The 288,358-nt window shown below is 25.0% G+C and overlaps 8 protein-coding genes across 9 annotated transcripts in view; 3 read left to right on the forward strand and 5 right to left on the reverse strand.

Annotated features, from left to right (window-relative positions):
* Positions 1-18,387: 18,387 nt before the first annotated feature.
* Positions 18,388-220,369, reverse strand: LOC145836176 (small ribosomal subunit protein eS24-like). Of its 2 annotated transcripts, XM_082943990.1 has the most exons (4): positions 220,353-220,369; positions 23,648-23,701; positions 20,806-21,017; positions 18,388-18,574 (listed from the first exon to the last, which is right to left on the reverse strand). In XM_082943990.1, exons 2-4 carry the CDS (start codon positions 23,699-23,701, stop codon positions 18,448-18,450), a joined length of 393 nt encoding a protein of 130 aa, XP_082800116.1. In that variant the 5' UTR covers positions 220,353-220,369; the 3' UTR covers positions 18,388-18,447. The 2 variants fall into 2 exon arrangements, with proteins under 2 accessions (XP_082800116.1, XP_082800115.1); XM_082943989.1 differs by lacking the exon at positions 220,353-220,369 and having other exon boundaries at positions 23,648-23,747.
* LOC145835602 (uncharacterized) lies at positions 71,773-72,739 on the forward strand. Its single transcript, XM_082943271.1, has 2 exons — positions 71,773-71,790; positions 72,233-72,739. The coding sequence occupies exons 1-2, from the start codon at positions 71,773-71,775 to the stop codon at positions 72,737-72,739; spliced, it is 525 nt and encodes a 174-aa protein (XP_082799397.1).
* LOC145837160 (charged multivesicular body protein 5-like) lies at positions 76,581-81,626 on the reverse strand. Its single transcript, XM_082944928.1, has 5 exons — positions 81,431-81,626; positions 79,688-79,822; positions 79,231-79,353; positions 77,935-78,007; positions 76,581-77,302 (listed from the first exon to the last, which is right to left on the reverse strand). The coding sequence occupies exons 1-5, from the start codon at positions 81,608-81,610 to the stop codon at positions 77,157-77,159; spliced, it is 657 nt and encodes a 218-aa protein (XP_082801054.1). The 5' UTR covers positions 81,611-81,626; the 3' UTR covers positions 76,581-77,156.
* Positions 93,570-105,628, reverse strand: LOC145835604 (sodium/hydrogen exchanger 9B2-like). Its single transcript, XM_082943274.1, has 13 exons — positions 105,622-105,628; positions 103,718-103,903; positions 103,309-103,482; positions 100,100-100,245; positions 99,788-99,915; positions 99,341-99,477; positions 98,207-98,323; positions 97,250-97,389; positions 96,640-96,780; positions 95,896-95,992; positions 95,252-95,400; positions 94,866-94,955; positions 93,570-93,863 (listed from the first exon to the last, which is right to left on the reverse strand). Exons 1-13 carry the CDS (start codon positions 105,626-105,628, stop codon positions 93,570-93,572), a joined length of 1,806 nt encoding a protein of 601 aa, XP_082799400.1.
* On the reverse strand, positions 114,788-117,174 carry LOC145836133 (thrombin inhibitor rhodniin-like). Its single transcript, XM_082943944.1, has 5 exons — positions 117,071-117,174; positions 116,584-116,670; positions 115,864-115,965; positions 115,406-115,492; positions 114,788-114,983 (listed from the first exon to the last, which is right to left on the reverse strand). Exons 1-5 carry the CDS (start codon positions 117,145-117,147, stop codon positions 114,932-114,934), a joined length of 405 nt encoding a protein of 134 aa, XP_082800070.1. The 5' UTR covers positions 117,148-117,174; the 3' UTR covers positions 114,788-114,931.
* LOC145835605 (ovoinhibitor-like) lies at positions 124,064-127,765 on the reverse strand. The gene is made up of 8 exons (XM_082943275.1): positions 127,689-127,765; positions 126,741-126,842; positions 126,021-126,107; positions 125,848-125,949; positions 125,303-125,389; positions 124,963-125,064; positions 124,647-124,733; positions 124,064-124,124 (listed from the first exon to the last, which is right to left on the reverse strand). Exons 1-8 carry the CDS (start codon positions 127,763-127,765, stop codon positions 124,064-124,066), a joined length of 705 nt encoding a protein of 234 aa, XP_082799401.1.
* Positions 159,574-224,555, forward strand: LOC145835607 (uncharacterized). The gene is made up of 59 exons (XM_082943278.1): positions 159,574-159,745; positions 160,126-160,377; positions 160,830-161,004; positions 161,605-161,701; positions 163,590-163,716; positions 163,988-164,092; positions 164,321-164,617; positions 164,782-164,844; positions 165,089-165,259; positions 169,137-169,316; positions 170,839-171,048; positions 171,497-171,584; positions 171,803-171,903; positions 172,324-172,530; positions 172,813-173,027; positions 173,659-173,783; positions 173,976-174,257; positions 174,364-174,437; positions 175,092-175,367; positions 175,664-175,786; positions 175,924-176,247; positions 176,634-176,815; positions 187,078-187,239; positions 194,610-194,800; positions 195,143-195,286; positions 195,661-196,368; positions 196,712-196,801; positions 197,198-197,362; positions 197,855-197,994; positions 198,388-198,450; positions 198,657-198,766; positions 199,654-199,785; positions 200,590-200,641; positions 201,220-201,345; positions 206,312-206,430; positions 206,979-207,128; positions 208,119-208,242; positions 208,717-208,840; positions 209,039-209,140; positions 212,169-212,400; positions 213,327-213,437; positions 214,272-214,414; positions 214,978-215,127; positions 215,750-215,957; positions 216,170-216,328; positions 216,613-216,844; positions 217,561-217,693; positions 218,302-218,374; positions 218,741-218,803; positions 219,137-219,265; positions 220,723-220,818; positions 220,913-220,972; positions 221,228-221,359; positions 221,777-221,863; positions 222,170-222,268; positions 222,609-222,785; positions 223,140-223,256; positions 223,539-223,652; positions 224,123-224,555. Exons 1-59 carry the CDS (start codon positions 159,604-159,606, stop codon positions 224,318-224,320), a joined length of 9,231 nt encoding a protein of 3,076 aa, XP_082799404.1. The 5' UTR covers positions 159,574-159,603; the 3' UTR covers positions 224,321-224,555.
* A 56,111-nt stretch (positions 224,556-280,666) lies between these two features.
* Positions 280,667-288,358, forward strand: part of LOC145835517 (uncharacterized) — an 11,399-nt gene continuing 3,707 nt past the window's right edge. The window contains exons 1-4 of the mRNA XM_082943161.1: positions 280,667-281,579; positions 287,025-287,080; positions 287,267-287,362; positions 287,544-287,748. Coding sequence (XP_082799287.1) covers positions 280,712-281,579; positions 287,025-287,080; positions 287,267-287,362; positions 287,544-287,748 — 1,225 coding nt within the window. The 5' untranslated portion in view covers positions 280,667-280,711. The remainder of the gene's footprint in view (positions 281,580-287,024; positions 287,081-287,266; positions 287,363-287,543; positions 287,749-288,358) is intronic.

Here is a 288,358-nt window from a genome sequence, read left to right on the forward strand (position 1 = left end):
ATTTTAAAAATTCAGGATTTTTTTTCAGCTCGGCCTGTGGCAACCCTGAATAAACTAGTTTTGCCAAAAACAAAAGGATCTTTTAAAACAGATATTAAAGGATCACTAAAAGTAACAAAAATTTAAGCTTTACATTTTTACTAAAAAAGACAGTTAAAAATTTATCACTTAATGTCAATATTATAAAGTAAAAGTTTTAATGATCAAATATTTTCACCATTGAATTGGCAAAAAAATTATTCTAAATTCCAATTGGTAAGCATTATTATAGTTTATTGAACGACAAAATAATGGCGTTCAAAATATTTAGGAGTGCACGAAGAACCTTTCGGTTATCGAGTCGCACACCACAGATACCTTTTCAAGTACAATATTATCTTGTAGATGTTTATTTACAAAATTAACTTGAATAAAAGCGTTATAGATCATTAATAGGTTTAAACAAGTTTTCTAGAACAACCTGACCAAAGTCTCAAAAAGCATTAAAAACTTTGGCATTTAAAATTGTACAAGTTAAGTTCAGATTTGACAAAATTACAAAACTTTTACTAAAAATATGAAGTTCTGGCTTTTGATAATTCAGTTACCTAGACGGATCATTTAATATGTCTATGAAATTAAAAAATCTTATAAAGACAAAAAATCACTAACTTACTGAAGTCAGTTCTACGCTTTAAATAAAATTTGTTGCTTTAAAATCTATCAATTTCAATTTGCACTTATTTGAAAAGTTCCTTTAACTTAGATGTGCTTTATTTATTTTTACTTCTTTTTTAAAAACTAAAAAACGTGTTATACTTCCAGTAGTTAGAAAATACTTTGAATACTGCCGAAAGTTTACAGAGTAGAACTGAAAGTATTATATGTAAAATAAACTTAACTAAACTGTTTTGTTGTGTTTACTTAACGTTTTATAAACTTTTGTTAAGTAGTTTCTTTATATAAGAAGTGAATAACAACTTAATAATGTATGAAATATTAACACAACATTTTAATAAATGTTTTTAGAAATTTGAACTGATAACTCGTAAATAGTGGTCCAAATAAAAAATAAATTTTGTTTGTTTGATCAACTAAACTTGGTGATCAGCAGACCAACTAATAAATCTTTCACTAATTAAAAACAAATTGTTTATCTTATCTATAACAACAATTGTATAAAAATAACAATACAAAAGATTACTAAAACACTACACAGAACAACTGTTAGTGATAAAGATTTTTTTTACATTTCTTGCAAGCAAAAACATTTTTTTTTTTAAGTTACAAAATATTTATTTAAAGTATGACAAAGAGTTTAATAGAGTTAGATTTTATCAAGGTTTTGCTTCTTGATCTGTTCATCTTTTTTAATTTAGTGGTAATTTTTATAAATAATAAAACATTTATCCATATAAAAGTTTACAGAAAATGTTTTTCTTGTTAACCAGAAGTACTTAAACAAAGTTTTATTTTTTAATAATTACTGTAGCGACAAAAAAAATTAGTTATTTGTTTTTATAAACGAAACACTTTTTGTTTTATATTTTAAAATGTTATACAACACAAGCCTAAGTTTACAATACTAAAATTATTTTACCTTAGCTACAATTCATGCAGTAAAATCAGTATTAAATTTACAATCTAACTCACTTATAACCTTTTCAAAACTGATTATAGACTATTTTTTAAATTGAAACATAATTTTACTCAATTTCAAAAAAACAGATTCCATAGTATTACATATGTGTTAAAAATAAATATTTATAAATTAAATGACAAAAATCAATAAAGTAATATAGTTTTTTTAATAGAGCACAAGAGTGTATAAATACAAAATTTAAGTAAATTTTATTAGTTACTTAATAAAAATTGCTTCAAATAATAAAGCTAAAAGTAAGTTTGGTTTCTTATAAACTCTAAAAAACTATTTGTAAACTTTTCTGCAACAATTTTGCAGTCTATAGTTTATGTGAAGTTGTAAATGACATTTGAAACTTTACAGCTTTAAATCAGATCCAAACACTCATAAAAAAACTTAGCAATAATAAAACTAGCCAAATATTATAGAAGAAAAGTTTAATGTGTTGATTATAATTTTTCATAAAATTTTTGTTTTGATAAACACCAACTAAATTAAAGTGCTTCTTTTATACATGTTTCTAATATTATTGCTTAAACAACAAAATGGTATTTATATCTTTTTAGTAGACTATTTTAAAAGAACCTATAATACTTAACTGTAGCAAAAATAGTCTAAAATGTTAAAGTTTTTGTTGAATTTTAGTATTTTTGTTTCATGAAAATTTTGATTTTAATCATTGATTTTCTTACAATAAACCTCAATTTTTCGTTTTAAGCTTATATAAAAGTAGTTCTTTTCCTTAATTTTGTAGTTTTTTAAGTTTTTATTTTTTGATTTGTTTAATATTCCAGTTAACAAGCTGTATAATAAGATGTAAAACACTATTCATATCGAAATAGAAATACTAGAGGAACTTAATAAATTATACATACAAACTGTTAATAAAAATATTAATTAATTAAGTTAGTTTACAGTTATTTTGAGAAATTATTATCTTCAAGAATTTAATTCTTCTATGCTTACAAACTTACACAGAACGTTTAAATAATACTATTTGTATCCATTTTGTAATTTAGTATGCTTCTAGTTGTTAATCTGCAAAAATATTTTTAGGCTTTAGAGGACTGTAAAACTTGAAAAGCGAAATGTATTGTTTTGTTGTAATTCAAGTAATTACATACTCTTAAACGATTATTCCTAACCAAGGTTTATCCTATTCAAAGTCTTAAACAAAAATTTTATTCTCAAAGATTGTTACTTGTTATAATAAAAAGGACACAAGTATGAATACTTTTAAAAACGTTCTATAATTTTATTTTTTTTTAAGTACAAGTCAGTTTACTGGTGACAGTTTTATGCATTTATAAAACTAAAAGTGAAAATGAAACACAAAAAGAACTAAAACTTTCAAATTTGATAAAAAAAAACACATCTAGACAACCACCCAAATTAGTTTATTAGTTAAAAAATTTTTTATCATTAAAATTTTGAAAAGAAGACTTAAACTTTTTTAGTTTTCTTTTGTAACACACATTCTTGATAAAGGTATATAACGTTTGCTGAATGCATTAACAACCTTATAATTTTAAAAAAATGTTATACATTTAAACTTAAGACATTTCTAGTCAAGCCTTATTATCTACCTTTGCTTCACAAAACTTTCATGTTGTAGGTTAAAAAATTTAATAAGAGTACATATGTAAATGTTAAACTAGTTACACATGTATATAGATATATGAAATTTGAAACTATTTTGCTTTCTTATCATCCTATCTAATCTCCTACAATTTATTTACTACAATGTTCTCAATTACTGCTTTAAAAAACAGTATTTAAAAATTTGCTAAGTTAAAAAAAAATTGAAATTTATTATGCTTACTAGGCGAAATATAAATTCAAACTAAAGTATTATCCATCTTTAGCATTAGAGCTTTGGATTCAAATATCTTGAAAAACTTTTCGCTTGTCAAGTTTTTGCAATACTTTTAAAGTTTTCTTAAAACTTTCTTTTTTTTTTGTGTTTGTACATGTTTTTGTTGTCGTTTGGCCTTAATTTCTTGTGAATTTATTTTAAAACCAGAGAACTTACAAACAAAACTTTCATTTAATTAAGTTTGCACTAGTAAAGTTTTACTTTTTTTCACTTAATTTGTCAAAACTATACACAACTAAATATGTAAGAAAGTAGTTAATTTACAACAAAAACTCATTTTATAGAAAGTCTGTCTATTAGTGTAGGTCGTATTTTATGTAGCTTTGTTTTAAACCTTTGTAGATTTTGTTTTAAACAACTGTAAAATTATTAGTATATTTTATTCTTGTTAGTGTCTTTTAGAAGGTTTCTAGTATTGTTTATTTTAAACATTTCGCGTGAAAATTATACAGTGTAATGTATTTTTTTTAACAAAACCATCCAACAAAAAGATAGTAAAATAAAAGTAAAGTTTATAGAGTTTAAACATCTTTAATTTTACAGGGTTTATCTTTATTATTATCTTTTTTGCTGTGAAAACTAAATATATCCAATAAGTAAACACTATACAACATATAAGGCTAAAGGTTATTTAGTTTTTTATTCTTTACAATAATTTAAATTTGATACCTTAATTTAAATTGAATATAAAAATTTAGGGATATAATTAAACGTAATATATTAAACTAATATTTTATTGTTTTATATTTTTATACCTCTGAAAATTAATCAAAATTTTAAGCAAATCTTTTAAGTTAATTATGTAATATTATAATACTTCACTCAAATATGAATTTATAATGTTCAAAAAAAATTATGAACATAAAAGGTTTACATACTTATTTAGCTTGTCGATGTTTCTCACAAGCGACTATATATTAGTTTACAACTGTTTTATTTATATTTTTTAAAACTAAAAATAATCATTAAAACTTTGTTATATTTAATTTTTTTATTTAAATGAACAATTAAAAACAGTTAAAATACTAATTACTAAACAATTTAAAATTTGCATTAGTATTTAAAACACTTAAAAAGTTTACACAGTATATACCTTTAACTAAAATAATATACAAGACTTAAAGTATTCTATAATATCGTACATCATTAAAAACCAACTAAACAAATGTTAACACATATCCTATTTTTGGTACATTTTATTACAAAATCAAAAAATGAATGTAATCGAAGTCGTAACTAAACAAACATATATTTTCTTATAATTTAAAAGCAAACATAAGATTAAAACTACATAAATATTCAGAAACTTGGGTAATTTCAAATTTTTGAAAAAAATACTGTGTGCAAGGCAAAATTAAGACTTTTTAAAAATGAAACAAACAGCTATAAGTTTTTATCAGACTACCTAAGCAATCTATACAGTAAATAAAAATTACAAATTAGGGTTTATGATCAAAGTTTATAACTTTTTAAAGTAAACATTACTACAGGCTTTTAAAAACATATGATTATTATACATTTGTGGTTTACGATTAAGTTTATGGTCGTAAACTGAACAAAGTTTTTCATTTTAAATACAACTAGTTAAAAACTCTTTTGAAAGTAAACGAAGGATTGTAAAAAAACAAATTGAATTGTTGTAAAAATAAAAAACTTCAAGGTCAACTAAAACCGAAAAAAATTAAAATTTATTGTTTAAAAATGCGGTTGTTTAAAAATTATTGTTTAAAAGACTTATCGCACTGAAAGTATAATTAGGATAAAATGAAAGCTAAGTAGTCCATTTATTCTTTGTAAAATTTATTGTTTTTAAATGAAACTATAAATTTTAAGTATCTCATTTTATGTGTTTAGAAAAAACAATTTATAAAAAAATAAATTTTATAAACCAACATTAGTAATTTTTTATGATGCTGTAACCAAAAAATCGTGTATTGATTTAAGTGAAACATATTATAAAAACAAAATTTAATAAAAATATCAAACATATCAAAAACTATCAAATAATCTAGTTTAAACTAAAAATTCTAGAAACATATCATATTTACTTGTTTTTAATATAATCTTATTCAAGGTAACAGGCAATGAAAAAAATCAAGGCAGAAAACTAAAAACTTTTGTATAATTAATGCTTTGCAAAATTACATTCATAATCATTTTATAACATATTTTTATAAACTACTTACTCAGTTTTTAACACTAGATGTAAAAGTTTTAATCCTTGAAATTGAGATTCAATCAGGTCAAACTCTAATTTCGAAAACATTGCAGTAAAATAATTTGCTCTGGACAAGACTCTAAAAGGTATCATTGGTGTACAACTCGATCAGGTCCTAGGGCCAAATATTTTGAGCGTTTTTTGTCGTTCAAATAACTATTTGTATAACTAACTCTTAAACTCTGAGTATCAATTGTCTATCTGACATTTAATTGTAAAAAGAAGTTTTTAAAGACTTTATCTTGTCAGACCAAGATGTCCTGGTGGGATTTTTTCTTTCGTTGACTTGTGATGCGTTCGAACTACCACCGACTGTTTCATTTAAAAAATTTAAGCTCACATGTGATTGTTTTCCTTTTGGTATTTTATCTTCAACTTGTTGTGTTCTTACGACTTGTGGGCTATTAGAACTGACTCTATTTACTTTTTCCTTGTCTATGTTTATAGTTTGGGTGCATTTATCTTCTCCTTTCTTGTTTATTACTTTTTCCAAGTTGAAAATTTTTAGTTTTAGTTCTTTGTTGCTTCTTTTCAAAGAATTTGTAGTATTTGTTTGTTGACAAACCTTTAAATATAAACTTTCGTTCTGCTTTCTTAAATATTTGTTCTCTTTGCTAGAAGATTGTCGTTTTCTGTCTAAGCTGTTTATTTTGGAGTCTTTGGATTCTTTTAAGGATGAAATTTCTTCATTTGCTTTTTGCAGTTTTTCATTAGCTATAGTGAGATCACAGTACACCTCACAATATCTTTTTTCTAAGGACTTATTTCTTTCTGTAACTTCATAAATTTCTTTTGATTTGTTTTTTGACTCTTTTTTTGTTCTCTCTAGATGATCTGTAAGCTGTAATATTATTTTGTCATACTCTTCATTTTTTCTTTTGTTAGTTTTTTTTAAATCTTCTACTTCTTTTTTAATACTAGTAACAAACAATTCTGCCCTTTCCACTATATTTGAATATCCATCTTTAAAACTAACTTTTGATGTAGATTGTTGAGAATTTACAGGTTTTGCTGCTGAATTGAAGTCTTTTTCTGAATTTGCAGATTCAGTTTTTATGAACTCACTTTTTCCTATACAAAAAAGTTTAGTTTCAAACATAATCAAGATAAAAAGTACTTAATTTAATCTATTTTCTACAGCTAGCAGTTTTAAATTTAACTATAAAAAATCCAAGTTTGTAAAACAACTTTTTTATAAAACATACAAACTTGAATTATTTTAAAGAAGCTGATACTGAAATAAGTTAATTTCTTAGCTAATTACATACAGACTAACTTTTTTTTCTTGTACTAATAACAGAAAAGGTTTTAGTTGTGTAACTTAAAAACGTACTAGCACCTTTATTTTTGAAGTTAGCTTGGTCAATATGAGATTTTCCACCAACACATACAGAATCGCTTGTCATTTTACCAACTATTATGTTGTTGTGTATTATTGGTGGCATGTTTCTATAAGATAAAACTTTTTATATAAATTGAAAACTTTACTAGCAAGCAATTAGCATTTGTAGAAATAAAAACTGTATAACTTTACAAAACAAATTATTTTTGGTGTTTGTTTTATTAACAAAATAAAGAATAAAATACTCAATAAAAAATTATTTTAGTATAAACTTTTCAAAAGCAACTAAGTAACAACTTTTATTGAAGTTTAAGTTTAGAAAAAAGTTTTTTTTTTTTTCCTCGGAAATAGAGTATGTTCTGAAGATTTTTGAAGCTATAACATTTAAAAATTTTGGTATTAAATTTTGTTTTTGAGATATAAGTTTTATCAATTTATTTAGCAAAAAAATGACCAACATTTGGTTTTAGTGTTACTATAAAGTTGTTATATAGTTCAATTGCTAAAAAGCTAATTTCGAAGGTTTCAAACTTTAAAAACCTAAAATAGTTTAACAACTTTAAATCACGCCTAAAGTTTTTACTGTTTATAAAGTTAAATTTGAAAATAACTATACATATAAACATTTTGTTAATACTAATTATCTTTTTTTTCAATTAATTTAAATAGTTTTTGTATTTTTCAAAGCAACTTACTTATTTTTTTCTTTGTGCTTATTATTGTACATTCTTCTCAAGTTTTACTCAACATGGAAAACAAATTTAATCTTACAAAAAATCTGATAAATTTGGTTGTACTACATCTTGAAACATATTGTTTATAGTTTTACAAAACCAGCCTTAAGAAAAAGTTCGAAAGTTTTGTAAAATTATTAGGTTTAAACAATGAATCCTTATTAAACTTTAACAACATATTTTTTTTTGATATAAATAAACCTTAAACAAACGAGTTACAATAAAAAGATTATTTTACTTTTTAAATGCTAAAAATATAACTAATAATAAAAATTAAAACATACAAAATTTATTACAAACTCTGTCAGATAAGTATAACAAGTGTTTTTGAACTAAATATGCTACTAAACAAATTAAATGTTAAATGTTTGTTTAAATACTTGTTAATCGCTTAAACTTCGCCTTAGAAATTGTTTGTTTACTTTTCGTGTGCTGTATCACTTATTTGAACTTTTTATAGCCTTAAAAATTCTTAGTGTTTAGTTTTAAGGACTTGATAGTCTTTTAGTTTTTTTATTTTTTAACATTATTGACGCCTTTTAGTTACTTTTACGTAGTCATTTTCTTAACAGAAAAACGAAGCTAAAGTTTTAAAACTGAAAACATTTTTTATTCTTCTGTATTGTTTAATTGAACTTTTTTTTGTAGCGTTTAGGTTTATTAAACAGATTACACAGCCCTTTTGGGTGTAATCTTTTAATAATTCTACTTTAACAATGTATTTTATTACCTTGTTAAAGTCATTTTTATTAGTTTATTGTAAAAACTGTAAAAAGCATTTTTTAAAAATGTTGTAAAAAGCGTCTCTATTATAAATTAACTAAAGTAAATTATCTAAAGCACTAATATCAAACAATTAAATTGTAAAAACTTCGTTTTTTGTTATTTACGTTCATAACTTAATCAAAGCACTAGATATGTTAAGTCACTAAAAGAAAAATTATTTGTAAAACTTCTTAGATAGTAAAATTGAATTAATTAAATATTGTTAAAAAGATTTTCAATACTTTATAACAAAGTTTTTTAATATAAGTATATCTCAGCACTTGACGTTATTTTTTTTCTCAAGTTTAAAGTACTTATCTACCGGCTCTGGATCAAAAGTCTGGTAGGTCAAAACCAAAACTTTTTAGGAAACCCCCGAAATCAAAGCTACTTATCACTTCTTCAGGCAGAGATGCCATTTTGACAAAGTTTCTTTACCTTGTACTATGTTTGACTTAATTCATCAAAACTGAACGAGTATTAATCTACTGTAAAAACTTATAGTTAAAACTTCTGGTTTACAAAAATCAAGATCCAAAGCAAGTATGTTATAACGATGGACCTACTTCAAGTTGCTTTAAACATTTAACTTTATTTGTTTTACCTAAGTAACTACTTTCAAAGCTAGAAGTAATTTAAGCAAGTTGATCTATTAGAACAGGGGTCGGCAAACTGCGGCCCGCGCGCCAAATGCGGCCCTAAAAGCCAAAATATGCGGCCCGCGAGGTACAATTTAGCTAAAAACACTCTTTTTTATACATATAAAAAAGGTATTGCAATAAATACTTACAATTAGGCTGTTAATTTAATAGTTACTATTTAATAGTGCTATTTTACTGCTTATTTTGTAATATTTTTGTTTAGAATTGTAATTGTCTACTATTTACTATGCTTATATTTATATAATTGCGGCCTTCGAAAACTTTGTTATAAAAATTGCGGCCCGCGAGCAATTTTTTCTTGAAATTTGGCCCGCCAGTGCCGAGTGCCGACCACTGTATTAGAATATTAGATCATTTGAGTTTTTCAAAGTAGTTTTACTATCATGAAAAAAAGATTGTGTAAAGTTTTAACAGCTTTGGTTTGAAATGTTGGAAATGAAGAAAAACTACGAAAATGAGTATTAATTTTCTGTTAAAAACATTATTAGTACAGTTTATAAAAATAAAGTCATTATTTTCAGTAGATATAACTCGAAAACTACACTTTGACTATACTGTTTTATAAAAACAAATTTATTTACTGTTTTACGGAAACGTAAAAATAATATCTTGTAAAGATATGAGTATAGTGAAAATTTCATAGTAGAGTTTAAATCACAAGCTTAAAATTTTTTATCCCCATTTGATAAGCTAAACTTTTCGTTTAAGCAAAAAAAAGGTTAAATTTGGTTGAATTTCTTATAACATAATAAAATTTGCTGTGAGCCAAGTTTAAAAATTGAATTTAAAAAAATTGTTTTAATATAAAATAGAGCACAACTTTCGTAAACTAAGTTTTGTAAATTCTATGGTTTGTTAAACATTTAACATCAGTTCAAAATAGTACAGGCTGTAGAAATTATAAACTTAAGAAAGTTTCTTCTATAAAGACTCTGCGTTAAATAAAAACCATGTTTAGCTGTAAAGTTAAAGTCAAATGGCAACTTAAGATAAATATGTGAACGAAAATACATATTATGTTTCTGTTAAAGTATTTTAACCTAAACTAAATAATTATAATAATAAAACTTTGTATAATTTATAAAATGTTATAGTACACAACTATCCTGTTTTTGATATAAGTTATATAGCAAAATACATTAATATATATTTCGTTATAGTATATGGTAACAAACGAAATATTATTTCAATTTCAAGTAACTTATATATAAGCTTCCAAGATTATTTATATTGAAAAAAAACTTTAAACACTTTAAAACTTTACAAATCTTTACAAATTTAAAATGACCTTAAAATGTTTTGAACTTAGGCAATATAAAAACGTTAGAATGTTAGATTGTTTACTTTTTAGTTTTCTGATTTGAAAGTCGGTAAACTGTTAATATATTTTAAACAATTTAACTTACAGTTGGTAAAAATATTTTGGTGTTAATTATACATTTTGAAAGTAAAAACAAATTATAGCAGTTTAAACAATCTCTGAAAGCTTTAAAAGTTTTATTTCCAAAATAGTAATCTAATTAAAGTAAACAAGTTTTATAAGTTATAATAACATTAAACAAACTAATTTTATCATCTAATAACTATTGGCAGTAAAATATTGTAAGTGTTATGAAAAGAAATAAAGTGTTATTTTGTAAAAAAAAAAACTGTTCAGCAATATCGGATGGAAATAAATAAGTAAATACAAAATAAATCAATTATAAGAATAAGTAATGCATAATAAAATATGCTCTTAATTTCATGTAGTTTAGAAGTACAAATATAAAGCAATCTTACATACATCTTGAATATTTATTTAAATAGTGTTTGATACATTTCGTTTATCGTAAGTAATACAAAAACATAAGTTAGATATATAGTACATGTACAGAATTAAATTATTATGTTATATATTTTAAAAATTAGATTAGAACTCAAAACTTAAGTACTTAGCAACGTAGTCTAGTATTTTTAAATTTATGAATAAGAAAGTTTAATTTTATTGAAAAAACTAAAAACCACCGGTGAATTCTTATAAACTTATCTTTTATTGTTAAAAAGCTTGGGAGCAATTAAATGCTATATATATTTTCAAATATTTTGCTGTTATGTTTGTATAATAATCAAAGCTGTGATAACTTGTCTATTTAAACTATTTTTGGCAACTATGGAAAAGAAGCGTTTTTATAAATTGTACTGTACCTTTAATGTTTTTATAGTTTTAATCGTTTTGAAACTATTTAGTTTATAGTTAGTAAAATGTTTTAAATTTATTTTTTTTTTCAATTATTGACCGTTTTTTATTTAGTTTTGTTTTAAACAAAAATACTTTCACTTTTAAATACTTATTTTATATTAAATGGATTTTTTTTACTTTATCTTATTTTTAACAAACTAATAAAACAGCCATTATTTTATATAAAATACTTCTTTAGCTTAAAAAAATTATACTTACTGGGAAAGTTTACTATACAATCAAACATAGTTTGATAAAATACTTGCTAAACTTTTCCCTGCTAAGCAAAACTAACATTATGGCGCTAAATAATTTGGCGTTTGACGAAACTGGAATCACTGACGTTAGATTGAAAATGTGTAAATGTGTAATCATAAGTGATCATCATCTAGATGTAAAGCAACTAATTGTTAGAGCTAGTACATTATTTTACAGGTTTCTCTCTTATGTTCCTGCAGCTGACAATGGTGTGGGGATCTGCTGCACATAGAATGAGGTGAAATAATAATTTATATTGAATGTAAAGTTTATATTAAATCATTTATATATTTTGCAAAATATTGTATAAAAATATATGTTCAGTGTATATAAGTAGTATAGTTTTTAATGGTTACTATTATCATACATTTCTGTAGTATAGTAACATATAAATACTGTGGGCTAAAATTGACAACCTCACCATATGTTAGCCCATGAATAACTAGTGCAATTTTCAGTAATTAAATTAAGATATTCAATGATATTATGCATGCACAAATTTTACAGTAGTTATGATTGTTGATTGTCTGGAATCAATTTTACTCAAGTTTCATTCTATAACCAAAATAGAATTGTTGTTATTGGTTTATTATGGCCATAATGCCACACAGCTTTTACCAATTACTCATTATTATTATATTATTACTCCATAATTGAGTTAAGACTGGTTGACCATCCTATGGAATTGTACCTGAAAAAATCAGATATGTGTACATATTTATTCTTGGTATTGAAAATCTCAATCATGGCTGCAAATCCTTGATTGTTGAAATCTAAAGCCTTTTAGTCAGCTATTTATGAATATTGAAGAAATATGTCTAATTAATTCCAACTAAATTAATTAACAAAAATTTGCCAGGTTTCATCTAATTATATTTATAAATAATTTTTAAACCAACCAAAATGATCTGATAGCTTTTCAGCCTGTGACCTCTTGACATGAAATGTTTAATATTGTAACCATTTCCAATGTGTACTTGACTTAGTTGAGCATAGTAGTATCTTTATATACTCAATGCCATTTACTTAGCTTCTATTTAAATATCTATCTTAAAACTTTGATTCACATCTTCTAACCAACATCTTCTAAAATAACCTGAAAGTATAAAAAATCTGTTTTTCAGTCAAGCTTGCAGTTGAGGCAACATTAAAAACTTAAATTATCCATTATTATAAATATCAAGAATATAATAAAAATTGTGAAATTTTGCTAATTTTAGATAACTATTGAATTGTGTATAAAATACCTTGGTAATTGATGAAAGTTTTTTTTAATTTGAATCGATTTAAATACCACTCTTGAGTGATATTATACTTCAGTTGTATTATGCTTCTAGTAAATCGTTGAATTTGAGCTATGATAGTATGAATTGTAAATAAACCAGATTTACAGATTAATATTAAAATAATTTAGTTTGCTACAGCTGTAGAATTCTTTTTTTTCGGAATTTTTAATAGTATCTGAGAGTCAGTTGCCTTATGTTGAAAAATTATTGAAATTTTAAGGATATATAAGAATAATAAGTTTTAAGATGAATAAGTTTTTCTTTGAAATGTAAAAGTTGACTGAAAGTAAAAGACCAATTTAAAACTATCAGTGTTAATAAATGTTTCATTATAAACAAAATGTCCACAGTTAACTAACTATAGAATGCCTTTTTAGAAAATGGTTAACTTAAATTTGAATGTTAGTAGCTTAGCTAATAAAATAACCAGAGTAAGAATTAACTTTATTGAACTTTGATTAGAATTATTGATATATTTAACTTCTTCAATAAAGGTAATCCTAAATAAAATTTATTAACAATCAGCTAATAATTAACAAAATCTACATTCATAACAACTTCTTGACATTAACTAATTTTCAGGTTTTTAAATTACTAAAACTTTCATTCTCTGTAAGGCAGTGACTGTATAGCCCTTGTTTGAAAAATAAAACAAGGACTACAGCCACTACCCCATGGGGAGGTGAAACTTTCTACAACCACAACGAAGAAACCTTGATGACCATTGAGCACACCAGTCAACTGCTTTCCACTTGAAATGATTGATCCATAATGGCTAGAACAAAATTAAATTATCTAGCTATTTGCATCAATCATACCTGGTGGGAGGGCACAATCTACATGGCAACAGGAATGAAGGTGGCCTGGGCAACCAAGTTCGAATCCCACCAATAGCGAATGTCACATCACTTTGGTTAGTTAAAAATTGTATTATAGTATGGAAACCTTCTTAAATAAGATCTTAATATAGCTTATTTTTTAAATTAATGATATATTTTGAATTACTTTAATTAGAACTTTAAAATCTAAAACTGTAAATTGTAGTTAACTCTGGTTGAGTTTGAAGGCGTAAACAATTCAGGAAATGTAAATCATTAATTCTAATTCAACTAACATGTTTCTGCTAAACTCAGGAAAGTTCTGTTTGTGTGAAATTATTCAAAAGCAGTAAGATTAGCATGATTGTACTTAAAGGCTTTGAAATTAAATAAGCGAAGCTTTTATTTACAATCATCCAAATATTACTAGCACAATTTACTTAAATTTTATCTTGAGCAGGTAAAACTAGAAGAAATTTTGTGAGTTAAGCATTGAATTAGTATTTAAATATTTGTTTCAAGTAGGTAAAAGTTGGAGAAAATTAATTTGAAATTAAGTAGGTGTGTCAAGGGCTTGGCTCAATTATGTTAATTCATAAAATTAAGTTTATTTTTAATTCTTGTGAACTCTAAATAATGGAAAGTGGCCCATTAAGCAGCTCATTTGTACTTAAAAATCAGTTAAAACCCATATGAAAACTTGAAAAATTTAAAATTGTGCATATTACAGTTAGGCAGTGATGTCAAGTTACCCTGTTAAAGAAATAAGTTTTTAAAATTTAACAGGTATCTTCCACCACTGCCCCATTGTGTTTATGCATATTCAACAAAAAGAAGATAATTTGAATAATTTTGAAAGTATCTTGGAAAAATTAATTTTTTACTTGACTGGTCATGGGTTATTAATAAACTCAGTTATCAAAATCAGGAAATTCATATAAATTTTATAAAAAACTAAAGAAGCTTTTTTGAAAACCCAAACTTGTGTTTGGAGTTTAATGATTGATGTAAAATGGTTCTTGAATAAAAGAACCATTTCCATCAATCATGGAGCTACAAGCACACACCAACTTCAGTTTTCCCTGGCTACCAGCTTCATCACCATGACAACCGAACCCCGCTGTTAGGCAGTGATACGATCACCCGAAATTGTTATGAAAACCGAGTGACTCCTATCACTGCCAAATTGCGTGAGTTCACATGCTTATGTGACGTCATAATGTGTGAAAACGTTTTTAAGTGAGGTATATTGCATGTGTTAGTTTAGAGATAAGAAATTCAATGGCGCGTGACAATTTTTCACATAGCATATAATTTATTTCTATTTAAATGTTCTTTTCAACGTTTGACGAAATTTACTAAAAATAGCTTTTAAAAATGTTTTAGTTGTGTAACATAAAACTTCATTATTTTTATGATAAAATTTTGTAAGAAAGTTTATATTTTACTGTAAAGTGAGTTGGAAATTTGTATTATGTGCAATTTTTTAAAGATACTAAGTTACAAGCAAACTTATAAAAATTTGTACTTTGCTTTTGAAGTTAATCTTTTTATTGGAATCGAACAGATTTTTTCATAATCAATTGTCTTAAGTCTTACTCTGTTTATCTTGTTTCATTTTATGTGTGTTTTTAGTTTTTTTAGTTTTAAAAGCTTGAAGGGATAATTGAATTTTTAAATGCTAACAAACTTATTTAACAACTTCTAAAAAGTAACTCAATAAGATTAAATTTAAAAAATACCACAGTTACAATTAAATGTGTTGCAAAGTTTAAAATTACATTTTACCTGTTAAATTATATAAAATCAATAATCTTATCTCAGTATCAATTACAGTAAACAATCATGATGATAACACAAACAATACTAATTTGAAGAGAGAAAACTTCAGTTTTTACTTGACATGTTTGCCCTGAACAAATAACTTTTCTCTTTTGCCAATAAACAATTTTTTGCTGTGCATTCTGTTTCATTGTATTTGTAATTAAAAGTTTATTTGCTTAATTAAAAGTTGTATCTAAATGTATTTTCTTTACATTTGTTAGTTACAATAGTTATATTTTTAATAAATATTTAGACCTAAAGTTACAATGGTGAGTAAATATTAATGTAAATTAATTTAAATTTGTAAATTAAAAAGAACTTTTAATGAACCCTATGTGGTCATAAGTACACAAAGTTTTTTGAAAAAACTTCATAAAAACTCACGCATATTATTGACCTTTAAATTTCCATTAAAGTGTGAGTTTAAAAATATTTCAAGTTCAGCCAACTAGAAAATTTACAGCCACTAAAAAATCGTGTTTTGAATGAAAATATTGTTGATGAATTGTTATATAGTTAATTCATTCGCTGTTTACTTGGGCTTTTTAAGTACATGTATAATAAACATCTATGTTAATCTAAAAAGATTGTACTTTTTATTTTAAAATATCAGTTTTGTTTCATTTAGTTGCATTAATTTAAAAAGCAAAACTTTCCATTTTGTTGTTTCTGGACGAAATTTATACTTGATAAAAGTTAAAACAAAACTTAAGGTTATTGCAATACTGGGTTAGGCATTTATAGATAAATACTGTTATTTCTAGAAGTTTGTCAAAATAAGCTAAATTAAAACTGCACAAAATCAGTAAGTAGGGTTATTTGCAATTATTTGTTTGGTGTCACTTGTAGTAATAAACTACATATTCTATATATATTTAAATAAAGTAGAAATGTTTGGTGTCTTCGCCATTATTAAAACTATAACTAACTTATTTTAACAAATCATTTTAAAGTAATGTTTGCCTGATGGTGAAATGTCATTTATTGTTTGACAGAGCTTGAAGAACTTAATTTTATTTACTGACAAGAACTCAGTACGTATTTTTTTATCTATGGTTGTTCTACTAGTTATCTCATATTAAAGTAAGACTTTCGTAGAAAAAACTTAGCTAAATGATCTGAATTTCCTTCAACTCAACTGCTCAAACCACTTTTCAAAAGACATTAATTATACTTCTTTGGCCATAACACATGAAAAAAATTTTTTTGGAGGAGGATTTTTTATAAATTGTACTCTTACAGGCTTTAATTCTAATAGTTATTGATGATAAGTGGTATAAAACTTATACTATTTTAATTTCCTAGCTTTAGCATTTCTATCATCATAAAAAACAAAAGTTTCTGCCAGTTAGAATTTAGGTCGAAAAACAACATTCATTTATTACCTTTTAAGGATGCGAGCTTTGCACTTGTTAACTAAATGCCACATAATATTTACTTGATTAAATAGTATCCAAATTTTTGGGTGTATTTCAAGCTATATTTAAGGAAAGAAACTGTGTTGAATAGTATAAAAAAACATTGAAATGATACTGTTAGCTTTTAAAAGATTTTTAATGAAAAATTTTGACAAAACTTTTGTTTATATTATAGATTTTATGAGTCAAATCAAAATTTTACTTCTGAACATGTGAAAATCCTAGGGTTTTTAGAGATTTGTGTTAAGGTTCAAAGATTTTGTTTAAATTTCTTGAATTCCGGTTTTTTAGCCTTAATTGTCAAATTCCAGGTAAATTTGAAACCTTGATAACAAATAATAGTTCCTTTTAACCTTTTAGATATTAAGTTTTGTTCTTATGAAATAATTTCAGTAATATACATTGAAGTGCAGATTCCGTCTAATATTATTTATATAGTTACAAAGCACCTTCTATAAACATACACTACGATTTTTTACTGCTAGAACTAAATTAAAAGTCAACTACGTTTCTAGCAACTTTTAACTTTAGTAGACAATGGATTTAGTTTTTATAAATACTAATTGGCCATGTATTTACAGTGGAGGTTTTTATCCAGGCAAGTTCAATATTTAAGAACGAATCTGTACGAGGGAAAAATTCAAGACCTCACATGGAGTTTTATAATTCTTTTCTGCGACACTTAATTTCAGAAATATTATTCTAAGCGAAAGACACCTTACTAGTTTTATTTATATTCTCAACATTACATTAATTAATAGAACGAGCTAAATAGTTAAGAGGAAGTTTACTAATAGACACAATTTAACTTAAAACTTTTATCGATAAATTAAGCTCAGTCCGGTTTTATTGTCTCGCCTAGTAGGATTAATACAGGTTTAGTTTTAAACATAGTGGCGAAATATTTAGCTGTCCACAATTAAGGGAGACAAACCATTTGTAACATACTTTTAGTTCAAACTGTTGGCTCACGTTTTCTAAATACAAAGTAATGATAAATTCAGTCTCGACGGAAATGGAGTCAATTTAGCATTTCTAGTTCATTTAGAGAACCAGAATGTCCTGTAATTATTAGACTACAGTATTCAATAAACTAGGGATAATTCAAAATGGTAAATTTGTATAAAACATGACCGCTTAAAACCTAGCAAATATTGATAAAATACATAGATATAACTACGTTTATCATCAAAAATTAAAAGCATTATCTGCATAATATTTTTAAATTTTTTTAAATCTGTCAATCAACGATTATGTTCAAATTTTGGACCAAACTATCCTAGCTTAGGGTGTGCTTTTAAAACTAATCAAAACCCTAATTTATCAAAATAAAAAACAACATATATATACAATTGGTATAGTTTTAATTTTCTACGTGAAAAAAATCAAAAATAATCCATGATTGGCTTATTTCTTTCCGGCTCCGACCTTGGACTTGGCGGTTCCTCTGAACTTCTTCTGCCTGTTTTTCCTCTCCTTACGCTGCTTCCTCGACGGCTTCGTCTTGGCCTCGGCGTGTCCGTGACGCACTAGCCTGTTGGGTAAGAAATATGATAAATCAAAATACTTAAACTTTACCAAATTATAGACATAAAATTGTTGAAATCAAGAAAATTTTAGTCAAAATATCAAGAAAATTTTAATTAATTATTTATTATTAGAAATTTATTATTTCTGTCTGTAATTTCATTTATTTTAATTATTTTTTATGAACAATACATACATTTAAATTAAAAAACAAGGAGTTCTAAAAAAATGAACAATAAATAACTATCAAAAATAAAAATAAAATAAGAAACAGAAAATAGTATATGAAGTTACAAAAACTGATATGATAAACTATTTTATAAAATAATATCAAGATGTCAAGTGAACAGTTCTGAAATGAACATTGAGTATTCAATCCAGCGTAGTGTCATTTATTTGATTTTACACAGAACGCGAACCAAGTCAACATGATAAAAGATGACTTGGTTGTCTGTTTGTGTTAGAAGTTACCTTAAAATCTACCTAAATAACATTTACCACAATTTACCTACATCAGTATAAAAAGTTTTATTTTGTATTTAAGGTTTTCAAATTTACCATAGATAATTTTAAACTACAATGTTAAGATGACTACTTTGAAGCACATAACTTTTTAAAAATTGAACATGAGGTTAAAGAAAAATAGATAAGTATTTAAAATATTATGGGATATAAAAAGGACTTAATATTTCCATTAAATATACAACAATCTAGTGCTTCAACCAATTTATAAGAAACTATACACAATATTTATGAAGAGTTTGATAACAATCTTGAGCCATCTGTGTAAAATGCTTATTTAACATGGTAATTTAATTCAGAGGTATATAATACAAAATAATAAACAAGACGATACAATATAAAATAAAACCACAGTAATCAACTATTTACCTATAATTTGACTAGATCATAAAATTCAAATGATTGTCTTTAAAGTTTGTGAAATACTAAAGGAATCAGATATCTTGATAAATTATTAGTCAAGGATAGCCTTATTTTCTAACCACAATTCATAACGAAAGATAATAATAAAGTTTATACTAATATTAAATATATGAGCAAGTCTTAGATGCTTTATTTAAAGGTCTTTAACGAGTTGGCTTTCTTTATTTTAATAAGATTAAATTGAAACTTTTGACATGTTCACTTGGTCACCAAGGTCAGCAAAATTAAAGAGCTTTAAAGATTAATACACTCAGTTTTCACATATCAGAAAGTAATAATATATTTTCTCAAATAATCTCAATTTAGGTCAGCTTTAAATTAAAAAATTTAAATTAATGTTCAAAAATGTTGAGATGTAAACATCAAAAATATAAAATGCTTGATACCATTTTAACAAAGTAACATGTATAGCCACTTAATACTAGAGTGTTATGGTACTTAAGAAAACTTTATTATAAACTGCTAATTTAAAGTTTATTAATGTTCAAAATAATGAGTTATATCTCTCTAAGAGGTCAAAAAACTGAATGGTCAAGATATTGAAACCCCTTGGTATTTAGTTGTTAAAGGACAAATTTAATAAAAATAGTGTATAACTACAAAAGGCAATTAAATTGCATGAATAAATAACAGGGTTGCCATGGACTTTTGGCAAATTTTCTCCAGGTTTTCAAAAGTTCTTGTTTTTGGGTCTAATCTTAGTTTTAATTTAAGTTTAAGGTAAAAAAAAACTGTGTTTAGTAGTATAAAAACATTCTAAAAATACTGTAAGGATACTTATATGTTTTTTTTTTTTTGGATGACAAAACATTTTTATCTATATGGTAAATTTATCTATTAGATAAAAAAAATTCTACTGTAAAAATTGTTTAAAATTCCAGGCTTATCTCTAGTTTTTTGCCTAAATTGTCAAATTCCAGATTTGTTCAGGTTAAGTGGCAACCTTGAAATAAGGTCAAAAATGAAACATATGTAAGAATGTACTACAGTTAGGATTTTTTTAAAAACAGAATTTGTACAATTTAATCGGCTTATAATATACTAAATTTGTAACTATAAATAATTAAATAAATTTAATTTATGATAACAAATATGAACAAAACATATTTATATAGTTTGACTGAAAGATTTTTATCAACTCTAAGTAATAATTAATGGAATACTCAAGAAAATTTATTTGTTTTTGTGCTTAGAAAGATATAAAAATTAGTCAAGATTATTTGAATTAAAAAAGGTAATAGCAATATTAAAATTAGTAATATTAAATTTATGATAACAGTTAAATGCACATACCTGTAGTGTGGCTCGAACTTCTTGGCGTAGTCAAGGGAGTCGTAGATGAGGGCAAATCCGGTGGTCTTGCCGCCTCCAAACTGGGTCTTGAAACCATGGGCAATGCACACGTCAGAGGTGGTATTGTACATCTTGGCGAGTTGCTCACGGATGTCCTTCTTGCTGACGGTGGCCTTTCCTGGGTGGAGGACGTCAACGACCATTTGTTTCCTCTGTTGATAAAAATTGTTATTTAAAAATAGTGAATTTAAAGAAGATGACTTTAGAACTTATATTTTATACAATAACTAGTGTGAACAATGAACAAAGTGGTTATATACTTGATTATTAGTTAATTTGAAACTTAATAATTAAACTTTGCTTTGTATCACTTATTTTAATTAAAGTTAGAATAGCTAACATTACTGTTATTGATTTTGGGTTGACACCAACAATATTCAAATTTTAAAATATATCTACACTATTATTTTATTAGTTAGCTTATTTTTGTTTTATCAACCATGATTACACATGAAATTAAGTGTGCTTTTAAATTCTTAGTGATTTAATTGATGGAAGTGTTTAATTTTTATAGTTTATGGAGTTCTTGATACTATTCAATAAATTAATTTAAAAAAATTAATTAAATTTTCATAAAAAACAAATCACTTATAATAAATAAGATCAATTATTGGGTTAAAATAAAGATGTCAAATGAACAGTTCTGAAATGAACATTGAGTATTCAATCCAGCGTAGTGTCATTTATTTGATTTTACACAGAACGCGAACCAAGTAAACATAATGAAAGATGACTTGGTTGTCTGTTTGTGTGTGCATTAAATATAATAATGCAATTGTATGAATAAATATTAGCTGACATAAGGTATTGGTATATTCAACAATCTAATTAACTCAATTTATATAAGTTTATTCATTAGTAAGGCTCAATAACTTGGCTGTATTTGTCTTCAAAAAAAATGAGTAATTTATAAAATATAATTGTGACTTAAAAGTTGAAACCACTGGATAAATCTTTTAATCTTTTCCTAACCCACTTTTACTAAATTTTCAACTAATAGCTCTTAAACTTAGTAGTAATTAATAGATTTCAAAAAGTTCATTTAAAGAGGTAAGGGTTCACATGTTTCTACAAACTTTGTTATAATGTAAGTAATGTTGGAAGCTTCAAGGATGGTTTACAAGAAAAATAAATAAATTTATTTTAATATTTTTTTTTAATTAACTTAGTGTTGAATTAAGTTAATTTAAAAACAATGTATCTGAAACATAATAAGTATAAATATATCAACTAAAATGAATTTAAGCTTAATATTAATACAAAGGACAATGATATCAGTTAATCAAAATTATTTCTTTTCACCAAGCATAGGTCCTTAGGCATATACCAATGCACAGTAACCAAAGCAAACTTGAGTTTTATTATTTGTGTAAAAATAGTTCAAGAAGTTACTACTTATTAGAGCAAAAAAGCCTGAAGTTGATGCAATCAAGCAATACTCAACAAACTAAAAAAAAATTAAATATTGCAATTTCATAACTTTAATAATTGCTTATTGATAAAACTTATGCACCTAACAAATTAGAGACTTCAGTAAAGCAAAATTATTAACGATATGTGGTTAACAAAAAATAAAACTGGCCAACAATTTATTTTAAAAATGATATTAATTTAAACCATAATATGATTTTAAGGTAATCTGATAAGTTACAACATGACTTCTATTTGATTTAAAATATTTAACTTGGCTGTTTCATTTTTAGGTGAGGTGTTTAGCTCACTTCAAGCTATAAATGTTTTAAAATAATATCGAAATAATTTGAAACATTATGACCTTCTTGTAAAACTAATAGATCATTTAAAGAATAATAGACAAAAATATACATGTAAAATAATTGCAGTTTTACTACCTTTGTAACATTATGAGTTGAGCTATTGCAAGATTGAAACCCATGGCAAACATATACAAATAAAACTAAATTATTACTGTTTCTGAACTGAAATTTGTGCTTGTAATGATACAATTACTTAAACTAGATTTAAAGGCAGTGTCATTTTTATAATAATAAATCAAATATAAATATAATAAAGCATATACTAATACTTGATTCATGTTTTGTATACAGATATGTTTAATTTTTAATTAATCTTCTTATTCCAGGGTTACCACTCATTTTATCCAAATTTGTTCCAGGTTTATCAAAGTACACATTTCAATTAATATTTTTAATTTAAGTTATGTTCAAGGTAAGAAGCTGTATCAAATGGTATAAAAACATTGAAAGGATACTGTAAAGCTAATTCAAATATGTTCAAAAATTAAAAGGTTGATGGTAAAATTTATGATTTGTTTAATAAATTTTATGAGTCAAATTGAAACTTTACTACTGAACATGAGAAAATTGTTAAAATTTGAGGCTTTTCCAGGTTTCCAAGTAGAGTGGCAACTAAGTAGTTATATTAGGATTTATCTCAAATTTGTGATCAAATTAGGTAACTTTGAAAATAATAATTAGCTATAATTTAATAAAAATCATCTAATCAAACTAGAATCTTTACTCTATTGAGTAAATTTAAATTTCATCAATTTCAACAAAAGATATTTAGTTTTGCATAACAAGCTATTTTGATATTAATTAAGAAAATACTACCCATGCTTCAATTTTTAATAAAATAAATTATTCTCAAAATTCAATAAATGATAAAATTAAAATAGGAAACAAAATATTTTCTAGTTAAGCATTTGAAAAATTTGCAACAACAAATTTAAACTGGCTAAAAATGAATGAAAAATTCTGATGCTTTGGGGACTTAGTTTCTCAAATATAAATTATTCACCTACTTGAAGGAGTCTGTTGGTCATAAATTTCCTTGTCTTGACAGTAACTGCTGACATTTTTTCAGTGGATGTTCTACTATTTTCCAACTACAGAGAAGCTAACAATGAAATATTTACAAAGCTTTGCTCAGTAGAACAATTTGGCTTTTTTGCTATATTGGTCAATAGCCAAAGATTTTAGCTGAAGCAGGGATGAGTTACAAAAACAATGTTTAAGACAGTAAATTAATTTAAGTAAAATTGTTTTTTTAATTTGACCACTTTGCTATTTTATAAAATTTCATTAAAAAAGATATTTTAAATTTGTAAACCTAGTGTAATTTTTAAAGTTAAGTATATATAAAAAAACTATGCATGTGTTTAATTTCTTTAATATTAATATTGTAATTAATACTACTATATTCTTTATATAATTTGACTTTGATTGATAAATAAAACTTTTTAAGCATTTTTTTTATAAAATTATTTTTATTATTTAGCGACTTAAATTTTCACTTTAATTTAAACCTTATGGACGTTGATAGCTGGCGAAGTTGCCAGACTTTTGTGAGAAAATCGCCACACAGTTACTAGAGCATAGACATCGAAATTTCGAATTAGTTAAATATTTATTCAGTGTTCAGAACTAATTAATTCAGGAATTCTAGAAATTCTGATAACAGATATATTTTAATAAAAAGTAGACAAGCACTTTCACATAAAGTAATTGTGTTTACACTAACTTTTAAAAGTTAAAATTTTAGTTATCACAAATTTTTTTTTGAATCAGAGTAAAGTAAGTTAACTAGTCTAACAAGGAACATTTCTACAAATTTTCAAATGTGTTTTAAAATATAAACTTTTTAATTAAATTTTTTTAGTACTACATTTTATTTATTTTAAATGTTTATTTGTAGTAATATGCATTTTTTTAATTAGTGTTCTGTTTAAATACATACTCACACATCTTTTATAGTTTATTTATTAGTTACTGTTTATCATAAAAAATTAACTTCAGATAAGTTTATCTTCTTATTTTTTATTCAATCTCGTTTTACTATTTCTAACTACTTTCAAAAGTATTATTTTTGCTGTAAGACAATTTTGACTACAAAACACATTACAGTTAATTATTGTCCTGGACATGACTTTAAACTGTATCCTGGTGTATGACTCGATAACCGAAAGGTTTTTTCGTACACCAGGTCCTTGGACCAAATATTTGAACGTTTTTTTTCGTTCAATAAACAATCTTTATATACATGTGTGTACATTATTAAATAAATTTGAATAGTTAGAAAACCTTACAAAAATATCTTTTTTGATTAACATCTTCTTAAGCTTACATAAAGTGTACTATAATTTTAAAGATGCTTATACGTCAAAAGCAATTAATCTGTTTTTGACTTTTTGACAACAAGTTTTGATCATATCATTTCGATTATCAGACTATAGCTTTAGTAGATAAAGACCTTTTCGCTTATTCAAGACTTTAGCTCTGACGATTTTCGCCGATGTTACCAGTAAATTATATATTAAACGTATAAGAATTACAAACATTTGCTTTAATTTTAATGAAAAGCTTTTAGTGCGAATGGTTAAATATGTAAAATAAATTAAACTTTATACTTGCAAAATAACCTTATTATTGATTCGATGTGTTTGCAAATAAAAAAAAAGTAAAAATTACAAATTAAGTTATATACATATTTAAAATATTAAACTTACTACTACTTTTATTAGAGCATTACAACCTTTTAATCACTATAAAATAGTTAATCCTTTATCACTACAAATACTTTTTATTTTATAGAACTTCTTATAATTTTTATTTTTAAACTCTTAATTATAGTTTTGTGAGTATGTTAAACATTTTCAACTTTAAATTTTTGCTTGCTTACTTCGATTTTTTTTACAAATTTTATGTAAACTGACGGAATATACTACAAATATGCTTAAAAAATATTACTACTATGAAATACAAATTGTGCATAAGCAAGCATTTTATCAAATAGATATAAAAAATTTAAAATGAATAAAATCAACTTAAATCAATCAAATGCAACAATTATAACAACTTAACAAACTATGTTATATACAAAACTAGCTAGTTTTATTTCTATAATCGACTTTCTAAACTTAAATAAAAAAATAAAAACTCTTTTTCAATGATTAAAGTAAATAAAAACTGATTAAGATCTTAAGTTTTGCACAACATTTATAACAATTATACTTTTTTTGATTTTTATTTAAAAAAAATTATTAAAACGCTTGCGTAAATTAACCTACATTAATAAAAACAGTTTTGATTAATAAAAAGCTCTTTTAATACTTTTATTTATTCATAAATCAATGGTTTTTAAATTTTTTGTTGTTAAGACCTTTATTTATTTAATAGAAAAGTATAGCTTTTTTAGTTCGTTAGATTACAGTTTTTTTTATTAATGATTACAGTAACTTTCCTAAAGAAAATATATTTTAATTTTCACCGGTTCTTAAGCATAAAAAAATGAGAATAGTACTTTATAAATCTATGTAAACATGGAAACTACAATATTTAACAAGTTTTAATATTTCCTAATTTTAATTTGTATTATGAACTATGAAGACAAGTCTTACGAAATGTTTGAAACTTTTAGATTATATTCTGAACATTAAAACCATGATTCGATTATATTCGAATATATTTCGAGAAAGATTTGTTAAATTTTTGGTTAAAAACTTTGTAAATTGTCAAATACTGCTTTAAAGATACTGTAAATTAGCTTAACATACATTTTTTTCCTTTTTAAGCTACTAAAAATTATAGTTGTTACACGAATAATATTTAGTTCTTTATCTTATTTTTTCTATTTTATTAACTAGGAATTTTACATAATATTTTAATAATCTATTTTTGTAAATAATGTTTTCGTTTATATTTTACATCAATTCTGCTACACAGTTACAGAGGAGTCTATAGAAGTTGTTTTATGATTTTATTAAATTTCAAACATCTTTGAAGAAATTAATTACTGCTAACTTAGAAGTAGTTTAACTTTGGAATGTTTAAGTTTAGCACTATAAGTTTTAGAACAAATTATAAATTTTTAAAACTTTTTAGGGGTAGCTTAGTTACAGCATCTTTGTTTGAATGTAAACCTAGTTTAAAATCAGTTGTTAATTAAGTATTTAAAAAACCTAAAGGTTGTAAATTTTAGTTTTTTAACTAATTTTGTCAAATTGAATGATGTATAAATTTTTAAAACGCATTTTATTTACAACAGTTAATTAGACCCAACTTATAGCAACCATGGATTTGGATTGGGACATTTAGTTAATATGGTCATATGAAAAATTAATTAGACTACAATAAATAAAATTTTGATGTTCAGTTATTTAAAATGGATATTTACAATTAAAAGTGTTTCAGAACAAATTAAAAAAAACAATCTTGTTTTAAATGTATAAAAACTAATTGAACAACTATAAGTAATTAAAATAATGAACAATTATACTACATTTGAAACAATAAAGCTATAAATCAGTGAATGATTTTAAAAAATAACATATAAAAATATTTTAGTCTGTTTTATACTGTAGAAGTAAATTAAGTTACAAGTTATGCTAAACAAATTTAACATAATCATAGTTTTCAGTTGGTTTTTAACAAATATAAAAAAGTGTTTTAATTAAGCAAAACATATTTTTGTTCATTCCCTAGACTAGCTGAAAAAAACAGACTTTAAATCAAGATTATTTTACATAAACAAGCATGTTTACAAAAACTGTTTACGAGTAAAGTGGAAGAGTACAGCTGTCAACAGCTTTTGTTGTACAAATTAGTTAAAAAAACTTGTTCATTGATAAAAAGTAAAATTTATACGAAAGTCTTGAAAGTTTGATACTAAATGAGCCTAGAAACTTACTTTTGTGTTCACTACTAAGTAGTTTGGCAAAAACTCAAATAAAACAAACACGAATTTATTTCTACAAAGTTAAGTAACTTTAGGTTTATAAGAAAATTTTAATTAACCTTATCTTTTAATCTTTTTATATTGAATATTATTGTATTGGATGATAAAATTCGTTTAGAAATCTTTGGAGATTAGTAAGTATTACAATTCTTGGAAAACTAAATAGAAATATATTTTTTTTATTTAGATATTTATAACGTTTAATTAAAAAGTTATGTCTAAGTGATTAAAGAAATAACGAAACAAGTTAGAAATGTATTACCACTGAAAATTATTTTTATAAAATCATTAAACTAAGCATTAGTAAACACCTTCCTTAAATTTCAACTATATTACATCCAAGATTCATGTGATTTCAATGAATCAATAAATTGCATCTGAAACAATAAATTAAGCTCATTATGTTTTCATAAGCAATCAGTTTAATAAAATGTTCATAATATTTTATGAAATTTTGTGAAAAATTATAGTTTTATTATTCATTCAAATTATTTTAGTATTCATTTACAACTGTTACTAGCATTAAATTTTGGGACTATTTTCTATTTAACATATTAACTGCTGTTATACAGTCGATGTATTTTACATTGTAATTTGTTGTTTATCAGACAACAAAACCCGATTCTTTTAAACATAAAACTCGCAAAGAGTAAAAATGAAAAGCAAGTACTAAAGAGACATGTAGTTTTTATGTATTCATGAACATATAGATAAAAAACTTATGTATTATTTACAATAACTCAAAAAAAAAATATAAAAAGTACATAAAATTTTAAGTAAAAACACCCATGTAATCGTGTTTTAAACTTTTATAATTTAAACTTTTAGTCGGCCTTTTAGGTGGATGTCACTTGTGCACTTAACGTGTAACTAATGTAGGTGCGTACTTAACGCGGGTACGTACTTTGTGCAACAAGCGACCCTGCGTTCAAAAGAGCCGCCATGCAAAAGTGTCCCCTTGTGCAAAAATGACACCATGCATAAGTGAAACCGTGCAAAATTGACGTTCGTGCAAAAGTGACTTATTGTGTAATGTTTACATAAAGCTGAAAATCTAAATTTCTTAGCAAAAGTATTATCATAAACTACAATAGTTGCAGATTTTAAAATTACAAAGAAGTCCTAAGAAAAGTTCATTAGTAGTTTATCTCGTTGCGCTTATTTTTAATGCATACTAGTCTTAACTAGTTTTAGGTTTTAAATTCTTGAAAAGTATGTTGTATGTCACTAGTAAATTTCAAAATAAAGGACCAATATCGCCTACTTTGAGAAACAATTGGTTTCATACTGAAGTATGCCTGAATGATTTCTTGCCCAAAAATCCGTTTGAAAACCCTGTTTAGGGCTGTTTTAGCTTATTTGTTTAATTTAGTGGAACATTCCACATCTTATTTTTTAAGTCCGGTTGAGTGGTTAAAAATTCTGCCGAATCTGTCATAAAACTACCAAAGTAATACCTTAGCATAGTTTAAGAACTATCAACATTAATATATAAAAAAAAAGTAAGATTAAATTTTGTGATTGTGGCTAATTCTGCCGAATCTGTCTTAAAACTACCAAAGTAATACCTTAGCATAGCTTAAGAATTATCAACATTAAAATAATCACAACATGTAAGATTAAATTTTATGTTTTGGGCTACTATGGCAACTCTTCCACCAGTAAAGTATAAAATTTAAAATAAAAGCTTAATCATTTGATGCAGTTATATTTATCAAAATTTTCTTATATTTTGAAGCTATACTAACCTATATTACGCTAAAAACAATTTAAGGTTTGAAAAAACTTGAATTATCTTTTATTCTTGTTGTTTGTTTCAAATAAAAGGACTTCATAAACGTTAAAGTTTTTCTAAATTAAAGTTTTTACTTTTTGACAGTTTATAATAGAAATTAGCAAGTGAAAAAGTTAACAGTTTGTTTATAAAAACTCTTTTGTGATTAGAGTTTAAAATTTTAAAAGATGATTATTTTCACCTAAAGGTTTTTGTTTTAAGACCTATTCATATTAAACGAATAAACTTACCGTGTTTTAAATTGATAGCTATATATATATATATATATATATCTATATATATTATAAATGTTTTATATACCTTGTTATATTTTATTGTGTACCGTTTAAAAAAAAACTATATTGTTTTTTTTGTTAGAAAAACGCAAGTTGTACTTTTCCTGATGAAATATTAAGAAATAAAAATTAAACTTTATTTTAAAAGCAAGTAATCTTTTTACATTAAATAACATCAGTCTTAAGTGTTTAAATGTACTTAAAACCAATTCAAAAAAGTTATCGATAGTTTAAATAAATCTTTTAAACTACCTAAATTAAATAAACCTGTTTTACAAGATTACTTAGCGCTAAGCTTTAAGCTTTGTTATTGAGTTATAGCTTAAAGTTTTTAAATTGAATTACTTTATTAATAATATAATCCTTCTAAATGATTAAAAATAATTTAGGTAGTATATAAGATTGTAAAATGAAAACTTTACTCATAAGATCAATGTAGTAGACATACACTTGTTTCTAATATAGCAACATATATTAGCAAATAAAATGTTTCGTTAGTTGTTAATGAGCCCAGAATATGTTAAATAAATTTATAGAAACATATTTTGTGCTCATTACCGATTAGCTAAATAAAAACAACTTAAGTTTTTTAATTGTTTACATAAAAGGTAAGTTACAGAAAAAATATGTTTTACTAGGTTTCTTTTTAAGTGAAAGCGTTTAAAGTTTGGTTGTAAAAAGGGTTATAGTGTAGAACACTAACTATGTTTTATTTTAATTCAAAGGTTCTTGTTTTAGGACGTATTCATCTTAAAAATTAAACTTACCGTGTTATAACTTGATTAGTGTGTATATATATATTTTTTAGTTTACATATTTATTATATACCTTATTTTGTTACTGTTTGTCGCTTCAACAAAATAATATTGCTTGTTTTGTTAGAAAAACACAAGTTGTACTTTTCCTGACGAAATTTTCAAAAGTAAAGTTTAAACTTTAATATGATAGTAAGTAATCTTTTTAAATTAAATATAATTAATCTTAAGTGTTTAAATGTACATATAAAATTAAAAAAATTATAGACAATTTGAATAACTTTTTCAAACTACCTTAAATATAATAAAGCTGTCTTATAAGATTAATTAGTGCTAAGATTTAAGTTTACTTATTGACTTTTAGCTTAAAGTATTTAAAATTGAGTTACATCATTTGTATTATAATCCTTTTTCACTAATTTAAAATGATAAGGTAGTATATAAGAATGTAAAATGGAAACTTTACTCATAAGTTTAAGGTAGTAGATATAAGTTTACTACAAAAAATCAAAGTATTTTAGCAAAAGAAATGTCTATTTAGTTCTTAATGAGCCCCAAATATGTTTAAAAAATTAATTAAAACATATTTTGTGCTCATTACCGACTAGCTAAACAAAAACAACTTAAGTTTTTTACATGTTTAAGTAAAAGGTAAGTAACAGAAAAAATGCGTTTACGAAAGTTTTTACCTCGTTGCTTTATATATCTCTAAAGTATTTTTTACTATAAATTACTATTTATTATTACTATAAAAAACTATTTTTGCAAACTAAGAAAAATATTTTAAATAAAACTTTGAAAATGAAAAGTTTATTGTTAGAAAATTATTACGGTAAAAGATCTTATATAAAGCATAGAGAATTGAAAATTATGTTAATCTAATTTTTAATGAAGCCCCAAATATGATTAAATTAAAATAATATTTTTGTCTTCATTAGTAATGTATTTAACAAAATCATCAATTTGGAAAATTATTTTTACTTTCATAGTGTTAAGAAGCTTAAATAAGTAACTTAGTTATAATGAAATATAAGACAGAGCTTAAAATAACGACACTGATTTATAATGAAGCCTTGAATATGTTTCAAAAAGCAAAAAAATATTTTTGTCTTCATTGGTAATTAGTTTAACAAAATCATCTAAATGATAATAAATTAGACAAGTTTAAAAAAGTTTTAGACCTGTTTATCTAAACATAAATGAATCCAATAATATGATCAGGTTTGCCAAATATTTTTGGCAAATTTTCTCCAGATTTTCAAAAACTTCTCCAGGTTTTTAAAAGTAAACACTTTTGGATCTATTTTTAGCTTAAAGTTAAGTTTAAGATAAGAAATTGTGTTAAATAGTATAAAAACATTGAAAAGATACTGTAAAGCTACTTTAAATGTGTATTTTAATAAAAACCTTGATAATGACATTTTTTTTTTATCTATATGATTTTTTTTTTTAAATCAAAATTTTACTACTTAAAATGTAATAATTGTTTTAAGTTCTAGGTTTTTTAGGATTTTGTTCAAAATTCCTGGTTTTTCTAACTTTTTTTTTCCAAATTTCTGAAATTCTAGGTTTTTCCATGTTATTCCAGGTTTTTCCACGTTATGAAGTTTTTTGACAACCCTGTATTATTAACAACAATAAAATAAACTTTTTTGAAAAGAAAAGTAATAAATTCATTTTTATGCATTAAGATTTAAAGTTTTCTGTTGTTCTGATTTTTATTGTATTTGTACGTGTGCTTTTCATAAAAAAAAGATATTGTGCATTTAACTTTTAACACTAATCAGATAAATCATAACTATCAAAACTTATAAATACTAGAAAGAGAGTAAATTTCATTCAAATAACTGATTTCACATCACACAGGTATATGATTTAGTTAAAACTGCATTGATTAAAAAATACTCATTCTAAAAATTGACTAAACTAGTTGAAATGTGATATAAAACACATAAAAAAAAAAAATTTTAAGCATATTAAACTTAAATGTTGACAATTTTCGTGCAATATATTATTTTTAGTCATAAAAATAGACATATTATCAAATCTTTAAACGGCTTGTATTACGTTTTATACATTACTGTTTGCTAAAACTTTTTTATAGCGTTAGCAAAAGTTTTATGTGTTTTAATTTAGTCTACAAGCTTGGAATACCTTTAATTTCAATAAGCTTCATTTTAAAGTTTATAAGCTACCTTAAAATTTAAATTCAAAAAAAAAGAAATGTTAAACATGTAAAGCAAAATAATAATTGTAGTAAGGCTTTTGACAACATATATATTAAATTTATATGCTCAATAAAATTGATCATGACTTTAAAATTAAGTGCAGATATGTTTTCCTTTCCTAGTTCAAGCTATTGGCTGAGATACTAAAACAGTTGATAAGTAGACCATAAAAATTGAAATTAGTTTAAAGCTTTAACATATAATTTATGCTAAGCTCATATTTCAAAGTGAAATAACTTCTTGCAGGCCACAATTTTTAGCAAAAATTTTCGCGGGCCGTTTGTATAAAAAAAGTTATGGCAAAATGACAATTAAGGGATTTAAGAGCAAAATTGTAATGATATTATCATTATATGTTTGGTTTACAACAGAAACTATTTGGTAAACACGGGTAAAATATATTTAGGAGACTTCTGTTTGGCAAGCCGCTGTTTTTCGACTGAGTTTGCTGATATACAAAACTAGTTTGCAAAAAGGTCAACAGCCTTAAGTAATGTGTTGTAGTAACCGAAAAATATTTCTTTACATCAGGTCCTTAGACTAGATTTCTATGTCAATTTCTTTGTTGTGTTAAAACGACTATATACAAGACACTTTGACAAATTTTGATAGTCTTTTTGTAATTATTTCTTAAATTAAAGAAGTGCTTCAAAAGTTAATTTTAAACATTCTAAATGTTTATAATAAAGTATAAAGTATACTTTTACACAAAGTCACAATTTAGCGATCAAAGAATTTAGATAACATTTTTTTATTTGTTTGTAAACTCTTGTAGTTTTTATTATAAACTATAATGACGTCTGGTTAAGCTTTATTTAACTAATAAAAGAAGTACGGGAAAAGAAATTATTTTTTGAACTTTGTATTCTAAGTTAATGTTGATTTTATAAACCGATATTTCATTTATTCCCAAACTTGATTTTTTTTATTACAGTTTTTAAAGTTTTTGTCTAAAAAACCACTGATATGATATTTTAAGTAAGTCGCTTTTAAATTTTATACGAATTGCTTCACCGATGTTATTCAAAAAAACTTGTATTTTGTTTTAAACTCATCATTTTGGAATTTTTGGTGAGCTACCAAAACAAACTTTTTGCCTTAATTTTAGACAAAGACTACTAAGGAAAAGTATTTGTCTCAACTCAACTAAATAAATTTTCATTAAATAGCTAAGTTAGCTCAAATAAATTAGTTTAGACTTGATCAATGTTTAACCGTATTTTAAAAACTATTTTAAGTATGTCTAGTAGTTTAGAAAAGAAAAGTAATTAAATGTAACTGAAAGTCTGAAAAGATTACTTAGAAATTTTTAATCAGTAAATCTTTTGAAGTTAATTTGAAATAGTTTAGAGTACTTGAAAGCATTGTAAATCAGTTATGCAAAACAAGAAAGTTTATGTTAAACGTTTTAAATTTAATTAAAACTGTTTAAGTAATTTAAACTAGTTATCGTAATGCTAAAAAATGTAGAAAATCTTTTAATTACATAACTTCTAATAAGTTTATGTTACAAAGTTATTATATTTAACATTGGGAGTACTTATTAACTTAAAGTTTTATTTACTTTCAATTGATTTAAAATACATTTTAATCTTTTTTTAATAATTAAAAGTGATTAAGAGAGTATATAAGAATGTAAAACTGGAATTTTGATTCATAAGCTTATAGTAGTAGACATAGACTTGTTTCTAATATGGCAATATATATTAGCAAATAAAATGTTTTGTTAGTTGTTAATGAGCCCAGAATATGTTAAATAAATTTATAGAAACATATTTTGTGCTCATTACCGACTAGCTCAACAAAACCAACTATTACTACAAGTTTAAATATAAAAGTGTATATCAGAATAAAAAGCTTATATTCAGTTGTTATTTAAAAATCAAACTTTCTTCAAATTTAAACAGTATGTTTCGTTGATAAAAGTAGGTACAAATAAACAAAAAAAAGTTCTATTATTGACAAAAGCATTAATTTTAGAGAGTATATAGAGTAAAATCTTTTAAATATAACAAAAAGTATCAAAAATAATGCTACTCTGATTTTTAATGAAGCCTTTAATATGCTTACAAAAATAAAACATATTTTTGTCTTCATTACCAATTAGTTTAACAAAATCACCAATTTGAAAAGGTGTTTTGTTTTCATAAAGAAAAGGAAACTTAATTAAAATTATACTAAAAAGAAGTGCAATTCTAAGTTAGAAATAATGTTACATTGATTTTTAATGAAGCCCTAAATATGTTTAAATAAATATAAAACATATTTTTGTCTTCATTACCAATTAGTTTAAAAAAATCATCAATTTGAAAAGGTGTTTTGTTTTCATAAAGAAAAGGAACCTTAATTAAAATTATATTAAAAAGAAGTACAATTCTAAGTTAGAAATAATGTTACATTGATTTTTAATGAAGCCCTAAATATGTTTAAATAAATATAAAACATATTTTTGTCTTCATTACCAATTAGTTTAACAAAATCATCAATTTGAAAAGGTGTTTTGTTTTTATAAAGAAAAGGAATCTTAATTAAAATTATATTAAAAAGAAGTACAATTCTAAGTTAGAAATAAAGTTACATTGCTTTTTAATGAAGCCCTAAATATGTTTTAATAAATATAAAACATATTTTTGTCTTCATTACCAATTAGTTTAAAAAAATCATCAATTTGAAAAGGTTTTTGTTTTCATAAAGAAAAGGAACCATATTTAAAATTATATTAAAAAGAAGTACAATTCTAAGTTAAAAATAATGTTACATTGATTTTTAATGAAGCCCTAAATATGTTAAAATAAATATAAAACATATTTTTGTCTTTATTACCAATTAGTTTAACAAAATCATAAACTTGAAAAGGTGTTTTGTTTTCATAAAGAAAAGGAACCTTAATTAAAATTAAATTAAAAAGAAGTACAATTCTAAGTTAAAACACATTTTGAACTCAATACCAATTAGGTGGATAATAATCACCTATATATTCAATAAAAAAGATGCAAAAAAATGTTCTATTGATTAAAAAAAAAATTATGTTTCAAATTTCAGGTTTACCTGATTAATAAGGAATCTAATAAAATAAAAAATTCAGATTAAAATTTGTTTGTTTTATTATAAAATTCTGTTTAAGCTTCAATGATATAAACTTGAGTCAAATTTTTGTTGTATAAAAAAAATTATATTCAAAGAAATTTTTTGTAGTTCTCAAAAATTTATAGGGGGTATTCTCATACTTTGGAAACGGGGAGGTGTCAAAAATGCACAAAGAGTCACTTTTGCTCGAAGACACTTTTCCACCGTCTATGAAAATTTCCAAAGTATTATGGCTTGTTTATTAGGAAATCCTTTTTGATTAAATTAAAGTTGTTATAAGTATTTGAAAAGATTTTTCGTTTAGCTAACTAAACTAAATAAAAAAAGTCAAGTTATAAAATTACTTAGATTATAATTATTTGCTACTGTGATATAAAGTCATTCCGGACATTTTTAAGTTTTTGAACTGAAATTCAAGGTTTTTTAATTGAATTAAACTATATTTCAATCTTTTTAGACTAATTAAAAAAACTATTTCAAAAGCATAAACCATGTGATACCATTAGTAAATTTATTAAAACAAAATGCTATTCATGATTTTTATGTGTTTTTATAATTGTTTATTACTGGAAATAGTTAATCTTAATCTTTTTAAAAGTAAAGTGTGAAACTGTAAAGCGATTTATAAACAAAATTAACCATAAAAGTTTTTATTGGTAGATAATGTTTTTAGACTATTGTTGAAATAATTTATGGCTTTTAAAGATGAATGGTTTAGTTTTATGTAGCTAATAAATTGTTTTGGTGATGAACTTGGTATGCTAAGGTGAATGTTCTAAAATTGTTTTGTTTATTTAAAAAATTGCATCAACATTTTTGTTTTTGAAATTTGTAAAAGCTACGTAACTTTTTTTTTTCAATAGTAGTTTGTATATTTATTTGGTTTAGGACTACTAAAAATTTTTAGCACTTCTTGGTTGTAAATATATTGTTTATGAACGACAAATAAAAGCGTTTAAAGTATTTGGTTCTTGGACCTGGTGCACAAAAAAACTTACGGTTATCGAGTCGCACACCACGGATACTTTTTAACGTCTTGTCCAGGACGTTAATAAGATAAATGTTTGTTGCAAAAAAAAAATTTGCTGCCTAAACTTTTATTTGAAAATTACTGTAGAAAAACAGTAATTACAACCCAATAAATAAGTGAATCTTTTTCTATTTATAATCTGTTGCGTTTGAAAAATAAAAAAACAAATATTAACTGAGCTGCTAAAACTTTTTGGTTTTTAGTTTGTACTTTGGTTGGAGAACATTTTAAATTATTCTATAAGAAACTAATAAATACCAATCAATGTTGTTTTTGATTTTAAAAGTTTCAATGAAGTAACATTTTGTTTTATAAGTTAGGTGATCTAGTTGTAAAATTTATACTTAGAGTTAATAAAACAAAAGCTTAATAACAAAAATGTTATTTTTTGAAAACCTTTACAACTATTTAGTTCCAGTTAATAAAGTAGCAGTGGTTTAGATATTTGATGTTTGTTTTATAAATTTTTAAAAATAAAATGTAAATTTAAACATTAGACTTTGTTATTTGACTTATTATAATACCTCATTTGATATTTTTTAAATATTTTATTAAGAATTTTTCTATAAGCTATCTGTGTCTATATCTATTATACAACTTTAAATTTTACTTTAAAGTAATTGAATTAATCGGTTATTTTTACTAAAATAGTTATTGAAAAATCATATAAAGTAGTTTATATTTGATAAAGGTTTAACCGTAGTATGTTTAGAAACTAATATAAGTATATCAATTAGTTTCAAACAGAAAAGTAATTTAACCTTACCGAAAAATATGAAAAAATTGCCTAGAAATTTAGAATCAGTAAATATTTTGTAGTTAACTAAAAAAAATTTAATTATCTAAAAACATTATTAACCAGTTATGCAAAACAAGAAAGTTGATGTTAAACATTTTAAATTGAATTAAAACTGTTTAAGTATTTTAAACTAGTTATTGTAATGCTAAAAATGTAGAAAAACTTTTTAATTACATAACTTCTAATAATTTTATGTTACAAAGTTATTATATTAAACATTAGGAGTACTTATTAAGTTTAAGTTTTAATTACTTTCAATTGAGTTATAACATACTTGAATCTTTTTTGATAATTAAAAGTGGTTAAGAGAGTATATAAGAATGTAAAACTGGAATTTTAATTCATAAGCTTAAAGTAGTAGACATAGACTTGTGTCTAATATAGCAACATATTTTAGCAAATAAAATGTTTCGTTAGTTGTTAATGAGCCCAGAATATGTTTAATAAATTTATAGAAACATATTTTGTGCTCATTACCGACTAGCTAAACAAAACCAACTATTACTACAGGTTTAAATATAAAGTATATAACAGAATAAAAAGCTTATATTCAGTTGTTATTTAAAAATCAAACTTTCTTCAAACTTAAAAAGTATTTTTCGTTGGTAAAAGTTGGAACAAATAAACAAATAAAAGTTTTATTATTGATAAAAGCATTAATTTACAGATTATATAGAGTAAAATCTGTTAAATAAAACAAAGAGTACCAAAAATAATGTTACTCTGATTTTTAATGAAGCACTAAATATGTTTACAAAAATAAAACATATTTTTGTCTTCATTACCAATTAGTTTAACAAAATCATCAATTTGAAAAGGTTTTTTGTTTTCATAAAGGAAAAGAAGCTTTTATTTATAATTATATTAAAAAGAAGTACAATTCTAAGTTAAAAATAATGTTACTCTGATTTATAATGAAGCTTTAAATATGTTTACAAAAATAAAACATATTTTTGTCTTCATTACCAATTAGTTTAACAAAATCATCAATTTAGTAAAAAAATACTTTAATTTGTAATATAAAGTAAGCTTTAATTTGTAAAAAGTTTTAATCTTGTTTATCTAATTATTAATAAGTTCATTAATGTGTTCTGAAATGAATGGCTATGAAACACATTTTGAACTCATTACCAATTAGCTGAATAATAATCACCTATGTACTCAATAAAAAAGAGGCAAAAAAATATTTTATTGATTAAAAAAAAAGTTTTATGTTTCAAATTTCAGGTTTATCTGATTAATAAGGAATCTGATGAAAAAACATTTTCAGATTAATATTTGTTTGTTTCATTATAATCTTCTGTTTAAGCTTCAATGATATAAACTTTAGTCGAATTTTTGTTGTATAAAACAGCTGAAAATAGTTTTTGTAAAAATATTTTGTAATATTCAAAAATTTTTAGGGATTAATCTAAAACTTTAGAAACGGGGAGGTGTCAAAAATGCAGGAAGTTTCACTTTTGCACGAAAACACTTTTGCACAGGGTCACTTTTGCATAGAGTAACAGTTGCAAATTATAACAATTTTCTTCTGTGATATAAAGTCATTCTGGAAAGTTATAAGTTTTTTGAATTAAAGTTAAGAGTGTTTTTAATTGAATTACACTATATTGTAATCTTTTTAGACTAGTTTAAAGGAACTAACATAATATTTAAGAACTTAAAGCTACAAATAAAAATCTTAAAATTTTAAGTAGTAGATATTAATTTTAAGAAAAAACTACAACTATTTAGTTATTAATGAACCAAAAATATGTTTTAAAAATTTGTAGAAACACGTTTTATTTTCATTATAAATTAGGCAAAAAACAAGCTGCTTGCCACAGGTTTATATAGAAAATAGTAAATTTAATTTGATTTATATTTAAGTCAGAAAAATTTGTTTATAATAAAAATTTTTTTTTGTCTTTTTTAGAAATCAAATTAACAAAATCGTCAAGATTTCTTTTTGGTTTGCTCGATTAATAAATCCGTAAATTTCCGTTGAATAAAAATAAGCACAGTTTTTATTCATTACTGTGCAATTGTTCAAGATCATATAAATTTATTTCTTTAGTAATAAAACACTTTTATATCAAAAACTTTTAGTCTAGGTTTTTGAGTTTCTTTAGAAGCTCGTTTTAAAAAAAATCATCATAACATTAAGAAAAAAAATATAATTTAAAGCTTTTGCTTAGTTGCGTATCTCCAGTAAAGCGATTAATGTCCTTATTTTTATGTTTAAAATCAGTAACTGTATATGGTTTGAATTATATGGTCCGAGGGCCAGGTCTTTTCCGCCAAGAAGAAATTTCTAGTTTGTGACGTATTGTTTAACTTGAAAACAGTTAAACTTTTATAGCGCAAAATGTAATATAAAATTGAAAAGAATTTATTTTTTGTTAAACCAGAGTTTATAAAAGCTAGCGTAAAAAATAAAAAGGCAAAAATTTAAATTTTTAGCAACAATATGTAGTATAAACTGTCGTATCTAAAACTGGAATTTATTCAAATTAGTTCAGAACTGTAATGAGTAACATTTCAAGAAACTATAATAAAAAGTATCATTATATTAAAAACAGAGAATTGTTAAAAGTTAAATACTATAAATTTACAATAAACAAAATCAATTAATTATAATTCAGCTTAAATAAAAAAAAGTACGTAAAAAGTTTTTGTAAACAACTTCTTTTAACTTTGTACTTATTAGAATAAAGATGAACTGTAACAAAAAAAAACCAAATATCAACTAATATAAAAAAGTAACAACTAATGTAAAAAAGTTGATAGCAATTATAACCTGTTAACAAAAAACTTTAATTTTACTTGTGAAAGTTGATAATACTTCAAGCTTTAAAATAAGAAATAAGCAACAAGTAATCTCTTATTTTGTAGTACTAGCATTCACAATGGTAGGTAAAAGTGTATTTAAAACAAACATAATTGAATTAATTAACAGTACTGTACTACCTTGTAAATTAGTAGGAAGAAAAATATTAGTTGTTCTAAGCTAGCTGCTTTAGTACGGTGTAAAAGCTTAAATGAACGAAATTTTGGTTGAATTTTAAAGCGTAAAATAGCTTACTCAAATAAACAAAACGTTTTAAGTTATATATAAATAGTTTAAAAAGTTTACTGAGTAGCATTACTTCTTTTAACTTGAAAATATGAAAAGTGATTTTGTTTTATAGCAGTATATTTTTTTAATTGATCAAAGCTATTAAAGTATTCAACTCTTTTTTTAATTCTAGAAAAACTTTTAATTAGTTTATTCACTACTTTTGCTTCTAAACACCTTCTTGAAAATGTTTTTACCAGCTGACGATTTCTTTGGATTTTTCTTTTCTTGATTTTTCATCAAATTTACCTGAAATTTACACAACTTGCATTATAACATAATCATTTCTTATGATTTTATTATTTAAAACAGTAATTTTTTTTTACATACTTATAAAAGAGTAGTAATCAAATTTTATATTTCTACCTAAAATCGATAAAGTTTGTTTTATTTTACTATCTCTTTGAAATTATCAATGAAAACGTAAGCATTTTTTAGTAAAAATTATTACCAAACAAACTATCTTAGTAGTTCTTCGTTTGTTCAAAGATAAAATTTCCAAATTTTTGAGCGGTATTAGTTTTTAATTATAAATTAAAAGTTTAGATTATTTTCGGAAAACTTGTCACTTACATTCAAAATATTTTCATTTTTCGGATACACAAACACTTCATCCGAATTTTCTGTAATGCTTGCCTAAAATTTATACATGTTATATTTTATAATAAAATACATGCACTCATAATTAAGTGAACTGAAAATTAACAACGAAGTTTCATTTAAATAGTCAACCAAATGTTCATTTATGATATAAATGGCTATAAGAACAGCACAGTTAAAAAAAAAGTATTTTAGAAGATATAAAAAAAAATAATGAGAACACAATTAGTTCTTCACTAAAAGCAATTGTTACTATTTAAGTATACAATGCTCCTGGATTACTGCTGTTTGAATACTTACTTCTGAATTGTTTGGAATTTCTGTTGAATATCTGAAAACTTGTTTTTTACCAACACCCATTCTTTCTTGAAAGCTATCCTTTGTGTATTGCTTTTGACCTGTTACATAATTATTTAAGAATTTTCTTGGCATATTTTTAGTGAAGTTAACATAAGTTTTAATTTAACAAGCAAACAAAAAAATATAGAAATTAATATTAAACCCTTAAACTATTGAGGTTTATGCAACTACTGTTGGTACGTTCATTAAGTAAATAAAATGATGGAATGAAGGTAGTCTGCCTCTTTTGATTTTGAAAACTGGACAGTTTTTGAATATTTAGATAAGAATTGATAACGTTTATTAAATAAACGACTGATCTTTTCAATGTAAGTGTTTTGTAAAAGACTGAGACAGTGGTTTTTTTAATGGTTCTTAACCATTTTTAATTTTTGTTTAACTAAATAAACAACATTATTTTTGAAATTAACCGCATTTGAAAACTTCAGTGTTTTTGATAACTCGCTCGTAATTCTGATAAACTTCAATCTGATGTATCAACCAAGTTTTAAGGTTTTCCATGTCTACTGTGTTTGGATCAACGTATTTTGCAAGATCTAGAATGTATCTTGATCGATCGTTAGAACGACAGTTTGGTTTAACACCTGGAAGGTTACTTTTCGGCACAACACCTGGATTTTTTATTAATGCTTTTTATACATTTTTTTGATTATATTATTTGAAAAAAAATTAAAATAGTTTTTTAACAAAAATTGGTATTAAAGATTATTGAATATAAGTTTGGTACAGTGCTTCATTACTTTAAAACACTATTTTAAATTATGGTGTACTACATAACTTATTCAACTTTATTTGGATTTGATAACCTAAAAAAATTAAAGTTTTCTTTGTAGCAAAAATATTTCTGCGTTATACCTTAATACGTTTAATTAATGTTAATACAAGTTTGTATCGAAAAAAATAAATAAACTAAATAATAACTTGAATATGCGTTGATTCTGGTATCAACGAAAAGAGGTCGAATCCTTGAACTTTTAAAATGTTCTCTCCTTTTTAGAAAATCAGTAACATCGTTATTTTTATGTTGAAGTAGGTTCTTTGGTTTATACATTTCAGGTTTTTCGTGTAACAACGGTGGAACATCTGATCTTTCATGCATAACTTGTAAGCTTGAATTATTGCCTGAAATTATAATTATAAAGTATTACTAGAATCGTTGGTAAACAAGTTTCTACCATAATTAAACATATATTAAAGTCAAATTCTTAAACTTTGTCAGATGATATAAGTTATAAAACAAACAGAGAATAATTTTTTAACTCTAAATGTTTCAGTTGAAGTTATTTTATAATCACAAAGCATACATTATAAATTTGGTTTTAAATCAAACAGTACTGAACTTACAATTTAAGGATAAAATGTAAAAAAAATATGTTTTAATTTTTTTAAGCAAATTTGGTTTTTTCTAAAGCAGGGTCTACCAAAGTAAACGTTTTTGGCTATCAGAAACAAAAAGTAAATGGGTAATTGACTATTAAAAAGGACGACTTTTTTTTTTAAGTTTCTGCATAAAAATGAGTTTGAGTCCTGAACTAAAAAAACTTTTAATCAAAAAATAAATCTTAATTCAATGGAGCAGATTATGTTTTGTTTTTGTAATTCATGAACGCTCAAGGTACAACCCGGTTAAAAAAAAGCTGTAAGTTAATAAATCTCGTATAAAATGTTTTAGTAAAAATAGCAAAATTTACTAATCTTTTAAATATTTAATCGTTTGATATTTAACGACACAATATATAAACAATGACAAACTTTGCTCACTTTTAGGTTTGTATCTTTCTGGTTTAGGATGAATGTATGGATGTTGAATGTCTAATCGTGCTGAATCATCTGTTTTAATTAAGTAATTTTAAATTGACTATTTGTAGTATGTCTCATTAAGAGTTATAATGATTTACAATAGCGAACTTATAAATACGATCTGTTTAACTGAAGAGTAAAATACAAACCTATATTTTCATATTCGTGTTTTTTAGATAGATTCGAAGTATTCAGTTTATCATCAGTTGTTCTCAATTTCAATGAATTTTCATTCACACTAACTAGGCCACTTAAATCAACAAACTCGTAATTTTGATCTTCACTTTTTACTATTTTAACTTGAAGTACATCAGTAGATGAATTATCTTCACCACTATCTACTAGTGTACTACTAGTTGCATCATTAGTGTGGTTCATTATTTCATCTTGTGTATCCCTACGAACATTTTTATCTGTTTATGTTTATTATTTAAATAAAAATGATATAAATTTTCTTTTAAATATATTTAGTAAAAAAAGTACAGCTCTTTTAAGGACTACAAACTTTATTCATGTTTTATAAGTTAAATTAAAAATATTTAATTAATTTTGATATGGTTCTGTTTACGTTTTTATTAGTTTACTAGTATATCGTTTTACATAAAAAAACTTATAAATTACTATATTAAATTTAAAACTTCTTTAAAACTTATACTTTTTGTTAATTTTGTAAAGTTATGCTTTTTTTAAACTTTATTAACACAAGTATAAGAATAAAATCAACAAATTAGATGTTGAAAACTAGAATAAATTTTTACAACTACAATAATAAAAAAGTAAATCTCTGCTTTCAAATACGCTTTAGGGAAATCTCGATAGTTATCATTACAAACAATCTTTTTAACGAGCGTGAACTTAGCTTTTTTAGGATTTTTGTAAAAATGTCCAAACTTAAGACATAGTTATGTCCTTATCTTAATAGCTAATTAAAAACTTATTTTTTACTCTAAAGAACGATCCTTTGTCTTTAATTTAAAAAAATCCATTGAATTGGGGTTTGACTTTTTGAATGGGTCCCCTTTAAAAGTTTTGTTTTTTTTTCTAGTTTTTTATTCATACAACCTTTTCTTAAAAAATAATTATATTTTTTCAGATTTTTTTTTTAAACATACTTATTAAAATGAGTTTAATGATGCTATAAATTAAAAAAAAAAAAAAAATTTTTAAATTATTTTTTCATTTTTTTTTATACCATAAGCCTGAATAAACTTTTCAGAAAAATTCCAATTTTGCACGATTTTTTTTTTCAGATATACAACCTTTTATGCAAGAATAAAATATTTTTTTAGTAATTTTTATTTTTAACAGACTTGTATGGTTATGTTTTATGATGTCGTGATATTTTTTTTATCCCAGTTTATTATTGCTTTTAAAATATGTGACCCATACAAGTTTTACCTAAACTCAAACAACTTGAGCAAGAAATTTCTCAAAAAGCGTTACTAAGAATTTAGGTAAAACTTATATGGGTCATTTATTTTAAAAGCAATAATAAACTGGGAAAAAATATCACAAAATCATAAAACATAACTATACAAGTCTATTAAAAATAAAAATTACTAAAAAAATATTTTATTTTTGCATAAAAGGTTGTATATCTGAAAAACGAAAATCGTGCAAAATTGGAATTTTTCTGAAAAGTTTATTCAGGCTTATGGTATAAAAAAATAAAAAAAAAGAAATTTATAGCATCATTAAAATCATGTTTAAGTATGTTTAAAAAAAACATTTTGAAAAAAAAAAATTTTTAAGAAAAGGTTGTATAAATAAAAAACTTGAAAAAACACAAAATTTTTAAAGGGGCCCATTCAAAAAGTCAAACCTTAATTCAATGGATTTTTTAATTAAAGACAAAGGACCGTTCTTTAGAATAAAATAAAAAGTTTTAAATTAGCTATTAATATAAGGACATAATTAGGTCTTAAGTTTGGACATTTTTATAAAAGTCCTAAAAAACGATCTCAAGCTAAGTTCACGCTCGTATCTTATTAAATTGAGCCAAAAACATTGGTATGTAATGTTTTAGTTTTATTAACTTGTTTGGGTTTTTATTAGAGCATTTAAACATTTAAATAAAAATATTTTGACAAGTTTATGTAGAATTTGTATATTTTCCTATGTTCTTTTTAGTTAAATGAGACTTTTATATAATTCACTAAGTAGTTTAAAGTGAAATAATATAACAAAAATTTTTGTAAATAAAATAATCTGTAGACTTTGCATCTGTTACTTATAAGTTAAGTAGTTTAAGTTATGTCATGTTATAAGATCATATTTAGAGTGGTTTAACAAGTACTTGTAATATACAATCTTAAAATGACAAGATAAGTGGTATTCAAAATGATTATTTACTGAAAACACTCAAGTTTATATCAAGGATTGAAATTTCTTTAATAAATGACTGAAGTCGAATTTAAAGCCAAATACTCATTCTAAAAATCAAAACTAAAAATAGCAATAAGCAACACAAAACAAAACATAGATTAACTTCTACAAAAAGTGTTTTTAAAGTATGCTTTGTTCAAACTTATTTGATACGTCAATATTTATATTTTTGCTACTGGAAAAAAAAATTGTCTATAAAGTTTTATTTTTGTTTTGAATAAATTCGTTAAGCATTGAAACAGCTATAACCAATTTGAAGACTTTGTTGAAGTTGTTTTTTTGCAATCAGTATTAATTTCTGCAGTTTTAATCGAGAACTTTAAGATTTTCTAATTAAAAAAAATTTCAGCACATGTGTATACATAAACAAAAATTGATTTGAATCGTAGAATATTTTCATAACCATATAATATTTTTAAAAACAAACCTCTATGTTTAAGAACTCCATTAGTTTTATTCTCCTCTTTTACTCCAGCAAGTTTCTTTGGAGTCCAAATACCTGAGAGAATTGTTTGTTAGAAAAATGTACTTCAAAAAGTAACACATACATGTACATGAATATATAGATATATGGTTAAAATATTACATGGAAAACAGTAATAAGTATAAATAGTTCTAATATATGTTATAAAGTTGTAGTTTTAAATGTTTAATGGGAGTAGTTATTTCTATAGATTTTTTTTGCAGTACTACAAAACAATTGTATATACACACCAAGTAAAGAAAAATTAGTAACAAAAATGTTTATTGGTCTTCTCAGTTCAAGAAGATCGTAAAATTCACCAAATAAGAGTCAAAACTTTTTCTATTAGGTAAAATTTAATTTACAAAACAAGCAAACTTAAGAAAACTTATGAATGATTACAGTCAAATTGCCAAACAACAACAAACAAAGACTATTTAAAGCAAAAAGTGCAAAAAATCAGCAGTTCGTAGAAATCATGGTCAACATAAAAATATTATGTTAGATAAAAAAATTTTAACCATTCAAGGTAAAACAGTAAAACTGAGACCAAATCTGAACTTTAAGAGTTTTGGTATTTACGCAGCAGTATGCACAAACTGTGAAGGTAACTACGTAGGACAAACAAAAACAGTTTTAGTAATAGGTGGACAGCCAATAGAGCTAATTTGAGTAAATCAAAATCAAAATTTAACGCAGAAGATATATTAGATGAATGTGCATTATATAGACACTGTTATTTAAATCATAAAAACAATCTGAAGAATCAAAACAATAGGGTCGCATAAAAAATTGCATTTTTTGAACAATCAAGTCTTAAGAATCTAGACTATAGAGAACATTTTTGGGTGAACAAACTAAAATCAAGTAATAACTTAGCTAAAACACCATACAGTGGTTTGTAGAAGGGTAGATATTAAAACTACATTTCAGTAAGATGGTCTATTTTTAATATTTTATATATATAAACTTGTTATTGTATGTTTATATATATTTTTTTTAAATAAAATTTTTAAACTTTTAATACTAATTAAAATGTTTGTTTGTTAAGTATAGTGAAAAAAGTTGTTTGTATATATTAATATATATTTTTTGTACTTTTAATAAGTTTTTCAACTTCGTGTTTTGACTTTATTTTTTATTTTTCATAGCATTTTGCTACATTGATAATGTGAATAAATGATGAACACTTTGTGAGTAAATACTTCGGTTTATATTTCATTAGACAGTTTATTTCTGCGCTATATAGCTTTTCTGATTAAATAACTATTAAAAAACTACTTTTACATTAAAGTATTTTGTTATCTCTTTGTATTTAAAAAAAGGTATGTAAAGGTTTGTTTAACAAATGCTTTTAGTATTTTTATCAAAATTTTATTTTAGTTTTTTATAGAAACATAAAAGAAAGAAAATATGAGCTTTTTGCAAGCTTTTTTTGACGTTCTAGTAAACTTTTTAAAATTGTGGTATTTTTCAGCCGTTAAAAATCTATGTATAGGTTTTTAAGGAAAGGGTCAAAATTGCACGAAGAAAAAATGTATATCTATGTATCTATGTATATGTTTTAAAAATCTTTAGATTTAGTAGATTTATAAAAAGAAACAGAAAAATATTACAGCAGTTTGTTTTTTATACAACATGTTACTTTTATTCAGTTTTAGCCGACGTATTTTTGAAAAAATCTTATTGATCCATTTTATTATAGTTAAATTATTTTAGTAAAAAGGATTTTTTTTATTAAACTTATATATTTAATATCTACTTGATGTCTAAAAGCTATTACAAAACAAAGTTAATTAAAGTATGAGTTAAATTTTTCTTATTTATAATTTAAAACAAAAAAGTTATTTATAGAAAATAGATATAAGATTTATATTTTAGGGAGTACCATTCCCTATTTCCAGTTTAACGCGATTTGAGCCCCATTGTATCAAAAATTACAGTATCAAAAAATACAAAGTCATCGAAAATTTAAGAATTATAACTACAATTTCCAAAAGATATAATTTTTTAAAAATATATTGTAAAACATTTTTATTTTTATCTAACCATAGCCATGATAATTATAAGTTTCACAACTGCTTGGTTTTCCACCTTGGTCTACTTCTTTTTCTGAAATTTATTTTACCAACGTATTATATTTCATCTATACAAAGAATAACTACTTTAACTTGTATTTTTAAATTAACTAGTGTTTTAGTAATACTACGCAGTTTGAATTAAAAATAATAAATATTAGGATTCACTTTTTTTGTTACATTATCACTACTGCAGTAAAACCAAAATTTTTTAATTTTACAAACACACGCAATACGAATATGACGTAAATAAAAAGTTAGTTTAAGTTAGCATATTTATAACCTCTTAAACTTCTTAAACCTCCCGCTAAAGTACGCAAATTTTTAATACGCATTGGTTTTGAGTACGAACATTCTATGTCAAAAACCCTTTGTTTAAAATGTAACTTAGTTTTACTTCAAAAAAAAATTGTTATAATTTTTATTACAAAAACATTGTATTTTGAAGAAAAACTTATTGTAACAAATAAAAAAAAACACAAGAAATCAGAAAAGAAGTTATAAATTTGCAAATTTTAACTCCAGTACAATAATTAAAACATTAAAACTAACATATAACAACATATTTATTTAACGTATTATTTAACAGTTAACTGTGTAATTATTATATGCATACCTATTGTTAACAAATTCACGTAAAAAGCGTCTAAAAAAATATATTTAATTTTAAATATCCATCGGATATTGTTACCAATGCAATTAAATTTATTTAGAACTAGATTTTTTAAAAACAATTATTTTCTTGGCTTTTGTTTTGACTTGATCATAAATTTCTAATATAACTTTTATTTAATGTAGACAATACATAGTAATTACTATTTTTAGATAAATTAATTGTCATACTATTTAAAAAAATTATTATAAAATTACTTACCTTCGATCACTTGACGCTTTAGACGAAATTTAGGCATTTAATCTTAAAAGTATTTCTAAATGGTTACTTTATTTTAATTTATATATCAACTAAAGAGCTAGGTATTATAAATTTTACTAATAAAAAATAAAAAAAAAACTATTAAATCTGTTTAATAAAAAATATAAATAATGTAAATATTGTTTATAAGAATAATATGACGTACTTTAAGACTGATGCTTTTACAATTTAAGTTTTTTATTTAACTAAAAAGAAGTAAAACTTAAATTATATAAGACTATAAGTTTTTGTAAATCTAGAAAAATATTAACTTTGTTGTTTTTACCCTTTTATCTTGTTAGAATAATTAAAAGTTGTTTGATTCTTATGTTATATATTTATGTAAGAAATTGTTATTTTTTTTGTGATTTAATTTTAATAAGTTAATTACGGGCGTAATTGTAAGCTTAAGAAAAATAATATACTTAAAATAAAATTGATGTAATTCTAACGTTAATATACAACATATTTTACAAACTCTCTATTTAAATTAGTTAAATACCTGAACAAATACACAATAAAAATGTATACGAACCACAGTCTTAAAAATTTTAGCAACTAAAACTTTTAACCTTATACGACGCCGCATAATTTTCTTTATTTAAAAGTTTTGTTTTAGTTTAATAAGTAACTTTGTATAAAAACATATTAAACGGATTTAAATAAAAATTATAAAATAAACGTCTAAAATAAAAAAAATGTATATGTCTCGTATTCTTAATGACATATAACATATTTTTCACGTAAAAGGCCGTACTAGTATATATTCAACCTCTTATTTACGAACATTTTACTAAGAAAATTATAAAAATAAACCGATATTTCGCGATTACAGCAAATCCTATAACATTTTTTAGCATAAATATTTTAGTTCATTTTCATAACATAAAAAAAGATTATACTAAAACATCGTAAAAAAATAATCACAAAACATTTTCTTAGAATGCTTCAAAAACACTTTTAAAAAAGTACCAAAAATTAAAGTTTAATATACCGTATGTAATACTAAATTAGTTGAAACTAAGTTTTAAGTGTTTTAATTAAAAAAATTAATTAAAGAAAAAATTAAATAAGTGTTTAGATAAAAATATGAACTAAAAATGTAAGTACTGAATCTACTTCTTCAATTATCTTAATTCACTTTTTGTTTTTTTAAACTTATATCTGATAATTATATTCTTTTAAAGTTTTAAATTATAATATTAGATAAAGTGTACTGTAAGTTTAAAATAAAAAACTGTTTAAAAAAACACTGCTTAAATAGAATTGTACTTTTAGTATTTTACTTTATAACATATACTTTCAAAAGCTTTTGAGCTTTTAAACAGACTATCTAAATTAAATATATACCAAAAAATGTTTTTCAAAGAAGTTTATTAAGACAGCTGGTTTATACGGATTGATATAGAAAAATACTAAAACATTTTGCAGAAAGTTCAAAAGATTAAACGTTGAGATAGAATCTCGGAAAATATTTTGATCGATCAAACGATAAAAACTTGTCAAGTATTGCCACCCGCAAATATATTACAAATGATTTTTTTTTCAAACTAAATGATTATGATTATTGATTTTTGTTTAATTGGACCAAGGTTTCCAGAACTCATTTTTATAAGGCCCCCTTGGTAAAAATCTTAAAAGTAATCACCCCATTTACTAGATAACACATTTTTACTAATTATTTTTCTTCTTATACTTTCGTCGATAACAACAATCAGACAAAATGCTTCAACTAATTCGAGACTGACTGCAGTAGTACTGTAACTTTAAATGAAACTTATTTGTGTAAACGGGAAACAGTACTCTTACAGCATTGCAATAAAAACATTTAAACTTCTGCCCAAACCCGTTTTTCTTATGTTTTTTAATTTAATCCTTAACCCATATTACTCAAACTAAAACGAATATTTAAATGTTATTAGTTAAATAAAATGTAAATTATTTAAACTTAAAATAAACCGAAATAAAATTTTGTTTATTGAATTTGAGTTTACTACTTCAGCCACTATACTATAAAATAAAACTTATAGTTTGATAAATATAATCGTTTTATTAAATAAAAGTTTTTATGTTAGTAAGTCTAAGTATAAACTAAAAAAATAGCTAATATTAATTTTCTAGTAAAATTAAATTAAACTAACTTTTTTTTTTAAAAGTTTAAGTTATTAATTATTTTAAAGTATTTAGATAAAAAGAATTTTTAACATTTGTAATTTTAAATGTAGACTGTGAGTAAATTACGTTACAAATTTATTATAGCAACAATTACGTTTCTATTAATTTCTTTACAAAAATTTAAAGTTTTCAAGCATGCTAGACTTGAAACATTTTAGAACTTCAAGGAAGTCACAAAAATAAAATTTCACAATTAAACTTACAAGGATGTTTCTAAAAAAGTACAATAGTACATTTGCAAAAGTATTTCCTTATGCTTCAAGATGTAAGAAAAATATTTCATTTATGAGGTATTGTTGTGCATAAAACATTTAAAAGTTGATGTTGTTAAAAATATATTTTAACAATACAATTTATAACAGTAAGGCTAGATATAAATAAACTTAAAATTTTGATTAGAATTAAGATTGCTTAGTTTTTTTATAATAACAAAAACTAAATAGAAGTACAAACATATTTAATAAAGTGTTATCTAAACTAATAATTTTATAACGGCATAAGCTTTATCTATATGTACTAAACTTTTTAACTGTAGTAAACAAAGCTTAAACTTTAAAAGCTATAAAGGTTTATTAATCTCTTATAGAACAGAAACTGAAAAATAGAAACTAACTTCTATTTGCAATAAAAAAAATATAGCATATATTTTTTAAACAAAAAAAAATCCTAATAATCTGAAAAATTGAAATAGTACATCAGTCATGTTATTAGAATTAGATACCTAAAATTTAGCTAATTAATGTTTATATAATTTAAATAACATTTTTTTATATTAAAAATTTAAATACACAGTCCTAAATAATGCTTGGTCTAAATGTTTAAACATGTTTAAGAACTGTAAAATCTGACTCAACGCTATAATCAAGTACAATTATGAAAAATAAACAAATAAACACTTTATTTAAGAAGTCATAAATTTAAATTTCATGTTTTCTACATAAAATAATCATATTTAAATTTTTCAGTTTTAATTAAAACTAACCAATTTTTTATCTAATTTAAAAGTTGTCTTAAATGCATATAAACGATTGTGTATTAGAACCAAGCAAAAATAAAGACAATTATTCCTTTTTTCTTTTTTGTTTTTGTTGAAACTCTCTTAAACACTTAGCTGTTGAAAAGTATTTTTATGCTTAATTTGAACTGCTATGCTTGTTTGAATCTCGATATAAACTCAGTGAGAAAATTAAAAATGTTCTAAGAGGTTTCTCTTAGAAATGTTTTAAATTCCAACACACTTAAAGCAAAACTTGCTTAAAAAACATTCATTTAATTTGACACTAATAAAACTTATAATTTGAAAGAAAACATCAGTTTTAAAAATAATACCTGCGATTAATAATAGAAAATAATTCATTATTTTGACTAAAACTATTATAACAATTAGTAGAAATATTCAAAGTATAGTCTCGAGTTTACTTAGTATCATTTGAATTAAAACTAAACTAAGAATTTACAAATAAAAATTGCAAATAACATATCTAAATTAATTTCATACCAACAATCAGAAATATTTAGCTCTTAAGCATTGAACATATTTTAACTTTTAAACAAAAAAAAAAAAACAAACTAATGAAGCAATCAAAACTTTTTGTGATACAAAAAAATATACAAATACTTAACCCTGTCTGTACTAATATAAAGCAGCTGAATAAAAAAAAATATTGCTGACTTTTTGAAAAAATTGATAAATTTTGATGACAATGCTATAATTTAATTTGTTTAGATGTCTGCGTAATGCTATCGTGACACTTTAATAAAAACAAAACGTATATTTTTTAGAACTATTTAAGGAAAATTTCTTAAAGATTGAAAAAAATTATCAAAAGTAGTAAAAAACTTAAAAGAAACTTATTTGTGCTAGTTTATAGGCAAAAGTAAAAATTTAACTTTGAAACTGTCTTATGTAGAGGTTAAAAGTTCACAATTTCTCACTAAAACATTTTAATTAATCAAGTCAAATACTTGGCCACCATGTTAGTAAATAAATATTCAGTGGAAAACTAAAAAAAAGTATTATTTGCATATTGGCACATTTAAGTTGATAAATTAGCAATAACTCTGATTAATCTATGAAAATATTAGTTGTGTGCTGTGATCTAAAATAGTGTAAGATAATCTCATTTTTTATTATTGTACAGTATTTTTAGTTCAGTTCTTGTAACGATGTTGTCTTATTTTTAAAGTATCAGTTGCTATAACAAAAAGCAACAAACAATGTTTTATTATAAATAGATCAAGAAAATTATTAAAGTTATGTTTTAACTGTGTTTTTAAGCTTTAAGATATCAGTTATATTAACAAAATTACAACGTGGAAGTATATGGTTAGTAAAAAATATTAAGAAATTATAAGTTCGTACTAGTGTGAATTCTATAAAAAAAAAACTATCAAAAAAAAGGTGTTTTTTTGCGAATAAAGGTTATTAGATGAATAGAAATGATAGCTTCTATGAGGTGTTATAGGTCAAAATACAAAGTTAAAATATAAATATTAAACATTTTTCCGAACTCGGTTGTTCTATAATCTATACAGATAAATTCGTGAATCAATAACTACCTAAACTTTCTTTCCTCATAAAATAAATAAACTATGTTTAGTCTTTATTAAAAATAGTTTTCAAACTATCATTAATTTAATAATGCAACAAAGTTAAATTTAGTCAAAAAAATTATGTATAGATAAGCACTGTTTGTTATTAGTTTACAATTACTAAAAATATTTGAGTGTTTTAGAAACTTAACTTTATAAAAAAAAAATAACTATATAGTTCTAAAATAAACTACCGACGAAAAACTTTCTAAACTTGGAAAGGTATGTCTAAAAATATTTCACTTTTAAATGCACAACATTTGTTTATAACTCTGATTAATCTATGGAAATATCGTTGTGTTTTGTAAGTTAAAATAGTGTAAGATAATCTTATTTAAAATAATTTTCACTTCAGTACTTGTAACGATGTTGTCTTATTTTTTAAGTATCAGTTGCTATAAAAAACAACAAGTGATGTTTTATTAAAAATAGATCCAACATGTTATTATAAATTTAAATATGTTCATTAATATACGTAAATACATGACATAATTTTTAAATTATATTGTAATTATGTTTTAAAACTTTTTTGATATGAGTTATATTAACAGAACAATCATAAACATAATTTCAACTCGGAAATATATAAATAATAAAAAACATTAAGAAATTATAAGTTTGTACTTATGTGAATTCTATAAAACTAAACAAAAACTAACTTTAAAAAAAGTCTTTTTTTTTATGAACAAAGCTTCTTAGATAAATAGAAATAATAACTTCTAAAATGAGGTTTTAGTTCAAAATACAAAACTAAAATATAAGTATTAAATATTTTTCCAAACTCGATTGTTGTATAATCTAAACAGATAAATTTGTGAATCAATAAAACTGTACAATCTAAGTTCTAAATCAAATAACTACCTAAACATTTATTTCTACTAGAATAAATAAACTATGTTTAATCTTTATTAAAAAAAGTTTTCAAATTATCATCAGTTTAATAACGCAACAAAATTAAACTTAGTCAATGAAATTAGGTATAGATAAGCACTGTTTGTTATTAGTTCACAATCACAAAAAATATTTCTGTATTTTATAAACAAAACTTTATAAAAATAACTTGATTTCTTGAGTTCTAAAAAAAATAATGACGAAAAACTTTCTAAACTTGAAAAGATATGTCTAAAACTACTTAATTTTATTTGAACGATTTTTGTATTTTGAATTAGTTTTAATATAACGTAAAGATATTTTCAAAAAACCTTATTCTAAAATTTAGTATAAAAGTATACAGATTATACTTGGAAATTAATTTTTACACAAGAATTTTTTAGCAATCAGTAACATACTTGTCAAAATTATTTTTATTAAAACTAGATACTTTTATCAACTTTAAATTACTTTAAATAGTATCATTTTCAAAATGAAAAAGCTAACTTTAAAATTTATGCTCAAAACTTAAAAGATTATTACCACTTGAAAAATAAAAATAACATTAAAGGTTTTGTTTATGAAACCATAAAGTTTTTAAACAAACACTAAAAAATATGCATTCATTTACCTTTAATAAAGTAGAAAAATCAAGTTGTTATTTAAAGCTTTCATTGAAGTAATAAACTACTGACCAAATTAATAAACACTTTATTGTTTAAAATACATATAGTTTTTTTTATAGCACTCTCGCTAAAACACAGGTATAATTTATTGCGAAATGAGAAATTGGATTAGTTACGCGTGATTTAAACACAATAAGTTTGATTTTTTTATTTGGTGAGAAAAAAAGATTTAAGAATCAGCCCCTTTAGAATAATGGTTTGAAACCCATTACGAGAATGTGCACTTTGCAAATAAAAATTGCTAATTTGTGATATTATTTTTACAAAATCTGAACATCGTGTGATAACGAAAATTAGTTAATCTTACTAAATGTTTCGTTATTAAAACTGATCGATGTTTAGAGTAATTTATGTTACTTTACTAAAATTCTAAGAAAACTAAGAAAATAGTATTAAAACTCTAAAGTTTTATTTTTAATATTCTCCTATAGTAAAAATAAGTATACTCATTTAAAAGTCTTCCTCTAGAAACTAAAACTTATTTGGTCTTTTTGTTAAAATCTTTATGACCAGAGTTTTACTTAGCTACATTTTTTTTTATTTTTTAATACTTTTAATGTTTAGTATAAGAATTTTGTTGTTGTTGTTTTCAACTTCTTATATGTTTTAAAATAACTTTTTAAAATAAAGTAAGTGTTCTTTAAGTTTTAGACTTTTATGTAAAGTTTTAAAACTTTTGTATTTAAATTGGCCGTATTTAAAACAAATATTTTTATCTTTTAAAAACAACAAATTTACCTGAATAGCTTAATTTTTGACAAAGTAAAACTTATAAATTAATTACTTAATCAACAAAACATTTTTTGGTCTACTTTTCTTATTCAAATTCAGTTCAAAATGTAGCTTAAATATATACAACATTAATCTTACTAACCGTAAATGTAAGTTTTAGTCTTAGGATACTCTATAAAGACTATTTTGATCAGTTTTTATACATTATCTTCGGTTCTGAAAATAATTGTTAATATTATTTTATTTCAAACTATTATGTTTTGTACCTTAGACTTGGCAGACCACACAATTTGTATTTTAAATCATATCTCAAACTAACAAACACATTTTACAGATAACACGAAATATAAAAAACAAAATAAGCTTTAAACAGTCTGTTGTAATAAATCAGTATTAGTTGTTTAACATTTAATATATTAAAGTACTTTTTGGATTGGTATTATTGATAATACTTTTGATGCTTATCAATACTTCCTTTGCTTCGACCAAAAACTGTTTTTTATTTTGATTGATCAGAAGAGAGCTTAAAATAAATAGCCAATTCACAGCTTTTATTTTTTAACTGTTGTTAGTATGTTTAACTCCTAAAGTTTAAAACAGTGTAAAGATAAATTAAAAAAAATATTAAAGAGTAATTAACGTAATATCAATTAAAATTAATTAAACCATTGAAGTTTATATTAAATAGGGTTGATTTTTTTAGATTACTTTTTATTGATCAAAGGTATTTTACTATTACATGTATTATTATTGTTACATGTATCATGTACAGAAACAAACAATCTAACTAGAAACTTACTATGAAAACACTTTTTTTTCTACAAACTTTCAATTTATGGTTCACGGTCTGAGACAAGTAAAATGTAAACTGATATACTGTTGACATTATAAGATGTTGATGAATAACTGTACACAGTTTAGCTTGAGCTTTCTAACATAAAATGTTTAAACCCCAAACGCTCAATTTAGATTAAGCTCAATTAAAGCTTAAGTTATTTGAAACACTAATGACAATATAAGCTTACTATATGTATTAATAAGCAACACTGTGATTTAAGAGATTTTAATATGTTTTTTTTTTTTACAAAACATTGTTTTAATGATACCAAATCTTGAATGCAACTAGTATAATAAGGCTTTCAAATGTTGTTTTGTAATATAGATGTTGAAAACATTTTTAACAACTTTTATTTACTCTCTTTTGTTATTGAAGTTACATATGGAAAACTAAACCATAAAAAAAGCTAACAGTTTTCCAGAAGTACAATGTTAACTATAACAAGTCATATAGTTGTCTATTTTCAAACTGATAAAAACTTATCAATTTTTTAATATTTGAAATATTTACATCGTAAGTTGTAAACTTTAACATTTTATTCTAATTGAAGTGGGAGTTTTACGAATGTTAAACATACATAATTTTTTTTTTTAACTTTAACAATACTACTAGCAAATGCTTTATACATTTCATAAGTTGTATTTTTATTAATGATGTATAGTATTAAGTTAAAACTGAAACCTCATTTATCTTAGAATAAAAAAAGATGTCACATAGTTAATATGTACCAAATCATTACACTTCGTGTTTATTAAGCAAAAAATTATTGCGAAAATTAAAAATTATTTAGTCAAGTTCAACGTGTTTTATTTATTTCATCAACAGCTTTTCTGCAGTCTAACTTTTGTTAATAAAAATTCATTTATGTATGTTATTAAAACAAAATTTAATAACATATAAATTTTATAATTCATAAACTTACTTTATAAAACACTAAAATAAAATTTCTGACTACTGCATAGTTATTTATATTGCTCAGTCAACTTTTTCCAGTAAACTAATTTGTTTAACCAATGCGATTTTGACTTCATTTAGATCTATTTAATATGAAATATAATATTAAAATATAACATTTTTAATGAATTTAGGTCCTTTTAGTTTAACTAAATTGTATTTTATTTATCAATTTTTTAATATAAATTTATTGTTTAACTTTTATTGCGTTACGCCGTTTCCCTGCAGAGCAGTTCATCAGACGCTAAAAAAAGCTGAAAAAAAAGGTATACAGAGCGATGAATTAAAGAAAAAGAACACATAAGAGTAAAATAAAAATTAAATTTAAAATATGAGTAATAACTAATTTGTTGCTTACAAAAATTAAACTTCAAAGTTAAATTAGTATAAAATGAAATATAGGTTTTTATAACTAGCAACTTATATCTGAAAATCTTAATTAAATTTTAAAAGAATACATGTTTCGAGGCTAATCAAGGTGGTTATTTTCTTATATTGACACTAGAGACCAAAACAACAACACTCTCTAAATTTTGATCCGAAACAGTTTTCAACTTACTTTTATTTTAAACAGAATTAAATAGAGCCACTCAGGAGGATTCTATTGATGAAGAAATCGAAGCAGATATAAAGGGCTTTTTTGCTAAAAAAAACTTGAATGCAGAAACTGATAGGATGAAGTTTTAAACTGGTGGAACTTAAACAGGACAAAATACCAACATCTTGCCAGATTTGCAAGGAAATATGTTATGTGAATTCTGTAAGTTTATTTTCTGAAGCTTGAAGCTTGTACGAGCAAAAGCGCAATCGGTTGAATTAGTTTAATTTTACTTTTTTATAGAATGCTGTTGTATTTCAATAGCTTTTTTTATGTAACTATTGTTTTTCATTATACAATATCTAATTGTTTTACAGTTCTTTGAATATTTTATAGTTTAAAGTAGTTAAGTTTTAAAAATATTTTTCACTCAAACTTAAATTGATTTATTCATTTTAAATTGTTTCTAAAAGTAGCTTAAATTTTGAAATAGTGTTGTTATAACAGTCTTTTGTGGATCGTTTATATAAAAGATACAATACTGAAACTTTCTGTCTGATTTGTATAAAATAGACTATAGTATCACCTAGTATTAAAAACAAAATTAAATAATTAACTTTAAACCAAAGCCATTTATTAGGTTTTTGACTGTAACAACTTGAGTAATAAGTAGTAAGTAGTTATAAAGAAATAAGTATACCAACCAACTTGATTTTTAGTTGTTTACAAGTAGAAATGTTATTAGTCAGTTAAATTTGTTTAGTTTTAAAAATAAAATATTTTATAAGTTTGTCTACTGTGCTTATTATCGTTTTATGGTTGAAAAACGGCTTGAATTTGTAACTTATCAAATATTTGAAATATATTTAGTTCAATACATTTATTGGTTATAAAGTCAAATTCATTGTGAAACTTTGAATAGACAACTTATATTTTTAGTATAAATTACATAATAAAGCTGAATTAGTATATTTATTATTAAGTTATGCAAAAGTTTAAATTAATTCAAATTTGTTTGTTTAATGTTTACTTAGGTAATGTTTTAAAACTATAAATGTTATACTTTTGATACAACTTTAATTTTTTTTCTTAACTTTATAACTATTAAAAAAAATTCTGACATTTAATGAAAATTAAACTTCTAATTTTGCATTAAAAAATATGAGTACTTTAAGATAAATTAAAAAAATACAAATAAACTTATGTTATAAAAGTTAGTGTTCACAAATATACTTTGACTAGTTTAAAATCAATATTCAAAACTAGTGAACTCTATAAAACAATTTTACATAAATATACTAAATAAAAACGCTAAAGTAAAATATAATGATTTATCATGAATCAATTTAGTCTTATAACAGTTTTATCATTTCAAATTTTACTAAATTACTAAATATAATTATTAACCTTAAGTTGCTATAAATATAAAAATTTAAACTAAAAAAACATTTAAGTATAACAATAAAAGATAAAAGACTCATTTGCTAGATTTAACTTAGTTCTATTCAGATGGCTAGTTAATATATAATTTGTTTTTCACAAGCATATAAATTATTGTAGAGTTATACTTTTACTTTTAGTCATAAAGAATATTATTAGCAGTTTACGTAACCAAACCATCTTAGCTCTACTTCACATAGTTTTTAATGGTTTTTATTATTTTAATAACAAAAATAAACTATAATAAAGCATTTTAAACATTAAAATAAAACAATAATGTTTTACTACCATGACAAAAAGTGAATTTACCGTTTATAAACTGTTTCATTTTTATCTGTTTTAATTTTATTGACTAATGAAAAGTTTCAAAGTCATATATTTCAAAATCATCCGTTAAGTAAAAAAGTACTTTATTTATTCTCGTACAAAACTTTAATTAATTAATTTTCTTATGTTAATGATGAAAAGTAAACTCTAAAAATTAAGTAAAATCAATTTTAAAACTTAAACATGTATTTATTTGTTTATAATGATACAAAATTAATCATTAATTTTTTAAAGTATATTAAGATTATCTAATTGATTTATTAGAACTTATTAAAACATAAAAAATGAAATCAGTTTTTTAAAAGCTGCTTCACAAATAATAACACATTTATGATTTTTTTATATAAGACAGTATTATATTGATATAATTAAATACAAAAAGTTTTACACTATTTTTATTTTGTAAAATATATCGAAGTGTTTAATTCATAAAGTCTAATTTAAAATAGTTAATCTAGGAATTTCGATTTTAAATTAAGCTGAAATCAACTATTATACTAGTTAAAAAGTTATAAATTTAAAAAAATGGACAAGAAAAAAAAATTATTTCGTTTAATTTACTATTTAAACTATCAAGTTAATAACTCTTACAAAATTAGAAACACAAATTGAAAAACACTTGTTTAAATATTTGCTTAACTTAAGCAACTTTTATATGTTTTATAAATGTATGGTGTTTAGAATACAATACTAATGTTATCATACTAAGCTAAGTTCTAAATATAATAATATAATTTAGAAAACTAATACTATTTTAAACTTTACTTGCCAACAATAATTATCAGAAAATCAGTGTAAAATCAGGATTTATCTCCTTACAATTTACACTGCTGATAATTTTTTTTTTGATGTTTAGTTTTATACAGTATCAAATATTAATTACTTATAAAGATTTAAACGTAACTAATTAAAAACTATTTAGTATTCGCAAACCTAGAAAAAAAACATAGTGTAATTACATTTACAATGATTGCGAATGAATAATGATTTCTTCGATCAAAGAGCTACAATAATAATATCAATTATTATAATCATAACAGTTCAAACCATAAGTGCTGTTCGTTATTATATCACGTTACCAGTGGCTTAAAGTTAGTAGGTTAAAATATAGAAAGGTTTAAAAATTCTACTCTACAACTTTTTGAATTTTGCAATCATAACTAACTGTGTAGAATTTTAGCTTTAGTTGTTTTTTGTAGTACTATTTGTCATTTAGCCATATTTACTAACTGTACGTAAACATTACTGAAATAAAAATATATTTTTTTGGACATCTACTTTATCTTATATTTGTTTTTAATATCATAACTTAAGTTTATTGAGAAACAATATTGATAACTTTGTATAATTACTAAGTAAGCTTTGTATCTTGGTGTAAAAGTTGCAGAGGCAGTTTAAATGATAAACTACAATAAATAAAAACATTTGTTATGTGAGTAAAAGTTTATTGAACACCATTAAGAAATAGACACTGAAAAGTAATACTCTAAGGAGCTGGTGATTTGATTTTTAAAAGCATAAGCTTTATAAAAACCAAATAACTAAAATAGTTTTAAGTGAAAACTAATACCAACTTAATCAAGTTATTTCATTTAAAATATATTAGTTGTTAGTAAGTAAACTTTTTTAAAGTCGTTAGTTGCATAGAGTTCAAATATAGACAAAATAAGCTTTTTAAATTAAGTTAAGAGAATATTTACATAATTTGTTTACTTAATCAGTTTGCCCAATTCCACACATGAAAAATCAAATATACTTTTATCAAACTCATAAAAATATGGTTCTGACCAACTGTTAGTATCAGTATTGTAGAAAAGATACCAGTCATTAAAAGTTACAATAATATTGTTATCGTTCGAGTGAGTACAAAACAAACTACTTGTGTATGAAAAACTTGAAATATTTTCAATAAAAGTAAACTTTTGTGAAATTGAATCATATACTTCTGAAGTTTTTAAAAAATTACATTCAAGATCAATTCCACAAACGACAAACAATTTATTTCCTTTTGTAAAAACTCCAGCTTTAGATCTAGCAACTTGCATATCTGGTAAAGATGACCATCTGTTTAGGTAATGGTCATATGATTCAACAGTTTTAAAACTTTGAATACGTCCTTGTTTACCTCCTAAGACAACGCATTGACCTTGGAAAACTACGCAAGATGAGTAGCATCTCTCTTTATTCATCTTAGATATTTTCTGCCAAGTATCTTTTAATGGATCATAAACACAATTATTGTAGTAAGAGTATCCAAATAAGTAAATTTTGTTCATAAAAGTACAAACGCAAACACAATACGAATCTAATTTTGGAAGGGGAGCTATTGGAGCCCAAGTGTCAGATCTTCTACAGTAAACTTCACAGGAGTTCAAAATTCTGTAGTCATAATCTTGACCACCAAAGCAATATACTTTTGAACCGATTACAGTTAACTTGCAATTAACTCTTTCTACTAACATTTTACTAGTTTTGCTATAATTCGGTGCATTTGGTTTTCCAAACTCATATATCATACCAGTTTGTACTAAACTGTCGTCAGACAACTTTTCTCCAATAAACATTACTTTATTGGTTTCAAATTCACAACTGTAAAAGCGATTTCGAAACTGTAAACTTGCTGCTCTGTTTTTACATATGTTTTTACTTTTGATGGCGTTATCAACCATATTTCTACACTCAAGACAGTCTATGCAAAGCTTATTAATCTTTATGATGTCTGTTAATATTTCAGTGGTCAGCAAAGGTAGTCTTATTAACTTCATTAAATTTTTCATGTGTTTACTCCGTTCAACTTGATTGTAATTTATCCAATCAACTGCTGCGTTAAAAAGTTCCAACTCTGAACTTATTTGCAGTTCATCACAAGACAATATCTCAAAGAAGTCTTCATATTTTAGTTCGTAAAATGTTGAAGTATCTTCATTTAATATATACTGTTGCAATAAAAAATCACATAAAAACTTGTTCCAACTTTTTAACTTATACAATTTTGTTAGCTTGTAGTAGAAAAAGTAGTTTTTCATGTTTAACTTGTCATATATGTAGTGACTTAATACTTTCTTTGCCTTTTCACATTCTAAATGACTTGCAGCTTCCAAAAGTGAAAATAATTTTTCTTCTTTTATTTCCACTTTTCCTATAAAATAATTTTAAAATTCAGATCATTACAGCAGCATAACAATTATTTAAAAATCTAAGATAAAAATTGAAATAAAGAAGTATAACTTGTTTCTTAACTCACTGTCAATTGCTAATTTAAGTAAAGTTTTAAAACTAGCTTTAGATACATTAGTGAGAGTTACAACATTTTTATTTCTATTAAAATGTGTTAAATTACTCTTCTTTCTAAAGTAATCAAAGCTCTCAATAAACTTATCTAAGCTTAAACTAGTTTTGCAACTTTCTGATTCAAGTTTAACCATAAAAAAGCTCTCTTCTGGTTTTCGTGATACTGCTTTCCTTTCTTCTTTGGTACTGTTTTCTTCAATACATTTAGCATTGTTTTTATTGATGTTTCTAGACTTGCGCTCCATGGTATTGAACTTTGAATCAGCTCGTTTTCTTATAATCTAATATCTTATCTTAAAATATTTTAAATACCTATAAAATGTTAAGTAACTTTCGGATATGAAAAGAATATTTGCACAATTCCAAAAATTATTTTTGCAAAAAATCAATATGTTTAGATTAAAAAACAACTAAATCAGTAAGTTACTAGTTATCTAAACAATTTTTTTTATAATAAATATTTTGTATTACCAATCATTTTTAGATTTACAAAGTAATTCATTTCAAAGACAACAACATAAAAAAAATCCTTTAAACTAATACTTAATGAAAATTAAAATAATAAAACAAGAGTTTTAAACTTTTGTACTACTTTAAAAATTTAGAAAAAACTTAAGTTCCTATTGACTATTACACTAAATATTTATGTCATGTTCAAATATATTTCTATGGAAACAGTTTTTAGGTTTAAAAAGTAAAGTACAACCATACTAAAAACCATAATTAAATTTAAACTTGACTTAGAAAAAATAATACTTAAGGGTATTCTATTCTACTTATAAAAACTAGGCATGACTTTTTGTGGTTCAATTTTCTTACTAATGAACATATTACACTTTAAAAATAATGGACCTCATACCTTAGAAAATAATTTAAATGTGGTCAAAATTTTTACACGAGATTTAAATCTAACAGGAATATACTATAACAATGTAGAGTTAAATTAAGAACTAGCTACTTTTAACTTCAATCAATAAATCAATTATAAGTAATAAACGTTAATAAAAAAGAAGTTTAGAATAGACAATTTTATAACAAATAAGTTTAGTTCTAAAAGCTCCACCTTATGGTCTTAAGTAAAATATATCTCACACTGTGGCTGGTTTATATAGCTATCCTTAAAAATGTAAACTTTCTTTAGATTAACTTGCTTTCTGGTTGACTGATTTTATAATGTTTGATGTTAAATAAATGGCAATGAAACTGGTATTACATTACACTTCCTCTTATTGCCCTTTTCAAAGAGAATCTCACTCTACCATTCCTGCTTGAAGAGAATCTGGTTTCACCCTTCTTCTTTCTTTTTGCTACAAAAATGGTGAGGAAATTCAGTTACTATTGTCAAACAATGCACCTTCTTACAGTTCTCTAAAGTAAAAGCTTAAAAAAATAATAAAAAATTAAAAAGTTGTATTATTTTTAAAACTATTAAGGTAGGAAACATTTAACTACACAGTAAAAAAACAACAAAATGTTTTCAAAAAATGGTTCTAAAGCTGACATATTCAAAACAGTTGATAGTACTCAAAATTCTCTAAAAGCCTTTTCATAATACTTTATTAGCAATATTTTTTAATAACCAAGCAAAATAATAAAATCAACATTATAGTTGAAACAACATTTATATTTCAAATATATTACAAAATATTACTCAGTTGCTTTGTCTAAGCAAACCCATGTAATACAGGTTGCTAAAAGATTTAAGCATTTCACTGGTCTTTGCTGTCTGAGTTACTAATAAATATTATATTTTTGTTTAATACTATTAAGATTAAAAAGTCTTACACAATTATAACATAATTTACTCTGACTTACAACTGGTCACCATTTCTTGCGAACTATTTGTGCTTATACATTGTCAATACTCTTGTGAGTTTTTTAGACCTATTTTTTGTCAGTTCTATTCTAACTTTGTGGACTAAAAGTTTTTCAGTTCTAAATTGACTTTGTGGACTTAAAATGTGTAAGTTCTATTATGACTTTGTAAGCTAAAATTTTTTAAATTCTACATTGGCTTTGTGGACTTGAAATTTGATAATTCTTTTGTGACTTTGTGGACTTTCACTGGGACAATACACTTCGTTGTTTACATATTAATCCCGATATGGTGTTTTATCATTATCACCCTTTAATGCTTAATGATTTTTTCAACCTCTTATGTCTTTTGGGTTAAACCTCAAGTCCTTTAAAAGGGCAAATAATAAATTATATTATCACTTCTTCAAAGTTAATTGCAAGTTTTGTTGTAGAACTTTTTGGATTTGATGTTATATAAAATGCACTATAAATGAAAATTTCAGAAATATAAGAATGTCAGAAAAAAATGTGATAAATACTGCCTTAAAACTAAAAGGTTATATATACAAGTAAAACTTGTTTTGGTAAACTACTGTTTTGGTCTTGTTTAACTATTACTTAAAAGGCTGGTGATACTTTACTTTGAGAATGCAATGTAGGGTTATAATGTAATATACAACCACACCAAAAAAATCAAATTTAAATTTTAATTATATCTAAATGACACTTAAAGGTGTTCTATACTACTTATAAAACTAGGCATGACTTTTTGAGGCTATGTTGTACATCAAAAACAAATCAAACACTAAAAAACTAAAAAAACATCATGTTTTAGAAAATACTTTAAAAGTGGTCAAAACTTCTACAAAAGAACTAAATCTATAAGAAACATACTATAACAAGGTTTAATTAAATTTAGAATGAACTACTTTGAATTGAAATTAAAAAATCAATTATAAGAAATAAACGTTATTCATAAAAAACACCTTACGATAGACAATATGATAACAAATAACTTCAGTTTTGGAACTCATCGGGAAGGTCTTGACTAGAATATCACTGCAATCACACAGTGGCTGGTTTATATAACATTTCTTTAAATGTAAACTTTCTCAAGATCAACATGCTTTCTGGTCGACTAATTTTATGATGTTTGATGTTCAACTAAATGAAACAGGAGTGAAAGTGGTATTCTATTACAGAGTACTCCTGTTGATGTAAAGGAAATCCCCTAATATTTGCAGATTCAGGATACAAAAAAAAAACTTTATGTTATAATTAGTTTTCAATATGTTTGGGTAAGGTGGGTTAGGGTTAAGAGTATAAATATTATAAAAAAAAAAAAAATCAATTGATGATTCGTGCAAATATTAGGGGAAACACCTTTGCTTTAAACTCGGACCCTCTAGATCAGTTTTGCCCAAAGACAGTTTTGGAAACTTTTGAACAAATGACTATTTGACACGAGGATAAAAGAAAATGATAAATAAAAAAAACTGGATGGTAATAAAAAAACTACTAACCAAAGATAAGAGTTAAGGGTAACAGTGATAGTAAAAACAAAAAAGTTATAAAAATAAAATTTTGACTTATAATATCAAATCTTATTTTAGGGTAGCAGTCAAATTTGCAGGAGCGTAGAAAATTGCACGAGGGGACAAAATTTCACAAGAGCACAGAATTTATTTGTGGAATTGATCTCGAATATAACTTATTGAAAACTCCCGAAGTATATGATTCAATATCACAAAAGTTAACCTTTATTGAAATCACTTCTAATATCTTATGGTCAGATAATTTATTTTGTACTCACTCTAACGATAGCAACATTATTGTAACTTTTAATAAGCGGTACTGTTTCTACAATACAAACACCAACAGTTGGTCAAAACAAGTTTATCTTAAATTTGATAAAAAAATATACAATTATTATTCTTGTGTGGAGTTGATCAAACTAATTAAGTGAAAATTTTTAGCAAATGTTCTCTAAGAATTTTTTAAATTATCTACTTTTAATAGGTTTTTAAAGTAAATGTTAGTAACAAGTTTAAAATAAAAAGCTAACTAAATATTAATTATAAAACTTAAGATATTCGTTTTGATTAAGTTGGTATCGATTTTTTATAAATGTCTTCTTTATTCTATTATTTTAAACCTTATGCTTTTAAATTTCAATACACCAGCTCCTTATAGCAAGATTTTTGAGCGTCAATTTATTTACGGTGTTTTATAAACTTCTAGATACAAACTAAGTGTTTTAATTGATATAATTTAATATTTAATTGTCTGTGTATCTAAATTAAAAACTTGAGCTCCAAGTTATCAAGCTTACTTAAATATTTTTTATACTTAACAATATATTTTATATTTTTTTGACTGTTTAGGTTAGGACAACAAAATTATATTTCAAGATAACAACGTATGTGTCCTATGCATTATAATAAATAAAACATATATACAAAACGTTCAATGATTAAATGTAGCTTAAAACACAAACTTTCATCACATTCGATAGTATATATACATTTAAACTTCCATACTACTACAGTGTTCTTTTTTTTCTAGAAGTTTGTAGCCAACTACGAAAGTGGTAAAACATTATATAGTAAGTTATTTACTTACAATGAAAAACATCTACTGATGTCAATAAATAGCAGATTAACTCATTTTTAGCTTTTATTTAATCTCTAGAAAAAACAATGAATTGCTTATTAACTTAGTTTTCATCAATTTTTTTTTCAAAAAAGGTATTGAAACTTTCGTTTTTTAAAATTAGTTAAGCAGTATAATTAGCTAGACAAGCATAAAGTTAGAGAAAAATGACTGTATAACTTTAAGTATTATAGCTACTATTGGTTTATTAGATAAATAGCAAGTAAAAATGGAAACTTAATTAATATTATATGTCTACTAATTACTATGTAGTATGTTTTTAGTGCTAAATATTTTAAATTATACCATTGTAAGTTCGAAATGTCAATATAATAAGTTATAAGTTAAATTTATTTTTTATTCAGTGTGTTTGAAATTAGCTTGTTAAATCTAGTAAAATACTTTTTTGCGTATTAAATTTTCAATTTAAGTTTTTCTACGACAAAGATACATTTTGCTAACAGATAAATAATGCCTTTTAACACAAATAAAATCTATATGGAGTCTTAAAAAGCGCTGCCTTTAAAATGTAACAATTTTAAGCAACCTAATTATGAAAAACATTCTCTAGAAACTTTTATATGGTTAAATTGTTACACTACGATTTATTTAAATATAATAGAAATTATAAACAATGTTTTGAACAATCTTGTCTGAATTAATTATAAGACGGTAGTTCTCATAAATTTCCGGGAAGTAGTACTTTGCACTGCACTCAAGATTATTAAGTACAATTTTTTCAGCTAAAAACCAGGGTTGCCACAAAACCTGGAATTAAAGAAATTTTGAAAAAAAAACTTTGAATTTTACATGTTAAGTAGTAAAATTTTGATTAGACTAAAAATAATATATCATATAAATAAAAGTTTTGTCATCATCAAATTTTTTTATTCAAAAACAGAACTAAAGAAGTTTTACAGTATTTTTCCATTTTTTTTCTATTTAACACAGTTTCTCACCTTAAACTTAGTGTTTTACTAAAAATAGATCCAAAAACAAGTGCTTTTAAAAACCTGGAAGAAATTTTTAGAACCTGGAATTTTTTTTTCCAAAATTAGTGGCGACCCTGAAAATTTTAATCACAAAGGCTTATATACCAAAGATAATTAATTTTTCATTTATGTTTAAAACTAGATTTGAATGTAAAAATGCAGATACTACAAATAACTTATTCAAAAGACTTACTTTTGAAAAAGTTTTCTGTGCTCACCAAAATAAATTATATGTGTTCTTTCATAAAACCACTTGTTTAGAGTAGTGTTGGTAATAAAAAAAAACAATATCTAAAAATTAAGCATGTAAACTAAACTACGAGAGACGGTAAAATGGGCATAAACCTTTGACCCGGGACGAAATTTGAAAAAAAAAACATTAAGATTTTCACAACTAAGATTTCAAGTGAGCTTGTAACTTAATTGCGATTGATCAATAATCAGTATGCAATGCTCATTGAAATATTTAATCACTATAAGTCGTTCTAACTTTTTTAGTACAGTTTTCAAAATTACGGCCGCCCACAATTTTTGAGTTTCTGACCAGCGAAATAATTTTCAAGCTTCTGTCACTTGTAAAAGACTGCTTACTTCTATTGGTTTATTTTTCTAGTTTAAAAAAAACCTATAAATTATAGTCGAAAATATAAACGATATCTTAAACATAAGCCTACATCTAAATCATTGTTTTCATAAAAAAATAGAGGTTTTATTTATCTAAAATAAAGAGAAACAACTTAAATAGCTGTAGTTGTTGTTTGGTTAAATCTTAAAATAGTTGAATACCACTTTTGAAAAAATCCTTTTTATGACTAAAAGTTTGACAACAAATAGAAAAAGATTTTATATTTAGTTTGTATACAGAGTTTAACACAAAACGGGGTATAGACTTAAACTTTTCTACAAGTTTTTATTTTGATTGTATTGATGAAACATAAATACTTAAAAATAAGTTTAAAGCTTTTAGCTTCAAGCTAAACCTGTTAAGTCATGGAAAAGACGTTAAAAGGTATCCAAGTGGTGTGCGACTTGATAACCGAAAGGTATTTTTGTGCAACAGGTCCAAGGACCAAATATTTTGAACGCTTTTTTGTTGTTGTTCAATAAACTACATAAACTAATACTAACTATACTACAAAAAAATAACTTTTGTTAAAGAAAGGCTCAGCAGATTAGGTAAGTGTTGTTGAAAACAATTCTTCTGCAAATTTAATTTGAATTGCTATAAATATGCCCGATGTTAACATAAATTAGTTTTAAAGTACAATTTGTGATAGTTTAAAAATTCCAAGTTACACATATTACGCTTACCTTGCGATGGGCAACCTATTTTTAGTTGTTCGACGATATTTACCAGAAAAATCTTTTGCAGTCCAGACTTGCTAAACAAAATGTTTTGAAAAGTCGCGTAGTTTTAAAATATATGTTTAGTTGTTGAGCTTGCACTAAAAATCAATTTAAGAGCACATTTCAGAGACTTAAACATAAATAATTTATTTTAATTTTATCAAACCTAGTTACAAAAGAAAATCAATATTTCTTGTTAAGAATTCGCTCAAAAGTTAATTAAAACTTGTTATAATTTAGACAATTATTATTTCATAAAAATTGCGATGTTTTTGTTTTGTTTTAAACTATAATTTTAAGTTTAATTAGAGCATAAATTTTACAGTGTTATTAAATTCTAATTAAACAAGTTGTTTTTCTACAAAAGGATACTTGTAAATTAGACTATTTTTACAACAAGCTAAATAATTAGATTGCTGGATTAGTTGTTACATTGCTAGATTAGTTTAAAATAGTTACAACGTTATTTAAAAATAATTACAGAATATTTACAAAACTAAATACAAATAGTTTAAACTAAAATTTACGAGCTAGCTTTGAAAATTTAAAAACTAATTAGTTTGTTGATTCCTTTTTACTATATTATTTTATTTAGCATCTGAGTTAAGTGAGTTTGCCAACTTAAGCGTTTTAGTATGAGTTGTATAGTTAGTAAAAAGTCTAATTTAATTGTTTACTTACTTAGTTTACAAAAATTTGAAAAGTGTTTAAAAATATTTTCAGAAAAAAAATTTGATACACTTTTGGTAATGTAATATTAAGTAAATCAAAACTGTGCTTTTCTAGTTAATTTGAGTTCTAGATTTCTATGAGCATAATTAAAGTAAATAGATTTAAAAAATCTTATTGGTCATAAGATTAAAAAGTTAATCAAAACTGTGCTTTTCTAGTTAATTTGAGTTCTAGATTTCTATGAGCATAATTAAAGTAAATAGATTTAAAAAATCTTATTGGTCATAAGATTAAAAAGTTAATCAAAACTGTGCTTTTCTAGTTAATTTGAGTTCTAGATTTCTATGAGCATAATTAAAGTAAATAGATTTAAAAAATCTTATTGGTCATAAGATTAAAAAGTTGTTTTACATGATTATAAAAGCAACCATTGGAAACGTATATTTTCTTGGTTGTGCTTTTTGAGTACAATTAGTGTCCAGAAAAAAAGTAAGCTAAGGTTTGTGCTACAAAAAGTTTTGAGCTTAAAGAAAATCAAACGTACTTAATATACTGTTTGAGATAGCTTCAAAGTTACAAGTAAAACACTTTGGCAAGTCTTGTTTTTAGAAGAAACATATTTACAATGTCTGAACAAAATCAGGTATATAAAAAATTGCTTATTAAACGGTTGTTATATGTAAAACTAATGAAAAAAAAAAATCTAAAATATTTACAAAATAGACTAATGCATACAAAATTAGTCTGAATATTTTATTAACTTCATAAGTATTAAAAATTGTTTATGTACTTTAAATTATACTTGTTAACTTTTAAAGCTTAGTTATAAAAAAATATAAGTTTTCTTAAATAAACAGTTTTGAAAATGATAGCAACCTAAAGCTATCTAAAACTTTTTTCTTGATATTTAAAATTATTCTGTTTTAAATCTTTAATACAGACTTCAAATTATTTAGTGAGCTTAACTCATTAGTATTTAGGTTAATAATTTATAAATACTAAAGCTAATTCTTAGTTTTTTTAATGAGCTAAGTTTGGAAACAATTTTTCTTCGCTTGTACTTTAATTATTTTTCAATTTTAAAGAGAGACTCCCATCTAGAACAAGTAGAAAGATTGGCTTACCAATACATAGACAGGCAATTTAGATTGAAAAAAGAGATTCAGGAGCTCAAGGAGAGTTTCGAAGATTTGGAATCCCAGAGAAACGAACTCAGGAACGCTTCGGACTCAGACAATTCAAACCTGGAAAGTTTCAGAGCAATTGTCAGCCAATGCAAAAGAATAAACAACGAACTTCAAGTCAAAGTTGCAGAACACGAGCAACTCTACAACGATTTTATCAGCTCAATTAGCGAACTTGAAGTTAAAGAAGGTTTGGCAAGAGTCAGAATTGAAAAGTTTGAGCACTTTCAAGCTGATGATACCCATATTGGTGGAGAGTGTCCGATCTGTATGGAGAATATTGAGATTGGAAGGGAGCTAGTAAGACTGGATTGTGGTGGAAGACACACATCTTGTAAGGAGTGCATTTATAAATGGTTCGAATGCAGTGATTCGTGTCCGATCTGTAGAACTGTTTTTGTTGAATAACAATTTGTTTATTGTTGATAGAACAAAATAAAGTTATGCTGTTTCATCCAGACTTTTTTCTAGAGATTTATAGAACTGTATTTGCTAAATAAACGGTTTAATCATTGGTGTGTGTTGAAATGAAATAAAGCTATATTGTCTGACCTAACTTTCAATCTGCAAAATAACAGAAACTAAAAGCATAAAAGCTTATCTTTATAGCCTTACGTGTTTTAATTCAAAATAATTTCAACTAAAGTTTATTTTTAAATACTTGAGATTTTACAAACCTAATTATATAAAAGAATAATTAAAAACTTGCAAATGTTTTCTTTAGTAATGCAATGTAAGTATGTGAAAAGTTGACATTTTATACGTTTGTTTGTCTACAAACTGACATAAAGTAATTTATAACTTGAAAATCTAAAATTCCAGTTAATTGGAAAATAATGAATACTAGTTTGGTTAAATTAGTCGTCATCTGGTAGTAAAAGTAAAAAAAGTTAAAAGTGAAATAGTTAAAGGAATTGTACAGCAGACTTAAAACAAACTAATTACTAACTGCTAATGATAAAATTAAGTTTGGTTTGCTGTTGCTTAACGTATAAAGCATGAAATTAAAATTGCTTATAATATCTAATTAATCGTAAAATGTATTTACATAGTAAACTATTAGTTTGCAGTGTGGTAATTGACTATTAAACCATTTTAATTTTAATATTGTTCAAATGCTACATGTATACTCGTAATTGAAAGTAATAAATTTACCTTACATGAATGTTTAAAATCAATTAAATATGTTAACTAGACACTGTATAGATTTTTAATTGAAACCTTTCTATTAAGGGAAGGTAAGTATAGATTTTATTTATAAATAAAACTACACTACTGAGAGAAACATTTGTTTTGACAAAAAAAGAAAAAAAAAATTGAAGTGATACTATTATCCTTATTGTTAAGTCGAGACCTTTTTTTGTAATCTCAAAAGTAAAAAGTAAAAATAAAAAACTAGACTATTAAAGTGTAAAATATTACTAAAACAAGATTTACAAAAAAAACATTCATAAGCATAACAACTAAATAAGCTATTAAAACATTGATTTAAGTTTTACATAAGTAAAAACTTATTTCAGTCCAAAAATAAAACTTTGTTGTGTATGCACTATAAATTCCCTAATCGTAAATAATTTAAAGACATTTTGAAATTTTTAATTACAATAGCGAACTTAATCAATATACAATTATTGCTACAATCTGTTTGTCCTTGATGAGATATTAAATTATATTTGAGTGTAAAACTCAATTACCAATAGATTTCTTCGTACACCAGGTCCTTGTTCCAAACTTTTTGAGCGCTTTGTTTTTGTCGTTCCACAAACTGTATAGATACTTGTTTATACTTACGTTTTCCTAGCAAAGATCATCTAAGATTTTTTTTATTACGTGAATTTAAAATATTCCAATTTTTGATTGAGTTTAAAAGTTGATCTATAGGAATGCATAAGAGAACGACTACAGTTTAAAGAACAATGCTAATGAAATATTATATATATTTTTAAGTAAACATAATTTGTTTTACTAATACTATTGTTACCACTATATGTGGTTGTAATATTTATAACTTTTACCTGTATATAACTATAGCACCACTAAAATATGAAGCAACAGTTTTGTTTTTTCATTTACAATTTTGAATAGTTTTATTCCACTTTAGCAAGCTATACAAATATTTTAACATACTAGTGAAGCTAAACTGCATTAATTAAATAAAATTTTTCTTATACCTTAGATATCTTTATTTTTTTTCCAATATGTTAAGTATTTAATGTAATATTGGTTTTAAAAAATTGTAATGGGTTTTTAGTAGTTACACTTTTCACAATTGCTACTTTGAATTGAAATTAATTTTAGATGATGCAATTAAATTTTAGTGGGATGATACGTTTTATTTACGTAATATTTTTAAAATTTGATGGTTATAACTTTTAGCAAGTTTATATTGTTTTCAGAAACATTGTTTGTTCGTATGTACAGCTTGTTAAGTCAATCTGAGAGTTTGTTAGAGTTGTTTTTTTATGTCGGTATTAGAAATATATTAAAACTGCCTGTTGCTAAATTGACATTCTTAGACAGATAAAGATATTGTACATTTTAGAAATGTTTATTGAAAAAAACTCACGACTTCTTAATTCTATCTCAACAATGATATATAAACTTGGGATCTTAAACTTTACAAAAATGTTAAATATTCAACATAAAAAAAATCTATTATGAAAATATATAGTGTTTAAGATTACTTTATTGGTAAGAAATCAATAAAAAAAGAACACAACTGTTTTTTCTACTCTCTGCTAGTCTAGTATTATTTTGGACTGATTTTTTTTTCTTAATTCAATTCTATGTAAAGACGTTAAAATAAAACTTTTCATAAGAACAAGAAAAAAAGGACTTTTAGTCTTGTTTGAACGTTTAAATAGGGTGTTGGACAAAAAAAAAAAAGAGATTTGAAATATTTTATGGTCAATGTTCTTAGGTATCAGTTAACATATTTCTATTCTGACAATATTTTAACAAAAGAAATGCTGTTTAGCTGTAAACTCAAAACAAATTTATTTAAGTATATTTAGAGATAATACCTTTATAATAAAAATTTTTAAATAGTTCTTTATTTTTATTAAAATAGCTATACCACCATTTAAATTTACTTGAATATATACTTAATATGACAAGCTTAGTCTTTTTTTTTCTTAAAATAATAAACTTTAAAATATGTAAACTCCAGTAGGTATTCTTTACAAAACTTTTTATTATTTATATGAAAATTTACGAACCAACAAAAACAAACTGTAATTTTAGATTTACTTCTTTATATCTTGCAAATTTTATATCTTAAAAGTGTAAATTAAGATTTTAAAATATTATTTCATATTTAATTGTACTCAGAATTCTTGGTCAGTAATAAAACAGTTCTGAAAAAAAAAATTACCTCATTTAAATAGATGTTTTTAGTTAGTTTTGTAAAACTTATACTAAGAATTAAAGACAACCTTTATTGTTTATTTATACTAATAAATTAACTATAATGATCGTAGTTTTTGCGTAGAAAACCTTATAATTTGTGTATCTTGGAAATTCAAGGAACCACAGATTTAAATCAGGGTTTCCAAAACCTTTTTTTATAACGCCCCCTATAAAAAGCAATGGTCACCCTCCAATAAAACTTCTAAAATCTACTGAGCGCAAGCAGTTTTCCCGTAATATCTTTACATCTATCTTTAAATTCACTTAAGAATTTTTCTCATGAACTCCAGAATCCGCATGTATAAAGCTGTAAGTTTCAAAACTTCACTTAAACACACCATTATTTTGGTCTTTATTGTGAACTTGAGAACATCTAGTACGAGTTTCAAATTATAGCTTTGTGGCCCCTTCACTTATCACCCCCTTGCAGCATATGGTCGCCTAGCTTTCTCAAGTGGCCCCCAAAGACCCACTTTGGGAAATTCTGATTTAAACGATATCAGAACTAAATCATTATCCGATTTTTATATCTTAGTTGGCAAATTAAATGATATAAATTCGAAGCTTATAGCTTAAATTGATGTATAATAATTCAAGCAAAATTAATTAAACTATAAGCTTTGCAAAGTAAGAAAAAGCGATTTAAAAATATCTAAAAAGACCGTTCTTTTATAAATCACACTTTATAAGAAAAATTTCAAGGCTTATGAAATATAATATTGAAACTTAAATGGACAGTATTAAAAAACTGTTAGAAAGTAATGTCTGCCAAAATATGAAAACTAAACTTCATAAAAACTACATTTAAAATTTCAAACAAAGTATAAATACTTAATAACCTCCTTAATATTTTTTATTAAGAGTAATTTATAACTTTTAAAGCTACTTCTAGTGCAAAATTTGTTGGAAAATGTTTTTAAAATTATACACCTAATGTTAATTCATAGAAGGAACGAAACCTTGAAACTACTTTTAAGTTTTGAAGAATTAATAAAAAATCGTAAAGAAAGAAGAAACTTTGTTAAAAATATTAACTTTAAGATTAGTTTAGGAAAATCTAATCAGGAAATTGAGAACATACGAGAATATAAAATCTGATTTCAAAAAGCACAATAAAAACTTTTTTACACATAAATATTACCGATGCATTTTTCAACTGTTAAAGCTTTTAGAAAAGTTTTATAAGAAAAAAAAATCAGAAAACTTATTTTTAATATCTAGGCATGTGAAAGCATGTAAACTTTAATATAATAAAATTTTTTTATTTAAAAAGCATTGTTATCAAGCAATAAAGAATAAAAAACGTAAAATTTGTTTTAAGAAAAATGAAATAACTTTCAAATAAAGCCCCCTGTGTTGTAACTAATAAGGTAGGTGGAGTAGTCTCAATTTAGGAAAACCCCCTACATCAGAACTCCTAGTTGGGGAGTTGGGGAAGTCCGAACTCGTCCACTTGTACGTCGCCCTTGGTTTCCTGTGCCGGTTCACTGGTTCCGATCGGACCGGTAGGTGCCGCCACGGAGTCGTCAAGCATCATCGAGTCATCATCGAACATTTCATCACCTAATTATAAATTATTTTGTGTACTATTTATTTTCACTGTAAAAAAATAGACTTGTTCATTTTCACTTTTAAATTCCCTAAACTTGTCTATTTCACTCTAAAACACGGTTTCCCTAATGTTTTTCCATAAAGCCTTTTTAAAGAAATCAAAAAGTTGTGGTCCATTATATTTCTCAAAAAATTACCCATAAATCCGCCTACAAATGAAGAAAAACTCTGTTTAAATACTTTATTAACAATAAAAAATCTGAAATGATAATAAGTATAAACATAAATACACATGTATAATATGAACTACATAATACAATATGAACACATATATAATGTGAATACAGTAAAACGAGCTTCATAGCCCTTTGCGCTTCATCATTAACTCCAGAATGTTTAAGGTTCAAATTATGGCCACTTAGCCTGTTTACCACTGAAGCCCCCCTTTTACAGCTTACGGCCCTTTACATTTCTGAAATGATCCTCAAGGCACCGATATGGCCAACTTTGGAAAACCCTGCTCTGAAATAACCACAATCTGTATACAATTACTCTTTACCTTAAATAATTTTCACCCTAAAATAACCTAAACTTTACCAGTTCATCAAAAACCATCTATTCAAATAAAATTTCAAATTTCTCACCCAAAGCATCTAACTCAGCATCGAGATCGTCTTCATCGAATTCTGGCATTCCGTAAGATCTTCCCATTACCTCCTAAAATCAAATTTATATTAGTGATATATTTGTATTAATTATTATATATTTTATACTCTGTAAGTTTTTCCCATGACCTACTGTTTATTTACTATATTTAGTGTTATATTAGATTATTATTATACATTTGTTACACATATATATTATATTCTGTAAGTTTCCCATCATTTTTCTTTATAAATATACTTAGTGTTATATAAGATTATTATTAGAAACTTGTTATACATTATGTTATATTCCATAAGTTCTTCCAATCACATCCTATATAATTATTTATATTAGCGTTGTATTAGATAGTGTATTGATATCAAGTTACCTTTCATTATATATGTTATTTATATGTTGGACAGGGTTACCACTCGTTTTTTCAAAAATTTTTCCAGGTTTTTCAAATTTCTTCCAGGTTTTTAAAAGCACACATTTTTGGGTCTATTTTTAGTTAAAAGTTAAATTTAAGGTACGAAACTGTGCTAAATAGTATAAAAAGATTGAAAAGCTACTTAAAATTTTTTTTTTTAATAAAAAAATTTTTGGTAATGACATAAATTTTTTATCTTTATGATAAATTTTATTGAGTCAAACCGGAACTTTACTACTGAAGATGTTAAATTTCTTAAAAATTCCAGGTTTTTTTTCAAAATTTCTTAAATTCAAGGTTTTTCCAGGTGTTTTTTGCCAAAATTGTCAAATTCCAGGTTTTTCCAGGATTCCAGGTAAAGTGGCAACCCTGGTTAGAGTGTTGCAATTGTATTTGGTATATATTAAGTTTTAATAACCTGTATTTTATTTATAATCATTATATTATACTAGTATCGTACTAAACAGGGTCTTGTAACTATTTTAATAACAATAAATATATAAAATATTTTTTTTAGGTTATTATACAATATCATAGATGTATAATAAAGTATATTGGATATCTGTTATTGTATGAAGATCATCCAAACTTCCTGTATTTATTACAATAACACTAGTTTTATTATCATTAATTATAAATCATGTGAATTTTATCATGTGAATTTATTATTTAGAATTTATCTATTCTAACACGTCTCCCAGACATTTATTATATATTTTTTAATAATATTATTTGTTATATTTATATACTAACTTACTTTTAAATAGCTATTTCTAGCATATCTTCCGCATATTTATAATATTATTTTAATAATATTATTCATATATAACTTCTTAAATATTAGATTAATATGATTTTTTCTTACTTGTATTTCATCAGCTTCTTCTAGCATATCTTCCATATCATCTTGTAGATCTTCCACTTCATTTATGTTGATCTTCTTCATCTCTTTCTTCATTTGTTTCAATCCTCCTTTCATGGCTGTTACCTGTGAAAATACAACAAGTATTAAAAAACTTAAAAAAAAACTACTTTTTGTTGATGATACCTATTTAAAAGAAATAAAAAAACTTTATATAAAATATCAAGTTGTGGACATAAAATAGGTGTCTCTTATTCGCAGTTTTCCTAAATTCTACCTCTAACTAATCATATTTTAATAACTTTAAAACATTTATTCTTTAACTGTTTACTCTATTATTAAAGAGAAAATCAAGAACTATTTCATGACTAAAAACTGATTAAATCATTCAATAACATGTAATATTTCTTACTACATTATTCTGTTGAAGCTGACAAATACTAATATTAATAAAACTAACAGTAGCTTGAGTGTCTTTCATGGTTTGTAGCGAGTAGTTAGTTTGTTCCATGTTGAAGGATTGGTTCTGCATATTGTTTCTCTGCTGTTCGTATCTCTTCTTTTGTTTCAAAATACCCAATGCTCTCTGCTTCACCTGGTAGATAAAAAAAAATTGATTTAACAAACGAAAACCCAATAGTTGCAAGTCTAGTAGAAAAAGTTTTAAGATATTTTAATTGTAATGAAATTAGCTAAAAGTGGTATAAAATATAATGTACAAGATATACTTTGCAAGGCTTTTGATTAGATCCACATAAACTAAAAACTATCTTAGATAAACTTTTTTAATTACTAATTTAATAAACATTAGTTATTTATTTTTTCTGGAGTTAAAAAGTTTTTTTGAGCTGTTAATTTTGACAAAACTTTAGTGCTTCAAATGAAATTTAAATAATAACTAAATAGAGTAAAGTATTATATATATTATAAACTCTCTTAATATCCAAAAGAAGTGTGCAAATTTATTTTGAAGTTATTTATGAGGTATAGACCATACTTACTTTAAAAAGTTCTTTAGGGGCCAAGCTAAAAAAAAATCTTTGAGGGGCATGATATATTTGAATAACTTTAAAAAAACATGGTTTAAAGAACAAATGTGTAATGAAATAAAAATAAAATAAGCTGCACAGTTTACACAGGAGCAAAACAGAGCATATTTGTAAAATTATGTTATATAAAAGCTTAAACTTAGTTGCTTTTTAACTACATCTCCGGCTAAAATGTTTTACTTAAGGTCACTTTTTGCCTACCTATGATCTATTAAATGATTTGAAAGGAAAAAAACCATTTAAGTAAAACTATAAAATTAGAGAGAGAGAGATAAAAATAAATAGTTTGCAAAACTAATAACTGAAATTTTGTTAGAAGAAAAACTATCTGAAGAGTTATTAAAAATCTATAAACAAAAGTAAAGTATTTATTTCTTCCAAAAGTAAGAACGCTAAAGTATTACCAATTAATTTTGTATATCACTCTAAACATGGAAAAAGCTTAAAATAAATACTGTGGTCATAACTGTGAAAGCTGCAATAAGCCAAGGTTTAAATTGTAATAATTTTTAAAAGTTAGTTTGAGAACTTAGAGCTATAAGACATGTTTTTATTTTGAAACATTTTAACACTGTAAAATGTTTCAGTTACATAGTTTTTACCTGATTTTTAGTAGGACCATTGCGGACACAATATGAGTAGATACTTTTTATAATAAAAAACTTAATTAACAAACTACAGGGCTGCTGCTGGATTTTGGCAAATATTATCCAGGTTTGCAAAACTTCCTCCAGGTTTTTAAAATTACACGTTTTTGGGTCTATTTTTAGTTTAAACTTAAGGTAGAAAACTGTGTTAAATAGTATAACAACATTAAAAAGATACTGTAAATCTACGTTAAATGTATTTAAAAAAAAAAAAAATTGATGATGACAAATAAAAAATTTATCTATATGATAGATTTTTTGTGTCAAATCAAAATTTTACTACTTGACATGTGAAAATTGTTTAAAATTCAAGGTTTTTCTAGTTTTTTTTAAAACTTCTCAAATTTTAAGATTCCAGGTTTTATGGCAAACCTAAAACTAAAAAAATATATTACTATAAAAGTATATTTCTGGGTAATTACACTAGAACTAGTATTATTCTTTAGTTTAGAACAGTCTGTTGAAAATTACTTGCATTTCAAACCAATAAAACAAGCAATTTTTTACCTGGTTTTTAGCAGGACCATCACGCATGTTTTTCATTTTATTCTTCAGCTTCAAAAGATCGGCATCAAGCTTTGCAATCTTTTTCTCAACAGAGTCAGTCCTGTCATCGATTGAAGCGATGCAGTCTGTTAAGTTCGGTGGTGGAGCTTTTGGCTTACTGCGTCCAAATATGCGGTTCATATTGTTTTTTATATAAAAGTCTGTAGTAAATTGTTTGTTATTTAAAAACGTCTTTCAAATAGTGGAAAAGACTTAACATTTTTTGTTAGGTCAAAACTTTTAAAAATACTCCATAACTTTTAAACATATTTGAATACAGCCTTTGTACTTGTTATTCATTGTATAAAACTAAATGGTATTAAACTACTATAAACATATAATATGTCACAAAAAAATGTATGCCTTATCCCTTGTGTATTCTTATAACTATAACAAATCTGTAAAAAGTTAAAAAATATACAAATATGCACAACAGAAAAAAAAAGGCTTACTGTTGATTTCTTAAACAAAAATGATCCTTTGTGATCCTTTCGAAACTTATAAAATATGTACACTAGCTAGCATGATATATTTATTTCATGTTTCAGAACAGAAAAATTACTTTATAAAAAATGTGGAAGATTAACAATTTTAGTACCAAATCTCTAAACAGCTACTTATAGAGTGCAAGTACTTATGCAAATGTTAATTACAAAATCTGGATTACAATTAATAAAATAAGTATAAATCCTGAAAAAATATTATTTGTTAATAATGTTGTCAATCCATTTACACAAACGTTTCTCAAAAAAACAATGTTGGCGATTTTAGCTAATAGGGGGCATTGATCAGTAAGGCAGTTAAAAAGTAAATCTGTAACTAACTAGTAAAGGGGCAATATCTAATAAATGAGGTGATAATGAAAAAGAGCTTGAAAAACCCTGAACTACATTCAATGAACAGTTCAATGGACATTTGCAATTATAAATAGAAAGACCATTTGATTTTGATATAATGAAAAATGTTCTTATAAACTAAATAAATTTCTTTATCTAATCTCTTTAAAAAACTATTTATAGAAAACAAGTAAAAACATATTTACACTGCTGACATGTTTTATTTTGGCTAAAATTAGCTCCATTAACAGTATAAATAAATAAATAATATTTTCTACTTTTAGCTGTTTTTAGGAATTCAAAGCTATGAAAATAAAAACAAAGCATTTAAATAAACAACAAGCAACTCAGATGAGTTTTTTGAAAGAGTAGATATAAATAATATTAAAGAAATTTATATTGGTAGGTTAAAATCTAAAAAAAATATGTAACAAGCTATTGTACAACATACTATAAAAACTACAATAAAAGTATTCACAGTTTATTTTCACTATAAAAACTACTTACAAATTTACTATTAGTCCAGTTTGAAAAATCAAAGCTAAAAACATACTAAACTTTCAATTTTTTTTGAAATAAAACCTATTCTAAATAAAAACAAAACTTTTTATTTTATTTTACACTAATAAAAAATCAATGTTATACCAAAGTATTTAAAGTGTGCAAAACCAAATTATTGTAACTTACTTTATATATTGAAATTTAAACACTAATGCTTTCTTTAAGGTTTGTTTAGAATATTTAATTCTTATTAATTTACAGAATGTAGTTGTATTAATAAGAGTTAATAATTCAAAGTTAATTAAACTTAAGTACTTTAAATAGCTTTAACAGTAAATAAAGCCTAATTAAATAAGATAACATACTTATAAATTTCTTTAATCTCTGGTCAGAATAATAAATAATCAACTTAAGTAAAAATAAAGATCTACTTTAAAGCATTGTTTTGAGTATCTAAAATCAATTTTTGTAAAAAAAAAATCACAGGGGTGTCAAGTGTTTTTGGCAAATTTTTTCCAGGTTTTAAAATTTACACATTTTAGGGTCTATTTTTAGTTAAATAGAATCAAGTTTAAGATAAAAAACTGTGTTAAACAGTATAATGACATTGAAAATATACCTTACAGCTTCTTTAAATGTGTATTTTAATTAAAAAAAAATTGGTGATAACAAAAGAATTTATCTATATAGATAAATTCTTTTGTGTCAAAACTAAATTTTATGACTTAACATTTAAAAATTGTCTAAAATTCCAGGTTTTTTAATGATTTTTATTAGAAATTAAAGGTTTTTTTTAAAATTTCTCAAACTCCAGGTTTTTAGAGGTTTTTTTTAGCCCAAAATTGTCAAATTTCAGGTTCTTCACGAATTTTAGGTTATTGAAATACTTCTTTAAATATTTTTTATAATAAGCATAACTCTTAATAAAATACTAAAAATCATATTTTGTAATAGTGATTTATTGTATTAGTTTCACTATTTGTTAATAAAAACTGTTTAAAACTCTAGATTTTTTATCAAAAATATCAAATTAAAGGTTTTAATTTTTTTAAACTTCAAATCACAAGTTTCTGGATAAAATAGCCCCCTGAAAATTGAAACAAAAAGTAAAACAGCTTGAAATATAAGTTCTTTTTAATAAGTATTATTTTAAAAGTTCTTTAAATATTTTTACCAACTTTAACCTAATTCTTCTGCTTACTACTTTAATAAAATACATTTTTAGAAGTGAATCAACATCTAATTTTTACTTAATTAAACTGAACTATTTTATGGTTTATGTTTTGGTAAAAAGTAAGCTTGTTAATATACTTTGGAAACTCTACAACTACAAGCAATCAACAACAGGGTTGCCAATCTTTTAAGAAAAAACATAGTTTGAGTGACAAAAACTAGCTTGAGTTGGCATGAGGTTATGAAAAACTTTCATAATACTGTTAACAAAGATCAACTGTTAAAAAACACCAAAACAATAACAAAAAGATTTAAAAAGAAAAAAAAAAACTAGTATTGGATTAAGAAAAAATACAAAAACAAGTCTGAGTTTTGAAGAAATCTAAGTTTTTAGGTGTGGTTAAAATTCAAAATTAGATAAAAACGAGCAATTTAAATAATAATAAATAAAACAAGCTATAATTAGCAGAAGCATTTATTTGCCTTCTTTGGACTTCAAAAACAAGTGTGAGGTAGAAAAATGAATAAAAACTTAAAATACATTTTATAAAAATATAAATTTGAATACTAATAAATTTTATCAGAAGCCACTAAAGTAAAAATACACCAATTTGTTTAGCTCTTTAACATTGTAATTGGCATATTTTATTTTCATAGAAACTTAAATTGGTAATGGATAACCAGAACTCCTTTAAGTAATTCAATTTAAATTTTGGAATATTTTTATATGAAAATTTAGCTGTAAGTAATTTATTTTATTTAAGGTTGACAAAGATGTTTTATAAGTTTTTTCCAGGTTTTGTGAATTTCTTTCAGGGTTAAAAAAAAACAAGTTTAAAGTCCATGATAATTATAAAAAATTAAACTTAGGTAAAAATAACTGTCTTAAGTAGTATAACAACATAGAAAAGTTACTGTAAAGCTACTTCAAATGTGTTTTTTTATTTTATTAAATTAAATGAAATATTTTCTTTCATCTTTATGATACATTTTTTGTATTTAGCCAAAACATTTTTACTTTACATGTAAAAATAGTTTAAAAATCAAAATTTTTCCAGTTTTTTTTTTAATTTTTGTTCAAAATTTCAGGTGTTCCAGTTTGTTTTTAATTTCTAACAAAATCAAGGTTTCATTAAGTCTTTTTTTTTTGCCTAAATTGTCAACTTCCAGGATTCCAGCTTTTTTAGCAACTCTGATTTTGTGATATTCCAGGGTTGCCACTCTTCTTTAATTTGTTGTTAAGTTAATAAGTTGCCAAAGCCTCAGTGACCTAAAACTAGCCGAGTTTAAGGTCACTGATAGAAGAAAATCTGGTTTTTACCTAAATTTTTCTTTTTAAACTTAATATTCAGGATTGCCAATTGTTTTTGACAAATTTCTTTCAGGTTTTTAAAACTTTTTAAAAGTACATGTTTTTGGGTCAATTTTTAGTTTAAACTTAAGTTTAAGGTGAAAAACTGCTTTAAATAGTATAAAAACATTGAAAATATTTTGTAAATTACTTTAAATGTGTTTTTTTAATAAAAAATGTTTTGATGACTACAAAAAAAATTATCTATATGATAGACTTTTTGTGTCAAATCAAAATTTTGTTACTTGGCATGTAAAAATACTTTAAAATTCCAGGTTTTTTAATTATTTTTGTTCAAAATTCCAGGTTTTTCCAGGATTCAAGGTTTTTTGGCAACCCTGACTATTACTCAAGCTTAAATAACTAAAAACATAATAATAATATCTAGAAAAATAAAAGACATAAAACTTAGTCTGGGATTTAGAACATATATCCAAACTGGGTAGCTGTCAAATTTGCACAAGCGTACAAAATTGTAGGAGGGGACAAAATTGCACTAAGATACTTTTGCTCAAAGACACAAGGGGATAAAATTTCACAAAGGGTCACTTTGCACAAAGACATTGTTGCATGGGTTGATTTAATTTTTTAATAAATTTAAATTTATACATTTTTACTATCACAGTTACCCCTAACCCCTATCCTTGGTTGGTAACTTACTTTTTTTTTTCTTATAATTTTTTTCTTTTTACATTTATTTTTTTTTTGCTATCACTGTTACCCCTAACCCTTATCCCTGGTCGATAGTATTTATTTTATTTTCACTATCACTGTTACCCCTAACCCTTACCCTCAGTGAATAACTTTTATTTTCTTTTATTTTTTGTTTATTATAATTTTTAGCTTTTTTTGCTGTTTTTATTTATTTTTTTCTGTTTTTCTTTTACTCTTGTGCAAAAATGTAACTTGTGCAAAATTGACCCTTGGTGCAAAATTGTGTTTGTGCAATTTTGTTCTTTTGTGCCCTCATGCAATTTTGTTTTTGTGGAATTGTGTCTTTGTGAAATTTTGACCTGTTCCCATCCAAACTAGCCTGAGTGATCTTGAGAAAGTAGCAACCCTGTTTTTCTACAATTTTTTATATCTTTATATATTTTTTTAATACATAACTCCTCTAGTAGTTAAGATCTCTTTATATTATTTTTCCTCTAGTAGTTGAGAACTCTTTATTTGTTATCTATAAATCAACACATACACTAGTTTTTTAATTTGATATTTCAGCAAAATATACTTTTTCAAGTCATTTCAACTGTTTTATTGAGTTTTATATTTAGCAATAAAGTTGTGTCATGATAACAAAACTGTATTAAAGTTGAAATAGTATGCTTAGTTTATAATAAAAATATACAATTCATAATTAAGTAGTGTTAAAACTTCTTAAAATTTAATAGAAAAATAAATTAATACACTACTTAAGATGCATGTGTATAAGTTGAAGTTTTAAAACAATTCTCTAGAATATTAAAAATAACTTTGAAGATTAAAAAGTATTAACATTATTCTTTGATTTGTGTAGATCATAAAAAAAAAAAGAAAATAATAATGCATAAGTCAAGGAAAACAATTTGAAGTTGATCAAATTTTGTTTTTGTTGTCAGTTACAATGATACACATTAAATAAGTAGTGCATGAGTCTACTTTCTTTAGAATGTTTTGAATTTTTTTTATTAGGGTTGCCAATGATTTTTAGCATATTTTTTCCAAGTTTTCAAAGTTTCTTGCTGGTTTTTAAAAGTACTTGCTTTTGTTTCTATTTTTGTTTAAATATAAGTAAAAAAACTGTGCTAAATAGTGTTACAACATTGGAAAAATACTTTAAAGCTACTTTTTTTTTGTTTTCTAATAAAAAAATTTGGACAATGACAAAAATTATATACATATTTTATAATTTTAGTGTTAAATTGAAATTTCACTACAAAATATGTAAAAACTGTTTAAAGTTCCAGGTTTTCTGTGATTTATGTTCAAAATTCCAGATTTTTCCAGTTTTTGTTCCAAACTTTCTCAAATTCCAGGTTTTTCAGACTAATTTGTTAAGTTCCAAATTTTCCTGAATTTCAGGTTTTTTAGCAACCTTGTTTTATGTTTTCAAAAAACTTTTACTCTTTGGTGAATTTAGAAACTTGAGGTTTTTTTAGTTTCAAGCATCACCAAATAATTTGCCATTAAGGGTTAATTGTTTCAAAAAGCAATTAATAATTATATTTTATTTTAATGAAGTCAATACAATAAGAATTTAAAGTAGAATTATAAACTTGTAAGTTTTTCTTGTTTTAAATGAATGTAAGTCAAAAGTTACCTGATAATTAAATTTTCTAATAATAATTGAAAATAGCTTCATTTTAGAAATAAAACTTACACCAAGCACTAATATATACTTTATTTTCTTATCAAAGAAAAATTTGGGTTTTGTGAAATTACAAAACTTTAACAAATTTATAACTTTTTGGAATCCAACCTGATTCTATTTACTACAATGGGAAGTAAACAACTATTTTTGTTATGGTAAATTTTTGTTGCCTTTTTCAATATTCAGTATTCACAGCATAATCATAAGATCTATGAAAGTAAGGAGAAACTTGGTAAATAATATTTTTAGCTACATTAAACCTATGTACATTAAAATGATTTTATATAAAAAATATAAATTTTATCTAAACCTGATTATAACAAAACGACAGTTTTTTACAGCTGTTTCACATAGAGATAAATCAATCCCGGAAACGTGTCAGAATTGCACAAAGACAAAATTACACGAGGGGAAAAAATTGCACGAAAACTATTATGCACGGACTGCGGAGGGTCATTTTTGCATGAGAGTAAAAAAAACAGAAAAATAAAGATAAAAACAATTAAAGATAATTTATTTGAAAAAATAAGGAGAAACAAAAAGTTATTTTAGAGGGTAATTTTAGAGGGTAAGGGTTAGGTCATAGGTGTAACAGTGATAGTAAAAATAAAAATAAAACTAATATAAATTACTATTAAAGAAATACAAGAAAAATAAAAATAAATAAATAAAATATTGAAAATTAAAAAATTGAAAATAACGACAATAATATTAAAAATAAGATAAAAAGCAAATAATTATTTAAAAAAAAAAAAAAAATAATAATTAGTAAAAAAGTAAAAAGAAAAAAAATAAGTTACCAACCGAGGGTAAGGGTTAGTGTTATCAGTGATGGTAAAAATTAAAAAAAAACTAAAGTCTAAAGTTAATAAAAAGATAAAATTAAAAACTAAAACTATTAAAATAATTAAAAGAAAAAAAAATCAACTTGTGCAAAATATCTCTGTGCAAAAGTGTCCCTTCGTGCAAAAAGGTCTTTGTGCAATTTTGTTCCCTCGTGCAAAAATATGTTTGCACAATTTTGTTCCCTTATGCAATATTTTACCCCTCGTGCAAATTTGACATCTATTCCATATAATAATTAGATATTTTTAGTTTATTAGTCATTTTTCTTTCAAAAAATTTAGAATTTAAAATTTTCATAAATATTGTGAAGTAGTAATAATAAAGGTTTTTGTGCAGTAAGTTAAGTTGGAAAATACGCTGCTGTTATTAGTTTAAAAACTTCTGCATTAAAAAAAAAGATTTAGTATTGCTATAAAAAGTATTGTAAAATACGAGCAGAAAAAAAAGGTGAAATAGTAAATTTTTTAAACTGCTATATATCATTTTTATACAAACATATATTAATAAATCCATTCTTCTGTATGTATCTATTGCAATATGTAAGAAAATATTGCGATTTTTAAGTTTTAGTTTGGTTGAGTTGTTAACGAGTTGCCATAATCAAGACTACCAAAATACTCGGGCAAGACAAATTTGAGATAATCGTAAACTTTTACTAAGTATTCAGTGTTTAAAATTGTTTATTTCTTGAAAATTTGCTTTTAATAAATTGATCTAATGTTTTAAAATTTTTTGAACGTTAAAATACAAAATACAAAAAAGATAAAAAGATAACAAAAATATGAACTTTTTTTGACTTTTTATATTAAACATTTCGTTAGCATTTTTATTTGAACCTTATTTTTGAACCCTGTTCTGCTCAGTTATATATATAGATAACAAAAATTACATTCTACCATGGTTACCACGCTATTTACTCCATTAGACTTAGTTTTAAGACCGTTTGCCACAACATGTTTATGATCTTTTTATTATATAAAATTAGAAGGAAAAGAAATCGATTTAAAAAACAATTTATGTGGATTTGAATATTATACTATTTTGTTACAGTTATTAAAAGAATAAGTTTAGATTTACAATATAAATTTTGAAAAATTATAATTATAACTATGTACTCAACATATATAACTTTATAAGATTAGTTTTTACTTTTTGTCTACCTTGCAGAGAGAGTTGTGCTAAAGTGACGCCGTGCTAAAGTGTCACACCGTGCTAAAGTTTCACCCCGTGCTAAAGTGTCAAACCGTGCTAAATTGTCACACCGTACTAAATTGTCACACCGTGCTAAAGTGTCACACCGTGCTAAAGTGTCACTCCGTGCTAAAGTGTCACTCCGTGCTAAAATGTCACACCGTGCTAAAGTGTCACACTGTGCTAAATTGTCACTTTGTGCTAAAGTGTCATACCGTGCTAAAGTGTCACTCTGTGCTAAAGTGTCACTCCGTGCTAAAGTTTCACTCCGTGCTAAAGTGTCACTCCGTGCTAAAGTGTCACACCGTGCTGAAGTGTCACTCTGTGCTAAAGTGTCACCCGTGCTTTTATGACCCGTTCCCTGCAGAGAGGTTTACTTAGTTGGTTTTGGTCTTGTCTTGATATCTGTCGGAAAAAAATATTGTTTGTTTTGTTCACTGTTATATTTTATTGAATCACAATCAGTTTCCATAAAAATAACAAGTGTATTTAGCATTTAATTTTTATTTCTTTACTATCAAAAATACTAAACTGCATTTATAAACAACTAAGCTGAACTAAAAACTTTGAACTTTTATGAAAAGTATTATATTTGTAGAGACAAAAATAGCCAAAAACTATGGAAAATATGGTAAGCCAAGCGTAAAGCAGAAATTTCTGGAAACTTGATTTCAAAATAACGGTTGATACTAGTGGAATTTTTAAAAGATCCGAAAGCTAAATACAAAACGGCTTAAACAATTGTAATTTAAAATATTAACTTACATGTGTTTATTTAGTTTATTGTGAACAATCAAATTTTCTGCGCACAGAAACATTGTCAAAGAATGTTTTATCTAGAAAAACTAATAACCTACTTTTTGTTTTCTTTTACTATATGAGTTATAAAAAAAACTTTGTAACTTAAAAACTAATCAACATACTAAGTAGATCTGTAAATAAATATATTTTGGTTAACTTTTCCAAATATAAATTTAAGTGTTTGTTAACAAAAATCCTAGTGAAATAAGTTCACTGGAATATAAAATTAATTTTATATAACTTTAATTTTATATTTTGGTTATAATTATCTTTATAAAACATATGAAAATATATAGTTTAACATTTTAAAACTTTAATCACTAAACAAAAGTTTCGCTAAATGAGCTCATCAGTACTTATATTAGCATATAGTTTAATTAATATATATAAAATAAAGTTTGAAATTAACGAGAAAAAATCACAATTAAGTTGTACATATAAACACTAGTGTTTTACTAATTCTCAAAAACTTGTTTAGCAAACTAAGTTTTGCTCAGAACCTATAGTTTTAATATAATAATGAATGCAACTACTTTATATGTTAACAAACTTTCAAAATCAATTTGTTTTATTGTTATTTTAAGTTTCTTACATTTTAATCGTAGCTTTTACGATAGATGATTTTAAGAGCTTTATTATTATGTTTATTTTCTTCTTTGTGTCTAGTTTTATTTGCACTGCCCCAGCACAACAGACCGTATCTAATGTGATTCATTAAAAGTAAATTTTTAAAAACGTACAAAGATTTCACATTGATTTTGTTTTATAAAATACAATACACCAGTAGTTTTGACTGTTTAGTTTTTGTTGTTTATACATGTTTTGTCTAATTACATTTACTTTTATTATAACATCCAAATGTTTGTAGTTGTCTACATATTTTTATAGTTGACTTACAGATTTCTACAATAATTTTTATATTTTTATAAAATCTGTTTTTAATTGAATGGAAAAGAAGTATGAATCTAATTTTGTTAACATTCAACTTAAATAATTAGCCAGTCTGAAAGAATCTAAATTTGAAAAAGAGGTTTGAAATTTCTTGTAAATATAAGTTTAGTTTCAAGCTTGTTTATAATAATGTATCAACTGCAAAATTTAAAGCCTTAAAGCAAAATTCTGATCTAAAAATTTAGCAAATTTACTAATAATAGTTTTGCTTTATCCAACGAAAAAATTTAGCAAAATGTTGTTTATTCAACTAAACTTATGTTTATAATGTTATTATGTAAAAAAAAATGTTGAAAGTTGTTTATTTAATATTTAAATAATTTTTATGCTTAAAATGTCACTTTCAACAAACAATTTTGTTTTAAATCATGTTTCCTAAACTAATATTTTAATACAAACTAGTTATTTGTTTGTTTAAAAGTTTTAAAGCAATTTTAGACAGCCAACCCTTAATTAAACTTTTACTTATTTATAAACACGTTCCAAAATATTTAACTGACATATTTATTACTTGAAACAAATAAGTTGTTTACTTATATAACATTTTAAAGCTGTATTTGTTTCATTCTTTTTCAACACAAACGATGTTTTTGAAAAGCATAAAAATAAAAGTTTAATGTTTAAGAATTAAGTAATAAACTAAGGCTTAAAACGTTTAAAATTAATAAAATAAGAATTATAAGTTTTTAGAGTGGTCTAGTTTTAATTTTTGTTTTTTAATTGCTGTTTGTACCCTGGTATTTAATTGTTTATTGACAAAAATAAACGTTCAAAATGTTTAGTCCAAGGACCTGGTGTACGAAAAACTTTTAGTAGAGATAAATTTATAACTAACTTGTGAAACATTTGTAGAAAAATAATAATTTATACTTAATTTCAATTAAATGTTTTCATAAACTTTTTATTAGTTAAGTTATGTTCTTTAAACAGAAAAAATAGCTACATAATAAAATATTTTTTTAATAAATACAATAGTTTATGTTTGATTTAAATCAAGTGCAAAGTTTGTTTTAGAAGAGTAGTTTAATGTCATACGATTGATAGATATATCAGTAAAAAATTTCAAAAACTATTTGACAGGTGAAATTCAGCTTTAACCTATTAATTAACTAAAAGTAAATACACTTTTATGACAGATTTATATTCAACATAAGGTCAATGATGCTAAACGTCTGAAACTTTGTTTACTAAAATGTTTTTGTTTAACAAAGATATGGTTTATTGTAAATATAGACTTTAATTTGTAAACACAATTAACGTTTTATTATCTTCATATTGCAGTCATAACTGAAATGTCTCCATATTAGTATATGTTAAATTTTTGAAAATAATTGGTAACATGTTTATGATGTGATATAAACTTACACAAACAACTAGTAATTGTTTTAACTTTAATAAAGTAAGAAAAGTAAAGTTAAACGAAGAAAAATAAAAATATTTAAAAAGTCTTTTTAATTTCTAAGTTTTGTGACAAAGACAACAGTTTATTCATAAAGCTTTAGTTAAGTTTAATTTTAACAATTAACAATTTGAAGTAGAATAAAATCAAGTTAGATAAATCACTTTTAAAAAGCTACAATACTGTTAAGCAAATCTTAACAAAAATTATTGTAAAAAAAAAAGTCAAAAAAAAAATTAAAACTCAATTAATATTTTAAACGTATGAATTTGTAGTAATCCCTAAAAAAATTAAAAAAAAACCAACTTAGACTTAACTTTAAATGAAAATTTGCATAGTATAAAAATCATAAAAAAAGATCTTGATACTTAAAATAAAAAAAAATAAATATTTAAAACTTTATTTTCAATAAAAAATATTTAGTTTGTTTTTTTTCAAAAACAAAAACAAAACCTTCATAGTTATGAATAAAAAATTCATTTTATTTTTAATCTCAAGGTAAATACTCACTTGATTTTTTATTCTAATGTTAACTAATAATATAATTTCTTTAAATAAAGTTATCATAATTATTACCATCAATTTTTAAGTACTGTACAACAAGTCACAGTAAAATTGCCTAAACATTTCAAAATATTTCAAAAACGTGCTTTGTTCAATGTGTCTTAAGCACGAAAAAATTAAAAAAAAAAAGTCTTTAATCAAAAGCTCGTCTGGTTTTCGTAGAAAGCCTCCTTTTCATTAACCTCTCCTATCCTCTCCGAAACTTGTTCCACTCTGGGGGAATTTTTACATTCGGAATGTTCGCTGTTCGTGCTGATTGCCGAATCTCCCTCGCTCAGGGCGAAACATTTGTTGTCCTTCCCTGCTTCCACGTCTTCTTCCTCCTGCAGGTCGTCCCCGTCATATTGGAGCATCTTGGGGCCGAAGTAACTGATGGCAACGGCCCCGATGGGCGCGGTGAATATGGTTGCCAGGACGGCCAGGACCAATATCTGTGGAAAATATTATTTAACAATTTGTATTTGTACAACCTTTAAAATAATAGTTATTTTTAGGATATATAAAAAGTTTTTCGGTATTAGATTTTTTTTTATTCGAGCAATTAGTATAAAAAAATACAAAACTTCAGTATACAATATGCACTTACTTATTTTAAGCGAGTTAGACTTTCTTTTGGGTAAATCTAAAACAAAAGCTCAAATTTCTTTACTTGTAAAGAAGGGGTTATTTTTTAATTAAAAAGATTTTTTTTCTGTTTGCTTTTTACTATTGTTTATTGAACGAAAAAGAAAAAGCGCTCAAATATTTGGTCGAAGGACCTAGTGGACGAAAAATCCTTTCGGTTATCGAATCATACACCAGGATACAGTTTAATACACCTTTTGCTTCAAACGGCAGCAACAATCAAAGGGACATAGAATTTCTTTTATTTATCACAAATGAAATGCTTTTTTTTATGTTTTTTCTGTTTGTTTTTACATCAAAAGGTAGCAACAAGCTAACTAATAAATTGTTAATCAAATAGTTAATTAAACAGACACGCCTTTGGTATTTGTAAAGCAGTTAAACATTGTTTCTCCTTAGTACGTAATAATACGACCTTACGCTAATTAGTGCTATATTTAGGTATATTAGGTGAACTAATAAGTAACTTTTTTAATCGACTCGATTGTACTTAATCTAAAAACAAGCAAGTAATATCTCAAAAGGTTTTTGCTAATGGATGTTTCGTAAAGATTTTCTTAAAGCTTACTGAGATTTGCTATGATTTCTCTAACAGAATCATCATGGAGAAATCTTGAACTAAAACTCTAGTACAAAAAACGGGATAGTAAAACTCTAGTATAGCTTTATACATAGTTAAACCCAAACAGAGCTCTTTTAACAAAAGCGTTAGTAGAAGGTTCGAAAAGAAAGAAAATAAAGTCACGAGTATCCCAGTGATACGAATCGTGTGATCTTTTTCTATTTTTGAAAAATAAAAAGCATATTACCTGTTGTCCCCATTTGATATGGTTTGCGTGGTCTGGGGCGTAAGAATTTTCCTGCAGGGCCAAGTCTAATGCCGCTGAGCCCAGGGCGGCCTGTATGAATTATATACTGGTTCATTTTTCGAACAAAATAAAAACAGATAAATTTTATAACAGATCAACTAGTTTGTAGCAACTCTATTAAGTCTTACTGATGTCAACTGTTCTTAAAAATTGATTACCAGCTCAAAAAAAAAAAACTAAACTTCCTAACTATATAAAAGTGTTGATCACATATTGTACAAGCTTTGTTATTATGTATAAGTAGCTTATTTTTTTGATGTATTAAAGTTAGAGTTGTTATAAACCTACAAAGTAAATATTTTAACAGTCATGCCAACTTTATCTACCTGTACAGTTCCTTTAGGCACCCAGCAGATAGACACGTACGCTTTCTCAGTTTTGTTCAGCCCAACTCCGAATGACACAAATGCTGCAACTATCATTCTCACAATGAGGGCAGTAATGATGCAAATGAATCCGTATCCTACAGTTTCGCCTGAAAATATATGTTTTAATGAAACTATAGTAGTTGCATAATTCTCAAAATGAGGGCAGTAATGATGCAAATGAATTCGTATCCTACAGTTTCGTCTGGAATCTACTCAATTGATAATAAAAAGTGCTTTAAAAAGGACAGTAATGAGAGTTTAATAGAACAGCGAGTTTTAGGAGGTTTTGCGCTTTAGAATTTTATCAAGTTAATAAAAATACTTACTAAAAATAAGAAACAAAAATTAAGGTGACAGTTAAACTTTGCATTCTGTATTTACTCACCAGACAAATTTTTTATTTAAAATTATTCTTCAAAAAAATGTATAGTTTACAGGTTTTAAGAAACTACAAAATACACTGAAAACAACAATAGATTTAATTACATCAAATAAAACTGATTGGAAAACTTTTATAATAGCTAAAAACTAAAATAATTACCATCAAAAAGGTATTAAAATCCAAAAACAATTAATAATTTATATCAAAACAAATAAAATACCATCAAATGTGTTGACATCCACCATTGCTCCTGTTAGTCCGAACAAAATTGGCTGAAAAACTTTCCACATTTGTTCCCATCCGTGTGCTAATGGTTCCTGTGAAAATTGAAATTAGTAACATATATGTCGAGAATAGAAAAAATTACTTTTTATAAGGACCTTAATAATATTTTTAGTTACATGGTAATTAATTGACATTGAAAACATTGAATAAATGTTATTTTATTCAGATATTTTAATTTTATTAAACAAAAACTCCGAGTATTTTACTTACAAAATAGTAATTTCGCCTTAAACTAGCCCTTTCCTCTCAAAATATCAGGGGCAATAATAGATGATTTTGCACAATACTAGTTTTTATAAGAAATTTTTAATACCAACTCTTTCCTCTCCCCATATAATTGTGGTTATAAACGTCATTACCAACATTATCATAGTTAAATATAAAATAAATATTCAATTATAGTAGACAGCGCATTATAAAAACTTTCACATGTAAACTAATTTTCTTTTCTCCCTACATCAGGGCAGCGACAATCGACATTGCAGAATAACAAACAATTATTTATTTTTTTATCATATTAGTAATTATTGTATATTACAAGTTTTATTTCAATGCTAAGTCTTTCTTCTCCCCATATAAGGGCGGCTACAAACGACATCACCAGAGTATTAACCAATACTTTATTATTAATATTTATTTATCGTATTAGTAGTTATTATATTATATTTTTTATACTAACTCTCTCATCTCCCCATATAAGGGCTGCAACAAAAGACATCACCAGGGCACAAATGGCTCCGGCCCCCTCGATACCCCAATGTTCCGTGCCGAACACCCAAACTATTCCGTTCATCAGTAGTATTGCTCCACGGACGAATGTCTGTTAATAAATTATAAAAGTCTTAAATGATTTTAATTTTTGTTATGTTTTAAAACTTTCTGGTTCGTGCTAGCTACTTTTACGTGGTTGTAGCTTATTTTGTTTTTAAAAATAGATTTTTAATTGAAAAAACTATAAAAAAAAGTGACTATTTGTACTTGGTTTGAAAATTAAAATAAATTTTATTTTACTTTGAGCCTAGAAAAAAAGTAAAGCATAGATGGAATATATAGTGATTTTACTAGGTTGTTTTTAGGATTATATTTAATGCTGTTTGTTGTAAAAACTGTTTAAAAAACTTTACCTTTTAAAACTACAACAATAAAAATAACATTACATCATTTGAAATCTAAAAACATAATAAAAGACTACTCTCTGAACAACAAAAATAGAAAATAAAAACAAAGTTATTTAGATCTAAAAATGCATCAAAAATACAGTTTAAGTTTTGCATTTTAAACATACAAACCTTGTATTTCATGTTTCTGGTAGGGAAATACCCTAATATGACACCGCAAACGATACCGGCCAGGGCACCGATTACAACTTCCAACAACGCGAAAGCAACTTCGACACCCACATTGAAATCACTTGTTGTTTCGTTGCTTCCTATTAAAATTATAAAAAAAAAAATTTAAAATATTATATAATTAAAAAAAAGTTCTCTTATTTAAATCACTGTTTGATTCGTTGCTTTTTGTTATTAATAATATATTTTCTAAAACAAACAAAAAAGCTTTAGCTTAATTAAACTCATAAGTATTAAACTAATTGTAAACTTTGATATTATAAAATGCTGTTAAGAAGTTTGTTCAATGTCACTGTTAAAGTTACAAACAACAAATTGTATTAGAAAAACAAATGATTGAAAGTAAAAAACGAAATAATATACAAAAAAGTAAAACATTCTGTTAAAGAGTTAAAAGTAACTATATTAGTATTAAAATGTTTCATAAACTGTTTCATAACTATTATGCGGTATTTGCAGCAAAATTTTTGCTGACTAATCGAATTTCAGTAAAGTTTTGAAACATAAATTAAATTTTCTTATCAGTTATGCGATGTTTTATAAGTAAATAAATAAATATTGTTTTAAAACGAAACTAAAACTTCACACGCTATGTGTTTGTTTATTACTTATGGTGAGCTTCTTTTTAATTCCTAAACAAACTAGACTCAAAAAACTTACCACTTTAAAGGACGAGCATAAGTACATTTTAAAGTATTAGACTGAGTTTTAAAACATTTTTTAAAGATAATCAAACTTTTGTATCTTAATTGAATAACTTTTAAGCTTCTATTTTAAGTTTAAACTTTAACTTTAGAAAATTGACTAATCCTATGCAAAAAAAAAAACAATAGAATGTTTTTATTTATATAAAAACTTTGTGTAACATTTAAATTTATATTGTAAGAAATATCTAACCAGGCATAATTTCAGTGGTATTCTCCGCAAATTTTACAATAGGAGCTGAAAATTCTTCAATAACATCTTTTTCAATTCCCGTTGGTATGTTCAATCCAAGAAGTATGGTAAATCCAGCTGTTTTAGTTGCAATATTTAAGATTTAGTTATTATGTTTGGTATTTTGGAATAGTTTATGGTACATTAAATACTTCAAAAATTTATATTGATGAAAATTGCTACAATCTTAAAAATCATAAATTACTTCAACTTGTAGTAATACAGTTATTACAAAAAAACTTTCTGTTCAACTTATATATTGATATTTATAGAATAATAAAAGTTTAGTGTTATATATTTTAGAGTGTTGTTTTTAACCTAACTTCTTTTTTTTTACTTACTTTACCTTAAAGCTAAAAAAACTACTAGCAAATTTGTTATGTTTAATAATATTATATAATTGAGTATTATTGATTGTTTTCAAAATGTAGGTTGCCTGTCAATAAAAAACTGTTTGTTTTTAATATTATAAACATATACGTTTGTTTGCCTTTAGTATTTTAAGTAAAAAAGCACGTCTTAAATTTTACTAAATTATAAGTTATGTAAGAAAAATAAACATGTTTTCGATTCTAAATTAATTTTTTATCACAAGTTCAGCAAGTTTACTTCGAAACTAATTACTGATAAAAAAAAATTAACATTTAAATGTTTATTTTAGTAAATGTTTTAGATGAGTCTTAGGAATACTGTATTTTTGGTTATAAGTTATGAACAACTTTTAGCCTAGTTTTTATTTCCCGATACAATAAATTATAGCAAAAATGTCATAACCTATAAAGTATGATATCAAAAATTATAAAAGAGTGTTTATAAAATCAATAGCTTCTGACTTGATAAACAAACATCTTTATTATAACAATATACATCAGTAAACTGTTAACATAAAAAAGACAAAAAGTTAGTTTATAGTAATAAATAATTATAGCAAGTTAAATCATGACAATTTATATATTAAGTTTGCTTTTAAAAAAGCAGTTGTGCACAAAATTTTTATTGGAATTTTTTTTACATTTTTTATGATTTATGTAGACACCTTATGTTGCATCAAGCACACAGTTATGACGTAACACACAACTATGACGTAAAACTAACCGATAGCAAGTACGTCATCAATACCGCTTGCAGCCATCACCAGGGAAGGCACCCCCTTTTTGACCCCGTACTTTTTTTCCTGGACCTGAATCAGGGACGGAATGACGACCGCCGGAGATACTGCGGCTATCATGAATCTGGAATTTAATAAAAGTAGCAAGTTACAAAATATATATCTCGAAAAATAGAAAAATAAATATGTAGTTTTCTACTTACGTGGTCGTATTATCAATTTATGAGGCGTTTATGTTAAAAAAAAGCTTGACGTAAGTTTAAGAGTTAATTTGATTTTACCTAAATTGTAGTAAAATGTATAGTTTATTCATACTTTCATACAAGCAAAAATTAAGTAGAGCTAACAAAAAATTTGCAAAATATAACACTAAATTTGTTTAATTAGTTTGTTAATACTCTAGTGTTCTATTACACTAATAAAAATAAAATTACCCCATCATGAAACTCCAAGTATATGGAAACCCGAGCAAAAAATGAGCCAGTATTCCGTAAACAGTCGTTTCAAACAAGCACGGGGTGAATGCTAATCTCAGAACTGCATACTTCACTTTTCTCATTGCCTGATGATAAAAAAATTATTAAAATTTTTTAGTTATAAAAAAAAACAATATCTTTGATGCAATAAGTATTTTTTTAAACATTTAACAAACTGTATAAGTTATCAAGTGTTTGTTCATAAAAAAGTAAAATATACCATAGTAGGACTTCGTATTTAAACATTTTTATATTTTATATATTCCTAACCTCAGGGTCGATTTCGAGACCAGCTGCGGTCAGGACCACAGTCAGGGACAATTCTCTCAACTTTTTGCTGGACTCATCGTCAATATGGGTGGCAATGTTTACAGGGGCTGGAACGTTTCTTAGCAACAAGCCGATACCTAGTGACGCTGTTGGTAGGGAGTCTTGGGTTTAAAATATATTAAAAAATCATAACCAATGTTTGATCGTAAGCAGTTTCGTTAATATGTATATTTTTTAAATTTCACAGCACATTTATATAAAGTTGTAAATTTTGTGTTTTAAATCAAAATATTTTATTGGTCTTTTTTTAATGTATATATGTATATATGTATGTATATATATATATATATATATATATTGCACTTATTATTTCAGTAGCTTTTAGCAAAAGAACCGAAAAAATAGCAATCGTTTTTAAATAAAATTTAAACAAGTTTTAAAATGAATTTCTTTTACTTTGTAAATTTACAGTAAAAACATCACAATATTAGCAACCTACTTAAGTATAATTACGTATTCAGTAAATAATGTTTTATAGCTACATAAAATACATTAAACGTAATTCGCAAATAAGTATTTTCTCCTATTTTTGCATTAGCTCATTACAAAGCTAAAACCAGTAGCTTGAAAAAACTTTTAAAGAAAACAAAGCAACACTATAGAACAATTGGATATTGAAAGTTTACACAGTAAACTTGTGAAAAACAATGCTAAAGTTTTTGTTTACCAGCTAATTGTTTAATCATTAGACTGCAAAAACATATTTCGGTGCTAAAAGTAAACTCTTTCGCTTATGTAATCAACATTACATAAGGAAATTTGCAACGCAAACATTTATTATAAAGTAATGTTCTAAAAGTTTTTTAAAGTTTGTATTTATCGTAAGATAATAAGTATTGAAAAACATTAAGTTTAAAAGCTTTACTTTAAAAAAGAAATTTATAAATAGTAGAAAAGTCTTTACGTATTATATAATGTTATTTGATAGAAACACTACTCAAAAATTTTTTCAAGTATGTGTTCATAACATGTAAATACTGTTATGTACTTACTAAGTAAAGTATGTATTACATTTGAATTAATGCATTTTTCAAAAACTTTTTTTACAAAAATGTTATTAAAGATAAATAAATGTATAACAGGTTATCTTTAAATATTCGAAACAAGCTATTGTATCTTTAAACAATCATTAAAATAAAAACAGTTTCATTTAACTTAATCAATTAATGAAGTAAAAAACTTTACACAAGTAGACAATAAATCAAAGGTTATGAGTTTTTAGTTTTGGTAGTTTAACTATACTACTTAACAGTTCATTGTTTGTGTAAGAATTATTAATTAGGCGCGTTTAAATAAGCTAATTATAAGCAAAATGAGCAGTTATGACTACTTAAATATAAAGATAATTAAAGCAATAATAGCTTGAAAGTTTTATTACGGTCATCCATAACAATAAATAGTTATAGTGTTATGGGTTATTATGCTATAATGTTTTTTGATTTAATTAAAAATTTAAATTAAGAAAAAGATGTAATTGCTAGAGACTTAAAAAATGACTCAAAATAAAACTTAAGTTGTACCTAAAGTCAAAACAAATATAAGAAATAATATTGTTTTGTATTTAATACTTTTAATCTCTAAAACCTCACTGTTTAAAGTCTTTGCAGTAAAGTATATAAAAAACTTTTATAGCTTGTTATTTATCAAAACTAAAATATAGTATTCTTTTCTTTTATTTTATGTGAAAGATTAATGTTATTTTTTTTAAATATATTTATTTATGATAAACTTAGACATTTCTCCATATATAACTAATGACATAATAATATTAAAACTAAAAAGCTCATAACATGTTTACAAAAAGTATGTTTACACGAGAAAAAATTAAGTCAAACTTTTTGCTAATTTGTAAACACTTTCACAAAAACTGTTATAAAACTTCACTTATGCAAGTTTTGCAAAATTTAAGCTGTAATTTTCTCGAAAAACTTTTTAAATCCTCACGTTGATCCTTGTTATGCAATTGAGTTTTATGTAAGCTGGGCAAAAATGAAATTTTCTTGCCTAATTGTTCACAAAAAACTTTATGTGCAATCTTAATCAAACAACCATCAAAAGCAATTTACGGAAAATAGGCGTTTACCTGGGAGAAAAAAATCAGTTAACAACTTTTGTACTGCACAAGAAGAAAAGAAAACTGGTTCAATTAACTTTTGTTTTTTCAATGGGAAAACATCAAAAGGTGGCTACCGGTGCTCTTGATTGTTGAACTTGACTTGTCACACTGCAAACAGCCCTTGTAAAGTTGAACCCATGTAGTGTTGAACGCAAACATCTATCAGGTGACGATTTAAACAATGGAAAATTTCAGGTAAAATTTTGGCCTTTTCAACTTTTGCGCGCCAACTTTGTAGTCTTTTTGTTGTTACGAAAGCGTTTTTACTTAAGAAAATTTTGCGTTGCCTGGATGTTTGTTGTTATCAATATTGACTTTGGGTATTTAACTTTTTACTAAAAATAAACTTTTTTAAATGCAATCAAGAACTTCTTTTTACTTCTGATTTTCGCTTTGTTTCTTATGATTATAATATTATTTGCTTTTTGTTTTCTTTGAAGTCAAACTGTTTAACTAAGGCCTTCGTATAACTACAATATCGACATTTCACCAAACATTTAACAAAAAGTTAGGTCTCACGTCGATTTAAAAGTTTTTTTGTTTTGAATAATATTGACTTTTTATGAAACGTTTATTGTGCCATTGCTAGATTTGTTTTTGTCTTTGCGTAAAATGAAAATTCTGCTAGTTATATTAATACTTTGGTATGAATATTAAGTTGTTTTTACTATTTATCAATAATAATTAAAGATTCTTTGAACTAAAACTGTTTAAAATAAGCAAATGAATTTTCGAAAAAAAAAAAATCGACTTAGATTAATTTTGTTTTAAAAGATGTTAATAGAACAAATACTTTAGTTCATGCCAATTATTTCCGAGATGGTAACAAAAGTTTTAAAACTGAATTAAATAAATTAACCAATTTACGCGTATATGTATTTCTCTCACATTGATTATTTTGTATGCTTACTATATCAAAGCTGAGTACATTTTACAAACTTTAAATTTGTAAAAAAAGAATATTTAGTCAATTTTTAATTGATATTAATTAACCAAACATAACAAATTAATTTATATAAACATATGTATTAACCCAACAAAGGAGGAATCCCGGGAAACCCCTCAGGAGTTGGGATCTTCCCGACGAGGACTTCGCCCACGAAACACAGGAGAAGGGTCAGCACCAAACTGAACCCTGATTCGTTGGGAGTCATCTCTTCGGGGTAGTAAGCCCACAAAGCTCCGTACACAAGGGCAAACACGAATGCTGCAAAAATATTAATTTTATTTTCTAATACTTTTTCTTTAAAAATTAGATTTGTCTAAGTAAAAAAAGAACTGTATCAAATGTAACACTCAATTAAAAATACTATAAAAACACTAAAATATTTCCAGTAGACAAAAAATAAATTTATATATTTAAATACTGTATATTCAAGAACTTAAACTAAAAAGTTATTATTTATTATCATAAACATTGAAAAATCAACAAAACAACCAACTCCACGATATCCAGTTGGCAAGCGGAGGTTCGTTCAGGAACTTCAGGGGTTCCAAACACTTCTTCAATTTACCGAGGCATCCCGTGCCGCGCTCGACTGTCACCTGTGACGTCATAGACGATAATGACGTGGTAGATTCGAGATCCACTCCTGAGTCGTTCCTCTTGTACAGCGATGATCTTTTTTCTGTGAGAAAAATAAAGTCAATTAACGTAGCTTTTATCTTTGATAGAAAGGTCTTAATTTAGTATAAATATATATTTAGTCCTGTTAAAGTAATTTTGTGTTGATAAAAATTTATGACTTTTGTTTTAGTTGAATAGTTAAAACTTTTTTATTTTATTGTTTATTTTGTCATAGAAAAATTACTTAAAAAACTATAAATACTCAAATATAATTGTTTTAGTTATTTTCAATTAAAAATAAACGTTTTAGACTAATTGTAAGCATTAAAAAATGTTTATAACAAGTAAAACCTTCAAACAAAGGACAAAGCAAAAAAAAACAATGTTAAAATAAGAATTTGTTTTTGTTTATGTAAGGCATATTTTTTAAGTTTAAAAGGTAAGGAATTTTTAAGGCTTTGTTTCTAAAACAAATAGTTCTTTATGCATTAAACATGTAAATAAATAGAGAAAGTCGAAAAATTTATAGACATTTCTCAATATTCAAACTTTGACCAAATACTTTTTAATACAAAAAGTTTGCGACTTTGTTTGAACTTTTAAAAGTTATTTTCCTTTGAATATATTTTTTTCTTATTAGAAAAAGTTATTTTTAGAGTTTTTAATTCAAAGCGTTTAGATTTGTTTTTGAATACAAAAACTTAGTATTGAAAAGATTATAAAACAATTTTTGTTCGTTTTGTCAATCTGTGTGGCCAGTTATTTTATTTGAAGATACACTATTACCTTATAACCATATTTGTACACAAGAAGTATTAAGAAATCAAAATAAAGCTTGCTTATAAAAACGATTTAACGCCTGTTTCATAATGACTAACCGTTATTAAAATTGAACGAACAAAATTTAGTAGAAGTCTAACTCAAGTAGAAAAATAAACGTGTAATTGTATGTGTACTTGTATGTGTAACAACTATAAACAAAAAAAAGTAGAATATTAATTACAAAATATAAGTTTTTTCTTAACAAAAAAAAAAAAATTTACTTTTATTAAATTCATGCTAATTCAACTCTTAATATTTCATAGCATTGAGAACTTTTCTAATAAGATTATTTAATACATAGTCATAAAAATAAAAATGCTTAGAACTTTATAAATTCCTAGTTTTTTGTATATAACTTTCCTTGCGAAACTGTTTAAACCGTAAAAAAGTATTTTTTGTCGAATTACCAAACCGTAAAACTTGCAGTTTTAGTTACATTCTTGAATTTTAAATTAACTTATAAATAGAACTTAAAACTCATTAACAATAATTACAAACTTTGAAAAAAAAAAAGTATGTAAATAAAGTTAAGTTTTGAAATAAACGTTTTACAAGTTAATTTCAGCCATAAGAAAACTAAATAGCTAATTGATATAATTAGCAAAGCTTAACTTAGCTACACTAAATAAACTAAGTCTTATGATTTTATAATGCAATTCTAAATAATGATATTACACCTTATTTTAAAACTTATGATGTTGTACTAGTTTTTTATCAACAAATTCTTGAAAAAGTATTTTTGATATAAAACATAGGCTTTTTTCAATTAGTTTTTAAAGTAAACACAAAAATTGAATAAATTGTTTACACTACTGAATACAACTTGATAAATATTAAGTTCGATAAAAATTAACCTAACAATTTTGAAATATTATTAACTAAAAAAATTAAAAAAATTCCTTATTAAAAAAACATTAAAATTACAGAAAATACAAACAATTAAAAATATCAACAAACCTTCCATATTATTTCTGCTAAGTTGAGAACAATGAACAGCAAATGAAAAGTGGTTTGTTTTCCAGATCCGACTGCTTTTTATACAAAAAGTCGCTGGGCAAATATATGATTACGACACCTATCGTTAGAAAAGACGAATCTTTTGAAAGTTTTTGTTATTTTTAAATTGTACTAATTCAATCAAGCAAAAGTTAATTTGTTTTTTTTTTAGTTTATAACGACAAGCTTTAAATTACCAGTGCAAGTCTAAGATTTGTAGTATTAACAATAGTACTTAATGAAAATGTTCAAATAGGCATTATAACTTGCAAGCTTTTAATCAGAATATAGTTAAAAGAAAAGAAAAGTATACTATCACCTTAATAATCAGACTTTTTTAAAGTTGAAAATTACTTTGAGCAAAAAAATTAAAAATTTAATTTTACTGCTTCTTAAACGCAAAGTACCTTCAAAACAAAGGAGTTAGTTTTTTATACGCAAAATAGTAAAACTTAGACAAATAAAGTTTTTATAGATCGCCATGAAATTTATATTTTTACAAGCTTGTACTTCAACTCTTTGAAATTTTAAAGGATGCTTTCTTTATTTTAGGTACCTAGAAAATACTTTAAAAACTTTAAGAAAATATATAAACTACAAAAAATTATTAATATTAAAACTTCGGTACAATTTTTAAAAACTTAAAAAAAAAAGAGTCTATACAAGTTAAAAACTTGTTAAAATTTTTCGTCAGCGTTTAAAACTAATTATAGATATTTATATTAAATGAGACAGAATATTTCTCTTTTAATGTATATAAACAACATCTAATATAAAATAAGTAAATATTGGAAAATTATGAATAACAGCTCTTTATATGAAACTAGCTTAATAATATACATTTCCAAAAGTAATAATAATAGTTTTTATCTAAAAAAAATAATAATTGTACTGGAAACCTACTGTAAACTTTTTTATTTTAACTAACTGTTCAAAAAAGATTGCATAATTATTTTCTAAACGACATTGTAAATAAGTTTTTGAGAAAACTAGTTAACGCTTCAAATTGATTTTGGTAGAATTTTAACCATATATAACATGAATTGTTTATTTAGCACTTATTGCTACGTTTTAAAACAAACAAAAATTTTTAACGAACTTGATAGTTTCAAACTTATCTAACGTTCAATGGAAAATTTTAATACGCCCTTGAATATCAGAAAGTTTAATATTTTTCTCAATTTTGTACATAATAACGTTTCACAAAGTTCATCAAAATTTTCCATAACAAAAAGGATGTAAAATTAGTTTTGTTTGCAAGCTTAATCTTTGGCCAAACATTTTTTTGTTTTTATGGTGGTAAATAAACTTTGAAACAAATTAGTACAGACAAATTATCTTTCTACTAATGTCTACACAATGTTGTTTTATTGAGAGGAGTTTATTCAATTAAATTTTACTAATGATAGTCTTGTAAACTTTTGCATAAATGACCCTTTAAAACTATTTTACAACTAATAGGCAAAATAAAAGTTGTTCTTTTAATCATTTAATGCACAAAAACATAACTTTGAATATTACTATTTTCTATATTTTAGTTTCAGTTTAAATTTCTCTCTAAACTTAAAAAAAAGTCACTTTCTTGTAAAGATTTCAACTTTAATCTGTGTAAGAACTGATTATTAAAAATGTTTTGTTTTTGCTTAGAAAAATAAATATTAAAACATTTTGTATTAGTTGTGAAAAACAAAATACTACTATACATTCAACAAAATAAGACAAAAGCTTGAGCTAGTTTTTCGGTAAAACTTAAACAAGCTAAAATTGCTCATTGAAAAAAATACAAATTTAGAATTGTAGAACGAATATAAAAAAATTATGTTTAATTAAATTATAAAATTATGTTTATATAATCAAATGTGAAATCTTAATTAATAAAATATTGGACTTTAACAAGCAACTTAAATAGTGTTTTTATAACTACTTATGGTGCTATTTAGGCTAACTTTTCTATTAAAAATAACTAAAAACTAAAGTTTGCCATAATTTTAAAGCTTATATAATTGAAACTTAATGCAAGAAATTTATTTTTCACTAATTAATTATATTTTCGACTCTATCAAATACACACATCGACCAATAACGTTAAAACAAAATATATCTTTTTTGTACTATGTATACTAGTATCTATTGTCTAGTACTATTTTATACTTACACTTTGGTTAGTTCTATCTTTAAATTAATTATAAAACCGACATGAATGACTCTTTTAATTTATAATCTTGTTAATTTTTTATTTATTTATCTAAGGACAAATTTTATACTCTTTACAAGTGAAACAAGAAACTTGAAATAAGTCTAGTTGCTGGTTATTTATTTTTGTAGAGAAACAAAATAATACATAAAATTATTAATCACGTAAAATTTTAACTATTTTGATAAATTTACGTACTTTGTTTAAATACAAGTACTTACTACTGTATAATCAAAGTACATCCACTAATTTATACTAAATAAGTTTTAAATAATTTGTTTTTTTAAAGTTAAGCTTTATTCAAACACTTTTGTTTCTCTGGTTGCTATCTAAATATTACAACATACTGCTAAACGAAAACGATGGTAAATTTTTGTTTGTATATTTTAATTAAGATGAAATTTAAAACAACTAAAACCTAAATACAAAAAAAGATTCTGAAATTTTTTGATAAAAAGTTCTAAAGTTTAGAAAAATTTAACCTTTCTAAGTTTAAAGCTATCAAAATTTCAAACTTGAATGTTTTTAAAAATAAAAACTTAAACTAAAGCTAGGCTAGTTATCTACTAATTATCTATTAAAAAGATTATTATAAAAATCTACATATCAAAAACTGTTTAAGATCCTTATTATACTGGTGTAATTAAACTTGTTTAAAATAAACGTTCATTTAATAAACTAAACTGTTAAGTAAGCTGCTTAATATTCAAATAACAAAGAAAACTAGTTTTTCGAAGTTCTTATAAAATATTCAATATACAGCCTAGAGGTGTTATGACTAAAAAGTTTATAGGGACAATAGTCTAAACATTTTTCAGTCTAGAACTACAAAATAAATAAACATGTTATAAAAATTTACTTTTGACATTAATTTACGGAAAAATTTTAATTTCACTATATCTTGTATTACTTTTTTTAGTTTAGTTTGAACAAATTATATAAATGTTTAAATAAACGTAGAAACCATCGTTTTAAACATTTACATTGAGAAAAAGGTTTTAAATGTTTTGTGAATATCAATAAACTTAAATTATATTAAAATAGATAAGTTTTAAAATTATGTGCTACTAAAACTTATTTCTCTTATTAAATAATAAAGTTTTTAAAGCTAATAATGTGTTATGATTTTTTCTGAGACTTTTGTGCTTTTATATATTTTTTTTCGTGAGTTTCTCTTTAGAATATTGTAAAAAACTTTTATCTTCTTTGTTAAAACAAAAACATTTTTGAGGCGTAAACAAAAAGATTCTCAACGTTTAAAAACAGCAAAGTATTATTAAAATGTTCCAAATATGGTAATATTATGTAATAAACAGAAAGTTAGAGAGTTTATAACTATATTTAGAATGTTAAAATGTTCGTATTGAAAGCAAGAAACTGTTATAAAAGGCTAGCTCTTATTTTAAAAGAACTTTTTCTCTACAGAAATACTTCATTATTTAAACGTCGTTTAGTTGTCCACGAAATATGTACAGTTCTACAAACTCTAAAGTATGCAAAAGTATAAATAACTGCAACTTTTGGCACTTTTAGGTTTTCCGACGTAATTTAATTGTTAAGATCTTTGTTCCTTTAACGCCATATTAAGTTTTATATATTGATCATACTTTTATTAAGCTTTAACCTAGTAAATATATTTTGATAATTTTCAAAAAATTAAGCTAAAAAGCCTTATATATTAATATTTTATATGATCAAAAGGTCAAGTGGTACAAAAGTTTTTTGTACTAATGAGTTTTTTCAAGTCTTTAATATAAAATATATTTTTTAAATATAAAACTATTTGTGTTTTTTTATTTTTCAAAAATTAAGTTCTTACTATCGTTTAACCAATTCGAAGAAAAATAAATTTCAAACTGTTTTAGACTTAATTTTGTTTGCAAAATAAATCCTAACTCAAATAAGTTTTTTTTTCGTGGTTTGAGATTAATAATTACAAACACTGTACAAAGTTATATCGCTACAAAACGTATGCTAAAATGATTTGTTTGCATTTTTAATGCAATCACTTAGTCTTGAGGTGATAAAGTAAATTTTAGACAACGCAAAAAAAATGTTACTGGCAATACAAAAAATTTATAATAATGCAGAACTGGTATTAATAACAACAAGTAGTTTAACAAAATAAAAAATCGTAAGTTTATATTTTTGTCTTTTGGCGTTAAATAAATTGAAGTTTATTAATTAAAATAAAATTAACTTGGGTTTACTACATAAGTCTAAGTCGAAACGTTTTCGCTTTGGTCTGTTAAGTTGAAAGTATTTCAAAAAAAATTAAAATAGACATTTTGTAGCTTGAAAACGAAAAAAATACTTTTTTAGCTTGTATAGAAAGTAAAATAAAAAACCAACAACTTAAAACTTTAAAATATTAAGTAAAAAATGCTTTATTTTTTATACTGTATTTTTTAGAACCTTTAAATTATTAAATATAAAACTTACTGAAATTAGAGTAAAAAAGTTAAAATAAATCAATTTTTAGCTATAGCTCAGTTTTAGTTTTTTATTATTTTGTGATTACTTAATATGTATTTATAAATTTCTTAATTAGTAAAGGTTTTAAAAGAAATACAAACTTTTAAGGTGTTTGACTTTAGGAAAAGCCTCGAAACTTATTAACTAACTTTAGTAAGGGGACGATATCATTCCCTTTAGGTAATTTAAAAAAAAAAACTATGATAGTAAAAAGGAGGCGATGACTTTTTAATTCTAGTAAACCTTTTTTACCAATGTATTATATACACTTAAAATATTTGAAATAAGGCTTTTAAAACCAATTAATAGATTTTATCTGGTTTTAATAATAAAATTAGACTTTGTTCATACGAAAAAGAAACATTTATTCAATTCTTTAGTTGTATTTTAAAAACAAGTACATATATAATTATAATTAATAATAACTTCAAAAGCTTTTGGCGAAATATTTGTATAAACTAATGAATATATTGAGTTTTTGCATAATATTATGAGTTTGAGTTATTATTTTTTTAATATTAACGATAAATGTTTTCTATCAAAAAAAATATTTACTGACGTTATGTTAGTAAATTTTACTAAAAATTTTGTAATATTATATTCTTTTAGGTTAAACTTTATTTAAACAAATACACAATTAGTTTATCTACGTATATATATTTCTTATAATCTTTATTTTTTTCGTAAAATTAAGTTCATGTATCATATTAAAAAAAAATGGTTTCAAAAAAATTACATTTTCTTGTTAGGATTAAAAAAGTTTTTTTTTAAAACCGTGTAAAAATAGCTCGACTGCAACTAGAAACCTAAGATATTTATCTTTTTTAAACTTTTTAGTTGTTTTAGTACTTGCTAAGTGGAACACTTTAACTTTCAAACCTTATAACAACAAAAATTTTAAATTGTTAGTTGCCAAAAACTTCTTTGTAACATTGGTAAGTTGAAAAATATAAAAGTTTATACTTTTTCGAAATCATATTACGTAAGAACTGTTTTTAATTAAAGACTTAAACTTGTACAGTTAATCTATCTAATTAGTAATGTAAATTTAAATCTTAATATCAAGCAAAACTTTTTAGATAGCTTTTAATTATTTAATTAAAACGTCACTAAAACTGTAAATGCTTTATTTTAGCTCTAATTCATGCATAACAATTTTTCAATAAGTTTTACCATAAAAACTTGCAGGCCACAAGTTTTGGATGAAGGGCAGCAGTTTGCCGATCCCTGATTTTAACTGTTATAGTACTTACACCTAGTATTAAAAACTCACGCATGTTATACATAATTATATAACTGTTTTCTAATAATTTTGCTTTAAAAATAGTTTAAGTACTCAATAATTGATTTTTTATAGCTCTAGCAAACATTAAGCAATGGTTTTTGCAGTAAGTTTTTTAAAGTTTAAGAGCTTATTTTTAACTGATGTTTTATTGATTATCAGAAATGTACAAAATTAGTTTTAGCAACCATTTTAATTGTTTATTTCTACAAACAAATCAAACTTTCAAAGTTTTAATTACTTTTTTGCTCGGGCAAACCAATTTATTGGGTAAGTTTAAAAGGGTTGTGCTTATAATGTTTATTTAAATTTTATTGTATTTGTAATGGCTAAAGATTAAAAAATCAGGCCATAAAAGTTTTATTGTAGCATAAAATTTCAAAAAAGTTTGCGTAACTTTTATTTGAATACTGTAAAATAATGCTAAATATTAAGCACTTATTAATAGTTGAATGTTGTAATACCTCGCAACACTTACAAAAAATGGTGATATAAAGTTAATATCTCTTTGTAACTGTGGTTAAAGGTTTGTTTAACCGACCAACTTTATTAGTATAAACAATGTAAAAAGCTTAAAAAGCTGACTATGAGTGACTCTAAAATATACCAAAATCCTTTATATTTAATTAGGTCGGATTTTAATAAGTCGGTAATTTTTTTTTTAAATCTCGGTACAAAAGTACATACTATGAAATTTCTTCAAAGTGTATCAAATTGAATGTTAACTATATATTTGATATTTAGCAAAATTTTATGATAAATGAAACTTGTGAAAATCTATTGGTTTTAAAATTCGTAATAAAAGCCTAAACTGAATAATTAATACAAACTTATAGAATTTTGTCCAAAAACTTCAATTTACTTAGTATTTTAAATATAAATGTGTTTATTTTAACTTACAAAAATTTAAACTTCTGACATTAAACAAATTTGTTAAAACAAAGCCTACGCCCTTAATACAATCCTTTAAAGTCGTATGATCGAAATAAAATGCGGTTTTAAATGTTTACTTAAACAATTAAGCAAATAATAAAAATGAGATGTTTTACGATACACAACAAATCAATTACCCACTTTGGTAATAAAACTTGTATGACAGTTGTCATGTAAAATGTCAAAATTTAAAAATGTTTGTTTTACTTTTAAACATGAACTTTTGGCATTGATTTTGTATTAGCTGTATTTTTACCACTTGAAATATATCAAATATTTTATTTTGTAGGTCGTTTCTGTGTAATGGTGTATTTAGACCAGAGTTTCCCAACGTGGATTATTACAGAAACTTAGGGGGCAAATGGGGGGTATGAGTAGTAAAGGGTCCACAAGGTACTATGAGGTCACAGTTATGAGCTTACACTAAATGTTCTGGAGTCGATGATGAAGAACAAAAAAATAAGGTCTTAAAAATTTTCAATGGTAAATTCGAAAATTATATTAGATATAATGGGAATACTTAGGAATCCATAAGGTGTAAAAGGGGGATCTACGAGGCCAAAATTTGAAACTTTCACTAGATCTTATGGAGCTGATGGTGAAGATAAAAAATATATCTTACGCATTGTTAATTGTAGTTTTTTAGAAATATAGTTTGAAGAGGCCATAGGTTTTTTTTCTAAAGAACTTAGACCATAAAAGTTTGTATAATAATTTGTAATGTTTAATTCATGTTTTAAATTTATTATTTCCAAAGGACCGTATATTGTAAAATAAAATTTAGACAACATGCCATACATAGTATATGCATATTAGTATACTTCTGAAAACATAATTACCTAAATACCTATATAAACCTACGCATATACCCATTGCTCATCTATAAAGTAAGTTTATAGATGTAATGTAAAAATGTTAAGTAAGGCTAATAACTTTTCACAAAATTGAAAGGAAAAAGTTATTACGATACTGTTTAAAAAGTATGTATGCGTAAAAACAAAAACGTAAAAGTATCAAAAGTAACAGTATCAAAAATATTTTGAAATATTTGTTTTACATTCAATATATTTTTTCACTATTTGTGTCCATAGTCGTAAAAAATTTAAATAAACAAATATTTTTACAGACATAAAAATTTCAAATGTTACGTCAACTTTTTATACTCAAGGTTAGTTTTATGTTTTTTGCATAACTAAGTTACAAAAAATGAATAAAAAGTAATTTTTCAAAATTTGAAATTTCAAGATAAATACATATTTACAAATAAACTATACTGTATTGATAAGTTTTAACTACAGTTTATTAATTAGACTTCCACAATTTTAAAAGATTAGGCCTGAAATATTTCAAAATCTACAAATATTTTTTTTTAATCATTATTAGTCGAAAACTTTGCAACAATAGCTTAAGATTATAAAACAATATTTTGAGCTTTAGTAAAGCTAAGCTTTTTGAAATGTTTACACTAAATAAATTTTAAACAATGAATTTTATACGGTAAACTTTTATTTGGTTCAAAAAAAATCTAGAAAGGTTAAACTTTATCACCCGTTTTATGAAAAAACTAAAATGTAATCATTGTTTCTTAGATGTCGGATGATGTAAAAAACAGGCGTTTTGTTAGTTAGGTGGTAAAACGTTTTGTTTCTTAACAATTACAAAGGCTAGTATGTGATATTTGATTACAAGAACTGATAAAATAAAAGTAAAAGATTAAGGAAAGAGAAAAGTTTCTTTATGCATACGCCTAAAAACCTTTGTAGTATAAATAAACGTTTGCTTAACCACAAAAGTTTTAATGATAAAAGGATCTTAGCGTGTTTATTTTACTTTAAAACAGTTTTGAATAAATAGTAAATTCATTCAATTGAAATCTATTATTAAACTTTGAATCATATGCTACAACCAATTGTACTAATTTAATGCGTTAGTTACTGCAAATACTAAAAAACTTTTTGTACCTTTGAAAGTATGTTGCTACCATTAAAATTTATTTGTTTTAATACTCATCCAATGATTTTTTAAGAATTTAAAGTTTTATATACGTTAAAATATTTTGCATTTTATTATAAGTTTGAACTTATTTACTCTTGCAAAAACGTTATACTACTAATAACAATAATATTTTTTAAATTCTTACTTTTCACATTATTCTACTTTTGCATAACAATTATAATACAATTATAATAAAATATAAACTCAAATTAAAAATATTTTTTACTTTAAAAAAAAACAGCATCATATGTGTCTGCTAAATTTTATTAACACAAACAACAAAGAAAGCAAAACAAATATATTTACAAATATAAAAAACAAGATATAAAAAATCTTTATTCAATATGTACTATTAGCGTCCGTTATCCACATTTCAATTAAAAAGTCCAGGATTAATTTTTACAGGCACCTTGGTGGACAATTTTGAGGGTTTTATCATCGCTCCTATAAAAAAAAATTAAACTAACTAATTTAAAAATGAATAAAATGTTTTATGTTTTTAATTTTTACTTGAAAAAATGATACTTATTAACTAGGCTTATAACAAGTCTTTTACCGTTTACTTATTCCCATATACGGTTACTTTATTAAAACATAGTAGTTTTTGATTACTACACAAAAAAAGTGAGTTTCCAAAAAAAATAAAATATATTTTAAAGTATGTTGTTCTTTTGTAGGAATTAACTTGAACAGAGTACTTTAAAAACTTAAATACTTGTATAAGTTTAGGAAAAAAAGTCTATTTGATTTATTAATATCGTTAATATAAATTAATAATTACCTGCGTATACGTATTTAAAACTGCAATATTTTCCAAGCATCAATAAAATATATAAGTAAAATAAATAAATAATTATGTATTCTACCTGCACAGTTCGTCTTCAAATGTGCACTCATTTCCATAAGTAACTCCGTCACTACCACAAACTGGCCAGTAGATCATTGGGCATGGTCTGTTTATTTGTATGTAATTACTAAATTATACTTTTATATATTCTACTTAGTTTATCACTGCTACTAAATGGCCAGTAAGTCATTGGACATGGTCTAAATATTACATTTACAATGATTTAATTATATTTTATATTTTATAACTATCAGTTATTATTCACTTCCGCAAGTGGATCATTGGGCATGGTCTGTTTATTTATTGTACATATATTTTTATTTTGTAAAAATAAATACAATTAAACTTCATGTCAACTTCATTAATCAATCTAAACTACATGTTTAACTGTGTATTGGTCTGTGCAAAATTTCGTAGAAAACAATTCTAAGCTAGGTCTAAATTATCTAATTTTTGTACCAATGTTAATAAACTGACCTGTCACAGTTAATTTTACCTCCTCCCCTCTTGGACCTGGTCAGAACTTTTGGGGTGCAGGCCCCGGCGTGGTCAACCTTGTGAGCGATCTTGGCGGGAACTCTGTTGACAATGTTGAAATTATAAAAGTAAACTTTTTTTTATAAGAGTATAACAATTTGCAAAAACTCAATTTGGAGCAACCACAACCAACAAAACTGTAGATAAAACTTTGTAGTTCATTTTTTTTTTATGTTAAACTTTTTTTAATGGTTTTGATATAAGATAGGACTTATAAGAGTGAAAAAAGTCGCAAACCGTTCAATGAAAAACAATCCACTCAAATATAAATAGCTTGGTTTAAACGTTGGTTTTTTATTTAAAATATTTCGTGTTAATTGCGCGAAAGAGGCAAATAAAGTGGACACGCTATTAAAGTCAAATACAAAAAAAAAAAATGGAGGTAAGTCATTTTATCCTTAAGAAAACTTCTTACCAGCAAATTATATTGGTTTGTGTAAAAAGTAAGTTTTAAAATAAACGTTTCAATGTTTAAAGTTTACATTTCACAAGCTCCATGTATTGTAAAGACCGATCAAACTCGCAAGGCTAATTCTCAATACAAAATGTTTAAAAAAATAAGTTCAAGATTTTTGTACGATCAAAGATCTGTATAAAGCAAGAACTAATTTAGTTTATAAAAATTTTATATATATATATATATATATAGAATAAACCAACCCGCAAAGAGAGTTTTCAAAAGCGCACATATTGCTGTAAGTTTCACCGTTAGTTGCGCAAACCGGATCTAAAATCATTGGGCATGGCCTGAAAATGTTAATTGATTAAAAAAAAATTAGGTTGGATTATATCATTAATATTAAATGAAACTTCTAAAGTTTAAAAAAAAAGAAACTGGCTAATTTTTCAAATTTTTATCAATCTTCTTTTTTATTATTATGTCAATGATAGTTAGTTTTACTTTAAAGTTTTATTAGTTTTCTATAAATAGTTTAAGTATATTAAACTTCAAAAAGATTAAAAAGTCTATTAAACTTATTAAACTTCAAAAATTAAAAATGATAACTAAAATTGTTTTAGAACCATTAACATGCTTTTATTTTTATTGTTACGCATTTTTAACAAACGTAAAAAAGAATAATTTAAGTAAAATATTTAAACTTTTAAATGTTCAAATCTATTGTTTTTTTATAATTTTTTTAGTTACCTCCTACAGAAAATTCTTCCTCTCAAATCGGCTGCTGCAAATGCAAAAACGCACAAAAATGTTGTCAATAATTTCATTTTTAGTTTTTTTTATGCTGAAACAATTATGTTTAGATTACTAATTAAGTTATATAACTAGCTGTTTAATCAATTAGTAATAAAATTGTATAATTTATTTTTGTAGTGTTTGTTCTTCTTCTTACACAAATCGTAGCGTTTATTTAGCGTTTCATATTTAGAATCTTACTATTTATTCAGAAAGTTAGAAATAGTTATTATTCTAATACTTAAATAAAAAACCAAACTTCAAAAGTTATCCAAAAACTTTTACCAACTCACTAAGCTTTAACTGAATGCTAAGCTTAAAAATAAAAACACTTATATACCTTTAAAATTCAATAAGTTGTCAATCTATCATCAAAAAAAAACAACTTTTTCGTCAAACACAGGAAAAACGTCATACTAATACAACTTATATTGCAGATGCAAACTTTGCAAGATTTTCATTGATAAGAAGCTTGTTCAATGCCAAATAAAGGAAGTAAAGTTTCAGGTTGTAAACAAGTAGTAAAAATTGAAAAAGGTGAACGACATATTTTTCCATTCATTTCTTGAATGTGACGCATTTTGAATTGGGTATTGAAAAATTGTTGACATGATTTTTTAGGTTGATAAGATAATGTTTAAGTTTGTAATAAAATACTAGAAACCTACCGTTTTATATAATAAAATAAACCGATAAGTTTGCCAGTAAAAAAAGTTTATATGTATAAGTAAAAGTCTAGGACCAAATAAAGAAAATAAGCTTATAAAATACACATTAAATGCTTCTTTATTAAAATACTTTAAAACTTGCTAGCAAAATTTATCTATAATTTTATAAAAGTTACTATGGTAAACTTTGTTACGATTAAAATTACAAAACATATTATAGAATTAAAAGTAAAAAACATAGCTATTTTAAACTGAGTTGAATAGTTTAAAAGTTTTAACTGTTAGAAAAACTTCTGTAATATTTAAATAAAACAACTTTCAAAATTTGAAATTACTTAAAAAAAAAGTTTATCGAATCAACTAGTATAAACTTAAAATTAGCAAGTATCCTTAGTATTTTTAAGTGGTTCAATTCTTTTTAATTATCTAAGAAAAAACTTGTTACTATAAGTAAAAAAACTTAAAATTTATTCAATTCTAAGCCACTAGCAAAAAGTATAACAAAATACTTTACATTAATAACTTAAAAACAGCTAAAAAAAACAGTATGGATAAATACTTTATAACGTTATACCTATACTAAGTAACTTTTTTATTGTAACCAATTCAATGTTCTTCATAATGTCGTTTCACAGCCTACACGTAAATTTAACATGCTTAGAATTGAAACAAAAAATCTTTGCAAAACTTGAAAAACAACTCAACTCTATAAACTCTGATGCATTTATTTCGCCTTTAGGCTTTGCATTGAGTTGTTAACATTTTTCTTTAAAGTATTGACAACAAACATTTAGTGAAAGTTTGATATTGAAAGTTTTGTACGGGTTCAAGTATAAACTTGCTTTGTTTGTGAATTTTTAGTTTTCGTGTGACTATGTATAACTGATATTTATTTAATGATAACTTAGGTTTCTGTTGTTTCCCATAAACCGAGTACAAAGTTTTGATTTGAAAAATTGTTTTTATGACATGGATTATTAATTGTAGCTTAAAAAAGTTAAACTACCTTATATATCATGTACTCATTACATACATTTATTTAAAAAATTAAAAGTAGAGTTATTAGAAAAATGAAAGTGTTTAAATTTTAGTAATTATAAAAAACTTTTATCACTATTACAACACTTAAACATAAACAAAATTTAAACTTTTAAATCTGTGAGTTACTATTTTACTTGCTTACTGACGAAGGTTTTTAAAGTTCTTCAAGCAATATAAATTATGTTAGTGTAAGTTTCGTTGAGGTTTTGAAGTATATAGAAATTTTATATACTAAGTAAAGCTATGAAAAAACTTTTATGTTGTTTTTGTCAATACTTCAAGTTATTTTTCAACTTATGCGGTAAAAAAATATGGTTTATTATAGTTAGTTGTTTAATTGATACTTAGCGATTTTTAATATTTGTGGAGATTCAATTTTTAAAGAATTTTAAATACTATTGGCAATTAGACTAGAAATCTTCGTAAACTTAGACCGATCGAGTAGTTAATTATGGTTTTTTTTTTGTCATTTGTTTTGTTTTTGTACAGCCCTAATCTTGTTATAGCCATTGTCCTTGACAAGACGTTAAAAGGTATCCAAGTGGTGTGCGACTTGATAACCGAAAGGATTTTCTCGTGCACCAGATCCTTGGACCAAATATTTTGAGCGCTTTTTATTTTTCTTCAATATACTATGCTATTGTAAAGTATTTTTTTGCTTTTAGTTTTAATACATTTGTTTATTATGCTTTGTTTTATATTTATATCAAACAAGTTTAAACATTTAAATAATCAAATTCTATTTTTATTGTCGAAGTTGAGAAACTTTAAAACAGTTTAATGCAGTTAGCAAAATAAAATTGTTTTTATTTTGTAAGGTATAATAGCGTACTAAAAACAAAAAAAAAACTAGTTTTTGTTGATCAACTAAATTGTTTTATGTTTTACATAGCTTAGGCGGAACAGCTAACATTAAAAAAATACTTGATTTTACTTACAAAGGATAAAAAGTCCACTCTAAAATAGTTAGAAATATATTTTATTATAAACTTCTATATCAAGCTACACAAAGCAAGTTTTAAAAAAGCTAGATTAATTAAAGCGAACTATAAAAATTTTCAGAATTAAGTTACACCTTAAAACTTTAATTAGTATTTATAGTATCAACAACCCATTAAAATTGATAGATAAATATTAATTTCCATAAACAACTTACTTTTGTTATTAAATAAGTTATTCAATTGTAAAATGCCTAATTTGTAAATAAAATAAAACTTAAACATGGTTAACAGTGTTAAATTAATTATTTTATTATCCGGTTTCAGTGACAACAATATCCGACTCTTTCAAATTTAGTAAAACAGTATTATATATAACAAAATGAATTATATAAAGTTTATTAATTAAACGTAGTTGTTTTGTTTGGTAGCAAACTATTTCTTGCCTTTTCTGTAGAATAAGGCCGCGTCTTTTTTATATTTATAAAAAATACAAAGTTTTTGTTATATCTTAAAATAGAAAGAAAAAACAACAACTTTTGTTGATAATTTAAAAACTTTGTACGTTCTCAAGTATTTGTTTAAAACTTTATTTTTAATCGAGTCGAAACGAACTAGTTTTTCTAGTTTGTAAAATGAAATAAAACAAAATATCAAACCATTAAGTAAAGTTTACAACTTGTGAATTTAGTTTTAAACTTAAAAACTTTACGCTTTTAACGTAGAAAAACAAAAGAGGTTTAAAACGTTTATTTATATAAACAATATAACATTTAAACTTATTCTTAAATAAATTAGCTTAAAGTTGGTAAACTTGGTTTGTTTGGATTCTTTAATGACAGTTTCTTGGAAATCTGCTTAATTGTTCGACAACAGTGAAGCGTACATTGATAATGTAAAATAATGTTAAATCTATTTTTAAAACAGGGAAATTTATTTCTAATGTATTATAACTTATAAAATTTTGTAATGAACTAAGATTTCTTTGAGCTTTATGTTAGCTACATGCGTACATTAAAATAGTTAAATATTTAAAACAAAGTGTTAAAAAAGAAATAAGTTTAATAGTTTGAAGTATAACAGCAATGTTATCGGAGTTAAGTAAATTATTTTTTTAATTACCAAATATCTTTATTAGGGAACGTTCTTACTTCCAGGGAAGCTAATAATTTTAGTTGAGAATATTTTTTGTTTGTCGTCAAGTTATAGTTTTCTTATTAGTCTTTAAAACTATCGTAGAATGTTTTATAGAAATAGCTTAAACTGTGAAGCTTTATTTTCTGTGAATCTTTACGAAATGAAGTCTTATTTCCGAAAAATTTAAGCAGTTTGGTTATAAATTGAATCATTTCATTATAAATACAATATTTAGAATTAGTAATAATTAAGAAAAAAAGCAAAATCTCTTGAAAAATATATTTTATGTTTTACATAAAGTTTCTTATTTCTTAATAGTTTAAAGTAAGCATCTATAGAACAAGGATATTTTAGGACTTAAATCAATCTTTATTGATATTTAAAAGCTCTACAACAGTTGACATTTTTAAAATATTTTACGATTTAAACTTTTAGCTTTTGTGTTTAATCGTAATTTGTTTAATTAAAACAAATGAAAAGATAAAAACACGAAAAAAGTAATTTAAAGAAGATATAAATACAAAACAAACTCATACTAAGAATAAAACTGATGCAGCTTTTTTAAACATTGCACAATTTTCAGAATTTTATGTTGACAAAAGCAAAGAAAACTTTACAGTATTATTCATTTCACATTTAGAAACACACGATTACAAAAACTGTTTTGTTTTTTAAAAAATTATTAAAATACTAAAATAAAATAACTCTTTTAATGTTAATTAGGCAGTTAAGCTATATTCAAACACATATAGAAGTTACAGTCATTTGTATCAAACTTTTTTCGAAAAAAATGAAAACAAGGCACATCTTTCCGGTTGAAACTTAGCATAAAGAACGTCTCTCATTTGATAAAAAAGAGTTTCAATAGCCTTAAAATTAAACTTAATCAATTTTTTTTACTTTTTCAAATAAGATTTACTAAATATATTGAAAATCATACAAAATAGTGATATACTTAACTGAAACTTAAGCATAGCCCTTAAACATATCACTTAATAGTTTCAAACAATGTTTGTAGTCTTTTATACAATCCTACATAATGTAAAAACTGTTATACTGTAGTATATTTACGAAACACTAATTACTTTTAGTTTCATAATCATTGAAAAGGTTGCAGAATTTTACGAACAAAATAAGTTTATTTTTTAAGTTTTATTTATTCTTCAAGTTTTTATTTTTAGTTTGAAGAAACTTCTTGTTTTTTCCTTTCATACGATTTCTCATAACTTTCTTCATCGGAGGAGTAGTCATGGTAGCTCCTAGTTTTATTTATTTTCACATATTCATTAGAGTTTATATCAGGCTTCTTTAATATGTAACTGTAATTACGTTCACTGAATTTACACGAATTCTGTCCAGTTTCAATTGCCTTCTTTGTACATTTTATCACGAGTAACGGTGATAAAAGTAAAACTGTCCTTTTGAGGTATTCAGATGACATTAAGCTGTAGAGGAGCTTAAAAAGGACTGAAAGGAATAATACTGAAGCCCAGAAAATTACTGTGATTGTGATTACTATGATAAACGTTTCAGTTATCATCTGTATTTTCAATTAAATTTATTTATGTTTAATCCTACAATTAACTAAATTGTTATATTCTATTTCTAAAAAATCTTAACTTTCAAAACAATTTATTTTCATACTAAATAAAGTGAATTCTAAATAGATGATTTATTTTAAAAAGTGCTAGCTTATTAGTTTTGTTATTTATAAACTAAATAAGAAAGTATAAGTTTTTCATTAAAGTAACTAAAATGGAAATTGTACTAGCATATATTTTGAAATTATTATAAGTAGCAAATAGCTTTGAAGTAAAATTATTACTTTTTTATTTTTTTAAGTAGAAAAATTAAACAACCCGTACAAAGTTTTAAACAAAAAATATACACTAAGTTTTTCTATTTTTTTATTATTAGTTTAAAATAAAATTTCTTTCAAGAACCGGAAATTTGTAAAGCCTTTGATGTTTGCTACTTAAGTAATTATTAACTCAAAAGTATTAAATAGCTTCACCTACTATGTTAAAAAGAGCTTACCTTTTTTTCAGTTAAAAGTATAAAGAAGCTAAACATTTTATTGTTCATTTTATTATTCTTTTAAATATTTGTAAATTAATCAAGCTATTTAAATTAAAGCAACAAAAAAAAGAACTGCATAACTTTCAGAAAAAAATCAGAGCTACAATGCTAGATATAAATAGTTTTTTTTTATAAAATATTTTAAACAAAAAACAAAGCTTATCTAAATTTTTTAACGTACTACGAAGTTTTTATTTTAGAAAGTTTAAAGATTATTTTACTTTATTATACACTAATTAACTTGAATAAAGTAAGAAAAACTTAATTAGTAGTAAAGGTAAATTTTATTTGAAGCAACTTAACTTTTAAATATTACGTCATAGATGACTCTTACGTCATAATAGATGAGTCAGTACATGATAGTTGCATCACGTTTAATAAAAATTACTTTTTTTCATTACTATCACAGAAAAAGTTTTCATACTTTATGTGTATTAACGTATTGTGTCTAAATTAAGTGAAAAGTTTTCTGAAAAAATATTTTTCCAACATTCTGGAATCTATGTCTGTAAAAAACTAAAACTATTTGTTTTGAAATAATTAAATTGTTAAACGTTGATATATCAAACTAAAAGTAAGTTAACAAAATGAAGAAAAGTTTCTAAGCTAAAGTCTTTTATAAATAGAAAAACAAGACTTGCATTATGTTATTTTTGTTTAATAAATTTTTATGCATGCTTTGTTTATCACGTAATGTAAAATCACTTCCGTCTTTTCTTTGTAGTTAGCTTTCAAATTTAACTCAAATAATTTTTAAATTGCGTAATATTTAAATGATTATATTTATACTAAAAGTGTTTCAGAGATTTTTATCGTAATGCTTGAACATACTAGTTATAGATTTATATTACTGAAGTTTTTTTTAAAGTTCTTATGTTATTATATATAACACACAGGTTCAACTTTAACTTTATAAAACTTAAAAGCATTTTAAAACAGTTTTCTAACTTTGTAAAAATAATACTAGTATAAATAAAACACAATTTATGACAAATTATTTATTTAAGGGATTTAAAAAAACACAATACAGTTTGAAATTACTAAAATGGTATCTGATGATTAAATTTTTTGTGTTTTATGAAAATTTAATTGATTTCTTTGCATGGTCCTTTGTGTACCATCTTAAAAGCCTTCTTGCTAGATATTCTAAAAAAAAGTTAATTAGATCAAGTGAAACGAAAATAATCAACAAATTATTGTTTATGAATTTAAGTAAAGTTGTTAGATTGCAAATTGAAAGAATAACCTTAATACTACAACAAAAAAAGTTGGTATTAATATAATATAAGCACAGTTTTTTTAATTTTTGTACTGTGTACGACTGTCTCTAAAATTGATTTTCTAATTATTTTAAATGAGTTAAGTTAGGTTTTACAACAGTAAATATTGTTTACTTAAGACCTTTTTTTCATAATATACAAAAGTAACAGTGAAGCATAACAGTTATAACAAAATAAATTTTACCTGCATAGAGCATCATTAAAAGCAAGTTGCTTGTCATAAGTTTATAAAAAATTAATATATTATAGTTATAAAAGCTGTATATACGATTTTTATTAAATACCAATTTTGTTATTAGATATATACTATATACTTTATAAATATATACTGGTTAGAAAGCTATATATGCAACTTTTTAATCGAATATAATTTCAATTTTTTACTAACCCGCAGAGAGCATTGTCAAAAGCACATTGGTTGTCATAAGTGACTCCGTTGCTTCCACACACTGGATCGAATATCATTGGGCATGGTCTATAAAAAGTAAAAAAATTCAAACATTCACAAATGAGCATTTTAAAGTTACAAGAATAATAATCGTTAATCATGAGTGAAAAAAATAAAATAAACTTTTATCAAAATGAAAAAGAAACATAACTTTATGTTTTATTAATAAACTTTTAGTGACATTGTCAGCTTTATATTAGATGGAGCGCTATACTTTTATGTTTAATTTTATATTCATAAGTAAATTAGTACTTACTGTTCACACATAATTTTCTGACCACCTCTTTTATCCATAGTCTCAGCTTTTGGCTTACAAGCACCTTTGTGAGCTATTGTGAAGGCTTGTTTGGTTGGAACTCTATAAATGTTAATCGTTTAGACAGTTTGTGGTTAAGTTTATACCATAGAATAGCTAAATGTAGTTTTTACAAGAAAGCAGCACAAGTTGTTTCAAACACATGTACCTTACGTCGATTTAAGTTTAAACTTGCTGTATAAATATAGAGTTACTTGACGAAAATGATTGCTAAAGTTGCTGGTTTATGATCTCTTTATACTTGTTTATGAAACAAAAGTATTATTACAAATGAACTGACCCGCAAAGAGCGTTTTCAAAATGACACTCACTCGAGTAAGTCACCCCATTCGTACCACAAACTGGTTGGTGGATCATTGGACAGGGTCTGTAAAATAAAAAGATGTGTTAAAAATAACTAAAATATAAACCGAAGTTTGTTTGCAAAAACAAATTTTAAAATTAAAATTTATTTTAAGTTTTATTACTATTATTTTAACTAACTTTTTTATATAAAACTAAAAATTTATTTAAATAATGCACTTGTTAGTTAATTCTGACGACATCTTATCGCAATTTAAAAACTGATACGCTTTCATTAGCTTTTTGTGACAACAATAAATCCTAATATTATTTAAAGGCTTCACTTATATTAAATTTTTCTTAGTTACAACCATCTTAGTCCTATACTAAAAGGTTTTTAATCATAAAATCCTTATGATGTCACTTAAGGGTAGTTAACACAAATAATATTTTATGTTTGAATATTAAACTTGAGCAAGTTAAAATTGTATGTAAGTTAAAAGTACACTTTTGCTACTTAAAAAAATTACTACAATAACTTACTGTTCACACATAATTTTTTGTCCACCTCTTTTGTCCATGGTCTCAGCTTTTGGTTTGCAAGCTCCTTTGTGGGCTATTGTGAAAGCATCTTTTGTGGGATGTCTTAAAATATAACAATAAGTTGTAAGTCTTAATAGTTATATTGTTAATATAATAAAAACAAACATACTAACCCGCAGAGTGCGTTTTCGAAATGGCACTCGCTTGAGTATGTAACTCCGTTAGTTCCACATACCGGTAAGAAGATCATTGGGCAGGCTCTGATAGAATTTGAAAAACAAAAATTAGACGATTGTGTATAAATAATTAAAACTAACTCAAACTAAACTACTTTTCTATCATTTTCTGGTTTTACAAAGCTAGAACTATTGTTCAGTTTTACTTTAACACTTGTAAACTTTTGTCAAACATCAGTTATGCTACTTTTTACGTTTTGTATAACGTTTTAGACGTGTGTATAGTTTGTTTGAACAAGCTTACAATTATCAAGTTTAATAGATAGAAGTAAAAAAAGATTTGTCTAATTTATAGTTACGATTTATGATGACTTTGTTAGCATAAATTTCTGACACCGCTAAATTCTTACTTTATAAATAAAGTTTATAGAACTAATTTTTAGTAATAATTTTTGTATAAAAAGTTGTTAACAAAAAACGCATATTTTAGAAATTAGGTCAAACAGTTACTAATTCATAAAGCGTGAATGATAAACTTTTATAAAAACCTTAAAAACTTTTTTGCTTCCTATTTAACTTCTTTTATTTTTAACGTGTTTTTTAACTTGTACAAACGTTTATATAATTAACAACTTAATGTTTACATACAATTTCCTTATTCAAACATACAATAACTAACTGTCCACACATAATTTTTATAATATATATATAACTAACTGTTCGCACATAATTTTACCACTTCCTCTTTTGTCCATGGTTTCAGCTTTTGGCTTGCAGGCACCTTTGTGTTGAACTTTGAATGCGTCTTTTGTGGGATGTCTGTTACAAAAATAAAAAAAGTATAATAAATAAAATATTTTGTGTTGAACTTTGAATGCGTCTTTTGTGGGATGTCTACAAGTTAATTTTTAGATTATAATTTAAATAGACATTGGTTTTCAACTAATTTTTGTGCTTTTTGAGACACAATCATGTAATACTTTATTTTTTATTACGGAAATTTGTAAAAAAACTTTGACACTTTAGTGAACAAGTTTTTTTATTAAGTAGTTCTGATTAAAGCTTTGCTAATCTGGATTTTTTTTCTATATATCACATTTAAACGCTTATAGTATGCACTAGTTCAAATGTACTTAAAACATAAACTTTTGTAAATATTTTATATCCACATGGTGTAGCTCTTAGCCTGGTGCGTTTGAGTATTGTTTTTGCTTAGCTTTATTTACTTAATATTTCTCATAACTTGAAAGTTTTCAGATCGATTTTATTCAACTAAAAACAGCAGTTTTTATATATTACTTTTAAAGTTACAAAATTTTTGAATATTAATGTTTTGGTATACTCAATTCGTTGGTTTAAACTAAAATTTATATTTTTTGCATATTTTTGTAGGTTTTATTACCGTATGTATATACTTGTATGTTTGAATTATTTACGTCGCTATTTTTGATTGAATCAACTTTAAACTAAAACTTTGAAATAGTTTTACAATTATTTCTGTAAACACAAAATAAGGATATAACTAATTAGATGTAAACAAAATGAAATAAAACAAAACTGACCCAAAGCACATTGGTTTTAATAAGTTTAATATCAAAATAAATACTGGTTATAAGGCTAAATATACAAAATATTATAAACCATTAATTTATTTTTTTAACTGACCCGCACAGAGCATTATTAAAAGCACATTGGTTGTCATAAGTTTCTCCGTTAGAAGCACACACTGGTTTGTAGATCATTGGGCATGGTCTAAGATAAAATTTAATTAATTAAAAATTAAACATTATTAAACTTTTACTATTAGATGCACACAATTGTTTGTATATCATTGGGCATGGTCTGTTTAAATATAGTTTAAAAAATTATTATGAGCACTTTTATACATTTTTAATAGTAAATATAAAAGTAAAAATAAAATTTATTTTCTACTGTTTACTGAAATAATTTGTTTTTATTTCAAACAAAGTTAAGTTGTTAAAACATACTCGTTTAAAACATTTATCAGTTTTTTTTATATACAGGTTATAAATGTTTATTTTTTGCAAAACTTTTAATTTTTTTATAAAAAAAAATTAATTTTATTAATAAATTTTATTTTTAATAACTAAAAACTGAAGATAAACAAAAAATATTTACTGTTTACTTAAGCAAGTTTTCGTACTTTAATATAGTTTTATAAAATATTTTTAATATTTAAATAAAGTATAATACTAACTTTTCGCACATAATTTTACCGTTTCCTCTTTTGTCCATGGTTTCTGCTTTCTTCTTGCAAGGTCCTTTGTGTTGAATTGTGAAAGCGTCTTTGGAAGGATGTCTGTTACAATAGAAAAAAAGTGTAACAAATAAAGTATTTTGTGAGCGATTGTGAAAGCATCTTGTTTTGTTTGTTAGGTTTTTGTTTGAAAAAGATAAAAATAAATATCAGCAAGATTTAACAACTTATGTACAATTGTTAAATCCTATTTTAATTTATTTATTGAATAAATTAAAAATATAAAATTAAAATAGGTTTTGTGCAATAGTTGAAGCGTTTTTTGAAAGATGTCTCTTTTATAATATCTAATAAGGTTCACTACAAATAGAAAAATATAGAGAAGTCAATGAAGTTATATTTTGTTGGATTTTGTTTTAGACTTTAATTAAATATCCGCTAGGTTTCGCATGCACTAGAGTTTTGCAAACAATGCTGCTTTAATTTAACTTTAAATTTTTATTTTTAGAACTTACATTACACACTTAAAGTTTGTGAAGTTTTTATACTTTTTTTGAAATTTGTAAGGCAATATTTTTAATAATTATAGGTTAGGTAACAAGATCAATTTATAAATCTAATAGACTTAAAGTATACTGATCGCAGCTATTCACATACGTAATAAAATAAAGTAAACATTTTTACTTTTACACATTTCTAATACATATAACTCTAATTTTATTTCTTTTAGTACAATACTTATATATATATAAAATAATATAACATATATATATACAAATAATACAAACAAATATACCCGCAAAGAGCGTTTTCAAAATGGCATTCACTTGAATAGGTCACTCCGTTTGTACCACAAACTGGTAAGTAGATCATCGGGCAAGGCCTAGAATCAATGAAATTTGTTTAAATGTATGACTATTTATACACAACTTAAATAGTAAAACAAGTAACAACATCAGTTGAAAAACTAACTTTTTGTTGGTTGGTTTTAAATATTTTCATAGTTTTTATGCTAACTTGAAACTAGTTTAACTTACATAGTAGTAAGTCTTGTATTTCGAATGCTGTTTTGGTCTAACTAACTTTAAAATGAATTAAAACAAACTCAACTAAAACTACTAAAAATGCATTTTTAGCCGCTTTTTCACTGCTTCACAATATTTTTGTAAAGTAATGTTTAGTTTACAAATACGTTATTTACCTTTCGCACAATATTTTTCCCCTGTTGAGTTTGATGTCCATGGTGTCGGCTATTTCTTTGGCCAATTTGATGTCCAGGGTCTGAGCTTGTGGCTTGCACGGGCCACTGTGGACCACTTCGTGGGCTTTTGCTGATGGGACACTGAAAATGATACATACGTAAACTTTCACGGACATAAATTGTCAAATCCAAAGACTACGAGGTTTCTAAATTCTAATAAAAACCAGAAATTTTAAAATCTAATTTTTTCCTTGTTTGCTTTTTTTTTAAAGAAAATTTGTATTTAAGTTACGTATGCGCTGTTGTACAAACTTTAATAAACTATATCATATGTTAATTTTATATAAATTAAAGATTATAAGCTTTAAAAATTTTTTAACTTTTTTTTGCAACAAAACAAGTTGTTTTGAAAAGCAGCTTAAAGATTTTCAACAAAATCAAATATTTTTAAGTAGCTTTATACATACCCGCAGAGTGAATTCTCGTATGCACACCAATTGCTGTAAGTCTCACCGTTACTTGCGCACACTGGATCTAAATTCATCGGGCAGGGTCTAAAAGTAAATAAATAAATATTAATACTCTAATATTTTATCAAATTGTTTGCACAGACAGGGTCTGAATTCATCGGACACAGTCTAAAAGTAAACAAAAAACATATAAACATATTCTACTAAATTATCAAATTGTTTGCACAGACAGGGTCTGAATTCATCGGACACGGTCTAAAAGTAAACAAAAAACATATAAACATATTCTACTAAATTATTAAATTGTTTGCACAGACAGGGTCTGAATTCATCGGACACGGTCTAAAAGTAAACAAAAAACATATAAACATATTCTACTAAATTATTAAATTGCTTGCACAGACAGGGTCTGAATTCATCGGACATGGTTTAAAAATAATGTAGGATTTAAATTATTGTTTTTAAGTGAAACTTTATATATTGCTAAGAATTTTCTCATTTTAAACGTTTCGTATGGTATATTGCTAAAATAAATGATTTAAATATGCACTATAGCAAGTAAAAAAAAAAGGTAATATTTCTTTTAAACCAGTTTTAATGTTAATATGTTGTTTAAGTAGAATAAAACTTCATAAACTCGTATCTTCTAAACCTGATAAACCTTATGTTAATTTTAATCGACAGGCTGCTTGATAAAAACGTATATACACAAAATCATATTATCAAACCTATCTCAGTTTTCAAGTCAAAAGTAAAAATAAAAATTACAAAGTCTAAGTTAAGATAAAAGACTTAAAACTATAAAATTAAAATTAATAAAAATATAGTCATTTAATCAAGCCAAAGTAAAATAAAAAATAAAAGTTTTTTAATTGACACATTTTGGTTAAATAATAAACATATAATTTATATTATATAACAAGTAATTACCTGTCACAACTGATCTTTCCATTGCCATTAGCTGTCACAAGAACAGAAAAACACAAAAGTAAAGTTACACTCAAAAATTTCATAATTATTAGTAATTACTGAAAAGATAGTTTGTAAAAATTAAATTGTCTATTTCTTATAAAGTAATTGTTTTAATTTTTGATATATGTTTATCAAAAAACAATTAATTTAACTAATATTTTACTTCAAGTTACTAACTACTTTTGAATGTCTTTTCTTTTTTCATTATACTAGTATTCTATCTTTTGTTACTACTGTGATTTAACTGCATATCAAAAGCTTAGACTAAAATTACCTTTAATAAAATTTAAAAATAATATCTATAGAATTTTATATGAAATTAAAGTTTTTTCATATATATAGTACACTCTAAAAGTAAACTATTAATAAAGCAGCGTTTTACACAAATAGCTAAATAGTGAAAAATAAATATTATTCAACAATTTTAACTTCCTTTTTTAAATACCTCAACTTGATTGTTTAATATGTTTTCCGTTACATATTTTCAAATATTTGCTGAAGATTAAAGTTTTCTCGATTTAATTCTTTATGAATAAGTTATGCTACTTAATCCTAACTTTCAAATTCTAACGGCTAAGCTTATCAATTTCGTACAAAGCTAAATGCTGAACAATGGACCTTTTGTCCGAAAACATTTAATTTCAATCTGTATTTTTGTGTTTGTCAACAAGTAGTAAAAAACAACAAAAACTTTATCGTATCATTTTTATTTGCTGAATTCTTCTGTAACAATGCCGTTCTTATCGTTTAATGCCCCAAAATTTTATTGTGTTTGTTTTGTTACTGGTGTGAACAAAAACAGATGTTTTTGTGTATAAAAATGCTGTAATCATCCTCTAATACTTTAGTTTCCAACTTTAAATGAAAGCATATTTAACAATTGTGTTTTAAAAGTTTATTAATATGGTTTAAGAAACAAGAAGATTGCATCTAAATTCAAAAATTAAGGTAGTTAAAATAATATAATACTATGTAAGTTACAGTCAAACCTTTAATAATATAAACAAAAAAATACTTTAATTCAAAAACATTTATTAATTGAATTTACTCTGTTCTTATTAAGCCTACAAAAGATTAAACTTTATTACTTCGCTACTATTAAGATTATTAACATTGCTAATATTAGAACATTTTAATTAATTTTTAGGTCTTAATTATCTTTTTGTCTGTTTTATTTTTTATTATCTTTTTTTAGTGTAAAACTACAATACTTTTGTATACAAAACTACTCAAAATAACTAGATTATTGCTAGTAAGTTGTTGTTACTTCTGCTTTCAAAGTTTTGTGTCTGTTTACTGAATTTTCTTGTCTTAAGTACAAAACTTGAACAAACAAATTTATTCTCCTTTTGTCTATGCCCGCCTGTAGAGCAAATACATATCATCAAAGTTAAACAAACTTTAATTTACGACTTGAAGATGGTAACAACCTTGTAACTATTTTTAAGGAAAAAGTTATTTTTATCTTGTATAAGCGTAGCAGTATTTTTGCAAAAATTAAAAGTTATGTCGTTTTATTATCGAAATCGTTATTTTGAAATTTGCTTTCTTAAACGCCCACTTTGCACAAATTAAAAAAAACAATCTTTCTTTTTTAACAGATACTGCCCCTTTGCTAGTTGATTACCCATTTAATTTTTCGCTACTGATAGTCGAAATTGCCCCTTAAGGGGTGGTAATATCAACTTTTGAAAACCCTGCTTTTGAGGCTTTTGAAAATAACATAATTTTATAGCAACCTATTAAATTAAAAATACAGTAGCGTACAATTGTACTAGTTTTCATTAGAATAAAATATAATGCTTTTAGGGGTACAATAAATTTAAATGTATTTTTTGAAAACTATCTAAACTTCATTATTTTTTACAGTTTTGTTTAAACATTTTAAACTTTACGCTAGTTTAGTTTTTTAAATTAAAATCATTTCATATTTTTGGCTGAGTTTGGTGATAAACTTGATATAATTTATTTTATTAGTTTACATTTAGAAATGCTTTAAGTGAGTGTAGTACTAAAAATACCAATTCAAAGTTAAATGTTGGAACCATTTTACTTCCATTAAAATAGTTTAAAATATGGTTTATTTAAATTGAACTAAAATTGTGATAAGTACAAGTATAACAGAATAATTGATTACAATTCAATACAATGTTGAAGTTTCTGTTAAAACTTAAACAGCTTTTGGTAAGAAAAAAGTATATAAATTGTAGTTATAACGGTTAATGTAACTCTAGTTATTATAATTAATATAAATTTATTAGTTTAACAATTTTCTGATTTTTGTTAAACTAAGAATTTTCCCCGTTTAATTCATAACTCACCTAAATAAAAAAATTGTTTTATTTAGTTATATATCAGCATTTTATATTTTCAAACCAAATTTGATGATATGGTTAAGCAATCAAATGTTAAGTATTACTTTTTAGGTTAATAAACTATTGATATAATACTATTATTAAAGCAAAAAAATTTAGGACGAACTTTTTAAATAGAAATTTTAAAAATTTAGAAGCATTGTAACAATTAAATCAACAAAACTTTTCTTCAAGGTCTTTTAAACCAATGACATTTAAGGAAGCAATAAAACTTTGTACAAATTTAAACAGCCAACCATAACTGTAAGATGTTTAACAACAATGATCAACATTACAAACACATAAATTTTACTGCCCAATAATAGCTTTGGTTAATACTTGTCTATCCAATAAAAAACGGCTATTTTTTAAGAGAAAGCTTGTACTACGTGATTATTATGTGGACACGCGACTAAAGTTGTAAAATTGTCTGATCTTTGAAGATTAATCACCTCTAAACAAATGGTAACATCGTTGGCATTATGTAAAATTGAACATTCATATTTGCAAAGTCTTGTTTCGACAAACTTTAATTAATAATACTAAAACATTAAATTGAATAAAGTCCTAGAAAAGTCAGTTAGTATTACAAACATATTTAATTTAACTTTTTACCGTTTTTAAATTGGCTTAAAGAGTTTGCTAGTCAATATAATAACAATAAAATTCAAATGATAGTAAGTTGTAAGCAAGTTGAACATTTATGTTTGCAAAGTGTTGTTTCGATGGAAGGTATGTTTAAATTAAACACACGCTCACACTGGGTGGGTGTCAGAATGACACAGCGACAAAATGACACGGTGCGTCACTTTGGCACGGTGCGTCACTTCGACACGGAGGGTCACTTTGGCACGGCCACAAAATGACACAGTGCGTCACTTTGGCACAGCGACAAAATGACACGGTGCGTCACCTTGGCACGGTGTGTCACTTTGGCACAGAGGGTCACTTTGGCACGGCGACTAAATGACATGGTGCGTCACTTTGGCACAGCGACAAAATGACATGGTGCGTCACTTTGGCACAGAGGGTCACTTTGGCACAGCGACAAAGCGACACGGTGCGTCACTTTGGCACGGAGGGTCACTTTGGCACAGCGACTAAATAACACGGTGCGTCACTTAGGCACGGTGCGTCATTTTGGCGCAGCGACAAAATGACACGGTGCGTCACTTTGGCACAGAGGGTCACTTTGGCACAGCGACAAAACGACACGGTGCGTCACTTTGGCACAGCGTCAAAATGACACGTTACGTCACTTTGACACAGCGACTAAATGACACGGTGCGTCACTTCGACACGGAGGGTCACTTTGGCACGGCCACAAAATGACACAGTGCGTCAATTTGGCACAGCGACAAAATGACACGGTGCGTCACTTTGGCACAGCGACAAAATGACACGGTGCGTCACCTTGGCACGGTGTGTCACTTTGGCACGGAGGGTCACTTTGGCACGGCGACTAAATGACATGGTGCGTCACTTTGGCACAGCGACAAAATGACATGGTGCGTCACTTTGGCACAGAGGGTCACTTTGGCACAGCGACAAAGCGACACGGTGCGTCACTTTGGCACGGAGGGTCACTTTGGCACAGCGACAAAATGACATGGTGCGTCACTTAGGCACGGTGCGTCATTTTGGCGCAGCGACAAAATGACACGGTGCGTCACTTTGGCACAGAGGGTCACTTTGGCACAGCGACAAAACGACACGGTGCGTCACTTTGGCACAGCGTCAAAATGACACGATACGTCACTTTGACACAGCGACTAAATAACACGGTGCGTCACGATAGCATGGATTAACAAACTTATATGCAAAACTAGACTTCTTCAGTAATATAACTTTTAATTGTAAAATTTTGATAGTAATTAGTTAAACAAAAGATTTATTATACTTTTTCCAAACTATAGTAGCTTGATACATTTGAAACTATATATGTTACATTGCTTTAAAATTAAAGTCATAGTATAAAAACATAAATTTCTTAAGTTTGTTTTTTACGTTTCACATTTTTTCATATTTATGTAATGAATAAAATTTAGTATTTTTTGTTGTTAAGTTTAATTAATTATTATCAGGAATTGTTTAAAAAAATAACTAAGATTTAAATTAATACAGAGTTATTTCGTAGTAAGAATAAGTCATGCGTGTTTTAACTGTAGTTTTTAAAAATACAGAGTTAAGCTGCTTTTGTAGTAACTAGCCATTTATATTAAATATGTATATATATTTATATTTAACAAAAGTTAATAAGTTAGGATGTTTTCTTAAAACTCTGTATTGAAAATATGTAATAAACTTGTCTGAAAGCAAATAATTAAAATAAACAGACCTGGAGCCTAAATTTATGAAAAAGTTAAAAATAGTATTATGAACAGTTGAAAGAAAATTAAGAGTCTGATGCAACAATTCATGCGCATTTATATATTTATCACTTAAAAAAAAATCACTAGAAGAGGTTATACATACAACATTGCTGCTGCAGCCTTCTAATTAAAGCTGCAGCCATTCTATTAAAGTTAATACTTTAAGTCTTTATTATTTTTACAAAACTTTTTAGTCTAAAATATAAAAAATTAAACTTAGAGTATGACAGATATTATAGTATTTTATTGCATATAAGGATTTAATTGCATTTATATTTAATACAAAATCAGTAAATAAATTTCATAATGATACAGTAAAAGCAGATTTTAATTTGCGTGTAAAACATTTCTTCTACTTTATATTCTTGAGTTTTATTACAAAGTTTTAAAAAACTCGATTTTGTCTTAACTCTGTTATGAAAATAATATTTAATTTTCTACTTTTAATCTTGCAACCTATTAAGTCGCCAAAATAGCGCAAGTATTAATTTTTTTAAGCATAAAAACGTAAAATAAGAACCGCATTAGAATTTAGAATTACAACAGCAGAAATTTTGCTTTCGATAACGTCCGAGTTTTAGTTTATAAAACAAATTTTCCTCTGTATTTACATCTACTAGTTTATTGTTTTGATGTACTGAAAGATTGATCTAAAATGAAGATTGTATTTTTTAAATCAGAATGTTGCTGAAGTTTAAATAATATGTTTATATGAGTTTTTATCTTTTTAGTCGTAAAATGGCAAGTCATTTTCTAATTTTTATTACTCGTTTCAAGTTCTAGTACTAAACTGTGTTTAAGATTTTCCATTCGAAAGTAATCAAAATAAAATTTTCGTTAATTTTGGCAGTCGTATTTTGTTAAAGAAATTGCTGCTTTTGCATCTTTGTGAACGTTGTTTGGTATAAACAACTAGTTGTTGTTTATTAAGCACAGCTTTTAAGCACACCTAACATCTTGCTATTGCTTAAAAACGAGCATGTTTTTTATAAGTACGACGATGAAAATAGAAGGTATAAACATTACGTGTTTCACTTTATTTTATGAAGTCACGATCAAAAATTCCTGCGGTCTTTGTTTTTAAAGTTAATCAATGTGATTGTTGCTAATTCTACAAAACCGGTTAGAAGACAGGAAACCGAAAAGTTTCCTAGAAAAATAAGATCGTTGTCCATACCAATTAAGATTGAAATTTCACAACAAATCGTTCCCTCCCTTATTAACCACCGTGTCATTTTGTCGCTGTGCTAAAGTGACCCTCCGTGTCATTTTGTCGCTGCGCCAAAGTGACGCACCGTGTCATTTTGTCGCTGTGCCAAAGTGACGCACCGTGTCATTTTGTCGCTGTGCCAAAGTGACCCTCTGTGCCAAAGTGACGCACCATGTCATTTTGTCGCTGTGCCAAAGTGACCCTCCGTGCCAAAGTGACGCACCGTGTCGTTTTGTCGCTGTGCCAAAGTGACCCTCCGTGCCAAAGTGACGCACCGTGTCGTTTTGTCGCCGTGCCAAAGTGACCCTCTGTGCCAAAGTGACGCACCGTGTCATTTTGTCGCCGTGCCAAAGTGACCCTCTGTGCCAAAGTGACGCACCGTGCCAAAGTGACGCACCGTGTCATTTTGTCGCCGTGCCAAAGTGACCCTCTGTGCCAAAGTGACGCACCGTGCCAAGGTGACGCACCGTGTCATTTTGTCGCCGTGCCAAAGTGACCCTCTGTGCCAAAGTGACGCACCGTGCCAAGGTGACGCACCGTGTCATTTTGTCGCCGTGCCAAAGTGACCCTCTGTGCCAAAGTGACGCACCGTGCCAAGGTGACGCACCGTGTCATTTTGTCGCCGTGCCAAAGTGACCCTCTGTGCCAAAGTGACGCACCGTGCCAAAGTGACGCACCGTGTCGTTTTGTCGCCGCGCCAAAGTGACCCTCTGTGCCAAAGTGACGCACCGTGTCATTTTGTCGCCGTGCCAAAGTGACCCTCTGTGCCAAAGTGACGCACCGTGCCAAGGTGACGCACCGTGTCATTTTGTCGCCGTGCCAAAGTGACGCACCGTGCCAAGGTGACGCACCGTGTCATTTTGTCGCCGTGCCAAAGTGACCCTCTGTGCCAAAGTGACGCACCGTGCCAAGGTGACGCACCGTGTCATTTTGTCGCCGTGCCAAAGTGACCCTCTGTGCCAAAGTGACGCACCGTGCCAAAGTGACGCAACGTGTCATTTTGTCGCCGCGCCAAAGTGACCCTCTGTGCCAAAGTGACGCACCGTGTCATTTTGTCGCCGTGCCAAAGTGACCCTCTGTGCCAAAGTGACGCACCGTGCCAAGGTGACGCACCGTGCCAAAGTGACGCACCGTGTCATTTTGTCGCCGTGCCAAAGTGACCCTCTGTGCCAAAGTGACGCACCGTACCAAAGTGACGCACCGTGTCATTTTGTCGCCGTGCCAAAGTGACCCTCTGTGCCAAAGTGACGCACCGTGCCAAGGTGACGCACCGTGTCATTTTGTCGCCGTGCCAAAGTGACCCTCTGTGCCAAAGTGACGCACCGTGCCAAAGTGACGCACCGTGTCATTTTGTCGCCGTGCCAAAGTGACCCTCTGTGCCAAAGTGACGCACCGTGTCATTTTGTCGCCGTGCCAAAGTGACCCTCTGTGCCAAAGTGACGCACCGTGCCAAAGTGACGCACCGTGTCATTTTGTCGCCGTGCCAAAGTGACCCTCTGTGCCAAAGTGACGCACCATGTCATTTTGTCGCTGTGCCAAAGTGACCCTCCGTGCCAAAGTGACGCACCGTGTCATTTTGTCGCCGTGCCAAAGTGACCCTCTGTGCCAAAGTGACGCACCGTGCCAAGGTGACGCACCGTGTCATTTTGTCGCCGTGCCAAAGTGACCCTCTGTGCCAAAGTGACGCACCGTGCCAAAGTGACGCACCGTGTCATTTTGTCGCCGTGCCAAAGTGACCCTCTGTGCCAAAGTGACGCACCGTGCCAAGGTGACGCACCGTGTCATTTTGTCGCCGTGCCAAAGTGACCCTCTGTGCCAAAGTGACGCACCGTGCCAAGGTGACGCACCGTGTCATTTTGTCGCCGTGCCAAAGTGACCCTCTGTGCCAAAGTGACGCACCGTGCCAAAGTGACGCACCGTGTCATTTTGTCGCCGTGCCAAAGTGACCCTCTGTGCCAAAGTGACGCACCGTGCCAAAGTGACGCAACGTGTCTATTTGACGACCGTGTCATTTTGTCGCTGTGTCATTCTGACCCGCTCCCGCTTGAAATAAAATATTTTTGTGCACGCTGGTTTGAATTAAGATATTTTTGTGCACACTAGTTTAAATTAAAATATTTTTGTGCACACCGGTTTGAATTTGAATATTTTTGTGCACACTGGTTTGAATTTAAATGATTTTGTGCACACCAGTGCAAATTTAAATGTTTTTGTGCACACCAGTTCAAATTTAAATATTTTTGTGCACACCGGTTATAATTTGAATGTTTTTGTGAAGAATAATTTCAAAATTCTAACACTAGCTTGAAAATCTTGCAAATCATTAGCATAAAAGTAGCAAACCATGTTTGCTGAGTCAGCAAAAAATTATTTTTTTTAATATTGCTATTAACTTTTATATTATTTATTATTTAATATATATTTATTTATATTTTTTAAATTAAAAAATTATTTTTTGATTCATTTCTTTTATGTTCGGGTAAAGTGGGTTAAGGATAAGGGTATTAAAAAAGAAAAAAAAGTCAAATACTTTAAAAAAATTTTGCTGCCTAAGCAAAACTTTTGTAACTTTTTTGCTACTGATTTGCATTCAAGCTAATAAAAAATGTATTGGAAATCTGAAGCTACCCCCTTTTGAACACCTAACCATATGTTAAACGGTGGTTTTTAGTTGATTGGAAAAAGTGGTTCGATTAACTAGGAAGGTTTTATTACTTTGTTTGGTTTTAATCTGTGTTCGTTTCATATATTTTTAAAATAAATAGGAAACATTTCCAGATTTTTTTTCATTGAAGTTTCACTATTTAAAAAACTCACAAGTTACTGATATAAATTAGATTTTAACTTAAAAATACTAGCAATGTTAACTTATAAAACCAATAAAACTTTTGGTTCCAATAGAATTGTTTGTTAGTTTGACGGATTTAAACTCATTGAATAATCTCAAATGTTGTATTAGTTTATCTACAAAAAATAAAGTAAAAAATTAAAATTAAGCTATTGTTTAACTTTAAATTGCGTTCAGTATTGTATAACTAAATAGAAACGCTACAAATGAAAGACTTAAAATTTTATTTACTAAAACTCTAATGAAATTAACAAAAGTTATTCAAAAGTACTAAACAAAAAACTTAACGCAAAAACAACAGTAACTGCTTTTTTTCAGCCGTTATACCTAAAATCGACAACTCAGAACTAAACTTAAACTAAAACGCCATCAAAGGAATAAAACAAAAAGCGTTTTAAAGTTTAATTCTAAAAAATTAAATTTTGTATTTTTAAAGTTTTTAAAAACAATATTTTGAAAGCATTCACAAAAATTCATTTAAAACGTTCTAAACATTTTGTGTTGTATATTTTGTCTTGTAGACATTTAATTTATTTAAAAACAGAATATATGAAACAAACTAGAGTTACAGCTTTTTTTTGCTTTCTTAGCAACAATTATTATATGCTTTAAAAAATAATTTGGTTTTATATACAACATTTTTTTGGTTGATTGCAACAAAAACCAAACTGGTCAAGGATCTTTAAAACTGTACTAATTTTTTTTTAATGCAATAAAATGAAAACAGCAAAGAAATAAGATTTTCTATTCCTATTTGAAATAAGGTTAATTTTTGTTTAAATCGTTCATTTGTTGTCCAGTTTTGAATTTTTGTCGTGAAATTTCTAAATAAACGTGATAGTAAACTAGCAATATAAGAAAAAATTAATAGATTAAGTCAAATGATTGAAATAAAGTTGTTTTTCAAAGCTTGATAGAATTTTTAAAATGTACGATAAATTGTGTTTATTTTTGACCAGAATAAACTTGAAACGATTTACAACACAAAAAAAAAAAAAATTTCAAAATCAAAATTTTAACAGCTAATTTTAAAGGTTAATAATTTTCACATCAAAAAAATAAAAAATAAGAATTGCTTTTTCAACAACAAGAACAACTTTTAATCACGCTTAAACCTTACAGACTCCTTTAATCTTTTCACAATTTCCTTTTTCCTGCCTTTTTTCATCCAATCACAATCTTACATTTCTCCCGCCTCGTAGATCGCCTCCTCTATTTCCGGTTCGTTAATTTCTCCGTAGCAACCGACTTCCAGTTGTTTCTGGGCACTTTCGAACTGTCCATAGCAACCGATGTCGTTGTAGAAGTTCTCTTGGTTGCTGTCTTCGTTGCTAAGGACGTTGTCTTGGGACCCTTTCCTTTTCTTGAACTTGCTTTTCAGTTTGGATTTGAAGAAGCTTTTCTTTTTCTCTTTTCTAGTTGAAAAAAAAAAAAATAAATAAATGCTTGTTTTTAAAAAACGTTTGTTTCTTTATGTTTACAATTAAACTAATCATAATCTTGAAAGTTAAACTCTCGCATGAAAAAACAAACTTTAACAAACAAACTTCCCCCAGATTTTCGATTAAAAGAAGTTTTGTAAAAATTCAGTCGTACTTAAACTATACTTTTAAGGTAAAACTAAACATGTTCTTTACTTTAAAAACTTTTTGAAGGTTACCTAGTTATATTATTTACAATACTTTATAATTTTTTCCTGTCTTGTACTTTAACTTGGTTTTAAGTAAGTCTTATAAGGAGCATTATTTTTTTATGTTTAATGAAAATTACAATAAAGAATATTTGTTAAAATTTACTTTTCATTGTTCTTAAACTTTCCTTTGCCTTTGTTTTCTTTTGAGCCTGTGTGAAAGTAATGATTTTAAAAAAAACAGACAAAAAATGCAAACTCACTTTAAGAAAAATGATATATATATTAGTAGAAAGATATTTATTAAAAATATAATATAAACTTTATACTTAAAAAAAAAGTTCTTGTTAATTAAAACAACATTTATACAAATCAAAAATATCATAAGCATGCGTATAAAGTAAGTATGAGTTTTTCAAAAAGTAATAGAAATCGTTTTATAAATTAGTTGTAATTTTAAACTTACTTTAGTTATAATATTCACGAGAATAGCTCAAAGTTGTTTTGTAAAACTTTAATTTTTATAATTAATTTTGTAAAAAACTTACTTTTATTTTCATCTTCCTCTTCTTTTAAATGCTCCAATAAGTTAGGCCGAACCTAAAGTTTTTATAGTTTTACTAAAAATATCACGTTTTAAAATAGATTTATATCTAGCCGGATCCTTATTTTGTTCAACTTGTAGATTGCTACTTTATATAACTAAATAATAAAGAATGACAGTCTTTATATTGCTTATAAAATATTTGTTTCTATGACGGCATCCAAAAAAGTTTGATACTCTGCTAATAATCACCTTTAAATATTTAGAGATTTACAAAGTCATAAAAAGTCGATTTATAAACGATTTTCAAGCATAATAAAACTAAAATTTAATCTAGATTTACATATTAAAATACCTGGTGAAAAGATTTGTTTTTTCTTATTCCTGGATTCGTATTTTTCTGAAAGTGGTCGTTCAAATGAGACGAAGTTCTTGCTAAGTGTGCTCTTCTGCAATAAATATAAGTTATTAATATTTGTGTTAAGCATATACATTGTTGATTGAATGAACAGTTTATAGTTTGAAACAAGAATGTAACTTGTACAAAACTGCATAAGGCATTAACAACTTATAACTACTTTTTAGGCAGCTATCACTAAACTACAAATATAAAATCATATCTATTATTGCAATTTTTTATGTAGATGCTATTTTAAAAACATTTAGTGAATTATGTTTTATTGTTTTTGAAGACAAAGTCCACAACTTTTGTTTAAAGATCAATCTTATTTTATTATAAAAGTTTTTTCAACTCAAGGTATGTTCACTTACTTTTCCAGTTTTGCTTTTTGAATGCTCGATTTCGAGGGAGGCGGTGGTCTTACTGGTGGTTTTTGTTTAGGGGATTTTATTTCAGATGGATCTGATAATTTTTGTTTTATATATAATAAATATATTTCAAGTACTTTTTTTTTGCTAGTTGTAGTGCTGAAATTTAAATCTCTAAACAAAATTTAAAATGAAAAGTTGTATATATATATAGTGTTAAGTATACCGACGTAACCTGTGTGTAAAGTTTTATAACTACCTAAGTTATTTTCGTCTTTAACAACATTTTTTGGCGGCAAAACTGGGTTTTCACTTTCTGTCAACAAAAAAATAGTTAGTAAAGAAAAGTTAAACTACAAAAGGTTTTAAATAAATTCAACCTTCATTATGATCTTCTATTTGTTTTGTTTTTGACGTTAATTTTGGTGTTTCGACTACTGCAGCTTCTAAAGTTCATAAATTAACTTTAATTACAGCTTAACAAAAGTTATCGCTTTTAAAGATAAGTATAATACACATTCAAATACTGCTGTTAACTATTTGGATGGAACAAAGTTTACTATGTGACAACTAACCAAAGTTTTGTATACTTTGACATAATATTTAAACACAACATACATAATATACACAAAACTATAACTAAACGAAGTATTAACCTGGAAGAATATTTTCATTGACTTTCGTCGCCTTCTTTGCAGATAGGTTAGGGACATTTGCAATTTCCTCAGATTTCTGTTTTGGGGGAATTTTCGGGGCGTTTATCTGAGGAGCTTTAGGAGGTGTGCTTATATTGGTGAGACCGGAACCCATAACTTTTCGGGGCATGGGGTTTGTTTTCGAAGGGTGAGATGAGATCTGGGTGGAATGAACCAACAAGTTCGATGTGGACCTGATCCTGATCGGTTTGGGCGGCGGGGGCGGTTTTTGTTTGGGGGGATCAACCTGGTTTTTTACTCTTGAGGGAAAAGATCTGTTCCTTGATAAGTTTGTGGTTATCTGCTGCCCCAATTGGCTGACAGTCATCTTTGCTGGCTTTTCTTCCGCGTCTTTCGAGTCTTTCTCTTTACTTTCCTGTTCTTTAGCTATTTTGTTTTGCAAGTTCGTTATTCGCAAACCGAGCTTGTTAACTTTCAGCTTATTGAGTTCGCTGACTATCTTTTTATCTTCCTGTTCTTCTATTTGAAACTTTCTGCTGTCTTGTGTTCCACCTCCATCTACTTCTTCCCTTCTCTTCAGCACAACCTTGCGGTAATTGATTCTCCTGTTGGCGTTAGGCGTGTCCGCAAAAACCGTCGTTTTTTCAACTTTGTTCAGCGTCCCTGCTTTGATTGGGGGCGGAGGCCGGTTCTTGATCGGGGAATTTTTCTCAAAATTTCCCGCGTCACCTGAGCTCGTGCCATTTTGGCTGTTGCTGCTTCTGCTCATGCCAGGCGAAGATTTGGGAGAGCTTAGAGGGGATTTACCCGCAGGCGGTGGCGGAGGGCATTTATTGGGGGGTAGGAGGTTCACGTTGGACCTTTTTGACGTTTCCCTGGTAACCTTGTTAAATGATGGGGTGGGTGAAACTGCGGCTACGCTGATCTCCGGCATTTCGTAAGTCTCGCTGCTTTCTGACGTCATAGAGTGTTGGGGTTGAAGGTCTGACTGCTCCCTAACTTGTTGGCCATTAGGTGGCGTTTGATCTTTTGTTTGTTCTTCATCTTTTGCTTTACTTTCTTCCTTATTAACTTCATCCTCGCCTCTTCTCTTTAACACCACCTTGCGGTAGTTATTTCTCCTTTTGCTAGTCGGAGTTTGTACGAAAACCGTCGTCTTTTCAATCTTTTTCAGCATCCCCGGTTTAATTGGGGTTGGAGGTCGGTTTTTTAAAAGGGAAGTTCCCGTTTCGCTCGAACTCGTGCTATTATGGCTTTTACTACTTCCGGTCCTGCTTATGCTGGGCGAGGAAATTGGGGAGCCAAAAGGGGATTTCCCTGCTGGAGGCGGAGGAGGGCTCTTTTTGGGGGGTTTCAGGTTCGAGTTGGACTTTCTGGAGGTGGCCCTAACAACATTGACGTGTTGCTTGGCGACGGTTGGCGACGTGGCGGCCACTTTGATTTCCGGCATCTCATACGTCTCGCTGCATTGTGACGTAATACTTTGTGACGTCATAACAAACTGAGGTTGAAGGTAGGGGTCAGAGTGCTTCCTTGCACCGCTAGGTGGCGTTTGGAGATCGTTTCTCGTGTCAGGAGTTGGGGGTAGCGGGCGGAGACCTGTTAAAAATATTATGACGTCACAATTGTACATTAATAAACATTTAAAAAAATTTTCCTTAAAGTATCTGTTTAAAATTTTTGAGAGTCTGATCAACAAATTTTTTAAATATGATTTAAATAAAATTCTATTTGAATTTAAATACGTTTTCTTCTTTTTAAATCTTAAACGTTTTTGATCATTTTCAGAGAGAAAAAAAATTAAGCAAAAAAACATTAATCAAAACAAAATATGTTTATCAACTACAGAAACCAGATAGGTCAGTTTATTCTATTTGTTATAATCATAAGCTCTGTGTTAGTAAAAAAATCTATGATGAATGCTCGAGAGAAAAAGGTTAAAAACTAATTCAAAATAGTCAAAGTTTAATTTGATTGATTTAGTAGCCAATTGACAACTATGAACGTGATTCATTACACAATTTAAGTGGCAAAATGTTATATTAGTTGTAATTGACGTTATAAAAACACTTCTCCCAAACGGCAAATAAATAACAAGTTGTAAAGTTTAATTTAAGTTCAGGTAAAAGTTCTCAGAATTATCCTATGGAGAGTTCTCAGAATTTTGATGTAGTTTTGTGAAATAAAGCAGATAACTAAGTTTTAAAAGAATTTTTCAAAAATATAAGTTTTAAAGTTATCAAACAGGAACTAAAAATGTAAAAAAATAAACAAAAACTGTTGAAAATTTTAATTGGGTAAAAAGGAGTCTTTTAGCAATACTATACAAAGTCCATATTATATTATACAAATTTAGTGCATTTACATGTGGTAAACCAAAACTAGCTTAAACTACATATTTAATATAAGTATGAAACTTGTACATACTTATAAATATACATATTTATAAAGTAGTTTGTTGTTGTTGAAAAGTATACTATTTTTTATATGCTATATATTTAGCCTCTACGTTACTTTTTTGAACTACTTTTCTTACTATAATTCATAGAACTGTTTTATAGTTTTTAATGAACAATTTTTTAAAACAACCTAGTTTTTACAAAGTTATACATAAATTTCTTATACATATTAAATGTTTGAAAAGTTATTAAAACTATTATAGTAACTAAATACTTTATTCATATTTATTTTCACACAATAAACTAGATAAAAACTTCTACCAATTTATACTACAATAAGCTGAATATTTAACATAAATAAACACAAAACAAAAATCATAAATATTAACTAAAACAAAGTAGTATTACATATACTAGCGAAAATAATTAGTTGTTTTTTTAGTAATAAAATATTTTAGACAGTTCAAGTTAAGTACAGTTTTTTAATTGTTTTTTGTTATTTTAACTGTTCAAATCTTATTTCTTATGTCTAAATAGTAAACTGTTTAATATATTAAAAAACAGTATGTCTACTGTCCTCAGTATAACTAAAAACTTTGTAACAAATAACAAAAAATTTAAAATGTTAAAGTGCCATATACTACATACTTAATACAAAATCTGTAAGAGAATAACAAAAAAAACGTTCATATAATTATCTTTGTTCAAATTGCACCAAATAAAAGTCTCACTGTTAACATCTGGGTTTAATAATTTAAATACAAACAAAACATTAAAGTAACATTTTATAGATAGATTTTAAAAACTAACTTTCTATGTATCATGTTAACAGTAATCTTAGTTAAGCATAAATTATTTAAACTGCTATTTTTATTTTAGTTGTTTAAGTCTAATTCCTTATCTCTTGAAAATCTCTTAAAATATTTTCAAAACACTACGTTTAATGTCCTCAGTATAAAACCCTTGTTACTAAAATAACAAAACTAAAACATCAAAATGTTAAACCTTAGAAAATAAGTAAAAAACAAATAAAGGTCTCACTGTTTACGTCTGGTGTCCCTTCCTGCATTCCAGGTGGTAGGGGCGGCGGAAGAGAGGGAATTGAGGGGGAGGTGGACCTCCTTGACGACGGGGTCGACGAGAAATCGTTGTCATGGTGATAACTTCGTTCCACCTGAGCGGTTTCGTGCAAAACCCTGATCTGACCGATGTCCAACTGTTGAAAAATAATTAATTTGAACTTATTTGTTTTTTTATTTTTATTTATAATGAAAATTAATTATTTTATGTTGATTTAATAGTATTAGTTAAAATTATTTTGTTCTTCATTTTATATTTTGTATAATATATATTTTAATAAAACTAAATTAATATTAGTATATATTAAATTCTATTCAATATAAGTCCAATGTTCGCTGAAACTGTTTTTAGAAACATTTTTTGTAAACATAAATTTTAAATTCTAAATTTAAATATACTTACTGAATCACTATTTCAGAACTACATACTTCAAAACAATTTATAAACAAATCCGTTGTAGTACCTTATTTTTGATTGAAAATTTATAATTTCTTACTACTTGTTTCAAGTTTTATATTCAATTTATTTGATCTGCAGTGTTTTAAATCAAAACAAACAGTTTGTGGTCAAACGATTGAAGCTATAACCTTTTAGATTTAACCAACACAATGATACCATACAGTTTGTTACACTTGTTTTTATGAATTAGAGTTTAAACTTCCTGCGAAATTCCACTGAAGCAAAGTAGCTCAATGTAAAAAAAAAAGTCTTTTTAAGTATAACTTATAAACGTAACGTTTGTGTAAGTGAAAATACTTTTTCAAGTATTTACGTTTATTTTTTGTATCAATATTGAAAATAAAATCTCACACTGATTTAAAGTCCAAAGTCTGTAAAATACTAACATAGCATCTTATTCATAAGATTGTTTAAAATATCCTGTATTTTAAAAAAAGATATTAACAGAAAAGCTTAAAGGTTAATTCATTCATGAATATTTTAACTTATACTAGATCAAAACTAATAACTAACATTTTTTAAAACATCAATTCGGTTATTATCTTAAGTAAATACAGAAAAAAAATACACAAAAAAAAGTTTAGAATCAACTTAAAACGTCAAACCTTCTTTATTTTATTGATTTTATATAATCAATCAATATTATTTTAATATACTAATTTTCTAGTTTGTTTACTTTGAATATGTAAACAAAAACAAAAAAAACTCAGACTAAATTTACAAATAGTTCAAACGTAAAAACTAAAACCTAATGCTCTTTAAATTCCTTAAACCATTTCAACTTATACCTTTTTTTGGTTTTTATTTTTAATACCTAGGATTTAAAAACAAAATGTTTATAAGCTGTTTGAAAAAATGAAGTTTTTCTAGAATTTTTTTTATTAATTTGTGAATACACTTTTAGTTTTACTTTTTAACTACTTTACCCTAAGTTTAACTTCTTTGTAAATTATTAATTAAGTTAACTAAATACCTTTTTAGTTTCTTTTTCCTTCCAAAGTTTCCCTTTCGACATCTGGCTTCCCATTTTTCTTGGCGATTTGGTCAGAAAATGAGCAAACTTGGAAGATTTTCCACCTTTCAAATAAAACAATAATCAAATACTATAAAAAAAAGTAATCACATCAATGTTCAAAATATTTTTCATAAATTGAAAAAAAAATTTGAAGTTTTTCACCTTTCAAATAAAATAATAATCAAAGCGAATTGCACCACTACGAAGCGGAAACAATTGTTGCGTCATAATAGCCGAAGAAGCTCGAAACCGATCAAAATCATTCAGGCGTTATGAGAAAGTTTTTAACCAATGAGCTTTGTTTCTAAGTTTTTCTTTGGAGTCTTAAGTTTACATGACAAAATTTTGTGGAAAGTGCTATAGACATAAATATATACTTTTATTCCTAATTAAGAAAAGTTTTATTGATTTTATTATATATTTTCTATAATAAACGCGCATTTATTTTGTTTTGATTCCTTGTAAAACAAAAAAATAAATTGAGATAGTATTAATGAATAATCGATTAGAGTTTAATTTTTATGCTTATTTTATGTGTATCAAATATTTTTTTATTATTTTTACCTTTTTTGTGTTGGGGCTTCACAAAACCTTTGTTGTTTTCTGTTGTAGGCAATGATTCCTAAAAAAAATATTGTATGCAAAATTGTAGTAGAATGAAACATTTTTTATTTGCCAAAAATCTTATTCTAACAAAACCTTTATTTGAATCAATTTGTAAAGCGTTTATTAAACAGCACCTTTATTAAAAACCAGCTAAAAACTACGAAAACTAGACTTCTATACCGTTTAAGCAAAAAAAATATTAAAGTCTTAATTATATAAGTCTTAATTAAATAATTTTAACTTAGTCAAATTAAGTTTTTTTGGTTACTAAATAAACTTTGTATTAACTGTTTAATCATTCAACTTAGTTATAATTTTAAGAAACTTAAACTTACTAAACTGACTGATAAATCCTTGTGGCTCGTTGTGAAATTTGGTGCTGAACTAAAAGATTTATAATCAAATGTTAAAGTAGTGCAAGTTCAAATAAGATTAAAAATCTAAGAATAAGGCTTATCTTTTAAGCGCTAAACAATAGAAATAAGCGCTTTATATATTGATACCGCCTACATAAAATTGAAAAAAATAAACTATTTATATTTAAGTAATTGAAATTTATATACACTTATTTCCCAATCGATTGTAAACATGTTATATAAAAATTCATGTGAAAGTTAGATAAATTTAAAGGAAGTCCCATTAACAAAGTACGTACATTAGTTATTTTAAGTCTAATTTAGAGGTATTTAATCAATATTTACCTTCGCAAAGTAAATCATTGATTTTTTATTATATACAAGGTACTTTTTGATCGTATATTAATTACAATTAGGTATTATTTTAGTAATTTATTCGAACTTATCTTTGTTTTGTATAACTTTTGTTTAGTATCCTTGAAAAATTTGCTTATATTTTTAAACTTACAAGTATTTTTTAACATGCAACAAACAAAGCCATATAAATATTTTTTTTCTAATAACTGTAAGTAAACAATTAAAACGTATTTATATCAAAATAAAATTAGAATATTTCGTAGAAATTTTATTTGGTAATACCTTGGTCTTATTCTTACTTTCAAACTTAAAAACAGAATTTTATTTACAGTTATTTTTTAATTTTTGTAAAAATGGTGATAAATCATAGATTATAGATATAAAATGAACAGTTTTTTCCTTAAACAATACTACTTTTTTTTTTGTAATAGATGAACAAAAAGTTTTTAGTTTGTTGGTTTTCAATTTGTTTAATCCTGTATAAGCAAACAAATTTATATTTGTTATTTTTTTTCGTTTATGTACTTAAAGACAAACGAACAATTTTCTGTTAGTTGGTTTTATTTCCAGTTCAATATAGTTTTCACTTTCTATAATGTCACTTTGTACTGACTTGTTTTCGTTGAAATCTTTTAAATTTACTGCTTCCTCTGCCTATAAAATAAATAATCAAGTTTTAATAAAAGTTTTAAAGTTTTAACTGTTTGTTAGATACTTCGAAAAAGTTTTTTGTTTGGTATTATAAAAGACGCAAAGTTGTTAAATAAAGAATAAATAAAACAAAACTTGATTTAAAGCTTTTGAGTTTACTAACACAGTTTTAAATATAATTATGATTTTCATCTAAAGTTTAAAATAAGTCTAATTGTTCCAGATAACCTTTATGTTAGTTGAAATTTCTATTATTTTTTAAAGTATATCTTTTATTTGTTAAGTATGTCTGTAGTGCGAAATAAGCAAATAATTCAAATAGTAAATAAAAGTTTATAAATAATCAAACATACTTCAATGTAAATATCAAACTCAGGCCCCGAATATTTTCCGTCGTTTTCTGAAATCTTATAACTTGCCAGGTCAGATGACGTAACAGTGATGTCACAATCATGGGTTTCATCAGTTGTTACGTCACAACTATCATTATTTTGGTTTGTGACGTCATTATTTTCTTCCATGTAAGGAATTGTGACGATGCTTTCTTCCAAACAGTCTTCTTCTTCGTACGAAGAAACGTCCCCGCAATTTCCTACGTCACAATGATATTCTAATTGTGACGTCATATCAACCATTTCAGACGACATATCTACCATTTGTGATGACATATCAACCATTTCAGACGACATATCGACCATTTGTGACGACATATCTACAAAATCGTTATCGGCGAACGAGTAAGTTGAAGCTTGGGTGTTTTGTGAAGCTTTTCCAACTATTGTATTTTCTTCTTCGTTTATTCGTTTATTTCGGGCTGTGGTTTCGCTTGCTTCCTTTTCGACTTTTTTCACCTTAAATTTTCAGTTATGAATTAAAAGAGTACAGAAAGCAAAAGTTGGGTTATATATGTAACCTACACAGCTTTTTATTATCCTACTTTTCTACTTTTACATTGTTCATTTTATAGATTCAAAGTATTTTTAAAATAAGTATCGCGTGAAAAAATAAAAGTTTAAAACTATTTAAGTCATCTAACAACTATTACAAACAAAAATGGTTGTGATTTAAAATGTTAAACAGTGACTTTTTAATTTTTTACTAACATTTTTCGCGGGGACCAGAATATTTCTGGGGCACATGTAGAAACCCTCGTCGTTTTTGACAACGATGTGGTTGTATTGGTTGGCAGGCACCTCAAAGCTCCCTAGTAACGAGTTTTGCTGCAAAATAAACATCGTTACTAAGCAACTTTGTATTGAGGTTAAAGTGAAAGTATTTGACTTAATACATTTAGTAGTTTGATTTTAAGCATATAAATAAAAGTTTATACTTACAACATACAAAAATAAAATTAAGTTCAGTAAATAAACTTATTTTTCATTTGCTTTTTACATACTATTTAAAGTTTTAATATTTAGAATAGGTTAAATCTAATATCAACAGTAATGTTTAAGTTCAACAAAAATATCTGTTTCATATGCTTTTTATAACAAAAACTTGTTTTGAAATAATTTAAAAACCGTTTTTCATTTAACCTTTTCGGCTATTCTAATAGCGTTAAATGTCAGCATATTTATAGCGACTGTTCTTGTAAAGCAATGAATAATTAAAATACATCAAAGTCGTTGCTATAAAAAGTAAAAAAAGAAAACTTTGTTAAACGTTTGTTTAGTTCTTTATGTTCCTACTACCTTTAACTGATATAACACTTAATTACTTTTGATGCAACTTTAAACTTAATAAAGTATAATTTATTAGCTTTTACATTATTATTACAAACAAAAAAGTTCAATTTAAAAGATTTTAAAGTTTCATTTCAAAAGTATTACAAAAGTTTAAATTTAAAGGTTACCTGCACTTGATCAAAGAACTTTCTTCCGCTAGACGACGCTGTTTTGGGTGCTGGGGTCCGCGGTGAATCGTAAATGTCGTCATAATTCGACATTATGACGTAATGGTTTTATAAACTGTATTTAAGTTTAAAACTTTTAATTTTGTTATAGAGTTAAATTATAAAACAAAGAATTTTTGTAACTGATTTTCTTGCTTTTGTAAAAACAGTTTTTTATGCTGAAACGAAAAACTTCAGTTGTTGCTAAGTTTTTGCAATAAAAAAGTATAAAAACTCTGAAACTATTGTTAAAAGTTACAAATTTTGTAAATATTGTCTGAAAAATATCACATTTTCCCAAGTTTTATTTAATGTTAAGTGCTTAAGTCTTTGGTAATTGTTTCTGCATTCTTCGTTAATGTTACGTGTTAGAAATTATTGTAAAAGTTGTTTTGAGGTACTACGGCTGCTATAAAATATATTTTAAAAATGTATTAATTTTATTTAAGAAATTTTTATGAAATTTTTCTGTTTACGATTACCTTTTTATTTTGAAAGTTTAAAGTACTAATAACTTATAAATAAAATACCCATTTAACATGACAAAACAGTTTAACATGCAAGGAGTTATTTGCTAGTTATTGATTTAAACTAGACAACAGTACTTGTATCAACTAAAGCTTTTTATTTAGTTAGTCTCTTTGAAAAATCATTTTTTAAATCAATTTTAGTTATAATAATAAATATAAAATCAAACTTACAGTTTTTCTTAGCTAACTGCTTAATTTTTTTAATTTGGCTCAAAAAGCAACTTTTAAACTAGTTTTATTAGTTTCTTTGAATAAAAAAACATTCGTTAGAACCTTATAAATACAGTTAAAGGATTATCTTAGAAAACAAAAAGCTTATTTGTATAAATTTTTATGTAAGTAAATGTATTTCGAGTTGTATTTAATATACTTTTAAAAACCTTACTGAATTTTAAATTTACAGTTAACGAAAGTAAATTACTTTCTACAGTTTTATTTTGAAAAACACTGAGAAAACTAAAATTTTTACATATAACAATAAAATAAACTCAACTTTGTTTAAAATAAACGAAGAAAAAATATTATAAATAACCAAACAAACTTCATCGACAAATTGTTTTTACATTTGTAACAAATGTTGAAATGAATCATGTTAAACTGCGTCATTCAAAATTAAGATCGTTTATTTAATTCTAAAACTGTTTTTGCGTAATCTTTATATAATGTTTTTTATAAATAGAAAGTTTAAGTCTATGTAAAGTTAAGTTAATTAAGTTTCATTAACAATTTTACGAATGACTGGTAATTTGTTTTAATGATACTTTTAAGTCTAGTAAAAAATCCTATAGTTTCATGAACTCTACAAAAAGCTTTTGATATTTGCTTTTGTTTTTAAAAATATATAAAAAAAAAAATTATAAAGTAAATACAATTCGAATTATTAAACACAAAACTTGTTTTTATAATTGTTTTTTATTTGCACTAACTGAAACTATATATATTTTGAGTTATTTATAAAAGTTGTTTAATAATTAAAATTAATAACTTAGTTTATAATTTTGTGAGGTTATCACGGAAATGACAACTTATTGTAATTAAACCCAAAAAAGTCATTCTAAACACAGCTTAATTTAAATAATAAGTTTTTAATTTTTTAAGTTATTAAATTAAGAAATATCTTTGAAAAATATTAATTTAGAATAAACATATAAGGTGTGCAACATTTATATAACAAAAATACTAAAAGTTTTTCAATAACAAATGATGTGTTTTTTATATTGATATATATATATATATACATCTCTTGAACGATAAAAAAGCGCTCAAAAAGTTTGGTCTAAGGACCAGGTGTACGAAAAAACCTTTCGGTTATCGAGTCGTACACCACATTAATAGAATAATTAAAACGTCCAGTTATTGGTAGAGCAACATGAAAATCATAACAGAAAACTTTTTTTCTCAAATTTTTTTTTTGTGTAAAAAATTAAAAAAAACCATACTAGTTTTGCTAGCTCAACTGTTTTACATAAAAGTAGATACTGTTCTGTATAAACCAAACTTATTAAAAAGTTTCCACAAAATAGTGTTTTAGTATATTAGATTAAAACCTGCTACAAAAATATTTCTTTTGAAAAATAACATTAAAATATATGGAAGTAATTAAATTAAATTTTAAATATAAAAGTGAATAATTGATAAAATGAATATTAGTAAGAAAGACTCACATTTAATCATTAGAAATTTTTAAGTACATTTTTACATAATTTGAAAGTCAAACAATTTAACATTTTCCAAATTAAAAGGTTTGAAGTGTTAAGTCTTATAACAAACTAAGTTATTGTACAGTACAGTTGTTTGTTAACTTTTGTTGCACCATATTGGCTGTCTTCAGCAAAGCAAGGATAATCATAAAATAAGCATTAGAATGAACTGGACGACCTAATAAGGACAAAACTCAACTGTTGTATGAGTTGTCGTGCAATTTAGTGCTTGTTGCTTTTAATGTAACAAAATAACTCTAACCATTAAATACTAAAAGTAGTTTTATTCCAGTAATTGTTTAAGTTTTTAGTTTTTTTTTAAACTATTATGTCTCATTTCACTTTTAAGTTATATATTAGCTATTTATTGTTCTAGAAATTATATGGCTTTATATTCTGAATTTTTATAAATTTTGTTAGTACTTTTTTTAAAATATCTATTAATCTATTTTTTTTACTCAGTTTGGTATAAAAACCCGATAAGTATATAAAAACCAAAGGTTTAAATATCAAAGTGTAGTGTTACTTGAAGTAAAATAAAAGCTACCCGTGTTAAAAAAACTTTAAATTTGCAGCTACATTCTTAAACTGATCACGCTTGATAGTTATAAAAAAATTGACTCTATAATTCTTATTTTATCTAAGTTGCAAAAACTGTAGATAAAAAACAAAATTATAAACATTTAAAGCTTCATAAACTTATAATTTCTTAAATATAAGTATTACTTATTATTGTATACATTAAGGAAAAAATAACGTTAATCAACATCTCTTCAAGCTTGTGTATTTGTATAAAAAAATACATAAACAAATATTTCTTTAAATTAAACTTTTTTACGGTTTCCAAAAGTATGTAATTTAAATATACTATGCTCTTTTTTATACTAATTTTTACAGTAGTTAACAACAATTAATAGTTTTTTTAAATCTTGACTAAGCAGATTAAACTTTTAAACTAAAAAAGCTGCTCAAAGTATACTTTTTAACCTCAATTTTTTTTATGTGACTTTTTATACACATACTTGATTAATTTTTGTTTTAGAAATCAAAATTATAATTTAATTTTTAATTTTGTTTTTTCAATATTCACTAAATGCTAAGTTTTACTGAGTTTTGATAAAATAAAAGTAGAGTCAATTTAAAAAATGTTTTATACTCAAAACAAATTCAGTAAATATTTTTCAAATGCTTAAAGTTTTTGAGGAGTTTTGGCATTGAAGACATATTACAAACTGAATAAGTTTTAAAGTAATTAGTTTAACAAAATGTAATTAAAAATACATACAACTCCAAGTTTAGTTGTTTACCATAAAGCATAATGATAGGTTTGATTGACTATTTCAATTATCAGAAAATCATTGCTTTCGATGTTTATAATTAACGATATGTTTCTTTTCTGAAACAAGCATTTATGCAACTAGTATAAATAAACAGACAATTTATAAATGTACTATTGTTTATTGAACGAAAAAAAAAGCACTCAAAATATTTAGCTATTTATATTTTTTATAGTCATCATTTATTCGGATGTTATTGAGTTCTGAAAAAAATAAAGTTTTTAGTTATTTATATTCTACCAGCAAATCGATACAAATGATTGTTTTAAAACATTATTTATTATTATTATTCAACTAAGGTAGCTAAAATAATTATGAAAACTTGATAAACATTTGTTTGTTTGAACTTTATTTATATACTAGAGTATTATTTAGGAGTTATCTTATAGAAATCCGGAAAATACGCTTTTAACTTGCTTTATACAGCTTGCAAGAATCTGTCTGTTTTATTAAAAGTAGTTTATATTATTTATAGTATTACGAAATGTATATTACAAAGATTAACAAAAAAAATCTCTGAATCAGTTGAATGTATAGTCTTTTGTGCATGTCTTTGATGTAACCAGAATCTCAAAATTAATAACTTTCTTCGGTTTTATTATAAATTCTCTTTATTAGTATTGTGCATATTATCAATTATTTCCAACAAACTTAATGTTTTTATTCAAAAAATATAAAGTTTATGCATTTTTATACCAGCTTAGTTTTGAATTTTAATACCAATTATAATAACTTTAAATCTGTTTAAACCAGGGTATCCCAAACTTTTAGATATAAAAAAAGCTATGGCCCTCTTCAACAATATTACTCAAATTAAGACCTAAGACCTTTTTTTGCTCTTCATGATCAACTCTAGAATATCTAATGTAAGTTTCAAATTATGACCTGATGGCTCCCCTGTGGCTCTTTACTACTCGTGGCCCACTTTGGGAAACCCTGGAGTAAACTAACTCAAATACTCTTATCTTAAACTTTTAGATAAGTTTTTTGATTTCACTCGTTTTTATAAGCTTGTTTTGTTAGTTTATTAAACTTTAGCTAGTTATGATTGTTTTTTGTCAGTAGCAAGAAAAAAATACCCTTTTTAGTCCTTGCCAGGGTTTCTGACACTGAGAAAGTTTTAGGCTATCAGGGCCCAGAGGGGGTTGATTACTTAATTGGCGATAAATTCAATGACTACTTAAGTATTAAATATATATTAAAAAGGCTGATTATTTTTAAAATATCTGCCAAGGGGCGTTTGTGAAAATTAGTTGGGAAACTTTGTTTTTAGCCGTTAGCAGCAAAATTTAGCTAGTTGCTTTTGACTTGATTAAATGTTATTTTATTTTTTTAAAAGTTTTTTTTTAAAAAACTTTTATTAGGTTTATTTATTACTACAGTTTATTAAACGATAAAAAGAACGCTCAAAATTTATGGTCCCAGGACCTGGTGCACTAAGAATGTTACGGTTATTGAACCACAGTAACCTTTAATTGTCTCGTCGAGGAATGTTAATGAATTGTCTAGGAAATGTTATATGTTTTGGTAAGAAAGATTAGGGGTGAGGGTTTAGATTAAATCAATTGGGTAAAATGGATTAAGGATATAGATTTAAATATTATTTATGTACTGCTGTATTATTAATTTACCTCATTTTAACAGTATAAAGTATAATAAACTTTCAAAAGCCTTACTACTGCAGCCGACCCCTTCTAAGAGCTGCTTTTTGTTCCCGCTTTGAAACTGATATTTAAAAAGTCAAATTAGTCAGAAACCGTCCATTCAAAACAAAACACAGTTTACTCAACAGTCAAAATGCTAATTCAAATTTCAAATTAATTAAGTTAATCTCTAACTAATTAGCTTCATTTCGAAGAGTTTTGTACTTTCTGAGTATGTATGGGTACGAAAGACATTTCTTTAGTATTTTTTGATGAAATAAAACATAGTAATTTGTTAATTTTATGTTGACAAATTAAAGTAATAACTGTTTTATAAGTGACTGTAGTTTTTAATTATTTTGTACTGTTAATTGACTAGCAAGTTTTTAAATGTTTAACTATTAAATTTTTGAAATAAACAACCTGAGCCACAATAAACAGTACTTTTTGAAAATTTTGATGCTGTAAAATACTTCTGTGCATGCTAGTTTCGAATAAAAGTTGTCACAGTGTGATTAATTAAACTGTAAATAGTCTTATTACTAGTTTAAGTTCTATTGCAGTTAAGAAACTTAAAAAAAAAACTAAATAAAAGTTTAGTCTGTTGTTAACTGCTTACCAAGTTATTTAAAAAACACACTATAGTTTTGTTGTATTTCTTTTTTCTCTTGAAGTTTTGTTTTAAGTCATTGATATAGTAAGTTTGTTTGTAAGCATTATGTTATAAAAGGAACACCTCTTTTAGAAAAAGTTAATTAAAAAACGTAAAACAGCTTCTAAACATCTTTTTACTACACCAAATGCTATGTTAATTTAATTGTGTTTTTTTATCAAAAAGTTAGTTTGAGGTTTTATTAATGGTTGTGATAATTTTAATATTTAATTATCATGTAACTGTGTTAAAACAATTAATTATTTAGTTTTTAGTTATAAAAGTTAATAATATTTTGTTATGTTCTAGTTGATACTAAACAAAAATATTAAAAGAAGGTTCACTTAATGGTATATCAAAATAAGGCATATTTTGAAATTTTAGATATCACCAGTGTTTCTTTATGTATGCACAGAAGAGGCACTAAAAGGCATATAAAAATAATTAAAAGTAGTTCTTTAGTACATTTATAAATAATAACAATAAATATTTTTTTTTGAAATAGTCATCATTACTTACTTTACTCTCTTCAACAACACTACTTGCAAAAGTAAAGCAAGCAATATTTATCACCTACCTTTATAATACTTATAACTCAATTATTTTTATGTAAAAAATGAAAAGCTATCTTTTAAATTGAAAGTCAAACCTTTGGTGGCAAACAATTGCAAGGTTGAAATCTCAACATTAAAATCAATAATTATCAGATTATATGAGATGGTAAAATCATTAAAAAAAGTTTAAGTTTTAGATACATCAATATTTAATTAATATTTCATAAATATTATTAGTGTTGTAATTTTACTTTGAACCTGTAAGAATTAGTATTTGTAGACTTTATTTTTAAGTGAAAACCCTTGGTGGTAGTTATAGTAGTATAAAAAACTACAAGTATAAATAAATAAAATTTAATTTAATATAAGATGATCTTTATTTTGATTTAACAATAACTATTTATTGTCATAAATTAAATTTTATGTGACCACAAATTAATTACATGAATAAAATATTTAAATTTTGGTAAATCCAGGACCTAGACAAACTATAAAAGTGCTTATATATCAATTTTAAATTCCAAACTTTGAACAAAGAAAAGTTAAAAAAGACTCAAAGTATATAAAGAAAAAAAATCTATCAAATAAGAATATAGTCAAAACTATTTTGTATTGTTGGTTTATTGAAAGTGATACATAGCTAATTAATTCCAACAACAACTGTGTTATAAAAGTAGAAGTTGTCATTAAATAAATTTATGAAGAAAAGTAAAGAATAGTTTTTAGCAATATTTTTATATACTTTTTTAGTTTTGCTGTAAATAGTTTTATTTTAATAGACTATAGAAACTAAATAAATAATCAATTTAACTCAGCGTAGACATTTTCGATAATTGAATAGAAATAACTGTTGTTAAAAATTGTAGTTAAACAATACAAACTCCCAAGAAAAGTCTGCTTTGAATAAAAAAATGTTGTAATTGTTTTAAAGCTATGAAAATTTTTTACTCTTCTGTTAAATCAATTTGAAATACATATATTAAAATTTTAAGTATATAAAGTTTGTTATGATTAATATTAATTAATAAAACTAGCATTTTATGATTTAATTAATATCAACTATCTACAGAAGAAAATCCTTTTTATTTTAATGTCATCCAACAAAAGATGCCACATGAATCTTCAAAGAAGGGTGGCCACAAAAGACCTGTGAAAGTTTCAAATGTAAAAGTTCCTGTCAAAGTTGGATTCCGTGAGCCAATTGTCAATTACCACGCTGAACACGACCCTTACCTGACTTCTACTAAAAGTAGTTATTTAAAACTAAAACTTTTTGAACTTTTACTATTACATAACTAAAAATAAATTTAAATATAAGTTGAATATAACTTTCATATTTTTAATCATTGATTTAAGATTCAAATTGTTCATACAGCTGAGAAGTTGTCATTAACAGAAATATAACTTTAGTTAATTATTTTGTTAAGTGTTTTGTTAAATAAATATTTAATTTTATTACAAATAAATCCTTTCACATTAACTATGCAACACAATTATTAATTAAATTATTGATTTTTCATTAAAGTTATTATTGTCTAGTTAAACAATTATTTAAAGACCTAAGAGCAAAGCAACAGTTATAGAACTTCAAGAAAAAAACATTTTAATAATTTTATTATTATTTTTCAGCTGAGAACAATGCAGGAGACTTCTCAGCCTCCCTCCCAACTCCATCTAATTCTAAAATATCAGAAAATTCCCAACTGTCATCCTCCCATAGAAACAGCCTAAAATCATCTTTGGTACAGAGGGAACTCAACCTGAACGTCCAACCTGACAACAAGAAACCAAAAGTTGCTTATCACGGCAAAGACTTGACTAAAGCTGGGTTTGCTCAGCTGAAAATAAACAAGCAGAACTCTATCACTTCTACCTCAAATGGTTTGTTCAATATATTTATTTTTACCAGTTTATTAATCTATTTTATTTTCAAATAACTTGTAATTTTTTTTTTTACCTGATTGTCTTGAATATGCGTAGTTTATACAGTGAAAACTGTTATTGAATAAACTTTTCAAATTTTTATTTATACAATTATGAAGCTTGTATTTAGGATTTATAGAAAACTTAATAAGCATCCCCAGATATTTGCATAAAAAACTATTAATTATCAACTACTTTTACCACCTATGGCTTTTTTAAGAGTTATATTTTCATTAAGTTGTGTTTCACCACAAACAAGTTTAGCAGTAATCCAAACTGTCAATGTTTTTTTTTGTAATTGTAGTGTTGCCATAGTATACTGTAAAATATTTTTTCAATGTTCTTGTTTTTGTTGTGATTCAAATTGTATTTATTATCATATTTAAATAGTTACATGTTATATACTTCAGATGATGGAGAACCATCTAGTAAGAAGAGCAATTTAGAATTGGAGCTCGGTGAATCCATCTTGGAGAAATCTTTGTCTCTGAAAACTTTTGACATGTCCAGACAGATGAAAATGATTAGTAATCATGACATGCTTTCCAAATTGAAAGACAGAATTAGAATGCAGAAAGAAAGCAGGTATGTATAAATTAAATGTTTTTTAATATACTTTATAATGAAACGATTAGCATTGACCTATATTTGAGAGTTTTAGTTATATTCTGTTGGATACTTTATTATAGAAAAATAAAGCTTTTAATATATAGTTAGGCTTAATCCCTTGGTATTTTGAAAATTTTCTCAGAATCTATCTTCTTCTACAATGTTGACTTTACAAGATTATTGATTCTAATGAAGAAATTGAAATATCAAGAAAAACTTATTTTTTTGTTTTTTGAAAAGAAATCCCTAACATTGTTTTTGAAAATTTAATTCAAAAAAGAAATCAATAAAAACTAACTTGTAGTTATTTATGTACGAAATAAAAAAAGTAACAAATAAAGTGATTTATCATTTCCTACGGCCTTAATTTGTATACTTACAAGTTACATTATAAGTAAATATTAAATTCAAAGTTAAAGTAATATTAATTATAATGCAAACAATAAATGTGCTTTTTTTGTTTAGTAGAAAAGTTTATTTATCACAAAAAAACGTATATTTGATAAAAAAAACGTTTCGCTCAAATCATCAAAAAACCAAGTGTTTTTTTTATGAAATTATTTAATTATTTTATAGAGCTACATATGGAGAAAATGATCCAATCAGAGAAAAACCACCAGAAAAGCCAAGAACCAGAAAAGTTGCTGTTGGACCATCTGCGCCTAAGTATAAGGTAAGATGATGAAAAAGTATTTATAAATTTTAATTAAAGTATTTAATTAAAAATATTTGAATACAAACATAAGTTCAAGCATGAGTTTATAAAATAGGCCATCTGCGCCTAAGTATAGTGTAAGGAAAAAAGTTAAATTAATTGAAAAAGCGTAAACTAATTGAAAAGAACCCATTATTGCATTATAATAAAAGTTAGCCAAAATATGTGTATTTTATTAAATTCAGGGTAAGTATGTATATAAAAATGAATAAATTTGAAAATAGTTAATTGCAATTACTGTAAATTACTGCATGGTTTTTTTCAATTTAATAGTTGTAAAATGTTTAAAAGTTATGTAATTTATGTTCAGTTATGTAAGGTATAAAATAAAAAGAATTAAAGTGATAACCTACCAAAAAGTTTGAAAACTTTATTGAAAAATTAAATTAAAAATCGAATACAAAATTTTACTGAAGTATAGAAAAGTGTTATTGATTAGTATGGTATATAAAATGGAATAAAAAAGGTTTAATAAACTGTTTTTTTTCTTACATTTACATCGAAGAAAATTGATATAAGACTTGGATATTAGTTGCACCATATAAGTTGTCTTTAAGATATTTTCAACGACACTTGAAAACAATAAGAAGAGCTTTAAAGTTGTTTTTAAAAGAAAATTAAACAGTTTAGTAATGTGTATTGCAATTAGAAACTGTTTGAAAAGTTATATTTTAAAACTTGATGCTTTAAACTTTTCATTTAAAATATGGTTAGTATTTTGTAAAATTAATACAAGTTTTTTTTTTGTGTAGTGATAATGAAATAGTTGTTTTGAATAATTAAAAAATATAGCTTTGTGAGCTACTCAAAAAACTTATATAAAGATTGTAATAAAATTTTTGTTCAGCAATACATTAATTGAAAAAACAAATCTGTTTAGAACAGTACTTTAAAAAGACATTATAAACTTGAATATTGTTTAAGATAAAAGAACAATAGAATTAAAAGAAAAAAAAAGTTGTTGTCAACTTAAATTTAATAGATATTCATTAAATAAACAAAAGAGTTTAAGCAATCAAAAAAATAATATTAAAACAGAAGAAATTTAAATATCTTAAATGTAAACAATTCAAATCACATGTTTTTGTTCAAGTGGTTTATCCTAACTTCCAGGGACAAATATTCTTTTGTATTTGACGAGCAAATATTAAATATAAATTTTAATTGATCTTTATTCTGAATTACGTTCTCCGAACTTTTTAAATCAAAACACACCTTTTGTACACAATAACATAAAGTTGTTATTTTTCATTTTACACTTTTGAATTTTTATTTTAAAACGTATTGAAGACAATTATATATATATAAAGTTAGTAAATAAATAGACACCTTTTGAAAGTACATACTAAAATCTATTCATTTTTCATATTTAATTTCTAGTATGGAAAAGATATAATATTTAGATTAAATAAAAGGTCATTGGCAAGCATTTACTTTAGCTGTAACTAATTAAGTTACACAGAAGTTAAAAAACTAAAGCACACAAAAGACCACAATTTTGTTTAAGTTTAAGTTTTACTTGAACAAAGTTTATTTATTATATAATTGTTTTTAAAAAAATAATACTTGTTTCATATATTTTAAAAAGTAGAATTTACAATTAAGATGACAAACTGTAAATTAAAATTCAGTTTTTCATCAACATAACTATGACAAGATCACCAACATTTTGATGTAGATTATTTAAAATACAATTAAAATTTTATTATACATTGTTTATTTTCAGGGTTTCAACACAGCAGAAGTTCGTATTAAAACGAATTATAGATAATTAACTTATATTAAATCTAAAAGTAATTTGGTAAAAACCAAAATTTAATTTTTCATGAATTTAATTTATTTACAGGGTTTCAACACGGCAGAAGTTCGTATCAAAACGAACGATGGAGCGATTTGGAAAGAAGATTTCGAGCAAAGCAGGTTGAACCACACCAGAATGTACAAACCTGAAAGTAAAACTGGGAAACCTACTGGTAAGTAATGAATTCAAACATAGATGTTTATTTAGTTTAATCATATAAAAATGTAAAAATCTTAAAGTAAAAATGGAAAAGCTACTGATTAATAATATTATATTATAAATAATTATTTAATTAAATTATACATATATTTAATGTGTTTAAATATTAGTTTTTATTTATTTAATTTAATCGTATTGGAATATATATAATTTGAAATAAAAATAAGACCGGTCAGTTTTATTTTTAGTAAAAATATTTAAAAATAAAACTTAATTCAAAACAGCTGCATCAGTTTTGCTATCGAAATCACAGATGACACTGAAGGAAAAACCTCAGAAAAGTCAAAAAAGTTTTTTGAACAAAACAAAGCAACCTGTGAGAAAGACTGGTTTGTTTATTATATTATTAGTTATATATTATTATTTATTTTAAAACTCAGCTTAGTGTGTTCCTTAAAATTAATAAAAAAATGATTTGTTGTACATATAAATAATAAATCATAGAGTTTTTTATTGTTTTTTTCAAAGGTTTATGTAAAAAATAAACAAATAAATCGCACAAGTAAATAATAAAACATAAAGCTTTTTCTATTTTTTGTTTAAATTTTTTTTTTCAGGAAAAATCACAGTGGACAAGCCGGCTTTCAAGAACTCGATAATAACTCCCGCTAGCTGGCGCCAGAGCAAGAAGAAAATAGAAAGTTTGGTTCAACAGGGAGCCAATAAGAAGCAAGTGTTGCAATCAACACCCAATAAGAAGTTGCAGCCCTCAGCCAATCAGAAAGCAGTAGATAAAGATTCAGCCAATCAAAAATCATTAAACGCAGATTCAGCAAATCAGAAGGCAGCTGGTAAAGATGAGAGCCAATCAAAAACAGCCACTGACATCTACACGAGCTTCTCCGCCACTAAAAGTTTGTAGTTTTGAATTAGATTGTTGATGTTAAAAAAATAATTGTGGTAAATTTAAGATGGATATTTTATTAAAATTCGAGTCAATTTATTTTTAATGGTAACTAGCTTGTCAAAAACTTAAATTTAATCTAATTTTACTAAATCAATTTTATTTTAATCACAGCCAAACCAACAACAACTGCTACAAAACAAACTGAAAGTAAAGAATCGAGGTTCTCTACTAAAAGTTTGTATTTTTCAATTAATTAGAATTATTGATTTAAAAACAAATAGTTGTGATGAATTTTAACAGGATGTTTTTTTAAAATTTCGGTAAATTTATTCATGATCACTGGAAAGTTTGATTATAATTCATAAATAAAAAGTTGTTTTGATTTTTATAATTTCTCCCAATGATTAGTTTTAAATGATTAAAATTTCTTATCGTTTTATAAAAATATTTAAATAAACAGTTTAGTTTTTGATCACAGCCAAACCGACCACAACCACAAAAGAAACTGAATCAACAAAAAGTTCCCAGGAAACGAAATCCAAAGACACAACTTCGCAGGCAACGATCAGCAGCAAAGAGTTGAGCACTGAAACCGCAGGTGTTACTAAACAAACTGAAAATACTGAATCTGACAAAAAAAATTCTGCCAGTTAGTTTTTACTTGTAAAAAAATATCACAAAAGTTGTCAACATAGCTCTTTTTGTGTGTTTATTCATTTCTGTTAACATTTTATTGTTGCTGAACCAACTAAAAACACGGAATCTGTGACTTTTGAAATTAGTTTTTAATAGAAGTAAAAGATAGCAAAAAAAATTTTTTATATTCCTTAATAAGTTTCTAGTTCAAACTCTAAAATAATTAAAGATTTTTTTTACTGTAATTTTCGTTTAATACTAAATAGTAAGGAAAAATATGTATGAGACAAAAAGTTAATATGAATATTTTTATTTTAGTTTTTACCTTTATTCGCTATAAAGAATGTAAATTATGATTAAAATATATGTGTTAACATGTATAAAGTTTAAAAAAATTGGACAAAATTAAGAATTTCTGGTATGTAAGCTTAATTATGTTACTTAATTCAAAAATAAACAAGTTTGTCTTTTTTTTTGTTTTTTTGTTTTTCTTTGCTTACTGCACATTTGTGTAACTAAGTTGAGTAATGTTTTTTTTTTTATATAGACTGATTGACAAAACATGTTTCTTGGTTGTTTAGATTCTCTTTTGGTTGATAATAAATAATATAAATAATAAAGTTAGGGTTGAGCATTTAAGAAACGTAAAATCAATGAAAAATTAGTATCAAATAAAAAAAGTTAAAACTTTTAAAGCGATCGTTTAAAACGTACCAAGTTGCTAGTTTACAACAAATGTTTTCACTAACACGTAGTTTAACTATTATTAATTTATTATTTGTTTTAAATTGAGTTCATAGTTGTTAAAAAAGTTTTAAGTACTTTTAAATATTATGAAAAAATATTATGAAAATGTTGTTGGAATGTTTGACCAATAGTTTAAAATGGATTAAAAGTTTGTTTTTAATGGTTTTAGTTTCAAATAGTTACGTGTTTGTAAATTAGATTAAATAAAGTTTGAAGTGTAGTTAAGTGCTATTAAAAAAAATAAAATCAAAAAAAAATCCATTGATTAGTTTCATACTTTTATTTGACTTCAAAACTTGTATGAAAATTATTCAAGTTTTTCAAATTATGTGTCAATTAGGATTATCGAAAATGTTCAAAGTGAATTGAAGCACCATTTTAAATAATTAAAAAATGGGTTTTCGAGAACTCCGATTATTAAATAAAACTGCTATTTCGGGATATTTGATGATTATTTGACACATAACAGTTATTCGATCTGAGTTCAAAAAACTCTTATTATGTCAAGAGGGTATTATTTGTCTTGGAACAATGAAAAAACGTTTTTGTAATTTGACAAGTGTTTGATTGAAGTCATTGAAGTTGATATGTAAAATTGTAATAAATTTGATACGATTATTTTTTTTTAATTCAATGCGTTTGTAATAATAGTAGTTGTATTTTAATTTATAGTAATTTTAAAATTACTTGCTTTGTAATATAAAATAATAAAATAATAATAATAAAATAATATGACAGCTAAAAAGCAAAAAAAAGTCTAGTTTAAGTATTTGACGTGTAATTGATATAGAACATTCATATTGAACTTGATTTGAAAAGTTTAAAAATGTATTTAATGCAATGTTTATAATAGTTTTGATATGGAGATAGTGGTTTAATAAATTTACAAAAAAAAAATACAATTATGGTAGTTAAAACACTTTAGAAAAAGTACAATATTCCTTTTTTCTTGTTATATTATTAAAGTAGTTAAACGTTTAGTAAATTCATACTAAATTATATATTTATATCAGTTAAAGATAGTTTGAAGTACTTAGTCGTACTTAACTGTGTTAATCTTCAATTGTTTAGATATAAATAATAAATGTTCCTCTAAGTATATTAAAAACTGATGATAACAAGTAATGAAAAGTTCTTTAAAATAACTTTTTTTAGTTAAGTTAGTTTATTAAGGCCATAGGGGGGGGGTCCACTTTGTTTTTTACAACTTGATCTTATTTTGTAGAATTTAATCTGAGCTATCAGACACTTTTAACCGCTTAAAAAAACTCAAAGTAACTTTTGAGATATAAGCGATCAAAGAAAGGGCATTCAATAGGTTCCTTATGGAAGGCGAAAACTAAAAATGCGAAAAAAGACTATTTCACTAAAAATCTATCTCCTCCTTCATTTTTTGAGTAATCTTTCTCAAATTTTTACAGAATGTGTATCATTAAACTTTAAAGAGATCTATTGTAGGATTTTTTTTAATTTTGAGTAAAAAAAAATATATTATCAAAAAACTACCCTTTTTTTTAGTTTTTTGTGGATAAAATTTTTATTTTTCAAAATTTCAAAAATTCCAACATTCAGATTCTTCAAAATATTAGAAGGAACATTTCCTGAAAATTTGAAGTCTCTAGGTCAAAAAATGAAGGAGGAGATAGGTTTTTAGTGAATTTTTAAATTTCCGAGAAAATTGACCCCGAAAAATTTGCGGTCCATACGTTTGTATCGGAAACTTTTTACAAAAAATAAAATATCTCAAAAGTTAAATTATATTTTTGAGTTCTATAAAAACTGGCTTGTAGTTTGTATTTCAAGCTTTCATATAAAATCCAAAGTTATTTTTTGTAAAAAAAAAGTCGGACCCCCCCTATGGCCTTAATATATTACACTATTGCGTATTATTGTAAACATAAAAAGTAAAACTTAAAAATCTAAAAAAATAATTCATATTATGCAGTTTTACTTTGAAATATGTTACATTACTATAGCCATAAATTTTATTATATAGCTGTCCTTTATTATCTATTTTTCTTGTCAAACTACTGTATGAAACGATTTAATTAAACAAAATTTATAAATATACTTAAAAACTGTACTGTTTTGAAAAATCCAAAAAAAAAGAGTGTAAAAACTTAATTATGCTATTTTTATCTTTTTTTACTGATGTTTTATAGTTTTTTTGAAGTAAAAAAGTTTGTACTGTAAGCAAACAATTCAATTAAAATAAATGTTTTTATCAACTTAACTTATAATGATGTAAAAATAAAGTAGCGGCTTGGTTTGTGTTTACCAATTCTAAATAATTTGATTGATGAGTTTGAAAAGTTACCAGAAAACGTGTCTTAATTTAAATATTAAGACCCTTACAGCAAGTAATCAATAAAATTTGCTTAATGTTCATATTTACTTAGCTTTTATTCTACGGAAAATAAAAGCTTTTAAAGTTCATTGTTGCTTTTTGCTCCTTCATTTTTTACATACTATTTGTTTTAATATCTTTTGTTGTAATTTAATGTGCAATTATTATATTTAAAACCAAAACCCTTAAAAACTCTGGTCATTTAGTTTTTGTTTTGCTAGAAAGCGTTTGTATTTTTTAACTTTGCTGATAGTGTTTAAGTTTTTAAACAGATAATGAAATGTATTTTTGTTTTGTCAGTAGATATAATTATATTTTGTGTTCAATAGTTTTAAAACATTTTTTTGTAAACTATTATTGAGTTAAGTCGTCTTTTTAGTCTGAAAACTAAAATGATATCAAGTTTATTTACAAGTATTTGAAAAAAACTAAAAATAGTATTTGTTGCTGTAAAGTTGAACTTTTAAAATAATAACTTATTTTAAAAGCGATACTAAGTTTTTGTATCTCATTGTTTATATGTAAATTGCAGACAAAGTTTATTTTATATTGTGATAGCTAAGTGAAATTCATTAAAAATAACAAACAATTTGATTTGTTTTGATGCACTCAGTTTTTGAATGAATTCTTAACAAAATAATTTTACTCAAAATTTTTTTTAAAGTAGTTGTTTTAATGAATTAGAATAAGATGGTTTTATATTTGATATTAAATGGTATGATGTTTTTAATCTTATATTAAATTTTATTTATTTATTTTTATCAGTCAAGAAAATTCTAATTTCTTTTAATTGCAGAAAGTGAAAAAAACATAAAAAGAATGAAATTGATGAACGAAGTGGTTGAGAAACTCAACATGACGTCATCAAGCTCGTCATCATCTGATGATTGTGACTTCATAAAGCCTTCGGGTGTTGCCAAGCAACGCAAGTCGCCCGTCAAAATTAGAACCAAGAAGGTTTTCGATCCAAAGCAGAGTTAGTTTCGTATTTAAAATATTTGTTTAGTTTTCTGTTTGAACATGGATATTTTTTTAAAATTTATTTAAAAATATGTAAAATTTTTAAATATCATTGTTTTTAGTTAAGCTTAAGTTATTAAAAAAGACTATATTAAAATTAAAGTTAAAAATGGTAGGATATGGATGGAGATATATATGTTAGAATTTCCTGGTAAAAAGTTATGGTTTAAGCTTATAGTTGAATGTTTTTATGTTTAAAAATTAGTACTCTGTTCTTTAAATTTTTAATTTAAACTTGGGTTTATTGGTTATTTATACCAGTGTTTCTTAATTCTGGGTTGCACAAAAAACCTCAAAATCTGGAAAAACTTGGAGTTTGAGAGATTTTGAAAAAATCTGGGAACACCTGGAATTTTAAACAAAAATTACTAAAAAAACCTGAAAAAACCTGAATTTTTTACCATTTAACAAGTTAAGTAGTAAAATTTATATTTGACCCAAAAAATGTATGATATAGATAACAATATTTTGTTATTATCAAAATTAAGTAGCTTTACAGTATCTTTTCAATGTTTTTTTACTATTTAACACAGTTTTTTACCTTAAACTTAACTTTAAATTAAACTAAAAATAGACCCAAAAAATAAGTACTTTTAAAAACCTGGAGGAAGTTTTGAAAACCTGGAGAAAGTTTGCCAAAAACATTTGGCAAACCTGTTAACTTCTGATGTGAACAGATTCATGCTTTGAGAAAAACTTATAATTGCACTGGATAGTAAAGAGCAACGTTTAAGAATTGAAATTAAATAATATCAGGGGATTAGTTTTTGCCCATGATAGGTCTTGCCAAGGTTTGGCAACGTTTTTAGCCCTTGTCGGGCCGAAGCATTTCAATTTCATTTAACTTTCATTTAACGAAAATTACTTATATTTTCAATTTATTTCGATAAAATACTAACTCTATATTACCTTTTTCATGTGGTATAAGTTTGAAATATCCAGTAAAAAGACCCCCTTTTTTTTCTACTATTATTTTAAATCCTAGAATATCTAGTGGAATTATTAGAATTTGATTTAGAGTTTGCATGTTTGCGGGGGCGAAATTTTACTTTTCGCGGGTTCCCCTCAAATTTTGTAAACATCGCCGGGCAGGTGGTTTTATCTCCGCGGGGGACGGATCCAAACTTAAACAACCTTTACAGAACCTGCTTTTAAGACCTTAAATTAAGCACCCTACAAACAAATTATCAACAGAACCCATACCACAATATAGCGACCTACCCCCAAAGAAATATGATCCGACCAAAAAACCATTATAAAAAAACATTAAATTCAATAAATACTCTTTACCAAAATTTAAATAGTTTTTACTTTAAAGTTAAATATTGTTTTTCTTAACAGAACCTACTCCACTGTGAAGATTTTTGTTAAAATTAGCAAAAAAAGTTAATTACTTTATTAATAATTTTGATATATTTTCCTAGAGGCCACATCTTCAAGTATTTTAAAATGATAAAATTAAACATTTCTCTTTTCAGAAGCCGCACCCCAATACAACGATCCGCCTCCGAAGAAGTACGATCCGACGAAGGTGAAGAAATTCATGGAGGAGCAGAAACAGAACAGGAGGATGAAGGTGCTGATGGAGAAGAGGAAATCGAAAGAGGAACAGGAGAAGAGGAAGATGATGTTGGAGAAACTGGATCAGCGGCAGAAGGAGCAGAGAAAGAAGCAAATCGCTGCTAAAGGTAATTTGTTTAACCATTGTAGAGTATTATACACTGTTGTACGTTTTTTGTTGTGATTTTTAATGTTGTGTTGTTGAAGTGTTTTATTATGTATTTGTTGTTGAGCCAAAATAGAAAAAGAACAAAGGAAGATGCTAAAGGTATACGAACAATATTTTATATATATTCAAAAAAGTTGGGATGCACTGTTAGCTAGTTATTGTGACCTGTGCATTTGTGTTATGTATAAACACAAAGTTTTCTGTTGTTTTTAGTTGTTTCTTATTATTAATTTTATGTTTGAGAAGCTAGTAAAAGTGTATTTTATATTGTTTCATATCGTTTTGAGGTGTACTTTTTATGATATATATAAAATTATTTGTCAAGTGATATCTTGTTACTAATGTTAGAGTGTCTTGTTATCAAATTTAACTGTTAATATCCAGTAAAACTTTTAAAATATTCACAGAACGAAAAATGAAAGCGATGGCGAAAGCTTTAGAAATTTCAGGAAACAAAAAACCACAACAACTACCCACTACTGAGGCTGAAATTGGGTAAGTAACTTAAAATAACAAATTTACTTCTTTAAATAATATATAGCAGGTTGTAGTAACTTGTCTTTAACTAAAAAGTTTATTAGAGTCAATAATTTGTCATATTATTGATATTTGTATATTAGAAAATGTAGTTATTAGAATTTATTTAAAATTTGTTCTGAAGCTGTATACTTTTAACTTAGATTGTATAACAAAAAATTCAAATATATTTTAAGGTACAAAGATAGCGTGGCAGCGTTTTTGGAAAAACTTGACGATCTGAGAGAAAAATCAACTTTTAACGGAGCCGATGTTAAACCTGCAGAAGAAATAGAAGGTGATTGAAATTTTTAAAATTAAATTTTATGAGTTAAAAACTTATTTTTTTTGGTAATTAAATACAAAAACTTCAAGTGGAGCTGATGCTAAATACGAAACTAAAAAACAAGACTCATTTAATTATTTTATACAGAATTAAATAAATCAATTTAAAACCCTTAACTCTTACACATATATAATACCAACATAAGTTATCAATGTTTATAAATAAAAACAGCTCTTAAAATGTTTCGAACTACTTTGTGACACCTTTATGACTACAGAAAGACAGAAAGGGTCTAAAATCAAGTTTAATTCTTAAAGTTTTATAAGACTTTATTTACAGTTTTATTACTCTTTTAGAAGGTGGAACTGTTATTTTATTTGATAACTCAAATGTATAAATGTTAGCTTTTATTAAAATTTATTATTCTTTTAGAAAGTGGAACTGTTTCAAATTTTATGAGCAAACTTGAGAAATATTTGAACGAAAACAAGCCCCAAACAGATACCACAATAGTACCTACAAACTCCATAGATCCTACAGGAAATAATAGTTACTCTGTGGCACCACCTGGCGGAAATAATTTGAGCAGAGTAGAAGAGGAAAGCGTTAAATCGAGCGAAGTTTCGCACATATTTAAAGGTGAGTTTGAGAAATTAATGAAAACCTTTGTAGCCAAATAAAATAAAAAATACTTGAACAAAAAAACTTAAGCCGTAAAAGGTTTTTTATTTACTTAAGTTATTTTGTATTCATTTTTTAAATTTAGTTCTTAAGGTATACTGATTTTCATAAGCTTTTTAATTAAAAAGATTAATTTAATAATCTATAATATTTATAAAACTTGAAATATGAGACAATCTGATCAATACTTTGCATTGAAATATGTTAAAAACAGTTATGCTAACTTGATTACTTACCTAGGGGTCGAAAATAACAACGGAGGTAAAGCTCCCCAAAAATGGGCCGCTTCGACTCCAAATCTCAGTCCGAACCCCAAACAACGAAAAGTTGAAGCCAACATCGGCCCAAATGGACACATTGGTGGAAACATTGGTCAACTGGGTCAAATGGACAAGAGTTTGTTGTCGGGCGTTGACAAAATTGCAGCGATCAAAATGAAGTCCGAGTCTTTGCAGGTTTGTTAGATAAATTTAAAGTTTTTAAGAAATAGATTAATTTTTGAGTAACAAGATTTAAACATAAATAAGCTTTGTATATTTTACCGTTGTTTCTAGCTCAATTGTTTATGTGATTAAGCTTTTAATTTTCAAAACACTCTAAGTAGAATTAGTTTTGTTTAGGAAACTTTTGTTAATTGAAAAAAATGGTATTACTTTTTGCAACAAAAGTAATTTTTAGTCTTTTACTTGTAAAATTTGACCTATGACCCCAATGTCTAGCATTGCACTTTCTTTGTACAAAATGGCCAGTTTATAGCGATGACTTTTATACTTATAGTATTTTATACTTATGCATGTAGTTTTGACAACGTTTTAGATTAGTTATTGTAAATAACTAGTTAAGGGGCCAAGTATTTACGATAAAATTTATAAGACTTATATTATAAGACTTATATTCTACCTATAATTCCCCAAAAAAATTATAGGTTTTTAAATTAAAGTTTGAATGATAAAAGAGTTTTAAGGATCAATGGAAAAATTGTTATCTAAACTCAAAACAAACAAATACGTTTGTCAGTTTTACTTATGTAAAACTCAACAAATAAATAAATTTCAGGAGTATAAATGTTTATTTTAAATTCAACAGAAAAGAATAGAAATGGAATCTAAGAGGCTGCTGGGAGAAGTTTTCTTCAACAAGAAAGGAGAAAGTATTTTGAATAAAACCGATGAAAACAAGCAATTTGATTGGCTTAAAGCTTCTACTAGAAGGTAATTAGAATTAGATCTGAATACATATATAGTAGAAAACTAGTGTATGTATTTTTTGATTAATATGGTATGTAGAAATATAACAAAGGTTAATAAGGTTTTTATGTCGAAGTAATTTAATAATATTAAACATTAAACAAAACATAAATTAAAATAAAAAAACATTTATATGATAACATTTTATTATTTCAGTGCAAAATCTGACAAAAGGGTTCCGAAAAATCCCCAAAACAAAAACATCAATGACGTAGTAGCGTCCACCAACAAGAAACTTGACGAGTTGCTTGGCAACGACACCACTTTGTTACCTAGCAACCACCAATCGGTTGATGGGGAGATGTCGGTTGCTGAAATCTCGTTGCCTGGTTACAAGTCGCCGCTGCCGGGGGTCGGAGATTTGGGGAATCACCTTGTCGAAAACTACTTGCAAGATTTGAGCAGGGAAGCTAAAAATGAAGCTGATAAAATTAAAATGTTTGTAAATTCTTTTATATTATTTATAAGCAAGACTGAATTTTGTACCAATCTTATATATCATTTTTTAAAATAATTTATAATAATGATAATTTATTTTATATAGTGGAGACCCGGTAGAAGCCTGGATGAAATCGAATGAAGAAATAAAAAAAGAAAACAAACCAATTTACACCACAGGTAAATTTAAACAAAGCTAATAAGTTAAAAAAAAACCAGCCTATTTGTACTACAGGTATCAGGGTTGCCACACACTCAGTGAACTCAGGGAGTTCAGGGAAACTCAAGGAATTTTCAAGTTATAGAAAATCTCAGGGAAACTCAGGGAATTTTGATAATTTTTGTTAACTCAGGAAAATAAGGGCAAGTTTTAATTTTTTCTAAAATTTTCAGGAAAATTATAAGTTTTTTTTTTAAATCTCAGGGAAATTTTTTTCTAGATCTAGAATGAAATTTAGTTAATCCAGTTTCAATGTTTTGTTCAAAAAAATACTTTTTTTTATTTTTAAGTGCTTGTTTAGAAATTTTCTAGCCTTGTGGCTTTTCTTCAATATTCTTAGAATTATCATTGTACTTTTTTAATAGATAATAACATTTTAAGGATTAAAAAAAAAACAGGGAAGTTTAAGGTTATTCTGGAAAGTTTTTTGACTCAAAGAGTGGCAACCCTGAGGTATGTATAGTTCTTTCAAGTTTGTCTGTACTAATAACTTTTCTATATAAAAAAAATAAAGTTCATATGAACTGACTTTTCTCAAAATTAACAATAAGGCATTCAACTATTTGAAAAGTTTCATTAATTATTCAGTATTATTTTAAATTAAAATTTTTCAGATTATTCGGAATTGTTCCCGCCTCCCGCCAACATGCCGCTCAACTCCACCGAAATCTCGGTGACCAATCAGAACGTCTCGTTCGAGAAGACGACCAATCGCAAGCCGGAAAAGTGGGCCGCACCGCGCGACACGGGCGACAAGTACAGCATGGCCAACCTGTTCGCCCGCAAGTACCTGAAAAACGCCAGAAAAGTCGATTTGGCGGGAAAATCCTCGGAGAGCATTTTGGCGGGAAATGTTAAGAGTGCGGGAAGGAAAAGTTCAAAGAGAAAAAGTTTGTTTTAAATTTAGAATTATAACAAGATGACTTATAAAATTTAGCTATAAAATATCTTTTTTACTATTCAATAAACTTAAAAATTATTGCTTTTAGTCTTATGTATATACTTTTATTCTTTACACTTAAGTTTATATAACTTTATATAACTTTTATAACTTAAACAAGTAGCACTATTTTTACACTGATTAGAAATAATTTTTTTTATTGCTTGTAAAAGCAAGCTTCACAGAATATTTAATGGGTTTATTGTTTAAAACTTATTGCTAGTTTGTTTAATATTTATTTATCAGGTTCTAAAGACGCTTCAAAACCCCAAAAGTCCCCTAGTCAACACCAAGTTGCCAAGCAACTGCTTAACAAGAAAAAGCGCGCCAAGTCCAAACGAACAAAATCCAATTTGTCGCAAATGTCAGGTAATTAAATTTTTCCGTTTTAAAGTATAAAATATGTAGTTAGTAAAAACTATTAAAAAATTAGTTTGTACATTCTATAACTGTATTGCTAATATTTTATATTTTAACTTAGATTTATAACTTACTAAACATTACAGGCCTCACAATATCCTCCGTCGGAAGCTCAACTTTGAACACGTCAATCTCATCACTGAGAAGCAAATCTGCTCTGAAGCTTCTTAATAAATCATCATCCAGCTCCAACACTCCACCCAGCGGTAAAAATTCCACTAAAGTTTCAAACGCTCCTACTGTTACAAATAAAACGAGCTCGCTTGCGCGCTCTGGTGGAGACACCCAGGAGTTGATGAGTTGGGCGAGAAATTTAAACAAGGAAGAACTGAAGAAGGAATTGGATAAAATCGAAGATGAAGAATCAGAGAAAGATGAGAGTTTCCACATTCCTCCGATTATTTTTGACGGTTTGTTGCAATTTTATACTAGATTGTGATTCCTTTCATACCAAATGGTAGTTGTTTAAAGTCGTTTGTAGAATATGTAAAAGACGTTTAAAAGTTTGTTTGATGTAGTGATTGATGTAGGTATGTGCCTCTGTCTAATAAAAATCACAACTATCACACTTGAATTTTATTCAAGTTTTTTAAACAAAAGCTGTACTATCAACCCAACCACTAAAATATTCTCCAAACTTGTAAGAAAATATTGATAAAAAGTATAGTAAAATATTATATTATACATGACAACATACAAACTTGTAACACTTATATAGAAGAAAAATTATCAACCCAGCCAGAAATAACAAATAAAATTTATATCAAAATAAATAAAAACTATTTTATTAAACCAGAAGCAGAACTATCAACTCAGCCAGCGAGGTATTCTCCAAACACATTAGAACGAAGGATGATGATAGAACTGGGAAGGTTTGACTCCATAGACGAAGCGATTGTACAATTAGGTAACGCAGAAACCACCCAAAAAGTCGCATTGGCTCAACAGGATACAGTTACACTCGCTAATATTTTACAAGTTAGATTTGATGTTTATTTAATTATAGTTCTTTTTTTGTATAAGTTTTGAAACTACCCAAAAAGGATATAGTTGAATATAAATATATATATTTCAATTTCATCGTATATTTTATATATATAAATATATATATATATATAATTAAAATACACAAAATAAACTTTTGCTTGGGACAGCTGTTTTTGCGTCTAATACGCGTCAATATTCAATATATATATATATATACATGTATATTTGTATTTTTATACAAGACACAATTATTTTTGCTAGAACAATTTAAATTCACAATTATATTTAAGTTAAATTAGTTTGAATTTTATACTGAAACAGTTACACTAGCTAATTAGTATGTACGAAAAGAACTTGTGATAAAAATAAAAAATTAACAAACGTTATTACAATTACTCTATAAGCTGCAGACAAATTTATAAAAAATTATCATTTTTTATTAATATGAAGTTAAAAATCCAATGAAAGTTTGTGTTTGAAATCACTGTAAAACTTTAAACTTAGTTGAGCTTAAAAACCACAAATGTTCTGTTACATTATTTGTATAAATTCAGACAGATAAATCTTATACATGTATATTATACCAGACAACCCTTAATTTAAATACCCAGTTCAAGCCTGGATTAAATTTATGTATATGAACAGCCTTGTATCTTTTTTTTACTGTTAGGTAAGTAATAAAGTAGGGATATTGATAAGGTATGTATATTGAACTGAGAGGAAAAAATGCCCTACCCTACAGTTTTTGTTCAATCTTTATATTTTTCTCACCAAATAATAGCCAATGCCTTCGTAATTTAATACTTATTCTGTTTTTTTCATGATTATTTTAGAATATAGTTGTGCTATATTTGCATTAATCGTATCATGTTTTCATCAGTTTAATTAGTTTCATCAGTTAATTTTCAAACTTAAAATAAAAACACACGACCGACAACAACAGCATCCAAGACAACCCTATCACCTCATATCAAGTATTACTACCATTTTACATTGATAATCGATAAGGTACGAATCTCGAACCAAGGCAAAAATTTATTTTTTACAGTTTCGGACAGATTTTATCCATTCCACACCAAGTAATAGCTAATATCTACTTAAATTCAACACGATCTAGTTTAGTTTGTTTAAGAAATACTTAATTGTAATTTGTAAGAATTGCATTAAGTATAATTATTGTACAACTTGAAAATATATTTTTTGAATCTACCTCTATAAACTGGAGACAAATTTATAGAAATAATAATATTTTTTCATTAAGATGAAGTTTAAAATTCAATAAAAATATATTTCAAAATCAATGTGAAGTTCTAAACTTGCTTCAAAATATCTCAGTTGAACTTGAAAACCACAAATGTTATGTTACAATATTTGTATAAATTCTGACAGGTTTTTTCATAAGTATGTTCGACTCCGTGTTTTCTAACTGAATAGATCCTTATTTTAAAACTCAGTTTAAACCTGGGTAAAATTTATGTATACGAACAATCTCATTATTACTGTTAGATAATTAACACAGTAGGGTAATGATAAGGTACGTATTTTGAAGTTTGGAAAAAATACGTACACTATAGTTTTCGTACAAACTTTATACTTTTCTCACCTCATAATAGCTAATGTATCCTTAATTTAATACTTATTCTGTTTTTTTTTCAAACTTATGATTATTCTAAAATATAGTTGTGCTATATTTGCACTAATCGTATCATGTTTTCGTCAGTTTATTAGTTTCATTCGATCAGTTAATTTTCAAACTTAAAATATTAACGTCAATACCTGATAAAATTACTCCACTAAATCTTTAAACTTGAAAACTTAGAACAATCTATTTTAAAAATATAGTATAATTGAGAATTTACATGAAAATGTCGTACTTGGATAACATTAAAAACCCACAAACATTCAGTTACAAAATTTATTTAAATACAGACAGGCTTTTACATCAATTACCCATTAACATGTTGTTGTATGAAAATTTTCAAATCCAGATTAAACCTGGGTAAAAACCCCTTTTAAAACTGTAGATCTATTTATATTATGAGGTACTTGTACATTAGTAAGGCACTCTGAATCCTGGCAAAACATGATCCACGTACAATCGCGTACCCTACAGCTTTAGGAAAATTTTTACTTTAATCATAAGATTGTTTGTTTTGTAATAAATTTACATTTACTTACTTCATATAAAAAATCGATCTAACCAATTTTTTTTAAGTAGTTGTTTAAAAAAATGAATGTTTTATATTTGCATTTATCATATTGTAGTCATGCTTTTGATTGCTTATTTTCATTCGTTTAACTAAATATCATGTATTTTGTTTTAATTAATTTTTGCGTCCACTCATTTATGAGATTTAGTGCGTACCTCTTTAAATGCGTACTTTATCGATGTCCTTACTGTAATAGCTTACAATATTTTCAATAATTCAATGTTAAAATCATTGTATGAATCTGAAATCACCTGAAAATGTTCTACTTGAAAATAACCACAAACATTCAGTTACGAAAAATGTTTAAATACGGACAGACAAATAATTATGCTAACTGAATTTCAATCCTGTGTATTTTGAAAACCCAGTTTAAACCTGGGTAAATTTTTCCTGAATTTTGTGAAGTGATAATTAATCTATTTTAATCAACTGTCATTTATTTCTAGTAGCAATTACTTTCTAGTAGTTTGTAAAAACTCAACTTAGGTATATAACATTATAAATTAACAAATTCTAAAACGACCAAATGTTTTGCTCAGATTTATCATAATATATTTTATGGTTAACATTTAATATCCGATGAAAAATCTAAGTTAGAAATTATTGTACAACTCTTAACTTTTTTGAAAATATTTTACTTGAACTGAAGTACCTTAGAAGTTCCGTTTCACTAGCTAGTTAGTCTGAATGAAAAAACTTATTATTACAATAAAAAATAACAAATGTTATTACGATTACTCTATAAACTTTAGACAATTTATCAAAGTATTATAATTTTTTCATTAAGGTTCAGTCTAAAATCCAATAAAAATCTAAAGTAAAATCAATGTGAAATTATAAACTTGTATAAAAATATCTTACTTTAACTTTTAAACCACAAATATTTGATTAGTTTTAGACAGATTTTTGGAAATGCTTTTAAAAATTGTATGTGTCATTATTTGAAACCCAATTTAAAGCAGGGTAAAATTGAAATGTCCTCGTAATAAGTATGATACACGCCATACGACCAACAACAACAGCATCCAAGACAACCCTACCACCTCATATCAAGTATTACTTCCATTTTACATTGATAATCGATAAGGTACGAATCTCGAACCAAGGCAAAAATTTATTTTTTACAGTTTCGGGACAGATTTTATCCATTCAACACCAATAGCTAATATCTACTTAACTTCAATACGATCTAGTTTAGTTTGTTTAAGAAATACTTAATTATAATTTGTAAAATTGCATTAAGTATAATTATTCTACAACTTGAAAATATATTTTTTGAATTTACCTCTATAAACTGCAGACAAATTTATAGAAATATTATTATTTTTTCATTCAGATGAAGTTTAAAATCCAATAAAAATTAATGTTAAAATCAATGTGAAATTCTAAACTTGCTTGAAAATGTCTCAGTTGAACTTTTAAACCACAAATGTCATGTTACAATATTTGTATAAATTCTGACAGGTTTTTCAAAACTATGTAAGACTCCTTGTTTTCTAATTGAATAGATCCTTATTTAAAAACCTAGTTCAAACCTGGGTAATTTTTTTTGTAAACGAACAGCCTTAGTTTTACTGTTAGATAAGTAATAAAGTAGGAATATTGACAAGGTACGTTTTTTGATGTTTGGAAAAAATACGTACACTACAGTTTTTGTACAAACTTTATACTTTTCTCACCACATAATAGCTAGTGTCTCCTTAATTTAATACTTATTCTGTTTTTTTTTTCAGACTTATGATTATTTCAAAATGTAATTGTCTATATTTGCATTAATCGTATCATGTTTTCGTTAGTTTAATTAGTTTCTTTTGATCAGTTAATATTAAAACTTAATAATAATAGCAGTACCTGATTGAAATTGAAAAATTCACAGATGGTTCTTACAATTACTTTATAAAGTTTCAAGACATTTGTCTTTTACTTATTTAAATTATTTTATTAAGTCTTTAAACTTGCAATCTTAGAACAATCTATTTTGAAAATATAGTATAATTGAGAATTCACATGCAAATTTCGTACTTGAATAACATTAAAAACCCACAAACATTCAGTTACATAATTAATTTAGATACAGACAGGTTTTTACATCTATTACCCATTGACTGGTCGATGACATTTTGTAAACCCAGATAAAATCTGGGTAAGGATCCTCTATCAAAATTGTAGATTTATTTATATTATAAGGTACTTGTACAATAGTAAGGCACTCTGAATCCAGGCAAAACATGATCAGGCTACAGGGTATAATCGGGTACCCTGTAGCTTTAGAAAAATTTTTACTCCAACTATCAGATTGTTTGTTTTGTAATAAATTTACATTTACTTATTTCATATAAAAAATTCGATCTGTTCTAGTTTTTTTTAAGTAGTTGTTAAAAAAATAGTTGTTTTATATTTGCATTTATCATATTGTAGTTTTTGATTAGTTATTTTCATTCGTTTAACTAAATATAATATATTTTGTTTTAATTGATTTTTGAGTCTACTCGTTCATGAGATTTAGTGCGTACTTCTTTAAATGTGTACTTTGTCGATGCCCTTATACTGTTACAACCTAACATTGTTGTTTGAAAGCCTAGAACAATTCAATGTTAAAATTATATTATTCTGAACTTACCTGTTCTTTGTAATCGTTCTACTTAAAAATAACCACAAACACTCAGTTACAAAATTTATTTAAATCCGGACAGACGAACAATATAACCACCTATTCATAACTATGTGTATTTTGAAAACCCGGTTCAAACCTGGGTAAATAATTCCTGAATTCTGAAATTGATAATTAATCAAATCTAATCAACTCTCATTAAATTCTAGTATCAATTACTTTATAGTAGGTGATGAAAACTCAACTTAGTGATATAACATTAGAAATTAACAAACGTTTATTCACAATCACTCTGTAAATTATAGTTATTAAAATTTTTTGGTTGACATTAAAGTTTAGGATCTTTCAAATTATTGTACACGTTTAAACTTACTAGAAAGTATCTTACTCGAACTTAAAAACCACAAATGTACTGTTACAATTTTTGTTTAATTTGAGACAAGTGTGAGGTAACCTAATAGTTCAACCTTATTGTATAGTTTCAAACCTAGTTTAAACCTAGGTAGAATCAGTAATTTATATAGCCTTCACAATTAAATCATTTTACATGAGCAGGGATATTAGTACAAAGTTGAACCAAGGCAACATTATCCGCAGTTTCAAGACAAAAATCACCCAATAATAACTAAAATCTACTTAATTGAGATAAAGTATGTTTAATTTCTTTAAGAAATACTTGACTATTTTACAACATATGATTATGTTATATTTGCATTAATTATATCAAGACATGTTTTTGCTCTGTTAATTTCATTAGCTCCGTAAATTTTCGAACATAAAACATTATATCAACGTCAGTACTTAGTTAAAGTTAAAAAATCACAGATGTTTACTTACAATTATTTTATAAACTTCAAAGAAATTAATCAATTGCTTTTTTAAACTATTTTTATTAAATCTTTTAATTTGAAATCTTAGAACATTTCTATGTTGAAGTCATTGTATGTTTCAGAATTTACATGAAAATTTCGTACTTGAATATCATAAAGACTCACAAACATTCAGTTACAAAATTAATTTGAATTCAGACAGATTCTATTCGTTGAGAAATTGAATTTTTGAATATTTGCAAACCCAGATTAAAGCTGGGTAATAATCCTCTATCAAAACTGTAGATCATATATTCTGTTAAATTTGAAAGCCTAGAACAAGTATAGGTTGAAATCGTTGTCTAATTTAGAATTTACATAAAAATGTCGTACTTGAGTAAGATTGAAAAACCCACAAACATTCAGTTACAAAATTTATTTAAGTACAGACAGACTTATATTCACTTAAGCTCATTAAATACTCGACATTCAGCCAAACTGTAAACCCAGATTAAATATGGGTAAAAATCCTCTGTTAAGATTGTACATCTAATTACATTGTCAAGAACTATATGGTAAGGCACCTTCAACCCAGACAAAACATTAACTACGCTTAATTGAGTACCCTAAAACTTTATGAAAACCCTTTTCTAACCGAAAATAAGGTCATTTTTTTTATAATAAATTGAAATTTACTTATTCTTATATAAACACTCTCTGTTTTTTTACATACTTGTTTATTTTAAAAACATTTGTGTTATTTTTGCATTATCCATGTTTAAGCTCGTTTAACTTCATCATTCTCACAAAATAATAAATAACAAATAATATAAGATGTGAAATAATATCCTACTTTTTTAACATTAAAGGTGTTTCTCTTAAAGTGCGTACATTATGATAATCCTACTGTAAATTATTTAAGTTGCAATTTGAAAGCCGAGTAAAAATCTACGCTAAAATTATTTTATATTTAGATGAAGTTTTCTTCCTACTTTTCCCAAAAAAATCTTTTATGACATTGCATTAATTGTTAAGATATTCACTTTACTCAGTTTGAAAACTTGGATTAAACCCGGGTAACGTTGCTATAGCAACACCTTGTACATGATTCTTTGTCAATAACCACACGTATTTGTACCTTATCAATAACTGTAATTGGTTTAAAAACGCAGTAATTTTAAAACCTAGAAGAGTTCTATGTTTAACTTTTTGTATAATTAAAAATTTACATGGAAATATGTTGCTTTAATAACTTGAAAAATAATCCACAAACGTCCATTTACGAAATTTATTTAAATCGATTAATTTTTAAACTATGAACGTTTTGAATTGATTTATACTTTAACAGTTTGGAAACCTAGTTCGAACCTGGGTAAAAATTTAGTATTATTAATAAAGAAGTCAATAAACAATCAATACTAAATAAAAAGCAAATACAGTAATAAAAATAAATCACATATGGTCAATTAAAATTATTTTATGAAGTTTGAAAATACTTATCAATTACTTCTTAAAATTATTTTATTAAATTTTTAATTTGAAAGCCTAGATCAATTCTATGTTTTAGAATTTACAAAAAAAAATCGTACTTGAATAAAATTAATTTAGAATTAAAAAAATATTGTATTTAATAGCATTAAGAAACCCAAAAGCATTAGGTTACAATATTTTATTAAATTCAGACAGGTTTATTATATATAAGAGATTATGTTTTACTAACTGTAATTGACACTTTGAATACCCGGATAAAACTCGGGTTAAATTACGTTGACATTGGCTAAGATCTAATTCTGTTATCAATTATTAGTACAGTGGGTAGATTGTTAAGGTGCGCACCTTGAACCGAAGCAAATTCGCGTTCTTTATGTGAAATGAGCACAACTTCGATACAAACTTTACCCTTTTTTAACCAACTAATAGTGATAACTACTTATTTAACAAAAATACGATCTATTCTAGTAGGTTTTAGAAATACTCTATTATTGCAAAAAGTAGTTAAGTTGTAAATGCGTTAATTATAGGTGATGTTTTTGTTCATTTGATTTAAATCGATCGTTAAATTATTAAATATAAAATTATATAAATACAAAAAATGTAGTAAAGTTTAATCTAACTTATTTTAAAGATTTGTACCTTTTAATATTCGTATTTTACAATGTTCTTACTGTAAATCATTTAAATTGTCATTTCAAAGCCTAGTATAAATCTAGGCTGAAGTTTATTCTATACTTATAAATTTACGCGAAGTTGTTTATAAAAAAATCTTAAACATTCGGCTACTAAATTCAGTCAATTTCAGAAGTATTCAGAAAGATCATATTAATCACTGTCGTATTTGACCTTACATAATTTGAATACCCAGACTAGCTTGGTTAAAACAACTTAACAAAACTTTGTATTTAATACTTTATATTTAATACTTTATATTTAATACTTTATATTTAATACTTTATATTTAATACTTTATATTTAATACTTTATATTTAATACTTTATATTTAATACTTTATATTTAATACTTTATATTTAATACTTTATATTTAATACTTTATATTTAATACTTTTGTCGATAACCACACTCATGTGTACCTTATCAATGTACCTACTGTGTAGATAATTGTATACACAGAAGTTTTGAAACTAAGTTTTTCCACAACTAAGAGTTTACATTGAAATGTCTTAATTTGTCAACTTAAAAAAAAACCCACAAGCGTTCACTTACAAAGTTTATTTCAATACAGACATGTTTATATGATGAATATTCGCGATCAGGATTTTTCATTGAGTACTTTGACAGTTTGAAATCCCAGTTCAAACCTGGGTAAAATTTCACTAAAATTAGTAAACAGTCTAATAAATAGTTTGTCTTAATTAACTATAATGTAATTCTACTATTAGTTATAAATGTTTTTAAATGTTTGTTAATTGGCGTAGTTGAGTTAATAAAACTTACAATGAAGAACTTTTATTATGTGACAATGAATAGCCGGCCTTAATAAATTAAACCTAAAATTAAATCTACAAAAAATAGTTTTTAGAATTGCTGCACTTATTGAATCTTCTTTTATTACGGATCTGCTTTAGAAACAATTTTTAAAATAGTTTTTATCATTTACTCCTAAAACCTATAAAGTAATTTAAAACAGACTGTTTTAACTTTAGATTATTTAAAACAAAGTGAAATTTTATTATTAAATACACTCTGTGTTATCAGCTTTGCAAAGTCTAATTTATTTTATTAGATACCTACCACAATGAGCATTACTAATTTATTTTATTTTATAATTTTATGGTTTTCTACAATAAGCTTAGTAGTTTCAAACGAATTTATATCAAAAATTAATAGAATTACTAAATAATCAAGTGTTTATTAACAGTTCTGAATTTACACAAAATGTTTGTACATACTTGAATGACAGCAAAAAATTTAAATAGTTAACTTACCATTTATCTATAGGACTATATTTAGAATAATCGTGAGGCCTCTTAAACTATTTTTATAACCTAGAGCAGGGGTCGTACTTTATTGATATCCCCTGATCATGTAAATCGTATTAAAATATGGTAGTTTTAATGCAAAAAACAAATCCACGCTAAATTCATTGTATAAATATGAGATTAAGCGAAATTGTTTTTTTATAAGAATACGAAACCACAAACGTTCGGTTACAAAATTTATTTAAATTCAGACTAAATACCAATGCCTCATCTTGCTTATTGTACTTAAATTAAAATTTAAAACCCAATTAAAGCTGGGTAAAGTTGCTCTATCTTTCATCTAAATTATTAACCAACCTCAACTGACTTTGATATAATTCTGTTATCAATTGCTGGTAGTTGCAAGTTACTTATTATTTAGCATTGCTTTGGACAAAAAACTGGATTTAGAAAGTGACCATCTTTTACTTTGAAATATTAATTTTAATGTCTTATTTTATTGCCAAAAACAAATGCACCTTAAAGTAATTGTATAAATATGAGATTAAGTGAGATTGTTTTATTACAAGAATACAAAACCACAAACGTTCGGTTACAAAATTTGTTTAAATTGCCTGAAATTTCGACAACTTAAATTATTCTTTTAGCATTCAATTTGAAATCCCAGGTTAAACCTGGGTAGAATAACTGTGGCAGACCTTATATCAAATCTACAACTAATATAGCGTAATTCTATTATCAACTGTTGGTAGTTGCAAGCTGCTTATTATCTAGCATTGCTTTGGACAAAAAACTGGAATTAAAAAATGATCAACTTTTACTTTGAATTGTTGAATTTTTTAGTCTACTTGAATTTGGAAAGATAACACCTCAATACTATGAATGCCAACAGTCCATAGCAAACTACTTTTTCATTAGAAAGTTTAAAATAACTTAAAGTGTAAAAAGTAGCAAATTAGTTTCATTAAGTATAAACTAATGTAATTTTTTGAAATTGTTCTAGTTTTTTCACTATACAGGTTTAAATTTTTTCAATTAGCTTTAGATTTTCTAAAATAACTATCTTTACTTTAAACAATTTAGTGGAAAAATATTAGTTTTTTGACAACATGCATAGAGCATGAGTTAGTGTTTTATTTGTAACATATTGAAATATAATTTAAGAAATAAATTAATATTTTTCCAGCACCGCAAACAAGAGCACTTGAAGGAAATGGAGAACCTGAAACAGAAAAACAGCCGGGAGAAAGTGCAAAGCGATCATGACGTCATAAAGGAGCGGGAGAATGACGTCATCATGCGTCGCAAGCTGCTGGAGGAAGAACGAGAAAACAACAACAAAATTCAGGTAAAATAAATTTTAAAAAATATTAATACTATAAAAGCATATTTAAAAACAACAACAAAATTCAGGTGAATTATTTTTTTCGAAGTGCCTTAATTGTAGTTGGAATAATTGTTCTAAAATTTGAAATGTTCACCAACTAAAAATACCTAAGATAACTTCAAAAAAAAAAACTATAATTTAGTTGTGCCATAAAAATTACCCATCAAACGGTAACTTTATGAGTTGTATACCTCGAACGGCGCAGTTTAGGTTAAGCTGGATTATCAAAATTTTCTACACCCGGGTTTCCCAAAAGGGGCCATTACAGAAATTCAGGGTGCCATACGGGGGATAGTAAAGGGGTACCATGAGGCCATAACTTTAAACTTAGACTAGATGTTTTGAAGTTGATGATGAAGAGAAAAAAAAAGGTTAAAATTATTCGCATACCTAGATTGTAATCTACAACAAATTATTTAAATATAAATTTTATATTTATTAGGTTATTAAACTAACTAAAGTTTTATAACTGCTGAAAATAACAGAATCTTATCAATATGGTTAAAAAAATAGCTTCAGTAAAATAAATATCCATTGAATTATATAAATTTTTTCTTTTTATTTTTTTGATTAGAACAATTTTTTTTTAATTTTTAATCTAGAGATTTTCCCAGTAGTTTTATAGTCTATTACTTTTAATATATAGACGTCGCAGTATAACACCTTCTTTAAACATTTTATAAATTTTTAATGTTCTAATTAGTATTTTGTAGATGTTTTATGAAACTAATTTAAAAGTTATCAGTTTTTTAGATTATTTAAAAGATTTAAGTTGTACCTCAAAAAGTTAATAGTTTTTATAAGTTAGATATAAGAAACTGTCATACACTTCACAGACCTACATGTATATACATCTACTAAAATAAAAAGTTTAAGTTGTCGGTAAAAGAAAGGTAATTAGAAAAAAAAATCAAACTATTTTAAAGAAGATAAAGCCGAAGTTATTTGTGTCTACTAACGATTAGCTTTGTGAATGATCAATTTTTTTGAAATTGCACTGTGAAATGTTAAATGACGTCATCATGTTTTAACCACAAAATATTTTAAAAAACAGGTATAAAATTATATTTCGATTACATTAGTATGTGGTTTTATTGTTACCATTTTAAGTGCAAATTTATTTTAAAAGCCCAAACTGGGCCAACATACAACTTTTTATTAAAGCCGCATTTACATATATTGATATGGTATTCGTGCAAAACAAACCGGTCTCCGAATTTTTTATTTTTACTCATCCTAATCCCTGTTTGAACATCTACTTTCAATCAGCTTTCTGAAGTGAAATATTAAGAGACGTAATAAAGTTTTAACCACTAGCATTTTTTTAAATATTAGTGTATTAATACTATTAAGTAGTATAACTGTATTAAGTAATTATAAAATTCAATAGTATTATACTCTGTCTAATCAGATATTTCATTATTTAAGCCAAAAGGGTCTCATTTTAAAATTAAAAAGGATTGGTAAACAGCTTAATTTTGAATTAGAAACTTTTTCATATAGAATAATATTGAACTGATGTTCAGATACATGAATAAGTTTTTCAACTTCAACTATCGCTACATTGTTTAGGCTAGGGTTTCCCAAACTTGTCTTGGATAAAGCATCTTTTGCACATCATTGAAAACTGACATTTAATTGCATCCACTAACAATTAGCATTTTATACGATCATTGTAATGTTTTTTTTTTATAAACTGCACTATGATATGAATAATGATGTCATTAATTTTTAACCACAAAATGTTTTTTATTTATTTTGTTGATAATATACTGCTTTATCAATCCTACACTTCTAACAATAGGTTCAATTTTCAAAGCCTCAAACCGGGCTAAATTAAATTTCAGTTTAATTCAGTTTAATCATCTTTTGCCCTGTTAACAACATTGATACGAATTATATATATTACAGTAACTTCTTGCGAATCTACACTTTCATTTGGATTTCAATTTTGAACTTTCAAAAATACAAAAACCAGTTTAAATTAATGCTGTACGATTTAAATTTGTTGTGTGTATTTAAATAACGAGCATAAAGTTAATTTTATAGGCAAATTTATTAATTTTTCAAAAAACATAAAAATTTAATGTCAATTATTTTCCTTATCTTAAAAGCTATCTAAATTTTTTTTTTTATTTTAGAGAACGCACCTTTGTCTTTAATTTAAAAAAAACAATTTTGGTTTGGGGTTGGAATTATTTCATGGGGTCCCTCCAAAAATAAAGTTTTTTTTTGTTTTTTTTTCATTATTATTGTTTAGAACCAAAAATAATTTTTTTTTTAAATTTTTTTTTTATTTTCCCTTATTTTGCATGTTATTTAAACTCTTAAATGTTTATTTTATAAATAATGTTAATATCTTTTACGATTTGGCCCCAAAGCAAAATGATGTATATTACACTATCATTTGCCTTGGCCATTTCCTAGATAAAAAATTGATAAAAGGAAAAAACAAATTAATAAGAATGTGCATTACAACAAATTTAATTAAATTACTTTATTTTACTTAAGTTTGTTGTAATTTACATTCTTATTAATCGTTTTTTTCCTTTTATCAATTTTTTATCCAGGAAATGGCCAAGGCAAATGATAGTGTAATATACATCATTTTGATTTTGGGCCAAATCGTAAAAGATATTAACATTATTTATAAAATAAACATTTAAGAGTTTAAATAACATGCAAAATAAGGGGAAAAAAAAATTTTTGGTTCTAAGCAATAATAATGAAAAAAAAACAAAAAAAAACCTTTATTTTTGGCGGGACCCCATGAAATAATTCCAACCCCAAACCAAAATTTATTTTTTTTAATTAAAGACAAAGGTGCGTTCTCTAAAATAAAAAAAAATGTTTAGATAGCTTTTAAGATAAGGAAAATAATTGACATTAAATTTTTATGTTTTTTGAAAAATTAATAAATTTGCCTATAAAATTAACTTTATGCTCGTATTTAAATAACCGTGTGTTTAAAATTTTTATATAAATTCTCTCGTTAAGATATAAAATTTAAACTTATTTATTTTTTAATTTTTTACTATAAAAACTTCTCGTTTTATTATGAGTTTTCGTTTAATAACTCTGTTTTGCTGTGGACGTAATATGCGTAGATTTGCAAGAAGTTACTGTGGACTCATTAAAAAAAACGTCCTTTCTTGAGCATCTACTTTTAAGTATTTCCATAATTTCAATTAGTTCAATGAAAACTCAACTGTAGCTTTAACTTTAAAGATATTTTGTTATTTACAACAAAATATCTCGTCTTTATTTACTGTTCAGTTTGTAGTTTTATAATATTAAAAATACATGCTATAAACCGAACATATAATTGATATTAAAATTATTTGATTTTATAAAACGTAAGCTCTAAACCGTTTTTTACACTTTTGTGAAATTTAAATTTTCAAAACTATTTAGATGTCTAAACTAAAATCTTAATTTAAAGGCTCCTTAAATACAAATATCTAAAATTTTATTAGTTAATTAAACTTTTGATTTACTAGTTCATTTTATACGTTTATTCTTACGAAGAAACTCGTAAAAATCTGAAGAACGATATATCAATGAATGTACTAAAAAATGGCTTTAAATTTTTATATATGTTTTTTTGAAAACCGCAATGTGAAATGTTAAGTGACGTCATCAAGCTTTAACCACAAAATGTTAAAAAAGATTTGATTATAATTTACTGCTTCTTAGCCATTGTGATAGATTGTAGATTATGGCCTTTAAATTTTAAGTCTTATACTGGACTATAACAAAATATGTTTAATATTGATAATGATATACTTTGTAGCAGTTTACACCAGTCAAATTATTATGAAATAACTTCAGTATTAAACCAAGGGTTTCTAAGTCTAATACAATTCAAAATAAACCAAGATTCTTTTGCATACAAATTTGATTCTATAAGATGTTTATAAATAAACAAAATATTATAAGTAAGTAAACTTTAAATATCGCTGCATTGTCTAGGTCAGGGTTTTAACATTTTAATTTAAATAAAACTACTTTGCACTGTTAGGTACACACTGTCGTTTAGTTACGCAATTTTAAAAATACATAAACTAATTTAAACTAATGTTGTACAAACTAAAATTGTTGTATGTATTGAATTAACCGTAAATTTTATTAATATGTTTAAGTTTTCTTGTTTAAATATAATCAACAAAATCGGCGAAAGTCTGCAGAACAAGTCCGGACTCTCGTTTGCCGTGAGACAAGCTCAAATTTAACAAAGTTGTTAAATTTGAGCTTGTCTCACGGCAAACGAGAGTCCGGACTTGTTCTGCAGACTTTCGCCGATTTTGTTGATTGTACTAAAACGAGCGTACCAGATGTCTTGCCTAGTGGCAAATGTTTTAAACGTTGCACGGCAAAGACAATGCTGACGTCACTAATCCAGGGTTCGTGCGCGTCAGGCTAAATCAGGCTAAGTCAGGCTAAATCAGTTTTTTTGAAAAAATTTGAAAAACGTCAGGCTAAATCAGTTTTTTTATTTAAAAATTTGAGAATCTCAGTTTTTCTCAGTTCAAATGCTTGAAAATTTTTGATTAAAAAAATGGAGAAATATGTTTAAGATCAAATTGAGATGTGAATTTATTTCTAAATAAAGATTTAGTTATTAAAGACAAAATCAGTCAGTATTTGTAAAAATAAATGCTTAAAACCTTTCGTTGAATCTTTAAAAAATTTAAAAATCTTCATTATTTTGTTTTGAGTAGATTATATACGTCATAAATATGAAAATTCATAAAAAAATACAGTTTAAACATTACAGTTTAGTTCAACAACTTAGCTGTTTGTTTGAATTTGTTTACATTAGCTATGTTTTTCATAGCTTAGTTGGTTGAACTGTTTTAATTTCTAATTTAAAGGCTTTATACCAACTACTTTTTAGATTAAAATTTTAGCAATTCTTTCATATATTTTACTGTTTGTTTAAAGTTAATTGAGATATTCAAAACACTAAAACTTAGCTTTATGATATAAGTACTAAGTTTTGTCGGAGTACAAATTTTAGGTATAATTCATTTTTCTTTACAAGAACAAAATATAAAAGGTTTTTTTTTTAAATTTAAGTGTAAGCTTTTTAAGTCTGATACGACATCAACAATCACTGTATTTATTTAGAATTTAGGATTTATAGTTATGTATCAATTTTAAGTATTAGTCAAAATACTATAATAATTTTTTTTTACTTAATTTAATATTCGTGTAAGCGATTCATTTAAAATTTTAATAAAACACGACAATGCACATCGTTTTATTATAAATCTGGTTTTAATGGTTTTACTTAGTACTTAATTATATTAATCAATTGTGTTAAGTAATATTTATTAAATTTTTACACTGGTATTAGTTATAGATTAGATATAACACTTATTTTAAAACTTATCACCGAATTTTTTATGTTTAGGGCATAGGGGGGGTCAATCACCTTATTCACAATTTAGTCTTATTTTATTGAGTTGTAACTAAGCTGTGAGTTGCTTTTTGCAGATTTTTATAGCTCAAAATATTATTAAGATAAAGCTGGTTGAAGTCGTAGACTACAATAGTACTAATCAAGACCCCCCAATACCTACAATGACTTCTAAATGGGGTTTTCCTTACTTTGAAAAAATGTCAAGCTAAATTGGTCTCAGTCAGGCTAAATGAAAAAAAATTCGCGCACGAACCCTGCTAATCATTGCCAGCAAATAATTGCTTCATGCGAAAGCATGATAAACCGTTTGTAAATTGACGACTACAAGTTTTTCGGTTGTGACTGACTGATGAGTCCTAATAAGGACGAAACCGATCTCAGTCTACCGAAACTTGTGGTCTGATGATCGAATTGGCAGGATCAACCCTTTTGTTTAAATATAATGTTCAAATTAATAAAACTTTTACTGTAAAAACCTCTCGTTTAATTACTTCTTCTCGTTTAGTTACGTACTTTTGCTGTGGACGTAATGTGCGTAGATTTGCGAGAGGTTACTGTGTACTCATTTAAAAAAAAGTCTCTTTCTTTAACATCTACTTTTAAGTACATCTACTAACAATAAGCTTTTCAAACGGTCAGCACTCTTTTTTCGAGAAATGTGTTGTGAAATGTATAGTGACGTCATTACGTTTTAACCACTAATTTTTTTAATTTAGTTTTTATATATTCTATCCAAACAACTTATCATCGTACATCATACAGTTTGGAATATTTAAAAACCTCTAACCAACCAGGTTAGAATAAAATTCTATGAAACCCCAAGAACTTTTCCAAAGTAATCAACAGGGTTCAAAAAAACATCGAAATTCAAAAGTGTAAAAAAAGAAAAAACCTGAAATTTGAAAAAAATTACATGTAAAGTAATGAAATTAAGAAATAGCACAATAACTCTATAATATAGATAATTTTTTTGTTGTCATTATTTTTTTATTAAAAAAAACACATTTAGAGTAGCTTAACAGTATCTTTTTAATGTTGTTATGCTACTTAAGACAAATTTACACTTTAAACTTCATTTTATATCAAAAAAAGTTCCAACAACTTGTATATTCCAAAACCTAGAATTTTTTTTTGAAAACTTTTGTCAACACTGTAATAATATTTATTTTTAAATTATACTCATTTTCATAAAAGCCCTTTTTTCAACAACTTCATATAGTTACATTTGCTTTTTGAACTTAATTTTTCAAACATTGGGCTGTAAAACGTTTAGTGACGTCGTTAAGTTTAACCAGTAATTTTTTTCATAAAGTAATTAATAAATAAATAGTTAATAATTTGATCGGGTCAGAGGGAATCATCATTGATTTTGGAATTTGTCAAAATGCAACTTTAATGCTCTAAACTGGGCTAAAATACAATTAATTTCATACTAGGTTGTTTTGGCACTGGAAATAATATTTAAGTGATATTTAAAAACCTGAAAGCTCATTGATACCTATTTAATAATTCAATTCCTTTATTAGTTATAGGGTAAAACCCGCAAAACACTGAAAACTTCATTTTTTATAGTTACCACAAATATTTTCAACTTAATAATATTTTGATTAGTTTAATTCTTATCAGGAGGAAACTTGTAAAAATCCGAAAGCTCATTGATTTCGAATAAATTATATGTTTTTATTTTAGGAAAAAACCTGAAGGCTCATTAATTATTAATTTAATAATTATTAATATTTTTTTAATTTTGGGAAGAAACTCATAAAATCCTGAAGTCTCATCTGTACCTTTTATTAATTTAATTTATTTATCATTTCTAAGAGGAACCCTGAAAAAACTGAAGGCTTATAATTTATTAACTTATCATTTATATTGTTTTTTTAATATTTTACATTTATTATTTTAGGAAGAAACTCGCAAAAACCTGAGAGCTCAGGCGGAAATCGCAAATTTGGCAGCCGCAGCAGTCAAGAGGCTCTCCAAAGTCAACAATGAAGTCACAAACAAGAATCCGAATGACGTAACGAACAATGACGTCACGTCGTCTTTCGATGACGAAACGAGGACCAGCGTTACGTCGACCGACACTTCCGTCAGGTATTGTTGCGTCATAATGATAAGTTGTTTTATTACAAGTGTCTTGATTATTATATTATAATCGACCTTAAGTTATTTCGAATTAATCTTATTTGGTCATTTTGTTAATAACTGATTATTTAAATAGAGCGTTCTTTTTTTTAATTTTAGTTGCAATTAATGTTACATTTAAAGATTTACGAAGTTCACATACTCAGTTTGGATTTTAAACGTGTTTTGAATTGTTAAAGCATTTCTTGTGTACACTTTTTGTTATACTTACACTTAGTATTGAAAATGTTCACTAACTTGCTTTTAGTTTTTGACAAAAATAAGTTCAAATACAAGTTTTATTTCAAACAGCAAAACAACTGAATTGTCGAGATCACAAAATTATTCATCTTCGTACAAAAGTAGAAGCGGTAAAAGTAACAGAAATTCCAGCAAATACTCAGTGACTAGGAATTCTAACAGGAGAAAATCCTTGGATGTTCCTGACACTGCTAGGTTTATATATTAAATTTGTTTTAATATTTTTTTTAAAGTATGTTTTTTTAACACATATCCTTAACCTCATGACCAATTCAAACTTTACTGTTTAGCTGATTTATTACAAACACTTAAAAATTGGTGTAAGATAATTTTAGGCACATTAAGTAATTGTAGTTATTTTATTAATGATAATAACTTATACGTTTTGAAATCATTAAAGTCTACCAATGGTATTATTGCTTGCAGATCTAAATTGTTTAAACTTTTAGCAAAACATTAAATAATAAAACATCTTTTTTTAAATATCTTATCAAGAGCTGCAATAATAAAGCCAACGTTTAATTGCCGGGTCTACATAAGAGTTTTTGTAATAAAATGAAAACTTTCAGGTCAATAACTGAAGCAACTTCTATAGCAGAAGAACTCCCATCCAGAAAAAGTAGATTGTCTTCTACAGCCAAATCTAATTACTCTATTGAAGAAGATTTACCTTCTAGGAAAAGTACAGCTAGATCTAACTACTCCATAGAAGAAGATTTACCTTCTAGGAAGAGCACAGCTAGAACTAATTACTCAATAGAAGAAGACTTACCTTCTAGGAAAAGTACAGCTAGAACTAATTACTCAATAGAAGAAGATATAAAAAGTAGAAAAAGTACTGCAAGATCTAACTACTCAATCGAAGAAGATATAAAGTCTAGGAAAAGCACAGCTAGAACTAACTACTCAATAGAAGAAGATTTACCTTCTAGGAAAAGTACAGCTAAAACTAACTACTCTATCGAAGAAGATTTACCTTCTAGGAAAAGTACAGCTAGAACTAATTACTCAATAGAAGAAGATTTACTTTCTAGGAAAAGTACAGCTAGGTCTAACTATTCAATTGAAGAAGATATAAAAAGTAGAAAAAGTACTGCAAGATCTAACTACTCAATCGAAGAAGATATAAAGTCTAGAAAAAGCACAGCTAGATCTAATTACTCCATAGAAGAAGACTTACCACCGAGTAGTAGAAAAAGCAGGTTGTCTCACTCTCAAAGATCTGTTAGCACTCACATGTCAGGTAGAAGTGCTTCTAGAGGAGATAAAACTCCCAGGTTATTAATAATAATGATGATAAATAGTGTTTGTATTTTGTTTCATAAACAATTTAGTCAAAATTTTTACACAAAAATTTAAATTAAATCAATCACAACTTTTGTTTTTTCTTTCTAGTTTAACAGTTGTACTTTTGAAATAAAAGTTATATAACGCTTCAAATTAAATCTACAAGTAAGTTTTATGTACAAAATATTTGCATTTTTTTGTTTCATTAGTAATAGTTAGTAAGTATGGAATTAATTTACATGTCAATTAACGAAAAGAATAATCAAAAAACTATATTTTTGAACGATAATACTACTAGTAAATTTTTATAAACAAAATTGTTTACATTTACAGGTCAGTTACTGAAGCTACTTCAATAGCTGAGGAAATTTCAAACAGAAAAAGCAGAAATAACAGTTTAAAATCTTCTAGAAAAAGTGAAAGGTAAATAAATAGTTTTAAATGTTAGACAAAACAAATACAATTAAATTTCAAACTATCAAAAACTTTTCTTATTATTTTTTCCATATAATGTTTTATATTAATCCCATAGTTTAAACTATGAATTTAAATTATCGATGTATATATGATTAGTTACTTTATAAATAAAGACGTGCAACCAGGTTTCGGTGTCAAAAAATTGCGACCTCTTAAAGTAAAATAAGATAGTAAACTGAAAATAGAAGAGCTTTTATTAAAAACTTCACATAAAAAAAAAAACAAAATGCGTTTCGACTATTCTATTAAGTCATAATTTAATTAAAAAAGTGTTGTAATGTAAAAAACTGAGTATACGAAAAAATATGACTAGAATGTTTAAAAACAAACAAAACACTGCAGATCGATAACAGAAGACATACAATCGGCAACTGAGAGCAAAATAAAATATCCGCCAGTTGGAGCTAGCGAGTCGGAAATTTGTACAAATGTTGAATCGGAAAGTTTTGATGAAAGCATTTTGGAAGAATCGCATAAAGCTGTTTTGCCTTATGAAAGTCATAGAAGGTAGTTTATATTGTTTAGTTTTGTATGTATAATGTTTTTATAAAACTTAAAGAAAACTACATAGTTCAACGAATTTAAAGAAATAATAAAAATTTTAAATTTTAGCTATAGTTAAGAGATTATAAATTAAGTACTTATTTTTTATTTCAAAAATTAAAAGTTGTTAATGTTAAATGTAAGTATATTTTTTAAATTTTCACTAAAAAATATTATTAAACTTATAATAGTTTGCTTATAATTGAATTATTTAAATAATTGAAATTTAATTGAAGAAAAGAGTAAAAATTGTGCATAGATTGTAAATTGATGTATTTATATTTTTAATTTTCACCAAGTAAAAACTATTAAAATCATAACAATTTGCTTATAATTGAGTTTTGATTTAATTAAATATTATAAATTATTTAATGGTAATAAAAAATAAATATATTTAAACGTAAAAGTAAATATTGCTAAATATTAAACTTTAAATTTAATTTAATTATCCAACAGAAAACAACGAAGAAGCTCTAGTTCTAGCAGATCTACAAATTTGAACAAATCAGCGAATTATTTGAACAAATCTGGAAATTATTCAAGCGATTTTATCAGTAGAAGGTCAAGTTCTACACCCAGTAGAAAGAAATATAAAGGTAAAGATTGTAATTTAAAGTAATAGAAAAAAAAATGTAATGTAAAATTATAAAAGTATGAATAATTGGTTGAAAAATATATAAAGTTTATATTATAATCTATTAGTTTCAAAAAATATTTAAAGGTAATAAAAAAAAAAAAAACTTAAACGTAGAAAGAAATATCGCTGGGAAAAACAATAAGATATAATATGCTTTATTAGTGAAACAACTAAATTGAAAGGTTAAATTTTTTTTTAAAAACTAAGATCACTTTAGAAATCAAGATAAAAGTTTCTGCTTATTTTTTTTCTTGTAAATAATTTATCAACAAACTTATCAATAAAAAAATACAACTCAATTGTAGCTATTAAAACTTTAATTCTTAACATTTAAAATTCTCAATTTAAACAGATGCAGACCAGTATAGTTCTACAGATGAAACTGTTACAACTTTGTTTAGTGAATCTGATATAGGTAAATTTTATTAACTTAAAAAATATATTTAGTTTTATTTTCATTTTTGTTATATTGTTTGATATAAATTAAATTTTTTTATTTTAAAAGTTTTGTTAATTTTTCATAAGATAAAACTTTAGTTAGTTATTTCAAGATCGGTCATTAAAAAAATATATATATATTGTTGTAATTTAATTAATTTTCACAGTTTTTTTTATTTTTAGGATCTTTTCATAATTTTATGAATGAGGCAGTCACTAGATATATGAAAGAACAGCAAGTCAGAACCAAACACCAAGAAATGCTATTAAAATTGAGAGAAAAAGCTGTAAAAGTTTGTTTTGTTTATGTTTTGCAATAATATTAAAAAAAGTTACTAAAACTGAGAGAAAAATCTGTTTAAATTAGTTTTATTGGTAATTATTCACAAAATTAAATTAAAACATCAAAAAATTAGAACAGCTTTTTTCCGGTGCATAACTTACTAAAAATATTTAACAGAATTCATTTAATTTTCTTTAAATTTATTTAAGTACTTTCAAAGTAGGACTTATCAGAAATAGTTTTCTACGGAATTGGAATGAATATAAATTGAAATAAAATTATACTGAAGTTTAAAGTTTTAAGATATAAAATGACGTAATAATCAAATGTTAAAAATTAAACGTTTACCAAACTAGACTTTTTAAATCCTTATATTAGTAATTTTAAAGTAATTAGTTTATTGTTAAGTTTTGTTAAGTTTTATTTTTAAGCATAGTTTTAATTTAATTTTTTTTTTATTGCTTTTTTATTTAGATTTTATTGCTTCTACCGAGTTTTATTAGTATACCAAATTTGTTTAGCATTAGCACTTATTTAGTTTTTAACATTTGATTATTACGTCATTTTATATCTTAAAACTTTAAACTGCAGTATAATTTTTCAATTTGTATTCATTCCAATTCCGTAGGAAACTATTTCTGATGAGTCCTACTTTGAAAGTACTTAAATAAATTTAAAAAAAAATGAAATGAATTCTGTTATATATTTTTATCAAAAATTAAAAAAAATAAATAAAAGAGACAATTAAAAACAAAAGTCGTTGCCTTAGAAGCTGTCAGTGGTAGTACAGTGCTTATTGAATGATGAGAAAGCTATTTTGATAAACGTTATTGCTATTATTAACCTGTTATCACTCTTTATATTATCGTTTTTATATTTTCAAATGTCTTCCAACAGGAAAAAGCAGCAACCGAACTTTCCTGGTTGCATCAGGAAGCCCTTTCAAGGAAGCCAGGTGGAAAATCAGGAGTGAAATCGGGAAGAGGTTTTCAGGACGACAAGATGCCTGATTTTAACAGGAGGAAGAAGGTATGAGTTTTTATTAAAATTAAAAAAAGTTTGAAACTATCCTATAACAATTAGCTTTTAATTAATTTTAGTTTTTTAAACTTTTAAACAACCAACAATTTTTTTTTGAAAAATTCACTGTGTAATGTTTAGTGACGTCATTATATTTTAACCACAATTTTTTTTTTCAAATTTACTTATAAAGTCTATCGAGTAATAGTTACCTCATACTTTTAACAGTTGTTTTAATTTGAATGCCCTAAACCGGGCATAAAATACAATCTACTGGTGATTTATCACTTCTAGTGACTCAGCACATAAACTCAGGGTTGCCAAAATCCCTTGAAACTTGGTATTTGACAATTTAGGCTGAAAAACCTGGCATGTGAGAAACTTTTAAAAATACCACTAAAAAAACCTAGAACTTTTAACAATTTTAACATGTTAAGTAGTAAAATTTAAATTTGACTCAAAAATCTATGATATAGATAACATTTTTGTCATCATTAAAAATCTTTTTTATTACAGCTTTTAGTAGCTTTACAGTATATTTTCAATATTTTTATACTCTTTAACTAATTTCTTACCTTAAACTTAACTTTAAACTAAAAATAGATCCGAAAATGTGTACTAAAAAAACTTGGTGAAAGTTTGCCAAAAACATTTGGCAACCCTGTAAACTAAATGTATTGTACTGAGCTTTGCTGATACATGGTAATTTAAAGGAAGCAAGAGTACTTGTATATATAAAACCTTGTTAATGTAGATCTTAAAAAGTATTAGTATATAAAGCTATGTCGTATAAAGCTAATATTTTCTAAATAGGAAATTAGAAGGAGGTTGAAGAAAGAACAGGAAGAAATAAGGAAGTTGAAAGGTTTGTAATTATGTATTTAAATAATAATTATTACTATACATTTATATATATATCTTAGTATTGTAGGGGAGTCTAAAGGTTTGTAATTATGTATGTTACTAATAATCGTTACTATACATTTATATATATCTTAGTATTGTTGGGGAGTTTAAAGGTTTATAGGAGAAAATGTTTTATAGTAATATTTCTATTGTGATGTAAAGTTAATATGCTATCAGATACGTTAACAAGTTATAAAGGAGTCACAGAATAGGACTCAGCAGTAAACTTATATACTTTTATAGTTGTATTTTATACTTTATTGTGATGCTTTTATGAGGAATAAAATTAACTTAATATGTAGCTAAAACTTGTTTACACAAAATTAGGTACTTTTTCTTAAAATTTTTGTAACATTTAAAAATGTTGTACACAAAAGTAGACAGAGCTGCTTCTAAAGATCAGAAATTTGTAATATAATTAATAATTATTTGATAATTTTTTTATATTAATATATTTACATAAGTAAATAGAGCTGTTTAAAAAGATCATAAATTTATAATTATTTAATAATTTATTTATATCCTAATTATTTGCAGAGGTCAACAGAGCTGCTTCAAAAGATCAGAAGTTTATAATGAAGCAACACGAAGCACTGAATAAAACGAGAAAAAATAATAAATTATTAAAAGATAAGCTGAAAGCTAGCAATAAACAGCAAAAAGGTTTTAATATGATGATTTACACTGATATTTACAACTAAATTAACTTCATAAAAGAACAATTTAAAAAAAAGAAAGCACCAATAAAGTAATTACAACATTAAATGTAGATTTTACAAGGGAGTTTAATTTTTTGGAAATTTTCTTGTAAACAAATTTAATCTCAAATAAGTTAAAAATTTAAAAGAGTAACAAGCAGTATGGTAAAAATTATTGAGAAGTAATAAATATGCTTGTAAAAAAATCAAGAAAATTACTATTACATATTTAACAAATAATGTAACGGAGAAAAAAGTTAATTGAAATACAAACAATTATTAAATTATTTTTTTTTTGCCAATACAGGGTTTCCAATAAACCAGGAATCCTGAAAAAGCCTGGAATTTGACAAATTAGTCTAAAAAAATCTGGAAAAATCTGAAATTTTAAACAATCTTTACATATTAAGTAGTAAAATTTCGACTTGACTCAAAAAATCTACCATATAGATAAAAAAAATTTGTCAACATAAACATTTTTCTTAAGTAATATTTAAAAGTAGCTATTCAGTATCTTTTCAATGTTTTGTACTATAAAATACAAAAAATAAATTAACGATGGTTTAAAAATCTACCAGTTTATTGCACGTTTTCTTCAAATTAATTTCGGACAACCGTCCTTCATCAGTGAAAATTTAAAACTAGTAGAACTAAACACATTCATGCAACAAAAAAATAAATAAAAGTTAAAATATATATTATGACGTAGTAGTTCAAAACTGTGTATAAAACTAAAATTTTAAAAGCTAGGCGATTTTTACATTGTAATAGTACCTTTGTAAGCAAAAGCAAATCCAAATGAAATGAATATAAAAACAAACACCTTAATTTGAAGAAAACGTGCAATAAACTGGTAGATTTTTAAACCATCGTTAATTTATTTTTTGTATTTACTGATGCAGGGGAAAAAAATCACCAATAAAAACAATTGACTTGTGTCCTGGACCGATTTGCGAATTATTTATAAATCTTTAAGATGATCCAGACTATAAATCTCCAGAAAAGACACATGTCAAAAGAAATTGCACATTATACTAAACTAAAAGAACTAAACACATTCTTGCAACGAACTCTTAAAACAAATTTAATTTTACAATCAAATTTCAAGAAAGGAATAGACAGAGACTTACTTCTAATTCAACAAAAAAGAAACTTAAAAACTAGACTACAACAAATACAAATTGAAATCAAGAACTATGAAACACAAATCAGAAAAGAAAACAAACTACCAGAAGATACAGCAGGTAAACTAAGTTATGCACATTTACAAAACAAACATAAGAAACACTATATTCAAAAATTTAATTTTTTATTTAACAAACAAAAAAGTCAAATCATTAGTCTCAATAGAAAAACTAAACAAAAAGCTAAAAACAAAAAAAGTTATGCAAGATATAAATACCGTAAAAGAATGAAGAAATTAACTTTAGATAAATGCATTTTAGAACAAGCAAACTCAAGAGTTGTTAACAAATCGAACATTGTTTTAAACAATGATCATAAAGTTTTACTATCACATGGTTTAAATTTTGTACCTACCCCTAAGTGGAATAACAATCTGAAAGATAATGAATGGTTAAGACTTATGAAACATATTAGAACGGTTGAGTGGCAAAATGTCTTCAACAATAATGATAACGAAACAACCTTAAAACATCAAATTAATTTACCAACTAAATTAAAAATACAAAAGTACAATCGACCTTTGAATGTACAACTTGACGACAAAATTAAAACTTATTGTAATATGGCTAAAAGTAAACTAATAAATTTAGAAGAACAAGTAAACAAACAATATTTCAAACGAAATAATTTGAATCCAAAACTTAGAACTGCTTTATATGATTTAAATACAAAAGTTAAAAATAAAGAAATAGTGATTTGTAAATCAGACAAAGACGGAAAGTTAATTGTTTTAAACCATGATGATTACAAACTTATAATGAATCGCGAACTTAAAACGTTTGAAAAGATCGACACATTAAACTCAAATAACATTGAAAAACATTTTGAAAATATACGTAATAAAGTTAAAGATTTTATGATTAATTTACACAAACTCAATTGCATAGATGAAAATATCCTAAAACACACAGTCGGAGTAACATTTAAGAACGGAATCTACACTAAAATCAAAGGTACACTAGCAAAAAATTTTCAATGTAATGACCCAGCCTACGCCTACCCATTATTTAAAACTCATAAACTTGAAAGTTCTAAAATAAGCAAAACAAGAGTTCTTGACATACCCGTACGCCTAGTACAGTCTGCAGGTAAAATAACCACTACAAAAGTAACCACCTTTTTAGAATTAATTTTTAAACCGATTTCAAAAAAATTTTGTCAATATAATGTTAATGAATATTGCAAGGATAGTAAAACATATTTAGAAGAATTAGCTAACTGGAAAAATAATTTAAGCAACAAAAAAAATAAAGATGAAACTCTTTACTTAGTAGCTGCAGACGTGCAAGGTTTGTACCCTAACTTGTGTCGAGAACTAATTAAAGCAAGTATTTCAAATGCTCTCCAAAAGTGCACAAATTACACCAAAGAAATCAGAAAAATCCTGATCGACCTCACAATTTTCTGTCTTGAAAATATTGTAGTAAAAAACGGCAATTCCTTCTACAAACAATCCAAAGGAATTATAACTGGTGACAACAACTCAGTGTCAATTGCAAATATTGCACTGCACCACGTTATAATGCCTATTGCAACTACAATTAAAACTACAAAACTCTTCAAACGCTACATTGATGATATTGTCTTTTTGTCTGAGACATTAGATGTTACAGATAATGTTAAAAGACAATTGAAATGTGCGTTTGAAGAACACAATCTTAAGCTAGTTTTCAGACAAATATCTACAAAAAATGATGGTGACGAACTTGAGTTTTTGGATATTAATCATGTCATTGACAAGACAGAAATAAGCGGGTTTTATGTAAAAAACTACATAAAACCAACAGCAAAAAATCGTGTATTTGTAAATGGAAAATCACACCATCCACGCTCCATTTACAAATCAATTATATTCGGTGAGTCAATAAGACTAAGAAGATTGTGCGAACGTGACAATGATTACTTAGAAGCAATAAAGTCTTTAAAAGATAAATGTTTAAAATCTTGCTTCTGTAAGGCTTTAGTTGAGGATATGATTAATATCACAGTAGAATGGAAAGATCGGTTTGGACCTCCAATGAAGAAGGCAAGAGAAATTAACGATAATATAAGTGTTTGGACGACAAACTTTCCAAAACTATTAAAACTCACTGAGAAAGAAAGAGAACTAAACCCGAATGTTTTAGTGGCATATAAACGTCCACAAACAATTGCGGCACTATTAACAAACTATAAGATCCAAGCCTATGAAAATAGTGTAGCAATTGGTGGATCTCACCCTTGTGGAAAATGCTTATTGTGCAACCGAGGGGGAGTAGGCGGAATGGTGAAAAAAACTAACTTAATAAAATCAAAAAGTGGTAAAACAATTGAATTAAAAAAGAATTTGAATTGCAAAAATTTTGGGATTTATGCGGCAAAGTGCAATATCTGTGGTGAGCACTATGTGGGACAGACAATTACGTCTTTTTCCCAAAGATGGTGCTCTCACAGACATAACTGGAAGAACATGACCACCAGCGAGACAAATGATCGAGCTGCACTCAAACTTCACTACGCCAACAAGCATCCAACATCGAACAAAACCTTTGAAGAAGCATATTCAATCACTTTTACAGACTCAACAAGCAACCATACGAACTTAGATTATTTAGAGAGTAAATGGGTTAATTTATTACAAGCAAGTATAAACATAAACAAAACAATACTGCCTTTTTATAGATAATAGAAAACTTATAAAATCAATAATTTTACAGTAATCGGTTTTTAATGGGATAGTTTCACAGAGAATATTTTTTTGTTTCACAGTGGTTTTTGACCGTTTGTTTGCTTGATGGAGTGTTTGCCTTAAAAAACAATATATTAGAAAAAATAATTTGCTGCTGAAACAAGTTAATTTGATTCTTTATATGGTTTTTGTGTTGTTGTCTTGTTTGGATTTGAGTTTCGTTTCAAGGTAGTTGTTTTTATTCGGGGATTGAACTGTCTCTTTTAAGATAAAAAGTTTGTAAGATACAGCTTGTTGTTGATGAAGGTTTTTGTAATTGCTTTAAGTATTGTTTGGGAAAGGTTTTTATTCTTGTTTGTGTTTCGCCGATAGCAGTGACTATTTGTTGACAATGACTGACATCAAACAGTTCCTTACTGAGATGGTTTTGATTTGGTTTGGAGTTTATATTGGTGGGGTGTTTGTTTTTATATTCATTTCATTTGGATTTGCTTTTGCTTACAAAGGTACTATTACAATGTAAAAATCGCCTAGCTTTTAAAATTTTAGTTTTATACACAGTTTTGAACTACTACGTCATAATATATATTTTAACTTTTATTTATTTTTTTGTTGCATGAATGTGTTTAGTTCTACTAGTTTTAAATTTTCACTGATGAAGGACGGTTGTCCGAAATTAATTTGAAGAAAACGTGCAATAAACTGGTAGATTTTTAAACCATCGTTAATTTATTTTTTGTATTTACTGATGCAGGGGAAAAAAATCACCAATAAAAACAATTGACTTGTGTCCTGGACCGATTTGCGAATTATTTATAAATCTTTGTACTATAAAACACAGTTTCTTACCTTAAACTTAATTTCAAAATTAAAATAGACTAAAATGTTTACTTTTAAAAACCTGAAGGAAATTTTGAAAACCTGGAGAAAATTTTCCAAAAAATTTGGCAACCCTGCAAGAAACAATTCAAAAAAATATCTATCTCTACAAATAGCCGTTTAATAGTTAAACAATTACACAATTATTTTTTTTTACACTTACCAATAGTTTTAAAATACTTTTATAATAATTAAACAGACGACGAAAGCAATTCTCCCGTCAAAAGCGCGATGACGTCAATGAGCATTGTTACGTCACATGACGAAGACAATATATCGCTTGCCGATCTTTCTGATAAAATGATCACCGCTTCTGAGGTGATTTTATTTGTTATTTTATTCAATTATTTAATCATTAATAATACGTAGTTTTTATAATTTGTTTTAAAAATCCGAATCTCTTATTTAAAAAATTTCTGAAAGCATTTTGGTAGATAGGAAATGCCAAAATAATAAATACAGCTTAACAAAAAAACATTACTATTTCGTTAACTAGAACTACAAAATATAACATTTTTTTAACTAGACTTTAAAGATTTATAATTTATACCGCAGGGTTTATTTTTCAATAGTTTATATTTAGTTCGTATATAAAAAACCTTTTCGGAAAATACATAACTATTTTTTTAAAGATTCCTGCGGAGATTGAAACGCGTAACAACTTAAGATTTAATATAACAGTATATGATAATATTTATAATACAAAAAACAACTAATTTTCTATTTTTACTAAATTTCAACGTTTAACACGTTTTGTCAGAATTCTATAATCACATAGAAAATTTTTTAAACAATCACAAAAAAAACACATTTATTTAAAATATAATAATATTTATATAATAAAATTAATTAATTATTGTTGACAGACTTCGAAAATTCTGCGAAGACTGAAACGGGTAACAACTCAGGATTTTGGGAGGCAGTTGACCAAAAGGGAACAGGAATTACTGAGAAGGAAAAAACAGGCAGAAAAAATGTTAAAATGGAAGAAAACACTAGACGAAGAAGAAAAAAAAGTAATAAATTTATTTTTTGTTAAAATTTTAACTACTTGGTCAAAATAAAAAATAATAAACATAATTGTTTCACTATAATTTCACTTTCATAATTGTTATTTTAAAACACTATGTTTAAATAAATAAAGTTTAAGCTACTTAATTGTATTTATAAAATTAACTTCTTGGTCTAGTTAGCTTTATAAATACAGTTAACTAGCTTAAACTTTATTTATTTAAACATAATGTTTTAAAATAATAATTATGTTTGTAAGTTTTTATTATGAAGCTGTAAACTATTATTTAAAACTATTACTAAAATTAAATAATTACTAATATTTAGAATTATAAAGGTCATTGAAACCAAAAATTAGTACACAAAAGTTTGTACAGCAAATACAACTAATACTTTTTGTGTAGACATTTTAAATTTGAATTTTTATAGACTAGTATGACAAATTTTAATTTGAAAGTAACTAATATAAGAAGTAATTTGAAAGCTTGTTGACTGTTTAATATATTTTAATTTATTGTTATGACTTTTTTTTTTAATTTAAAAATTTCATTCAAATTAAGGTTAAATAGTGAATTACAATCTGTTTAAATCCAAAAACTTAAAAATAAATTACTTAACAATTTATAGCTGAAAAGATTTTCTTTAATTTTTTTCAAAAAGCACAAGATATATTTGTTATGCTTGTTGTACGCTGTCAAACTAGTTTTTCAATGAGGAAATTCACATTAAAATGAAATATTGTTTGTAAGATAATTTGTGTTTTGTAGCAGTATTTTGTTGTCATACAAAATTTTGTACTTTGAGTTAGCATAAAGTTTGTAACTACAGAAACTACTGAAGTTTATTAAAAATAATAAAGTCTTTAACACGAGTGAGAAACGTTTATTTAATAACTTTTTGATACAGAAAAAAGTAAGAGCAAACTTTATTGTTTGTAAAATTAATTTTAATTAGTTTGGTTTTTTTTATATATAAACTTTTTTTTTTATTTTTAGGTAAAAGTTATGGAAAAGGAGGCTGGGTTAAAATCTTTGAATACGAGTTGTTCTGAATCAGAAAAAAATAACAAATCAAATATTAAATCATCTAAATCTACTGTTAAATCGTCTAATGTATCGGGTTTGAATTTGTTTTTTTTTTTTTTTGAAGAAAGTATTTTTGTTAATTATTAACACTCTTTTTCAATACATTTTCTGGTTAAACGTTTAATAGTTTTTATTCACAAATAGTATAGTTAATACTAATTCGAATGTTATCAAATTATAGTTTTTTTCCACATACCCAAAAAAAAATCAAACCAAATAATTTGTAGTAATATTTAGATAAATTTAAAAGCTTTTATTGTATTAAACGGAAAATTGTCGTGAAAATAATAAAAAGTTTTACTGTTTGAATAAAACTGTCTAAAAGTGACTTTATATTTCATAAAAAAGTATAAAATATAAAAACTCGATTTAATTTTTATATTCGTTTGATGTATTTATATATATATTTACACACATTAAGTTAATGTATTTAGGAGTACTGCATTATAACTTTTACAAAAAAAAGTTAATCAAATTTTTTCTAAAATTTTTCTTTATATCTTTACAGATGTCACTTCAACTGAGACGTCAATTGCAACAGAAATAAGTGAAAATGTCAATAATGACATTTCAACTAACACGACTGCGTCCAGTAGTAAAAAGATGGTCATTAATAAAAGTCTCGATAAAAGGTTATTATTACAACAGATATCAAACTTAATACAAAAAAAGAAGTTTCGATTCTCTTAATTTTTTAAAACTAAAACTTTCGTTTACAAGCAATACAATACTTTAATAAAAACATAATCATTGTTTTGAATTGGTTATAAATTTAACAGTAAAAATATTTTTTCAATAGTATTTAATTTTAATCTTTTGTATATTTAAAGTGACAAGACTGAAAAAGACAATAGCAAAATTGAAGCAAATTATTCTGAAGATTTTGAAAGTTCAACAAACAATTTGAACAAATCTCTGTCAACAACTATAAAGTTTGTTAAATAAGTTCATATTATTTAAAATTTATGTTTTGTATAAATAGTTAAAATGTAAAAAATTAAGTAGCTTTTTAAGTTGTATTAGGATTAAGTTTTAAAAAATTAACAGTTTGAATAAATCTCTATCTGTTACAATAAAGTTTGCACTAACTAATTTGCAATATTTGTAATGTTTAAACTAACAAACTATTAATAAATTAGAAACACTACTAACAAAAATTAAGTATATTAACGAGATTAGTTGTCATCGCTTTTTAGAAATAAAAAAAAACGCTTTTATAATACAACTTCAGTTTTTATTATATCATAAGATTACATTTAGTTAAAACAAGTTAATTTTAAATAGTTTAAGTTAAATTGCTATTAGCTGGAAACTAATTAAATTAAAACTAATTAAATTTGTGTTAATACAGCATAGTAATGCTGTGTAGTATTCCAAAAACGGATTTTTGTTATTTATTTATAGTACAGTTTTAGCATTTTAAAAATGCTTTAACATCAGTATTTTTTTTAAAGAGAGCTAATTTTATGTTGATATTGAAGTAATACAAAAATTTTGAACTATATAACTAAAAATTGTTCTAAATATAGTTATTAGTTGCCGGCAAATACATTAATCTAATTAGTTCGCGGCTCACCAATCCAACTAATTATGACGTCACGCAAATCCAGCTAGTTCTTTGTGATGTCATGCAGACGTTGTTTGGCGATTTCGTCATCAAGATGCTGATGAGCTAGTAGAAATTTAAAAGCCGACATTTTAAATTTGTTTGCATGTCATCGGTTTTCGTTTAAAATAAAACTTTTTACTTTTCATAGTTTGTTTAAAGATTAGTGTAAATGTTTTTCTTTTGGTTTGTAAATCTAAGTTAGATGTTAAAAGCCGGCATTTGTAATTTGTTTGTCAGCAATTTTTGTTGACGATATTATTTTACCGTCGCAATCTAATTAGATTTTTTAGTGTTCGGACCATTTTCTTTTAATTTGGTGGTTTGAAATAATTTTATTTCTTTTTTTTACAAGAATGTTAATGAGAGTTTTGTTTTGTTTTTTTGTAGTTTTTTAAAGCTAGCAAAAGTATTTAATTTTATTGTAAATTTGAAGAGCCTCATTCGAAATACTTAGCTAAAATTAAATGTTTTTTTAAACTTTGTATAAATATTTATTTTATTTATTCTAAGAGATTTGTTTGTTACAGAAAAAGTTTGTTTAATTTTGTTTTTAAAGACTAATAAATTTGATGTTAAAGTAAAGAAGATTTATTTGACACAATTTACAATTTTTAACATTTGCTGTTTACCATTTTCTTTTTTAATAGTAGTTTTTAAGCTTTTTGTGAAAAAAAAGGTTGTATATTGGTTTTTGTTTTAATGATTTGGTTGTCATAAATTTTTGTTTAAGTTGTTTTTAAAAGAGCTTGTTTAATTATAACTTATACATTTGTTTTTGTTACTTATGTGTTTTAAATTTTATTTAAGGAGTTTTAAGTTTATTTTGAGAAATTGTAGATTATGTATTTGACTATTGGTTTTTAAGTTTGTTGTTAGGTAAATATGTTTAATTGTAGATTTTTGTTTTAAGTGTTAAAAAATACCATTTAATCTGTTTGTGAATGAATTTGTTTGATTGTAGAATATATATTTGTTTTTATTTATCGGCGGTTATGTAAATAATTAACCAGAATTTAATTGCTGTTTTGTTTGAAAATAAACAATTTTGTGTTAGTTGATTTAAAACATTATTCATATTTTATAATTTGATGTCATTCTGTTAAAAAATTATTGAAAAGAATGTTTTTTTTTGTGGTTTGAATTCAGTTTTTATAATATTTATATGTATTTTTGTAGAAGTATTTACTTTATTTGTTTTTTTTTTCTAAAGCTAGTAGTGAAAATATTCAGTTGTTGTTTTAATTGCACAATAGTTTGTTTTGTATTATCATTTTGTAGTAATTCAATTATATAATTTCAAGTAGGTATTTCAGTAACATGTGTTTTACAATTTGTTTTTTGTTTAATACTTTCATAAATTATAGATTTTTCAATTCTATCTTAGCTTGTTTTTAATTAGCTTTTGTATGTGGTTAGTTTTTTTAAAGTTGCATTAAATGTTGTTGGTGATGTATAGTTTACTAAAAGATAGTAATATTTATTAACAAAGCATTTTATTTCTATAACTATTTTATTTTAGGTCATTTATTTAGGAAGAACTTAATTCATAATTTAATAAAAATTTAGCAGCAATTTTTGTACTCAGTATAAATAAAGTACTTTTCAATGAATAGGTCTTTTCGTATATTAAAATAAACCTTATGCACTGTTTTTTACTAGTTAAATTTTTTAATATTTACATCATAAAACCTCTATTATTGCGTCACAGTTGTCGATTATTTTATTATATGTTGAAGACGTATCTTTAGCACAAAACTTGTAAACAAAATTTTGATATTTTTAGTTAGCTTTATTAGTTTTAATTATTACGTCACAAATGTCTTTGTTTTGCTGTTGGTGCCGAAGTTGCAGATCTGAAAACTCAGATAATAAAAATCTGATTAAAAAAGACAAAAATGATAAAATTAATGAAAAAAATTCGAGAAAAAGAAAAAGAGGATTCATAAACAGCGTTTTCACAAATTCGTAAGAAAAAATAAATATTTTGTTTTGTTCTATTTTTTCTCATTTTGTTATTAAATAAGTGCTAGTAAATGTATTTTTATGAGCTAGTCAAATGTATTTTATTTATAGTTTTAGTAAGATCAATAAAAAGGGACTACTAAGATATATAAAATAGTGACCTATGTTAAGAAAAAGTCAAAATTATACTAAAATACAACAAGTATATTAATAATTTAAGAATATATATAGTTATATATTGTATATATTATATTATTTATATATTAAACATAGTTATTGTATATGTAACATTGTATTAAAACAAGTAGAAATAGTCTATAAAAAAACCAATATATGCTGTTTAACTGTTAAAATTAAACAATATTATAAAAAAATATATTTTTCAACAGAACGGCGAACTCTTCAAACGAGGTGGCAACGGAAACCCCGAAATCACCCGGCAACAAGCAAAATGACGTCACAATCAAGCCGCAAGCGGTGAAGCCCACCACACTGCAGGTTGCCAGGGAGACGTCGGTGGTTGCTAGGGCGAACAGGGACACGTTGCTAAGCGACGAGAGTTTCAGCCAGCAATCGGAAACTGAACAGTCGGATGTCGAATGCAGGGTGAAAGCTTTGAAGGTTTGGAGAAAATAAATATTAATTTTTTAATAATAAAAAGTTTAAAAAGTATGAATTTGTGATTAATTTTATATTTAAATAAAAAGTTTTAAAAAAATCTGAAAAATTTTCGATTATAAGTGTATTTAGAACGAAAAGGTAAAGATATAAAGAAGATTAAAGTATAATTGTTGCAGGGTGAAAGCTTTGAAGGTTTGGAGAAAATAAATATTAATTATTTACCAATATAAATTTTGAAAAGTATATTTTATGAATTTTTGATTAATTTTATATTAAATAAAAAGTTTTAGACTAATATTAAGTTTACTTTTCATTTATAACTGTATTTAGACAAAAAGGTAAAAATATAAAGAAGATTAAAATGTAATTGTTATTGCTAGAAATATCTTGCATTGTGTAAACGTTAAACATTTTAAAAATACATTGAAATTTACAAAACGAAGTTGATGGAATTCTACTTATTTTACTATATATGTATATATATATATATATATAATAAGGATAATGTTCAATCTTAAACACCTTCTACTGAGCCCACTTGAAGGGCTTTTAAATAATTTATTGAAATGGCAATTTTAAAAATTCTGGAACATATGTTTTATAAAGACTTAATATTATAAAATATTATTTTAAACCTGTTTTGAAGCTGATGAGTGAATAGTCACGAAACTCGAGTCCTTTGAGAACCTTTTTAAAAAGCCCTCAAGGTGGGCTCAGTGTGAAAAATTTAATTTATTAAGTTAAATAACTTAATTCTATATATATGTTTATATAAGCTTATATACTACATGTTTGTGTTTTCAATTTTTTGATCCTGCTCTATTAAGTGTTAAATCCTTTTTAACATGTTTGCAATTAACTAAGTTTTACATATTTATTTCCATACCTTAATAAATATATAATTTACTAATCAAATTTGTTTTCAGAACGAGTTAAAACAGCGACGTTTGGTGGCCGAAAAATTGAAGAAACAAGCCAAAAAGAAGCACAAAGAGAGTTTGAGAGCTCAGGAAGCCAGTCTTAAAAGTCAAATTGAGGTTAATATTATTAATGATAAATAAAATAATTAAAACAACTCAGTTTATTTTTTTTTGTTCCTTTTCACTAACACTCATAATACTAACAATCAGTTTATTCCTAAATATGTTACTCATTAATCATATATAATTTTTTTTTGATGAAATGAGTTTAATTATCTATATGAAGACAAAATTAGGAAGACTAATTTAATAGAACTAGTCATATGAAATATTTAGTATATGTATTTCCAAAATTAAAAGTCAGCTATCTAAGTTTTTTGGATAAAATTATCTTTTATAACGGAAAGTTCTGACTTTATGGTTTTTAAAGTAAGCCTTAATTTTTATAATGTTTATTCTAGCTTTGTTTCTGTATATTTTATACAAATATACGAACCTTATATTTTAAAAGGATATCTAAAAACGTTTATGTAAAATATTGTAAATAATTTTTAAATTATAAAACAGGCTTGCAGAGTTAATTTATTTTAAAATGTTTTTAAGAAGTTCATGTAAGAACTGAACATTAAAGTATTATAGTTTTATATTAAATCGCGGGTATGCAGATATAAATTTTAAGTTATAACTTGTAATGTTATATTTTTTGATCGATACCTTTAACAAATCAAATGGTTTCAGCAAAAATAAAAAATATGTATAAATAAACTCTTGAGGCATGTTTCAATAATTTTGTTGCAGTATTATAATTTTTATTAGATAATTAGGATTAATTCCAAAGTGACTATTCTAAATATAAAAAGTTAAATAACTAAAACCATTCATACATGGACTACTCTAAGTATATTTTAAAATAATTTAAATAAGTAATATTAATTTATATAAACCCTACAGGCATACGACGCATTCATCAAAAGAACTCAGAATGAACTCGAGCAGGAAATAGAAAATAAAACGGGAAATTCCAACATAAAACCTCAAATTAGAAGTCCCAGAAAAGATTCGTCTCCCGCTAATACTGCTAGTTTCAATAACAGGTAAAAAGTATATAGATTAAAAATTTATGATTTAATAATACTGCTAGTTTTAATAACAGATGATTTATTGTATTTTTTATTCACTTTTGCTGATTTTAAAATTTAAGGCTAGAACTTTAGTTTTACCAGCTTCAATATCATATGGTATATATACAAAAAAAAAGAATTTAGAAAACTATTAGCTTCAAAAATTTTACAAAATAAAGTCAAATCTTAATCTACTTATAAAGCGACCAGTTGGTGTTTAATAATGTTTCTGTTTGTTGCTGTTTTTAACAAAATACTTGTTAATTTTTACATTTTACTTTTAGTTTCATAGATTATAACTAACTTTAATTTTAAAATTAAGCAAAATAAATGAGATAATAAATTCATTTCATTCTAAATGATTTAATGTTTGTAAACACAGTCCAGTTAAGTTAAGTAAATTGCCTTCACTGTTTTACAAAAAAACTTGAACAATTACAAAACAGTTTTAATGACTGCACGTCCTGTTTCGTCCAGTATTTCATAATTAGTATTATATATATATATATATATATATATACTTGTTTTCGTTTCAGGAGCCGCAGTTTACGCGGTATGACGTCACAGTCTCCCGAAAACTCGCCGATCAGAAGCGGCAACAAGATCATGACGTCACAATCGAGCATCGTCTCGTCACCGATAAAAACGGCCACGTCACTGAGCGGAAACAACGAAGTTTCAAACAGGTTTATTAGATTAACTTATTTACCAGTAAATTTTTATAATTAAAAACTTTCTACAAAGGGGAGACACCTTGTCTTTGAAATTTATTGGTCTAACAATTATAAATAATAATCTAATAAATTATTATATACTATATTAAATTTATTAAATTAAGATGTTGAACTTTCTACCGAATACTCAAAAGGGGAGACCAAAATAAAAAATATTAAAAACCAAAAAGTCTTTGGGAACTATTGGTCTAACAATAAGAATATAATAACTACTAGAATAGAATAACATCTATTAATATGGTAATCTTTAAAAGTTTAGAACAGCGTTAAACTTACTAAGAAACAGCTTTTATTTATTTTACAGCTTTTTATCTATAAAAACTGCTTCCAACAAATTTATTTCAAATGTCTGTTTTGCATCCTGTAAAAGCATGTTGTTTTTCAATTAATTTACACAGACCTATTTTAATCAGTTTGTTTACTTCTGAATATCGTGCTGTATACTTTACAAAAACATTGCACAGTAACATTTATATGTTCTTTAATGATGCGTAAAGCAAACAAAATATTTCAGGTCTTCTTAATAACATTTATTCTATTTTGAAAAATCTATAACAAAAAAATATTTTTTCAGATCTTCGAGCAGATTGTTGAATTTCGACGGAGATGAGTTCAAACAGAAATTCCAAGAAGAAATTAGTTCTCCCCAATCAAACAACTCGGTTAAAACAAATTCTAATAATTCTGTTAAAACAACGTCTAACAGTATTTCCACAACTGTCAGTAACAAATCTGCAAACAATAAACTGCTACATCAAATTATTCTGCCCGATAAACCTAAGGTAGGATTTATTCTTTTTGATATTATTATTTACTGTTTCAAGTTCATTAATCTATTGTGTGCTAAAAAATAAAAAATGTTGCTAAGTTGCCATGCACAAATATTACCTTATCAAAGTTATCAAAAATGTAATAAGGTGTTTTTAAGGGTATAACTTCTAACTATTCAGTTGAAACATTTCGTTCTTTTTTAACAAATTATTATATTTTCCAGGAAATCACATCGCCAACATCAAGTTATTCAGACGAAATATTTCATGATGCCACAGATGAAAATATTCAAAATATCAATGAAAATGTTAATAATGAAAATATAAACAATGAAAACGAAGTATCAGCTCAACTGCTTAATTTGAAAGACAATAATGAAAAAGTTCGTTAATTATATATATTTAGGATTAAGTATACCGAAAATTTGCAATTGTGTAATAAATAAGTTTTGTTTTATAAAACTGTATTATGTTGACTAAAATTATTACTTGATTTAATTTAAAACTTTATTCAGCTATGTTATAAAAATTTTAGATTTAAAGATCTCACAGGTCTCACACTGAATATTTTCTTTTTAATTTAAATATTCAACAACTTTTAAATGTTTTATTGTTTACTAATGTGTAAGTTATTTTTAAATATTTAATTTATTACTTTTATCTTCAGAAACCCTCAGTTGTCGAGTCAGAATCTTCCGACGTATCAACTTCCACGTCACTGTCGCTACCCCGTGACGTCACCAATCTCCATGACAACGATGACGTCACGCAGGAAGACGGGGACAAGACGCCGGTGGTTGCCATGACACCCCAGCAACAAGTCTCGCCCCAAGTGACCCCGACAAAAAGTTTCGAGCCTTCGCAGATTGTCGATAATACAAGGAGTCGGCATGAGAGTGGTAATTTGTTTTTTTTAATATTTGTTTAAATTAAAAATTTCTGTTTTATTAAGGCTTAAAATTTTTCATGTTTGTTTAAATTTTTTTTTTATGTTCGTTTAAATTAAAAAAATAATGTTTGTTTATTATTTATTTCTTAATTTGTTTAAATTAATAATTTTTGTTTTATTTTTAAATATTTAACTAATTAAGAATACCTAATAAGCATGAAGTTTTTTGCAAATGCTGTCATTCTTTCATTCATAAAAGGTTTATTTATTATAAAATATTCAAAGTTATCAAATTAACATAAATTGTTTTATAAGTGTTTTTTTAAATTTAAGTTAACTGCAAATGATTCGTTTAGACTATTTAAATTTTATTTGTAAAATAAAAATTATAAATTGCTTATTTTAAATGGGTAAATTGATAGAAGATGATAAGATTATTAGTATACAGAAACCTTGGTATAAATTAAGTTACAAATTTGGAATTAAAAGTTGTAATTAAAACTTAACGGGTATAAATTTGGAACTAAAATGATGTGTAATGTTTAAAACTGTTGTGTGTTTTAAGGTTTAGATGTTAAGGTGAATTAATGTTTAAAACTGTTATTGGAACAGAAATACTTTGAAAGTTATAAGTAAATATTTTGAATTTAAAATACTGTTTGTCTACTTACTTTAAAGTTACACTTATAACAAAGGTATATACTTATTTAAAAATATTTTCTCCAGTAAGCAGCAAGTCTTCAACAACATCAATGTTGTCAGTAAAAATGGAATTCCCCCATGTTGAAACTCCGATTAATTTGGATTTTGAAGATCATGACTCAGCTCCAGAGAGCGAAAGAATTAATTTCACCAAAAAGTTCGAAATTAATTGTTTAAATAAACAGTAAACTTTTTAAAAAAAATTAATTTCACTAAAAAGTTCAAAATTAGTTGTTTAAAAGTATGAATTTAAGTTTATAGTCAAAAACAATTTTTCATTTAATACAATAAACTTCAATAAAAATAAACTAGTTAAAGAAATATATTATGAGGTTTAAATAACACATTGAAAAAATCTTTAAAAGTGATTAACTAGTAAATAATATAGAATTGATAGTCTTTTTGTTATCACTTATTTAAGAACAAGATATTAAAAATATGTTATAAGTAATGATAATAATATAAACTGAATATAATAACTGTTTTTTAATTAAACTATTGTAACATGCAATTTGGATAAGGAAATTAAATATTTCTAAACGGTTCTTTGTTTTAAAAGTATGTTTTAAGTTTAATTAAAAGCATTTAAAGTAACAATAAGCACACTTGTGTTAATAAAAAAGAAAGTTTTCAAGTTTAAATTTTTCAAATGACTTTACTGTTTCTAATTGAAACTGTTTTATTATTAATTAATTTTTCTAGCTGTTTTAGCAATTTTTTCTATTCTACTTTTTTGTTTATAGTTTACTATTTTAATTTTTTTAGTAAAAAATCATCAAAAGAAAAGGAAGCTTTAGCAGATCAGTTGACTGAAGACATTTTCAATAACTTGCTAACTGTTAGTTTATTTTGTTTTATGAAAAGTAAAAAACTTAAAATATAGTAATATTATTTATTTGTTTATACATTTATTATTCTGCTGTAAAGATTTGATTTTCATTTTCTAACGGTTGTTATAAAATAAACTTTTTGTAATTAAATTTTCTATTTTATTAATTTTAAAATGTATAAGTAGCTGTTTTTATTATATTATTTTTGTTTATAAACTGTTTATTTGTTTAACTTATTAGTTTTATTATTGTTTTCGAGTACAAATGTACTTATTTTGCATTAATTTTTTTTACAGTCAGGTAAGTATGAATTGTCAATATTTTAATATATAACTCTTATTGTTTTTATTTTACTAAATTAATTAAATTTCTAGGACGCTTTTTCTAATGCCAGAGCAATAAGAAACAAACCAAGAGAAAATAAACAGCAAGTAAAAGTTTGTTTTTATTTGTTTATTAAATTATAATATTTTACAAAAAATCACAACTTAACTGAAATTTCTTATAAATATACTTTTAGTTTACCGTAACAAAAACTTTCATCATACAACGTTACTTGTTTTTTAAACTAAAGTGTTTTTGTGTGGTTTCACAAGTTTTCTTTCTGAAAATTTCAGTTTTTAAGTTTTATTAAACTTTTTTGAAATAGCTTTTAATTAACTGTTTGAAAGAAAAAAGTATTAGAATCTATTTGACTACAATTTTTTTCTTCTTCTACAAAATTTTTAATTTTTTGCACTTTATTTTAATTAATTATCTTTATTTTTCAGTCACCACTTGAGGACGCTAAAGATTTACCCGCAAAAAATCAAATGACGTCACTCGAAGTTTCTCCAAAGCTTACGTCATCAGCCAAGTCTTTGCTGCAGATGATCACGTCACAAAATGATGACGTCATTGTAAGTATTAGAAGAAAAAAACTAGACAAAATTAAAAAAAGGAACTAAATTTTTTATTTGATAGTTTTAAAGTTTACATCAATAATTTTTTTTCTCTAAATCTGAGTAGTTTTTATTTCATAAAATTTCTATCCTATTTTATCTTAAAACAAATTAGATTTATTAAATTACAATCTTTAACTTATTGGTTTTAAAGTCATCACATTTTAAAAAATAATTGATCTAGAGTTTTATTTGAACTATTATAAAGTCGTCTGTATATTTATTATAAGTAACTCAACTAATCTTTTGGTGTGTTAGTTTCACAATTGCTAGATTTATTTTTAAATTAATAAAACTAAATGAATATAATTATTTAACTTGATTAAAAATTTATAATAAGATTTAACTAAATTCTTTGTTAGAATAAACAATTGTTAAGTAATATTTTAGATATCTAAGATTAATTGATATTTAAGATAAGATACCTAAAGCCTAAATTACTTATAGTGTTTTTTTTATTTTCAAAAATAATTTATACAGTTTTGTGATATAATAGTTATTTGGATTAAACTGACGTTTGTAGGTTTTAAATATGTGTGAAACTTTGATAACAGTCTTTTAATAATAGTGTAGTAGAACAATTTAATCTGTATTGTTATTTTGTTTTTTAAGTTTTCAAAAGTAATAACCTTTTAGTTATAATAATTTTTTTTTTTATAAATACGTTGCTTAACAAAAGCAATTAAGAACTTAAATTATAATATATTACAATAGTAGAACTTTTTATAATAGTTAAATTATTTTTTTTGTTGCGTTTACTCTCTTATTCTTTTAACATTTATCTATATATTATACTTTCTTATCAATCCTTTCTACTTTAGACGTTTACAATCATAAGCTTCTTTTTTTTCTGTTACCTAATTTTTCTTTTATGTTTTTATCATAAAGCCAGATGAAAAACAAAGAAACATCTACTAACAAAATAAATTTGAAATTAATTATTTTTTTTAGAATGTTCTCTAAGGTAAACTATAAGTTACAAAACAGGTTATTAAATAAATTAATTAAAATGGTTTTAATGTTATTAATGGAAATTTTACATCAAGTTTTCAGTTATTTTTACAATTTCCATTCGAAAGGAGACAATTTAAAGGTGGTTAACATTATTTTTCTTTCTATTTATTTCTTCTTTATTTTCCTTTTCTTTTCTAATTTTTCTTCAAATTATTTTTATGTACTCTTTTTTTTTTGAAAGTTATTTGATAATTTGTAAAATAACTATGTACTCAATCAACTTAAAACTTATAAGAAATGGTTATAAATTATTTTATAGTCATTTTTTTAGTTTCTGCTGTGTTCAAGTTATACATATGTATTTTAAAATCCTTTATATCTCTTTATGTTTCTAAATTTAATTTTTTAGCCTTTAATTATTACTAACTAACAAGAAGTACTTTGATACACTTTGTTCTTAGGATGACAAAGAAAAGTTAGAAGATAAAAAAGATGAAAAAATAGAGAATACTACTGATGAATTGACTAAAAACTTACTGAATACTGCTATTACTAAAGTTCGTACTGATTTTGTTTAGAATATTGAATTATTGTTAAAAGTCAAAGTAGTATTTTAATCATTATTAGTAATATTATGAACAACATTTATAGGTACTTGAAGTGAGAAAAGAAAGAAATAGAAAGTGGTCAAATCAAGCTGAACAAGATAAGGTCTGTTAAGTTGTTGTTCTATTAAATGTTTTTCCATTATTATATATATCATTATGAAATATCTCACATCATTACTTTTTTATTTGCAATACTCAAGTCAAATATTTTATTTGACTAAAGGTTGTAGTTTATTTTTCAACTTTAAATTAAATTAAAAGTTACTGACCTGCACACATAAATTCAGTAATTAATACATTGTTATGCATTGGAGTTTATTTATTACGTCACACCAATTCAATTATTACGTCACAACAGGAAACGGTTGACCAGGACAGGGAACTGGCGAATATTTTAGAAATAAAATCAGAGAAAGATTCTCAGAATTTCACCAGGTCTGAGGATTCCAAAGTTACCAGACCCGTTTCTCCTGTGTTCGGTGGAAATCAAGTAATTATTTATTATTTAGAATACTATGCATATTTATTTTGATACTAGCTATTGAAATAAAAATGAAAAACTTAATTTTTATAACTGTTTGTAGAAGTTCTGAAAAAAAAGTTTTTAAATTTCATTTCACGTTGTAAGTATTGGTATCTAATAAGTTCTGATAACTTGAAACTTTCAAAACCAATGTTGATTTAAACTTAGTTAATGTATACTTGAATAACTGACAAAATGAATGTTATTATAGGTATAAGAATAACTAAAGCAACCTTTTATTTTATTGTAAAGTTATAACTTGTTTATTTTGCACAAAAGTTAATGAATAAAAGTTCTAATTTTGATTAACAGATGGAGTATTATATAAATTATTTATTAATAAATAAATAAAGTTTTTTTAGTGTATATTTAATATTTTTACAGGAAGAAACAAATGAAGACTGGTTTTATGACTTTGAAGATTTTTCAGCTCCACAAAATTTCAACCAGGAAAGCAATCAAGATATTCAGGTTATTTTAATTATTTTTTATATGTAGTTGTTGTTTCATTTAGTTTTTTTTTGTTAGTTGTATCAAGTGCTTAGTACTTACTTTTTTTTTAAATATATTTAATATCAAAATAACCAACTTGGTAAATTGTTACTTTTTTACATTTTTGAATGTATGTGAAGAGCTTTAAGTATATTTAGTACCTGTTCTACATTTTTTTAATCATTTACAAAGGTCTCAAAAACAACTGAATTAATAGTCCGTGGTTTAGAACTTCAAAAATTAAAATAAATAATGGAATATATCAATCTAAATTAATTATTTCAGGAAAGAAAATCAGTGGAAATATTGAAATCCAGATTAGAACCCCCAGCAATTGTCGTGCCCCATAAAAACGAACAAATCATGAAAATTACTGAATTAGGGGTAAGTTAAACAATATGGTATTTTCTGTGTCTTATAAGACAATGTATTTCAGATTACAGTTCCTAAAAATATTTAATTGTGGTTCAATGAAAACCATAACAAGTTAATAAATGCATTAAAAAACAAATGTATTTTTTAATAACTTATAAACCTGCATAAAACTAATCAGATATATTAAAACGGTAAAAGTTTTGGTATAAAAACTTAGTAAATAAGTTTACAATTAAAAAATTGTTTATTTTTTTGAAATTTGTCTTTAAAAAGTTATTGAAGGTTGATTATTCTAAATAGGTTTTCAAATTCAAAAGCAAGTTGATAAAATAATTATTTATTTTTCCAGGTCGATTTTTTCTACGACAATTTCACATCGGACGACAGTTTTACAGACGAAATTGTGACGTCACTGGAAATTCCCGATGACCTCATAAACAGCTGTGACGTAATAAACGAAGGAGAAAATTGCAAGAACATCGACATCGAGTCTGAAAAAACTTTCAAAATTTCAATCCTCCATTTGGTAAGTTTGTTTGGAATAAACAGTTTTTTAAACTTAAATACTTTATATGGGATTTTGGTACTCTTGCTTTTTTTTTTAAACTGTTTAAAAGTTACATATTTCTTACCTTTTCTAATGAAATTACAGTTATTGTTATAAATATTAACTATATATAAACAGTTAACTATTATTAAAAATTTATGTTATGCAGTCAGATTTTAAGTTGGTCGTGTTTTTATTTTATATATAAAGAAACAAAATGTTCTTAAAGTTTTTACAGCCCACTTCTTAATGTAATACCGCTTTTATGAATACGGATTTTGCACAAATTTTTTGAAGTAATTTATCTAAAAAACAAGTTATTTAATTTTACAGACTCGTGATCTAACTTGGGAAATACTGAAAAGTTACAAAAGTGAAAATAAAAACGAAAGTTTAAGTTCTGTGAAACGAAGACCTTCTTATTGTAGGAGTAAACCTAAAAATAAACAGGTAACTAAAATGTAAAATAAAATGTTATAATGGAATTAAACTTAAAAGTAGTTATTATTAAAACTTTTATTTAGTTTAATTTTCAAGTTGTATAAAACAAATCTAATTAAAATTATCAATTTGAGTTCATTAGCTTATTTAACTAAAAGTTACAAAAAACTACTATATATCAAGTTACATATTAAAAGTACTTTTCCTAAACTTTTTTTTACTTATATTTATAAAACATTAAAACTTGCTTTATTATTATTAGTAAATACTTCAGTAAAATTATTATTTCAGGATGTCTGCAAAGCTGTCCAAGATGAAATTTGGAGGAATTTCAAATTTGACACCCAGAAAAAAATAAACAAAAAAATAAATATTAAAAAAAGAGACAGAGTCGATCACATTCTAGTTTGTTTATTTTATCTATTGTTCGCAACTAAATACAATTTTTATAATTATATCTATGTGAAATTTCCAACAAACTACATATCTTACTATATATTTTAACTTTTTGCAAAGCTATAGACTGCACTTTGTATTATGAATCTATGCTTAAATATTCTATTATAAATAATATCATACTACGTAATTTTCTAATAGAAAAAATTATCTTTTTAATTTTCAGTTAAGTAAATTTTTTATTCCCTCACAGTTTATATAAATTTTGTGCGTACTAACGTTTTAATTTTTATATAAAAGCTCCTAACTAACAACACAATACATAATTAATATTAGTATAAGTTCCCAACTTTTTCACAATACAGAATAGGAATAATAAATGGTAATTAGTATTGCTTTTCAAGTGTCAACTAACAAGTCTATAAATATTTTCATATAGATATTGCCAAAAATTTTTTCAATCTAATATTTCCACACAGACGGAGGAACTTTTGCACGAGGAGCGCGATTGGACGAACTACACGAACGACGAGTATGACGTCAAAATGCAGCTGTGTGACGTCATAATGGAAAACCTGATCGATGACGTCATACTGACTTTCGACGAGGTGAAAATGAAGAAGAAGAGGAGAAACGACGTTTCGAACAATGTCGCAACCGAAGCTACTGAAGTTTAGTTCTTGATGGAGAAATGTCGTTACTGGAAACGTGGATAGTTGAAATGTCACTAGTTGTTCTCTCGATAGACTAAATTTTGATGAGAGAAAGTTAATTTGATATTTTTTTAATTCCGAATATTTACTTATTGTCTTATAATTGAAAGCTTGTAATAAATTCAATATATACAAAACAGATTCTATTTAAATTTTAAAGAATTTGTAAAGCCATTAAGTTAATTATTATAATGTTCAAAATTTTAGCTCTTAAAAGACTGATTTTTCATAATAAATTTGGTATTTTTGGTAATAAATTTCAGAATGTGTTTTACATTATTTTTGTGCGAAAAAGCAATCTTTTATGATATACTCAGATTTTATTGTCGCAAGTTGTAGAATAATTTATAACTTTTTTTGTAGTTTATATAAAAATAAATTGATAAGCTTTGTAAAAAAGCCTATATTGAAGATTTAAGTTTAATTTTTTCTATTATGTTGAAAACTTTGAGCTATAATTCTAAGTGTAGTGCAGCTAATTTTTTTAAACCTCAATTTTTATTAAATTAAATAAGTTACAAGTTAACTTTAGAAGCTTTTTTTTTGGTATTTTGTATTAAAACAAATAACGTCAGTATTTATTTAGTGAAAAACGAATTTTATTAGCTGTTTTTATCTAGCTTAAGTTCTTATCTAACTTCATCTATTTCAACAGTATTTATGCTTTTTTACAAATTTGTTCTGAACTTTACTAAGAAATTTGTAGTGAATTTTATCTTATGGTACTAATTTTATCTACCTGACACTAATTAAAAGTTAAAATGATATTTTTATTAAATTTTTGTGCTATGTTATATGTGCTGCTTTTGAACGTGTAAAAATATTATTAGTAGATTTAATTTAGTAGAATTAGTTTTTTTAATAATCACTGTGATCGAATGAACTTTTTATTATACTTTTTTAAATTGCACGAATTTTATTGTTTCTTGTTTTTATTTTGTTATTTTTGTTTGATACACTTTTCAATAAAACTATGAAAATGCATACTCTTTTGATAATTTTTCTTTCTTCAGGTTTTGAAATAGTCGACGGTTAATTACTTTTTTTTTCTCTATATAAAGTTATTTAACATTGTAAATATTACTGATAATAAACTAAGATTTTCAAATGAACAAAATAAAATTTTAGTAGAAAAATAATTCTAATTTGTTAAATTTACATACAAACTATTGTTCATAAATCTCATTTAAATCAACCATTTTAATATTATTGTTATTATTATTATTATTATTATTATTATTATTATTATTATTATTATTATTATATCTAGAAAAACTAAGAGTCAGTATATCTTTACATTAAATGAATTAATTTTTTATTAATTAAAATGAAATTACCTCACGAAAAAAAAACAAACATTGTAATATTGTTTATAAGACTCCAATCTTTTAGAAAATTTCCTGTTACATCCATCTACTTATAGTGAAATTCTACTACCACTTTAAACACATGGGTTTCTCAAACTTATTTTTAGGTCACCCATTTGGAAGAAAATTAAAATATTCGACTCTCTTTTTATCGCCCTTTATACTAGATTTTGCCCCCTGATAGACGAAGTAACAAATTAAGGAGATTATATCACTTGCTTTTGGAAACCCTGGTTTATATATTAGTTTAAAAACAAAAAAAACACTTTACAGAAAACTTAGTTGGACAAAAATACGTAGAGAGGAAAAACTTCTTGAGAAGAATCTTGGAATACGTTGAAGTTATACCTTTAAATCGAATACGGAAATAAGATGTTTAAAATTTAACACGAGACATATAATAATTCATGAAAAATTTCTGCATCTAAGTAGTGCTGATATTTTTAACTCCGTTCCAAAGCACAACGATCTTCGCACAAGACGTCTTATTCGACTTTTAAACTTGACAACAAATATGGTTCTGATCAGAAGGGTGATGAATGCAAAAAAAAACATTTTAGACCAACTTACTCCAAACTTGATATTCATGTACTATAAAGCGAATTTAAAAAACAGCCAGCAAATAAAACAGCTAAGGCTAAATCACAAACATTTTAAACAATACATAATAACCAAGGCGTCAGTCAAAGACGAAAATAAAGTAGTTTGACCAACTAAGTAGCAGTGATATCATTTAAACTTGTCCTGGACAAAACATTAAACAGTTTACGTGGTGTTAGCTCGATAAACGAAAGGTTTTTTATGACTACTAAGTTGGATTAAACTCTTTGAACGCTTATTTTGTCGCTCAATAAAATAATCATTAAACGAAAGATATTACGGTTTGGCGATGCAAAAACTAGAGTCAAATTAAACCATTTTTAAGGTAAATATTTTAGTGACTGCAGATTGAAACCAAATCTCATATTTACAACTTTATTGAACTTTAAAAATTAATTATAAGAAACAGTTAGTTGAAAGTTATTAGCTGGTTGAAAAAAAATTAACATTTAGAAAAAAGAAAGCTCATTTATTTTTATACCACTTCTGAAAATATTTTGAGACTTTTTGTTATAAAAACGTACAATTACATAACTTATTTAGCAAAATGTAAAAAAAAGGTAGTCTAATAAGGATTTTATAGAGTGTAGATCTGCAATACTTAATAAGATGCAAACTACTTCAAATAGCAGCAACAGCTTTATAGACTGCTATTTAGAAACTTACCAAGTTTATGAAAATGAACGCAGGTTTAGTATCCAAACAACAAATAAAAAATTTACAATTTATAAAATAATATCTTTTGAAGCATGTACAACTAAAAGTGAATTTTAAGCTTTATCAAATTGTAACAACTTAATAATATTTGACATTTTGAATTAGAAAGGGAATATATGTTGCATGTATTTATTTACTACTTAAAAATATATATGTAGCGAGCATTATTTAAATACTTTTCATATTAAACGGAAATATTTAAGTGTAAGTTTATAAAATTTAATTATAGTAATCAATTTATTTTATATTATATGTTAGTTTTCCATTGTTTATTAGAGTACCTTTGGATCTTAAATGTTAATATGGTATGTAAAATATTGATTACGAATAATAGAAAACTATTGTTTCTAAATAATTCGTTAAATATTTATTACTTAAACTTAAGAGCTTATTAATAATTTTCTCTATAAAAAATCGTGTGCAGCTATTAATTTATCATATAGCAACACACAAAATGTTATCCAACAACACTACTTATACGTTAAATTTTCAATAAATTATGTCTAACAGGTTTTATAGTTCCTATTTATTTTCTACAATCAATGTCTTAATAACCATGGATAGTTTAAAAACTATATATCATACAAAAACACTTTTACACGACAATATCATCTTTTATTACATATCACCACAAAATAAAATAAACCTGGTACAATAAAGTACAATATTTCAAATAAGTTAATAAGTGTTCAAAAATTTATAGAAATCTCAAAACTAAAAAATAACTACAGTTTCAATGTTTGAAAAACATATTATAATTCTAATAAACAAACGTCGATGGTAATCATCCATTAAAAATTTAAAACTATTTAATGAATAAAAACTTTTTTAGATCATTAAATCTTTTTTATAAAATTTCAACTTAAAATTAAATAAACGCACAATATTTGACTGGTCTTTGTAAGTAGTAATGGTTGTTGTTTAGCTTAAGAAGGTAATAAAACTGATGTCGATCTTCAGTTACAACCAAAATACTTCACGGATTAATGAACACAGTTTACGCCTCCCAATTACGCAGGAAATCCTCAACAACTTTGTTTTCGGCCTTGCGAGATCTTTTCTTCGCTTCCTTTTCCCTAGCTCTTCTTTCTCTACGTTTCTTCTCGTACAAGGCAGTTATTTTGTGAAGGATTTCTTTCCTTTTCTGCAAAAAATAGTTTAGCTGTAAAACACATAATAACAAAAAAAAACAAAAAACAGAGTATGAAACTAAAATCGCAATTAACTAAATTATATATCTTTAAATGAACAAAGAAAGCAATTTTTTAATATTTGTTAATAAAAACTCAAGAAAAGGTTGTTTGCTAGGTCAAAGCCTAAAGCAAAAATTACTTAAATAAATAAAACTTTAACAAACTTTAGCTGACTCCTCTTCGGGATCACTGCTGTAAAAAGTGTTCCAAAAAGCTTCCCACAGATCTCTTTCAGCATCTTTCAGATTTCCATGGTTACTGTTGTCATGGCCACTATCAACATCGCGTTTCCCGCGGCTTTTGGTCTCCCTGAGCCCCTGCCACCAAAACATTTCTCTATCTTCAGTTTCTTCAACGTTCTCACTATCTTCTTTTTTGTCATCCGTGTCATCCATGTACAGATCCGCATTACTTATGCCTGGGTACTGCGAGTCTATGAAAGCGAAAAATTCATTTCTGATGGAAAGATCGCTTCTGACGGAAAGATCGCGCTTTTCACGATTGACTTCTCTGTAATCTTCCGTATCCTCATCTTCGTCTCCCAGATACTCTATCCACTCATCTGCAAGGTGTTTGGGAAAAGAAAAAAGTTTTTCGGGAACATCACGTCTCGCGCGGTTTTTGCCTTCTTCTTGATTGTCACGATTTTCTTCTTCTTCAGAACTGATCTCCACAGGTTCATCTGTATCTTGATCATCTTCATAATCGTCGTCTCGGTTGTAACTTTCCGTGACATCTGGGACGTACCAAGGCGGAGTCGTGTAACCCTCAGGTAGGGTTCTTCCCTGTGTTGAAAAAATATTAAATAATATTATTTAAATTGAAAAGCAGGGATTGAGCAATCCTCGGGTGAGGTTCTTACCTGGACAAGTAGGTAAAAAACTGGTTAAACAGTTGTAAAAAATTTAAATAGTAATTAATGTGTAAAAGACTTGATATGATTCATAATAACTATTTATACAACTTATATTTAACATTTAAAGAAGGCAGTAAATGTTCGTTATAAATAAAATTATGTACCTACATGCGTGTAGAACTTATAAAGTTTTCTGTTATTTCTTATAAAGGTTCTAGTATAATATCAACAACATTGTTAGTGCACTTCACTTTTTTATTAACTTTTTGAAACTTTATCCACCGAAAAGGACAGAAGTAAATAATAACTGATACTATTTAATATGACTGTTTTAATAAAAACTCAAGTTCATTAAATAGTTGATGTAATGTTCTTGGTCATCTTTATGATTGTAAAATGTTTTCAAAAACATTCAATAAATAGCGAGTATATCGTTTCTGCGAGTCTTTTATAAAAAACTATACTTATATTACATTAAATAAGCGGTTAACATATTGTTTTTTAGTTTTAATTAAAAGGCTAAGGGTCAACAAATAGTTTTCATGTTGTTCTAAGTATTTTTTATAATAAAACTAACATTCAACAAAAGGTTAACATATTGTTTAAGTATTTTTCATAATAAAACTAACATTCAATAAAAAATAACATATTGTTCTTAGTATTTTTTATAATAAAACCAACATTTTATTAAAAGCTAGCATGTTGTTCTTAGTATATTTTATAACAAAACTAACATTCAACAAATAGTTAACATATTGTTCTTAGTATTTTTTATAATAAAACTAACATTCAACAAATAATTAACATATTGTTCATAGTATATTATATATAAAAACTAACATTCAACAAATAGTTAACATATTGTTCTTGTATTTTATATGTCAAAACTAACATTCATCAAATAATTAACATATTTTTCTTAGTATTTTTTATAATAAAACTAACATTCAACAAATAGTTATTATACTGTTCTTAATATATTTTATAATAAAACTAACATTCATCAAATAGTTAACATATTGTTCTTAGTATTTTTATAATAAAACTAACATTCAACAAATAGTTAACATAATGCTCTTAGTATATTTTATATAATAAAAACTAACATTCATCAAATAGTTAACATATTGTTCTTAGTATTTTATATAATAAAACTAACATTCAACAAACAGTTAACATATTGTTCATAGTATTTTATATAATAAAAATAAAATTCAACAAATAGTTAACATATTGTTCGTAGTATTTTTCTAGTAAAACTAACATTCAACAAATAGTTAACATATTGCTCTTGCCCATCTTTAATAGTGAATCCGGTTTTGACTACGTGCCATCTCCAGAACTGATCTGCCTTTTTGTACATTTGCTTCCTGTATAAATATATGTTATTAAATTTGACTTGACGTTGTTTAGTTATTTTACTTATAAATTCTAGTATATAAAAGCTAGAGTTACAGTACATTTAATTTGTGAAAATAATTAACAACTTTTTGGTTGGGTACACATATAATTGACACAAAAAACTATCTTAAATGTTTAAAAAGTGTTAAAGCAAAACTAGTAATATAAAATTGTTTATAATTTTAATCTTTGAACTAACTATAATGTTCAATTTTCTTTAGCTACGTTATTTTTATAGACATTTTAAACACTCACAATTTTCTGACTACAGTGGTTTTCGCATCTTTCAAAATCTGAAGTACTTCTTCAAATTTTTTGCTCACTGCGTCACCGATAATATTGCTCTTTGTATTCTCAACAATCTCTGTTTAGTTTAAGATATTTTTATAAAAATAAAAACATATTTCATGGTAAATATAGTTAAAATGAGGTTTAAACTCGTTACAAAACCGCAAAAAACAATAAAAACTTTACGAAAACTTATTTTAGATTTTTTGCTGACACTAGTCTAATTAAAGGTAGTTTTTTTAATAAATTTTCTGAGTGTTATAAACAAATTTATGCAAACTGTTTTAACTGTTATTAATTAAAGTATATACTATTTACCAATATTAGTTTCTTGGTCTTCGGTTGTTGGTTCAACGGGTGTTACTGTCGTGCTTTCGGTTTGTTTAACTAAAGAAAAAAAAACTATTAAACTTTGTTATAAAAAACTTAAAAATAAGTTATATAGAACAAAAAAGACTTTTTTTTTTCAAAAGTAAAAAATACATAAATTTATATACCAATAAAGTTTAAATATGGTTTATTTATTCAAAAATAGTGTTGTTAATATTCAAGTGAAGTAATTGAAAAAAAATTGTTTTGATTTAAAAAGTTTTATCTAAAGTTAAAACTTCAAAAGTCCATACTAAAAATTGTTTAGTGAACATATAAATATTTTCTATATTTAAAAGTTTCTTTCTCACCTGGTGTACAATTTGTTAAACAAGCAAACATTAGTAATCCACACAAAAAGTAGATTATTTTCATCTTATTTGTCAGAGTCTATAACCTAATGTGTAAAAATATTATAATTATAACTTAATTTTTATTTTCATTTAATTAGACATAAAAAACATAATTGAAAATTACCAGGACTAAAATAAACTTCACTTCTATTTTACCTTACATCAAAAATAATTTTATAAAACCTTTTAGTAGTTATTTAAAACATTTAGTTCACATTGATAGACTTTAACAACCTTAAATAGTTTAAATACGTGCTAAAACTTTTTTTATAAAACAAAATAAAGCTTATTTAGCAATATTAAGTAGTCATTAAATGGTTCGATATTTGTTTAGTTGTTTTTCAAAACATTACATATCAGCAGTTGATGAACTTATTAGTAAGTTTACTAAAGTTCATTAAATATTTATTTCACTTGGATTAATTTAAATAAACTAAAACAAGTAAATGGCACCTATTTTGTTGCTATTACAACGTTCTACATCTAAAAAATTAAACAAAGATAACTTAAATACAGAAAATTAAATACGGAAAAAAAAAGTTGTAACTAAATTATACTTTGTTAAACCTAGGCAAGAACTTAGTAAGCTAATTCCAAACTATCTGATACTGTTCTTTACTCAAATAAACAGTTATGAATATCTTTATTAAACTACAGCTTATCTACGTTAAACTAAATTGAGTTAGTTTATAAGCAGTTTTTTTATGTATACATTTTACTTATAACATTTTAATTATAGATGAAGATACAACTAATTTTTAATAAAACTTAGTACAATGACTAATGATCACCAAGATTATTTGGAGCCATCAGTAAAACTACCAAGGTTTAACATTCTTAGTTTAATGGTAGACAGTACTATTTTACGGTATATGATATAAAAGTGATTTTAACTTGGAATAAAACTTTAAAAAAAAGTAAAAACTAGTAAAATAATTAAAACATAACTCTTTTTCTTCTATACTAATTAAATCATGAGAAGTACTTTAAAAATCAATGAACAACTCAAAATAATTTGGTCTAGTTTTAAAAACTATGTTTAGAATGGAAAGACTTTAATTACAGTCCTTAAAACTTATTCACTTTTAGTCAAAATTTAACTCATTGAAATTTTATAAAACCATTTAGTTCATTACTAAATAATTTCATTGATGTAATAACAGTTAGTGTAGACCAAACACACTAATTACTTCAGAACAAAATTCTTATTTATATACTGCAATTAAAGACTTTTTTTTTGCTAAAGAGTAATGTGATTGTAAGACAATTGAAAATTGCTTAGTAAGTAGTCTACTAAAATACTAAATTCAGCAGTTTTTCTACTAACTAGTTGATGAGTTTACTATAGATCATTAAATTATTTTCCTACAAAAATTAAACCTAAAAGATCACTAAAAGTAAATCAATAGAATTAAATATTTAGGCAAGTAATTCTTTGACACTTATTTTTTTTATTCTTTTTAACAACAGAATTAAGCACAGTAGTTGTTAAGTAAGATATAATACACGCTTATTTTAAACGTTGTTAAACTACAACTCGTATATTTCAAACGTGACGTTTATTGTATGTAATGTTAAACTTTAGTAATTTTTATTAAATATTACTAAATGACTTTAAAAATGTTATAACTAATAAAGTAAATTTTGAACTATAAATACTTGAAGCAAACTGTCTAAATTTTATATAGTTCTACTATATATTCTCAATTATTGTTAAAACACAAAAAAATATTGTATTAAAAAAAACCATTACTAAATAATAATGTTCAAAAATGAATTCGGTGTTTTTTAGTACATATAGTTTTTAAACACAATACATTTTTACAGTTCATTTAATAAGTCTTGATTTTTCAAATAACATTTTAAAGTGATATTCCTTTAAACACCATTTAGTAAACTAAAAAGATGAACAAATTTTAATGTTTAATTATAAAAAATTTTTACTTAAATAAACTTCTTTAATATTTTTTAAAGTATAATATAACAAATTCTCAAAATAAACCATTCAAAAGGTGATTTAATTTTTTGCAATCATAAGTTTTTTGAGTAAATAAAATTTTAAAACTAAAAAAATTTCTAGTACGAAAAAAAAAGTTATATATCTATGCCAAAATAGCTGTGGGTATTGTAAATTATAAAATGATAATTTTTGTTGTTGAATTTCATTATACAAAAAAAAGTATGATAAATTAACAAAATCGTAAATAAAAACTTTGGTTACATGACAATTTAAGATCGGACAACTCAAATTCCGACAATTCAAATTCTTGGAAAAAATTTCAAAAGTCCATAACTCAAAAAGTAATTTACATTTGAATAAAATAAAAAAAAATGTATTTATGTCTTATTAATGTATACAAGCCGTTTTTTATTTTTCAAAAATTTTTAAACATTTTATAAGATAATTAAAATCTATTTAAAATGTTTGTATTTTAAAACTTACTTTAGCCATATCTAAAAACTGTTTTTAAAATTTTTTGAAGAAAAAAAATGGCTTGTAGGTATTAATAAGACCTAAATACTCATTTTTCTATTATAAACAAATACACATTACTTTTTTAGTTGTGGCGTTTTGAATTTTTTTTTCCAAAAATTTGAATTGTCGGAATTTGAATTGTCGTGCACCCAAAATTTTCCTTTAAGATTTAATTCTTTTGTTGGTATATTATCCTTTATTGAACGATAAATCATAAGCCCTCCTCAAAAGGTTTGGTATAGGGACCCGGTGTACGAATTAACCTTAGGGTAATCGATCTTTTGAAATGTATTACTGGCTAATATAAATTGTTTTTCAAAATTTTGCGTTTTTAAATTCAACAAGTAAAATACGCGAGTAAAAAAAAAAACTTAATAAGAACGTTAAAGAGTTTGTTGCAAGCTTACTCTACAAATAAGTTAAACTTTAAAATGAATTAAGAAAACGTTACATCGCGAATGTACGATATTACAGTTTTTAAGTTTAAATTATTCAACAAATTTTAAATATATTCGTTTGATAATTACAATCATGATTAGAAGCTGTCTACCTGCATATTGTATTTCATCATTTTATAAACTTTGTTGTAAAGTTTACTAAAGTTCATTGACTTTTTGTCCTACAGAAGTTGAAGTCGATATATGTTAAGTAAAAACAAATATATATGTTTTCAATAAACAGATGTTCTATTAGGTCTAAGAATGTTTTTTCTTTAGTTTAAAATTTAACAAACATTTACCAATTTAAAAGCAAAATACAAGTTTAGAAATGGGTTTGAAAAAGTAACTAATTGTAAAATTTGAATATTTTTTATAAACTTTAACTATTTTTTATAAAACCGTAAGTATTCTTCTTAAGAATTTTTTATAGGTTATTTATAACAACTTCTCAAAACAAGTATTGTTAAAAATTGACTAAAATGTGATGGTTTGTATTTAGTTTTGTATCATATATCATAATTTAAGCCAATATTATTTAATTCTCAATAAATCAATACACTAGTCTATAATCGAAAAGCTATTTATTATTAAGTTTTCAAAGCACAGCAAAGTATTTTTTATTTAAAAACAGCTTTAAACACTTATAAAAGGTCTTTGCTTTCTTTTTTTGTTGCTGATACTTTTTTAATTTAGTTTGTTTTCTTCTGTAGGGCCAAGAAAACGCGAGGTTCATCCAAGGTTCATCTAAAAACTTTGACCAACGACGTATGTTTCAGCTTGAAAACAATTTGTGCAAGCAAGAAAATTAAACTTTTTTATATTATATTTACATAATTAACATTAAAATCTTAAGCAAACAATAAGTGTTAGAAATCAAAACGTTTTGTATACTGAAACTTTACATAAACTTTCAATTGTAATAAAGTTTTATATAATTGAAGTAAACGAAACATTTTGAATTTGAGAAACAAGTATATGTGTGTTTTAAGTTTTAAACTTATATCAATCACATTTTTATCGTAAATTTATTGTGAAACATACCCTGTAAAATATTTGTTTTTAAAAAAACAGATCGCATTTTGTTAGACGTATGTATCTTTAATGCGATTCATTAAAGTAGTAACAATAATTTTGATAAAAGTTAGGAATGACGTAGTTGTGATATGATAACCGAAAAGTGCTTAGTTAGTTGTCTACTAGCATTATAACCATCAGCATTTTTGTACTTTGTTGTAAAGTTTACTAAAGTTCAATGACTTTTTGTCCACAGAAGTTTTAAGAAACTTTATTAAATCAACAAATTAATAATGTTAAATATTAAATAGCTAGTGTTTCTATAAGGTAACTTTTGTTTAGTAATCAAGTACATTTTAAATAATAAGTAGTTTGAACATTAATAGATAAATGTTCATCAACTTGTAAACATGATGCTGTCAAAACAAGTTAATCTTAAGTGTTTTTTTTTTGAAATTTTAGTAGGCTTATATATATGTTTCCAAACGAACAACATCATAAGTCATAGGTAAAGAAAAAATTGATTTGTTCATTTAGTTCTTAAGATTTTTACTTAACTTCTAATTTAATACCTAATCACAAACAGTATATTTATTTTTTCACTCTCCATTAAAAAAACTAGTTTAAAAAGACAAACTTAAAAAATCAAGCATAAAAAATATTTTATAGCAAAGGCTTGTTTGCTTAACTGTAAAAGCTGTTTAACTCACCACTTGTATTTAAAATATTTTTCGTTTTAGACCGCCTATTAAGAATTTCGAAATCCTGACTTTGCACATTAATAATTCAAAGTTTCTCTTTGAAACATTACAGTAATAATGTTCAAAGTACAAAATTTTACTGATGACAAATAAACATTTTTTATGATAAGTTTACTTTAGTCTGTGCCTATCATAAATAAACAATCACATCAAGAAATAAATTAAGCCTTGATGTTAAAGATGGTTTTATGAACTTAAATCTTTAGCTGATTAAAGCTGTTATAAAGATTGATTATTTTACAAGTTTAAGTAAAACGTTCAGTTACCTTATTAAGTTTAAAAAAATTGCAAAAAAGTTTGAATTCCGTTTAATAAACATTTGTAAGTTTTGAATGTTGTTTTATTGTTATACAACGTTTGAAATTTTTTATTTGCAAAATTGGTTTTTTATGAACTGAATTAACTTACAACTTTTATATAAAAACTTTAAAAACGTATTTACTTTGATTAGAACGTGACTAAAACCTTCAAAGCTATTATTAAAAACAAACATTTGTAATTGAGATTTGTAACGATTATAAAACAAAACAAATAAACTTGCGTAAGCAAGTATTTATATTAAACACAAATCTTTAGCTGTGTCATAATTTGTATTCTAAAGACAACATAGTACATTGATATAGTTTACTACTTTGAAACTAGATGTAAAACTATTAAAATAATTTTTTAAAGTATAAATTTAAAAGTTAGTATATAAGTTTAGTGTTTTTTACATAAGTATTGATTATAATGTTGTGTTTGTGTTAAAGTAAGTACTTTATAAAATCAAAAAGCCTTAGTATAAGCCTCAATGTTAAATAGAAAGTGTACACAAGTACAGTGATATAATTAAAAAATAGGAAAAAAATAATAAAGTTATATTTGCAAGAATTATAAGTATAAATTGAATACTTTTGATAAGTGTTTATTTTCAAGTATTAGCTTCAACAACTAAAAAAGTCTTACTAAAGAAGTAAGGAAGTCTAAAATGTCTTGGAAATTTGTTACTACTATAAACTTAAAGATTAAAATATAACTATGACGTATAATGTAGAAACTATAACGAAATCAGTATTTTCTTTATAAATGACTGACTATTCTAAACGATTATAAACTGAAATTCTAAGTTATCATTAGACTTTAATAGTCATAAAAATATTACAACAATCTAAACTTTTTCAAATAATTTATTTGAAATTATAAAAGAACCACACCAACTGAAAAATGTTTTTAAAAAGAGTTTAACAAAGTTTTCTGGTGGTATTTATATTTATAAGTATTTATCGCAATGTTATCATTTGAATCCAAACTTAAATTAATAAGAAGACTTATCATAAATGAAAAAAATTAAAAAGACTGCTTTTTTCAAATTGTACAAATTAAAAATGTTTTGAAATAATTTATTAACTGCAAACTATAAGCATGTAACAGTTATCTAACATTAGGTCAATTAAGATTTTTGTTTTTTTTTTCAAATAATTCTAATACAGAACCATAATTAATACATAACAAACTACTACAATCATGAAGAGCACAGCAATAATTTTCACTTTGTTCTTACTGGTTGGCGTATATGCTCAAAATTCAAACGAACCGGGTTAGTTTGAAACTGAAAAGTTTAGTAAGTTTTATATGAAAAACTTGTGTTTCATACGAAGAAAAACTTATTTCGAGATATATTTGTTGTTGTTTCATAAGTATAAAAACAAGCATTTATTCAAAAACAAAGTTTAATAAGTGAAGACAAATGGTTGAACTTAATCAAAATCACTCAATAAAAAGTTGTTTTTAAACCAACTGAGATTGATAAATATGATTTAAAGAATTGAAGCATCATTTTACTGATGAAACGACTTTGTAAAATACGTACATTAATAAACTTGGTGTATTTTATAAGTTTTATAGCACTTTTGGTTTTTATCATAAATGTTGTCTTTATTTCAAAAATCATAAAATTTATACATATTGTTTTCAGCGTCTACAAGCAAAAAAGAGACAGAAATAATTTACGAAAAAGTAACATGGTTTAAGAATACGTACTGGCCTTCATTCAGAGACAGCATTCAGTATTTTTCGTTAGTTTTTTTGTGTTGAAAAAAACATTACATCTTATATATAGTGTTTTTAAAATAAGTAAACAAATAACACTTTTAAGTTTTTTTTTTAGCTTTTTGTGTTAAATAAGAAGGTTAGCTTAACTTCTTTATATATTTAGTATTTAATATAAATAAACAAATGGTACCTTTAAGTATTTTACGTTAGTTTTTGTGTTAAAATAATTAGTTAACTAAATACTTTATATACACAAATAACATATTTAGGTATTTTTCGTTAGTTTTTGTTTATAAAAATAAACAATACTATTGAATTTATATAATTGGTACAGATATTACCGACAAACAATTAATTTTTGGTTAAAATTTTAAGTAACATTTTTAAACGGTTTTTGGTGTATTTAAAAAAACTTAATCAACTAGTTTTTGAACATGAATGTATGTAAAAGTTAAACTGTTTACCTTTTTAATATTTATTCAGTATAAACCTTACATCTGTGGCTGAAAAAACGAAAACGATGTTTGGCAAACTAGCAGGAGTTATACAAGATAAGGTAAATTTACTAACATTAAGAAAATCTCTAAAAAGTTTTGTTACTCTTAAATTACATTTTTTACTGGTTTGAAACTTGTAATTTGTATTATATTTGAACACTAAAATTTTTGAGTTAATTTGTTTAATATACATCTTATACTGTTTGTACACGCTAAATTAGACTTTGTTAACTTTTATCAATACACTTTTCGTTTTTATTATTTTATACTAAGTTCTATGAATGTAAACTTTTATAGTTAAATGTTTTAGTTAGACGATTTCAATTTTAAATATTTTCCAATTAAAAATAAATATTTTGTCGACTATGTTAGTTTTGATAAAGCAGATATGTTATATTTTTATTTAATTATCAGTTAAACAAACTATATGCTATATAAAAAACCGATTTAATATAAATAGTAGCAACTTGAACTTGAAATAAAGTTCTTAAAAACGAACCTTTGAGACAAAATTCAGTATGTTAAAAACATTTTTCTTTTCTAACGGATATTATTGAATAATTTTTACAATTTTTTTTAATCACACCTTCAAAATTACTTTTTTTTTTCCAAGCAGTAATTGTATATGATATTTTTAATATAATTAGTTTCAATTCAAAATAAAGCTGATCATTTGCTTTTAAACACTAACCTTTCTTTTATATTGTCCAATAGATTTTAGTATAAGTATAATAAATTACTTCAAACACAATTTATACTATTTATTGAATTATTGCTATTTTTTATTAAAAATGATGCAAACTTAGTTTTATTATTTATTTCACGTTCATTTACTTTCAGATCCTGGTGAAAAAAACGGAACCAATAGACGGAGCTATCAAAAAGAGTTATGACGACACAATACCGGAAGATGATGACGTCACGATTGCAGAACCAGTATACGACGTCACAGATGTTGAGGTCACAACTAAAACTCCGATTACTACTGAGGTATACTAGTATTAAAATAAGAAAATAACTTTATTAAATTTAACTTAAAAGTTTATTATTGAAACTTGAAAACTTTTAAACTTTTGAAACTAAAATATCCACTGTTAATGGTTTGAGGTTATAAATTTTAGGTTGAACGTTAAAATCAAAGTTATTTTTTTTTAATAAAAGAAAAAGGTTTTATAAAACTACAATGACTTTAAGTTTTGAAAGGCTTTAGTTTCTTAGTATAACGTGTAATTGTAGACTATTTAGTCTTATATTGTACGTTTTTTAATTAAATATAAATATCGGGGTGTAGCAAATATTAAATCTTAATCTTAAGTTTTACTCCTGTTTTTGGTTTTAGAATTTATCTAATACAGTTAATTAATGTAAGATTAATAAAAATTTGAAACAAGCACCTATACCTAATTTAAAGTTTTTAAATTAAACAACGCTGACCCTTAGTTAAATTACTGACAAATAAAACACAGGTCGCTACTAAAGCTTATGAAACAACCACTTTAAAACAAAAGAGAAAGCACAAGGGAGGTAGAAAGAATAAACATGGAAGAAAGCATCACAGGGGCAGGAAACACAAGAAAAATGTTGATTAAATACTTTCTTGTTTTTTTTCTTGTATACATTCTATGTAACAAAATATTAGTCATAAAAACAGACTATATCAAAAAAACTTCTTAGAGTATAAAAAATGTAGTATGATTATTATCTTGAAATATTTTAGTGTTTTCTATGAAAACTAGTATAAAACTAATGTTGAATTTAAACCTTTTATCTATCTGATATTTCAACTTGTTTATAATAAAACATCTTTAAAATACCTCTTAGTATATTAAGTTAAAACAATAAGTAAAGTTATGTAGTATAAGCGTATAAAGTTATAGTTAATACAAAAAATATCAGAGGTAATGTAACATGGTTTTATTTTCTAAAGAAAAGCAATGTTTTTTCAAAATAAATGTTTAAACAACTTATCATAATCAAATACACTTATTTTCCACAAAAAGTATAATTATATAAGGACATATCATAAAAGAATATGTTTGCATGTATTTTGAAACATGTATAACCTTAAATAAATTGTTCAATAAAGTTGTTCGCACTTTAAAAAAAAAAATGTTTTGTTAAATGAATAAAACGTTTTCCAATAAAAACTATTTGCAATATGAAACAATAAAAACAAATATTTCGTATAAAGAAATGTCATTTCATAAAGGAATTTGTTTTAACTATCTTGAATGAGTTTTTATTTTAGCAAAAGTTAGTTGTTCTAAGCTGTAAACGAAAGCTCAAATTTAAGTTAAGAAACGTAAATAAAAACAAAAGTAATGTTTTTAATAGTTCATTGAAATACTTAAAAACTTTTAAGTTAAATTTATATCAAAAAGCTACAGTGAACAGAATCGTTTCAATTAGATTCTTTAGATTATTAAAGTAAACGTAAAATAGAGTCAATATTTTGAACTGGTAGCTATAAATAGTTTAAAAGCATTCAATATTTATAAAAAACAAACAATATTTTCAATTATTCTGCCATAAATTTCTACAATGATGCTTTTAATGCAAGTTTTTTTTTTGCTTAGTTTTTAAATGGAAGCTTAAAAGGCATCACTAAGTGAACAAAATCTTATGAAAAAATTATATGCCTTAAGTGAAACATTAGGAAATAAAACACAAACAATATCGTTTAATCGTGGCATATTTCAATCATAAGTTTTAAGTAATAAAGCTCAAATCATTAAAAAATCAATTTAACTTGTTATGTAGCTCTATTTACAAAACTTATTAAATATGAACTTATATAAAAAATGTTTTTATAATTAACAAAATTAGTAATTGTATAAAGTATTGTTTAATTAATGACGATATTAGTTATACAAAAAAAGTTTGTTGATACTCAATTGCAAGATGTTCTTAAAACATTAAAACTCTTCAACCGACTTAATATATAAGCAAAACTTTTAACAGTTGTTATAAAGATAACTTTATTTTTGCGAATACAATTTAGTTTAGAACAAGTAGTAATATAAGCTTTTAATTGAAGTATTATAATTACAAAACAAGTTTGTGTTATACTGACTAAATATGAAGTTATCTAAAACATAAACTTGATGATGAAAAGAAATACGACTTTTTTTTTGCATTTTTTGATTTAAAAAGTAAAGGTTGAAAGGTCGATGAAGGTCAATGCTAATTGAATAAATATCAGACAAAATGATAAAAAAGAAAATATTTATCACAAAGCATAGTTCAAAAATTGTACTTGTTATGATAAATTGTTGACATTTATGTTTAAAAGGTTAATATTGACCAATGTAGTTAACAATTTTTTTAATGCATTCAAATTTTTTAAAGTTTTTTTTTTGTTTCTTTTCAAACTTTTTAAGCATTTTTGTTTAAAATAACTCAAAAACTTAATTAGCTTGCTTAATTTAAATAATCATAGAAAATTTAGACAGTTTAAACAAGTATATATCTGTATAAAGTTTCTCTTTTTTATAAGTGAAATTTACTCATTCATTTGTATAAAATAACTTTTTTTTAATTGGAGGTTTTTTGTATTCAGAACAAAAGCAAACAACTTTACTTTTATTTTACTGTAATATTTAAAACTTATGTCTACAACTAGTTAAAACAGCGCAGTTAACTTTTATTACTCACTAAGTTAGTAAAATAAAATTAGGTTTAGACTTATTAAATTAGAAATCCTTTTAATCAATGACTAATAATTCAAGTTTGCAATTTAACGATTAAAAATTCGATCAATTTAAAGAAGCTCTGCTTTGATGACAGAAACTCATAAATCATTTACTAATTGTCCGATCAATTAAAAGGCTTTTAAATTGTTTCAAAAACAATCTTATCTATGTTTAAAACAGAATTGTAAAATAGCTTTGAAAGGTGAAAGGCAAATTAACTTTATTTCCTACGTAAACCATGTTTAACTGTTAAACTAATTCATTAATACTTAGTAGCTTTAGGTTGTTAGATTAATTAATAAGTTTTTAAGTGATTTATAGATACTTTATAAATATTTTAAATCTATAAAGTTACTAGTTTGTTAGAATATATTCAAAAATATTTTTAAGATGACTTGCCTGTTTTGATAAATCAAAAATTTAAATTTTTAGCTCTTAAAAAAGTATATAGAAACTTTATAACTAATCTAATACTTCTTTAATTTTTAAGAAGTACTTTAGTATATTTAGTATTATTTCATTGTACTACTACTTATTGCATATAATTTTTGTTTCAAACCTATTTTGATGATTAATAGTTGTGCAAAGTTTGTGTACTTAATGTTAATTAATGTGTTTTTTTAAGTAATTAAATCAGGTGCGGAAATAGCACCTCATTAATTTCAAAACCTTGTCTTTTTAGTGACTGAATTTAAAAACTACAAAACTACATTTGATTTAATTTACGAACAAAATCTTATTCAATCCTAATTTTGAATATAGTGGTCAATGTAAAACGATAAAAACTTAAAAACTTTTATATTTAAGTCTTCTATTAACCTAAATATTTCCTATATTATAAAGGTAGTTTAGTAAATTTAAGTAGTATAACTACAGATACACTTAAATGCTTTTATTTTAAAGTAATTAAAGTGATACAATTCCAAACTAAATTTTACTAAATTTAAGTCTTTTACTATTACGACGATTAATCCGCTGTAGACATACAAAACAAACTACTTTTAGGTGCTTGCTAAAGCAAAAATAATTTTTTTTTTATCTTTACTTAAAATATCTTTTTAAGAAATTTAACATTTTCTTTCTTTATTTTTATTATCAAGTATTTTAATTATGTAAAAATATCTAAAGTTTATAAATAAGTTAGTAACAAAACATTTTTAACAATCATAAGTGGAAATGTAACAAAAAAATATCTAAACTTTTTTGTAGTGAACAAAGCTTACCGTAAATAAAATTTGCAAAAATACTTACAATAGTAAATTTTAAATCTAGTTTAATTTGGTTTTAAAACAGTTATAGAAGAAATAAACGTTAGAGCTTCATGAATAGAATAAAACAAGTAGAAGTTAAAAATAAAATTTAAATTTTGTACTTGAAACAAAATAGTTTTGTTTTTGCTATTATTGAAAGGTGTATGAACTTGAATAAAATATTTATGCCTTAGTGCTAACTATTGAACATAAGTCAAAAGGTTAGTGAATGCCGATACTAGGTAAAAGTTGATAAATAATAACAAATTAAATACAGTTTAAACTTGTTTTTTAAAAGATAGATTTAACTTTTGTTTTTACTAAGAAATAAAAAGCGACTTCAAGAATATTAAATTACTAAATTATTATTATTACGGGGTAGTATTAATTTTAAACCAAAGAGTACATTTTAAAATATTATTAGTATTGTATTATCTTATGAAGCTTTAGCTTTAAGTTTTAATTATTAATTTACATTGAACTTACAAACATTTACTTGAATAAGATATTTATTATTTCACTTAGCATTAAAAAAGAGTCAAAAGTTCAGCAAATGTCATTGCTAATTCTAAATGATGAATAATAACAAAAACTGTATACAATGTTCACTTCGTGAAATAAAGTAAATTTAACTGTCAGAATTTACTTAAAACTTATATCTTTTAATTTTTGGTAAAAAAACCATTTGCAGAACAATTTTTACGACTTTCCTTATTAAAAATAATAACGTTGAACCAAAAATGGCATTTGATCTAATCAGAACAGATAACAACGAAAACATGTTTGTTTTTACAATTTTAAATTACTAAAATCACAGTGTTAACAATTTATAAAATTAAAATTTAAATCGTAGGTTTTAAGTAGGTTGAACAAATATGCTCCCTACAAATAATTTAAATAAATATATATTTTTTTTATTATAGATACTTGGCTAAGTATATATCAAAGTAATAATTAGAAGTTTTTTGTAAACACACACCTATATTTTGGTTTTGAGTTTAAATACGAGTAAAAGAAAGAAAATAATTTAGATTTAGTTAAGTTGAAGAAGTAATCTTTAAATTTCGTTATAAAAGTTCATAAACATTTTTAATTCAAACTTTTGATTTACTGAAAAACACATTATAAAGTTCTTTAAAATGTAGCTTGCACTGTTTTTAGAAATATTTGATAAGAATAAAAACATAATCATTATAAAGTATTTAATAAAATATTTGAAGAATAAAATTACTTTAAAGAAATAAAATACATCTGCGTTAGAAAACCATAGTAAATAAAAAAACTTTAAGTCAGTTTTCTAAAAATTGCAAAGTAAGAATATTCTAAAGTTCTAACATGAAATTAATATTAAAAAGTTTTTTTTTACTTGACTCAAGAAAATTACATGATAACAAACTAATTTGTGCTAATTTTAATAAATCCTCGTTATGTTTTGAGTAAAATAAAAAGTGCAATTAAACTTGGTATTTAAACGATAGATCAAAAAGTAATTATGATAACATTTCTTTTTTAATACAATTTTTGATGCTAATAACTTTATAATGAACTTATTGTTGTTTACCAAACAACATATATACAAGCAAAGTCATTTAACATATTTTTAGAAGATCAAATTTTTTTTTAATTATTGTTTTTAGATTAACACCACTTCAGTATTTAAATTGGATTATTGAAAAAAATCAATAAATTAAAACATTAATATTAAAATAGATCGTAATATGTTTATAAAATAAAAGTTAAAACCATTAATTTATCTGAAATTTTTAGAAAATGAATTAATTTATAATAAAAAGATAAAATTTCTATTTGTCGTACTTCAAATTAAATTATTTTAAGCTGTTCGACTTAGTTTACATTATAAAAATACTAACTTTATTGTTGTTAACGGTTAAACTTAAAAGTTAAGGTTCTAAAAGTTAATGAGTCTTATGATAAAATAAGCTTACCAAAACAAGAATATTATAAGTAAAAAAGTATTTAGAAGACTAGAATTGGCAATAAAATTAACAGGATATTAAGATTTGAGTCAAAACTACAGTATCAAACTTACATATTTTTGTGAAAAATTAAAATTTTGTTTTAATACTTTGACTTTATTAACTTTTGAAAATTATTACTCAGACAACAATACTATAATTTATTTCAATGTTTTGGTAATTTTTTTAAATAGGTTGTACTGTAAACAATTTTCTCAATAAATCTTTACTAGACTTACTGACTGTAATATGCTTATTCTTACAAAATAAAAAGTAAATTTAAATTTTGAAAAACTAGAATGTTGTAGAAAATATATTTAAATACTTTTGTTGGCTTTTTAAAGCACAAATGTGTTTAAAGCTTAATAATTTCTGCGATGAAATCAAATAGATTATAAGATTTAATTCAAAACTACAGTATTAACTTAACCTTAAGTAACAACCTAAATAAGCTAGTGAATTTGGTAAATAAGTAAAAGAAAAGCTTATTATTTTTGACTTCTCTAACAGTTTTAAACTAGATAACTGTTTAAAATAAAAAGATTAATGAATTTATGTTATTTATGTTATGTTCATTTTATACAATTTATGTTATGTATACCATCACATTTTTTTTCTTTTTTTTTTTGTAAACTTCTATGAATACGTTGTTGTGTAAACAATTTTTGTAATAACTTCAAGTTGGACTAACTGGCTGTAATATTCTCACAAAGTAAAAGTTAAATTTAAACTTTAAAAAACTATACATTTGTTAAAAATGTATTTAAATACTTTTGTTGGCTTATCTAAGCATAAATATTTTTAGAGTTTTAATAGTTTCTGTAATTAAATCAAATAGATTATGAGATTTAAGTCAAAACAACAGTACTAACCTTAGCAAAAGTTACAACTTAAATTAGCTAGTGCGTTTTGTAAATAAGTAAGAGAAAAAAAAAATTTGACTTCTCTAACAGTTTTAAACTAGATAACTGTTTAAATAACAAAATAAGATTAAAGAATTAATACGTGCTATGTTATGTATACTATAACAGTTTTTCAAAAACGTTTTGTACATTTTCATGAATACGTCATTTTGTAAACAATTTTGTTAATAAATTCTAACTAGACTAACTGACCGTAATAAGCTTATTCTTACAAAGTAAAAGGTAAATTTAAACTTTAAAAAACTAGAATGTTGTTAAAATGTACTTAAAATACTTTTGTTGGCTTATTTAAGCACGAATTCGAATGAAGCTTATTGTAATCAAGCCAAACAGACTATAAGATTTAAGTCGAAACTTCAGTATTAGGCTTAAAAAAAGTACAAATTAACTTATTTTTGCTCTTACTTTAACTAATTAAGTTAAGAATTTGTTAACACTTTGACTTTTTAATAGGTTTAAACTAGATAGCTGTCTAAAAAAACACGATTAAAAAAAAAACATGTATTTTATGTTGTGTAAACGTTGTTATATTTGTAAAAAAAATGTTAAACAGCTTTTTACAACTATTTGTATTTTTTTAAATTGCTTAATATTTATACAATTTTATGAACAAAATTAAACTAAATCGAGCTTTGGTAAAAAATAATTTTTACACAGTTTTAGTATAAATTTAGTACCACTTTATAAAACACCATACAGAAACTAAAGTTCTGAAATCAATTTAAAATGATCTAGTCAATTAACGGAATTAAATTTTTTATTATACTTTTGTATTTATGTTAAAAAAACGTAAACTAAATGTTCATATTTTTAATTATGTTTGTATAAAATAGTTTAATATGCACTATGTCTCTCAATACTTTAAAAGTAGACTGTTTACGTACTCTTACTAACATATTACTAAAGTATTACTGGTAATAAAAATATAGTACTAAATCATTTGCTACTTATTTTAAACATTTTATATCAAATGTTGCTAACAATTTTAAAATAAATTTTAAGTCTTTATTATATTTTTTTTATTTGGTGTAAATTAAAGTTGCCAAGTTTTTTTTTTATTTTTAGCTTATCAGTAAACAAAAAAACTAAGATACAACTTAAAATAATATTTAATAACATTTTTATACTATTAACATGTATCAAATATATTTATCAATTGTGCTGACATTTCTTTTAAGTAGGGAATAACCAAATATGAAACATTTAAAGAGAATAATTCAAAACAGTCACGATAAAGTATGAAAATATACAAAAATATGTTGTAGCTCTAACGGTAAATTATGAGTTATAAATGTAAAACAGTAATTAAAACTAAAAAAAAAATTATAAACAAAAATAACTTTTAAGTTAAAAAAATGTAAACTAAATTAATTTAGAATAAAAAAAGGCAAGAAATTTCGTAAGTACTTAAAAGTTTAAAATAAATCGGAACTAAAATAGCTAAAAATTTTAATTGAATGATTTGGGAACAAAAGAATCAAAAATTATTAAGTGAACTTTCTTTAATTTTTCTTTGATGTAAAGGTGTAAAAATCCGCAAAACATGAAACCCTAACTTAAAATAGTTCTCAAAAAATTCCATACCACTTCATCGATACAATGCAATTCTGCTTTAAGTGTTTAAAACATTCTTTACAAAAATTAGCTTAAAATTTCAAAAAAACATTCTTTACAAAAAATTACACTTTTTATTTTAAAGAAAGCATTTATTTACAAAATAGACTTAACTGTTAAGTTTTGGTACTCATTGCCACAATTTCCCGTAACTTATTTTTGTAGTCGCCTACTCGGCAGGTATCCAAAATATTTTTTTCCCCTTTTATTAGGTATAACCCCTTTATAATACTAAAAAACAAACTGTTGAAATTTAAACCAAAACTATTTTTAAAGTTCAAAGAATGTAAATTAAAATAGTTTTTAATTAAAAGATTACAAATTTCCATGGTACTTAAAGGTATAAAAGAAGTTGGAATTAAATTAGCTTTAATTGACTGATTTTGGAACAAAAAAAAAAATGTTAAATAAAAGATAAATATAAAAAAGTTTCACTTTAGTATTTTTGGTATTTCTTTGATGTAAAGCTGTTAAAACCCACAAAACATAAAAACCTGACTAAAAATATAGTTCTGAAAAATTCCTATAAGATTTCCTCGATATTTTGAAATACCTTTTTAAGTTTACATGACATAAAACTTCTGAAACATTTTTAGCCAAAAAAAATACAAACCTTCATTAAAAAAAAGATTTTAGTATACATTCTAGATTTATACTTTGTAAATTTTGATTGAATATGTAACAGTTTTGAAAAAGTATTTTTATAATCGCCACCTTGCTGATATTAAAATCTTTTTAGTAGTTAGTAGTCTATTTATTTTTAATTTTGCTAATTGCATGCCAACTAACAGCCGAAATCGCTCATAACGGGATGATATCGCGCATTTTGGTAAATCCTGGTTTATATGGGCAAGATATAAAAACATAAAAAATTATTTTAATAACAATAATCTTAGTAATTTACTATCAAATATTGTATTTCATAGTATTACAGTAGCGTCAAAATATTACAATTTTATTAAAAGTTTTTGTGTCGAAAAATTCTAAATTTCACTTCAATAAACAAATAAATGCTAAATTGTTTTTATGAGAACTTTTAATGTATGTATGATTTACTAATAATTTTTATGTCTTTTAATTTTATTTAATTATGACAATTTTTTTATGAAAGTAACAGTTAAGTTTCTATTTCTAATTTTTATATTGTATTAGAATAAAATTAAAAAAACAGTTCCAATATTGTATAATAATGTAATACTCTATTTTAATAAAGTTTAGTTTTTCATTTTATTGGTCATTTAAATGTTTAAGCCAAGTGAATAGTTAAATTTTTCATTTACGACCTATTTTTTATTTAAGTAAACACAAGTTATTACTTGTAACTACTACTCGTATAATATTATTAAAATCTTAGTCATAAGGTGAAAGGTACGTATAAAAAAGATGTTCCATTTTACCAGTTTCGTGTTAGTGCTTAAGAAATTAATTATGACAGAATTTCAATACTTAATAAAAGAAACGATTTATAAACTTAAAAATTAGCAATCGACATAATGTGCTGATTGATATTTTAGATATTTTGTAAAACTAGACAAACAGGCGCCGACGAAAATAGCTACCGATTAGTAGAAAACGAGATTAAATGTTTACTATTTTAATTTCGTAAACTTTTTGCCTATGAAAATTGTGTTGTAATATTATTGATTATAAGTATACGTAAACATTGTTCTTAGACTTAATTGAAAAAAATAGTTTATGCAGGCCTTTGTGTTATAAGTTTAGCGCTTAAAGTCATAAATTTTTATACTTTTTCAAATCAAAAAATTTGTAGACCGAATATTCTTAACTAAGGGAGGTAAATGCTAATGATATACAAATATAAACTAGATAATATTGTAAGTATTCATATACAAAAAAAAAAAGTAAAAAAAAAACGATGCAACTACTTAAACTAATATAAAACAAGATATATTTTGTCACACTTTATTAAATATGTTTCATCTCTTTAGGTGACAAATGAACTGTGATATGTTGAACTTTCAATTTATAAAAATTTTTACATCAATAGAAACATATGAAAACAGCAGTAATTTAAACTTAGGAAAAACCAATAAGTTCAAAAAGTATTTTAACGAGAGAGAAAACCCTTTTAAAATATGTCAATGGAATTCCTTTTAACTTGTAGTGATGATTTAAAATAACCACAAAAATATTTTAAAAACCACAATTAGGTCTTAGGAATTCCTGCTAAATACCAATGAACTTGTTAAAAGTTAATTAGGTCTGAAAAATTCGCAGTATTTTGGTTGTTTAACATACATTTAAGTGTTTTATTGTTAACAAAATGTTAAACAATCCAAACTTTTTACATCGATAAGGAATTTCAAAAAAATTTGTTAAAGTTTTAAATATGAAACCCTTTTTTTGGACTATTTAAAACTTTAAACTTCAAATTAATGGGATTATTCATGTATATAGCTGTTCATGTTTGTTTAGCATAGTATAAGTAATACTTTTTTGTAAAACTAAAAAACTAAAACGTTTTATAATCTCTAATGCATTGTAACTTTTCTTCTGTTCACATGAAAGTTAATTTTATTTTAACGATATTGGTAGGCTTTAGAGATTTATAGTATGGTTTTAACTTTTATCTACTTTTATTTCTAGTTTTTGTCAAGTTAATGCAAAAAAAATCAAAAAGTAAACTTTCTACTTGTTATGTCTAAATAATAGATATGCAAAGCAAAACTTTGGTTTTTACTTAACTAAACGGCTAAATTGACAAGCAGATACAAAGATACAAGCTTGAAATTTAAAAAAAATTCAAAGCTTTATTTAGAATTATAATCATATTAAGTCAAAACTCAAGTCTTGGCCTAGTACGAATTAACAGTTGCCTAGCAACCTCAGCTTTGTAGTTGGTTTTATCTTAATTTTAAAAAAGTATTGATTTCAGTAGAAGATAAATAATTGGATTTAAAAGCAACCATAATTATGACTCATGGTTTTAAAGTATGTTATAAATTTACTTAGATAAAACATATTTAAAATTTAATTTTAGCCTGTCAAACGTTATAAAATATATTTTTACTAGTTAGTGAACAAAAGAAATTTTGATTTAAAAAACATTTTTAGTATGTTTAGCACCTTGGTTGTTATTTTCATTTCATTGTTTAAACTTTTTGTTATTTTAACTTCAAATACTTAAAAAGGTGTAAAAATTAAATAACCAAAACTTTTAGCTTGCTTCCAAGATTATTGAAATACTTGAAACACTTCAATCATAGTAAAAATTTTAACGACGTAGACTAAAACAACTGAAGGGTTTTAAATAATTGATGAACTGTTCGATTCTTTCCAAAGTCGTAGTTGTAAAGTTAGATAGTAAATTTAATTTTATTATCAATAAAATATAAATCATGTTTTATTTATTAATTCAGATTTTATGAAAGTACACAATAGTGTTAAAATTAATTTCTAAGCAATCAACTAATTTTAAAAATCAAAAAACGTTTTTTTTTAAAGCTAAAGATCTCAAATGATGTTATAACGAACTGGTAAGCTATAAACCTATCAACATCTATAAGGAAATCATCTATAAAGTTCAACAGAATTTTTGTACATCCTATTTTTGAATTAGAAGCAATAATTTAAACTAATTCTATAAGATGTTACAATTCATTAATCAATCTTTTTTCGAATTTTCTAGTCAATTAAAATTTTTTAATATATTTATATACGTTAGTTTTAAAAATTTTGAATTTAAGTATTTTTTTGTTTTTTATTTCTAATATATGTACAATGTAACAAAATAAAATGATAAAGAATATATAACGGATTTTTGCGACTAAAATTCATAACTTAATTTCTTAATTAAAATTTTACTTCATATATGAAAACAATCATTAATGTAAAATTATTCAAAATTTTAAATATTTTACGAATAATCTTTAAGAAAATTTGACAACCAAAGTTTGCAATTTAAAGTATTTAAACTTGTATTGATGATTTATGAGTTGGAAATTTAAGATCAATTAACGCATTTTAAACATCAAATAAAACTATTTTTAGCTTGAAACTAAGTAGTTGGAATTAGCAAACCCACAGAATTTCAAGTATTTTAGGGAAGTAGTACAAAATGTAATTTAACAAATTAAGTTGTCTAAATAAAGCTATTTTAATTGTTTAGAGCTAAAAACTCTGAAGGAATTTTCTAGGAAAGTATAATAAATCTCAGGTATTTTTTTGTGAAGTGAAGTTTTAAAAACCCACAAACTATTTTTGAACGGTCTAATCCTATTTAACATTTAAAAAAAGGTTTCACAAAACTAATGAAAAAAACTTGTAAAATTATAGAAAAAATTTTACTACTATTTTTATTTTATCATGTTTAAAAGGTTTAAAAAAATTAAAAATTGCTAAACAAACTAAACAAGCTTTTTATCATTTATTTATTAAACCTTTACTTGGGATACCCAGAAATCAAATACTGTTTTAATCGCTTTTATTCAAATATTTTGAACGACAAAACGCTCAAAATATTTGGTCCTGAGACCTGGGGAACGAAGATCATTTCGGTTACTGAGTCACACGAATTTATCTGTAAGAAACAAACTTAAACTTTTAAGATACTATAAATATGTACCAAAATGATATCTATAAACTATACGATACTTAAACTTTTTTTTTTCGATCTGAATAAAATAGACAAGCATTGCTATATCATAATCTATCTTAATTTTTAATTATATAACTTCATACTCATGTTAGGTGCTGCAAATCTAAAACTTCAACAGCTTATTAAGTAAAACTTAAAACTTTAAGTTAAAAATCATTTCAATTAAAAAGTATAATGTTTAGCTTTTTTAGTACTTTTTTCAATTAAAAACAAGTTAAATTAGCTATATATTTAAAATAGTAATATTTGAACTTATTAGTAAGTCTATTGTAGTTTTTTAGCTTTCGAAAACTTTCAAATTTACTACTATTTTCTTAGTTATATTATATACTAATACAAAATGTAAAATTTTTTATTTTTATAACTTGGAAGAATTAAAAAAAAGCTCGCTATAACTAACAATTTTATAATGTAAATTGTTTGATTAAAGTTACGCTTGAAACATACTACATTTTTTTCTGAAAAAAATTTACAGTTTATGTATAAAAATTTCAGCTTTTAAAGGTTGTCTAATGTTACAAATATTTACTATTTTGTTGTTAAAAAATTATTATGTATGTTCAAATTGTAAAAGTTTATTGCTTTATTATAGCAAGAAGTTCATACAAAAACAAACAAACATCAATAAATAACTTCATCAAAGTTTGAAATTCCTTATTTTTTTTACTATATGTTTTTCAAACTGTTTTTCTTAGCTTTCTGATTTTTAGAAGAAATCAGTAAGCTAAAAGTTTAAATAAAATTCTCTTATTAAGCACAAATGACTAATTTTAATCTTTCAAGATACTATATAGAATCTATATTGTTTTTAATCTATGTCTTTTTAGTTGTTCTGAACATCAAAGATATTAAAATTTAAACAAAAGTTTTTAGTTTAACGGATTAAACAGATAAAAATATGTTGAAAAATCTTGTAATCCTATTTACTGTTTAGAACAATGTTGCAACCAAAAACCTTTAAGTACGTATATTCTATATTTATTAAACAACCGTCACACGTTTCTATAACTATTTCTGGAATTTTTCTGAGTAAAAAAGAAAATTGTAATTTATTAGAAATATTAAAACAGAGTTGTACAGAAGCAATAGACAAAAACGCAGTTATTTAACCAAAACTTAAAGTAAAGTATAAAAACAAAAAAAAAACTAGTAAACAAAAAGTTTATTTTTGTTCTTTAGTTAGTAGCTGAAAATTTTGAAATATTTTTATCAAAATTTAGATTTGAAAGAACTATTTTTAATTATTTATGTTAATTACTTACTATTGAAAGGAAAGTTAAATGTGACTTAAGGTCAATGCTGATTTAAATAAAAGAGTAACAGCAAATACTATATATATAACAGAAAAGAATATAATAAACGTTACGTATTCTATATAAATTATTTAATAATCGTAGAACTTTTATATTTTACTATTTGTACTCATATGTTAAAAATGATAAATTCATATTTGTAAATTTTTAAGATATTTCTTACAATGTTTAAACGAATAAAACAATTTATACAATTAAAAAACTAAAAAAAAAAGTTAGAACCTATACTTTACAACTTTAAGTAAACCGTTCTAACTATAGGTCCAAAATTTTTAGTTATTATCAAAAATATCTAAAGCTTAAAACAATAAAACTTTTTAAACAGTTTTATTACAACTAATGAAAGCACAAAAATAAACTTTTTTTTTCAGTTTTTTAGGTTAATTTATTATAAAGTGTTAATTTACTAACATTATTCAAAAACAAATCGCAATTTCGAAACAATTTCGATGAAGTGAAAAATTTTTTGTTTACTTTTATAAAAATCTAGCCAATTTTCAAAAATTAACAAAATAAATTTGATAGTTCCATAAAATAAATAACTTCCACTGAAATTTGTGAAAAAACAAGATAAGCAATACTAAGAAAGTTTTTTTTCAGGAAAGTTAAAGAAAAATAAACTACTTTAAACTAAGAACGAAATAAAATTAGAAATGTAAAACAAATAAAATTAAAATCACAAGTAAAGATAAAAAATTTAACTAAGTTAAAACGAAATTATATTTAAATGTTTTATTAAATTCGTTATAATCCTGGTGATTTTTTAGTCTGCGAAGTCTATAAACATTTGTTCAAAAAATGTTAAATTTTTTGCTTAACGCCAACGAAAGGAATTTCGACCTAAAAAAATCTAACTGAAGTTAATTGGTATGCGAAAAATAAAATATTCTTTGTATCTATGAGGTGTTTATGAGAAAAAACCCTAAAATGTCAATGAAATTCCTTTTATCTGGTAGTGATGATTTAAAATAACCACAAAAATGTTTAAAAATCAAAACTAGGTCTTAGGAATTCCTGGTAAATACCAATGAACTTTATTTTTGTGATTTAATTATGTTTACAGAACTCTCTGTGTTTCATATATTCGAACATACTTAAACAAAATTTATCAAGAAAAATAACTTTTTCTAAAAGCATTCATATTATAATTGACATGTTCAAATAATAAAACAAACAAATACTTGAATTTTAAGTTTTTAAAACTTGCTAAGCTTTTACAATACAAAAGATCAATTTAGTTTAGTTGCAATTTTTTAAAACTCTTTTATAAGTCAAATTGAATGTAAAAACATTACGTTTTGTTAATAAAAGACATTTTATGGTTTTAGGTTCTCAAATTCATAACTTAATTTTTTAATTAAAATTTTACTTTATATATGAAAACAACCATTAATGTAAAATTATTCAAAATGTTAAATATAAACATATAACCTTAAAAATGTTTGACAACCAAAGTTTGCAATTTAAAGTATTTAAACTTGTATTGCTGATTTATGATTAGGAAATTTAAGATCAATCAACGCTTTTTAAACATCAAACAAAACTATTTTTAGCTTGAAACTAAGTAGTTGGAATAAGCAAACCCACGAAATTTTAAGTATTTTAGGGAAGTAGTACAAAATGTAACTTAACAAATTAAGTTGTCTAAATAAAGCTATTTTAATTGTTTAAAGCTAATAAAATCTGAAGGATTTTTCTAGGAAAGTATAATAAATCTCAGGTATTTTTTGTTAAGTGAAGTTTTAGAAACCCATAAAACAATTTTTGAACGGTCTAACCCTATTTAACATTTAAAAAAGGTTTCACAAAACTAATGAAAAAAACTTGTAAAGATATAGAAAAAATTTTACTACTATTTTTATTTTATCATGTTTAAAAGGTTTAAAAAATTAAAAATTGCTAAACAAACTAAACAAGCTTTTTATCATTTATTTATTAAGCCTTTACTTGGGATACCCAGAAATCAAATACTGTTTTAATCGCTTTTATTCATTGTTATTTTTTTGAAGGACAAAATATTTGGTCCTAAGACCTGGAGAACGAAGATCATTTCGGTTACTGAGTCACACGAATTTATCTGTAAGAAACAAACTTAAACTTTTAAGATACTATAAATATGTACCAAAATGATATCTATAAACTATACGATACTTAAACTTTTTTTTCGATCTGAATAAAATAAACAAACATTATTAAATCATATTCTATCTCAATTTTCAATTATTCATAATATAACTTCATACTCATGTTTGGTCCTGCAAATCTAAAATTTCTACAGCTTATTAAGTAAAACTTAAAACTTCAAGTTAAAAATCATTTCAGTTAAAAAGTATAATGTTTAGCTTTTTTAGTGCTTTTTTCAATTAAAAACAAGTTAAATTAGCTATATATTTGAACTTATTAGTAAGTCTTTTGTAGTTTTCTAGCTTTTGAAAACTTTCAAATTTACAATTTTTTTTATAATTATATTATATACTAATACAAAATGTAAACTTTTTTATTTTTATAATTTGAAAGAATTAAAAAAAAAAGCTTGCTATAACTAACAATTTTATAATGTAAATTGTTTGATGAAAGTTACGCTTGAAACATGTTACAATTTTTTCTGAACAAAATTAAAAGTTTATGTATAAAAAATTCAGCTTTTCAAGATTGTCTAATGTTACAAATATTTATTATTTTTTTGTTCAAAAATTATTATTTCTATTCAAGTTGTAAAAGTTAATTGTTTTATTACAGCAAGATCATACAAAATAAACAAACATCAATAAATAATTTTATTAAAGCTTGAAATCCCTTATTTTTTTACAATATGTTTTTTAAACTGTCTTTTTTTTAGCTTTCTGATTTATAGAAGAAATCAGTAATATAAAAATATAAACAAATTTTTTTAATCAAGCACTAATGACTAATTTTAATCTTTTAAGGTTGATATACAGAATCTATATTGTTTTTAATCTATGTCTTTTTAGTTGTTCTGAATATCAAAGGTATTAAAGTTTAAACAAAAGTTTTTAGTTTATCGGATTAAACAGATAAAAATATGTGGAAAAATCTTGTAATCCTATTAACCGTTTGTTACAATGTTGCAACCAAAAACCTTTAAGTGCGTATATTTTATATTTGTTAAACAAATGATTACACATTTCTACAATTATTTCTGGAATTTTTCTGAGTATAAAAAAAATTGTAATTTATTATAAATATTTAAACAGAGTTGTACAGAAGCAATAAACAAAACCGCAGTTATTTAACCAAAGCTTAGAAAAAAGTATAAAAACAAAAAAAAAAAAAAAACTAGTAAACAAAAAGTTTATTTTTGTTCTTAAGTTAGTAGCTGCAGATTTCGAAACATTTTTTATCAAGGTTTAAATTTCAAAGAACTATTTTAAATTTTTAATGATAACTACTTACTATTGAAGGAAAGTTAAAGGTGACGTAAGGTCAATGCTGATTACAAAAACGAATAATAGCAAATACTATATATAGAACAGAAAAGTATACGATAAACTTTACTTATTCTATAGAAATCTTTTAATAATCGTAAAACTTTTCAATTTTTTATATCTCTATTCATATGTTAAAAATGATAAATTCATCTTTGTATATTTTTAAGATGTTTCTTACAAAACTTTAAACGAATAAAACAATTTATACAACAATTTTAAACTAAAAAAAAGTCAGAACCCATACTTTATAACTTTAAGTAAACCGTTCTAACTATAGGTCCAAAATTTATAGTTTTTATCAAAAATGTCTAAAGCTTAAAACAATAAAACTTTTTAAACAGTTTTATTACAATTAATGAAAGCACAAAGTGAAATTTTTTTTTTCAGTTTTTTAGGTTAATTTATTGTAAAGTGTTATTTTACTAACATTATTCAAAAACAAATCGCAAATTTGAACCACTTTTGATGAAGTGAAAGAATTTTTGTTTACTTAAAAAAAACTAGACAATTTTAAAAAATTAACAAAATAAATTTAATAGTACCATAAAATAAATAACTTCCACTGAAACTTGTGAAAAACCAAGATAGGCAGAATTAAGAAAGTTTTTTTTCAGGAAAGTTAAAGGAGAATAAACTAGTTTTAGCTAAGTGCGAAATAAAATCAGAAATGTATAACAAATAACATTAAAAATATAAGTAAAGATAAAAAATTGAAGTAAGTTAAAATAAAGTTATATTTAAATGTTTTATTGAAGTCATTATAATCCTTTTGATTTTTTTAAGCTGCCAAGTCTATAAACATTTGTTCAAAAAACATCAAACTTGTTGCTTAACGCCAATGAATGGAATTTTGACCTAAAAAATCTAATTGAAGTTAATTGATATGCGAAGTATGAAGTAATTCTTTGTAGTTTGAGGTATTTTGAGAAAAACCCTAAAATGTCAATGGAATTCCTTTTATCTGGTAGTGATGATTTAAAATAACCACAAAAATATTTCAAAACCACAATTAGGTCTTAGGAATTCCTGGTAAATACCAATGAACTTATTTTTTTGTGATTTAATCATGCTTACAGAATTCTCAGTGTTTCATATACTCAAACATATTTTAACAAAATTTATAAATAAAAATAACTTTTTATAAAAGCATTCATCTTATAATTGACATGTTTAAATAATAAGATAAACAAATATTTAAATTTTAAGTTGTTAAAACTTGCAAAGCTTTTACAATACAAAAGATCAAATTAGTTTAGTTACAATTCATTGAACTTTCTTCACATCTTAAATTGTAAGTTGGTTAAAATAAAAACATTACGTTTTGTTAAAAAAAGAGACTTTATGTTTTAGGTTCTAAAATTTTAGCTTATTATGTCATTTTTAGAGTGTATAGGTTCAGAATTTATAGCAACTACCTTTTCAAAACTTTTAACAAACATAAGAACCATGTTAAAGTTATTTCAGTCTAAGCTTTATACGTTTATTCAGTTTTATTTTTATTGGTACCAGTCTAAAAATTATTGTTTAATTACATCTTAATGTATACTATACACATACTGTAAATGTTTTGTTTCCAGCTTCTATAGTAAATACATTGAACTTAATTCGAAAGTTAAAAAAATCCCATTTTAAGTTTTTATTTATAGTGAAATAAATTTTAGTAATAATAAAAATTTCTAATTAATTTCCTTGTAGCTTTTTTTTTTTACTTAAATGACCTAAAATAAAAAAAAATTCAAAATTATTTAAATTTGAAAAAGTTATACCATATATAAAACATACGCTTTTTTAATGCTCTAATAACTTACTTGTTTAAATTCAAAACTCCTTTATGTTTTTGTTTTAAAAAATACACTTTAATTTTGATTATAAAGCGTTTTGAATATATATGTCAAAAAGTTTAATAAACAGTTTTAATGTTGTGAAATAAAGTATGTGTTTAAGTATATTAAAAGACTGACTGTTTTACCTTTTTTAAACTACGTTTTGAAATTTTTGTTAGACAAAATTTTGTTTTTATAGATTTCACTATGTTTTTTTTTTTTTTTTTTTCAATTTCTTTAACATCAAAAATAAAGTATAATACCTTAAAACTTACTTAAGAATATTTATTATCGAAACTTTTCATAAAATTTAAAGAAAGTAAGTAAATCAAATGAATAGTTTAAAATTCCGATCAGTTAGCACATCCTATAAAGCAATTTTCATAACAAATATTAATCCTATTAGAGTTAAAAATCGGAAATAAATAAAGCTAAGAAGGCGTGGACAATTTTTTATATTTCATGATTGAGTACAAAAATTTTAACTATTTTTGTAAATTTACCTTAATAATGTGGTAAGTTGTGTTTTTATCATAAATAAAATACTTTGGATAAAAACGTTCTGTTTGTTTTAAAAATATAATTAAGAGCTTTAAACTAGATAAAAACTATGTGATTTTTGTTGTGTATAAATATAATTAAAGTACTTCTGAACTTATATTTTTTATTTTAAATCAAATAGAAGGTTCTAAAAATTAAAATTGTAGATAAAAAAATTTTTTTTTTTGGTTTTTACATTCTAATATTTTACAAATATCTATTAATTAAAACAAAATTTTACAAAGTAGTATTTAAAACATGATAAAATCAAAATAAGTTATTAATGGTTTTTTAAAGCCTGAGTAAAAAAAAAATTAATTGAAACGTGTAAGAAATTGTAAAAAATGCATTTAAAGTTTGACCTTTCAAAGCGGTGAAGCTTGATGTATTAGCGTTTTTATTCACGGTGCTAAATACTAACATAAATGTATTATTTTTTAACTTGAACTTAAGTTATGTAAGAATTTACAATTGCAACCTATGGTTAAAATAAAACTTGTAAACTTTGAACAGTGTATAAAAGCTAGAACATAATAGAAAAACTAGAACTAGCGTATCTATTTTATAAAACAAGCAAAACTTTGCCATGGTTCACAAAATAAAAGTTTTTATTTTAAAACATATAAGGTATACAATTATAAACATTTCAGTAATTTATTTTAAGAGTATTAAACCAAAAGGGTTTTTGAATCACATTATGCTTATTTTAACTAAATTTTTGATAACCCGTTTTTAAGAAGTTATTTTTTAAAAATTAATAAAAAAACCTTTTTTGTAAGAAAAAACTGCTTATATATAAAAAATATAACTAACTAAAATAAATATTAATACAAAAGAACATTCAAAAAACTTTAAAGTACTTATTATTTTAGCATCACAGCTACATAAACACACAAATATGTTGTACGTGATCTAATCTACTTACGGTTCAACAAAATACAATCTGCTGAATGAGAAACTGTTTCAAATAAAACATCTGCCTATTAACTGCTGTTTAAATATTTGTAAGTGTTATAAGCTACTATGGTTGTTATTTTACTGTTATCTTAAACGCATTAAATACCATTGTTTTAAACCATGAAATTGTCAATTTTATTTAACATTTGAACTAGTTCTTAAACGGAATTATTTATATGTTAATAAATATACTTTTTTAGTACTTTCTTTTAATTCTAATTCCTTAAGCCTACTATGGAACCTATATTTTATTATAAAAGTAATTGTTAATAAATACATAGTGCTTACGCTATAATAAAAAAATTATATTAAAAAAAATCTTTAAACAAATAGTTTTACACTTATTTAATTTTAAATATGTGTAAATGTTTTATTTTTCCAAAATGACTGTTTATATGTTTTAATATCTAGAAAATAACTTGCTTTTACTTCGAGTTTTGACAGAACTGTAAAAAAGTACATAAACATAACAATCTCAATGGTATATTTACTTTAAAAGAACTATTTTACTAAAAGTTATTTTTTTGATTTACTTTTTTCAAATGAAATTCATTGTTTTATAAACACTATTTTACAAAATTCTACAACACGATTTCCCACAAACAAAAAGCATGATTTGATTAATAATATAAAAGAAAGAACAAAAATCTTGTGATGTGCATTTCAAGATAATAAATTTATTATATTGCTTATTAAGTTGTCACGCAAAGTAATTAACTTTATTGACAGCTTTGTTTATTGAATGCAATTATATTCCTTTGTTTAACTTGACTTTAATTGCCTAAAAAGTATGTAGTCGATTTTTTTTGTATTAGTTGTCTATTTAATTAATGAAATTCGTTGAAGTTCAAATAGAGTTTAAAACGTTTTATTGTAATTAAAATAATTTATCTAAAATAGTTAAATAAAATTAAATCATAGCATAGCTTGTAAATTTCAAATAAATGCAAAAACATTCTTATTTTGAGACTATTGTCAAAAAACATTAAGTTTTTTTATCTATGAATATTGTCTATTAAGTTCAAGTTAAGCTAAAATGTTTTATTAAAATTAAAATTATTAATTATAAAACATAAAACAATACACTGAATAGCTTGTAAATCTTAAAATATTGCTAAAATATTCTCATTTTGAGACTTTTGTCATCACGACTAGACATTTTTTTGTGTGATATTTATCAAATAATACAAAAGGGTGATTAAATAGTTAGCTGAAATATATAAAATATTTCAATATGTTTAATCCTTACAATAATTCGAAATCACAAATCTAACCATAATAGTTTGTTTTCGTAGCACTATCTTTAAATTGTTAAAATTATGTATTAAATTTATCAATAGTATATTTTAATGAGATAAGTAAAAACACCAGAGTATAAACAAAATCATAGAAAAACAATAATCTGGTATCAAAGTATAGTTAAAGTGTTGTAAAAATTCATTTAAACTTTAACCTTAGCTAATAATATCTATCAAAATGAAAAATTGGTATCTTTATTTTAATATTTGTAAATGTTCATACTACAGTTTTGCCCTTAGCAGTTTAACAAAAATATTTAACGAAAATCAATTTATTATAACATTTAAGCGTTCAAATAAATCAAAAAACATTTCTAACAAAAGCCACTTAGCACAGATTAAATTTGTTTATTGATTATTTTTAAAACGTTATACTTTTAAATTTCACGACAACAACACTTTAAAAGCTTTCAGCAAGTAAAAAATTACTTTTACAACATTGATATTTGCCCGTTTACAAGAAAAATTAAAGAAAGTAGAATTTTGTGAAAAAGCAAAAACCTTTTGTAAATGTCAACAGCCTCTCGCGTGTAGTACATGCAAGAAATATTTCGAAAATATTTTCAGTTTGTTTAGTGTATGTAGGTTAAATAACATAACTTGTCAGTACTAGTTTTAATAATTGTGAGGTTTTTAGCAAAGTTTTTAGTTGTAAGGCTAGGGAGATTTTTTTCTGATTGTTTTTAAAATGCATTCCAAACAAAGTAACCGACGTTAACAATTTTTATTTGTTTAAATATTTAAAATCAGAGAGATAATGTATTTTATACACTTTTTTCAGCTTTTTATTTTATAACAACTTTTATACCTAAACTAAAAATAAGGCTTTGTTTAATACATGCATCATAAATTTAATAAAAAAACTAATACCAAAATAGTAAAAATTGCTTTAATTTTGAAATATTTTCAGCAACATCAATTTTAATCAAACAGTTTCTACCAAAAAGTTTATATTAAAATAAAATTGAGCAAGCTATATATGCAAAACTGTTGCATAATTTAATCTTGATTTTAAAATCATTGTTTTTTAATCAGTTTATTTTGTACAAATAATGGATATAACTGATAATAACAGATATTGTAGCAGTTATTATTTCATTTATTAATGGAAAGATATTTACAATTGTTTTGAGAAATAATAATATTATGTATTCTGTAAAATCTTATCTTCCCAGTGATCTAAGCTTTTACTTTATTTGATTTTAGTTAATGAGTTTATTGTTTATTAGGTTTTATTTTGTAGTTTGCTTATTGTTAAACTTAAACGTTTTCATATCTAAAGAATTTATAAAACAAAAACAGTTATAACTAAGAAAGTGTATTAGATATAGTTACATAAAATGAAATTTTAACTCAGTAAATTTTAACTGAAGATTATATTAAAAACAAAAAACGTTGATTAATCTGAAACTAATTTAATTACAATTAGTAAAAAAATTTTTATGTTTTTTAACACCTTTTTAAACAGTTTTTTGCACAACAGTTTTAAACTCGTTTTTAGTTATAAAAATAGTTACATAAATGTTTAAGTCATCAAAATAAATTAAATAAAAATTTAGAGTTTAAATGTTAACTAATTATTAAAGTCAATTATAACTGGTTAACATTTTAAGCAGTTCTTTTTTTACTTGCACAAAAAGAGTTTCAAACTCGTTTTTAGTTGTTACGTCACAGAGCTTAAGAGGAAGTGACGTAACGATTTTTTATCAGAACAGTTTGCGCCTTTTTAACAAAATGTTGCAGTTTTTATTTTTATTTTTTAGAAATGTTGCAGTTTTTATTATTTTTTTTAGAAAAGTTGCAGTTTACATCATATAGTTTACAGTTTTTTGTGTAACTTTTGTTGAAGTTTCTGTTAAGTACTTTTACGCTTTAGGAATTTTTCAGTTTGTTTAATTTTTTGTCAACTTATAGTTTACACAGTTATCAGTTTACATATATAGTTTTTATTGTTCTTTTTTTGCTTGTTTGAAGTTTTTCTTCTAAAAAAAATTACTTTAAATCTTCTTAACTAAAATTATATTCTGTTTTGAACGTTTATAAAACAATTGTTTTTGACAACTTATAGCTTTATTAAAAATTTAACAGTTTTAAAGTTGTAAATACTTTAAATGCTTATAAAAACTTAATTAGTTTATATTTTTGAATTTTAAATTTTAATAGTGTATTAAACTTATTAGAAATTGTATTTTCTAGTGTGTTTTAAGTACCCTAGTTTGCTTTAAATGTTTTCTGTGTAGTGCACCATGTGTGCTTACTTAAAACTTTCAGAACTTTAATTCACTATTGTTGCTATTAAGTTGAATGCATTTCATATTGTTTTTATTATTTTAGATTAAAAGCTTTTATAAAAATTATTTTATGTTTTTAAGTGTCGTTGTAAATCTAAACAAACTATATATACATATATATAGATACCGCTATATTGGTTGTAATGATAGTTAAGATATAAAATAATTATAGAGTTTTAATTTATTCAAATAATTAAAAACTTTAATATATATATTTTTTTTTTACTTTCATCGTTTCAAAAAGGTTTTATATATATTCAAAAACTTATACACATTTTTAGTATTTGCAGTAAAATGATATTAAATTTTTAGCACGATTTTTTCTCTAAAACATTCGAAGCATTTTAAATCTCTATGGGAAAAGTTTCAATTTAAACCATACGTTTTATTGAATCTAATCTCAGATAAGCAGATTTCAGCGATTAGAAAGCTTTTTGTTTTGTTTAACTTTTACATACAAAAAATTATCTTTAGTTGAAGTTAAGTATTAGTAGTATATGATTGAGAAAATTTTGTAATAATTATTTTAAAAGGAAATAGAATTTTTTATTTTAATTACACAGATTTGAATAATAAAATTATACTTTTGTCTAGATAAATTACATAATATGTTTAAATATCTTTTCAAAATTATAAAAAAACCAAAAGCCAATTCTTAAACCAATAAACAATGAAAATCAAAGACAAAAAAACAAAATTTATGACCAAAATTTTACTGTGTATAAAATTGCATTTAGGAAACTATTTAAGAAATTTAAACATGTTTGCATTTAAGCAGATATACCAATACAATTGAAATTCAAAATAAAAAAAATTACCTTTAAAGTAATTGAATTTAAACAATTTTAAAATCAGAACTCAAATAAACAATTTTCTCATACTCAACAAATTGTTTTGAGAGAAAATTTTTTTTTACAAATTCCTCAGTAATGAATACAAATTGAAATGTTATGGCAAGAACGCAAGCAATGTTATTGCAACTATTTTGATGATTTATCAATTTTTTATTATAAGTTGCTTGGTTATGAAATTAATCTTCAGTTCAGTGCCACGCGTTAAATATAAGCTTTATTATGAAAAATTTTTGAAGTTTTTAATTTTTTGTTTGAATTTTCTAAGATGCTGTTCGTTTTTTTCACAGTTTATTTATCAGTATTTTTTCGGTTAGTTTTATAATAAATTTTCTAATGATAATTTATGTTAAAGTATTTCGAACTTAGTTGGTACGCTGTTAAAACACCCATAAAGTCTTTTTTCCGAAACATTTTTGACTTTATTGAAATGTAAGTCTAAATTTGAGTTGCTATCTTTTTTAATTTAAGTAGTTCAAAAGCTTTTGATTGATTTTCTTAGTCATATGTTTAAACGTTTATATATCTTTATTATTTTTTTAGTGTTATAATTTACATGACGATTTATCTTAATAGATTAATTCAGTTCATTTTATATTAGTTTACTCAAGTTTTCATCAGTTAAAAAGATAATTTAACTTTATCTGTTGCATACATGTATATCTTATCTGTGAAGTTATCTCTATTTTCAATAACATCTGTTTAAAGTACTAGTGGATACGTTCATCTTTTGAAACTATTTTCATTTCATGTTTTTCACTTTCTCTTACATTCTTTCTCGAGCAAAGTTATTGTTATTGATCTTTTAAACTTTGTACTTTTAAACTTAACGTTATTTCTTTATTAATTAGAAAGCTACATTCAAAGTTTCAAACATTGTTGGGATAATCTTAATTAAGTGAATAATTGTTAAACAGCTTCTCGTTTTAATTTTGTTTGATCAGTTTAGATTAGAGCATAAAACTGTTTCGATTTCTAGGCACAAATTTTCAAAGCTACAAGTTGAGCTGTAAAGACTGTTTTACTTGTCTGAAGATGACACAAAATTATCTACAAAAGATCTTTGCAACATGCCCATGATTGAAAACGTTCAACTTTCAAACATATTTCATATTTTCCTCTACTTTCGCTCCTACCATGCCCTCACAACACAGCATGCCCTCACAACACAAGCATGCCTTTCCACTCGCATTATTGATCCGAAAATGCAGCCTCTAATCCGAAGCAGAAAAATCGATGAAACATCTACAAAGTGCGCCAGCATGAATACCGAGTTCTGCAGCAGCAATTTCCTACCAAAACTCGCACCAACAGTTTTTAGTTTTAGTTTTTGAAGCTATGAACGAAAATAAAAAGTTTATTGTTCTTTTGTTTTTTTGTCGCGGTGTGTGCATGGTTGAAATCGGAGTTTTATTGTTCTGATTTTTTTATTGGTTTTTGTTTGTGTTCGAAGTGACGGGCCTGATTGAAAACAAAATTTTTCGTCGGTCTATTAATAAACAGCTGGTTGAAGTTTTTTGGACTTGAAATTATTTTTTTTAGAATAAGTTGTTGTAGTATTTTGTTATTTAACTTTAGAATACTTATATTTTTACAGTAAAGTACACCATGAAAAAGTATAGTTTGTTACTTTGTTTTTATACTGTTTTTTTACTGCTTTTTAGCTTGGAATAATTTTTTAAAGATTGTTTAAATTTTAAATATTGAAACACTTAAAAGTTTTAGGGTTTTTCTGATATTTAATTAAACGTTATATTAATTTGTCAAATTTGACTGACTTACTAAGTTCTATTGCTAAAATTATAACATTTTGATACATTAAAAAACAAAAAAGTTAGTTATTTTCTGAAGTTCGTTTGAAAAAACTTAACAAAGTTTTCATTATAAGTGTAGTTGAATTTTAGTTTTTACCAGAAAACAGTTTTTGATGCTAAAAATAAACTTTACAAGTCATAACGGAAAACAATTAACCAATTAAATTAGTACTTGTTTCTAAGTTATTACAAGAACTTTAAAAGAAAAAGTAAAGCAAGTTTTATTAAATGCATAAGTTTGTAATTAACTACTTTTAAAGTTGAAAGAATAAAACATTGTAAAACTGTTTTTTGAGAACAAAATGTATTTACTTAACCTTTAAAATGTTTACAGAAAGTTTAAAACAATTTAAAAGTGCATTTAAAGCTTGGAACTTTTTATTGTAAACAAGATTTAAAGTTCAACTAAGTCTCAACTTTTCACTTGAACGATTCTGTATGATTGAGTTATTTTAAAGTGGCTTAAAGTTAGTAATATGAAACTTACAGAATGTTTTGATAAAAATAACTTATTCCACCAACACTGTGCGTAATATTTGTTTTGGTTTTTAGTACAGAAGCAGCTATTTTTTTAACAAAATATTTTGATAAAACTTAAACACTCAAAGTTTAAAAACAACTATTAAAGTATAAAGTTTGTGTTTAGTGTGTGGTAAAAATTTTATTTGAATGAGAAACAAAATTTACATTCTTAAATACATTTTATGATTATAAGTTTGAATTACTCCCCACTTTAGTAAAAATTTTTCTAAAGCATGACCAATTTTTAAAACAATAAGTGGATAAGCACTTCAGGTGGGTTTTCATAACTTTTATGAGAAACAGTCTTGTTCAAATTTATTAGCTGATGTAAGTGATTTCGTGTGCAGTGAACCGTATCAATAGAATGTGCCAGAAACTTTTGTGTGTTGAAATTTATAATTGCTCATAACTGTGCTATGCTCTTATTTGCTTTGGCCGCCGAGTTATTTGTTTAGAAAATTTTGGTTTTCATTGCTGATATTTTGAAAATTTTGAATCTTTTCTTTTGTGTATTTGATGATGTTTTTGAATTATTCTAAATTTTATTGGCTATAAGTATACTATATTGTTTGTTTTAGTAATTGAGGTTTTATAGTTAAGCTTAAGGAATAAGTTTGCATAAACTTAACAAGTTTTTTTTTATGTATATTTAAACAGTTTTGTTCATTACAATTAAAATATTTTTAGACTGTTTTCAATATTATTTAAAGTTTTGTTTTTAGAACTTTTGTTAAAAGTTTAGAATTTTAGATAATGTATTATGAAAAGAAAAAAATCGTTATTTAGAATTGGCTATACATCACAAAATTAGACTTAATTTTCTAGTAATAAAAATATACAACAAACTAAACTACTTAAATATTTGTAAAATAGTAAGTTATTTAATTAAAACTACTTTCTAAAAGTTTTAAATAGTTGTTATAGCTGTGTTGTATTAAGTTCAAATTAAATAACCATAGTGTTTATTTATCACAGAAAAGTTAAAATAGTTGTTTAAAGTGCTTCACAATAAAATGAAATTTTAGTTTGAAGTTACAATTGCTCTACATACAGGTTACATAAGTTAATAAAATAATAAATTAGCCAAAACTGTTCTAATTAATCTAACAAATCATTGTAAATACTATAGATCTTACTAATCATCTAACTTTGTATAATTTAAAGAAACTGTTTTTTTAAGTTTTTATCTTAAACGATAACTTAGCATAATCAATTTTACAAACATTTTTTATTTAAGTGATGTAATACTTACATTATTCAAAAAGATTAAAAGCTTTAAACATGTTAGATCTGTTTAATTTCATAGGATTTGTTGTAAATTTAAACAGCTGTAAGCCACATAATACATTACAATTAACTTTTATTAAACTACTTTGAGTTTTATATAACGGTAGAAGTAAGTAATCTAAACACATTTTAAGTTTTTTGTTTTATTATGTAACCCTTTAAAAATATTTTTAAAGATTTATTAAATGTAGCTCAGTATTTGAATAAAAACATTTTGTTTGGTTAAACTATTTGTATTTAAAAAAAATATAAATCTTAAAAAAAGCTTTCGAAAACACTTTAAACTTTAGAAATAGTTGTTTTAAAATCAAATAGTGAAAACTTTTGAATTGCAAAAGTTATATAACTTTTAAGTTTACTTATATAGAAGATCAGTAAGTTTCTATGCAGTTTTTTAATCAGGAAGTGATATAGAAACTTAATTACGTTGCAATTTAAAAACTTTTATCATTTAATTTACTATATAAAAACCAAGTATTATGCAAGCTGTTTAAATCTGTTTTTTTTTACAACTGTTTCTTCCTGAGAAAATCAAATATTTAAAAAAAATTGTAAATTTGAAAGCAAAAAATGCTTATTGTTGTTTAAAATTTTTGGTTAAATTATTTTGTATGGTTTAAAAACTAATGCTTCTAAATAAAGAAAATTTTATCAATGTAATAAAACTTTGCTTCTGAACAAAAATGTAATTATGAATTGGAACAAACTTAATAAGCCTTATGGTTTCGTTTTAAGTTGGTTTTTTTATTTATTATGCTTACATTTTTTTGCTACTGTTTGTGGTCTACTTTATGAAAAAAACATTTAAAGTTAAATATATTTTATTAACTTTGTAACAATAACTTGCAATCGATTGTAGTTTTTTTTAATTCTTTAGCTTTTGAGTTTAGCTTTGTTACTTTTGTTACAAGGACAAAAAAAATACATTTGTTTTATTTAGTAAGCTTAAGTTGTGTAAGATTTAAACACAAAAGATTTAATCAGTTAGATTAAACTTTGTTTAAAAACAATAAAATGGTTTTTCTTACATAATTGAATTTTAAGAGATTAAGATTTTAATTGTTTTTATACAATTAGTTATTGTTTTGTAAACTTTAATTTACTTATTTTTTTTCAAAAATAATAAAAATATGCTACACAATTGTTTCCTTGTTTTATGCTTTATTAGCAAATTTTTTTTCTTCATTTCGAGTTCAATATTTAAAAAAAAAACTTTAAAGTAAGCAAATTTGTGAGGGTATTTTATGCTTTAAGATTTTTAAATTAAGTATTTAAATAAGTATTTTAAACTTATAGATTGTTTAGCTCTTGAAAGTTTGATTTCAGTTCGTAGTGTGTTAATTTGTGTATGTATACAAAACCTTAGAAAATGTAGTAAAAGTTTATTCAACAAAAACATTAAAATTTAAATTATAAGTTTGTGCAAAGTCTTGGTTAAATATTTGTTTGAGAGTTTAATGTTATCAGCAAATAAACATCACATTTTTATTGAACTATAGAAGAAACGAAAGGTACAAAACTTCTTAAAGGTAAGCTAAAGTATATAGTTGAAAAAGTTATCAAAAGCTAGTTGTAAAATTATTTATTGCATTGTTTCTAAAAATAAAGCTCTAATAAAACAAGCTAACTCTGTAAAAAAGTTTTCCTAGTTAAAATGTCAATAACTTTTTTATTATTTTAAGCATGAAACTGGATCAGAATCAATTGAAATTTAATTATGCGTAGATACGCAAAAAAGTTGGTATTAATTAGTTTAGTTTTGGTGTAATGTAATAAAAAGTTTAGAAAAAAAGTCACGTATTCTGTGACTGCCGTTTCCGACCGTTTGTTTTTACAAATAATGTTTCTGGTAAAAAACCGATATTGCACGAATTCAGAGGTATTGTTTGTTTTATTTAAGTTTGAATTTAAAAGTAGAAGGGTTGAAAATCTTCTGTAAATTAAATTGTGGTTTTGATTGCTACTATGTGTTTTTTTTTTGCACGTTTTTATACATTTTTTAAACTAAACACTCAACTGCTATATACATTTCCAGTTTATTACATTATTCTATTTTATTGCTTATAAAACGCGTTTAAAACTTTACAAACTTTTAATGTTTTTATGTTTAAGTTAAATCAAAATTAAAAGTTGTGAAAGTAGCTAATCGAAAATGAATTGACATTTAAAGTGTTAACAAAATAGTCTAGGTTTACCTTTACATATAAAACAAATTTAATATTATTAATTAATAAATGTAAATTTCTATGCACCTTCAGGTAAACTTAATATTTTGTGTAAAAATTTATATTGGACTCAGTTTAATTTTTTCAATTAATCAACCCTGGCTAACGTTTAGAGTAATCTTGTTTTTGCAACTAGCTAAGCTTCTTTATAATAGTTAATTTTTTTGTGGTTAAAGATACATAAATTTTGAAACCTATAAGCTTTAAAACTGTTACGTAAAGGTTGAAGTCCATTTATTCAGCAAAGAAACTCATGGAATTTAAAATTGAACTAAATTTATTCCATCAAATGACCTAAATTCCTTTCAAGCATGTGATAAACCGATTTTAATGAAAAGATTGAACAGATAAACTCATATATTATCACGATTTTTCATTTGAGAATTTAATATAAAAACATCAAATAAAATTAACGTACGGAGCGGATATTGTCGGTTATTGCGGTAGACAAGGTACAAATTGATATAAAAGTTTTTATTCTGATATAAAAGTTTTTATTCTGATATAAAAGTTTTTATTCTGATATAAAAGTTTTTATTCTGATATAAAAGTTTTTATTCTGATATAAAAGTTTTTATTCTGATATAAAAGTTTTTATTCTGATATAAAAGTTTTTATTCTGATATAAAAGTTTTTGTTCTGATATAAAAATTTTTATTTTGCACAAAGTTCAATGGATGTACTTGCGATAAACGTCTTTAATTATTCCAAATATTTCCACTCGGTTTTAGATTATCATCTTTTATTTTTAATCAATGTGTCATAACAATACTCAAGCAATTTTGTTTGTAGCAATAGACATGTTTTTATTTAGGATTTAATACAAACTAACATCATGAAATTTAATGCAAAATCCAGTTATAGAAACAATTTGAGTTGTATTTGATATTTGAGTTGAAAATATCTAATTTTATGTTGGTCAATGCTATCAAAAACACTTGAAATATTGTTTTTTTTGTTTAAATATCTCCCTTATTTAGGTCATAACAAGACCAGCTAAACAAAGTAAACTTTTATTATTGATATCTGGATCTAAAATAATAGTTATATAAACCATCAAAATTCTTTTTTGTTTAAAATAGTTCATTTTTAAACTCCTTCAACCTACAGTAGATACAAAAACTCAGTAAAAATATTCAGACAACAGTTTAAGAAATATTTCTCAGGCTAATTAACAGCCATCAACAGTGTTAACAGACAGCAAATCATTCACTTAAAAACAATCAGATACCCCGCATTGAAATCCCAACAATTTCTTTGAAGTTTCGCTAAAAAGGTCAACGGCACACTATTTTTAAACCCCAAAATATGTTAATTTTGTTTCCCCCATTTTTAGAGAGTCTGAAAAAGCAACACTTGCCTAGTCATGCGTGTAAAGTTTCCTGTTCAACTTATTATAAAACAAACAAGATCAGGGTTACAAAATTGAAGTTTATTGAACCGTGAAGTTCAGTCAACCGTGAACAAAAGTTGTTTTTAATGTTAAGCCCGGCCATTATTAATTTCGGTATTGAATAGCACATATGGGTGCTAACTAGGTTTGAGAGCATACTATTATTTTAAAGTTGTTATGGTATGGTGTTTTAGTTTCTATTTGTTTTAGTGTTTAATTTTGAAATTTTGTACATAGTTTTAGGTTTGAAATGAAAAAATAAATTATAAACTTTTTGCAAAACAAACTTTAACATTTTTGTTTTAATATCTAAATTTTTACTAATTGGACTCAAGTTCAGAAGAACCTAATAAAATACAGTTTTTTGTTAGGTTTAAAATTTTTTATCTTTAACAAAAAAGACGTTTTATCAACTAGTTGTTATATTAAAACTAAAGTCCTAACAATTCTCAGCTTCTTTAAACTTTGGCATTCGTTTATTTTTATTTAGGCATTTATGGTACTATTTATAATATTTTTAAAATTGTAACCTACATGAATCAAAATCGAACAGTTTAAGAATGTCGCTAAAGTAATAAAGTAATGTCGCTATGAAATATAAACAGTAAAGACAACATAACCACTTTGTAGAGAACATATGAGAATAAGAACTTAAAATGGTTAAAATATTTAATACCTTATAACTAAGTGAAATTCTGGAGCTAAAAAAATGAGCAGGAATCTGTTTTAATATAGCTTATTAGTCAAATTATTTTCACAAAACGTTATTTCTTAGCTTTTTATTAGTTTAAAGTTCAGCTTTTATTTGTGAACTGCAACTGGTATTAAAGTATAATATTAAGTATGAAACGTTAAATAAGTGTTTAAAATATGTTTTAAACTAAACTAGTTTCATAAACGTGTTTAAAGTATTTAAAATAATTGTATAACATTTAAATAAACGTTTTAGTGGTTTGAAAAATTTTCTTAACAAATACAAAATGTTTAAAATATTTAAAGGTCAGTTGTACAACTTATAAAAAAAAGATAAAAAGGTTTTAAGTAGCTTATTCACTTTGAAGTTATATCGAACATTGAAAGTTATAGTGATGTAATAAGTTGATAAGTTAATCATAATTGATATTCGAAATCATAATTTTCAATTTAAGAAATGTCAGGTTCAAGTTATACCTCGATATATTTGTTATCAGTTGTTTTCGAAGTTCGTTTTATTTTCTTCAATAAAGATGACCTACAGCAGTCATAGTACATTGAAAACTAAACAAAAGAACTTATAAGTACTTCTAAACAAAAAGTTTAAAGATGTTTTTCGAAATTCTATATCTAAAAATAACAGGTTACATGTCTAGAGAGATGGTTTCAACTTGAAAACAAAATACACTAATAACAAATAATTTGAACGCCTATTTTGTATAGTTTTGTTAGTTTGAATTTTCAGGATAATTAACTCTAAAAACAGCTCAGGTAGTTTTTTGTGTTAACGTTTTAAGAAAAAACATACAATGAATCATTGGCTAAAAATGTCTTTTGGAAAAAAGTATACGTCTATAACTTTAATTAAATTATTTTTGGAAAAGTATTTTTTAAATTATTACAAAAGTATTTTGGAATAGTTTTTAAGCTAAAATTTACCTAAAAATTAAGTACAATTAAAAAAAAATATTTATTACATATTAGTCAAAGTAGCTTATTATTTGATCACAATTATTTACCATTTTTAATGAAAAATTAACATTTCTTTTGACACTTTATAAAAATTTAATACTTTACAGCTAAACTTTAAACAAACTTAAAAAAGTTAATAATTTTCACTAAATATTTCAAACCAACCTTTAAGTCAAACTACTTCAAAATCTGCCCATAAAAGTCTATAAATAAAATTTTAAGTATTTTTCTGATAACAATTTTCACAGTAACCCAAAGTTCATTACGCAATTAACTGCTACTAAAAATAACCAGTTAGCTACTAAAAGAAAGAAAATGAGTTCAGAATAACTAAGTGATGAAATAACACTAGTTAATATTTTATCAGTTTGATGTAACTTTTTATTCAGCCTAAGGTTATCTTTAAATTCTTTAAACTTTTTACGTCCTAAGAATAGCCACTTAAGTGTCAAATTATAAGTTTTCACAAATGTTTTTATGAAATACTTGAAATAATTTGCTGATGAAATAATGATTAGTAGTTTTTCACCAACTGACGAAATAGTTTAAGCTTTTTATGTCCTAAAAATAAACGTTTATGTATAAAGTTACGAAACTTTAATGAAAAAATTGTGAAATAGCTACAACAATTACTGATGAAGTAATGCTAAGAATTTTTTAACTTTTGAAGTGATGTATATTAAAACATTATTGTGTCCTAAAAATAACTACTTGAGTGTCACTTTAGAATTTTTCATGTAAGTTATTTTTAAAAATCAGAAATTGACTTGGTAAACATTTGTAAAATTTCTGAATTTAATTGTAGCTTTATAATACTAAAAAGCCTTATAAAATAGTTAAAAAATTAAAATAATATGAAAATATGAAAACTAAACTACTTTTTCTTTGTAGAACATCCAGTCAGTAAAACCTTTCTTATTTACTTTTATATCAAGTTGACGTTAAGCCACAAAATCTTCAAAATTTAATGATAAGTGTAGTACAAAAAGATATATATCATCGGAAAAAGTTTTATTAAAGTAGCTCTAGCATTATTGAACCATATATTTTACTGAGTTAAAACTTTACAAAACAGTTCACATAGAAAAGTTACTGATAAAAAAGTTAGAACTTCAGAAGTTTTATGAAATCCTAGTGCAAAACTTATTTGTTAAAATGCTAAGTTCAAATTTCAATGTTTTTATGAAACTTTAGTGCAAAAATTATTCGTTGAAACACTAGGTTTAAATTTCAATATTTTATGGTAATTCTCTCTAGCAGAATAGCCCGGGGTGTTTTAAGTCAAATAATTGCTTTTACAAAACCGACTATCTGGTATCTTAAGTGAGCATAAGTCTGCGTAATTTGCATGAGAACGTTGTGTTGTAATTATTTGCTTTTTTGTTAAAATTAAATGTTTCTACTTGTAATTATTTGTTGTTTTGTTAAACTTCAAATTAAATTAAGTTGTTTTTCACTTGTAGTTATTTGCTGTTTTTTTAATTAAAATTTTCTACTTGTAATTATTTGTTATTTTGTTTAAATTTTGAAGATTTTTTATATCTTGCTTGTAATTATTTGTTGTTTTGTAAACACTTCAAGTTAAACCAAGTTGTTTTAAATATGTAGTTACTTGCTGTTTTGTTAGCATTAAATGTTTCTACTTGTAAATATTTGTTGTTTTGTTTAAATTTTAAGATTTTTATATCTTACTTGTAATTATTTGCTGTTGTCTTAAACTTCAAGTTTAGTTAAGTTGTTTTTTACTTGTAAATTTGTTTGCTATTTCGTTGAACTTTATATTAGATTTGTAGGATTTTTTATATAACTTTTGTAATTATTTGCAACGTTGTAAATTTTAACTAAGATAATTTTTGTTTTATTTTATGTAGTAGTTTTAACTCTGGTTGAATTTTAAATTTCTTAAACTTTGATTAGTCAGTTTGCAGCGTTTTTTTTTGAAAATACTAAGAAATAATAATTTTTTTTCGGATTTAAATTACTTCAATATAAGTTTGTTTAGTTTTCATTATTGCTGTATAATTTAGCCAGAACCATTTTTAATAAGTATAATCGATTTATTTTTGAAAAAATTTTAGTTAAAGATATTAATTAAGTTTAAAAGCTTTGTTTGTGGTTTTCTTATTTTAGATAAATAAATTCTAAAATAAATAAAACTTTAATTAACCAGTATATTAGAGTTAATTTGTTAAAGTAGATTTAAATAAGTTACAACAACTAACTACATATTAATAAACTTTTTATTATTATTAAAGTATTTACTAATTATAAATTTTTTAGATTTAGGTTATAAGTAAATATTAAAGTTATACAAATAAATAAGTTTTATGTTCAATATATTAGAACAAAAATACTGTATAAAAGAATAAAAGTATGTTATTGTGGCAAAGAATTCAGTTTGTTTAGACCTAATATCATAAGAAGAAAACTAAACTTTCACATTTATAAAATGTTTCTAAAGTAAATACTTAGAATATTTAATGCGGAGTTCGTGATAAAATTTAATATAGTTGAACGAATAACAACAAACATACAACTTAATCTGATTATCGAAATTCCAATCAAGTTAATCTTTTTTGTTTCTAACAGCTTAAGTTAATAATGTAAAATTGTATGTAAAAGAAAATAAGTTTTGTGGTCAATAAATATTTAGAAATATAATAGTATTTCAACTTTAAATGTTAGTACCATATAAGGTTGGTTAATACTTAAATACCTGTAGTAAGTAGAAAAAACTTTAAACTTAAGAAAGCTGGTTGAAAATTGTTTGAAAAATTAAAATACATAAGATTTTTTTTTTTGTTGCGAGACTTGTTTCAAACTTACACTAATAAACTTTTTTAAAGCAGACAAATCCGTGTAAAGTACAAACGAACCGAACAAGAGCAAATAATTGATCGCATTACAAGTAGGTAAAGTACCTAAATTGGAAATTAACAAGCACTAAACGCAACGCCAGCTGCAAACAGCATCTGCTGCTTGATTTATTGTTCGTTATTAAATTAGCAATATTAAATGCAAGATCAGAATCAATTAAATGCAGCAGATTAGAATTTATGTTAGAAAATGTTAGATTTTGTTTAATTTCATATTTGTGAAAATTTCGAAGAAGATTTTAGTTTTTAGAAATATTAACTATAAAAGGGTTGGTAGTACATAGGAAAATAAATAAAAAAATTTAGAATTTTTCAATAAAGTTTAATTTTGTCGCTTTTTTTGTGCTTGTCCAGGCGAATGTAAAACAATAAAAGTTGATACCTTAAAAAGTATTTTGATTTTATTTGTTAAAATTTCATGATAACTTTATCAATATTTTTAGTGCTTGACCAACCGAACAAAGCATAAACAATTGTTTTGTTTTCAGCGCACAAAATTTGCAAAAATAACAATAAAGTTGTGGAATTGTTTATTTTTATAAATTTTACGTGAACTGAACGTAATTTAAACTCATTTAAAGCTTAAAATTAAGCTCAAACTTTTGTTTTATTTTAGCTTTTTTTTCTGTTTTGACTAGTATCAAAGCAATTTATTTTTACAAAAATCTAGCTTAGCTCAATATAATCTAAAGAAAAAAAAACTTGATGTACATTACAGCGTTTAATTTTAGTAAGTTCTACCACTCAAAAACACTATAAAACTATGTTCAAAGTCGAAACTAGTTGATTTTATTCAATTTAATTATTTTTAAAGTTCTGAGTAAACATTAGTTTTCCAACAAAAATTTTAGAAATAACAATTAAAATTACAGAAAATTCCATAAAAACAATTTTTTTGCTATTTTCAGTTGTATAATTGTTAACTTGTAAACAAAAAAGCTACATTATTTATCAGAACTTTGTTTGACTAATATTATATTTTTATTTTTAACACGACATTTAAACCTAATTCGTTTACTGGGATTTAAACTTGTTTAATTTTAATGCTTTTTTTTGTTTAAAACTAGAACAATCAGTAATAAAAACTTGGTATAATTTAGATATTTAGTACAGTGTAAATAATTGCCATTTTAAGATGTACCTTTATGTTAAATAGACCAGTAAGGTTATAAATAGTTTCTACGCGTAGGTTCATATGTTCTTTATAGGTTAAAAATATGTATAACAAAAGTCTTTATACACTTTAGTTTTCTTTAAATACTTTGGTCGCTTCAAAATGTTTTCAACTAAAATTTCTTTAAAAAGAACGAATTTTCACTACCAATACTTATTGAAAGTCTTAAATTATTCAAATTTTTTTATAACCAACATGTCTTCACAAAATCATTATTTTTAGTTTTTCATAAAAAACAATTATTTGATTCAAGTGTTATCAAATTGTTCAAATTCTTTCTGTAGACACATTCTTGTTTTGACCAGACATTTTCACAAAAACCTTGCAAACAGGACGAACTCAGTAATTGTTCGCATATTTCAATTATGACGTAATATTACACGTGCAACAAATGTGCAAGAATTCAAATTATTTTCTGCCACCTAAGCAATTTGTTCGTGTGATTTATTGCTTACGTTATATTAGCCTGGGCGGACTTGATATAACTGCTAATTTGAAATTATTAACGAGCAGATTTTATTAACTTGGTAATTTAGTTTGCATTAGATGTTTCGATGTAAACGTATGTAACTGCTTTAAGATTATGGGTTATTGTATTGTAGTTTTTTTTTGGAGCTAGTTTATTTTTAGTATAGTGTTTGTTTAAATATTATTTGTAGAAAACTATTTTTGTTAATAAGAGAGGCTAATTAAACTTTATATTAAAAAGTTTTATCTTGATTGGATCAGTAAAAGAAGTTTTAACCTAAATTACTTTCACTCGTTTAAAAATTATGATACAGAGTTTTTTTACTTTATCATAAAATAATAACACTTCTAGGTCACGTAGGCACAATTGTTTATTTTTATTTTTAAACATTAAAAGTTTTTCATGCTCATTTACTTAAAATACCCTCGCACAAAAATATATTTCATTTGTTTACAAACCACCTTAAACTAAAATTGTAAAAACATTTTGCAGGAGTTTTTAATCTAAAAATGTTTCTACCGTAAGCTTGTATTTACAACAACATAAAAATATTGATATTGTGAAAACGTTTTACAATTAAGTTAACATGTTTTATTACTTATATTAAAACAACTCTTAAAACAATTTTTCCAAGTTAAATTACTTTTTTTGTAATTACTATCTTTTTTCAAGTTGACTTTTCGATTATTGTAGTATTTTAAAATATCAGTCAACACTGTACAAATAAAATTTTATTAAAAATCCAGACTGATGCATAGATTTCTTCACAGCTTTTTAGTTTGTAAAGGTTTTTATTTTATCTCTCAAACTTTATCATCTACATTCAAAGTTCCACAATACGTAATGTTAATTTCGGGTATTTTGACTTTATCGTGCGAATTTATAATAATAACTTGAGTTTTAGACATTGTTTGCGTAGATCTAGTAGACGCTATATGTTTACATTGAACTATCTTATCTGTATTTTTCTTGAGCTAAACATTAACTTAGATATTGATCGCTAAGTGTTATCATATATTTGTTTGGAAATAATTTTGATATTTTTTAAAAACTTTACAAGGTTTTGTTCAATTTTAGCTAATTAATATGCATATATACTTTTATTTCTATTATTATAATGAGATTAGTAAAAGTTTGCATACAGTTAATATAAGCAAATAAAAGTATAGAATACTGATAATAAAAATAAAGAACTTATAAGGTATAAATAAACATGGAGTTAGGTTCACTCAAAGGTATGTTAAACCAAACAAAAAAGTTTTTGTTGAAACTGAAAATATATTACTAATACACAAAAAGTTAAATTTTCAATTTTAAAACTGAAACTCAATTTTTTCAATAATAGCGGAGATCTTAACTATCGATATATACTTTTCAATAAAGAGAGATGTCTGGTTAATACTCACTCTATTCTCTTTCTTATCTCTCAAACAACTCTCTCGTTTTACAAACAATTCTCTCGCATTATCTTCTGTTAGAATCTGCCAATAATCTGTTGAAACGCTTGAATGATTTCTATTGATTTTGTTTGCTATTGATAAGCAAAAACGGAATTTGTTTAAAGTTTTTGCGCTTTGAAAAATTTGTGTATTACAATGAATATGTTTTACTTATTTTTTCGGCCTCATAAAACTTACTTATAAGTTAAAGTATTGTAAGTTCACTTAAGTTTTATCTTTTTGTTCTTAATTCATAAAAAAACTTTTATATTTTCGTTAGAATTGCTTGTTGCTATAAAGCTGATAATTTAGTAGCACACTTCAATTTATTATATTGAAATGATTGGCAAATAATTTTAAAATATTGCTTAATAAATTACTAATAGTTGCTGAGACTTAAAATTAGTTTTTAAACTTTAAGTATTCCATACACTAAAGTGACAACATCATTTTTATTCTTATTCAACCAAAATTATTTTTTCAGACTTTTTAATTTTTATTTATTTGCCAATTTACTTTGCCAAACCTCAAAAATGTCTGACACCGAAACCCAACAACAAGTAGCTGAGACCCCAGAAACCTCTGTTGTCGCTGAAGAAACCCCGGTTGCTAAGGAGGAAACCCCTGCAGTTGCTGTAGAGGCTCCTGTAGCCCCTGCTGCTGAGGAAAGTCCAGCAGAAGCAGTTCAAGAAGCTCAGGTTGAAGCAGCAGATGCCACGGAAGAGGCAGCTCAAGAAGTCGCAGCTGAAGAGCCCGGAGCCCAAGCAGAGGCATCAGAAGCTCCGGTGGCTCATGAGGAAGCAACTCCGGTTGAAGAGCAAGCCGAGGAAGCAGCTCCAGCAGCTGAACCTGAAGCAGCAGTGGCAGAAGAAACCCAAGAAGAGGCTACTGATGCACCAGCTGCAGAAGAAGCAGCGCCGGTGGAGGAACCAGCGCAGGCAGAAGAAGCCGATCCAGCAGAACAAGAAGCAACTGAAGAAGCAGCGGAACCCGAACAAGTTGCTCAAGAACCAGTTGCCGGGGCACCTGTAGAAGCAGCTGAAGCAGCACCAGTAGAAGAACCTGCTCAAGAAGAGGCACCGGTGGAAGTAGCAGAACCTGAAATCCCCCAAACCGAGCCGGAAGCATTGGACGCGCCGGAACCGGAGCCCGAAGTTGAAGTGGCCCCATTAGAAGAAGCTGCCCCGGCACAAGCAGCAGTGGAAGAGACGCCTGTGCAAGTGGAAGAGAAAGAAGAGAGTAGCGAGGCGCCAGTCGAAGAGAAGAGAGACGAAGAAGGCGCGGAAGCAGAGGCGGGTGAAGCAGCTCAAGACGCCGAACAAAAAGAAACCGTCGAAGTGCCAGAAGGAGCAGAGAATCAAGTAACTGAAGAAATGGGCGAAACAGCAGAACAACTCACCGGTTTGTTATTATTAATAAATAAAAAAATTTTTAAATAAATTAAAATTAAATATTTAATTATTAATCTATTAAGCTGAATATTTTACTTAAAAGTTAGATATATTACAGTAAGTAAACTAGTTAGTTTTTTATATGTCTAAAATATTAAATTTAATTAAGTTTATTAGTTTATTAGTAAGTTTTTATTGTTTATTTATTGTTGTAGTCTTTATTTCAATTGTTTGTTGATTTTAACTTTATACTGTTTGATGTGACAGTGTTGCAACTTTGTAGTAGATTTGTTTTTGAGGTTATTTAAGTTTGAATTATCCAATTTGCAGATATATCAGTTAAAAATGTTTAAGAATCATCATGTGAGGGTTAAAGTACAAACTTAACAATAAATTACCCACTTTAATATTACTTGTAACATTGTGAGTTAAATTGTATACGCGATTCAGTGTTTGCGTACGTATAAAATACAGCAGTTGTGTTTAACTAACTCCTTAATTGAAGTTAAAACAGTAAACAATCAGTTAAAACAGCAAAAACACAAAATTATCAGCAAATCTAGCAGCCAAACAAGCGGCACCGATAAACAAACATTACATCATCTCAAAATTAATAATTAAAATTTGCTTGACTTGACTACCAAGCCAACGCCTAGAAAATTGTGGCAAAGCGAGCATTAGAGTCGTAATAAATTCGAAAAGCAAGAAATAAGTTAAACAAACAAGAAGCGAAGAGTTCATAAAATATTCACGAGTTTTTGTTGAGTAGAAAGTAAGAGACATATGTGCCCCTAACTACCGAGTTAGCATTATATTTATCTCCGTTTTTATGCCCTCACTTTTACTTGTGCCCTCACTACCAAATAAGTACAGAAATTACTTCTGGTGATACCTTACTGCGGCGGGTTTTCGTCTCTAAATTTGAAACTTTTTAAGATAAATTTCTACTGTTTACTATCATAAAGTGCTTGCAAAAGCCTATTTTAAAACAAAAGTTATTCAGCAAAATCATTGTGTGATTAAATTATTTGAAAAAAAATCTAGCTTTATAAAAAAGTTCTCGGCGTGTAGATGTTGAAATCGCGTTTAAATATTGCGAAATTTTGTCTTCTAAGGGTTATAAAAAGTTCTCAGCTTATAGATGTTGAAATAGCTTTCAATATTGCGAAATATTGTCTAGTAAGGGCTTTAGAGCAAAAAATAAAGAAGGCACTCTTAGCATAAACAACCCATGAAAAGCTATCATACTCAACTCTATCATACTTTCAAAGCATGCTGAAATACTCGCGCTTACCAACTAGCAACTACTTGCCGCTCAAAACTTATAGATTCAATTTTCCCGCCTCAATGTATATAGCCGGCTGGTTTTCGGCGGTTGAAAGCTAGCTTACTAAATTTCGTGAAATGTAGCTTCATATTGTGGGATTTTACATGTTTTTGATGATTTATTTGTGCTTGTTTTGATGCTTAATTTTAAAATAACTTTTGCTAAATAAATATTTTTATAACTTTCTTATTTGATGTATATCTTTTAAACATTGAAATAATAGAGTTGTTGAGAAATGGAGTACAAATACAAGAGAATTTATGGGTTATTTTTGTAGGTTTTGTGATTATTTTAATGGATAAATTTTGAACTACTATTGTTTAAAACTTCCAACTTTATAACTTTCTTGTTAGATTTTCTTTTTGCTGTAATAAACTGACTTTATTTTATGTAGAGTTTCAAAGCTGTCACTCTAGTTTGTTTAACTGTTTGATTGTCTTGTTTGGTACATTGGTAATATAAAAATTACTTAGGTAGGCTTTTCTACAAACTTGATGATTTTTTATTACTCTTTGTGCTTGTTTTGTTGGTTAAGTTTTACTTAAGTTTTACGGTAGAAAGTCTCCTTTCTTTTAATACTTTTGAGGCTTCTGTTTTCAGTTTCTTTTTTGCTAAATGATTGCTTCGTAGCTGAACTTAACACGCTATATTTGGTATTTAATTTTATAGCTTTGACAAAAAACATTGTAATGTCTTGTTTTAAAATGTTTATTTTGATTATACAAAAAAAGATTATATTTTTCAAAGTCGTTTTGTGGCTATAATTTTTACAGTAAAACAAAACTTTTTTATTGCCTTTCTATTATTGCTTTTCGTGGTTTATTTAAAGTTGGTTTGTTTTACAGTTTGTAAACTTTCAAAAGGAGTTTAAAAGTTTAATAGTTGTTTTGATTGATTGGTAAAACAACTTTTTTTAAAGACTTAGTGGTTGTAATTGTCGGATCAAACAAAGATTATAATCAATTACTTTTCCAAATTAACATATAATTCTAAAAGTAATAGTCTCATCTGTTTTGAAATATAAATTTATAAACATAAATAATTATATGTTTCTATAAAAAAAAACTATAATAAATTCTAATGCTACTGTATAAAGCTTAAGTTTATTTAAAAAACAATTAACTTAATTATTTTTTTACTTCAAAAACTTTTGGTCGTTGTTTGAGTTACTGACGTTTTAATTTGTTCTGTTTGAAGTCTTACTGTAATAGAAATGTTATTTTTCGTCTGAGACGTTGTTTCTTGAACTTTAAGTTCTAAGTGATGACGTTTTTTATTTTTGTTTACTTCACTTACAACTGCTAAGAAAAATTTTAGTAGTAATGTTTAATAAAACTGAAAAGAAAAGAAACCAATTTGAATATTTTCATATTCTAAGTTTGTTTCAAACATATTCACACATATAATAAAAACTAAAATATATTTGAGAAAAAGAAAAATACTAAAAATACTGGTTTTATAAAAACAGCGCATTTTACAGCAATACAGTCAAAATTTTCAAAAAACCAAATATTTAATTCAATTACGAAACTTTTCTCCCGTATTGTGTCACAGTGAGGGCAATAGAAAAGCTGAATTAAGGAAATAATACTTTTGTAATCCCCTACCTAAAGTTGAAGTGTATTTGAGATTTACACTGTATGTCAATTGAGCCTATTTGTCATTTGTACAAATGTATAACGTCTTTTTGAATGATTTTCACTCGTATGTTTGAGTTTAAGAAAAAATACGACTTGAAGACTGATTTAAACTTTTAGTTTAGTTGTTCGAAGCAAGATAAATGTATTTCGTTCATCTGAGTTAAAGTGAGGGCATACTCTTGTATGTAGCAAACGAAAAGTTCTGAAACGGCATTAATAACGATGGAAATAAAAAATCGTCTGAATTTATTAAATTTTTTTTTTCATGCAAATTTACTAGCTACAAGCGAGTAACTAACTAAATAAAAACAAAGCTGGAAGCAATTAACACTTGAAGCTAAGGTTTATTGAATAGTTACTTTTAGAGTTTGAGTTAAATTAGAATTAAATAAAAAAAAATCAAGTAAATTAAAAGTTTGATATTTCACATCTAAAAAGCCAACTCACGCGTAAAAATTTGGAAGGTGATTTGATGCTAAAAAACAATAGTTTAATCAGTGTGTTGTTTTCAGTCCTTTAAACTCCTAAATAACAAAAAACAAGTCGAATTTCTTGATAATATTAAAACGTGTTTTGAGTGGTGCAAATTGCTTTGGTAAGCAAATATTTTTTCACTAGTACCGTTAAAACTCAACACCGAAAAACTTAATGTGATTTGTGAGTCCACTTTCAAAACTCGCAATCCTTAAATTGACGATAATAAAAACTTTTGATAAAAACAAATAAACTCTTATCGTTCGATTTCTTCCAGATTGCATGTAAAAACTCTCATCATACACTCACCACGCCCAAACAAGTCACGAACTCACCACGCGGTGGCACTGGTGAGCTTTATGACGTCACAAGTCGTGTATTACCGTCACGAGCTGAAAAAAAGCTGATTACAAATAAGTCGTGATTTTTATTTTTGTAGTTGAGAGTCGGTTGCGCAAATTACTTCTTTTTAAAGTTTTTTCTTTCAAGAAAAAGTTACGTCAGTTCGGCGGGTCGAAATTTTTCGTGATGAATTTTTTTCATTGTTACGTGTTGATCAGAGGACAATGACGTTTCCTCTTTTGTTTGGAGAATTTTTCGCGGTTCAACTTGTAATGTTTTTGTATGAGAAGACGGCACGGGCTTCTCCTGTTAGAACGAAAAGAAAACACACTTTGGTGACCTCAATACACTTGTAAACTTTCTTGAACTTTTGTGTTACGTACTTGTGTGAGTTCTATTGAGAACATTTTAGCGGTTTCTGTCTTCTTTTGTCGTCTGCATATTTTCATGTTTGTGAATAGAAACAGCAGGTGACTACATACTCACGTAGTAAGTATGAAATGTTTGTAGTAAATATTTTCACATAGAAAAGTTTGTAGTAAATATTTTCACATAGAAAAGTTTGTAGTAAATATTTTCACATAGAAAAGTTTGTAGTAAATATTTTCACATAGAAAAGTTTGTAGTAAATACTTTCACATAAAAAGTATAATTTAATTGATATGAATAGTTTGAAGCTTTTAACACAGTCTTGTATAATTGTTAAGAAGTCTTATAATGTGATGGTTTACATGTTGTTTCAATGATAAGTTAGACAAACGTTCAAAAAAAACTATCTTTAAAGTTTTTTAAATCAAACTGAATTGATCAAGACTTAAAGAAAGTTTTTTTAGTACGTGCTAGTTTGAACAGAAATATTATGTTTACAGAGCACAAAAAGGTATTAGAAAAAAAAAACCGAGTATGTATGTAAACACATGAACTTTTTCTAAAGTTTATCACGTATAATTTTTCAAAAACTATTTAAAGATGTTTGACATAGCTGAATATTGTTTTACATGTAAAAATAAATAAATAATACAAGACTTTTGAAAAAAAACTATGCAACTTACAAGTAAACTAAAACTTATGTCAGAAAATTACTTTAAAACTTTTACTTAAAGTAACATAATGTCTGTTAATAAGATTAAAATTGAAATTTCAAGTTAAGTACTTTAAAATCGAATATAATTTTATAGTATACTTTTCTGAATATTATACAAATTCACTTGATTGAAAACAAACAATAAAATTCTAGTTGCTGAAATAAGTTTTAAAATAAAATCTTTTCATGAATTATATTTAAAATTAATTGTAAAATTTTACCATGATTTATGTAACTCAGTAGTATAGATACTTATCTGTATTAAGTAAGTATTGGTTGAAAATTCATATAGCTACTTTAAAAGGGATTTGATCTTTATAGTAATCAGCTTTCTGACAATTTGCTTTGCTTCTTCTCTTTGGTAATAAATAAATCATAAAAGGTTTAACATATTCTGTTGCGTTTTGGTTTACTTATATCTTTGGTTTTTTAACACAGTAGTGTTTTATTACTGATATAGTATTTTATTTTTTAAATAAACCAACCTGTTTCAGTTATTAACATAAAGAAACTTTAAATAACAATTATTTCTTTCAAAAACACCATTTAGGCTTTATTATAATTATTATATATTTTTATTGTTTACAGAAACACCAGTAGCCGAAGCTGCACCAGTCGTAGAAGAAACCAAAGCCCCTGTTGAGGTTAGCAGAAAAATATAATGCACTCAGCAAGTTTTGTTTAAAAAATTTATAAACAACTAAGTTCAGAAGAAATAAACTATTTTTTTAATGTGTTTTCAACAGATCTAATGCAATGGTCTGAAATTTTCAAACATTAGTATTTTACACGTTTGTAAAATAAAGTATTTAAATCTTTTTATAAATTAGGAGCCAGTAGTAGCTGCTGCTGAACCAGAAGAAGCTCCAGCACAAGCAGAAGCTGCAGTGGAAGCAGCAGTAGAAGAAACACCTGCTGTCGAAGAGGTTCGTTACAAAAAGTATTTTTAAAACTGTAAACTATTTCCACAACAAAAACTAATACTGTAAACGCAGGAAATATATTTTTTAGTAATTAAATTTTAAGGTAAAAAATTTTGAGTATTTACCAAGTATGCAGACCTTCAAATATGAATTTTAGTATTTTACAACTTCCAATCCTTCACAGGAGAAACCAGCTGAGGAAGCGGCTCCTGTTGAGAACGGGGAAGCCGCCAAGGAGGAGGCTCCCAAAGAGGAGGAGAAGCCAGCAGCAGCAGAAGACAAGCCCGCAGAAGAGGCTCCCAAGGCGGAGAAACCGAAGAAGAAGGGAAAGTTGAGCGGAAAGTCCTTCAAGAAACTTTTTAAGTGGAGCGTGTTCAAGTCGAAAAAAAGTTTGTTAAATATTTTTACATATACTGTTAAAAAATTTATCTAAAAAAAATTTAGAATCTTTTGAAGCTTAAAGCTGTTTTATTACTATAATAAACTTATTAAATGCTCAAAAAGACTAAAAAAGTTTATATATAGTTTACTTTAATATTATGTTTTAAGGTGTAAGTTTGTAGTTGTAACTATTCTAAACCAAATAGATCGTGAATTCAGATATAAGATCAAACCTTAATTTTATAACTATTCTAAGTTGCTGTTTACCAAAAACTTGGACTTATTAGTATAGCATGTAAAAGAAGTAATATAGAAGCATACACAGTTTATATATTTAGAATTAACTCAATAAGCTAGCAAATTGACCTTAATATAACCAATAAATGTCCTACTTTACTAATAATGTGTATTAGTGAAATAATTTGGCAAAGTAATGAGTATAAAGTTAAAATTTTATGACACTTCTTCCGGTGCGTAAAATAATTAACTAAAAACTTGGCTTATTTTTTGTTTACTTTCAGTTTTTTTATTAAATATTTTCAAAACTTTGGTTTATTGATCAAAAAATATATAAATATTAGTCTGAACAAAGTTTACAATACTTTTCATATTAAGTCC

Source organism: Thalia democratica, chromosome 5 (genome assembly GCF_965202585.1).
Source record: "Thalia democratica chromosome 5, ktThaDemo2.hap1.1, whole genome shotgun sequence".
NCBI classification, from domain to species: domain Eukaryota; kingdom Metazoa; phylum Chordata; class Thaliacea; order Salpida; family Salpidae; genus Thalia; species Thalia democratica.

Bases quoted from the DNA above. Each gene is read 5' to 3' on its own strand.
- LOC145836176 (XM_082943990.1), bottom strand. From the start codon at position 23,701: ATGTCAGCAGTTACTGTCAAGACAAGGAAATTTATGACCAACAGACTC. The intron at 21,018-23,647 runs GTAGGTGAATAA...TTTTATCAACAG, and splicing joins TGACCAACAGACTCCTTCAA to AGGAAACAAATGGTCGTTGA. The intron at 18,575-20,805 runs GTATGTGCATTT...CTTACCCAACAG, and splicing joins AAGTTCGAGCCACACTACAG to GCTAGTGCGTCACGGACACG.
- LOC145837160 (XM_082944928.1), bottom strand. From the start codon at position 81,610: ATGAACCGCATATTTGGACGCAGTAAGCCAAAAGCTCCACCACCGAAC. The intron at 79,354-79,687 runs GTTAGTTTTATT...GTATTTTCACAG, and splicing joins TGAAAGACACTCAAGCTACT to GTAACAGCCATGAAAGGAGG. The intron at 77,303-77,934 runs GTGAGAAATTTG...ATTTATAATTAG, and splicing joins TGCTGAGTTAGATGCTTTGG to GTGATGAAATGTTCGATGAT.
- LOC145835604 (XM_082943274.1), bottom strand. The intron at 100,246-103,308 runs GTTAATACATAT...CCCTACCAACAG, and splicing joins CGGGATTCCTCCTTTGTTGG to CGTCACTAGGTATCGGCTTG. The intron at 93,864-94,865 runs GTAATATGCTTT...TATTTTCCACAG, and splicing joins ATATCAAATGGGGACAACAG to ATATTGGTCCTGGCCGTCCT.
- LOC145836133 (XM_082943944.1), bottom strand. From the start codon at position 117,147: ATGAAATTATTGACAACATTTTTGTGCGTTTTTGCATTTGCAGCAGCC. The intron at 115,966-116,583 runs GTTGGTTTATTC...CATTGTCAACAG, and splicing joins TTTGAAAACTCTCTTTGCGG to AGTTCCCGCCAAGATCGCTC. The intron at 115,493-115,863 runs GTCAGTTTATTA...ACAAATAAACAG, and splicing joins GGTAAAATTAACTGTGACAG to ACCATGCCCAATGATCTACT.
- LOC145835605 (XM_082943275.1), bottom strand. From the start codon at position 127,765: ATGATCTACAAACCAGTGTGTGCTTCTAACGGAGAAACTTATGACAAC. The intron at 125,950-126,020 runs GTTAGTATGTTT...TTATATTTTAAG, and splicing joins TTCGAAAACGCACTCTGCGG to ACATCCCACAAAAGATGCTT. The intron at 125,065-125,302 runs GTCAGTTCATTT...TAACATTTATAG, and splicing joins TTTGAAAACGCTCTTTGCGG to AGTTCCAACCAAACAAGCCT.
- LOC145835607 (XM_082943278.1), top strand. From the start codon at position 159,604: ATGCCACATGAATCTTCAAAGAAGGGTGGCCACAAAAGACCTGTGAAA. The intron at 174,258-174,363 runs GTTTGTAAATTC...TATTTTATATAG, and splicing joins GAAGCTGATAAAATTAAAAT to TGGAGACCCGGTAGAAGCCT. The intron at 199,786-200,589 runs GTATGAGTTTTT...TTTTCTAAATAG, and splicing joins ATTTTAACAGGAGGAAGAAG to GAAATTAGAAGGAGGTTGAA.